General features: G+C 39.6%; 5 protein-coding genes across 10 annotated transcripts; 2 read left to right on the top strand and 3 right to left on the bottom strand.

Annotated features, from left to right (window-relative positions):
- Positions 1 to 10,982: 10,982 nt before the first annotated feature.
- Positions 10,983 to 31,358, top strand: LOC131190687 (angiopoietin-1 receptor-like). Its single transcript, XM_058168045.1, has 3 exons — positions 10,983 to 11,411; positions 30,286 to 30,622; positions 31,337 to 31,358. Exons 1-3 carry the CDS (start codon positions 11,339 to 11,341, stop codon positions 31,356 to 31,358), a joined length of 432 nt encoding a protein of 143 aa, XP_058024028.1. The 5' UTR covers positions 10,983 to 11,338.
- TEK (TEK receptor tyrosine kinase) lies at positions 31,337 to 90,923 on the top strand. 2 transcript variants are annotated; one of them, XM_058170609.1, is made up of 22 exons: positions 31,337 to 31,648; positions 36,139 to 36,249; positions 40,301 to 40,450; positions 42,880 to 43,011; positions 44,561 to 44,701; positions 45,815 to 45,946; positions 49,745 to 49,899; positions 50,696 to 50,849; positions 59,863 to 60,018; positions 61,156 to 61,290; positions 62,347 to 62,640; positions 64,346 to 64,642; positions 72,090 to 72,247; positions 73,251 to 73,461; positions 78,175 to 78,285; positions 79,673 to 79,863; positions 80,168 to 80,281; positions 81,519 to 81,589; positions 82,097 to 82,137; positions 84,417 to 84,513; positions 88,916 to 89,015; positions 90,114 to 90,923. In XM_058170609.1, exons 1-22 carry the CDS (start codon positions 31,477 to 31,479, stop codon positions 90,186 to 90,188), a joined length of 3,198 nt encoding a protein of 1,065 aa, XP_058026592.1. In that variant the 5' UTR covers positions 31,337 to 31,476; the 3' UTR covers positions 90,189 to 90,923. The 2 variants fall into 2 exon arrangements, with proteins under 2 accessions (XP_058026592.1, XP_058026593.1); XM_058170610.1 differs by lacking the exons at positions 82,097 to 82,137; positions 84,417 to 84,513.
- Positions 90,924 to 120,069: 29,146 nt separating this feature from the next.
- Positions 120,070 to 131,978, bottom strand: LOC131192414 (small integral membrane protein 10-like protein 2A). The gene is made up of 2 exons (XM_058171544.1): positions 131,682 to 131,978; positions 120,070 to 123,703 (listed from the first exon to the last, which is right to left on the bottom strand). Exons 1-2 carry the CDS (start codon positions 131,880 to 131,882, stop codon positions 123,683 to 123,685), a joined length of 222 nt encoding a protein of 73 aa, XP_058027527.1. The 5' UTR covers positions 131,883 to 131,978; the 3' UTR covers positions 120,070 to 123,682.
- Positions 131,979 to 135,962: 3,984 nt separating this feature from the next.
- On the bottom strand, positions 135,963 to 232,628 carry MOB3B (MOB kinase activator 3B). 3 transcript variants are annotated; one of them, XM_058169472.1, is made up of 5 exons: positions 232,480 to 232,628; positions 181,954 to 182,524; positions 142,922 to 143,124; positions 140,156 to 140,224; positions 135,963 to 138,124 (listed from the first exon to the last, which is right to left on the bottom strand). In XM_058169472.1, the coding sequence occupies exons 2-4, from the start codon at positions 182,369 to 182,371 to the stop codon at positions 140,198 to 140,200; spliced, it is 648 nt and encodes a 215-aa protein (XP_058025455.1). In that variant the 5' UTR covers positions 182,372 to 182,524; positions 232,480 to 232,628; the 3' UTR covers positions 135,963 to 138,124; positions 140,156 to 140,197. The 3 variants fall into 3 exon arrangements, with proteins under 3 accessions (XP_058025455.1, XP_058025452.1, XP_058025454.1); XM_058169469.1 differs by lacking the exon at positions 140,156 to 140,224 and having other exon boundaries at positions 232,480 to 232,626; XM_058169471.1 differs by lacking the exon at positions 140,156 to 140,224 and having other exon boundaries at positions 232,235 to 232,593.
- A 13,779-nt stretch (positions 232,629 to 246,407) lies between these two features.
- On the bottom strand, positions 246,408 to 269,606 carry C9orf72 (C9orf72-SMCR8 complex subunit). Of its 3 annotated transcripts, XM_058170776.1 has the most exons (12): positions 269,465 to 269,569; positions 265,388 to 265,429; positions 263,506 to 263,992; positions 261,710 to 261,769; positions 259,915 to 260,010; positions 256,495 to 256,559; positions 254,524 to 254,596; positions 253,691 to 253,807; positions 251,118 to 251,353; positions 249,513 to 249,570; positions 249,030 to 249,139; positions 246,408 to 248,927 (listed from the first exon to the last, which is right to left on the bottom strand). In XM_058170776.1, exons 3-12 carry the CDS (start codon positions 263,947 to 263,949, stop codon positions 248,741 to 248,743), a joined length of 1,446 nt encoding a protein of 481 aa, XP_058026759.1. In that variant the 5' UTR covers positions 263,950 to 263,992; positions 265,388 to 265,429; positions 269,465 to 269,569; the 3' UTR covers positions 246,408 to 248,740. The 3 variants fall into 3 exon arrangements, with proteins under 3 accessions (XP_058026759.1, XP_058026758.1, XP_058026761.1); XM_058170775.1 differs by lacking the exon at positions 265,388 to 265,429 and having other exon boundaries at positions 269,465 to 269,606; XM_058170778.1 differs by lacking the exons at positions 263,506 to 263,992; positions 265,388 to 265,429 and having other exon boundaries at positions 269,465 to 269,553.
- Between the last annotated feature and the right edge of the window lie 18,752 nt (positions 269,607 to 288,358).

Below are 288,358 nucleotides of genomic sequence, written 5' to 3'. Positions count from 1 at the left end.
CCATTACCATTGTAACTTAGAACAGTCAGTAAATGAACCGTCATGGACTACCTGTATTTGATGGGCATCATGCAGTTGGCATGATGCCCATCAAATCTGCTGGCCTGCATTTTCTACTCTCCACCAGCCAACATAGCTAATAGAATAGAATAGAATAGAATTTTATTGGCCAAGTGTGATTGGACACACAAGGAATTTGTCTTGGTGCATATGCTCTCAGTGTACATAAAAGAAAAGATACGTTCATCAAGGTACAACATTTACAACACAATTGATGATCAATATATCAATATAAATCATAAGGATTGCCAGCAACAAGTTATAGTCATACAGTCATAAGTGGAAAGAGATTGGCGATGGGAACTATGAAACGATTAATAGTAGTGCAGATTCAGTAAATAGTTTAACAGTGTTGAGGGAATTATTTGTTTAGCAGAGTGATGGCCTTCGGGAAAAAACTGTTCTTGTGTCTAGTTGTTCTGAGAATTAGATAGACTTCATATCAACTGTAGAAGACATCAGATCAAAGAAGTTTGATAAGGTGGTTATTGGAGAATGTGTCTTTGTGTGGGTTTGTTGGTATATATCTAATCATTGTTTTAGCCTTCCTTTTCTTTTTGTCTCAGCTCCTGGGCTAAGAACTATCAGATATACTAACCTATAAATTTCCATATTTTTTTTAAATCTGAAAAACTCAGAGAATGGTTTGCTTGCTATAGTGATACCTGGGGAATCTTGTCTTGCAACACTTGTGCTAAGCATTAAAAAAAAAACAACACCCTGCCTTTTGTTCTCCTATGATTTTTGGCATTCCTTGCTGTTTCCAAAGCAGGATATACACAATGCTGAACCAAACTTAGATATATTTTTTTTAACATTTCAGAAGAGATAGAAATAGAAGGAAATGAGCTGAGATTAACCTCTTGGACGTTCTGAATTATGCCACTGCATGGATATCCAGAAGCAAATAGGTCACAGATCCACGTCAATTTCCTATATTGCTGTTTTTTAAAAGTATCCTGTGAATTTCAAGCAGTACATTCTGGCCTTGTCGATTTCCAGGTCTTTTCATTGGTGGTGATTCACAAGTTACTCCCTAAGTTGGGACCTGGGAAGTCATTTTAAATGGGATTGACTGATTCTGACTCATTCGTTTCATCCAAAAATGAAAAATGAAGTGGTGGGGGGGGACTGGATTATTTCAAAGAAAGTTTGATTTGCAATGGAAATATTTTAGTTACTGCAATCATGCTATTTATTGCAAACATTTGCAGTTTTGTTTCTGTGATACTCGGCTTACTCTGAATGTCACATCTAGAAGCTATCCAGTCAAACTTTATTAAAACTCTATTGTGAGCCCAGTCCTTGGTGTAAGTTCTTCAGATATCCTTCTATAAAACTACCTGAATGCAAATATATCATCTAAAATATTATCCAAGACAATCTTTATGAGGTGAATCACTGGCTCAGCTAACTTTTGATGCAGCTTTTCAATCCTTTTTTAAAATATTGCTTCTTCTCAGCTTTTTTGATAGTGAAAAATTCTTCTGATAGAGAATATTACTTGCTGTGTGAAATCAACTGACAATCAATAACAGTCTCAAAACAAATCAAACACAAATAAAATAAACGTATAGCCAGATCCTGAAGATGAAGCTCAAATACTTTGGCCAACTAATGAGAAGGAAGGACTCACTGGAGAAGAGCCTAATGCTGGGAAAGATTGAGCGCCTCACTTGTGGGGTGCCACAGGGGTCGATTCTCTCGCCCCTTCTGTTCAACATCTATATGAAGCCGCTGGGTGAGATCATCAGAGGCTTCGGTGTGAGGTACCAGCTGTACGCTGATGACACCCAGCTGTACTTTTCCACACCGGGCCACCCCAATGAAGCTATCGAAGTGCTGTCCCGGTGTTTGGAAGCCGTACGGGTCTGGATGGGGAGAAACAGGCTTAAGCCCAATCCTTCCAAGACAGAGTGGCTGTGGATGCCGGCATCCCGGTACAGTCAGCTGAGTCCTCGGCTGACTGTTGGGGGCGAGTCACTGGCCCCGATGGAGAGGGTGCGCAATCTGGGCGTTCTCCTGGATGAACGGCTGTCTTTTGAAGACCATTTGACGGCCGTCTCCAGGAGAGCTTTCCACCAGGTTCGCCTGGTGCGCCAGTTCGCCCTTTCTGACCGGGATGCCTTATGCACGGTCACTCACGCCTCGTGACGTCCGCCTGGATTACTGCAATGCTCTCTACATGGGGCTCCCCTTGAGGGGCATCCGGAGGCTTCAGTTAGTCAGAATGCGGCTGCGGGTGATAGAGGAGCCTCGTGGCTCCCGTGTTACACCTATCCTGCGCAGACTGCACTGGCTACCTGTGGCCTTCCGGGTGCGCTTCAAGGTGCTGGTGACAATCTTTAAAGCGCTCCATGGCATTGGGCCGGGCTATTTACGGGACCGCCTACTGCTACCAAATACCTCTCACCGACCCGTGCGCTCTCACAGAGAGGGACTCCTCAGGGTGCCGTCAGCTAGACAGTGCCGTCTGGCGACGCCCAGGGAAAGGGCCTTCTCTGTGGGGGCTCCCACCCTCTGGAACGAACTCCCTCCAGGACTTCGTCAACTTCCGGACCTCCGAACCTTTCGTCGCGAACTTAAAACACACTTATTCATCTGCGCGGGACTGGATTAGATTTTAAAGTTATGGGTTTTAAGGGTTTTTTATTATTTATACTATTTTAAATTTGGGCAATAGAATAAGTTTTTTAATTGTTGTTTTTAATCTGTATTTATATGTATTTTAACTGCCTGTGAACCGCCCTGAGTCCTTAGGGAGATAGGGCGGTATATAAATTTGAAAAATAAATAAATAAATAAATAAATAAAAGAAGAGGGGACGACAGAGAATGAGGTGGCTGGATGGAGTCACTGAAGCAGTAGGCATGAGCTTAAATGGACTCCAGAGGATGGTAGAGGATAGGAAGGTCTGGAGGAACATTGTCCATGGAGTCGCAATGGGTCAGACACAACTTCATAACTAACAACAAATAACATAAATGTATAACATAAATGTATAAAACCAAGTATGAGGTAAAAGAAACATGACTTGATCTCATACAACCATCTTGCTGGCTAATAAGACCATACGTAACAAAATAAAGACAAAATTAAAATGAAATCTTATTTTTACATCTCTCCAAGAGTTTATCCCAATTGGATCCATATGCAGTTTTCAATTTCTATTCAGATAAAATACCATATTGTGTGTAATATTTGGGTTCTGATTACACATAAAATACCAATGTACTTTGTACATGTACAGCTCCCAAAGGACTGTTTGTCAAATGTCTGATTCAATATATTAGAATAGAATAGAATTTTTTATTGGCCAAGTATGATTGGAAACACAAGGAATTTGTCTTGGTGCATATGCTCTTAGTGTACATAAAAGAAAAGATATCATAATCAAGGTACAACACTTACAACACTTAATGAAAGTCATAGGGTACAAATTTAACACTTAATAATACAACATTTAATGATAGTCATAGGCTATTAGCATAAGCAATCAGGAACAATCAATTACAGTATAAATCGTAAGGATACAAGCAACAAAGTTACAGTCATAAGTGGAAGGAAATGGGTGATGGGAACTATGGGAAGATTAATAGTAGTACAGATTTAGTAAATAGTTCGACAGTGTTGAGGGAATTATTTGTTTAGCAGAGTGATGGCCTTCGGGAAAAAACTGTTCTTGTGTCTAGTTGTTCTGGTGTGCAGTGCTCTATAGCGTTGTTTTGAGGGTAGGAGTTGAAACAGTTTATGTCCAGGATGTGAGGGATCTGTAAGTATTTTCACAGCCCACTTTTTGATTCGTGCAGTATACAGGTCCTCAATGGAAGGCAGGTTGGTAGCAATTGCAGTTCTAATTATCCTCTGAAGTCTGTGTCTTTCTTGTTGAGTTGCAGAACCGAACCAGACCGTTATAGAGGTGCAAATGACAGACTCAATGATTCCTCTGTAGAATTGGATCAGCAGCTCCTTGGGCAGTTTGAGCTTTCTGAGTTGGCACAGAAAGAACATTCTTTGTTGTCCTTTTTTGATGATGTTTTTGATATTAGCTGTCCATATTGTCCTCTCTCTTAAATATACAGCTGGCTTTCAAATAATATATACATAAGTAATCTTTGATTTACAACTACAGTTGGGACGAGAAGTTCTGTTATTAAGCAAGGTGGCTGTTAAATGAGTCATGGCTAATTTTATGACTTTTTGCTATGGTTGTAAGCAAATCATTGCAGTGTTAAGTGAATCACATAGTTGTTAAGCAAATGTGGCTTTCCCCATTAACTTTGCACAGAAGCACAGAAATGGTGATCACATGACCCCAGGACACTGCAGCCATTGTAAATACATGCCAGTTGCCAAGCATCCAAATTTTGATCATGTGACCATGGGGATCCTGCAATGGTGATAAGTGTGAAGACTTATGTAAGTGCAAGGATTTATGTAAGTCACATTTTTCAGTGCCATTGTAACAGAAAGATGACCTCCTAGCCCAGAGATGGCAAACCTTTTCGGCACTAAGTGCTGAAAAGATTGCTTGAAAATGTTGCATCTGTGTGCGTGCGCACGCTCGTTAGGGCTGCACTTCGGAAAAGCTGAACTTTCAGGTTCTAGCGTGCATGCACACCTGATGATCAACTGGCTGGTGTGTAGCACACACCGGTTTTTGGTACCGATGCGCACGCGAAGGACAGCTGATTGTCATGCGTGCATGCGCGCCACAAACCCAGAAGACAAACAGGCAAGGCCGTGCATGCCAGGCAACATGGCTTTGTGAGCCACTTTGGGCACTCATGCCATAGGTTTGCCATCACAGCCCTAGCCTCTTCCCCAATGAAATTGCCTCCTCTGTTTCTCTAGGCAGGTGAGCATCCATCAGTCAGAATAGAGCTGGAAGGGACCTGAGACGTCTTCTAGTCCCACCCCCTGCTCAAGCAGGAGACCTTATACCATTTCAGAAAGGTGATTGTCCAATCTGTTCTTAAAAACCTCCAGTGATGAAGCAGCTACAACTTCTAAAGGCCAGCTTTTCCACTGGTTAATTGTCCTCACTGTTAGGAAGTTTCTTCTTAATTCTCTCCTTGATTAGTTTCCATTCGTTGGAATGACGAACACCTGGCGGCTGTTTCCAGGAGGGCCTTTTACCAAGTTCGCTTGGTTCGCCAGTTGCGTCCCTTCCTTGACCTGGATGCCTTATGCACGGTCACTCATGCTCTGGTTACGTCTTGGTTGGATTATTGCAATGCTCTCTACATGAGGCTGCCATTGAGGTGCACCCGGAGACTGCAGTTAGTCCAGAATGCGGCTGCGCGAGTAGTAATGGGAGCCACTTGTGGCTCCCATGTAACATCGCTACTACGCAGTTTGCACTGGCTTCCTGTGGGCTTTCGGGTGCGCTTCAAGATTTTGGTTACCATCTTTAAAGCGCTCCATGGCTTGGGACCCGGGTACTTACAAGACCGCCTGCTGTTACCTTATGCCTCCCACCAACCCGTATGCTCCCACAGAGAGGGTCTTCTCAGGGTGCCGTCCGCCAAACAATGTCGGCTGGCGGCCCCTAGGAGTAGGGCCTTCTCTGTTGGAGCCCCGACGCTCTGGAATGAACTTCCCCCTGGCCTACGCCAAGTGCCTGATCTTCGGACCTTTCGCCGTGAGCTGAAAACACATCTATTTATTCAAGCGGGACTGGCATAATAGTTTTATTAATTTTAAATTGGGTTTTTATTGTCTTAGGGTTTTTAAATTTTTAAATTTTAATATTGGCCTTTTTGTAATTTGCTTAGTTTTAAATCTTGGTTTTAAATTGTATGTATATCAACTTTTTATCTTTGGCTGTACACCGCCCTGAGTCCTTCGGGAGAAGGGCGGTATAAAAATTTAATAAATAAATAAATAAAATAAAATTGTTTCTTGCTTTGCCTTCTTGTGCTTTGGAAAATAAGTTAACCCCTTCTTCTTTGTGGCAGCCCCTCAAATACTGGAAAACTGCTATCATGTCACCCCTAGTCCTTTTCTCTAGACTGGCTATACCCGATTCCTGCAACCATTTTTCATATGTTTTTGCCCCAGGCCTTTAATCGTCTTAGTTTCTCTTCTTTGTACTTTTTCCAAAGTCTCAATATCTTTTTTGTAATACGGTGACCAAAACTGGATGCAGCATACCAAGTGTGGTCTTACTAAGGCTTTATGAAGTGGTATTAATACTTCGTGTGATTTTGATTCTATGCCTCTGTTTATACAACCAAGGATTGTATTAGCTTTTGTGGTTGCTGCCGCACATTGCTGGCTCATGTTTAAGTGATTGTCCACTAGGACTTCAAGGTCCCTTTCACAGTTACTGTTTTTGAGCCAGGTTTTGCCTAATCTATACTTCTACCTTTAGTTTTTCCTGCCCAGGTGTAAGACCTTGCTGTTCTCCACATTAAATTTCATGTTGTTGGATAGGGCCCATTGTTCAAATCTGTCAAGATCTTTTTGGATCATGAGTTTGTGTTCTGGGATGTTGGCTATTTCTGCCAGCTTAGTGTCATCTGCAGATTTGATGAGTTCCCCTTCTATTCCCTCATCTAAGCCATTTATGAACATATTGAAGAATACTGGGCCTAAAATGGAACTTTGTGGTACCCCACGGATGGATGGATGGATGGATGGATGGATGGATGGATGGATGGATGGGTTTCCTCCAGGTTTCATCCATATGAGAATGGGATCTGATGGGACCTTGAAAGTGGCCATTTCCAATCCTCATCACCATAGTCTAGAATTCCCTCTGTAAGAGATCTGGTTCATTTTTTTCCTTTTGGGTTTAAGTGGGGCAGTTATGACCTGCAAGTAGATGACATAGGGTAGAAGAAAATTTGGCTCTAATGGACTCATGGTTTTGTATTTTGAATTTTTTGGTATAATTTTGATACTGTTGGTTTTTCTGTTTATTTTACGCATGGATCTATTGTTTTTGAGAGGTTTTTTGAATTTTATTTTGCGAACTACTTGAAACAGGTTAGGATTCATTCTATAATTTTTATTATAGAAATAAAGAAAATGAATAAGTACATTTTCCTACATTCCAGTTGGAAGAGGAAGTCTTTTAGACTGTTTCCCACAATATTGCACTCTTTCCTGAATCAGACAATTTCCATCAACAAAAGACCCAAAAATGCATGCAGATAGAAGTGGGAGATATTCCTGTCTTAAACTATGCTGCTAAATATGACTCCCATTAGCCCAGCCAGCATGGTCAATGAGTGCTAGGAGCAATATTTAGAGGACCACAGATTTTAATTTTTTACAGCAGATATAATAGCTCTTTTGCAGATTCAAGACACGTTAAATGACATACACAGTTCTCTCATTTAACACAACAGAACAGTTGTGAAATTTGGGAGGAAGCATTATATTGGGGATTTATTAGGTACAGGTAAAGGTTCTCCTCGCACATACGTACTAGTTGTTGCTGACTCTAGGGGGCGGTGCTCATCTCCATTTCAAAGCCGAAGAGCCAGCGCTGTCCGAAGACGTCTCCGTGGTCATGTGGCCGGCATGACTCAACACCAAAGGCGCACGGAACGCTGTTACCTTCCCACCAAAGGTGGTCCCTATTTTTTCTACTTGTATTTTTATGTGCTTTCGAAACTGCTAGGTTGGCAGAAGCTAGGACAAGTAACAGGAGCTCACCCCGTTACATGGCAGCACTAGGGATTTGAACCGCCGAGCTGCCGACCTTTCGATCGACAAGCTCAACATCCTAGCCCCTGAGCCACCGCGTCCCTTATATGGGGATTTATTACTATTCTATTATTCATTATTTGATAATCATCATGAGGTATTATCATTGAGGCCAGATGAGTTGAGAAATCAACTCCTCCTTATTAAAAACTTTGTTTCTGAGCTCAACTTCTTTCATTCTGCAATCCTTTTCCATGAAAAACTTTCTACTATTGACCTCCCCCCCATTTCTAAGATGGGGGGTTCCAGGAGACCTAAGATAAGGGACATGCATAAGAGCACAAACGTGCCTACTGTTCCTGTCCTATTGTTTGCTTGTTTCTTTCTTTTCTTTTTTTCTTCTTATATATATATATGCTTATACTTCCTTATATTACCTCATATATATGTTTATATACTATATAATCTTTTTATGTGATGCTTATATATAATGTTGTGACAAAATAAAAATAATTTTTTTAAAAAAAAATCAATGGCAGAAGATTCATCCAGACAGCAATTTAAATTTGCTTTCTTCTGATTCAGGAATCAACACAAAAGTACCAACATCATTGGCTCTGTCCCCAACAACCGAGTTCTTATCTAGTTCAGTAATAAGGCCACCAAGTGGGGCCCTCCCATTTTTAATATGGGACAATTTAAGTATAAAGGCAAAAGTTGGATTAGGCAGCCTCAGCTATAGAATGGAGATGCCACCCCCTTCAAGATAAGCCAGCTCAGGAAACAGATTCCGCAAGATCTCCTGGAACTCATGATTATTGTTGCAAGGTATAATAATGAATCTTGAGAGCCTGACAGAGCTTTTCTCTCTCTCTCTGTCTTCTCTGAAATAGAGGAAGCAATCAGAAAGAAACTCAAGACTGACCTGTCTTGATTCTCTTTGTGATAAGAGAATCAAGGCAGGTCCAACTTGACTTTTCCCCCCTGATCTTCTCTATTTCAGAGCTAGCTTGAATGCCTGTATAACCACTCTTGCATTCCTTCATCAAGATGACCTCTACACTCCCCTAAGGAGAATGAAAGAAAGGCTTAATAATCAGGATGTCCATCAAGGATGATTAGTTGGAGCCACACTTACGGCAAAGTTTGGAGAGGTTCCAAATTTCAAAGAACATCAGCCATTGAATCCAGCTTTGTTTTTAAACATCTTTTAAAAAGCAAATTACATCAAGAGGATTTTGTTTGCTTGCCTGCTTTTTTGTTTGTTTATAGTCTAATTGATCTTCTACAATAACTACACTTCCTAATTAATTATAATTTTGTCAGTTTGGCAATATAGTCATTTGCTTTGTATGTTCATTTTATTTTAATGTGTTGTATGTTTCTTCAAGATGGCCTTTACTTAGAAAGTCAGGATATTTATTTTGGCATGAATAAACAAGCCAAATAGTGCAATAAATTCCACAATGAGTAAACCAACTTCCATGTATTTTTTTCATATATGTTTTGCTACAAACTTTCTCATATGACTTGCTTGGCAACTACAACCTTTGAGATGCACACTCAGACCAGCATTATATGCACATCTACCCAAGTCCCATTGGATTTGGTGAAATGTACACGCAGGTAAATTATGCAGAAGACTGCTGTTACATTTCTTTGTTCTTCTCATTCTTGAAAAGAATAATGAACTCCTATCATCCAAAGACCTCTGATGTATACCGACGTCACGTTCTGCTTTTGATGTGTTTGTGGAGTCCTTGGTCTCTCTGAGTTTGCCGGTTTGCTTGCAGGCATTTCGTTACCCAACTAGGCAATATCATCAGCTCATTAATCAACTAGGTAACATTATCAGCACTGATGAGGTTGTCTAGTTCAGGGGTCTCCAACCTTGGTCCCTTTAAGACTTGTGGACTTCAACTCCCATAGTCCCTCAGCCAGCAAAGCTGGCTGAGGAACTCTGGGAGTTGAAGTCCACAAGTCTTAAAGGGACCAAGGTTGGAGACCCCTGGTCTAGTTGGTTTATGAAATATCTGCGAGCAAACAACCAAGCTCAGAGAGCACCAAGGATTCCAAAGTTCAATCCTGGGCTATATATATTCTCTTCTATATAATGTTTTACACGTAGTCCTTGACTTACAACTGCTCACTTAGTGATCTTTCAAAGTTACAACAGCACTGAAAAAATTGATTTATGACTGTTTTTACACTTACAACATTTGCAACATCCCCATGGTCACAGGATCAAAATTTAGATTCTTGGCAACTAGCTCATATTTATGGTGGTTGGAGTGCGATGATTTTTTGCAGCCTTCTGACAAGCAAAGTCAATGGGGAAGCCAGATTCACTCAACAACTGCAGTGGTTCACTTAACAACTTACCAATGGGACAAAACTCACTTAACAACTGTCTCACTTAGCAACAGAAATTTTGGGCTCGATTGTGGTCATAAGGCAAGGACTCCCTGTATTCGGGTTTGGCTCAGCATAGTGCATGGTGATTTCTCACTTAGTATTATATATGAAGCACAATGGTTTGTTCAATAAACTATAGTCAAAACATGGTTTAGTGCAGCATACCAATCTTGGACGGAGCTCTCACCCTGTACTATGCCACGATACAAAGTGTTTGGTGTTGATGTTGTAAACAGTTGCGTTGTACTTTAAAAAATAAGGCGTAGCAAGTTATGAGGAATCTCTTCTTTCAGTTTGGTGGAAAACCATTGAACTGCTTGCATCTCTAACCCTAGGGATGCAAGGAGATGGGTGAAACTGTTGAGAACTATAGATTCTCACCAGGGGTGGGTTCTACTTATCTTTACTACCGGTTCGCAATGGGATCACAGATCGCCTATGATGACATCTGGGTTGGTGTGCGGAGCCTCCCGCCGGTTTTACTACCAGTTCTATAGACCGGTTCTATAGAACCGGTCCCAACTGGGGGCAACCCACCACTGATTCTCACCTTGAACAGAATTTGGCCACGAATGAGGACCTGGGTAATTCCATCCCTGATGAAGGATGGTGTAGAATGGGGGGGGGAGGGTGTTTCTTGAAAATTCAAGGACTAGCTATGTACTTACAGGTAAATCAAGAATTCAAAAACTTTTGATTCCAAACAGGAACCCTGGGAATAATTAGCAGATGGTGAGATGGAAGAAGAGGTGGAGTAGCACATTTTCACATACCATGTCTAGGTGGAGGGGTTTGTTATTTTCATAATTCTCCGTCCTGGAGGATGTTCTATTGTTTCTGACAGCACTGGCCATGACCTGGGGAGGGAGAGCTTACGACCCGTTCCCCCTCCCCTCCCTACAGCAGAAGCAAAGTTTTTAGATGTAATAGACGCAGCTCAGACAATCTCACAAATCCTGCTGATGAAGAATGACTTTAAGATCCTGCTTTCCCCATCCTAATCTACAAGAGGAAACAGGAAAAAGGAACTTAAAACTCCCATTGCTGAGACAGCTAAGAGCTTGCTCTAGTCCACCCCAGTATTTCAGTGAATCTGTCGCTCCCTGGTAAGCAAGTTTGCTGTGCGATGCGAAGAAAGAGTGAAGATTGAGGTTTATCCCACTGAAAGTACCTCTGGTATTTCATGAACTAAAGTATAAACTGGATGGATATACTTGGAAAAGCGTGGACATTTTTAGCACTTCTTCTTTTCTGTGGATTCAGCCTTATGCTTTCAGGTAGGAGTGGTGGTTTTTTGTTGTTGTTTTTTTTAGTTCTTTGCAACTTCATAGTGAGGATCTCAAAAGCCTTGCAATAAAGTTGTTCTCTAATTGTCTATTCATTTAACTTGATACGTGGCGATAAAAAGCATATTTTTGGTTAGCCATCTTTTGATCATTGGGATGTTTGTAAGTAATTTAAAAGAAGATTGTGGGGGACAAATGTTTACAAGTCAAATGTTTAGGTTTACTTTTCAGTAAATTTTGCTCTACCAAATAATTGTCGGACAAATAAGTGGAATGTTTGCACTTTGTTTCTGGGCACAATTTAAATAGTTGTGCTATTAGTGGTTTGATGCAGTCTCTCTTTTGATTACGATATCAGTACTTTAGTTCTGTGGAAACCAAGTCTTGCACAAATATGCATTGATGACAAAATTAGCTTCCTTTGTTTACATGTTGACCAGCAGCCGTATAACATTTCTTAGAATTAGAATTCATGCTAACATATTAAACTCAACTTATAATCATTTCCCATTTTAATTGTGATGTTCACATGTTTTTAAAAAGGGTTATTTTCCTTCTTCTCCTGCTGTTAATTAATGACTATATCCCAAGTATCGTTCATTCAATAGCTTATCTCTGGCCAGCCTGCTTTTATTTTCCTCAAAAAAAGTAATGTTGCAACAAAAAAAAATGGTAGGAATAGAAGGAAAAAAAGCACATAGTTAAACAAATAAATATGGAACATCTACTATGCAGGTGACATGGATTCAAATTTTTCAGGTCTTTGCACAGTTTCCTCATTACACTTCCATTTATATTATTAGAATAATACAGACCTAGTTTTGAAGGTGTTTGTAAGGATGAAATGTAAAAAAAAAAAAAAAGCAGAAAACATTTTGTCCAAAGTATCACAAAATCTTATGTATAATATTTCATTACTATTTACACTCATCAGTCTATTTTTTTAAAAAAGCACCTCTATTTCTTTTATGTTTCGGTCCAAAAATTCTTAGAAAGAAAGAGTAAAAAGTGTTAAAGGTTATTAAGGTGAATAATTAAGTTCATTCACTCTGGAAATTCTTTATCTTTTAGGAGCCTCTGAAGAATGGTGGAACATAAATTAAATAAAGTACTAAACGATCTATATCTGGTGAAATTAAAACATGATTCAGTCATTCGGACAACGAATATTGATTCCCTTTATATTCCAATATTAAGTTTTTTAAAAAATGTGTGTGCCACTATCAGCATGAGACAAAATTAACTACTGTAATTCCACGAATATCTGTAGGCTTATCAGTGCAGCATTTTCACTTTAAATTGTAGCAGATGGTTTAGCAGAGGGGAAGGAAAAGCCGGTAAAACAATTCCTGGTCAGTTGTTAATCTACATTGATAAAAAAAAATAGAGACTATAGATTTCTTTGTTGGTTTTAATTATAAAATCCCAACTGAATGTTTTTAAGGAGGGCTTGCCGTCAATAAGCAGAAAATAGCATTCATTATTTACTGTATGTTCCATAAACAGAGAGAAGTTTGTATACAAATTTGTATAAAAATTAAGAGTGCAAAAATTAGAATGCAAATGCTGGATTTTAGAGAGAGAGAGAGAGAGAGGGAGGGAGGGAAGAAGGGAAGGAGAGAGAGAGAGAGAGAGAGAGAGAGAGAGAGATGGATTTAAGTCCTTTGAAAATTGTATGATTTTGAACAAATTATTTTTTATCCTCAACTTACTTTATTTTCCAAAATTAGGGTGGGGGAAGGATGCATACTACCATATCATTCTGATTTCTTTAAAAGAAGGATGAATGCATGTAAAAATAATTTTTCCACGTTGAACATTCATCGTTTACTACTTTATTAAATGGGGGGGGAAAAAAATCCTGTCCTTGCTGGTCCATTATCCACTTGTCTTCCAGGTAGATATTATGGATTTACAACCACAATTGAGCCCAAAATTTATGTTGCTAAGCGAGACATTTGTTAAGTGAGTTTTGTCCCATTTTACTGCCTTTCTTACCACCGTCGTTAAGTGAATCCCTGCGGTTATTAAGTTAGTAACATGGCTGTTAAGTGGATCTGGCTTCCGCATTGGCTTTGCTTATGAGAAAGTCGCAAAAGGGGAATCGCACGACCCAGGGACATGGCAACCGTCATAAATGAGAACCAGTTGCCAAGCATCTGAATTTTGAACACACGACTGTGCAGATGCTGCAAGTGTGAAGTGTGAAAAACAGTCAGAAGTCACTTTTTTTTTCAGTGCTGTTTTAAACAGCCACTAAATGAAGTATTGTAAAGTGAGGAGTATTGTATTCCTAACGGTAACCGCTGTCCCAGATACTAATTCGGCAGGACTAAAATCCTCTTGGCGAGTGTAGTTGATGCATATTTATCCTCGTATACTAAAGAGCTGCTGACTCCCTGACTTTGCCTGCTTTAGGTGTGTATTGGGGTCACACCCATCTCAATAGATCTGACAGCTTTCCCGCTTTTGTTCAAGTGTGATATCATGTTTCCTGGGGCAAGCGGGGAAGACAATGCGAACACGCCTTCCTCTAGATACAACAGGCGGAGTCCAGGAAAGCAGTATTGACATTCCCCTAACGGGGAAGGTATTAAGAGTGATTGCCCATTGGCAGGCTTTAAAAAGTGGCTTAGCCTCGCCCCAAGCGGGGTGGGAGGGGGAAGGAAAGGGGTGAGGTTTGTTGTGGGTGTTGCTGCTTAGGAGGGCAAAAATTACTCCACCCAAGGTGGAGAACAGGCCTCTGGGTTTTACTGCCAAAAGCATTAAATGTTTCTCGCCTCCTTTTTCCTCGTGTGACCTATGGGGCCGTGTTCACTGCCAGCTACCCCACCTCCCCAAAAGACTAATGCCAAGGGGACACAGAAAGAAATATTTTGTCCTTTCTATCGTAGTGTACACTACCAAAAAAAAAAAAAAGTGCCATTAAATTTGGAATAAAAGTGTCAGTTAATGTAACAGTCAGTAAGCAAAGCAAACGTAAGTAAGCCTGTTCTCCAGTCAGCAGTACTATAGTAGCTTTGAATCTATGCAGCACCGTGAATTTAGTAATTGTTTCTAATTTTTTATACCCACCCTGCTTTCAAAGACTAAGGGGGCTTGCAATACAACAACAATGGAGCCATTGACAACACATAGCAAAAATTACAACCCAACTGATCAAAACAAATACAGCAGATTGCTGTATATTTTGTACAGTTTTACAAAAAGTGAACCAGGTGTGGTCTCCTAAGCCTCAGCAACTGTAGTTAAGTGGTTCACAAGTTCAGTAGTTAAACTACTAAAGTTTGCAGATGACACAACAGCGATCGGTCTCATTCGAGACAATGATGAATCCGCATACAGACAGGAGGTTGTTATTGTTGTTATTGTTGTGACAAAATAAAATAAATAAATAAATAAATAAATAAATAAATAAATAAATAAATAAATAAATAAATAAATAAAATAAACTAGCCTTGTGGTGTGACCAGTACAATCTGGAACTGAACATACTCAAAACCGTAGAAATGGTGGTGGACTTTAGGAGAAACCCTCCCATACTACCACCTCTTACAACACTAGGCAATACAGTATCAACAGTAGAGACCTTCACATTTCTAGGTTCTACAATATCTCAAGACCTAAAATGGACACCTAACATCAAAAACATCATCAAAAAAGCACAACAAAGAATGTTCTTTCTGCGCCAACTCAGGAAGCTCAAACTGCCCAAGGAGCTGCTGATCCAGTTCTACAGAGGAATTACTGAGTCTGTCATCTGCACCTCTATAACTGTCTGGTTTGGTTCGGCAACCCAACAAGAAAGACACAGACTTCAGAGGATAATTAGAACTGCAGAAAAAACAGTTACCACCAATCTGCCTTTCATTGAGGACCTGTACATTGTATGAGTCAAAAAGAGGGCTGTGAAAATATTTACAGAGCCCTCGCATCCTGGACATAAACAGTTTCAACTCCTACCCTCAAAACGCTATAGAGCACTGCACACCAGAACAACTAGACACAAGAACAGTTTTTCCCCAAATGCTAAACAAATAATTCCCTCAACACTGTCAAACTAGTTACTAAGTCTGCATTACTATTAATCTCATCATTCCTATCACCCATCTCCTCCCACTTATGACTGTATGACTATAAGCTTGTTGCTGGTATCCTTAGGATTTATATTAACTGTTTCTTAATATGATTTGATTGCTTATTTGTTCCCTATGACTATCATTAAGTGTTGTACCTTATGATTTTTAACGAATGTATCTTTTCTTTTATGCACACTGAGAGTGTATGCACCAAGACAAATTCCTTGTGTGTCCAATCACACTTGGCCAATAAAGAATTCTATAATGAGCTATGTTTGAGATGAAATTTGCAGAATCAGTTGAGTCTGGGAAGGAGAAATGGTCCAACTATCAAGCCATGTAGAGCTTTATAAGACCAAATCTATGACTTTGAATAGGGCCTGTAAGTAATTATGATGATGATTCCCATGACAACTGCTATACTTACATTCTAAAGCTTAAATTAAGACAGCAGAAATCCATGGGTTTTCAATGAGAGAACTATCATTTGTCCTGATCTCAAGATAATGAGAGTAAATAATAATAATAACTTGATAAATAATAGCAGTAGCAATAGCACTTAGACTTATATACTATTTATTTATTTATTTTTATTTATTTATTTATCACATTTATATACTGCCCTATCTCCCTAGGGACTCAGGGCGGTTCACAGGCAGATAAAAAAGATACATATAAATACAAAATAAAATAAGACTTAAAAAAACTTATTCTACATGGCCAAATTTTAAAAGCAATATATAAATAACCCATTAAAACCAATATAAATTTAAAATCTAATCCAGTCCTGCGCAAATAAATAGATGTGTTTTAAGCTCGCGGCGGAAGGTTCGGAGGTCCGGAAGTTGACGAAGTCCTGGGGGGAGTTCGTTCCAGAGGGTGGGAGCCCCCACAGAGAAGGCCCTTCCCCTGGGTGTCGCCAAACGGCACTGCCTAGCCGACGGCACCCTGAGGAGTCCCTCTCTGTGAGAGCGCACAGGTCGGTGAGAGGTATTCGGTAGCAGCAGGCGATCCCGTAAGTAGCCCGGCCCTATGCCATGGAGCACTTTGAAGATGGTTACCAAAACCTTGAAGCGCACCCGGAAGGCCACAGGTAGCCAGTGCAGTCTGCGCAGGAGAGGTGTCACACGGGAGCCACGAGGGGCTCCCTCTATCACCCGCGCAGCCGCATTCTGAACTAACTGAAGCCTCCGGGTGCCCCTCAAGGGGAGCCCCATGTAGAGAGCATTGCAGTAATCCAGACGAGACGTCACGAGGGCGTGAGTGACCGTGCATAGGGCATCCCGGTCTAGAAAGGGGCGCAACTGGCGAACCAGGCGAACCTGGTAAAAAGCTCTCCTGGAGACGGCCGTCAAATGGTACTGCTTCACAGTGCTTTTACAGCCCATTCTAAGTGATTTACAGAGTCAGCAAATTGCCCCCAACAATTTGGGTCCTCATTTTACCCACCTCGGAAGGATGGAAGGCTGAGTCAACCTTCAGCCTGGAGAGATTTGAACTCCCAAATTGCAGTCAGCCAGCAGTCAGCAGAAATAGCCTGCAGTACTGCATTCTAACCACTGCGCCACCATGGCTTATAAAAGCTTTATTTCCAACAAACCATTGTTTTCATCTCCCTATTTCTCACAAAGCAGTTTGAAACCTAGGTAGAATTGCCTTTGTTATTTGCAGATTCATTTCATCTCTCAGGACCCAGTTTCAGATCAACAACAATCCCACAACTGCAGCAATTTTTACCCGTAACCAGAGATTCTGGAGACTTCCTCTTCTCATACTACTGGTTTAGAACAGGGGTCTCCAACCTTGGTCCCTTTAAGACTTGTGGACTTCAACTCCCAGAGTCCCTCAGCCAGCAAAGCTGGCTGAGGAACTCTGGGAGTTGAAGTCCACAAGTCTTAAAGGGACCAAGGTTGGAGACCCCTGGTTTAGAACACAGATTCTCCACCTTTCATTTCTTAAAGCCCACCTATCATTTTATCAAAGAAACTTGGGCTGATCTTCCCAAAAGTGCTTTTTCAAGGGGCAACTGGACTTTCTGGGTTTTCTTTGAAGACATTTCACTTCTCATCATTTCACTTCAAAAAGAAGCTTTTTCAGCTCTGACTGGATGATGGAGAATGGAAGGATTTATATTCCTTGAAGGCAGCTGGTCATTTGCAGCCTTTTAGGGAGTAGCTGAGGCCACATGGAGGTTTATCTGTATCATCAGGGTCACCTGAGTGGTACAAATGGGTATAGAACAGGGGTGTCCAAACTTGGTCCCTTTAAGACTTGTGGACTTCAACTCCCAGAGTCCCTCAGCCAGCAAAGCTGGCTGAGGAACTCTGGGAGTTGAAGTCCACAAGTCTTAAAGGGACCAAGGTTGGAGACCCCTGGTTTAGAACACAGATTCTCCACCTTTCATTTCTTAAAGCCCACCTATCATTTTATCAAAGAAACTTGGGCTGATCTTCCCAAAAGTGCTTTTTCAAGGGGCAACTGGACTTTCTGGGTTTTCTTTGAAGACATTTCACTTCTCATCATTTCACTTCAAAAAGAAGCTTTTTCAGCTCTGACTGGATGGTGGAGAATGGAAGGATTTATATTCCTTGAAGGCAGCTGGTCATTTGCAGCCTTTTAGGGAGTAGCTGAGGCCACATGGAGGTTTATCTGTATCATCAGGGTCACCTGAGTGGTACAAATGGGTATAGAACAGGGGTGTCCAAACTTGGTCCCTTTAAGACTTGTGGACTTCAACTCCCAGAGTCCCTCAGCCAGCAAAGCTGGCTGAGGAACTCTGGGAGTTGAAGTCCACAAGTCTTAAAGGGACCAAGTTTGGACACCCCTGGTATAGAACCTTCTTAGAACTGTTGAAAAGATTGTGTTGTAAACTGGAGATAGATGATGTCATATCCCTTCCCCTCTGTTGAGAGAGGGTTGTTCAATTTTGACATAGATGGCTTCTTTGACTCCTCTTTCAAACCAGCAATCCTTTTTTTTCCCCCCCAAAGAGCAGCCTTGGTCTTTTAAATGAGGATGGACTGCTGAATCTTGCAGGGTTATGGCTGACCTGAAATTGGGTACCAAGAGATGGAATGATGGGAAGCAAGAATAATTCCACTAGGAAATCAGACTGTTCATAAGAGCTGCACAACGACAACGGAACCTTTCTGTCTAATCTGAAAGAAAAGTAAACCACCTTTGGCTGCAGTTTTCAATTAACTGGGGCAAGTCAGAAATAAATATACTCCCAAAAGCAAGCTCCTGAACTGAGAGAGAGGTTGCTGTGCTAGTCTTTAGAAGCAAAGCAAAGCAAAGCAAAGCAAAGCAAAGCAAAGCAAAGCAAAGCAAAGCAAAGCAAAGCAAAGCAAAGCAAAGCAAAGCAAAGCAAAGCAAAGCAAAGCAAAGCAAAGCAAAGCAAAGCAAAGCAAAGCAAAGCAAAGCAAAGCAAAGCAAAGCAAAGCAAAGCAAAGCAAAAAAACATCTTGTAGCATTTTAAAAAATGCATACAATTTTTTGAGTCACAATCATCACTTCATCAGATACATACAAGTGTATTGATCTTGTGGAAAGGGGAGGGAAGGGGAGGGAAAGAGAAGGGAAGGGAAAGGGGAGGAAGGAAGGAAGGAAGGAAGGAAGGTTTACCTCTAATGGCATTTACAAACTGATACCTGCTGTGACATATCCTTCTAGAGATTATCCTGACTTTTGTTAAGCTGATGTCCAATTGTGCTAAATTTTCTGAGAATTCTGTTTCCTGCTCACATGTGTCTTTGCAATTGCTTCCCTCATGGATTGTTCCCTGGCATAAAAATGGTGATTTAATTGGGCAAAGAAAATGCCACCACAGGTTTTTGCTGTATATACTAGGGCGGATACCAACAAATCCCACCATTTTTAAGAGATCATTGCTGAGCAAGGTTTGTTGCTGTTCAGATGCAGATACAGTAGAAAAAATATATATAAATCCTGATTTAGCTTCAACGCTTTTTGCTACCATCTGCTGCTTGTCTGGATTTGTACTGGTAGCCCTAAGTTGGTAGGCAACAGTCAGGTACTGAAAGCAGTGGTGAAATCCAATTTTTTTTACTACCAGTTCTGTGGACGTGGCTTGGTGGGCGTGATGTGGCTTGGTGGGCGTAGCTTGGTGGGTGTGGCAGGGGAAGGATACTGCAAAGTCTCCATTCCCACCCCACTCTGGGGCCAGCCAGAGGTGGTATTTGCTGGTTCTCCAAACTACTCAAAATTTTCACTACCAGTTCTCCAGAACCTGTCAGAATCTGCTGGATTTCACCCTGACTGAAAGGCAAAACTATCCATGTCCTACAACCTCTGTGGTATCCCTTAAGTATTTAATTGGGGTGGAAGATTCTGTAGCAATCTATAGATATTAACTTCTGTATGTGGACATTTTGGAAAAGTGTATCTGGCAGTTCTAGAACTATCCTGCATTTTCCAAAAGTCAACGTAATAGCTAAATTTCCCAGTCCATTTTAAATTATTGCTTTCAGTAAATCTTCTTTGAGCAAGAAGAAAACTGAAAGGTGTTTTCTTTTTCTCATCCTCAACGTTGAAATTAGTTGCCAGTCCAGTAAGTTATTGTTCTGGGAACGGATGATGTGCTGTTTTGTTCTTCAGCTCACAGAGCAGCAAATATCTTGCATTTTGCTCTGGCTTTGTGTCTTCATCTTCAGCAGCCATCTGATGAAGACAAATTAATCTATTGGACTTGTTTCGCTACATACCCCTTGCACTAAGAAAAATTTTATCTGAAAAACTATGAGCTCATCTTCACATCTCCGTTAACATGCCCCAATAATTATTTTCATATGACATGTCTCTGCCTTCTTCATAACTCCAGCCCACACCCGAGATAGTCTAAAGCAGAGGTCTTCAAACTTGGCAGCTTTAAGACTTGTGGACTTCAACTCCCTGCTGGCTGGAGAATTCTGGGAGTTGAAGTTCACAAGCCTTAAAGCTGCCAAGTCTGGGGACCCCTGGTCTAAAGTTTCCTTAGCTGTTCTAGTTTCAAAGTAGGATATTTTTCCCCCTGTCTTCCTGACTATTTTTTTCCATGGATGTGATCTTGGATACTTCATTGTTGATGAGCTTGGCGTTCTGCTCAGAAGCTGGGATCTGCCCATTTCCTCTTGGCCACTTTAGATGGTTGCAAGTGATCTTCCCCACTTTGAATTGTTGTACTTCTGCTGACAAGGGGTTTTGTGTGGCCATATCTGTGGTCATTACTTTGAAAGGTGCATTGTTTTGCCTACTCCCAATGCTACTTTGCTGACTCAAAGACTTCAAGGTGTCATCAGCCATCGTCTCCTGCTGCCAGCACAACCATCATTGTGGTACTCATTAAAGATGGAGCTTTTATTTATTTATTTATTTATTGTTCAGATTTATATACCGCCCTATCTCCCTAGGGACTCAGGGCGGTTCACAGGTAATTAAAAGCAAACATATAAATACAATTTAAAATAACACATAAAAAACTTATTCAATAGCCAAATTATTAAAACAATATAAATACTAAAAACCCCATTAAAACCAATAAATTTAAAAAACTAACCCAGCCCCGCGCAAATAAATAGGTGTGTTTTGAGCTCGCGACGAAAGGTTCGGAGGTCCGGAAGTTGACGAAGTCCTGGAGGGAGCTTGCTTGTTCCCTGTTACTCACTCTTGATTCTCTCCACATCACTAGTCTATGATCTGCTCCCTTAGTTTTATTTCAGAATAGCCCAACTGCAATGGTATGTAATCTGACCTTGGGAGCAGGAGAATGAGTCACAGCCAAGGGAACTGAATGGGCAGATGAAAGACAGCTTAGCCCACAGCAGGAATGTGGGCAGGGCCAGCAGCTTAGAAGGGACTCTAGTTTTGGGGGCTGGAAAGGGGATGTGGGAAAGCAGTACAGGTAATCCTCAAGTTGTGACCATAATTGAACCCCACTTAAGTTGTGACAGTCATAAAGCAAGTCACCATGTGACCTGATACAATTTTATGACCGTTTTTGTGGCAGTCGCTAAACAAAGTGAGCCTATTGTTCACTAAGGGGCGGGTTTTGCCAGAAATTGGAATTAAGCTCTAGTTTTCAGAAAAAAACATTGTAAATGGCAGTCCTGTGACTACAGAGTGCTATAAACCGTCGGAAATGCGGGCTGATTGTTGAGCACCCGAAATGGTCTCGGGAAAGGGAAACTGGATCTTCGAAACTATGTCATAAATAGCTTTTTGGGAGGTCAGCTGTAATTTCAAACAGTCCCTAAGCGTAGGTTGTAAGTCAAAGACTACCTTTACTTTTAGACTTGCAAGATTTCGTTAATATAAACTTACAATAAAGTAGAATTAGCTCATCTGGTCGTGTTTCCTATCTCATCAATCACGTAAAGTTGACATCAATTGACAAGTACGAGGCATAGAGCATTTCTGTACCTGCAGTCTATTAGTTAGCTGCTTGAAGGAGGCTAAACCAGTCACTTTCAGTAGAAATAATCCTCGATTTACAACAGTTCATTTAATGACCATTCAAAGTTACAACAGCACTGAAAAAAGTGACATGACCGTTTTTCACAGTTATGACCTTTGCAGCATTCCCACAATCACGTGATCGGAATTCAAATGCTGGTTTGTATTTATGACTGTTGCTGTGTTCCAAGGTCATGTGTTCCCCTTTTGCGATCTTCTGACAAGCAAAGTCAATGTGGAAGCCAGATTCGCTTAACAACCGGGTCACTAACTTATCAGCTGCAGTGATTCACTTAACAACTGAGGCAAGAAAGGTTGTAAAATAGGGCAAAACTCACTTAACAAATGTCTCACTTAGCAAAGAAAGTGAGACATTAACAAGAAATCCTTGGGGTTAATTGTTTAGTTTAGTTTTAGTTTTATTAGATTTTTATACCGCCCTTCTCCCGAAGGACTCAGGGCGGTGTACAGCCGAAATAAAATACAGAGTATATACAATTAAAAGAAATTAAAAGAAACTATTAATAAATGGCCGATAATTTAAAAATTAAAAAATTTACAAATGTTTAAAATCTCTAAAACCCCAATTTAAAATCACTATTTATGCCAGTCCTGCTTGAATAAATAAGTATGTTTTTAGCTCACGACGGAAGGCCCGAAGATCAGGAACTTGACGTAAGCCAGGGGGGAGTTCGTTCCAGAGCGTCGGTGCTCCCACAGAGAAGGCCCTACCCCTGGGAGCCGCCAGCCGACATTGTTTGGCGGACGGCACCCTGAGAAGGCCCTCTCTGAGAGCGTACGGGTCGATGGGAGGCATACGGTAACAGCAGGCGGTCTCGTAAGTACCCGGGTCCTAAGCCATGGAGCGCTTTAAAGGTGGTAACCAGGATCTTGAAGCGCACCCGAAAGACCACAGGAAGCCAGTGCAAACTACGGAGCAGAGGTGTTACGTGGGAGCCTCGAGCGGCTCCCATTACCACTCGCGCAGCTGCATTCTGGACTAACTGCAGCCTCCGGGTGCACCTCAAGGGCAGCCCCATGTAGAGAGCATTGCAATAATCCAGCCGAGACGTAACCAGAGCGTGAGTGACCGTGCATAAGGCATCCCGGTCAAGGAAGGGACGCAACTGGCGAACCAAGCGAACTTGGTAAAAAGCCCTCCTGGTGACGGCTGCCAGATGTTCCTCAAGGACAGCCGCCATCCAGGAGGACGCCCAAGTTGCGAACCACCTCCTTTGGGGCCACTAACTGCTTCAACAGTCAGCTGCGGATGCAGCTGACTGTACCGGGGTGCCGGAATCCACAGCCACTCCGTCTTGGAGGGATTGAGCTTGAGTCTGTTTCTCCCCATCCAGACCCGTACGGCTTCCAGGCACCGGGACAGCACTTCGACCGCTTCGTTGGGGTGGTCCGGGTGAAAAGTACAGCTGAGTGTCATCAGCGTACAGATGATAACTCACCCCGAACCCACTGATGACCTCACCCAGCGGCTTCATGTAGATGTTGAACAGGGTAGGCGAGAGAATCGACCCTGGGGTACCCCCCAGGTGAGGCCCCCCGAGGGCGCCCCCTGCCCCCCTGTCAACACGGACTGCGACCGGTCAGAGAGATAGGAGGAGAACCACCGATAAACGGTGCCTCCCACTCCCAATCCCTCCAACCGGCGCAGCAGGATACCATGGTCGATGGTATCAAAAGCTGCTCAAAGATCTAGTAGGACCAAGGCAAAGGAACAGCCCTGTCCCTGGCCCTCAGAGGTCATCCACCAACGCGACCAAAGCCGTCTCCGTGCTATAACCGGGCCGGAAGCCGGACTGGAGCAGGTCTAGATAGACAGCTTCCTCCAGGTGCCGGGAAGCTGCCATGCAACCACACTCTCTACAACCTTCGCTAAAAGCGAAGGTTGGAGACTGACGATAATTTCCCAAAATAGCTGGGTCCAGGAAGGCTTCTTCAGGAGAGGTCTCACCACCGCCTCCTTCAAGGCGGCGGGAAAACCCTTCAACTAAAGAAGCATTTATAATCCCTGAACCAGCCTCGTGTCACTTCCTGAGCAGCCAGTACTAACCAGGAAGGACACGGGTCCAGTAAACACGTGGTCGCATGCAACCTCCCCAGCAACCTGTCCACGTCCTCGGAGCCACAGAATCAAACTCATCCCAAATAACCTCAACAAGGCGAGTCTCTGTCACCTCAGCTGAATCATCGCAATCATGGTCCAAACCATCACGAAGCTGAACGATTTTATCGTATAGATAACCGTTAAACTCCTCGGCTCGACCCTGCAGGGGTCATCCCGCCTCTTGTTGAAGGAGGAACGGGTCACCGAAACAGGGCGGCCGGGCGGTTATCTGCCGACGCAATGAGGGTGGAAACGTAGGAGCGTTTCGCCTCCCTCATTGCCACTAGGTAAGTCCTGGTAAAGGACCTCACTAGTGTCCGATCAGCCTCGGACCTGCTGGACCTCCAAACACTCTCTAGGCGTCTTCTCCCGCGTTTCATCTCTCTCCGCTCCCCCGGGGACCAGGGAGCCAATTGAGGTCTGCGCCGGGTCAGAGGCCGCAAAGGCACGACACGGTCCAAAGCCCCAGCCGCGGCCCGATCCCAAGCCGCAACTAGTTCTTCAGTCGTGCCGTGGGTAAGATCCTCAGGAAACGGCCCAAGCTCCGTCAGAAACCTCTCCGGGTCCATCAGGCGCCTGGGACGGAACCAACGCATCGGCTCCGTCTCCCTGCGGTGGTGAGCAGCGGTTCGAAAGTCTAGGCGAAGGAGAAAATGATCCGACCATGACAATGGTTCTTTCACTATATCTCCTAATTCCAGATCATTAACCCACTGACCAGAGATAAAAATCAAGTCTAGCGTGCCTCCCCCGATGTGTGTAGGGCCATCAGTTACTTGAATCAGGTCCAAGGCCGTCATGGAGGCCTGGAACTCCTGAACCACTGTTGATGACAAGCCGGCCGATGGCAAGTTGAAATCTCCCAAGACCAAAAGTCTGGGGATCTCAACCGCCACGCCAGCAAGCACCTCCAGTAGCTCAGGTAGGGCTGTAGTCACGCAGCAAGGAGCCAGGTACGTGATCAACAACCCCATCTGATTACGATGGCCCCACTTCACAAGGAGGATTCACAGCCAGCTATCTGAGGAACAGTGGACTCCCTTGGCTCCAGACTCTCTCTAATCACAACCGCCACCCCGCCACCCCTACCCTGGGCCTCGGCTGATGGAATGCACAGAAACCCGGCGGGCACAGTTCTACCAGGGTACACCCCTTCTGTGCCCAACCAGGTCTCTGTAATGCCCATAAGGTCCGCGGACTCCCCTGAATCAGATCGCAAATCAGGGGCCTTATTAACCACGGACCGGGCATTGCAGAGCATCAGCCGAGGCCCGAGCTCTGAGGATCTTGACCATCCGGGAACGAGTAGGGACTGGGGGCGGAGCACGTGATCGCCTTTAAACATCGACCACGTGCTCCCAAAGAACGATACGGCCCCCTGCCTCCGCCATATCTGCCCCTCCCACTTACCGTACAGATGGAATGATATTCTCTGCTCTGTTCAAACCCCTCCCCTCCTGTCTTCGGACCAGCTAAAATAATGTCGTGAGCGCGCGCTAGGACTGGACATACCCTCCCCGACGGGTTTCCCCCATCACCCGCCCTTGCCCTCCCCCCCTTTAAAAATTCCCTATTTAAAAATCCCCAAAGGCTCTTCCTCGACGCATGCCACCTCTGTGGGTCCCAAAACCCGTCATTGAGGCCGGCCCTTGGTAGTGCAGAGGGCCATTCCTGCGAGGCGGGGGCACCTCGCAGGCAGAGGAGTTCATGTGCGGAGTATCGCATGTTGAAAAGTAGAGACAGCGAGAGAAAGACATTTCCTCAGAATGGACAAGGCAAGAATAGCTGGTCCAACCAATGGGAGGCCCCTTTGTCCGATGGAAAGTCAAAGTCAAAAATAGGCCAACACCCATATGGCAAGAAGGTGAGAGGCGCCATCGTCCCCAACCATCGCTGGCACTGTCAATTCCCGGAAAGGGAAACCCCCGACAGCTCTTACAAAACCGGGTGGAATCCCCTCCCCCACCTCTTCAAACAAGGCGGGGGGAGTTCAAAACCCGTCGAAGCAACAATGACCCAGCAAGGAGCATAGTATATGGGATCGAGAGGGGCGCCGTTCTCAAAGCTCACCCCCCCCCGCGGCCTTATGTCCATGCCGCGGTCTCGTCCAAACTTCCGACACCGATGATGAGGGTGGGCGTAGATGTAAACTCAGCAGACCAGGCGCCGATAGACAAACGCGGGCGGGGGCCGTGTCCTTCCACCCGTCGCCCTCAACCGCCCGCGCCATGGCCGCCACCATCTGCAGACTCCCAACAGGCCCGGTCTTCGTGTCCACCACCTCCGCGCGGACACAAACCTCAGCAGCCCAAACATCCGGGCTGCTGGGAAGATGGAACCGTCCGGTGCCAAGGACGCCAGTCCAAGACGTCCGAATCAGGAAGCAGCAGGTCGCCAGCAGGCCACAGGCCGGAAGACAGCCGCCCGCTATTTTCACGGGCCGCTGTTTTCCCGGGCCGAAAAACAGGCCGAAAAACAGCCGTCCGACCACAGACCGCCTGCAGCAGGCCGTTCGCAGCAGGCCGCGCGCCAAACGGAAGGGCCGCTCGCCGCTCGCCGCATCGCCCCCCCCTGCCCGTTCTCAGCAGCCGCTAACCCGAGAGGGTCCAGAAACCCCTCCTACGGCTGCTGGGGTGACAATCCAGCGGGTCAGGGGGTATAGGCGGCTCGGCGAGTCTCAGGAAGCCTCCATTCTCAAGGTAAAATGTCCCTCGCTGTCTCCCGACTCAGCCGCGAGCCTCCATTCCCCACGCATGCGCAGAGCCTTAAAGTATTCATGTATAGATTAATTGTTAATTGTTAATTAATTGTGATTGTAAGTCGAGGACTACTTGTGTATCTACCTCCACTTCCTGTCCCCGTATCATCATATATTAAGGAATATGATTGGCAGGTGCTTTTTCTACCAACAAGGAGGAGGAATAACAAAAAGGGGGGACTATCAATCACTTCCCTAAATTTGTAAGGCCTGTACCTCTTGCTAGCCTCATTCCTGAGGCAGAATGAGCATCATCAGTAAAGGCAACGCTAAGTATGCAGGCATCCATTTCTGTTTTACTAGAATTGCTGTCTGGATCATGTCAGGATTTTAAGAAAGGATAAGAAGCAAATGTAATGAGATGAGTACAGTAATCCAGGTCTGCAGAACATAAATGGTTGATGAATCGATGCAATCAGGAAATAGTCCCCAACAAAGATTTTAGGTAGTTTTGCGACTTAGCTGTATATGGTATAAACGTGTTTTTTTTAAAAAAATCCAGATTTTGTAAAAATTTCTTTTGGTTTAGATGCTAGGAGGGTATTCTTTCCCATCCCCTGAAAATGAACACAGTATAAATTAAAGCAGCATAAAGCTGCTAATCGTGAGGAACTTTACCTCAGATCTATAAATAGTTAACCAACCAGAGTTATCTTTTTCCTCCTATTTTTATTTAGAATCACTCTCCCTTTTGTAAAGATATTAGACCTGTGAAGCCGGCTGAGTGACTTTGGGCCGGTCACTCTCTCTCAGCCCAATTCACCACACAAGGTTGTTGGTGTGGGGAAGATAGAAGGTAGGAAGGAATATTTGGCACGTTCACCCGCCTGAAGTTACTTATAAAATAATAAAGGTGGAATAAAGATGTCATAAAATAAATAAATAATGCAGAGAATGCATGTCTCCTTCTTTGATAAGGTATTGAAGGATCATGACTTTCATGAGGTCCTCTGCAAAATAAAAATTATTTAGCAAAAGGAAAGCACCAGGGAAGCAGGAGGCAAATGGAGATGGATACAATGGAAATCTTTTTCCACAGCATTATTCCAGGCATCGGAATAATCTTAAATTCCCAAGCAAGTCTCTTGGCACCATTTCTAGTTAACTCCGAGAGAAGAAAGAGATAAAGGAGATAGAAACTACTAGCAGAAGCCAATGTTTGTGAGAAATTTCTACAAATGTGCTTTGCTCTGAATATTCAACCCATGATTAATATATACTAGAAACTGACACGCCAAGGCATTTGTGTTAAAAAAACAACCACCATAATGTCTGTCGTTACTGAAGCCAGAGCATTTGTATGTGATTTTCTTTTAGTGGACAATTCTGTCTAAAATGTTTATAGTAATGCCTGGCTTGTTCTTCTCAGAAAATGTTCCTCCTCTATTAGACAATGCAGATTATTTTGGTTGGGATTAACTGCCTCTGGGTCAGTAGAGGTAGCAACTATAAATTTGTTTAATCCCTTCAGGCTTTAAAAATCAGTGGTGAAATTCAATTTTTTTTTTACTACCAGTTCTGTGGGCGTTGGCATGACGGGTGTGGTGTGACTTGGTGGGCATGGTTTGGTGGGCGTGGCAGGGGAAAGGATACTGCAAAATCTCCATTTCCATCCCACTCTAGGGGGAGGATACTGCAAAATCCCCATTCCTTCCCCACTCCTGGGGGAAGGATATTGCAAAAACTCCATTTCTACCCCACTCCATGGGAAGGATACTGCAAAATCCCCATTCCCTCTCCACTCCTGGGGGAAGGATATTGCAAAATCTCCATTCCCACCCCACTTTGGAACCAGCCAGAGGTGGTATTTGCCAGTTCTCCAAACTACTCAAAATTTCCACTACCGGTTCTCCAGAACCTTTCAGAACCTGCTGAATTTTACCCCTGCTTTAAAGGCAAAATATTGACATATAAAACCTGCTTTCACCCTTGGATGAGAGCCCACGACTAAATGTCTGTAGTAAACCCCAATCTTGTTGAAACTAGGAATCAAAAATGTTATATTTTAAAAGACTGCATCTATGTTGCTTCATTAATTATTTCAAAATTAAGCAAAAGCAAAACTTTCTCCATGTCATGTCATCAACCTGTGCCATTTGTCTAATGACTCCAGTTTCTGTTAAGTATGATGATTACTGGTTAATCATCACTGATAATAGAAGAATTGTAGGAATAAAATATGGTTTATCGAAAGAAAGAAAGAAAACACAAAGCTCTATATATCTAAGCTCATTCAATTTCAGGAAGCTCCTTGCTAATTTGATACCTCCTACAGCCTTTCTCCACTGCTGAGTTAAAGTATTCTTTGCCAATGAATTGGCAGAAAACTCTAGATTTAAAATCCGCTGCCCCATCTTGCTTTATTGTATCTATTAAGACATATTACCATTTGGTGTTGCCTCAACTAGGCACATGCTAGCAACTTATGATAAGCAAAGCAACGGTAATTCCTTCAGCTTTGCTGTCTTCCTTCTTCTAGACCAGAGGCAGTGGTGGGATTCAGCTAGTTCGCACTACTTCGGGAGAACCGGTTGTTAACTTTCTGAGCAGTTTGGTGAACTGGTTGTTGGAAGTAATCATTAGGACAGAGAACCATTTGTTAAATTATTTGAATCCCACCATTGACCAGGGGTCTGCAACCTTAAACACTCAAAGAGCAATTTGGACCCGTTTCCCACAGAAAAGAAAACACCGGGAGCTACAAAACTCTTCGCGTGCCTGACTATTTCTTGAGCGGCCACAAAACTAGCATATGTAAACCTTATGTTTTCTTTTGAAGCTTTTCTTTTCTTAGATTTATCCATGGTTGGCCTACCGGGGGTTGAAAAGCTCAATAAATCGTGTGCTGGCGGGTGTCGCACATTGATGGTTGTGACACATATTTTGAGTGACAGAGAGCTGCAGCAGAGGGGTGAAAGAGCCACATGCGGCTCCAGAGCTGCAGGTTGCTGACCCCTGTTTGAGACATCACCATCCACTGAGTTAAACGTAGATGCCATTAATCATGGCACTGGCATCAGTAACAGGGCAGGTCTGGTTGCAGGACTCTGCTATTTCTAGGCTTTGGTTTAATGTGAGGTGAATAAAATTAAGAAAATAAAAACATATTCAAATTGTGTGAGTTGAGCCACGAGGAACACTTTTACTCAGAACTTTCCCCCCCTTTATTAAAACTTTTGCTCAACTTGAATTTGACTTCTGATGATTTCATGGACTTGTGCATGTAGGGTTTTTTTGACAAAAGAGTAGAAGTAGCTCTCCATTTTCAACTTTGCAGATTGGCCTTTTGCAGCCTTAGAAGTTCTGGAACTTCTAAGGACTCTCCATCTAAATCCTGACCGAGCTCAATTCTACTTTGCTTTTTATGGGTCCACTTGAAAGAGGAGGATAAAAGACCAACATAAAGAAGTAAAAATAAATGGATCCTTCAAATGATTTTTTTTTCTTTTGTTGCAGGCAATGCAGAGACAGCATTTGATTTGATATTGATCAACTCACTCCCTACTGTGGCCGATTCAGAGACATCACTAATTTGTATTGCATCTCGATGGTGTTCCCTGGACTCTGTTAAAATTGGGCGAGATTATGATGCCTTAATGAGCCAGAATCGAAACCCCTTGGCGGTGGCTGAGGATGAAACGAGAGGGATAGCAAAAAAAGTGACATGGCAAAGGGAAAAGTCTGGGGAAAGCATTGGAGCATACTTTTGTGAAGGCAAATTCAAAGATAACATGAAGATGATATATACGATGAAGATGCAACGAACAGGTACTTTGTGCTATTATAAGCAGAGGTGTGTCAAGTCCCACTGCAAATACATGTTTGAAAATGAATTTTAATAACCAGATAATTAATTAATAATTAATTAATGATTGATTGGTTGTCATGAAGTCAGTATTAACTCTTAATGACCATTCAGATAGATCCTTAGGGTTTCAGTTATTGGAGACAAATAATAAAAACTGAAAGTTCCACATGGGGACATAGGTGCAAATATGAATATTCTTTACAATTGTCACAAGTTCCAAACTGGACTCTTTGGGCTACAAGATAAATCAGTGTTTTGGATAACGAAATAAGAGGTCAAGTTTATCTCAATCTGCAGATAGTGTCAGAATTGACAAGAAAAGTGGTGGGGCAGTAGCAATAGCACTTAGACTTATATACTCCACAGTGCTTTACAGCATTCTCTAAACAGTTTACAGAGTCAGCATATTTCCCCAACAATCTGGGTTCTCATTTTACTGACCTCAGATGGATGAAAGTCTGAGTCAATCTTGAGCTGGTGAAACTGTTGACAGTGGGCAGAATTAGCCTGCAATACTACATTCTAACCACTGTGCCCCCATGGCTCTGATGCATAGAGGCATCAGAATGGGGAGAACCTCTTTAGCATCAATTCTACTTTGCTTTTTATGGGTCCACTTGAAAGAGGAGGATAAAAGACCAACATAAAGAAGTAAAAATAAATGGATCCTTCAAATGATTTTTTTTTCTTTTGTTGCAGGCAATGCAGAGACAGCATTTGATTTGATATTGATCAACTCACTCCCTACTGTGGCCGATTCAGAGACATCACTAATTTGTATTGCATCTCGATGGTGTTCCCTGGACTCTGTTAAAATTGGGCGAGATTATGATGCCTTAATGAGCCAGAATCGAAACCCCTTGGCGGTGGCTGAGGATGAAACGAGAGGGATAGCAAAAAAAGTGACATGGCAAAGGGAAAAGTCTGGGGAAAGCATTGGAGCATACTTTTGTGAAGGCAAATTCAAAGATAACATGAAGATGATATATACGATGAAGATGCAACGAACAGGTACTTTGTGCTATTATAAGCAGAGGTGTGTCAAGTCCCACTGCAAATACATGTTTGAAAATGAATTTTAATAACCAGATAATTAAATAATAATTAATTAATGATTGATTGGTTGTCATGAAGTCAGTATTAACTCTTAATGACCATTCAGATAGATCCTTAGGGTTTCAGTTATTGGAGACAAATAATAAAAACTGAAAGTTCCACATGGGGACATAGTGCAAATATGAATATTCTTTACAATTGTCACAAGTTCCAAACTGGACTCTTTGGGCTACAAGATAAATCAGTGTTTTGGATAACGAAATAAGAGGTCAAGTTTATCTCAATCTGCAGATAGTGTCAGAATTGACAAGAAAAGTGGTGGGGCAGTAGCAATAGCACTTAGACTTATATACTCCACAGTGCTTTACAGCATTCTCTAAACAGTTTACAGAGTCAGCATATTTCCCCAACAATCTGGGTTCTCATTTTACTGACCTCAGATGGATGAAAGTCTGAGTCAATCTTGAGCTGGTGAAACTGTTGACAGTGGGCAGAATTAGCCTGCAATACTACATTCTAACCACTGTGCCCCCATGGCTCTGATGCATAGAGGCATCAGAATGGGGAGAACCTCTTTAGCATCAATTCTACGAGCCTCTCTTGTTTCTTCCTCCCCATTATATGTCCTCTTGATTCAAGTGAGTACTATCCAATAAGCAAAACAGTGTCTTCCTCCTTTGCTGGGTAACATATCCATTCTGCTGCCTCAATGGATCAGCCATCTCAAGACCAGGTTTTGACAGATGGCTACACCAATGGCTCTAGTCATCTGTCAAATATTGCCTCCTCCCCTGAGGAGAAGAATTGGTGATCACGTTTTTTTTAATCGCCAGGTGATGACAAGGGACTCTACCACCTTAAGCCCTGTCACATTAAATCTAAGAGGGCCCAGCAGGTTAAAATTAGTGATTGGCTTTGTTGCTGATATTCTTTTTGTGCTAACTCATGGACAGGCAGAAAACACATTAATGCAACCATGGGGAAGAATGGGTGTCTCATGGGTGAGACAAAACAAGATAATTTTTCAAATGTCCATAAGCATCCAAATCTAAACCTCTTAAATGTCAATTTCAATGGAAATAGAAATTTTAGATTGGATAACTGAATAGTGGATAACCCTGTAGCCAAAATGCTACTTCCTTTGGAATGTACCTTACAGTCAGTACAATGGCAACTCCTGCTTTAGATTAAGCATTTAAATTTAAAATGTAAATGATATATATATATATATATATATATATATATATATATATATATATATATATATATATATATATATATATATTGAAGTCTCATTCGTCATCTTCAGGCTTCAGCCTGCTTCTGGGAGCAAGAAGCTGAAGAGCTTCAGCAAGAAGCTGAAGCTTTTGCTCCCAGAAGCACGAAGCTGAAGCCTGAAGATGACGAATGAGACTTCGTCGAAACGTCGCCAAGACACTTCCAATTTTACACAGGAGAAAACCCGAACAACCAAAGACCTATATACAAACACCCGTGAAAACCTCAGAAAACAAATATATATATATATATATAAATAAATAAATAAATTTGCTTCAAAACTCTTTTAAATTGTTTTTGCATGTTGGCTCATAAATTAAATATTACGTTTATGGTAATAAAATTCTAAAAATAGAGTTCTCTCTAATCATCCAAAACATCAAGGCTTTCTTTGTTAAAACATGCAAGGGATTCTGTGTGTGTGTAGTTAAATATCTGACTGTCTAGGACCAAAATAGTCTCATAAAACCTCTCGCCCTTTCCTGTAGCGATTTCTGGAATTTTGTTGCATATCCGTTTGTACTATATTTTGAAATGTGTTTATAGATGTTTGACTCCTTGGTGTACTTCAAAATTTGATTGATTATTTGATTAAAATTCTATCCAGTATTAATTCCTCGGCTTTAACTGTATAAATTATAATAGACTCCTGGGCTACACACGGTAAGAAAAAGCTGGTTTTCCTGTATCTTATTGTCAGTTATTCCCATTGCATTTCAATGGAAATGGACCTAGCTGGATATTATAAACCAAATTGAACTCCTGGTTTACCACTCTCAGTGATAAGATCACTCTCAGGTTTATTAGGAAATGCCAAACTGGGAGCCTCAATTCAATTTCCTTTTTCTAGCGAGATTTTTTTAATTATTATTACAGAAGCTCCAAACTGAGCTACCAAGCAGTGTGCAGCAACAGGCCTTCTTATGAAATAATGAGGAATTTCCTGACAGTGAAAACTTACAATATATGTTGTAAGGAGGCAGGAACTTCATGGGTGGGAGGTTGGACTAGAAGGCCTTCAAGGTCTTTTCCAGCCCTATGATTCCATATATGATAAGAAATATTTAACAGTTTATTATTATTAAATAATGCAGTGTTAAAGAGACGTGGTGGCACAGTGGTTAGAATGTAGTATTGCAGGCTAATTCTGCTGACTGCCAGCAATTCAATTCTCACTGGCTCAAGGTTGGCTCAGCCTTCCATCCTTCTGAGGTCAGTAAAATGAGGACCCAGATTGTTGGGGGCAATATGCAGACTCTGTAAACTACTTAAAGCACTATGAAGCGGTACATAAATTAAGTGCTATTACTACTGTCCTGTGATATCATAAATACCTGATACCTTGCAGTTTCTTCCTCTCAGTTCCTTCAAAATTGTTGTGATGGACAATCCTTCTATGTCAGAGTGCACAATTCTGTGATAGATCTTATTTTATTTATTTATTTATAATTAAACTTTTATACCGCCCTTCTCCCGAAGGACTCAGGGTGGTGTACAGCCATCTTAAAATACAACAAATAAATAGCAAATTTAAAAGAATTTAAAAACAAATATTAACAAGGCCATCAACTAAAACGGTCAAAGACCGACTTAAAAACCCCTTAAAATACAGTTAAAATACACATTAAAATATACTTAAGCTAGTCCCGCCCGATGAAATAGTAACGTCTTCAATTCCCACTTGAAGGTCCGGAGGTCGGGAAGTTGCCATAAACCCGGAAGCAACTCGTTCCAAAGGGCCGGTGCTCTCCCCCTGGGGGCCGCCAACCGACATTGTTTGGTCGACGGCACCCTGAGAAGGCTCACTCTGTGGGAGCGCACAGGATGTTGGGAGGCTATAGGTGGCAGAAGGCGGTCTTGTAAATATCCCGGTCCTAAGCCATGGAGCGCTTTAAAGGTTAGCTTTTTCAAAGTGGGTGGCCTTCCTATGAGGTTTGTAATATCAGAAGTCCTTGTCAGAGTGCCCCCAGTGCTCATGGTGGATATCTTGACTGAGGTTTAGATAAGATGAGCAAATAATTAACCCTGAGGTCAAGTAGCATCCCAATAAACATTGGTCAAGTTATTTTTGAAAATGGAATGATGCAGGCTTCAAGGCAGTGGACTATGGTTGGAAAAACCAAACCTAGTGAAATGCCAGAAACCCCTCAGCAAATTTTGGTTACTGGTTTAAGATGTCAAGCAAGCTGCTCCTGCTACAAAGCCTAGTTATTGTTCTTTCCTGAATGAGGAATCCAAGCCATTTGTAAACAAATGAATTACTCAAATATAGGCCACAGACTAAAAATACATTGGAATGGAGCCAGTTGTGGGATTCAAATAATTTAACAACTGGTTCTCTGCCCTAATGATTTCTTCCAACAACCAGTTCGCCAAACTGCTCAGAAAGTTAACAACTGGTTCTCCCGAAGTGGTGCGAACTGGCTGAATCCCACCACTGAATGGAGCCCATGGAAGAATGTGGATTCCTCTGCCTTATAACAATGCAGTGAGGCAAGGAGCCGATTGATAAATTAAACCAGTGATACAAAAGAAATAAGGCTCCAAAGTGGGAGGGAGATCCAAAAAAATGAAAAGAAGAGAAGAGAAGAGAAGAGAAGAGAAGAGAAGAGAAGAGAAGAGAAGAGAAGAGAAGAGAAGAGAAGAGAAGAGGACGAGACCCTAGGAAGATATTCTTTGGAAATAAGTATGCACATGTGTTTGTGTGCATATCTATGTTTTAAGCATTTATTTAACATTTACACACACATATATCAGTTACCCACACAGAATCAATCAAAAAGATTTACACATACTTTGCTAGAGAGAGTTCCATGAGAATGGGCTCTAGCAGGAGTCCGAAAGCTTGGAAGACTAAACCTCTGGTCCCAGTGAGTGACCCAGATTGGATCCTGCAACATCATCCTGGGACAGGTATATCCGCCTTCATTTGAGGAAAAGATATATAGTTAAAATCTGCAAGGTTGGCTTGTAGAATTCATTTGTCCCATTTGGGGATCATTTTCAAATGGAACATTACTACATTCTTTTTCATGAACCAACCATCTCTGAATACATTCAGACATTGTGTTACATAATTTTCCCCCCTATTACTGTATGTCATTATTCTAATTCATTTTCTAAGAAAGAACAGATCCATAAACTATTTTGTTTTATTTTTATTTTAGCTTCGTTCCTACCAGTCGCCTTAACCATTACAGCAAACAAGGGCGAAGTTGTCAACATTTCCTTCATCAGAAAGGTTTTTAACGAGGAAGATGCAGTAATCTACAAAAATGGTATTTGTGCTTTTTTCTTTCCTTTCTGGATAATACTGTACAAGTAGTCCACAACTTAGGCTGGTCATTTAGTGACTATTTGAAGTTACGAAAGATTCCCCCAAAACTACTTAAGACCTGGTTACAGCCACTGCAGTGTTCCTGCTGTTATTCATCATTACGACCAACCGCAGGGATGCTCCATCCCTCCTCCCCTCAATTATCTCCCCATGGAGACCTTTGGCCTGGTCCCAATTCGGCCATTCAGTAACTTAAGGGAGCTGTGCAGCAGAAGCTATCAGTGCATAGGGAAGCTGTTAAGAGCTTGTAGGACAAGGCCTTCTTCCCACACAGCCGCCCAGGGACTTGCAGAACCCAACCTGCTCCTCAGCCAGCTCCAGGGCCCAGCAGCACCCAAATCTACCTTTCTATTTTTTGCAGAGGTGCCCAGCCAACATGATGCAATGGGATACCATTCAATGTCATGCACTGTGGTGCCATGCCATGCCATGCAAGGCACAGCTTTCCTACAGAGGCCACCTCGTGGCAACCTCGTGCTATTGTTAAAAGTCTGTGGAGTTTCTCAGTCAACATGGTCATGGTTGTTCCAAAGGTGTTTTTTCAGGAGGCAATTGGACTTTCTGATTTTTTTCTTTGAGGACACAGATAAACCTCCAAATGGCCTCAACGACTCTCTAAAAGGATGCAAGTTGTAATGTATTTAAACTTTAGGAGGGAAGTTTGGGCGGGAACTAGCACGTTGCTGATTGGTTGAAGCCTCAGCCAAAATAGTATTTAAAGAGGGGTTTTTGCCTGTTGTCTTTTGCTGGGATCACAATAAACTAAAGAGCTGTTGTCACTCACTGGTCTCCTGCCTCTTCATTGCCCAAACTTAACACAAGTGACCAGCTGTCTGCAAGAGATATAAATCCTTCCATTCCCCATCATTCCCGTCAGAGCTGAAGAAGCTTCTTGGATGAAACATCTTCAAAGAAAAAACAAGAAAGTCCAGTTGCCTCCTCAAAAAGCACCTTTGGGACACTCATGCTATTGTGCAAGCTGGTACACGTAGTCCTCGGCTTACGACAATCATTGAGCCCCAAATTTTGTTAAGTGAGACATTTGTTAAGTGAGTTTTGCCCCATTTTACGACCTTTCTTGCCACGGTTGTTAAATGAATCACTGCAGTTGATCAGTTAGTAACCCGGTTCTTAAGTGAGTCTGGCTCCCCCATTGACTTTGCTTGTGAAAAAAATCGCAAAAGGGGATCACCTGACCTTAGGACATAGCAACGGTCATAAATACGAACCAGTTGCCAAGCATCTGAATTTTGATTACATGACCATGGGGATAGTACAAAGGTCATAACTATGAAATATGCTCATAAGTCACATTTTTCAGTGCTGTCGTAACTTTGAATGGTCACTAAATGAACTGTTGTAACTGTTGTAACTACCTGTACTATTGTTAAGAGCCTGTAGGGAGCTCTATTTATGGGTGGAGTTTGAGGAGCATCCTTAAAAAAATGGAGCCTCCTTCAGGCTCACAAAGAATAGTATATGTTGTAGCCTCACAATCAAGGGCGGGATTCAGAAATTTTAGCAACCGGTTCTCTGTCCAGTTGCTGGGTGGGTATAGGTGTGGGGGGTGGGGCCTACTCAGCCTCCTGCACCATGGTGGGGGCATTTTCACTGTCCCCAGACTCCGTAGGCTTTCCTCAAGCCTCTGGGAGGGCGAAAACGGCCCCTCCTGGGCTCCGGAGGCTCTCCAGAGGCTCTCCGGAGGCCCGAAATGGGCCCGTTTTTGGACTTACGGAACTTCCAGTAGGCCCATTTTTCACCCTTCCAGAAGCCTCCACATGGGCCCTGCACTTACGTGGCATCCAAAACAGGCTACATGGAGACTCCTAAAAGGGGTGGGGTGGGGTGGGCAGGGTCAGCCAGTCCTTGCAACAACCGGTTTGGCGAACCAGATTAAAATTAACATCCAGTTTGTCCGAACCGGTCCGAACTGGCTGAATTCCACCCTGCTCACAATGCAGCGATTCCTGCTGTCCAGCTTTCAGCTCCTTTGGGTGGCTGAGTGGCCCGGTTAGAAGCAGAATAAGTCATGCCAGAGTCCTTAATGGCTTGGAGCAGAGCACAGGATGACTTAGGAGGTGAGGAAAGCCTTTGGAGGCCCAAAGCAGTTGGGCCTAGGCCTGCACTACACTTCCCTCACCCCTGACGCACCCTGTCTTCTGCTTAACAACCTGTGCTTTTGTTTAATGACCGCATCAGGGAGAACAGGGGGTGGGAGTCATTAAGTCTGTGTCACTTAATGGCTGTCACTGCTTGCAAACATAAGAGGCATTACAATCATTAGTTAAGAACTACCATGTATCTGACCAATTAGAAGCCTGCAATGTTTATTCTGTGCTATAGGAAAACTCATCACCATTATCACACATGGGGATGAAATGGGGTGAAACAAATCTTTATGATGACGACTCTTCATAGACTATATACCTCACACTTTACTTAGTCTTGTTGTGAACATATTGTGGGAAAGGAGAGGCAGCCACTTAACTGTACATCTTTGCCAAATATCTAAACAGGGCTTCTTAATTTGGGAGAACTTGGGAGACTGTAGAGTTCAGAAAGTCTATGACACCAGATGGGGAGAAAGTACAACTTCTATATTCACTCATCTCTAGTGAAATTTAGGTTTTCGTTCCATAATATGTATAGGCAACAAAATAATCTATGACCTCAGGGTACCAAAACTATTAACTTCAATATATCTTATTATCTAAAGTTATTATACCTTAAAAAGGTTATTTATTTAATGGCTAATAAAGAAGCACATACATTACTAAATATTGTAATTTTTTAAATACATTGATAACTGTATTTGAGAATAATAGTTTTGTTTTGTAATCTATGGGTTTCATTTTATGCATTTAGATGCATTTTTCTGAAAAGAGGTTCATAAGCTTTACCAACTCTCCACGTTGAACCAGAACCCTGATCTAAAACAAGCCAACATGTCTTTACACCCAATTCCAGCTACATCCTTTCAAAAAAGCAGCAATTGGGTCAAATTAGTGTTGAATCTATGATTTATGGTGATTGTATTTTATAATTATGATTATCCCTTGTTGCTTGTATGCACACTGAGAGCTTATGCACGGGAGACAAATTCCTTGTTTGTGTCCAATCACACTTGGCCAATAAAGGATTCTAATTCTAATTCTAAATTAAAATGTACAATCTTTATGGTGGAAGAATGATATGGTAGCTAATTAAAATGATTAAGGTGACAATCTGGAAATCTGAGACTGGATAACTGGGTACTATCTAACCACACGTATTAGAAGAAAAAGATCCAAGCTGCAAAGGGTTTTATTTTGTACTTCAAAATTTAATCAATCTGTACATAACCCAAGAAGTGTTTTAATCTGAGTAATAAGGTAAAGGTAAAGGTTCCCCTCGCACATACATGCTAGTCATTGCCGACTCTAGGAGGCGGTGCTCATCTCTGTTTCAAAGCTGAAGAGCCAACGCTGTCCGAAGACGTCTCCGTGGTCATGTGGCCGGCATGACTCAACGCCAAAGGCGCACGGAACGCTGTTACCTTCCCATCAAAGATGGTCTCTATTTTTTCTACTTGTATTTTTACATGCTTTCGAAACTGCTAGGTTGGCAGAAGCTGGGACAAGTAACGGGAGCTCACCCCATTACACGGCAGCACTAGGGATTCGAACCGCTGAGCTGCCGACCTTTCGATCGACAAGCTTAACATCCTAGCCCCTGAGCCACCGCGTCCCCTATAATCTGAGCAATAGCAACAATTAAATATAGTAGCTCCCCTCTCTGCATGTGAAAGGAAATAAGAAAAACCACAAATGTTCCATTTTGTCTGTGCTCATTGTTTTATACATTCAAAATATTAGTAAAGCTTTAGATGTGAAGTGATGAATGTGAATCAAAAATACAAGTTGAAGACGTGTCCTCATTGTTCTCAGAAGGCAGCCTCATTGGTTGATCCACATCTTCAACTATATGCCTTTGGATTTTTCTCTCCATTGCAGGTACGTTTATATATTCTGTTCTCAAGCGAGTTCCAGAACTGCTAACAATACCCCTGTCTTCAGTTCACCTTGATAATGCAGGAGTTTACTCAGCCAGATACATAGGAGGAAGCCATTTCACTTCAGCCTACACTCGACTGATTGTACGAAGTAAGATTTGATCAACTCCTTAAACAGAAAGCTAAAACAGGAATCCTTTGGTCTTTACTCATAGGATATTCTTTTAACACTGAGTCATGGGTAGAGATATTATCTGCCTCTGGAGTTCTGCTACAAGCAAGCTGAAATACTGCCAACTTTTTTTTTTTTAACTTAAAAAGTATGCTTAAGCTAGTCAGTTTCATTTGGAAGAAAATGCGTCATAAGATGCCAGTCTGAAACATGCTACTAATTTGGATCATGGTGCCAGGCCACCTTACAGCTGCAAACTGGTTCTCCGTATCTCATTCTTATCATTCTTTTGAGGTCTTGAGCAGGCTATTTCTTGCACATCTGGCTTTTTACAGCATAGCTCTGGAGAGGTTTAGAGAAGAAAACTGCAATGAAACTCTGGTATAGCGAAGGAAAGAGACATTGTAAGATTTTTTTCCCCAAAGAAAAATGTCTAGTTTTATTCACTTTCAGCTAAAGATACTTTTACCAATCCACTGTTTTTACTCACCAAACCCCTCAGAATTACTTTCAGGCTATCCAACATCCTCACTTTTACCATTCTCAAAAGCCCCAGTATAGATAATCCTCCATTTATGACCAGAATTGAGCTCAGAATTACGACTGTAAGTCATACTGGTCATTAAGTGGGTCCATCACATGACTGACCTAATGTTATGATTATTATTATTTTTTTGTGCAGCAATTGTTCAATGACTCTGCAGTTGTTAAGCAAACTTATTGTCTGTAATGGGTGTTTTTTGTTGGAAACAAGAAGTAAACACTGGTTTCTAGCAAAAAACCAACAACTCATAAATTGCAGTTATGTGACCACAAAATGCTTCAAATGCAAGTAGGTTGCTGAGCATACCTGGCAAGCATAGTTCAGGAGATGGGCTGTCATAATTTTGAATACAATTTGCAAGCACCTTTTGGGGACGTCTGTTGTAAGTTTAAATGGTTGCTAAGCAACTGATCATAAATCAAGGACTACCTGTATTACCCACAAGCCTACCAGTGCCCCTTCCAACTAACTGGTGGGCCTGCAAAAATTGGCAACTAATCAGTACTTGACTTCTCATGCTTTCCTCATTCCATTTGATTTTTGTGGGAAGAAAATAGTGCTGCACATCTGAAACACAGCAAGTTGCCACAATGCCTTGCTTTTGGTGGGGAAGAAGGCAAACCTTCCTGTCAGTGGGGAAACAGCCAATCCTGCAGCTCCACTGTTAACCCTCAAAACTGTCTTCTCAGTTGGAACCCTGGAATTTCCTTAAGCTGAATATTAATAGATGAAGCTTTGGAACTTCTGAAAAGTGATATTTTGATGGGGGTAGTTTGTCCATCTAACATCAACATAAACCAGATGTGTGGACTTTGCAGCCATTAAACTCAGCCTTAGCCTATTCGATCAAACTTAGTTACCCAAAAGAAGCTTAATAAGCCTCTCATTTTATTGCCCAATAAAGAGATACAGGAGTGAAGTAGGGCAGTAGATTCCAGGCCATCCTTGCAGATGTGTTATTCTGGGTAATTTAGGCCTAGTACACACAGTAAATTTCTTGAGTTAAGAGGAAATTACAGAATTATGCAATCTGAGTTATGAAAATTGTGTTTTGAAGACCACACCCAGCACTGACTGACCGGGCTAAATGAATTCATTGAGATAGCATACATTATGTTCTTCCAAATATTTGTCATCCCCCTGTATTTGGCTTCCTGTTTTTGTTCTTTAATCTTGATTGTTGTTAGTCTTTCAGTTGCCAGCATGTCTTATGAGCTAGGAGCAATTTGCTTGCCTTTGGAAGGCATTTTGGTGATTTTAACAATCTTGTAGTGCCAGCTGGCTGAGGAACTCTAGGAGTTGAAGTCCACAAGACTTAAAGTTGCCAAGGTTGGAGACCACTGTTGTAGTGTTTTATCATTTTGTCACCAGGGATGAATTATCCAGGCTATCAGGCTATTATCCAGGCTATCAGGCTATCCAGGCTATATGACTATCAGACAATTGTCAAAAATCCTGTCAAGATAGACTCCTTGGAGTCCAACTCAAGTCCTGGTGATTTCACGGCTACATCCTTTTACTTATATTGTAAATCATAGTGAAGTGGGGCCTTCTATAAGGAATCCAGTTCAACCTCTGCTCACCTGTACTTTTCCTGTAGTCTCTTCTGGAGGGAGGGAAGGAAAAGGAGAGGAAACAGGGAGAGAAAGAGTAAAAATTACTTCAAAGTGAGACAAAACCATTCTTTCTCAAGAGATTTCTTCTAAGATGATACAAATAAGAAAGGCTGTTCATTCCCTTACTACGCTGTACTCCCCTTGACACTGAGAGATACTCCAGTGAAGATTTAGAAACCCAACCCTATTCTATCTGAAATCCTTTTTACTATTTACCTTACCAGCTCTTCTTATGTTTTTATGTAAAGGGTGTGAAGCTCAGAAATGGGGACCCGAGTGTTCTTTCCCATGTCCAGACTGCAAGAATAATGGCATCTGTCATGAAGATACTGGAGAGTGCATTTGCCCACCAGGCTTTATGGGGAAAACCTGTGAGAAAGGTAAAGTGGGAGGAAGAATCACGTGTCAATGAACAATTTCCCCTAAAACAGGGGATCAATGTATCAGATATATTAACCACATTTGAGGTTTTATGGTTTAGAAGCTATCAAAGAAGTAGTATTTATAAAGATACTGGTGGTGAAGAGCAAAAAATTATTCCCTCTCCCTTCATAGTAGAATTTAGGACAGTTCAAACCTATAAAGGTTTCCTTGCTGTTAAGGAGGAATTATACTGAATTTCTTTTTTTCCCCTGTCTGTCTTTTTTTTTTTTTTTTTTGTTTACATTTATACCCCGCCCTTCTCCGAAGACTCAGGGCGGCTTACAGTGTATAAGGCAATAGTCTCATTCTATTTGTATATTTTTACAAAGTCAACTTATTGCCCCCCCAACAATCTGGGTCCTCATTTTACCTACCTTATAAAGGATGGAAGGCTGAGTCAACCTTGGGCCGGGCTCGAACCTGCAGTAATTGCAGGCTACTGTGTTCTTAATAACAGTCTTTCTTTCTTTCTTTCTTTCTTTCTTTCTTTCTTTCTTTCTTTCTTTCTTTCTTCCTTCCTTCCTCTTTCTTTCTTTCTTTCTTTTTCTTTCCTTTCTTCCTTCCTTCCTCTTTCTTTCTTTCTTTCTTTTTCTTTCCTTTCTTTCTTCCTTCCTTCCTTCCTTCCTCTTTCTTTCTTTCTTTCCTTTCTTCCTTCTTCCTTCTTTCTTTCTTTCTTTTGTCTTTCCTTTCTTCCTTCCTTCCTCTTTCTTCCTTCCTTCCTTCCTTCCTTCCTTCCTTCCTTCCTTCCTTCCTTCCTTTCTTTCTTTTTTTCTTTGTCTTTCCTTCCTTCCTTCCTTCCTTCCTTCCTTTCTTTCTTTCTTTCTTTCTTTCTTCCTTCCTTCCTTCCTTCCTTTCTTTCTTTCTTCTTTTTCTTTCCTTCTTTCTTTCCTTCCTCTTTCTTTCTTTCTTTCTTTCTTTCTTTCTTTTTCTTTCCTTTCTTTCTTCCTTCCTTTCTTCCTTCTTCCTTCCTTCCTTCCTTATTTATTTATTTATTTATTTATTTATTTATTTATTTATTTATTTATTTATTTATTTATTTATTTATTTATTTATTTATTTCTCAATCTATCAAACTATCCATCATCATATCATTTATCAACTGCCCAAATTTGGGAAGTTATGTCCAAGTAAATAAATAAAGCCTGGTTTCCCAGCACTTGGAGACATAAAAGTTTAATGGATGATCTAAGCAGGGATGTCTAGTGATTATGCTTCACTTACTATACTGTAGCTGTTGACTTCCAAGGTAATGTAAACATGAGCTCCCAGCTAGAAGTTACCCTCTTCTCTGTGTGTCAGACAGGAAAAAAAAAAGAGCTTTGTTCAGTGAACACCAGGCTTTCTTTCTGGAGGATTCTGCTTTTGTTATACCTGCTATTACTTTTACACTTTGAAAATAAGGTTTCCTTATCACAATTTTCAGGCATTCAAGAAATATTATTTCACCTCATTTTAAATATTCTCCTTTTTTTTTAACCAAAAAAACAAACAAACAAACAAAAAAAGCTTGCGGAGAAAACACATTTGGGAAGGCATGCCAAGAAAAATGTAAAGAAAAATCAGGATGCAAATCTTTGGTGTTCTGCTTGCCTGATCCCTATGGATGTTCATGTGCCTCTGGATGGAAGGGACTCCTGTGTGATGAAGGTAAAATGAAATATGAAAATTAACTGTGTAGATAGGACAATATGTGTGTTTGTGGAGGGAGCAAGGGATAACTCAGCTTATATAAGAATAAGCTAAAAATATATTTTAATTCTAGAAAAAGTACAGTGGGATAGTTTGGTCATTTTTTAATCCAGCCTCTATGCTTCCATGCTTTTTAAAACCATATAATCTAGTCAGCATCTCGGCTGAATATTGCACAAGTGCATAAGGAAGTCGATACATATTTTTCCGCCAAGAAATGATATACAGGTAATCCTCCTTTAATGACTGCAATTGGGACCGGTAAATTGGTCGTTAAGTGAAGCAGTTGCTAACTGAAACCAAGACTGTGCTTATGCTCTTACTTCAAGCTTTTCTTTGCGATACAGATTTGTAAAAATTGAAAACATGAGCATTGTTCATGAAGCTACTTTTTTCATTGTCGTTGTAACCGGAAACAGTCATTAAACGAGAGCTAGCTATATATGGGAAGAGCGCAACATTTAGCCAGCTGTAAAGTTCAGTTTTGCTCAAAAATACATGAATTCCAAGGGTAAAACACACCCTTTGGAATATACTCTGCTGGGGTCTGACTTCAGCAACTCCCTACCAATGTGAGAGAGTCTGATGTCAGTCAAATATAGCAGGTTCTAAAACAGGGGTGTCAAACTCAATTTCATTAAGGGTTGTGTTTGACCTCAGGGGGGGGGAGCTGAGAGGGTCTGGCCAGGGTGGGTGTGGCCAGCTCAATGTCACTTATGTTGGGGGTGCCTGTGGTGGTCCGAGCGCTCTGCCAGAGAAAACGGCTCCTGAGCTATTTTCAGTGCGACAGCCTCCTGCAACCCTCTGCCAGCGAAAATGGAGCTCAGGAGGGGTGCATGCGGCCCTACCGAGTTCCGTTTTCACTGGCAGAGACACCATGGGCCAGTCCTTCGCCGGTTTCCAGGGCGGTCCTGCAGGCCAGATCTAAGCACCCCATGGACCAGATCTGACCCGCGAGCCTTGAGTTTGACACCCCTGGTCTAAAAGGATGGTAATCTGTTGAATAATGATGTTCAGGCAGTTTGCTATGTGTGCAACCTAACAGTTCCCTGGTACCGTTCATTTTGGCAGGTTGTGAGCCTGATTTTTATGGGCCAGACTGTAAATTGAAGTGTAACCACTGCAGTAATCGAGGAGCATGTGACAGCTTTAAGGGCTGCATCTGCCAGTTTGGGTGGCATGGTCTGCAGTGTGAAAAAGAAGGTAAAGCAAAGGTAACCCTGTAATACCGCACCAGTTTGCATGTTTCGTGTAATTTTGGCACCAAAGATGGGTACCCTCTTTGCTTGCATTTGAAGACAAATCAACATGAAAGAAAACTACATTAAAGAATTTATGGAGGATTCATGAACCATCATCCAGCAGTTCCGGAGCTTTTTTTTTTTTAATAAAACAAGCATGCTATTAGAAAAACAGCAACACAAAAAGGTATTTAAGTCTTCCTTCCAGCAATTACTCCTCTCAAAATCAGTTTTTATATCTTTGTTTTCTCTGAAAGAGAAAATACAGCCTTACCACCAACATACACATCCCAGGAAGCATGACATGATTAGAATCGCTGTACCTGATACTGTATATTGCTTTACAATTAATATTCATAGCTTCTGTTATTAATTTAAAAAAAGAAGAATATATTCTGTAACATTTTGGTAGAACAGTATTACAATACAGCGTACAACTTCCTCAGTAACTAAAAGCTGTTGGATTTTAAGCTGAGCAGTAAGAATGTTTTGTAACTATGATAAATTTTCATAAAAATGACAATGGCCTTGATACATTCAATTGATAGATACTTTCCTTAAAATATTGGATCAAAATATTCAAGAAAGTTGTAAAATAATATTAACACCACCAGTCCCTTGAGCTATGCTTGAAACGCAAAGCCACTTTGACCTGTCCATGTTGCTTTAGAACAGGTGTGTTCAGCTTGTGTCGTGAAGGCTGCACACAATCCTGGACAGCTAAAAATACAGCCCCACAGGATTGTAAAGGTTTAACATTATTATGTGGTTTATATACATTAACTATATTATATATTTTATATGTGGCCCAAGACAATTCCTCTTCACTCAATGAGGCCTAAGCAAGCCAAAAGGTTGGACATCCACATTTTAAAGCAGGGGTCGGTCCCCAACCTGTGGGCTGCAGCCCACTAATGGGCCCTGAAAGCAGTGATGGGTTGCCCCCGGTTCGCACCGGTTCTATAGAACCGGTAGTAAAACCGGCGGGAAACTCCACCCACTGACCCAAACGTCATCGGTGCATGTGCGGGCAGGATGTGAACCAGTAGTAAAGGTAAGTAGAACCCACCCCTGCCTGAGAGGTTTGCAACCGGGTCACGGAAACAGCTGGCAAGCACATGCATTGCACGTGCATCCTTGCGTGAGCAGTGGGCGAGCAAGCGTGCACGCACTCTGTTTAAGCAAGTGGCAGGCCCATGTGCACACCACTCACGCAAATGGAGCTGCGTGCGCACACTTGCCAGCCGCTCACGGGGATCCATCCCTTCTCCCCTCCCCTCCACTGATCCACAAAGCCAGACTGTTTTAAAGGGAATAATTATTTTAGATTCTTTTACATCCTGCCTTTATATTTTTATATAAACAACTGAAGACAGCAAATATACCTATTATTCCTTCCTTCCCCTATTTTCCCCACAACAATAATCTTGTGTGGTGAGTTGGGCTGAGAAAGAGTGACTGGCTCAAAGTCATCAGCAGGCTTTCATCCCTCAGAAAAGGACTAAAGAGACTGTCTCCTGGTTTCTAGCCTGGTGGTTCTTCCACAATGCTTTTGCAACTTCCCAGTCTAGTCTACAATCCTGGGATTTCCTGAATTCACTAATCAAGAACTGTTCAAATCCAAGCCTGCTAAGCTTCTTCAAAATCAACAAAAGCAACAAAAGAAAAAAATAAGAGCCTAAATCCATTTATGTATCATTCTTCAAGTTCAGGCCATAGAATTTAAACCAACATTTGGGCCAACTGTCACAATATATAACATACATCAATGTCCATGGGTATGCACATACATGAATGGAGGTTATGAATTTTGTCAATCAATTAAATTTATCTTGGTTCTTAAATCGGGAATGCCATTGTTTCATTGCCACTTGCAAAAACTCAATGACAGGTTAATGAAATATTGATATCCCCAATTTAAGAAGTAGGATAAATTTAACATGTAGAATTGTCACTGACAAGTAGATTGGCAGGAGGCCAGTGACGCTGATTGGAAGTTATGATGCTTTTCCTATTTACATTTTTTAAAGATGATGAAGGCAGCAGTTCAATAATTTTACAGCTCCCACTTCACTAAATCTGCTCATTAGTTAAATTAAAAAGAGAAGGGAGAAGAGAAATGATTGAACCTGTGCACATCATTCATTGTCTGTTTCTTATATTACTGCCAAACAATTATGTGAATCCCATAATTATTTCTTCCATTTGCTTTTGGGATTTTTAGCTATCTAAAAGGAACATATCGTATGATCACAAAGATTTTATCTGAAGTATAGGTAATCCTCGATTTACAACCATTCATATATTGCCACAACATCCCCTTGGTCACATGATCAAAATTCAGGTGCTTGGCAACCAGTATACATTCTCAACAGTTGCAATATCTTGGGGTCATGTGATCATCATTTGCCACCTTCCCTGTTGGTTTTCAACCAGCAAAGCCAATGGGGGAAGCCAGATTTCCTTAACAACTTTATATATATAAAGAAAGAAGAAAAAGCAGCCAACAGGTTGAGCTAAACATTACACTAATCTTCAAATCTCCCTGTTAACCATTTGTTATTTAGCACATAGAAAGTCCATAAACGGTTTCCAGTCTCTTATCAAACTGTCTAGTCAGTGGTGGGATTCAAATAATTTAACAACTGGTTTGCCCAGGATCAGGTTGGCCTTCATGGAAAGTTTGGCCCATCCCCTTCCTCCAGTTTCACTGCACATGCGGGATGAGCCTCCCGTGACAGCCAACCTGACCTGGGTGGACTGATTGTTAAATTACCTCCCCCTCGTTATCAAAGTGGATCCTGCGCTGCACTGCAAAGGAGAAATGGGCAACAGAGCGGCCGGCATGAGGGAAGGAGGAGGAGCTGGGAGAAGAAAGAGGAAAAGCGGCCTTCTCCTTCCCTCGAGCCAGACACTCTGTTACCCATTTCTCCATTGCAGCGCAGCTCAGTGCCCAGGATCTGCTTTGATGGTGGTGGGGGTGGGGGTAATTTAACAACCGGTTCACCCAAACTGATGTGAACTGGCTGAATCCCACCACTGTGTCTGGCCCATTATCTCTAATCAAGGCTGTTAATTTCTCCGTCTCTGCTAATTCAGTCAGTTTCAAAATCCATTCTTCAACAGTCGGAATCTCTTTTTCTTTCCAATGTCTGGCAAGCACAATCCTCGCACCCATCACCATGATTACAACTGTGGACTTAAATTGAGGAGTATCTTTATCTTCATCATTTGCCATATGTTAAATAAATAAATAAGCTTCCAACTTTCAGACTCTTAAAGGCCAAGCAGATAGACATCTGTGGATGTGACTCAGATCAGAAGCTACAAGTCAGCAAATCATACTGCAGCATGTGTGTGTGTGTGTGTGTGTGTGTGTGTGTGTCCACGCACACATATATTCCCTTTCCCCCAAAAACTTTTTTCTTCTTTGTGCCCTGTATGCTCTGTAATTTACCTCATGATGCTGCTGTTTGCCTGACTACTTTGTTTGCTGTATACATAGATGTAAAATATATTTATTTACATAAAACTACAAGTTCGCGTCAGCATCTCTGACTCCCTTTGGACAACTACTGTGCAATTCCCTGACACAATGTGGTGTGGTGGTTAAGATGTTGGTCTAGGAAGAGCAAGACTCATGTTCAAGACTGGTTGAAGATGTGTATCTAGTGGAGTTCCTGACTAATTAAAGTGTTCATTGATTTAATCTGGGTTAATTAAATGATAAACAAATATGATTCATTACGTATGAATGCAGGTACAGCGGATGAATCCCCCAAGATAGAGACCTTGCTTGATGAAATTGAACTCAATGCTGGCTCAGAGTTCAAGTCGACCTGCACAATTACTGGCAAACCACCTCCTACAAAGGAAGACATTAAATTAATTAAAAAAGATGGAGCCATCCTTCTAGTAAGTTCCTCATCATCTTATGCTTTTGTAAGAAGGATACGTTAATGGAGATAATTGTACTTATTCACTGAATCTCTTTTGCCTCATTTTCTTGCTCCTTCCCGTCTCTACTTGCTGTAAGTATTAAGTTTCAAGAACCCATCGTCTCTTCTGGGGTTATATACTAAAGCAAATAATAAAGCAGTTAAAATCTCAGCAATAAAACAGGAAGCATGAGGGCACAAACTTTTAGCATTGTCTCATCAAATATTCAAGGTCCATTTTAGATATTAAAACATAAAAGGTAACAGTAAAGATGCCCCTCGCACATATGTGCTATTCGTTCCTGACTCTAGGGGCCAGTGCTCATCTCCATTTCAAAGCTGAAGAGCCAGTGCTGTCCGAAGATGTCTCTGTGGCTGGTATGACTAAATGCCAAAGACGCAAGGAATGCTGTTACCTTCTCACCAAAGCTGGTCCCTATTTTTCTACTTGCATTTTTTACATGCTTTCGAACTGCTAGGTTTGCAGAAGCTGGGACAAGTAACAGGAACTCACCCCGTTACGCAGCACTAGGGATTCGAACCGCTGAACTACCGACCTTTCGATCAACAAGCTCAGCGTCATACTCAGTTGAAATTACAGTGACATTTTTAATCTGAAACATAAAATCAGTGTATAATTTTCATTGCCCTCTCCCTAGTGAAGTTTTACCTGAATGTTGATTTTTCTGTTTTGTTAAAAAAGGAAAAAGGCAAAAAGACTATTTTTTGTATTATGGTAGACATCTAATTTAAATATTTTTTTTGTTGCCTAGCCCATCACAATAGCCAAAAAAAGCAACATGTCAGAAGCTTTAGAAGCGGCATTTTTTATTAAAAGTGTCCAGCCTACTGATTCTGGAACGTGGGTCTATGTTGCCGAGACAAGAGCTGGCATGGCCGAAAAAACTTTTCAAGTTGCAGTTAAAGGTAAATGAGAAATTTCTGCCATCGTTTATCATCCATATTCCAGTCTCATCATAGCCGCTTCAGTGCATTTAGATTCAAGTGATTTCAGTAACTATTAGCTAAGTGTCTGTGGCTTGATGCCCCGGGCATTGCAAACATTACCAGAAAGAAGCAAGCTGCAAATAGTATCAATATCAGTATCCAATGTACAGATAGTCCTTGGTAATCCTTACAACTAATCATGTAGTGACCATTTACAATGGCACTGAAAAAAGTCACTTCTTTTTCTTTTTTCTTTTATAGCATATAAAAATTCCAATTTCAATTAAACAGTGTGTTGTCTGGGTACAAATAATTTTAGAATATAATAATCAAAATGTTTACAATGATATTCATCACATTAGTATTGGTAATAATAATAATAATAATAATAATAATAATAATAATAATAATAATAATAATAATAATAAAAACAACAACAACAACAACAACATGTTTGCTTAACCAATTTAACATATCTTCCTTATATCACTAATCCTTTCCATACATTTCCCTGTTTCTAGCTCCTGTTTTTGTCAACTAACCACTGAAAAAAGCGACTTATTTTTCACACTTACAACCGTTGCAGCTTCCGCACGATCACATGATCAAAGTCAGACACTTGGCAACTGAATTGTATTTATGACAGTTGCAGTCTTCCAGGGTCAGGTGATCCCCTTTTGCGATCTTCTGACAAGCAAAGATTCAGTTAACAAGTGTGTTACTAATTTAACAACTGCAGCGACTCACGTAACAACTGTGGCAACAAAGATCATAATTTGGGGGGAAACTCACTTAACAACTGTCTGATTTTGCAAAATAAATGTTAGGCTCAGTTGCGGTTGTTAGCTGAGGACGAGCTGTAAATGGATTTTTCCAAATGCCTTTTAATGTAAAGTAGAACGCAGGAGACTTACCAATCAGAGTTGTTAGATTCGGGCAATAACGAGGCAGAAGACCAGATGAGTAACAACAGCTCTTTAGTTTATAGTGAACCCAGCAAAGCACATGCGGCAAAACCCCTCTTTATATACAGTTCAGGCTGAGGCTTCAACCAATCAGCAACGTGCTATTTCCCGCCCAAGTTTCCCTCCAAAACTCTTAAAGATACATTACACTCCTTCCCTCCCAGAATGCATTGTACCATATTTACATATTTTTAGCATCTTATTTCTCTACGTAGTCACGCAAGTAGACAGGGCGTCTCCTAACCCTTTCGGACCTGCGCAGTTCATTCTCTGGGAGTGAGTCGAGCTGGCGGAGGGACTGTTTGTTCCTCCCAGCTCCTCCTCTAGGCCATCCGGCCCTGGATTATTGCAGCGTCGTCCCTGCTGTCTTCAGGAGGAACCGGTTGGTGTCGCTGGACTTCGTCGGACTCAGATAAGTCCCCGTTTTTCCCGGGTTTGAGTCAGCTGTGGATTCAAACATGTGGTAGTCAGGGCCTGGCTGATCTGTTTCTGGTTTACTATCTTCCTTATTTGGTCTATGTGGCGCTTCCAAACCCGGCCATCCTCCATATCTACCAGATATGATTTGGGCCGGTTATTTCAAGATTGTCCCTTTAACCACGTTGGGCCCTCGCTATAATTGTGTGCCCATACTGGGTCGCCTACTGTCATTTCTCTCGTTTTACTGTGCCCCTTGTACCCATCTGGGGTGTAGGCTGGGTTTAGGCGGTCTAATGGGCACCTGAGCTTCCTGCCCATCAATAACTCCGCCGGGCTGCGCCAGTTGTCACACAGGGGTTCTGTGTTGGACAGCTAGGAATGTGTCTATTTTGTTTGCCAATCGCCTGGCCTTATCCTGGATAATGCTTCTTTGCGCTCGAGCAAGCGTTCTGCAAGTCCGTTCGTCGCCGGGTGGAAAGGCGCCGAGAGGACATGTCTGATGCCCTCCTCCGCCAAGTACCCCTCAAACTGGGTTGCCGTGAATTGCGGGCCGTTGTCGGAAACTAGGGTGTTGGGCAAACCATGGGTTACAAACAGGTGTCTCAGGACTGAGATCACGGACTCGGCCGTCGTGGATCTCATGAGAATGATTTCTAGCCATTTGGAGTAGGCATCTACTACCACTAGAAAGGTTTGCCCGTGGAATGGGCTGGCAAAATCGATGTGAATCCTAGACCATGGCCCCTGGGGTTTCTCCCACTCTCGGATTGGGGCCGTAGGGGGTAGTGGCCTAGACTCCTGGCAGGCTTGGCATTTCCCTACCTTGTCGCTAATTTCCTTGTCCATCAAGGGCCACCACACATAGCTCCTCGCTAAACCCTTCATTCTCACGATCCCCGGGTGGCCTTCATGCAGAAGTTCTAATACATTTTTCCGTAATTTCTCCGGGATCACCACCCTATCCCCCCATAACAGACACCCCCCTTGAACCGATAGCTCCTCACGTTTCTTTACAAATTCCTTGAAACGCTCGCCGCGCGCATGGCCATCCCCTGTACCCAACCAATTACAGTCCTTATTGTAATGTCCTTGTAAGATGCCCTGGCCACTTCCTTGGATGTGACCGGACCCGAGTCAAAGTCAATTAGCAGGATGGGTGCCCCGGGTAGGGTCTTGATGGTCTCCGTAGCAGGCATCTGCTCAGGCGTCCGCATGCCCTAACTCCTTCCCGGCCGGTGAAGCAATTTGTAAGAATAGGCGCTAGGAAGATAGTCCATCGGGTCAGTCTGGGTGAGAGAGCCACTGGCGTTGGGCGGTCGCCTGCCAATAGGCCTAGTAGGGGTCTATGGTCCGTGACTATCTGAATCACGACCGAATACATATTCGTGAAATTTCTTTACCCGGAGACTATAGCCAATGCTTCCCTATCTAGCTGACTATAGTTCCTCTCGGCCGAGACATTGTTCGGGAGTAATGTCGCTATAGGGGCTTCTGTCCCATTTGGCAATCTGTGGCTGAGCACAGCCCCACCCCGTGGAGATGCATCACAAACTAGCACTAATGGCAGCGTGCCATTGTATTGAATAAGGAGGCTATCACTGGATAGGAGGTTTTTACTCCTTGAATGCCTTAGCTTCCGCCTTCCCCATGACCATACAGCTGTCTTGCTAGTAATTTGTGTAGCGGTTCGGCTATTGTTGCCTTGTTCTTTAAGAACACCGCATAGAAGTTTACCAGGCCCAGGAATGCCTGTAACTCTGTTTTGTTTTGGGGAGCGGGGGCCTTCCTGATGGCCCGTACCTTGCTCTCAGTGGGGTGGATCCCTTCCCTGTCTATCCGGTAGCCCAGGAATTCTACGGACCCTACCCCAATCTGGCATTTGTTCAGCTTAACCTTAAGCCCGGCAGACCGGAAAATGCCCAAAACCTTCCTCAGCCTTACCGCCAATTCCTCTAAATTCTCAGCAGATACCAAGACATCGTCGAAGTAGGGCACCACCCCGGGTAGTCCCTGCAATAGCCGCTCCATTAGGTTCTGGAATAACCCAGGAGCCACGCTGACCCCAAACTGTAACCGGGTGCATTTAAAAGCACCCCGGTGCGTGACGATTGTTTGCGCTTCAGCTGTGCTGCTATCTACGGGTAACTGCTGATAGGCTTGAGCCAAATCAAGCTTGGCGAAAACCTGCCCTTGTCCTAACGAGTGCAGCAAGTGTTGCACTACTGGGACGGGGTATGCGCTCTTCTGCAAAGCTTTGTTAAGCGTTGCCTTGTATTCAGCGCAAATCCGGACCGATCCGTCCGGTTTGACTGGGGTGACTATACGTGTCTCCCATTTTGCATGGTCAACAGGCACTAGTATCCCCTGGTTTACTAGTTTGTCCAACTCCCGGTCGATCTTGGGCTTTAGGGCAAAGGGAACCCTCCTAGCCTTTAACCGGATAGGGGCAACTTGTGGGTCTAGGTTAAAGGAAATAGGGGTCCCCTCATACTTGCCCAGGCAGTCTTTGAAAACGTCCTCGAACTCCTTCATTAGTTCATCTTTGAGGTCGATTGCATTCCTGAAGACCCCGGTCACTCCCATGCCCAAAGCTCGGAACCAGTCCAGTCCTAGTAAACTTGGTAATGTTCCGTCAACTATGGTGATTGGCAGGGTTTTCCTGAACTGTCCATACTTGACTTGGACAGTCGTTACCCCTCGAACAGGGATCCGATTCCCCTGATAGTCCTGCACCTGCAGCTTCTGGGCTTGCAGCTTGCGCTTCGCAATGGCAGGCAAGTCTCTCACGAGGGTGTCCCAGGACATAATTGTGATCGATGAGCCGGTGTCCACTTCCATTTGGCACGGCACCCCTTCAATGTATGTCCTGGTAAAAATCTTTTCCTCTAGTTTCGTTGACGCGTGACCCACTCTCACGGCAGTCTGGTTTAACTTCGCGCCCTTTTGAATGGACCAATCCCGGGCCGCTTCGCTGCTCCCGCGCTCTGATTGGTCGGTTTGAATTTTTGGCGGGAAGGTTGGGGGGCTCGGCAGGCCTGCGCTATGTGGCCTTTCTTTTCGCACCGCCGGCAAACCGCGTCCTTAAACTTGCAGTGTTGTCGTTGGTGTTGGCCCCCGCAACTCACGCATTCGCTCCGGTCCTCTCTCTCCGGCCTCCCGGTGTGGAAAACCTCGTCCTTTTCCTCACCCTCCGATTCGGCCTGGACTTCCTCATTGTGAACCGGGGTTGTTTTCGCTCCAGCCCCTGGCGCGTTCGGCATTTGCAGGGTCTCCGCCGCTTTGGTGGACATCTCGTGAGCTCTGGCCTCGTCCAGGGCTATCGCCAGCGTCAGGTTGCTTCTCGACAGCAACCGTCGTCGCAGTCGGATGTCCCTGACCCCACAAATGAGCTGGTCGAGCAATGCGTCTTCCAAATCCCTGTATTCGCAATGGTTCGCGGCTTTTCTCAGCACCGCCATGTACACACTAATCGATTCACCCTCGCGCTGTATCCTCTGTCGCAACTCGAACCGTTGGACGAACTTTATTTATTTATTTATTTATTTATCATATTTATATACCGCCCTATCTCCCGAAGGACTCAGGGCGGTTCACAGACACTTAAAAAACACATAAATACAATATAAAAACAATTAAAAAACTTATTCTATAAGCCCGTTAATTAAAATATAAAAACAAAACCCAATTAAAACCCATAAATTTAAAATCTAGCTCAGTCCTGCACAATTAAATAAGTATGTTTTAAGCCCGCGGCGGAAGGTCCGAAGGTCCGGAAGTTGACGAAGTCCGGGGGGTAGTTCGTTCCAGAGGGTGGGAGCCCCCACAGAGAAGGCCCTTCCCCTGGGCGTCGCCAGACGACATTGCCTCGCTGACGGCACCCTGAGAGACCCTCTCTGTGAGGCGCAGGTCGGTGAGAGGTATTCGGTAGCAGTAGGCGGTCCCGTAAATAACCCGGCCCAATGCCATGGGCGCTTTAAAGGTGGTCACCAAAACCTTGAAGCGCACCGGAAGGCCACAGGTAGCCAGTGCAGTCTGCGCAGGATGGGTGTTATCACGGGAGCCACGAGGGCTCCATCTATCACCAGCAGCCGCATTCTGGACTAACTGTAGCCTCCGGATGCCCTTCAAGGGAGCCCCATGTAGAGAGCATTGCAGTAATCCAGGCGAGGCGTCACGAGTGCGTGGTGACCGTGCATAGGGCATCCCGGTCCAGAAAGGCGCAACTGGCGTACCAGGCGAACCTGGTAGAACGCTCTCCTGGAGCGGCCGTCAAATGATCTTCTAGAGACAGCCGTTCATCCAGGAGGGCGCCTAAGTTGCGAACCCTCTCCGCCGGGGCCAATGACTCGCCACCGATGGTCAGCCGCGGTTAGCTGACTGTGCGGGATGCGGCATCCACAGCCACTCTGTCTTGGCGGGATTGAGCTTGAGCCTGTTTCTCCCCATCCAGACCCGTCGGCCTCCAGACACGGGACAGCACTTGATAACCGTTGGGGTGGTCCGGTGTGAAAAAATACAGCTGGGTGTCATCCGCATACAGCTGGTACTTCACACGAAACCACTGATGATCTCACCCAGCGGCTTCATGTAGATGTTAAACAGAAGGCGAGAGGATCGACCCTGCGGCACCCACAAGTGAGGCGCCTCGGGCGACCTCTGCCCCCCTGTCAACACCGACTGCGACCGGTCGGAGAGATAGGAGGAGAACCACCGATAAACGGTGCCTCCCACTCCCAATCCCTCCAACCGGCGCAGCAGGATACCATGGTCGATGGTATCGAAAGCCGCTGAGAGGTCTAATAGGACCAGGGCAGAGGAACAACCCCTATCCCTGGCCCTCCAGAGATCATCCACCAACGCGACCAAAGCCGTCTCCGTGCTGTAACCGGGCTGGAAACCGGACTGGAACGGGTCTAGATAGACAGTTTCATCCAGGTGCAAGGGAAACTGATATGCCACCATACTCTCTACAACCTTCGCCGCGAAGCGAACTTGGAGGGTGTCGGTGCGTAGTGTGCTCGAAGTGCCGTTTGCAGAGTTTGCCACGGTACCGACTGTACCGGCGTCGGCTCGGACAGCGATTCTGCGGTGTCGAAAACCTCCGGCCCGCAGTGGCTTAGGAAGTACACTCGCTTCCGATTGTCCGAGACTCCTTGGAGTTCGTTTGCTTCGAGGAAACACTCGAAACGAGCCATGTACGACCCCCATTTCTCCTTGGCTGGGTCAAATGGCGCTGGCGGTGTGTAGCTGGACATCGCTGCTTTCCGCCCCTTACTGTCTGGGTTCGTGAATTCCTAGGAAATTCAGCTCTTTCGTGTGATCTCGCTGCCTCGAGATCCCACCTTCGTCGCCAGTGTTAGATTCGGGCAATAACGAGGCAGGAGACCAGATGAGTAATAACAGCTCTTTAGTTTATAGTGAACCCAGCAAAGCACATGCGGCAAAACCCCTCTTTATATACAGTTCAGGCTGAGGCTTCAACCAATCAGCAACGTGCTATTTCCCGCCCAAGTTTCCCTCCAAAACTCTTAAAGATACATTACAAGAGTTAAAGGTTCAGTCTTTTTCTTTCAGCAACTGAGAATGTTTCCTAGATTAATTTGTTTGGAAAGATAGAAGATAGATTCCAATAAGCATTTTCTTACTGCACTTCTATGCAATACTTACAAATCAATGGTGGGATTCAGCCGGTTCTGTCCAAATTGCACGAACCAGTAGCAGAGACTTTGGGAGGCTCCGGCCACCCTCCCATAATATGCAACTACTGTGCATGTGCAGAAGGCTGTGCGCAAGTGCAGAGGTGGCGCATGCGCTCACATTGTGAACCGGTGGGGACGGTAAGTGAATCCCACCTCTGTTACAAGTCCCTGCGATTAGATCAAAGAATGGTCAAAGGATTATTCAAATAGATGTTGCTAAGACAGATGAACACACGTCACTGTCTCTCTCGCCCATGAAGTATGTGCAGGGTCAGCCAAGTGATTTTGACGAGCCCGCCCCCCCACCTCCCTTTCTCTGTATTTTTGTGTTTCAAGACAGTCTTGATTCCTGTAACTACAAGTCCATCCAAATTTTCAAAAGAGGTTTGCCATCTTCCTTCTAGAGCTAAGAGAAAGTGATTGGCTTTGTGCCTAAGGCCCAGTGCCTCAGGTGGTTTTGTGCCTCAGGCAGAACTAGGTTTCCCAGTTTCTAGCTCAACACTCTTAATCACTCTACTAAATTGGCTTTCCATTCTTGAGCTTGCAATAAAGGTACTATAAGTTAAATAGTTACCAATTTGCTACTATTACATGTCATAATATGAAAGCTCTGATGTCAAAGGCAGCTTCCACACTGTCTAATGGATTAAGTTGTTCCTGAATTGATTGAGTATCTCTGTTGATGCATCTTTATCATCTGTGAGCAATTGACATGACCATCAGAGCAGGGGTGAAATCCAGCAGGTTCTTACAGGTTCCGGAGAACCGGTAGCAGAAATTTTGAGCAGTTCAGAGAACCGGTAGTGGAAAAATTGAGTAGTTCAGAGAACTGGCAAATACCACCTCTGGCTGGTCCCAGAGATTTTGCAATATCCTTCCCCCAGGAGTGGGAAAGGAATGGAAATTTTGCAGTATCCTTCCCCTGGAGTGGGGTGGGAATGGAGATTTTGCAGTATCCTTTCCCTGCCATGCCCACCAAGCCAGACCACACCCACCAAGTCACGCCCACAGAACCAGTAGTAAAAAAATTTGGATTTCACCACTGCATCAGAGAATGTAGTATTTTCTCTAGGGCTTTAAAAAAGAGAGAGGCAGGTCCAAAATTCAGTGTTATAAATACTTGGTTCCTTAGGCTAATTCTTGCCTTTAGAAATAATTTCAGTAGCAGGCCTGGAAACTTAAGAATAGTAAAGGATATATTGGCTAATCATAAGAGCTATAGCTGTAACAAGGAGCTTATGAGTTTGCCTCTGTTATCAGAAGCCAAAAAAAGGGGGGCACGTTAATGAGAAGAAAAATCAGGTATCAAAGAACTGTTTCAGACAGCCTGAGTTATGGAAGTGCCTTTGAAGAAAGGAACAGTTTTGAATCAATGAACACTGGGACTATTGTCAGTAAGTCACATGCAATTTAGGAAAACTTGTCAACTTAGTTCAGCTTGAAGGAAATGACATCTGAGAATGAGCAAACAGGAGAAATATGGGGAGTGTGGCAGAAGAAAAATGAATGAGAACAGGACATGGAGGGAAGGATCTGTGTCTTTAAACATCCTAGGACTCTATCTGACCTTCTAAGTCACCTACCACTGGGAGAGAGAAAAAATGGACCTAATGAGGAATGAGTAGGATGTTGTGGGTTGCAGATCTGACAATCTGGTTGTAGAAGGCTAAATTGCTGCAGTAAAAGAAAATGTGAAAGAAGAATTCTTACAACTGTCATTTTCAGGTCACTGAATTTAGTTTGCAGATCCCCTCTACAAGGCAATCGGCTAGTTATGTTATTCAATCGTCTTTAACAATCCCTCAGCCTTAATTCTACAGAGAGACAAAACTCAATATCTACTGGGTTTTTTTTTTTCATCCAAAAAAGACTTTTCTGACATGTGTTATTATTCCCCTTCTTGACCAGTTCTTCCTGTGCCTCAGAATGCTCCAACATTGATAGAAAGAGGCCATAATTTTCTCATTATTGCAACAAATGCTGGATCGTATTTTGGGGATGGACCAATTGTATCCACTCAGATTCTATACCAACGTGCCAACTCTCAATGGATGTCAGAGCAAGGTAAGAGTCAAACAAATTACTGAAAATTGCTCTCCCAAAATTATTCCACTTTCACAGCAAGTCATATAATATCTATGTTGCGCTTGTTCTATGCTTCCAGGACTCTTCAGACTGTAATTTTATAAGCTGCTTCGAGGCCAACATGTAGGCAGTATACAAACTGGTTGAATGAATGAATGAATGAATGAATGAATGAATGAATGAATGAATGAATGAAAGAAAGAAAGAATGAATGAATGAATGAATGAATGAATGAATGAATGAATGAATGAATGAATGGCTTTAGCAGAGACCTTTCAGCATTTCAACTATTACAGTTTTCAAGATAATTGGGGGAAACTATGATAGTTATGTGACATGCAGCTGATATAGGTTTACAGTACAGCTAAACCCATAGAATTGGCCCTGTTTAATTCCCAGGTTGGTGAACTAAAAATAAATACAGTATTGTACATCAGTGTTACTTCTGGTATTTGCAAATATCATACTGATATTCATTTCCCGGGCTAGAGATAGGGAGTTTCATTATACATTTGTTAAAAAGATTGATTACATGTTCAAAACACTTTAACACCTTAATTATGAAGTGCATAGTAATTTTATGCTCCAGATTAGTTATTTCTTCTTGAGTTCATTTGACTAGTAACTCCTACTCATATCTGAGGCTAAAATATTTGATAGAGATTAGGCAATGTGTGTGTATCCTATTTTTCATGGAACTCTCTAAAAGAGAGGATGGGTGGTTTAATGAATGACTTAGCATTGCTTCTGTATAGACAACCTATATGTCTATAAATATAACCTTCTGATTCAACTTCTTCCCTCTGCTTTAATATTGGGTCACCCGAGTTGAAAGATAAAATTTTAACATACGTCAACCAGTTTGGCTTTGCCACTATTTCTTTTTCACCATTTCAAAAAGCTTCCTGGGGTGACAAAGGATGGCAGTTGTGACACACACTCTTATCCCAGTTCTGTCTGCATGCATAGATTGCACTATTTTCTTCATTATTTCATGAGGGGGAGAGGGAATCTATTTGACCAAATGACAATAGAACAAAATAAATATATTGATCTACGTCTAAATCTTTCCTTATTATTTTGCTATTTTTATTATTTTTTCCCTTTGGAATTCAGTCACATCAGACATCTGGCGACTAAACAATCTAGAACCAAAAACGCAGTACTCTGTATGTGTTCGCCTGACTCGCAGAGGAGAGGGGGGAGCAGGACACCCTGGTCCATCAACCAAGTTCGTTACAGCTGCTGTTGGTATGCAGATCTTTGGACTTCTGTAAAGGGGATATTATTTGTCAGTCAGTAGTAGCTTTGTACATATAGTGTACACTTTGTGCACATAGTGTATAGTAATTTGAATTTCTGGAGTACCACTATTTTAACAAGTTTCCTTGGATAGAAGTTACTGAAGATTAATGATGTTTCTGAGATGTAAGGACTATTTCAGACTGCGAATAAATGAAGTTTCAAAACATTTACTCCCATAGACTCCCATTTCTCATTATGTGTTTCCTCAGTTCAGCATCTCAGCATGACTTTCCCTAGAGTGTTTCTCAACCTTGGTGACTTTAAGTTATATGAACTTCAGCTTCCAGAATTCTGGAAGTTGAAGTCCACATATCTTAAAGTCAACAACTGGTCCATAGTATTTCTTGCAGATGTACTAAGTTCTAGCAGATATGCCTTTTTGTGCCTTACTCACATAGTACCCTTTCCTGCCTGTCTCTCCTCCACCACTTGTAGGGGAAGAGAGAGATGAACGTTTTGCACTTATCAGCCCATTTTCTATTGCAAATACCATTAAAAGCCAAGTTATTATTGATGAGCCACTGAAACTCAATTGTTAAGAACAGTGACCCTTAAGTGATTGTTCAGTTTAATGCCTAATATTGCCAGTCATTGAAATCACAAGAGTAAAACGTTGAGAGAGATCTTAGTATCTCTGAGGATACAACTTAAAGGTGCTATGATCTCCTTTTGTTTCCCCTCTTCTCGGGAACCCTAGGATGGGGACAGAAGATAGTACTCAACCCCCAATTGGTTCACTGGGAGAGCTAACTGAATAATAAAATAATGTCCCCAATTCATCATATGGAGAACTATGATAGGGAATACTTGCTCCAAGTTAGAACATCTCTGACTATTTACTTATGGAAATCTGATGAAAGAATAGGCCTGTATGATTTGTGTCTGGCTAGAAGTTTTGATTGCTCACTATGAAGTTTTAATTCTGACTATGATTCAACAAGAATCTACTTAGGTTAATAGGTGTTCCAGCCATACTAATGTCCTTTCTTGTATTTCCTAAAGGTCTTTCTCCACCAAGAGGTCTGCTCCTTGTTCCTAATAGTACAACAGCTCTAAAACTGTCATGGCAGCCAATCAACCAGCACTTGGAGGAAGAGATCTGCATTGAAGTAGAAAATAAAAGTGTGGTGGATGTGAACGGGGAGCATACTACCACTATACAACTCCTAGGAAATCAGACCAGTTTGCTTATTGACAGGCTAGAACCCAGGCATAAGTACATGTGCCGAGTCCGTATAAATAGTAAGTCCAAAGGAGAATGGAGTGACTATCTCTCAGCGTGGACCTTCAGTGACAGTAAGTATATTTTTATTTTGGTAGGTGGGGGAAACGTGATTCATTTTAATGATTAACTCAATAGATCTGCTTTAAATGGTCTAACACTGGAAGAGGCAGCCAGAATGGAAGCTGCAGGTGTAACTGCATCAGCCCCAGCTACATGGTCAGTGATCAAGGATGATGGTTTTTAATATTCCAACATTGTCATAAGGGTCACAGGCTGCTGTCTCTTGGAAACTGCTTTGTAACATATGTCATGTGTTTTGGTAAAGCAGGCAACAGTCTAATAACCTTCCCAACCTGCAGATGGGAGAGCAACTGGTGTAATTCACAGTAGCAGAACCAGTCACTGTGCTAGTTAGGAATTCTGGGACTAGTGGCTATTCTTGACTGGCACTGCAATTATCTTTTCTCTCTGATAAGTTGTGAGTCATTTATTTATTAAATACATTTATATGTCTGCCTGACTCACACACACAATGAAAAACCTGTGCACCACTGCCACCCTCCACAGCAGCAACAAGACAATCACACCAACCACTTGATTGGATGTCAACCTTGGGTCCCCAGGCCTGCTCACAGAACCATGTCTTCAGGACCTTCAGAAAAGTCTCAAGGAGGGGCCCAATCTTATCTCTTGGAGGGTATGATATTCCAAAGGGAAGGAGGCCTTTTTCTGTGTCCCACCAAATAGACTTCCCTGGTGTAACTTACCTTGCCTTCCTGTTCTGATGGTCTGGGTAGATATAACTGGAGAGAAGCTGTCATTAAAAGTCAATGTGACTCTTAAATTGTTGACAAGTTATTTTCAAGCCTAGGTAGAAGACTTAAAAGATATGCATGTCTAATGAATAGCACAGAGATACAAGACCAGATCATTTCTTCTGAATGCTAATATTACAATGAATAGGCACATTTCTGATGATAGTAATCACACCTTCAAGGAGAACCATGCTACATAGTTGACACTGGCTGGGTTCACACATTGCTCTAAGCCAGGGGTCTCCAACGTTGGTAACTTTAAGACTTGTGGACTTCAACTCCCAGAGTTCCTTAGCCAGCTTTGCTTTGCTGGCTGAGGAACTCTGGAAGTTGAAGTCCACAAGTCTAAAAGTTGCCAAGGTTGGAGACCCCTGCTCTAAGCTATAATGTGATTACATTGTTTTAGCTTAGCACAAAGAATTAACGGATCTCTGATTGCCAGGGGGTGTCCAGAATTCAGCCAGGAATTTTGATCAACTGAGCATTGATTACAAACATAAATTGATTTCGAATTGATTTAAAACAAAATGGCATAATAACATTTAGGTTGCAATTCTGTTCACATCTTTGAAGCAAATCGAATTTAATTCAAAGGAGGACTAGACTGCATTGTTCAACATTAAAGGGCATCATTCAATGTTATTCAAATGATTGATGACATTATTTTAATGGTTATTTATTGGTTCATGGTTTTAAGATATTATTGAGAATGTAGATCAGGCCTATCAAACTGGTGGCCCGTGGGCCAGATGCGTCATGCACAGGCCACGCCCAGCCTAGCTCCGCAAAGGCAAAAAACATCGCTATACATCAAGCTACATCACGTGACGTGATCAAGTTTGACACCCATGATGTAGATGAAATTCAAAATCAGTTTGAAATATTAAAATAGAACTTTGTGACATTCCATGGACCAAAGATTTATGTGAAATACAACATGTGTTATTTATTTTTTTACTAGGATACCCTCCTCCCCCTGATAATATCAAAATCATGAACATCACAGATTCTTCCGCTGTTATCTCTTGGTCAGCTGCGGAAGGGCATTCCATCTCCTCCATCATTCTCAGCTATAAAAAATTTGGCAAGACTGAGTACAACCAAATCGATGTTACCATCAAAAATGCCACCATCACCCAGTACAACCTCAAGGGTCTTGAGCCAGACACCCTATATTTGGTTCAGATTACAGCCCAGAATAATTTTGGTAAAAGTGAAAATAATCTTTATGAGCTGAGAACTCTGCCAGAATCAAAAGGTTAGTATCAGCTGAATCAACAATCTTCAATTTTTTTAAAAAAAACTCTAGGCATATTTGCTTGTAATTAATTTCATTATAGTAAGTGAAATTATAGATGTCGCTATTATATCCTTTTGCTGTCTAGTTGTGTCTAGCACCTAAAATCCCCAGAATTCATGACTAATTTGTGCAGTGGTTGGAAATTATCACCCAATATATATGGAGGTCCCAGGTTAGTGTAAACTGGTTATAGCAGCCTGAATAAGATTTCTGAAAATTGTAATTCCAATCCTTTTGGAAGACACCAGGAAGAGTAAGCATGTTGCATAGACTTTCAGACTACTTTCACTTCACTCAAGGCATAATATTTGTTAATGTCCTTCCTTCCTTCTTAAAATCTAATCTTGTCCTTTCGACTATTTGTAAATATATCAACCACAGTATATTCTAACCTTCATTAATTCTTGCTGTCACTCATTTATTCATCATCCTACATTTTCCAGATATTATTAGCACTGTTACATTTTTGGTTTATTTTGTGATATGTTCTGATCATCATGCCTATACTCATGCACACACACACACACACACACACACACACACACACACACTTGCTTGTTTGTTTGTTTGTGTTAGGGCTACCAAAACCTCTGATTCTAAGCATTCATATGTATACTTTTAAATTATTTCATTCTAAATCCAATGTCTGATCACTTTTCCTAATATTTTGTCAGTGGTTAAGTTGACAATGATCAGAAATGAAAGAAAATTTAACGCTCAAAAATAATGTAAATAGCAGAGAAAATTGCTCAGAAGTCCCAACTTAACAACCGCCACGATTCACTTAACAACTATGGCAAGGGAGGTCATAAAATGGGGCAAAACTCACTTAATGGATCGCTTGCTCAGCAACATACATTTGGGGTTCAATTGTGGTCGTAAGTCGAGGACTACCTGTAAAATGGACTAATAAAAGTTACCTTAATCCTAAATGGGACATAACGCAATGGATCCTAAAATGCAAAAAAGCAAAAGAAAGCTAAATGACTGCCTGCTGACATGCTGAAAATAACTGAAGAAAGGCCAGAAGCAAAAGGAAACAGGAAATTTGCCCGATAACATTGCATTCCAGGGAACGGCCAGAAGAAACAAAGAATTGCACTTAAATAAGGTGTCACTGAAAATCGTAACCAAATGAGAATGGAAAGTGGCAATTCAGTAGCATTGACACTTGACTACAAAAGGACTATCTATGGATTATAACAGAGAGTTAAGAGGAGTTCCTCTTTCATTCTGCTTGTGCTTTGTACAATAGATTGCTAATCTCAGGTCACTTCCTTCTGCCCTGGTTCCCAGGCACGCATGCACATATACTCAGAATACATGCTCTTTGACTCTCCTCCTGCTATGATGTTACTAGTTAGGTGCCAGGCTTTGCATTTCCTGTAAATAAATGTCCTTTCTCTTATTAAAAAAAAACATGATTTCACTAATTGTTGCTCAGGTCAGAAAATCACTTTCAGGAATACTCAACAGGATCCACACAACTCTTTAGCTTCTATCAACGGGAAAGGATAAACGACCTATTTTGGAAATCAAGAGAAATTTTGTTGCAAATGGCAAAGGAAGAGAGGGGTGTTAGACTATTTTTGTTTCTTTTTTTACGTCACTTTTAATCCTTTTATTTGGGATGGAGTTGGGGTGACCGAATGGAACTGAGTGTTTACTGGCTGGATGCCCTTCCTGACACCTACATGGAGTTCGCAGCAGATATTTTCTTGTTGTGTCCTGACAGAGAAACAGTTGCCACTACCTAGAATTGAACTCTCAACCTTTCAAGTGGCAGGAAAGTGTCCTCACCTCTAGGTCACCACGCTGTGTTAATCTATAAGGGCAAAAAATCAGAAAGTGTCTGTACCACCATCTCAATATCACCAATGAAGAGAGCTGCAGCTCTCGAAAGTTTATGTTTTTTAACAAATCTGTTTGGTCAGGAAAGGTGATATCAGATTCCTGACAAAGAAGGAAAAAATCCACCTGAGAAAGAAGATGTAAAGAAGAGATGGTATAAATCTGTTTACAACTGCACAAAAATGATACAAATAAAAAAAATTAGAACTGTGCAGTCATGTTCTCTGTATCAATCATATATGTAAAAGTTAAATCATTGAACTAGAGCCGTACATCTCAAAGATGAAGTTGACAGGGTTCTAGAAACCATTATTATAACAATCTATAGAAGTTGGTAAGGGATGCGGTGGCTCAGTGGCTAAGACACTGAGCTTGTTGATTGAAAGGTCGACAGTTCAGCAGTTTGAATCCCTAGTGCCACATAACAGAATGAGCTCCTGTTACTTGTCCCAGCTTCTGCCAACCTAGCAGTTCGAAAGCAAGTTAAAAATGCAAGTAGAAAAAATAGGGACCACCTTTGATGGGAAGGTAACAGCGTTCTGTGCGCCTTTGGCGTTTAGTCATGCTGGCCACATGACCGCCGAGATGTCTTCAGACAGCGCTGGCTCTTCGGCTTGGAAACAAAGATGACCATCGCCCCCTAGAGTCAGGAATGATTAGCATACATGTGCGAGGGGAATCGTTACCATTATCTTACAGAAGTTGGTGAAATACTGGCAGAACTATTTAAAATTTTAGAAGATGATGCAGCTAAAGTACTAAATGTACTTTATAAGCATGTCTGGAAAGCACTGCTGTGGCGAAGGGATTGGAAAACATCAATGTATATTCCAGACAACTGAAAAAGGGAGTGTTAAGGAACAACTGCAGTTATCTCCCATGCTAGTAGGATAATGCTCAAGAGTTTATAGTTCAGACTTCAACAATACATGGCAGGAGAACTACCAGATGTCCATGCTGGAATCAGAAGAAGCAGGAACATACCCAACTTTGCATTACTAACATCCGATGGATAATGGAAAAGACAAGGGGGTTCCAAGAAGACATCTGTTTTTGCTTTATTGATTACAAAAAAGGGTTTTGACCTTATAGACTAACAAATTATGGGTAGATGTTCAAAGCAAGGTGTACTATGTCTACTGAACAGTGTGCATGAAGCCAGAAAGCAACAGTTAGAATGGAATATGGAGCACCAAAGTTTCAAAATTAGAAAATTGGCGTGGCAAGGTTGCGTGCTGTCTCCTTATTTATTTCACTGGCAGATAGAATATATCCTGAAAAAATGCTGGATTAGAAGAAACAGAAATTGGAATTAAAGTCGCTGGGAGAAATATAAAAGAATCTTAGATGTACTGAATTAGCTTAGAAGCAAACAAGACTTAAAGAACATCTTTTTGAAAGTGAAAAAAATAACTGTCAAAGCCAGTTTTATGTTCAGTATTAAAGAAAAATTAAAAATAGGGGAATGGGCAATGCCAACTCAATGGAAATATCAAGTGGAGATGTTGAACTAGTAATTGGTTTTAGCTTCTCAAGCTCAAAAACGGGGATGATGATTGAAACCCTGAAATAGATATTTGCTACATAGGAGAAAGACTATAATAGGTCTTGACAAAATATTAAAGTGCAGAGACAAAACCATGGCTTTTCCAGTTGCAATAATAAAGATAATTTAAAGACTCCATAGTAAAAAAAAAATCAAAAAAAAATCAGAAAGGCTGAACAAAGAGAGATACCTTTGAATTGTGGTTCTGAAGAAAATTATGGAGAACACCATAAGAAAACAAATAATTCAATACTAAATAAAGTTCACCAGAAGCACTAAAAATGAATCTAAATCTTAAATGCACAATATAAAGGCGAGCTCCTGATGCCTGGATAAATCAGAGGTAATATAAAAAGAGACCAAAGCTGACAAGAAAGCTATATACTATTCCAGCTCCCAGCTAAACTTAAGAGAACCCCCAAATCTTAGACAAACAGCATTGATGAAATTATAGCTGTCAAGTCACTACTAGTCAGTCCCAACTGAATCATAACAATGGGGATTACTCGGTTTTTTCCCACCTCCCTCATTTCTGTTATTTAACAAAAGTAATAAAAGAATCATAACACACTGTTTAAATTGTCCAGCTTTTAATTGTCATCAATTATTGAAATGATGCTTTCGTGTCAGTTACTGTTGTTCTTTTGTGATAAACACAAAAGAACAATAATATTGAGATTTACATTGTTGAGATTTAGGGTGTGAATGCAAAATTCTTTTCATGCAGGATATTCTCATTGATTGGATGGGAGATATATTTAATTTTTTTTTATTTGCATTTATATCCCGCCCTTCTCCGAAGACTCAGGGCGGCTTACACTATGTCAAGCAGTAGTCTTCATCCATTTGTATATTATATACAAAGTCAACTTATTGCCCCTCCAACAATCTGGGTCCTCATTCTACCTACCTTATAAAGGATGGAAGGCTGAGTCAACCTTGGGTCTGGTGGGACTTGAAACTGCAGTAATTGCAAACAGCTGTGTTAATAACAGACTATCTTATCAGTCTGAGCCACCAGATTTTGCCAAGTTCTCTTCCCTCTTTCATCCCATCCCTGTGGCTTCAGAATGCAGCCGGGGCTGCTGAGAAAAAGGGAATTGTGTAAAATATCCCTCTCCATTAGAAGAACCTTGAATGCCAGGAGGAGAGAACATGACCTTCCAACACTCTCCAACATAACTCTGGTCACCATGGTGAATGATGAGGCTTTCTGGAAGTTGTGACTTCACAACAAGCAGTATCCTTTAATCTAAGCAGAATCCCTTCTGCGTATATAATAGCAAAAGCACTTAGACATATGTACCGCTTCACAGTGCTTTACAGCCCTCTGTAAGCAGTTTAGAGTCAGCATATGCAGGGGTGGAATTCAGAAATTTTAGCAACTGGTTCTCTGCCCTGTTGATGGGTGGGTGTGGCCATGATGGGCGTGGCCTACTTGGCCTCCTGCACCACGGGGGGGGGGTGTTTTCACCCTTCCCAGGCTCTAGAGCAGGGCTGAAATGCTCCCGGTTCACACCGGCTCCCCCGATTAGGTAGCGATGGCAGCTGCTGGTTCGGAGGACTGGTAGCAAAAATCCCTGGCCCTGCCCCCCCTGCCTCTGCTGAACCGCACCATCAGCAGAGGTTTTTTTTTTACTTTTAAAAGTTTTTCTTCAGCCAAAACATGCCTTTAAAAGTAAAAAAAAAACCCTCTGATGATCGTGGGGCTGAGCAGAGATCAAAACCCTTTAAAAAATTTTTTTAAAAATCCTCTTCAGCTGAAGAGGAAAAAAAAAGAAAAAACCCCAGGATTTAAAAGCCTCCTCTGGCGATCCCAGAGGAGTTTCCTGATCCTCACAGGCTTTTAAACTCACTTTTTAACAGCCCCCACTTACAAGAGCCCCCACGCAAGCCCAGCCAATTCTCCCTCCTCACTTACCTATAATTACTGCTCCTTTCCGGCTGCAGCTGCATGCTTTCTTCAGCTACTGAAGAAAAAAAAAGCTTGCTTTGACTTCCTGCTTTGCTAGCTGAGGAACTCTGGGATTTGAAGTCCACAATAAAATAAAATAAAATAAAATAATAAAATAAAATATTTGTGCAGCTTTCTGAGATTTGGTGTGTTTCTATAGTGTTTCACTCTAACTACACAAACACACAAAATCTCAGAAAGCTGTATGTGGCATTTTGTGTGTGTGTGTGTGTGTGTGAGAGAGAGAGTTGTGTGTGTGTAAAGTGTGAAAGTTGGTTTTTGAGCTTTTTGTGGCTGTGTGAAGTGTGAAGTGCAGCTGCTTTTACATTGTGTGTGAGTCAGTTGTGTTGTGTTGTGTTGTGTGTGTGTAAAGTGTGAAAGTTGGTTTTTGATACCTCTTATTGTTTTTTATACTTTGTTTATTATTTTTATTATTTATTGTTATTGGCCACGCCCACCCAGTCATCTGACCACCATGCCACGCCCACCAATTAAGCCACGCCCACAGAACCGGTAGGAAAAATTTTTAGATTTCACCCCTGCTCTAGAGGCTTTCCTCTGGGAGGTTGAAAATGGCCTCCCCCAGGCTCTGGAGGCCCTCCAGAGCTCAGAAATGAGCCCGTTTCCGCACTTCCCGGTCTTCCAGTAGACCCATTTTTCACCCTCCACAGGCTCTGAAGGCTTTCCTTGAGCCTCTGGGAGGGCGAAAATGGCCTTCCCTGGGCTCCAGAGGCCTTCTGGAGGTGCAGGCCCTGCACTTACCTGGCATCCAAAATGGGCCACGTGAGACTCCTAGGAGGGGCAAAGTGAGATAGGCAGGGTCAACCAATCCTTGCAACTACCGGTTCGGCGAACCAGATTAAAATTAACATCCGGTTCATCCAACCGGTCTGAACCAGCTGAATCTCACCCCTGATATGGCAACTAAAATTCTACACCACTATTTATATTTGTAAATCGCCCAATGCTTGATTTTGATTTTAAAAAAGACTAAAATGTAAGAGTCAGAGGTATAAATTTGTTGGAACAGTTATCCCTAGCCTTTCACAGCCAGTGCAGAAGGTATATCTGATAGTGACATCTCATTGTTTTCCCACTCTCCTCTTCCCTGTTTGGCCTTCTTAAAAGTCTTATTTCACATTGCTTCCAGCTCCAGGGCTGACATATTCCTCCCTGTGCTCTGTTGAACGAGCATCAAGAGAAAGAGGATGTTTGATCCAGTGGAGGTAAAGCCTTCCTGGATCTCCAAGCAATGCTGTTACAGTATTTATTATTCCTTTAGTTCAACTCTTTTGCACAAAGTCATGCTCTCTAGCAATAAGTCTCTTCTGCCACCTACGGGCCTCCCCTGTCGATGCAGAGCGCGATCTATCCTGTAACCCTTCTATAACCTAACTTCTCAGACAGGATTGTGTCTTAACCTTGGGATAAATTTGCCTGTAAGCTAAAAGGCAGACATTCTGCTACTAGTGTGCAGCTTGGGTGTAAATCCCTTTCCTAAGAACACAACGTTTTAATTCTAGAATAGGTATTTCCTGAAACAGTCATAAGTCATAACCAGAAATAATATAAAATAAAATTACAATCGACAAGCTCAGCGTCTTAGCCACTGAGCCACCGTGATCCCCTAGCTTTACAGATAGATCCATACAATTGGGGATCTTATTATAGTAGATACATTCTGATAAGGAAATGGAATGTTGAAAATGGAAATATAAGTAATATTTCACTGTTATTATGAACAGGGCCTATATTTGAAAATCTGGTTTATGGCAAATAAGCAAGGCATCCTTAAGAGTACTTAAGGAAAGATAATAATGTAAAAAAAAATCTAGAGTGGCTTAGTTTTAGAAGATATCCTATTCTTTTTCATATGACTTGAATTACTCATGTATCATGCCTGCAATATGGAGATCTATATCTTCTGGCTAGTAACTTAAGAAACCAAAGATTGAATAAGTTTGCGGAATCACTTCAGAAGACTTTCAATAGAGCACGATTCTTAGCAATAAATTATTAACAATAAATGATTCATGTCCATCTGCTTCCCACAGTTTCAGGTGAGCCCAAAGGAAGTCAAATGTTGCTGATTGCAATCCTGGGCTCAGCAGGGATGACTTGCCTGACCATACTACTGGCCTTTTTCATTATGCTACAGCTGAAGCGGGCAAATTTCCAGCAGCGCATGGCCCAGGCTTTCCAAAATGTGGTGGTGAGTCCCTCAAGCTTGTCTACTTGAAGCAAAGAGATGGCCAAGTTTCCTTCTTAGTAAAGGAATGGTGCTGTCATTGTCAGGCGAAATAGTGTGAGCCTTTTTTTCAAAGAAGAGATTGGACAACCATTTGTCTGAAATGGCATAGGGCACCGCGTGCCGAAAAGGGAGCGTGCACGCACCTCAGCCACAACCCGGAAGCGGAGCTACCCAAGGTGCATGTGCGTGCTTGAAAATGAACTTCCGGTTTCAGCCAGCTACTCTTCCTGGTTTCTGGCATGCATGCACGCTCAACGATCAGCTGGCTGGCGCGCATGCTCACAGGAAAATGGAAGACCAGTTTTTCCAGTTTCCTGCACTGCCACATGCAAAAAGGCCAGCGGATCATCGTGTGCACATGTGCGCCAGAAACCCAGAAGAGGAACGGGTGACACTGCACGTGCCAGGCGACATGGCTCCACATGCTACTTTGGGCACGTGTGCCATAGGTTATCCATCATGGTATAGGGTTTACTGCCTGCTCAGGGAGTTTGGACTAGAAGACCTCTAAGGTCCCTTCCAACTCTGTTATTCTGTATTCTGAAAGATCTATTGTAATGCATAGACTCTGTGCATGTTCCTCTTGGTTTAACGAAGACCTATCTCTCTAACTGAGAGCTCCATGGAGGTTTTATTGCAATTCCATTTCTCTCCTTCCTAATGGTTACTAAGATAGCATAGCTTATACTGGCAGGCAGACACTGGAGCCAGTTGTAGCCTAACATAGCCAACGACACAAAATCATGGAAATCTTTATTTTAAGTGTGCTTTGAAAGCAAGGGATAATCAATTAATACGAAATACTGAATCTATCCTGCTTTTGCAAACCTTTCCTTTTTTTAAAAAAACTTTTAAAAAATCATAGATGTAAAACATTATCTACCAAGAAGTTCAATTAATGTGGCTTTAAGCGACCCATTTAATAATTTATCACATGATGCCTGCTTGATTTTTTTTACTTCAGAGGGATGAACCAGCCGTACAGTTCAATTCAGGAACTCTGACTCTAAGCCGGAAAGCCAAAAATAGCACTGAGCCTACAATCTACCCAGTTTTGGAATGGAACGACATCAAATTTCAAGATGTGATTGGAGAAGGCAACTTTGGCCAAGTTCTGAAAGCCCGAATTAAAAAAGACGGCTTGCGAATGGATGCTGCTATCAAAAGAATGAAGGGTGAGCATCTATCTTAGAGCAAGAAGGAACGCCTTGCAGAAGGCAGAAAATCTCTAGGAATGCAACTGTTGGCTTTATCTGTCTGATATGGATTTAGCCTTTGATTTGAATGTGTATTTAGGAAAGAATCCTATTATGTTCAAAATCATATAGAAAGCCTGGCTAGGTGGCTCAGTGGTTAAGACGCTGAGCTTGTCAATCAGAAAGGTCAGCAGTTCGGTGGTTTCAATCCCTAGTACAGGTTTCCTGACTGAGCAGGGGGTTGGACTAGATGACCTCCAAGATCCCTTCCAATTCTGTTACTGTTAAAATTAAAGCCGAAAAGCTCTTTAAAGGAAAGAAAAGGGAAGGCCGTTTGAAAGGCAGGAAGAGAATTCTTACTGAATTTGCTATGTTACATTTTTCTACTTGGAATTGCTAATCAGTGCTTTTTCCTTGGTAGACTCCAAAAGTAACCCAAAAACATAGGCTAGGCCTATGGACTTTGCACAAACTATGATTTGTTTTTAACCTCAGTTTGCTAATCAAGGCACACGTCAACTGCAAACTCTTACCAACGGTGGTTGCAAGTTGTTCAGTGTGCCAGAATCACATGCTGCTTAACAACAAAGCAGAAAAGTGCCTTATGGTGATTCCTTATGCAGGAATTTCAGACATCGAAACAACATTGTGTTCCATTTAAAATTACTATTATATGCACGAACATGTGAAAATACAGCTGCCCGTTCTTTAGCTGGTGTTGTATACTGTATACCTGAGGCAGATTTTAGTGGTACTTTCTCAGGATTTTCTACCAGAAGAGCAGTGACTTCTTTAGCACAAGAAATCATATGTAGCACCTGGCACTTATTCATCTGCCTCCTCCTTCCCCAAATGGCCAGGATTATAGCACTTAGCAATAACACTTAGACTTATATACAGCTTCACAGTGCTTTACAGCCCTCTCTAAGCGGTTTACAGTGTCAACATTTTGTCCCCAGCAATCTGGATCCTCATTTTACCCACCTCAGAAGGATGGAAGGCTGAGTCAACTTTGAGCCTGGTGAGATTCAAACTGCCAAATTGCAGGCAGCCAGCAGTCAGCAGAAGTAGCCTGCAGTACTGCATTCTAACCACTGCACCACCATGGCTCTTAGAGATAGGAGATAAGAGATATAGAGATAAGGAGTGATATATTCACATGATAGTGTTAATATTTAAAGTTGAAATCATGGGCAACCAACCACCAAGGTCTAATCCCCATTGAAGATAATCGGTCATATTTTTGTCTTTTATACTTTTTTTACTATCTGCTCTGTTGCGGAAACTCATTCAGCAGCTTACAAAACAGAAAGCCAATGCACTTATGACTATTGAAAATCGTCTTTATTTTTTAAAAAGTTTTAATACATCTATTACTGGACATAAAAAAAAAAACCAGATGCTATGCACAATATGAACAGTATTATACTGATTGAGTGCTGCAGAGATTAATAACTAAAGCCAATAAAGTGTGTGTTCCTATCTGTGAGGGTGGTTCTATCGACACGGTAAGTGGGAGAGGCAGGTATGGCAGAAGCGAGGGGCCACATCAATTTCCGGGAGCGTGTGCTCGATGTCTGAAAGCGATCACGTGCTCCGACCCCTTGGACTTCTCCCGTTCCCCGGATGGTCAGGATCCTCAGAGCTTGGGCCTTCGGTTGATGTTGTGCAATGCTCGGTCCATGGTGAACAAAGCCCCCCTTGTCTGTGATCTTATATAGGGGGGCTCCGCGGACCTTATGGGCATTACGGAGACCTGGTTGGGCACTGAAGGGGGCGTGCCCCTTGTTGAGATGTGCCCGCCGGGTTTCCGTGCATTCCATCAACCGAGGGCTCAGGGTAGGGGTGGGGGGGTGGCGGTTGTGATTAGAGAGAGTCTAGAGCCGAGGGAGACCACTGTACCTCAGATTGCCGGGTGCGAATCCCTCTTTGTGAGATGGGGTCATAGGTGTCAGATGGGCTTGCTGATCACGTACCTGGCTCCTTGCTGCGTGACAGCTGCCCTGCCCGAGCTCCTGGAGGTGCTGGCTGGGGTGGCAGTTGAGACCCCCAGACTTTTAGTCATGGGGGACTTTAACTTGCCATCTTCCGGCTCGTCATCGACGGCAGCTCGGGAGTTCACGGCTTCCATGACGGCCTTGGACCTGACCCAAGTAGTTGATGGCCCTACTCACATTGGGGGTGGCACTCTGGACCTGATTTTTCTCTCTGGTCAGTGGTTGAGAGATCTGGACTTAAAGGAAATAGTCACTGAACCTTTGTCATGGTCGGATCACTCTCTTCTTCGCCTGGACTTTCTGACCGCCATTCACCACCGCAGGGAGACGGAGCCGACACGTTGGTTCCGTCCCAGGCGCCTGATGGACCCAGAGGGGTTCCGGACGGAGCTTGGGCCATTTCCTGAGGGTCTGGCTCACGGCTCGGCTGAGGAACTTGTTGCGGCCTGGGAACGGGCCGCGGCGGGGGCCTTAGACCGTGTCGTGCCTTTGCGGCCTCTGACCCGGCGCAGGTCCCAACCGGCTCCTTGGTTCTCCGAGGAGCTGAGAGGGATGAAGCGCCGGAGAAGACGCCTAGAGAGTTCCTGGAGGTCTAGCCGTTCGGAAGCTGATCGGACACTAGTGAAGTCCTATACTAGGACTTACCTAGTGGCATTGAGGGAAGCGAGGCGTAGCTACGCCTCCTCCCTCATTGCATCGGCAGATAACCGCCCAGCCGCCCTGTTTCGGGTGACTCGCTCCCTCTTACACCAGGGGGAGCGGGATGACCCGTTGCAGGGACGTGCTGAGGAGTTTAACGGTTATCTATACGATAAAATCGTTCAGCTTCGGGATGGTCTGGACCAAGATTGCGGTGACGCGGGTGAGACGGCTGAGGGTGGTCTTGGTGACATTTTATGGGATGAGTTTGACCCTGTCGCTCCCGAGGACATGGACAGGTTGTTGGGGAGGTTGAATGCCACCACGTGTTTACTGGACCCGTGCCCCTCCTGGCTGGTGCTGGCCACTCAGGAGGTGACACGAGGCTGGCTCCAGGCAATTACGAGTGCTTCCTTGGTGGAGGGAGTCTTCCCAACCGCCTTGAAAGAGGCGGTGGTGAGACCCCTCCTCAAGAAGCCTTCCCTGGACCCGGCTGTTTTAGGTAATTATCGTCCGGTCTCCAACCTTCGCTTTGTGGCGAAGGTTGTAGAGAGTATGGTGGCATATCAGTTTCCCTTGCACCTGGATGAAACTGTCTATCTAGACCCGTTCCAGTCTGGCTTCCGGCCCGGTTACAGCACTGAGACGGCTTTGGTCGCGTTGGTGGATGATCTCTGGAGGGCCAGGGATAGAGGATGTTCCTCTGCCCTGGTCCTGTTAGACCTCTCAGCGGCTTTTGATACCATCGACCATGGTATCCTGCTGCGCCGGTTGGGGGGATTGGGAGTGGGAGGCACCGTTTATCGGTGGTTCTCCTCCTATCTCTCTGATCGGTCGCAGACGGTGTTGACAGGGGGGCAGAGGTCGGCTCCGAGGCACCTCACTTGTGGGTGCCGCAGGGTCGATCCTCTCGCCCCTTCTGTTCAACATCTATATGAAGCCGCTGGATGAGATCATCAGTGGCTTCGGTGTGAGGTACCAGCTGTACGCTGATGACACCCAGCTGTACTTTTCCACACCGGGCCACCCCAACGAAGCTATCGAAGTGTTGTCCCGGTGCTTGGAGGCCGTACGGGTCTGGATGGGGAGGAACAGGCTCAAGCTCAATCCTCCAAGACAGAGTGGCTGTGGATGCCGGCATCTGGTACAGTCAGCTGAGTCCTCAGCTGACTGTTGGGGCGAGTCATTGGCCCCGATGGAAGGTGCGCAACTTGGGCGTCCTCCTGGATGAACGGCTGTCTTTTGAAGATCACTTGACGGCCGTCTCCAGGAGAGCTTTTTACCAGGTTCGCCTGGTGCGCCAGTTGCGCCCCTTTCTAGACCGGGATGCCCTATGCACGGTCACTCACGGCCTCGTGACGTCTCGCCTGGATTACTGCAACGCTCTCTACATGGGGCTCCCCTTGAAGGGCATCCGGTGGCTGGAGTTAGTTCAGGATGCGGCTGCGGGTTATAGAGGAGCCCTCGTGGCTCCGTGATGACACCAATCCTGCGCAGGCTGCACTGGCTACCTGTGGCCTTCCGGGTGCGCTTCAAGGTTTTGGTAACCACCTTCAAAGCGCTCCATGGCATAGGGCCTGGTTATTTACGGGACCGCCTACTGCTACCGGATACCTCTCACCGACCCGTGCGCTCTCACAGAGAGGGACTCCTCAGGGTGCCGTCAGCTAGACAGTGTCGTCTGGCAATGCCCAGGGGAAGGGCCTTCTCTGTGGGGTCTCCCACCCTCTGGAACGAACTCCCCCCAGGACTCCGTCAACTTCCGGACCTCCGGACCTTCCGTCGCGAGCTCAAGACACACTTATTCATCTGTGCAGGACTGGCGTAGATTTCAAATTTTATAGGGGTTTTAAATTGGTCTTAATATTTATATTTCTAGTTTTAATAATTTGGGCATTAGAATAAGTTTTTTAATGTTTATTTTAAATTGTATATAAGTGTTTTATATGCCTGTGAACCGCCCTGAGTCCTTCGGGAGATAGGGCGGTATATAAATATGAATAATAAATAAATAAATAAAAAAAATAAATAAAAACAAACAACAAATTATTTGCAGAATATGCTTCCAAAGACGATCACAGAGATTTTGCTGGAGAACTAGAAGTACTTTGCAAACTTGGACATCATCCTAACATCATAAACCTTTTAGGAGCCTGTGAACATCGAGGTACATTTCTTTTCAGTGGATTTCTCTAAAAGCATAGTAAGGAAAATAATATTATTTGCAGTAGTAGATATACTGCATGAAAATATTCTGATGCAAGTTCATTTTCTTACTATGTATGTCCAGGTATCTCTCCCCCAAATTTGGACACTGAAGTCTAGACTAATCATACACACTTTCCTGATATACCGTACTTTTTGGAGTATAAGATGCCCCTGAGTATAAGACGCACCTTAGTTTTTGGGGAGGAAAATAAGAAAAAAGCTGATTGGCAGGTGGATCCGCCTCTGGAATACCCCCAATCAGCTGTTCCCAGAAATAAATTTTAGCAATAGGTTCCTTGGTTGTGAGCTCTGTGCCTTGCTTTTTTTTCTGCCTCTGAAACTCTGTTTCAGAAAAACCTTTTTTTATGCTTTTGAAAGCCTCTGAAACAGCTTCAGAAAAAAAGCCTCTGAAACTCATTTTGGGGGCTTCTTTTCTGAAGGTTCCTTTCTGATATTTTTTTTCAGCCTCTGAAACCTCCGTTTGAGGAGCTGGGCGGGGCTACATTTGGAGTATAAGACCCACTCAGATTTTCACCCTCTTTTTGGGGGGAAAAAGGTGTGTCTTATACTCCGAAAAATACAGTAACTACTAGCTTAGGAACATCATGTTGTATTTATACCACTGGGTAAAACTTTGGATGATCTAGGTGAGAGGCACATAATAAAATAAAAGATGGGTATTATTCAACAATGTTTGGCAGCCTGGATAAGAAACCAGAAAACAGATCTGGGTGAATAAATGCTTCTAGAACAGTGATTTTTCAAACTTGGCAACTTTAAGATATGTGGAGTTCAACTTCCAGCATTCCCCAGTCAATATACTGACTGGAGAATTCTGGGAGTTGAAGTCCACACATCTTAAATCTGCCATGTTTGAAAAACTCTATTGTAGAGACTCGCCCCATAGGATCTCTCCTATGGGGGAAAAAATCATTGTTCATTCATTTTATGCAATTTCAGGTAGCCCTCAACTTGCGACCACAATTGAGCCCAAAATTTATGTTGCTAAATGAGACATTTGTTAAGTGAGCTTTGCCCCATTTTACAATCTTTCTTGCCACAGTTATTAAGTGAATCTGGCTCCCCCATTGACTTTGCTCATCAAAAAGGTCGCAAAAGGTGATCACATGACCTTGGGACACAGTAATGGTCATAAGCATGAATCAGTTGCCAAGCATCTGAATTTTGATCACATGATCATGGGGATGCCACAAAGGTCGCAAGCATGAAAAACGGTCATAAGTAACTTTTTTCAGTGCTGTTGTAACTTTGAATGGTCACTAAATGAACAGTTGTAAATCGGGGACTACCTGTATACAATATTTGTTTTTGTTTTTAAATACCAGGCTATCTTTACCTTGCTATTGAATATGCACCCCATGGAAATTTACTTGATTTTTTGAGAAAAAGTCGGGTTCTTGAGACCGATCCAGCATTTGCCATAGCTAATAGTACAGCCTCCACTCTTTCATCTCAGCAACTTCTGCACTTTGCAGCTGATGTGGCCAGAGGGATGGATTACTTGAGCCAAAAACAGGTGAGCTTTTATTTTATTTTTCCCCCCTCCCCAATTGAAAGTATGGATGCATCCTGTGATTTAGTGAAACCCTTGAAATAGGCTGGGGTTAATTTGAACTGGGTCACACACCACTCCTTATCCTTGGCATTTCTTGGATCAATGCTGGTATCTATCGTGTAGAAAATATGAACAGTAAAATTGTTGCTTCTGCTCCAGTAGAAAACAAATCTTGCATATTTCTCTGGTTGCTTTCGTACACAAAAGATGTTATTAGATATAATCTAAGATTCAAATTTACAATGAGAATCTTTTCTCCCTTTAGTTTATCCATCGGGATCTAGCAGCAAGGAACATTTTGGTCGGAGAAAATTATGTCGCAAAAATAGCTGATTTTGGTTTATCTAGAGGTCAAGAAGTTTATGTTAAAAAGACCATGGTAAGAAAAGAACATTTTCACCATATCTTTCATACAGAAGGGTATAGTTTGTATCAATGTTATTTTTTAAAAATAAAAAATTTTAGAACTTAAAGATTTTGCTAAAACTTCTTAGATTAAACCTATATCTGATCAAAACTATCCAGGCTCAGAAAGTTAGAATTCGCTCTTGGAATTATTGAGTGAACTGGCTTTGTCCCCTCCCATCTTTCATCCACTTCCTTCATCATTTTTCTTGCAAAGGATGCCTGCTCAGGAAGGACCATACAGAATGGAACCACTATTTTTCATAAGACTAGATTTCTCGTGTTTGGAAACTTCGTTGGTACCATAAGAAAGTTAGATATTAGTCCATTTTTCCTATTGAGAATTTAGAGAATGTGACATTTTATAGACACTTTTAAAGGACAGAGATGAAGAGTTTATAATAATTAACTTTATACAGATGTGAAAATTAGGTGCAGGGATAACTGCAGGCTTCAAAATAAGTCAACATGATATGCATAATGACACAGTCAATGCTCTGCCCCTTTTATTACCTGTGACACACATACACCTGAAGTGGGACTTTGGATGGCTTTTGTCAATCTGTGGATGCCTACAAGTCTGATAAGTGATAAGTGTGATTGCACACCCGAGTCCTATTTATAATGGGAAAGAGATAATATTCTCGATATAGAGTTGTTTTTAACCATGAATATGGAGATTAAAAATGGCATGAATGAATAAAATCAGTAGTGTGCATACAACAGATGTTCCCTCTTTTAAAAAGGCTAAGGAAACCATTCTAATTTTTTTTTCCTTTTGCTTATTTAAGAAAAAAGAGGAAAAAAACAATACAATAAAAACAGTACAGCAATAAAATTATATATTGCATTACATAGACTTATTATGCATGTTTATAAAATCATACATAACCGTTTCAAAAAAGAATTACTTTATTTCATTGCTATTATCTGTACTGGTCAATGTCTGTAACAACTTTAATTTTCAAGTAATATCAAGTCTTCAATCAAAGTTATCTTTCCAATGTTGAAGGATTGTCCCTCTTAGCTGTAAGATGGACACAGATAATGCATAACATAACATAACATGCATTTCTGTTGTCCAGATCTCAGTGTCCCTGTAACATGAATGTAGTTGCAAAGAATGTGGATGTCTAATAAACTGTTCTTGTTAATTGATCTTGTGCTTAAGGAAACACCTATCACATAGCATGTTAATTTTGTTGTTCTAGGGAAGGCTTCCGGTGCGATGGATGGCAATTGAATCTTTAAACTACAGCGTGTATACCTCCAATAGTGATGTGTGAGTTTCTCTGTTTAGAAAATTTTTATATTTCTTTATTCAAGGTAGAAAACTTGGAGAAAATGTATAATGGAATCATTAAGTAACAAACTTGGACCCAGGTTCAAATCTCCATTCAGCCTTTCAAATTTGCTCGCGGGCACAGAGGCTGCCGCAGTTTTATCCGGTCAAGCGAATGATTTCTTTGTGTGATTTGGAAAATTCTTTCTCTGCCTAGAGGACTTCAGAGGGTTACAGTGTTGTGAAAATGAGGGAGATCCATTTCTCATGAATATTGTTTTCAACTTAGTGATGTCCACAGAGGGAATCGAAATAATCAAAAAAGGTGTTGTGATCAAAGCTCTGCCTCCTTGTACATGCTTGAGAGAAAAAGAATAAACAAATGAGGCAAAAAAGGAAGATTATATCTGATAACAATTTTGCTTCTATATCAATACATTTTTACAATACACATTTCTTCCAAGGAAATCAATGCTAAGCTATTATTTTCTTTTGTCTTATTTGCAGTTGGTCATATGGCGTGCTGTTATGGGAAATAGTTAGCTTGGGTAAGTTTCCTTACCCTAACCCTAACCCTTAGAGATTTTATTTTGGTAAAGAACATAAAACTATAGAATGGGTATAACCTGTCCTTTAAGCCAGGGTCTCCAACCTTGGCAGCTTTAAGACTTGTGGACTTCAACTCCCAGAATTCCTCAGGCAGCTGGCTGAGGAATTCTGGGAATTGAAGTCCACAAGTCTTAGAGTTGCCAAGATTGGAGACCCCTGCTTTAAGCTACTCCAGTGTGATTTGTCCTTAAACTTCCAAGCAAGTCTAATCTATATTTTTACTGTTTGTTCCCACTGTTATATTGCATTCAGAGACGCCTCATCTTTTTTTTTTCTGTCTGCCATTGCTAAATAATTCCCCCATTAAAGTAATTTAGGCTGCAATCTTTTAGCCCTAGAAATGATGTTTGAGAAGCCATAAGATATATTGCATGAGGTCCACTCTCAGGAGGTGAGATTCTACTCCAGATTTATTTATTTATTTTAGTATGTGGACTTCGACTGGGGAATTCTGGAAGTCGACACATCTTTGTCAAGTTTCAAAGCACTGGTATAAACTGTGCTGTGGGATAACTGTGGGATAATTTGTAGATTAGCAAAGTATGGTTTGTTGTTGTCACACATCTCCATTTTCCTGTCCTTTTTCTGCACTAAAAAGTCCTAAATAATTTTATGTATCCTGATGGAGAAGATGCTCTCAATAATTTTGGTCAACATTTTCTATGATACATGTTTATAATACAGGATTACCAGACCCTAGATACATAATTTTAAAAATACTTCTAGCTTTGTTACTTTGACCTGTTCGCTCTCTTCCCTAAATCTGAAAATCACTTATTTTTGCCACCACTGCACTTTGAATTGATATATTCTGAGAACTTTTTGTACTCTTTATTATATTGATTCTATCAAGAACATCATCCTAGCTTGCAATTTGCTCAACCCAGAAGCTAATAAATAGAAGCCAAATCAAATATTTTCTAATATTAGCATCTCCATATAGAACCATATTTATGACTTAGTGCACATCATTTTATTTGTTGGATAGATTTGGTTTTTAACATGTTGTTTGTTCAGTTTTTATTTCAAATGCATTTATGCACTCATAGACACACAAGTACAGCATATTTATGACAGATTACTATGTAGTATGGTCACAATAAAAAGTAATGTTTGTGGATACAAAACCCCCCGAGTTCCAATACCAAAACAGAAGAGATGCCAGGAGTTTCTGTTCATAGGCTGGCATTTCTTATGGCCTTTTATATTTGAAAACGGCACACCTGAATTGTGGCTGACTTTTGGACACTGCTTATATTCCAGATGTGGTTTGCCAAGGAAATTGGGCTGGATAGTTGGGTTGAGCGAACAGATTGGGCTAGGGAGAATAGGTTCAAGAGCCTATTTTTATAGGTTCAATCTATAAAAAGGAAGCTTTTTTGCTTCTTTATGTATCCATGTGTGCACATTTGTCCAAATTAAAAAAAGAATAAGATAACACTAGCTTCCTCTGTTTTTAACAATTCAAAAATGTTAACAGATGATTGTTAAAAGCAGAGAAAACTGGGTTCTTTGAACCTTGAGGGTTTAGGTGAGCTTATAATGCGGAATATTCACATTTACTCTGCCCTTTCATTATCATTTACCAGTAAACAGAAGTCAACCCAAAAGTTTCTGCCCTATGGTATATAAAATGTCAAGCAGTTGTTTCCACTAAATCAGACATAAATTATGTTTCATACCCAGCTGGATATTTCATAGCTTCACTATTTTTGGTAACCTGAGGAATGGAGCAAAAATGGGGAAATGATGAATTTCTGATATCTGAGGTTGATGGACCAATTTTGCAGATCTGATCTAGATAATTATATGCCCAGCCTTGCTGATAATATCTTATTTCAGCGGTGAAATCCAATTTTTTTTAAATTTCCGGTTCTATGGGCATGGCCACAGAACCGGAATGGTGGGCATAGTGTGGCTTGGCGGACATGGCAGGGGAAGGATACTGCAAATCCCTCCCCTACTCTTGGCAGAAGGATATTGCAAAATCTCTATTCCCACCCCACTTTGGGGCCAGCCAGAGGTGGTATTTGCCAGTTCTCCAAACTGCTCAAAATTTCCGCTAGTGGTTCTCCTGAACCTGTCAGAAGCTGCTGGATTTCAAACCTGTCTCATTTGTTTTAAGAAGGCAATTATCAACCTATTGACATCAAGAACATTACAAACAACCCCCCCCCAAAAAAAAGGAAAAAAGGAAAAAAATAAGCTTCTTCTTTAGGTGGAACACCATACTGTGGGATGACCTGCGCAGAACTCTATGAAAAATTGCCCCAAGGGTACAGACTGGAGAAGCCACTCAACTGTGATGATGAGGTGTAAGTCTCTTGGTTCTTGTTATACTGAAAATGGTCTTGAATGCCCTATGGGCCCAGAGGTGAGATTCAAATTGCAAAAATGAACTCACAATAGGAAGTAAACTTGCTTCAAGAAAGAAAAGAGGTGACTATTAAAATAAGCCACAGATGTAGTTTGTAAGAAGAAGAAAAATGTGTAACCTTAAAAGAACATAGGAATGAATAAGGATAATGGATATGCGTAATCACAATATGTGAGCCTAATTTTTGTATAATGTGTCCCACTTCAACATACCTCTTATTCAGGAGTGAAATGCTACTGGTTCAGACTGATTCACCCAAACTGGTAGTAAAAAATGCTACTGGTTCACCGAACCAGTAATAAAAAAATGTAAAAAAAAATTAGTTCTGACAATCAGCTGAGTGACGTGCAATCGTCAGAACTTTTTTTTTTTTTTTTACTTTTTAAGTATTTTTTTACTACCGGTCCGGGTGAATAGGTAGTAAAAAATGCTTTAAAAAAGTTTTTTTTAAAGGTTCCAAAGATCACGTGCCACAGCTGATTTCCTCCCTGTTCTACTTACCTCCCCAAAACTCCATTTGGTGTGTATTGCGCATGCGTGCGCAGCGCACATTTGGTCCGAATGTGCGCGGCCAGCAAACCAGTACCAAACCAGTTCAGATTTCACCACTGCTCTTAATTGATTGATTGATTGATTGATTGATTGATTGACTATGGAGATTGTCATCCAGGTCATGGTTGTCCCAAAGGTGCCTTTTCAAGAGGCAACTGGACTTTCTTGTTTTTCTTTGAAGTTGTTTCCCTTCTCATCCAAGAAACTTCTTCAGCTCTGACTGGATGGTGTGGACACCCATTGCACTACTCAGGATACAGACAAACCTCAATGTGGACTCAATGACTCTCTAAAAGAATGCAAATGACCAGCTCTCTGCAAGGAATATATAAATCCTTCCATTACTCCACCAGACAGTCATAGCTTAAGATGCTTCTTGGATGAGAAACAAAATGTCTTCAAAGAAAAACAAGAAAGTCAAAAAAAATATTCTTTGGGATTGATTGTTTAACATAACATAATAACAGAGTTGGAAGGGACCTTGGAGGTCTTCTAGTCCAACCCCCTGCCCAGGCAGGAAACCCTACACCATTTCAGACAAATGGCTATCCAACATTTTCTTTAAAATTTCCAGTGTTGGAGCATTCACAACTTCTACAGGCAAGTTGTTCCACTTATTGATTGTTCTAACTGTCAGGAAATTTCTCTTTAGTTCTAAGTTGCTTCTCTCCTTGATTAGTTTCCACCCATTGCTTCTTGTTCTTCCCTCAGGTGCTTTGGAGAATAGCTTGACTCCCTCTTCTTTATGGCAGTCCCTGAGATATTGGAACACTGCTATCATGTCTCCCCTAGTCCTTCTTTTCATTAAACTAGACATACCCAGTTCCTGCAACCGTTCTTCGTATTTTTTAGTCTCCAGTCCCCTAATCATCTTTGTTGCTCTTCTCTGCACTCTTTCTAGAGTCTCAATATCTTTTTTACATCGTGGTGACCAAAACTGAATGCAATATTACGTGTGGCCTTACCGAGGCATTATAAAGTGGTACTAACACTTCACGTGATCTTGATTCTATCCCTCTGTTTATACAGCCCAGAACTGTGTTGGCTTTTTTGGCAGCTGCTGCACACTGCTGGCTCATATCTAAATGGTTGTCCACTAGGACTCCAAGATCCCTCTCACAGTTACTATTATTGAGTAAGGTACCACATATACGGTACCTGTGCATTTTGGTTTTTTTTGCCTAAAATGTAGAACCTTACTTTTTTCACTGTTGAATTTCATTTTGTTAGTTAGTGCCCAATGTTCAAGTCTGTCAAGATCCTTCTGTATCTTGAGCCTATCTTCTGGAGTGTTGGCTATTCCTGCCAGCTTGGTGTCATCTGCAAATTTGATGAGTTCCCCATCTACACCTTGTCCAAGTCATTGATGAAGATGTTGAAGAGTACTGGGCCTAAAACAGAGCCTTGGGGTACTCCACTGCATACTTCCCTCCATGTGGATGTGTTTCCATTGAGGACTACACGTTGAGTGTGGTTGGTCAGCCAGTTACGAATCCATCTGGTGGTGGTGCTTTCTAACCCACATTTTTCTATTTTATCTAGTAGTAGGTTATGGTCTACTTTATCAAATGCTTTACTGAAGTCCAAGTAAATTATATCGACAGCATTCTTCTGGTCTACTAATTTTGTCATTTTGTCAAAGAATGCAATAAGATTAGTCTGGCATGATCTGTTTTTGACAAACCCATGTTGGCTTTTGGTTATTACTTTGTTTGCTTCTAGGTGTTCGGTGATTCGTTGCTTGATTATCTTTTCCAGAATCTTCCCCGGTATTGAGGTCAGGCTGATAGGTCTGTAGTTTCCTGGATCTGGTTTTTTTTCCTTTTTTGAAGATGGGAACTACATCAGCTCTTTTCCAGTCCTCTGGCAGTTCCCCTGTGCTCCAGGATCTTTGAAAGATGTAGTTCAGTGATTCTGAGATCTTGTCTGCCAGTTCCTTCAGAACCTTGGGGTGTAATCCATCTGGTCCTGGTGATAGGGTAGACAGGTGTTCACTTACCATTTTTTCCCCTATTTTAACTTGTGTTCCTAATCTGTTTTCTGTGGTGCTGTTTTTGATAGGTTGGATTGGTTTTTCCTTTTGTGTAATGACAGATGCAAAAAATGAGTTAAGTAGATCTACTTTCTCCCTGTTGCTTGTCACCTTCTTGCCACTTTCTCCCAGCAACGGGCCAATTGTTTCCTTGACTTTTTTCTTGTTTTTAACATGTTGGAAGAAGCTTTTTTTGTTATTCTTTACTTTTGTCGCTAGCCTTTGTTTGTTGTGAGCCTTAGCTTTCCTCACTTCATCTTTACAGGCTGGGGCTATTTGCTGATATTCTGCTTTAGTTATTTGCCCCTCTTTCCACTTTTTATACTTGTCCTTTTTGTCTTTCAATTTGTCAGATAGTTCTCTCTTAAAGTCCAAGACTCTAGTTTGACTTTGTTTTACTACTTGTATTTTCTTAATGTCGAATTCCAATATTGCGTGGTCACTTGCCCCCAAGGTTCCTGTAGCTTCAACACCTTCTATCATTTCATCTCTGTAAGTGAGAATTAAGTCCAATATGGCTGATCCCCTTGTTCCCTTCTCTACTTTTTTGGGAAACGAAGTTGTCTGCTAGGTTTGTTAGAAACCTGTTGGATCTTCCACTTGTTGCTGTTTGTCTCCCAGTTGATGTCAGGGTAGTTAAAATCTCCCATTACTACTGTGATGTGCTTCCTACATACCTTAGTTAGCTGACTAGCAAAAAGTTCATCTACTTCCTCTGTTTGGTTGGGTGGCCTATAGTATAGACCTATGGCAATATCATTTCCCCCCCTTTAATATTGACCCAAATGCATTCAAGATAATTTTCATCATTGTTGTGCTCTATTTCTATAGAATGTAGTTATTTCTTATATATAGTGCAACTCCACCTCCTCTTTTATTTGGTCTATTTCTTTTAAATAATTTATATTCCTCTAGCTGTATGTTCCATTTGTCTGTTTCATCCCACCAAGTTTCCATAATGGTTTGATTAATTCCGTTTGATTGATTGATTGATTGTGCTTAATGGTTGGAGCTCATATCTTTATTGTACGGTTACAACAGAATCTTGTAAGTCTGGAAATATTTCTCCCTTTCTTTCCTGTTACCCTCCAGAAAACTAGGGAGGGTCCAGTAATAGGATTCACTTACCTTCCCTACCGGTTGGCAAATGTGAGCGCGGCCCCCCTGTGCATTCACTTCAGTCGCACATGCCTTGTCTGTGCATGTGCACGGCCTTCTGCGCATGCACAGTGCTTGTGCATTATGTCCAGCCAGATGGGCAGAGCCTCCCACAGTTGCTGCTACCAGTTTGTACAATCTGGAGAGAACTGGCTGAATCACACCACTTCTGAAACAGCCTCTCTCTCCTTCTGAGAGAAATCTTTTACATGCTGATTAGCCAGTCTATAGTTCTTCCTCCTGTCACCCAAGGCCATTCCCACTTACCATTAGAGTTTCTGCCTACACCACCTTTTTCATAAATTTGACTTCACATGACTTGTCAGGAAAACGTCCTGAAAAGTGTTCTAGAAGGAGGGGGGATAAGAGAAAGCAGGGTTTAGTTTTACATTCACACTGTTCCCGCTGGTAGAATGTTTGAAATGTTTTATGTAGTAATTATGAATTCTGTTGCATGAGAGTGCATGACATTCTGAAAATGAGGTTGGCCCACAAAGGTATTTTGAGCTCAAACTGAAAACATTTTAAAAAATTTTTTGAACATCTCTAGTAAATTATACTGTTCTGGCTGATATTTCCTTCTGATTTTTCCCCTCAGTTATGATTTAATGAGGCAATGCTGGAGAGAAAAACCTTATGAAAGGCCATCCTTTGCCCAGATACTTGTTTCCTTGAGCAGGATGTTAGAAGAAAGGAAGGTAAGAATAAACATCTTACATCCAGTCACATTTCCCATTGAAATGATTGCCCTGAAACTAACTTCTATGTCACATAGGTAGTAAAATGGATGTTTTATGTCAGAGCATTGTTGGAAATCACATTCAGTATTACTGTGAAAATCTCTCATGCATTTCGTGATTGACAGAAAACATTCAGATAAATGAATGTTTTCATTTGTGATGCTTCATTTGTGAAACATCACAAAATTCCAGAGACATTTCAGGTGTCCTATCTAAACAGTCCACGTTCAACTGTTCGATCATATCCTGACCTAAGAATTTTTTTTCTTTTAACAACCCTGTAATCCCTTGCGTCGGGGTAGAGACAGAGTGACTGAATGGATCTGAGCATTTACTGGCTGGATGCTCTTCCTGATGCCTATGCGCAGCTCACAGCAGATATTTTCTCTTTGCACCCAGAGATAGAAATATCTGCTACTACTTAGGATCGAATTCACAGCCTCCTGATTGTGAGGCAAAAACTCCACTTCTAGGCACCATGCCACTCCATGCTAAGAATAACATAGCTGAAAAAAATCTTTGGGACAAGTATATTTTTTTTTCCAAGAGAAGGAAAATAGCAGAGGTTCAGCAACGTAGTTTTTGCTTTAGTAGGAATTAAAGTAAGAAATCGATGAGAATTATCATCATTAAACAGTGGAGATTTAGCTCAGAGATTCAAATCTTTTCAAATAATTTCTTTAATGATTAATGTCTTGTCAACAATATACTGATCACTAACCGTACAGACTAGGTAACTCCATTTGTCCACTTGCTGATAATATATTTCGGTATCATTTTTTTTTCTTTTCTCATTTTGTCCATTCCTTCTCTTTTTTCTTCTTTTAAAAATGATTAATAAATAAATAAATAAATAAATAATAAAAAGAATTTCCATCAGCTGCTATGTGCCTATCGTCCCTGTCCTAATGTCCCCTTTTATTCACATCCGTTTCATGTATTCGTAATCATGTTTATACTTATATCTGTTATCTAATAGGTGCTTGACAAATAAATAGATAAAATAAATAAATAATAAATAAATATTAAGCTTATTCTTTTCAATTGTATCTCCAGACTTATGTGAATACAACTTTGTATGAAAAGTTCACCTACGCAGGCATTGACTGTTCCGCTGAAGAAGCTGCTTAAGATGGAAGATTTTAAATTATTTATCAGTTCAAATGACTTAAGAGTTTGATCTCCTGCGGACTATTTTGTGAAATTAAAAAAAAAATTGCCGTTATGGCATTCTCTGTATAATACTTTTTGGCTATACACATAAAGGTAATCCTTGGCTTACGATTACAATTGTTGTACAGTTGTTGTAGTCATAAGTTGAGGCATTATGTGACTGGACTCGATTTTTATGATTGTTTTCATGACAGTTGTTAAACAAGCCACTATAGTCACTAAGTGAATGATGTTGTCATTAAATGAACCATGTGGTCGTAAATGCAAACCCATTTTTGCTGTGTTTTGCAAAAAAAATGCAAAAAATGCAAATAAGGTGACTGCACGAGGTTGCAACCAGTCGTAAATGCGAGCTACTTCCCAAGGTCCAGACTATAATCGTATGACCATTTGGCTGACAGCCATAACCTCAAAGACAGATCACAAATACCATTTTTTCAAATCAGTTGTAACTTCAAAGGTTTGTTAAGCGGCTGATTGTAAATCAAGGACTATTTGTACCTTAAGAGTGTACTTTCAAGTCAGTATGCTCTAGGAATGTTTGTGTGTATATATGTATGTATGTAAATGTGTATGTGTGCCAGTACACAATACCTATACCTAAACATTCAATTTCTCATTCTCTATGCACTGCATGCACACCCAGGCACCATTCGGATGAGGAAATGGCACAAATAAATATATTTTACAGTTCTTTATGATTTGTGTTTCTTTTTTAAAAAGACAGATTCATATTGGGAAGTCCAGATGGGGAATCTCCAAGGGCCCAACTGAGTAAACCATATCTTCTCTTGAGGCTCATTAAGCCCCTCAGTGCCCCAGGTTATAAAGAGAGAGACATTTTTCCTGCCTGTTGTGACCCAAGCCCAAGTAGGTAGTAGGAAACTCAGTCAAACTTTATTTGAACAGTTGAGAATACTTCATTCTCAGCGTAGTTCAACTAAATTAAAGCAATTTCCTCCCAACACAATTCCTCTGTCCTATCACCAACCTTGGTCCAATTAGGCAAACTGCCAAAGGCCTTTCTTGGCGAAAGTTCAGAAGACACCGATACAAAATAAATGCAAGAAGACAAAGCTATCAATGTTGTTTTCCGGCAAAGCCCAAATGCCATTGCTGGTCTTTTAAGCCTTATGGGAGGGGCCAATCATCTCTTGGCCCTACTCCCGAGTCATCCTCTTTGCTTGAGCTGCTCTTGCCTTCTGGCAGCTCTTCTTATGCGTGCATTAGGACAGGCTCCTCCTGTTCCGCTGCCTCACTACTGTCTGTCTCTGGAGTCTGCACCTCATTCCCCGATGGCCCTGGCCCCACCTCAGCTTCTGACGCAGAGCCCTCGTCCGGGCCTTCCCCAGCCTCCAGGACTGGCCCACGCTCTTCCTCAGCCTCATTGCTGTCCGACTCCATTGCCAGCTCCACAAGTTGTTGGCGGACCACAACACTGCCCTGGAAAGTGGTGAAACATGTCAAACTTAAAAATGTTCCTTAAGCCAAACTTATAGATTATTGGAGGAGCATTGTAAAACACAGGAGAACAATGGTGTTAAAAAGAGTTTTGACATCACTTCAGTGTGAAATCCAATTTTTTTTACTACTGGATCTATGGGCGTTATAAGAGTTTCTTGCAAAATTCAAATCCAGACGCACACACAGATAACTGAATCAGCTGGATTTATTAACTTCTTTAAATTCGTAACAACACATAAGGTATATTTACAATACCAACAGTGGTTCTTTCAGAAGAGATCAGTTTCACTTCAGTTCAGATCAGCAGACAAGTTCACACATGAAGTACAGCAGAGAGACTAGTTTCTCTTTCAATTCTCAGCACAGACTCAGTTCTGTTTCAGCTCCCATTGGCTGACTTAGTTGCATATGCCTATTCATTGGCTGACCTTGTTACCATGCCTCTATTCCAGTTCATGAATATACTCTGACAGGCATGGCTTGGTGGGCATGGCATGGCTTGGTAGGTGTGGCTTGGTGGGCATGGTAGGGGAAGGATACTGCAAAATCCCCATTTCCTCCCAATCAGGTGGGACTCGGGAGGCAGAGAATAGATGGGGGTGGGGCCAGTCAGAGGTGGTATTTACCAGTTCTCTGAACTATTCAAAATTTCCACTATTGGTTCTCCAGAAATTGGTCAGAACCTGATGAAACCCACTTCTGCATCACTTTACAGAAAGAGAGAGGGGAGAAGGAAGGGGGGGGTCAAGTCATTTTCAATTTGCATATAGATTTTCTCCATGATATTTTGTCCCTAACTTAGTCTTTCAGATCGCTCAGCAATGTACTCCCAATGACTTCTTCTCTTTCCTTCCACCTTTCCCAGCACAGCCTTTTCCACAGAACCAAGTCTTTGGATAATGTACCCAAAGTAACATGAGTTGAGCCGAGCCGTTTGTGCCTTGAGTGAGAATTCTTGATGGCTTTGGTAGATATATAAATAAAATAAGTAGGCAGAGCAATTCTGCAGGGTTCTTTTGAAGTACATGCTAAGAAACCTGATGTTCTACCAAGTTATTTCGGAGGCGGGAGTTAAGAAGCTGAGATGTTCTTTGCTCATTCTTCTGACTTCAAGCAATAGAGGGAAATATTTTAGATTAATGTTAATCTAAAAATATTCCTTGTTTGGGAAAGGGGTTGAGAACTTCTATGTCCTTCCTTTCCCAACATCCTCTCTTGATATCGGAATTCAGAGAATAGATACTGAATGAACCATACTGAGTAGGAAGTTTGAAAAACACCCGAACAGTGTCTTGATTTCTAAACTAGTTTCAAACACAGCTGAATGATTCAAGCGGTAAGCTAATCAAGATCCCCTGAATATGATGACTAAGTCTTTGGACCAGATCAGTATCCACAACAGTGACTATAAACTAGATCAGATTCGTGGACATGACATAAATTTTCACGTTGAAAGAGAGCCAGCTATCCAAATAATTTTGTTACTTTCAGGCAATTGTAGCAATATATATATATATATATACATGAGAATTATATTTGTCGTGTATGTTCCCATTGGTGGGAATTTCAGCGGGAAAACAATTAAATCCTATTGGTTGTCAACTGATCCAGGTGTATATAAAAGGAGAGCATCCTGCCTGTGATTTTGCTGAAGTCCCACTCTAAATAAAAGAGCTGTTGTCACTAGTCTGGTCTTGGGTCTCCTCAATTACCCAAACTAACAATATTATTCCTCTAAACCTTTGCTCTAGTCTATATTCATTGATTTGGGGCGGGGGTGTCAAACTCAGTTTCATTGAGGGCCTCATCAGAGTTGTGTTTGACCTTGGGGGGCACGGGGTGTGTGGCCAGGGGCGTGGCCAACTCACCGTCACTCGTGTTGGGGGCGCCTGTGGTGGTCCGAACTCCATTTTTTCTGGCAGAGGTACCGCGGGCTGGTTCTTCGCTCTTCCCAGGGCATCCGTGGGCCAGATCCGGCGCGTGGGCCTTGAGTTTGACACCCCTGATTTAGAGTCTTCAATTGAAGGATTCATTTTGTAGTTATTTCAGTGCTAAATAAAATAGAAACATTTGGGGCTTTTTCAAGAAACATAATTTCCTGAACTAGAGGCCCTTTCTTTTTCTTTGTAATATTGATATGTCACCATTAAGCAACATTGGCTGATTATATATAAATTTACACAGAAATAGCAGGCTGATTTTTTTTATGGGACTCTTGCTTTTTTTAATCCTGTTGTGTTTTTGAACTTTGGTTTCTTTCTGACTGCAATGAAAATTTACTGCATTGGACTCTGGAACAGCTTTTATGTATACACTGATCTACCCAGCTTGAATTTTCATTTTTCTCATGGTTCTTCTTCTAAGGCAGTGATATGGATCCCTATTAGATATCGAACAAAAAAAAAAGAAAATATTTTTCAACACACTTTCTCTTCCTACAGAAATGGAATTTTCATGTCTTGTCTTCCCCTTTTCTGGGGCAAAGAAATCTTGGTATTTACATTATCTGTTTCCGTAGCCTAGATGGGTGAAAGCAAGGGGGCATAATAATGCTAGAGTTTCCTTAGATTTTCACGACTTTCTCTCTGTTTGGAATTAGCACAGCAACAAAATCCATTTTTATTTTTTCTCACAATATTATTTTGATGTAAAATGTTGACTTTTTTTTTTTTAAATCATAGCTGCTTCCCCCACCACCCACCCCTTTCTCATTTCCTGATGTTCTTGATTTCAGAAAGTTTCAGGTCTGATAAAGTGCACGAAGTTTATTGCTTGGAAACTCCTACATTTTCAGATTGTCTTTAAGCGCAGATGACAAAATGAAGGAAGTTTTGTAACTATGTTTAATGAAATAAAAATAGTGGGGATGGGTTACTTCCTCTTAATTATGTGGACAAAACTTCTCCTCTCTAGTTAAAAATTAAGAATGCTGGAAAAGTGTGATAAGAAAACAAGAATGAAAAACGGGAGTGTTCCATTTCCTGAAATCTCAAATTATAACCCTAAGTATTTCAAAAAAGTTATAGCAAGCATAGATAAAGAACGTAAATTGGAGCTTTAATTCAGAGTTAGTGATCGAATACACCTATTTCAATGTGTTGTTCATCCAATGTTTTAAAGATTCTGAGTTTAAAATGTTAGTGTGTACTTATTGCCTGGATTTCAATGTTTTCTTTATATAGAGAGAGATTTTTCCCCATAGTCGATTTTATTACCACTCTGTCCAAATGCTGCCAACAAAAGCAATCTGAAAAACCATTGTATCATCTGTTATGCAGTGTTGTTTTCCTTTATATTACTCGATGGCATATTCTTTAATGTGTCACTTACCTAAAACCTTGCACAGCAACTTGGCCTTCCAAAAGAAGATCATCAAGTTGCTTTAGAACTAAATCTTCAATGTGTGCTTTTCCTTCAGCTTTGATAAATGACTGCAGAGGTGGGATTCAACCAGTTTGAATCGATTCAGGCGAACCAGTTGTTAAAATTCTGCCCAGCTAATCCCACCACTGGCTCGCCCCGCCCTGCCCATTTTTGGACCCTTTTTTGGCCATTTTTCAGGGCAATTTTGGAGCATTTTTTGGGTTGCTCTGGATGTTCAGTAGTAGTAAAATTGAGGAAAGAGGAAAATTGAGTCAAAATCCTCAACAAGGTACAATTTCCCTCTCTATGTATATACTACTACTGAACATCCAAAATGGCCCCAAAAACGGCCTGAAAATGGTGAAAAAACAGCCCCCAAAGCAGCTGAAAACAGTCCAAAAAACCGACCTGAAAATGGCTGAAAAATAGCCCAGAAAACACCCTGGAATACAGCCCAGAAATAGCCAAAAAACAGGCCGAAAAATGAAGATTTCAAATCTTCAATTACCTCACTTGAAGCTGTACAACAATCTGGATTTCAAAGGGGAAGAGGAATTTGTAGCTTGTGTGGGCGCACACATAAGACCTCTCAACACCTCACATCCATTGTGCTTTTTTCTGCCATGCTGCACAAATCTTTTAAACATTTTCTGGCAAACACAAAGTGAGCCTTCACCCCAAAGCATATTCCCCCTTCTGAATTTGGATTATTACACAACCATATGAAATAGCATAAAATCGCACTACTAAGCACAGTAACACCTGGACTATAGCAAAACTTTCTGAAAAAACATTGATATAAGTTTCCATATCCCATATATAGAATATGTTGAACAAATGTAATGTCTTTGGGTTGATTTACAACCAAGATATGAAAATAAGGAAAACAAGAAAACTTCATCAAAAACTTGAATTGCAATAATGTTGTCTTCCTAAAGTCCCCTGCTTCCTTCTTTGCTCCAATTACAATTTCTGTACTAATAAACTTTACATCCAGTTTTAGACCCAATTCTGAGAAAATAAGCTTGAAAAAGGGTCAAAAAATCCTTCCACTCACTTGGACCTTTTCCTCATATCAGTACATCAGTAATGGGGTGGAGTAGGGAAGGAATCTTAAGTATCAATTTAAAAGTCCCTTTTTTCCAGTGATAACAGTTCTAGGATAAATCAGATCAATAATAATGTCTGTCGATGTATCTCTCCTGCCCAGCTTTTCCTCATTATTTGACTATTCCAGAATATAAATAAAGACAGAGGAGGACATTTTTATGATTGGGAGATTTTTTTTAGGGTCCCATACTATAAATAAAGAAAATGGAGGACAATTCTTGTGATTGAGAGAACTTTGTGTCTATTTTTAGGGCCAGAATGATCACAGCTCAATGACAGAGCATAGATATTGCATATTCAGGCAAAGTAGAGCTGAGGAAAACTTCCATTGAGATAATTGCAAATTTTTCATAAATTTTCCATGAAGGCGGGGAGATTAGTGATTCTTAGATGCCTTTGTATATTTTTATGCATAAAACATGTTTCTATTAGCTCATATCATATTTGTAATATGTTTTTTTTTAAAAGGAGACCAAAGCACAGATCCCTAAAAAGGATCTTAATTTGCCCATTTTTGACAGGGTTTTTCAAACTTGCAATCCTAAAATATGTCGACTTCCAGAATTACCGGGACAGCATTCTGGAAGTTGAAGTTACACATCTTAAAAGTTGCCAGATTTGAAAAACATTGATCTATCAGAAGATCTATCTCAGGAGTATCTAACATCGGCAACTTTAAGCCTTGTGGACTTCCCAAAATCCCCAAAGCTTTAACCAAAGACTATCTAAGTAAGTAAGAGGCGTGCATAAGTGCACCAGCGTGCCTACCGTTCCTGTCCTAATGTTCCCTTTGGTTGTATCCAATTCGTATGGTTATTTCATGCTTATACTTATATATACTGTTGTGTTTGACAAATAAATAAATAAAATAAAAAAATAAAAAATAAATAAAAATGGGTCAAAAAATGGATGGGGGAGGGGCCCAAATCGATCAGATTAGCCCTAATCTGTGGCTCAGGCTGTAAAAAGCCTGTTATTAAAACACAGCTGCCTGCAATTACTGCAGGTTCTAGTCCCACCAGGCCCAAGGTTGACTCAGCCTTCCATCCCTTATAAGGTAGGTAAAATGAGGACCCAGATTGTTGGGGGGGCAATAAGTTGACTTTGTAAATATACAAATAGAATGAGACTATTGCCTTACACACTGTAAGTCGCCCTGAGTCTTCGGAGAAGGGCGGGATATAAATGTAAACAAAAAAAACCCCGGTATAAACTGGCTAAATCCCACCTCTGCCTTTGAGAAAAGTGGCCAGGAGGCGGGGCTGGGTGTGATGAGTGACATCAAGTTGACCACACCCACCCAGTCACATGACCACCCAGCCACACCTACCCAACCAGTCATTAGGGCAGAGAACCAGTTGTTAAATTATTTGAATCCCACCACTGACTGACTGCCCTGGGAATTGCTGAATGCTAGAACTGAGTGCTACTAACTGTCAACTGCCTTGTTGACAAGCTTCACTGTTGTCAAATAGGAGGGATTTTTGTGGATAATTCCATCAGCAGACACATTGACTGACAACCAGCCTATGAACCCCAGAATCCAAATCAACCACATAGCCAACCTGAGACAGCACTGAACCTTAACCAATCCACACAAACACCCCAGCACTTCACCTCCTAATGTAGATAGGTAATCTAGGTAATTGCCTTATCACAAGACCCATCAAAAGACTCCCTGATGACTCACAGCTGACTCATCACCTCATTTGACGCACCCACACCTGAAGCCAATGGTGAAATCCAATTTTTTTACTACTGGTTCTGTGGGTGTGGCTTGTGGGCGTGGCAGGGGAAGGATATTGCCAAATCTCCATTCCCACCCCACTCTGGGACCAGCCAGAAGTGGTATCTGCTGGTTCTCTGAACTACTCAAAATTTCCGCTACCGGTTCTCCAGAACCTGTCAGAACCTGCTGGATTTCACCCCTGCCTGAAGCCCTTATAAACAGAACACAGCCATTGACATTCCCTAAACTCTGCTGAAGATATTACCTAGCCTGGTAACTAAATGTTTGGAAACCAACCCACAAGTTTGGAGAACGTACCTTCAGCTCATAACCACTCTTTTTTCCAGGGTAAGAAAATGGTGTGCCATGCACACCCACCCACCCACCCACAAACATACACACAGACACACACACTTTAATGAGGTTTTGTGTGAATAATAGATCACATTGTACTTCAAGGACAGATGTTGACTTTGACCAACTGACAGATGATGAAGATGAAAAATTTAACCTACTCTGTGTTAATATCATCTATCAGATACAGCCCAATTACAATATTTACAACTACATTTGTTAACAACAATGTTGGACCAGCAGCATTTTCCACTTCTCTGAAACCTGAGCTAGTTAAATCCTTTAAAACTAGTGGGGGGGGGGGGAAATGCTATAATTAGTTTTTATAGAAGCTTGTCATCAATAAATCAATTCAATTTGCAGATGTTAAGTAGTGGATTATATAAATATGATTGTGTGTCAACAGCGCAACTGAGATTGCAGATTCTTCCAGAAATGCTCAGGGGTTGTCCTGTTTTTCTGTGCATGGCCTGGATGAATAATATTCTCAGACAATACCTAAACAGTTGAGTCGTGAGCTCCAGTTTGGTTTCAGGAAAGTAGCTTGGCTGGAAATACACTCTTAGCTCCATTAGTAAAAGATAAGTGCCTATGGCCCTTTGTTTAAGGCTCTGTCTCTCAACCTTGGCAACTGTAAGATGCCTTGACTTCAACTCTCAGAATTCTGGATGGGTGGGAAAAATGGGAGCTGATGTCGATCCATCTTAAACTTATCAAGGTTGAGAAACTTCCAGGAAAGGCTGGAAGATGTTGACTAAAAATATCTTTCTAAAAATAACCCCTCACCCCAGCTTAACTCTTAAGCATCAGGTTAGTTTGAGGACGTACTTTCCATAAACAAAGCTAAAATTCCAATTCTTAGTATATGTCAGAGTGATCCCTGAGACTGTGAGGAAGCTTCTGATACTACATGTTGCATTCATTTCATTTATTTAAAGGGCTCCTTTCAGCTTTTGTATATACTGTACATGGGTATGAAACATGGACACTAATACAGAGGTGGGTAGCACCTCTGGTCAGCAGGTTCTGACCAGTTCTGGAGAACTGATAGTGAAAATTTTGAGTAGCTCGAAGAACCAGTAGTAAAACTTCTGACTGGCCCCCTCCCCCATCTATTCCCTGCCTCCCAAGTCCCAGCTGATTGGGAGGAAATGGGGATTTTGCAGTAACCTTCCCCTGGGGCGGGGAGGGAATGGAGATTTTACAGTATCCTTCCTCTGCCATGCCCACCAAGCCACACCCACCAAGCCATGCCGTGCCCACCAAGCCACGCCCACAGAACCAGTAGTAAAAAAACTTTGAAACCCACCACTGCACTAATCTCACAGTCGATACAAAAGCTACAAGTGGCAGAAAGCGCCATGGAAAGATACATGCTCAGCATTACAAGACAAGATAGAAAGATTAGAGAACAAACAAAAGTATACAATATCATCACGAGAGTAAAAGAATTGAAATGGAAATTCAAATTGCTGGTCACATAGCAAGAAGAACTGATGGCAGGTGGCCCAAGGCAGTCCTAGACTGGATCCTATTTGATAAAAGCACATTCGAAAAAGACCAAAACAAGATGGATTGATGACAACAGCAAGTGTTGCGAGCCCAATTGGCAAAAGAAAGCTCAGGACCATATTGGTTGGAAACAGGCAGACAAGGCCTTCATCCTGCATGGGACAATGGCTAAAATAATTATATACTTGGGTATCAAAAGTTATGAATAGGATATAAAAATCTCAAATTCTATTTTTGGACCTGTCAGGCTTTATTGTTTGCACAGTGGATCTAGACAAATATTTACACAATTGTCTTAACTCTAATCACTCATTTTGTGAAGCATGTCTATGTGTAACATAAATGATTTTAGCAAATGGAAAATGTATTGATAGCATTAGGTGTCTTTACTTATTCAACTGGTTCATTATGAGTCAGGAAGATGTGATGATGTCATAATGAGTAACCACAAAAAATGACAGGAGGGATTCTGGTAAAAAAAACAGACTTGTCCACAATTATTTTGTCATATGGATGCATAGATTGTGAACAGTATGGATCTATTGTTCTTGATGTTTTTGCCTTTCCTTGTCTGTACTGGAGGAAGAAGTAAAGGTATGATATCTTTGAAAAGTTCTCTCCTTCCTTTAGGAACACAGATTGCTTTTGTTATATACCATATTTTTTGCTCCATAAGACACACTTTTTTGTTCCCCAAAAGTGGGTGGAAATGTCTGTGCATCTTATTGAATGAATATTGCGTCAAAAACAGGGCTGGGGTGGCAGGGGGGAGGGGGTTGATGCGGCGGTGGCGACAGCTAGCAGTGGCGAATAGCCTGTCGCCAGTGCTGCCTATCGCCACCACCACCTATTGGTGGTTGGATTGACCTCCTGGAATACTGCTGATCAGCTGTTCCAGGTGGCAGGGATCGCCGGCTATCTCTGCCACCTGTTGACGATGACAACGTTTGCTGCCACCGCCATTTGCACAGTGAACGGTGGTGGTGATAGGCAGCGGTGGCAGCAACAGGTGGCAGTGACAACAGTGGTGGTGATAGGTGGCGGCAATAGGTGGTGGTGATAGACAGCGGCGATAGGCAGAAGCGACAACAGGTGGCGGCAGCAACAGGTGGTGGAACAGCTGATTGCAGTATACTGGGAGGCTGATCCAACCGCCAATAGGTGGAGGCAAGTAGCAGTGGCGAATGGTGGTGGCAAGCACTGGTGGCGAGTGGTGGCGATAGCTGGGGAATGTTGGCAAAGGCTCCAGCATTCCCCACAGAGGCAGCAGACACCGAGGAGGCAGCAGTATCACCATTTCTAGGTGGCTGCTGATTGGTGGAGCTACGAGAGGCTGTTGCTCAGTTGACTGGTGGTGGGCGCAATGGAGCAGAGCCCTGACGAGCCACATACTGGAGGAGGGAGAAAGAGGCAGATTTTTTTGTTTTCTTTCTTCCTCAAAAGCTAGCTGCGTCTTATGGTCCGGAGTGTCTTATGGAGCAAAAAATACAGTAATTCTATATTAAATGATTTTGCTTGTAGTTTAATTAATTAATGTGTTTGCCTATGGTTCAAATCCCTGCAAACTTCCAAATTTGTTGACAGAAAAAGGAAGCTGTTTCGATATCAAAAAGCAGGAATTGCTGAATTTTTGGATCTGGGTTTAGATTCTCAAGTTTATTTGAACCTCTCTTTTTATTGTATTTGAATATGTTACATTGAGCAAGTTTGAGCATGTAACACTCTAAGTATTGATACTGCTAACCCTTTAATGACAGATCTCAATATTCATATACGTGATAATGAGAAAATGTTCTTCCTTTTTTTATTCTGAGTCAATTTGTGAATAATAAACTTCTTAGTCTCAGAAATACCTGAAAATACTTCTCTTGCAGATTCTTTGGTGGTGACATAGGGGTAGCAGGAGGCTCACTTTTCAGCCTATAGCAGTGGTAGTCAACCTGGTTCCTACCGCCCACTAGTGAGCGTTCCAGCTTTCATGGTGGGCAGTAGGGGTTTTGTCCGATACTGAAGCACTTTCCTTTTTTTAAATTTAATTGCCTTTTTAAAAAAAATTCATAGCATTATTTAAAAACATTTTCATTAAGTTTTCATAAAATTCCCCATGACAATTTAAATTTCTGAATATATACTATTTGTATTGCCCGCGCATAAGTTTAGTTCACGTTACATAAGTGAAACCAAATGGTGCTATAATGCGATTGCAAGCAAAAGAGCCTCGTCCCAGAATAGCTCGCACATCTCCCCCCACATCACCCAGCTGTAACAGACAAGCAGAGCTGGTAGCCGGCGCCCCCCACAACCCAATCCATGATGTGCAAGAGGCATGCACAGATGACGATACACGGCACATTACTGTGGAATCACTGGGCGGTTAGAAAATTTTATTACTAACAGAGATACAAAAGTGGGCGGTAGGTATAAAAAGGTTGACTACCCCTGGCCTATAGCAACTTTAAAAAAACTATGACCAGTTAGTTTGTGGGCTGGGGGAATGGAACAATCTTGGACAGCACCTTTTCCAACACGGAACAGCCAGAGGTCAGACAGGGCAGAAAGACAATTACCCTCTCTATCAGTTGTGCCATAGCCAACCTGGCTAGGAATAATTGATAATGACGAAAGATGGCAACTAAAGGAAAACTTAAGAAAAATGCATATTCCACAAATCTAAAGACCTGTTGGTAATGCTCTCTCTCTCTCTCTCTCCCTCTCCCTCTCTCTTCCCCCACCCTCTATCTCTCTCTGTCTCTCTATCTCTCTCTATTTCTCTATCATCTATCTATCATCTCTCTCTATTTATCCTACTATTTATCTATCTCTAGCTCTATCTATCATCTATCTAGATCTATTTATCTATCAATCATCTATATATCTCTCATCTATCTATTTCATCAAAGATATAAAAGTGGGGTATTTTTTTAATCTCTCTCTGTGAGTATCTTTGAGTAGGTGTTGACTCCTGGCCTTAACCACTATATCAAACTGGCTCTTTTAAATTTTAAATTTATAAAAATCATTTATTTAAAAATATTCAATTATTTTCAATCCTGTGATCTAAATTGTGGAGCACAAAAATAAATATTGTTATTTTTTTTTCTTTTTTTAGAGATTCCAAAACAGCATTTGAAAGAAGATGAAAGAATAAATATTAAGCTTCTGGAGAGTTTAAAGACCTTGCAGAAATATTGTAAGCAGCAGATATGCACTGAAGCAGTGAAACGTTATGCATAAGTTTAAATCGATGTTATGCCATGTCATAATTGAATGGTTATTTTCCCAAACAATTTAATGAGGATTATTTTGCATTCTTGGAGAATACAGTAATGGAGGCAAGAATTTTTCCCCCCCTGCATAATCTTTCTTTTGGTAGGGGGTCTCTGAAAGTCCAAGGTGCCTTTTTTTTTTACTTTTTCATGTATCATAATTTGGTCAGTTTTTCCCCATTTAATCAAACTTTTGTATATTAACTCAGATGCTGAAAAATTCCTGGAAATCTGCAAAGTGTGGTCCTACGCATCATGTAGGGTCCGGGCCACTCTTCAGCTGATTTGGTTATGTGGGCCAACTTTCTGAACTGTCTGTATTCTAGAGAAGCTTATGTTTCCCTTTAATTAGGATCCTTTCAAGGACTCTGGTCAGCATCCAAGGATCTCCATAATGCAGTTTGAAATTGATTTCCCTAAATGAAAAGCCATTCAGCCATGCTGAATACATAGAGATGGGTGGTCTCTAAGTATTATTAGATGACAGAGATGAGAGAGAGAGAGAGAGAGAGAGAGAGAGAGAGAGATGATAGATAGATAGATAGATAGATAGATAGATAGATAGATAGATAGATAGATAGATAGATAGATAGATAGATAGACAGACAGACAGACAGATAGATACTGTATGGAGATATATGGAGATAGATATATAGAGATCGAGATAAAGATAGAAATAGAAATATAGCGATAGATGACAGATGATTGATAGATACATTGAGAAAGAGAGAGAGAGAGAGATAAAATGTGGAGAGTTGTAAAATAGGTGGACTATGTCTTTGCTTTTTTAGAAGAAAAGATATTACTTTGTGAACCCTAACCCTAATCCTGGCTCTGACCCTAACCCTAACCCTCAAAGCAGTAAAAATGGTTTTTTAAAATGCTGTAAGATTAGGCCGCTCAATTCATATGTCCAATAGATACATTTAGGTTATTTTTAATAAACACTCTGATGCTATCTTGCAGTGGAAGAGCTCAAGACCACAACCAAAGAAGAAAATATATCAGAACCCAAAGATGGTAAGACTTATGCAGAGATGTAATTGATATTCTGGTAACACTTTCTGAATTGTAGGATATGTTTTATAGATATTCTAATCAAGTTGGGTGTTTCCCATTTCTGTGGTATTTGAAGATATCCACTGAACTTTGTTTTTTTTTAAAAATGTAGAGTTCTGGAAATCTCTATTCCTTCAGATATTAGCTAGAGAAATTAGAACATTTAATTCCAGCATTTTAAATTATGGACACCAAAGTTCATCCAGATTAAAGCTGCATTTCTTGAGAACTGGAACAAGAAGCTCCAGGTTTTTAAAAATTGATTTCTAGGGCAGAACATTTTTTAAAAGATCCTTTAATATCAAATGTATATTTTTAAAATGTGGAACATCATCCTACTTTTTTCAGGGGAGGACAAAAATCCAAAAAACAGTTAAATAAACTATTTTCATAGCTGTATTTAATTTTATTTAGTGGATAAAATACAAATGTAATGGCCTGGGTGCCCTTGTGTTGGAAGAAATGTCCATCTGGGTTCAGTTCCAAGTGGGGAAAAAGACACTGGAAAAATGGACACTGCTTGGAAAGATGGTTTAATGGTGGACAGGATCACATGGTTTGAGTTCCTGAACAGAAAAGGGGTTGACATACTGGGCGTGCCTTAGTTTTATGCTCTCTCTAAGCTTTGAACTTCCCGGGGCACAGGAAGAGTGTCCTGATTGGTTGTCAGACTCCTAGGGGGTGGGGGGGTCTTAGCTAGCCTTGCTGGCTGATGTAATCTTCCCAGGTGCCATGTGGTGAGTTTCTGTTGCTAGATGGGTCCTATTGTGTTGCAGATGATGGTCCCATTGACAAAGGTGGGGAGAATGAGTTTCTGCCTCTGGCCCATTGGCCAGGAAGCTCCAGGGAGCAGCTTTGTCCTTAAAACATGTTTCTCCATTTCTCATCCAGGGAAATACAATATTCTGCCATTTTTAATATTTTTTAAAATATTTCATTCTTCTAGGAGAGGGGTGGGTGCTAACTTCCTACACTTGCTTATGACAACATCTAATAGCTGTGTCTGAAGTGAAATGTTGGTTGGCCTTATTCCATATTTGTTTCTCATTGTTGTAGTTTCTGAAAATCCAGTGCCTTTTTTCATCTTCATTATTATTTAATGTTTTATCATAAAAAAGAGAATACAAAACAGAAAAACAAACATTGTTTTTTTTTTTTTTTTAGAGATTCCAAAACAGCATTTGAAAGAAGATGAAAGAATAAATATTAAGCTTCTGGAGAGTTTAAAGACCTTGCAGAAATATTGTAAGCAGCAGATATGCACTGAAGCAGTGAAACGTTATGCATAAGTTTAAATCGATGTTATGCCATGTCGTAATTGAATGGTTATTTTCCCAAACAATTTAATGAGGATTATTTTGCATTCTTGGAGAATACAGTAATGGAGGCAAGAATTTTTCCCCCCCTGCATAATCTTTCTTTTGGTAGGGGGTCTCTGAAAGTCCAAGGTGCCTTTTTTTTTTACTTTTTCATGTATCATAATTTGGTCAGTTTTTTCCCATTTAATCAAACTTTTGTATATTAACTCAGATGCTGAAAAATTCCTGGAAATCTGCAAAGTGTGGTCCTACGCATCATGTAGGGTCCGGGCCACTCTTCAGCTGATTTGGTTATGTGGGCCAACTTTCTGAACTGTCTGTATTCTAGAGAAGCTTATGTTTCCCTTTAATTAGGATCCTTTCAAGGACTCTGGTCAGCATCCAAGGATCTCCATAATGCAGTTTGAAATTGATTTCCCTAAATGAAAAGCCATTCAGCCATGCTGAATACATAGAGATGGGTGGTCTCTAAGTATTATTAGATGAGAGAGATGAGAGAGAGAGAGAGAGAGAGAGAGAGAGAGAGAGAGAGAGATGATAGATAGATAGATAGATAGATAGATAGATAGATAGATAGACAGACAGACAGACAGACAGACAGACAGACAGACAGACAGACAGACAGATAGATACTGTATGGAGATATATGGAGATAGATATATAGAGATCGAGATAAAGATAGAAATAGAAATATAGCGATAGATGACAGATGATTGATAGATACATTGAGAAAGAGAGAGAGAGAGAGATAAAATGTGGAGAGTTGTAAAATAGGTGGACTATGTCTTTGGTTTTTTAGAAGAAAATATATTACTTTGTGAACCCTAATCCTAATCCTGGCTCTGACCCTAACCCTAACCCTCAAAGCAGTAAAAATGGTTTTTTAAAATGCTGTAAGATTAGGCCGCTCAATTCATATGTCCAATAGATACATTTAGGTTATTTTTAATAAACACTCTGATGCTATCTTGCAGTGGAAGAGCTCAAGACCACAACCAAAGAAGAAACTATATCAGAACCCAAAGATGGTAAGACTTATGCAGAGATGTAATTGATATTCTGGTAACACTTTCTGAATTGTAGGATATGTTTTATAGATATTCTAATCAAGTTGGGTGTTTCCCATTTCTGTGGTATTTGAAGATATCCACTGAACTTTGTTTTTTTTTTAAAATGTAGAGTTCTGGAAATCTCTATTCCTTCAGATATTAGCTAGAGAAATTAGAACATTTAATTCCAGCATTTTAAATTATGGACACCAAAGTTCATCCAGATTAAAGCTGCATTTCTTGAGAACTGGAACAAGAAGCTCCAGGTTTTTAAAAATTGATTTCTAGGGCAGAACATTTTTTAAAAGATCCTATAATATCAAATGTATATTTTTAAAATGTGGAACATCATCCTACTTTTTTCAGGGGAGGACAAAAATCCAAAAAACAGTTAAATAAACTATTTTCATAGCTGTATTTAATTTTATTTAGTGGATAAGATACAAATGTAATGGCCTGGGTGCCCTTGTGTTGGAAGAAATGTCCATCTGGGTTCAGTTCCAAGTGGGGAAAAAGACACTGGAAAAATGGACACTGCTTGGAAAGATGGTTTAATGGTGGACAGGATCACATGGTTTGAGTTCCTGAACAGAAAAGGGGTTGACATACTGGGCGTGCCTTAGTTTTATGCTCTCTAAGCTGTGAACTTCCCGGGGCACAGGAAGGGTGTCCTGTTTGGTTGTCAGCCTCCTGGGGGGTGGGGGGGTCTTAGCTAGCCTTGCTGGCTGATGTAATCTTCCCAGGTGCCATGTGGTGAGTTTCTGTTGCTAGATGGGTCCTATTGTGTTGCAGATGATGGTCCCATTGACAAAGGTGGGGAGAATGAGTTTCTGCCTCTGGCCCATTGGCCAGGAAGCTCCAGGGAGCAGCTTTGTCCTTAAAACATGTTTCTCCATTTCTCATCCAGGGAAATACAATATTCTGCCATTTTTAATATTTTTTAAAATATTTCATTCTTCTAGGAGAGGGGTGGGTGCTAACTTCCTACACTTGCTTATGACAACATCTAATAGCTGTGTCTGAAGTGAAATGTTGGTTGGCCTTATTCCATATTTGTTTCTCATTGTTGTAGTTTCTGAAAATCCAGTGCCTTTTTTCATCTTCATTATTATTTAATGTTTTATCATAAAAAAGAGAATACAAAACAGAAAAACAAACAAAAAGCAAAACAAAACAGAAGCACACATTCAACCCTAAGAACAACAAAAAGGGGAAAAAATAATGTACAAAAAAGAGGAAAAAATGATGAAATAAAATTAACATTTAACATGTAGGATCCACCATGGCTGGGTGCGGAAAAAAAAACAAAAAAACAGTAAATTCTCCTCCCCTTTTACATATGTGTGTGTGCAGTGTGTGTGTATAAAAGAAAAAAGAAAAAAAAGCAGTCAACAGGTTAAGCTAAACATTACACTAATTTTTTAAAATGAAAAAATGCCTTTTTTAAAAAAATGAAAAACATATATTCTCAGTGAACTTTCTTCCGAAATTATAGTGATGATTTTGTCTCAATTCTTTAAAAAAAGGCATAAATAGATTGTTTCTTTGGGATAGTTTTTTTGGGTTTTTTTTAACCTGTTAGACTAAATGGGCTGGATCCATAGATGAGATTAAAAAACAAATTTGGCTTAATTTAATACATAATTAAAATTAAAGAAATTGGATGAAGCTAAAATGTTTACCATTTGGGCATTTCATATATTTTCCAGATCTGTAAAATCAACATTGTAATCTTGGGCAGGGTGAATAAGGATGGATTTTTTTTAACCTCCCTTGCAGTAGTGGGTTCCACTTACCTTCGCTACCGGTTTTGTGAGCACACACGGCGCTTCTGCGCATGCACAGAACCTTCTGTGCATGCGCAGAGAGTCCATGATGACGCCCAGGTGGGTGGGCGGAGCCTCCCGCCGCTGCCACTACCGGTTCATCTGAACCGGGGTGAACCTGTAGAAACTCACCACTGCTCCCTTGGACTTCTCCTCTTTCATTTCTTACAATATTATGGTAACAGAAAATCTCTGTTGCACAAGAGTTTTCTCTTATTAAAGAATTGACAAAAGAGGAGGTAGCTTTCTCTTTGAAACAGTTATTGTATCTTAATTGTTATGGTGTAGTACAAAAGGTGGTCTTTAAACAAATGTAATTGTAACTTGTCACAATTAAGAGGTCCTCGGTGCTCTCAGAGTTTGGTCGTTTTCTTGCAGATGTGTTGTTCCCCAAAATAGGTTATATCATCAGTGCACTGATGATGTTACTTTGTTTGGGTAACGAAACATCTGCAAGAAAATGACCAAGTTCAGAGAGCACCAAGGATCGCTCATTTCAACCCCAAGCTACAAATATTTTCCTTTACTGCTTGCCATAATTGATATGAAGGCCAGCTTTCCTTTAGAAGCAGCAATTAGAGAAAGGTATATATGTGATTCTCATTTAGAAGACTATTCTGAGTGTCTATTTGTGTTTTAATTTTTAGAACAAATATTTGGCCCTCACTATCCCAGCATAAATGTACAAGAGCCTCCCATGGATATCCCTGTGGAAGGTATCGTTCAGCTCAAAGGATGTTATTAATATGAGGCTAAGTATCTGTAATCCTGCTTGAGCAGGGGGTTGGACTAGATCAGGGGTCTGCAACCTTAAACACTCAAAGAGCCATTTGGACCCGTTTCCCACAGAAAAGAAAACACCGGGAGCTACAAAACCCTTCCCGTGCCTGACTATTTCTTGAGCGGCCACAAAACTAGCATATGTAGTTGAATTAAACATTGTTTCCTTTTGAAACTTTTCTTTTCTTGGATTTATTCATGGTTGGCTACTGGGGATTGAAAAACTCAATAAATCGCGTACCAGTGGATGTCGGTTGTGACACATATTTTGAGTGACGGAGCCGCAGCAGAGGGGTGAAAGTGCCACATGCGGCTCCAGAGCTGCAGGTTGCTGACCCCTGGACTAGATGACCTACAAGGTCCCCTCCAACTCTGTTATTCTATACTATTCTATCACACATGTTCCTCCACTTTTTGCCAACATTCCTTACGTACATCTTTTGGTTTACATTCCAGAGTTTTTGACAAGAGACTAAATTAATGTCTCATGGAACCTTAATAGCACTGGATCAATAATTATGTTCAGAAGAATTAGTAAAATTCTAAAGGATGTAAACTAGATATCTTCTTGCTACACATAAAGAAATACAGTTAAAAAATTTCATACACTTAGCTCATGGAGAATGGTTCTTAAGCAATATTACCTCTAACGTCAGAGTAACATCCCTTTTGATTTCATACTTAATTATTTAAAAAATTAATTAGAGATTAAAACTGCTGGCAAAGCATGTTTTTCCTTTTATTATTAAATCGACTTCTTCTAAAATTCATTGCAGGATTACATGATGATCAGCTTGATATTCCTCACAATATGTTTTTCCAGCCTGTGCCACGTAAGGAAACAGTTTAGCATTGTTGAGACTTAAAATGTTTACTATATCAGCTGTATAGTTTCTAATGCTCATCTATCATAAAGGAAGTAAAACATTTCAGCTTTCAAAGAACTTGAGCTGAATTGCTCCAAATAATTCCCAATTCTTGCAGCAAATAGATAAGCTAGAAAATGAATACAGGTAATCCTTGAGTTAGGATTGTAATGGAACCTGCCCATTAGGATCGAAAGTCAGGACAACATTAAATGAACTGCCTCAAGTAATGACCAGCCATCCCTGTTCTCCCCAGTGCATTTATTAAATGAATGCATGGGTCATTAAATGGACTTCAGAGGTGGGGAAAATGCTGGAAGGCCTAATGCAGGCACAAGACCACCTGCCTCAAAGTCTCCCAAGAATTTCCCCACCCCGAAATACTTCATGCTCCCCTGCCCACCTCCCTTGCAGTAGTGGGTTCCACTTACCTTCGCTACCGGTTTTGTGAGCACACACGGCGCTTCTGCGCATGCACAGAACCTTCTGTGCATGCGCAGAGAGTCCATGATGACGCCCAGGTGGGTGGGCGGAGCCTCCCGCCGCTCCCACTACCGGTTCATCTGAACCGGGGTGAACCTGTAGAAACTCACCACAGCTCCCTTGGACTATTCCTCTTTCATTTCTTACAATATTATGGTAACAGAAAATCTCTGTTGCACAAGAGTTTCTCTTATTAAAGAATTGACAAAAGAGGAGGTAGCTTTCTCTTTGAAACAGTTATTGTATTTTAATTGTTATGGTGTAGTACAAAAGGTGGTCTTTAAACAAATGTAATTGTAACTTGTCACAATTAAGAGGTCCTCGGTGCTCTCAGAGTTTGGTCGTTTTCTTGCAGATGTGTTGTTCCCCAAAATAGGTTATATCATCAGTGCACTGATGATGTTACTTTGTTTGGGTAACGAAACATCTGCAAGAAAATGACCAAGTTCAGAGAGCACCAAGGATCGCTCATTTCAACCCCAAGCTACAAATATTTTCCTTTACTGCTTGCCATAATTGATATGAAGGCCAGCTTTCCTTTAGAAGCAGAAATTAGAGAAAGGTATATATGTGATTCTCATTTAGAAGACTATTCTGAGTGTCTATTTGTGTTTTAATTTTTAGAACAAATATTTGGCCCTCACTATCCCAGCATAAATGTACAAGAGCCTCCCATGGATATCCCTGTGGAAGGTATCGTTCAGCTCAAAGGATGTTATTAATATGAGGCTAAGTATCTGTAATCCTGCTTGAGCAGGGGGTTGGACTAGATCAGGGGTCTGCAACCTTAAACACTCAAAGAGCCATTTGGACCCGTTTCCCACAGAAAAGAAAACACCGGGAGCTACAAAACCCTTCCCGTGCCTGACTATTTCTTGAGCGGCCACAAAACTAGCATATGTAGTTGAATTAAACATTGTTTCCTTCTGAAACTTTTCTTTTCTTGGATTTATTCATGGTTGGCTACTGGGGATTGAAAAACTGAATAAATCGCGTACCAGTGGATGTCGGTTGTGACACATATTTTGAGTGACGGAGCCGCAGCAGAGGGGTGAAAGTGCCACATGCGGCTCCAGAGCTGCAGGTTGCTGACCCCTGGACTAGATGACCTACAAGGTCCCCTCCAACTCTGTTATTCTATACTATTCTATCACATATGTTCCTCCACTTTTTTGCCAACATTCCCTTACGTACATCTTTTGGTTTACATTCCAGAGTTTTTGACAAGAGACTAAATTAATGTCTCATGGAACCTTAATAGCACTGGATCAATAATTATGTTCAGAAGAATTAGTAAAATTCTAAAGGATGTAAACTAGATATCTTCTTGCTACACATAAAGAAATACAGTTAAAAAGTTTCATACACTTAGCTCATGGAGAATGGTTCTTAAGCAATATTACCTCTAACGTCAGAGTAACATCCCTTTTGATTTCATACTTAATTATTTAAAAAATTAATTAGAGATTAAAACTGCTGGCAAAGCATGTTTTTCCTTTTATTATTAAATCGACTTCTTCTAAAATTCATTGCAGGATTACATGATGATCAGCTTGATATTCCTCACAATATGTTTTTCCAGCCTGTGCCACGTAAGGAAACAGTTTAGCACTGTTGAGACTTAAAATGTTTACTATATCAGCTGTATAGTTTCTAATGCTCATCTATCATAAAGGAAGTAAAACATTTCGGCTTTCAAAGACCTTGAGCTGAATTGCTCCAAATAATTCCCAATTCTTGCAGCAAATAGGTAAGCTAGAAAATGAATACAGGTAATCCTTGAGTTAGGATTGTAATGGAACCTGCCCATTAGGATCGAAAGTCAGGACAACATTAAATGAACTGCCTCAAGTAATGACCAGCCATCCCTGTTCTCCCCAGTGCATTTATTAAATGAATGCATGGGTCATTAAATGGACTTCAGAGGTGGGGAAAATGCTGGAAGGCCTAATGCAGGCACAAGACCACCTGCCTCAAAGTCTCCCAAGAATTTCCCCACCCCGAAATACTTCATGCTCCCCTGCCCACCTCCCTTGCATTCCTTGTATGTCACACTGTCACACAGCCAGCAAGAAACAATGGGGAAGGTAAATGTTAGGTGAGCCTGGCTTTCGTAATTCTGCCTCTGCCTTTCTTCTGCCAAGTTGTCTTGTCATTCTGGGCGGGGAGGGGGGGGGAAGTACCAGTTCCCTGAGCCTTTCTGAGTTTTCTGCCCCATAAGCTGAAAAAAATTCATCTCCAAAGGGCTTCCTGTACAGTCTAGGCCTGTGTTTCTCAACCTTGGCCGCTTTAAGAGGTGTGGACTTCAGCACCCAGAATTCTGTGTCCAGATATGCTGTCTGGGGAATTCTGGGAGTTGAAGCAGGGGTGAAATGCTCCCGGTTCGGACCGGATCGCATGATCCGGTAGCAATTGGGGCAGGTAGTTCTGAGAACCGGTAGCAAAAATCCCAGCCCCCTCTCCCATGCCCACGCCTCGCTGTTCCTCTTCTCTCTCCCTGAAGCTCTCGGTGGTGATATAGCTGCAAACGGCCTTAAATGACTGCCACGGCACTTCAAAGGGCTGCACTACAGCTGATCAGCGCTGTAGGCAGCTAGTAGACCAGTGCCTCTATTTTTAAAGAAGGTAGACCGGTGCCTGCCAAAAAAGGGCACTTGGTAGACTGGGACCTTTCAGTAAAAGGCACTTGGTAGATCAGGGCCTCTCATAAAAGGCAATTGGTAGACCTAGGCTTCTCAGTAAAAGGCAACTGGTAGACCAGGGCCTCTATTTTTAAAGAAGGTAGACCGGTGCCTCCCAGTTTTGTATACTTTATTTTTATTATTTTTTTTATTATTATTATTTATTATTATTGACCATGCCCATTCAGTCACCTGACCACTAAGCCACACCCACCAATTAAGCCATGCCCACAAAACCGGTAGGTAAAATTTTTAGATTTCACCCCTGAGTTGAAATCCACACCTCTTAAAGCAGCCAAGGTTGAGAACCCTGAGCTAGCCTTTAAGTCCAAGCTGGGCTCTATAGGCAGCCGGAAGGACTAGTAAAGCCTGCGAAGACTCAGCATCCTCCATTTTGTTGCCTGAGTCTTGAGTCAGCTAAATGTTTGGTGATGGGGTTTTTTTTCTCCCTCAAGTTCAAGGGAAAAAGTTGCAAAAATATTTGCTTGCTTGCTTCCATTCCTCTACTCTTCAGCCTGGAGACAAGTTCAGATTTTTAAAAGAGAGAGAGACTGGAAAAGAAAGGCAGGACATTTAATTTTTGTACCTAATTTTTTTTGGGGGGTGGGGATATCAACAAGTCCATCCGTTCTAACTTTTTTTGTTCTCTTTATTGAAGAACCTATGGCTGGGGGAGGGATGAGGTTAAAGCAAAGGAAAGATTCTGGGAAACTGTTCCTGAAGCTGCTACCTTTGCATGCAGGGCTTGGCTTCCTAAAACCTTGCAAGAGATAAGAGTGGCATTCCACTTCCTATCCGTCAGCTGATGATGGGGCAGAAAGCTTAACTTTGATTTAAAACATTTTCTCCCACCCCCCTTCCACACTTTAGTTTCAGATAAGACACAAAACGCTAGGAAATATTTTGGAGTCAAAGAATCCCAACCCAAAAGACAGCGGGAAAAAGTTCTATTGATAATATCGACTGTGAATCTTCTGCTTTTGCTCATGCTAACCGGGTGCTGCATTGTAACGGTATGGCTGCATTCCAGGAATGGCAGGTAAGTTTCTCATCAAAATACCAGTTGAAAGAACTCATGGCAAACCATTGCAAGAAATATGAGGATTCTTGCATGATCAAATCTTATTTAGATACAGCCTGATTTATAGGCTATTATATAGATATAGCCTGAGCACACTCTTGTACTGCAGTGAGTCTTGGACCCTTTATGCAAGGCAGGAGAAAAAGTTGAACATATGTGCTGTTTCCGACGTATTTTTGGCATCACCTGGCAGGACAAGGTTCCAAATAGTGCAGTCTTGGAACGTGCTGGAATTTCTAGCATGTATACACTACTGAAACAGCAACGTCTACGCTGGCTTGGGCATGTTGTGAGAATGGCTGATGGTTGGATTCTGAAAGATCTCCTGTATGGAGAATTAGTGCAGGGAAAGTGCCTCAGAGGGAGATCACAGCTGCGATATAAGGATATCTGCAAGAGGGACCTAAAGGCCCTGGGAATGGACATTAACAACAACATTGACCTCCGATCATTCAGCTTGGAGACTAAAGACACAGCATGGCCTTCTCCAATTCGAAGAGACATTTGTTCCTCAGGCTGAGGCAAAGAGGCATTCCCGGAACCAGCAAAATCTGGGAGGCTGGGCAGAGGACAGAATGTATCTGCCCTCAATGTGGAAGGGATTGCCACTCTCGAATTGGCCTTTTTAGTCACACTAGATGCTGTTTTAGGATCTCTTTCCAGAGCACGATACCATAGTCTTTTGAGACTGAAGGATGCCAATGAATGATAGCCTGATTCGGTTACAAATTATTACATATGTTAATGCAATTTTTAGGATAATTCTTGTAGCTAAGGATTTTAATGTGATGCTGAACTATGCATTCCTAAAACACCGGATTTAGGAAAAAGAATTATTTTTCATAATAGGAAACACTCCTGAGCTTAAGGAATGGACCCAACATGAGTTTGTTACCTATTTTTGAAAGATCTGTGTGCTCTAAACATGGGAAGATGAAGTAATTTGTGTCTATATGATTAGATTTATGCTTAGATTTAATCATAAACTATAACTATAAACATAAGGATTGAATTCATTTTATAATACTCCAGTTATTACAAATATCTTTTCCCTTTTTTTTGTTAGTTTTTTTAAATTGGTCTCCTTTTGTGTTAGTTTTCTTTTTTTTGGGGTCACACAGTTCACAGCATATTTATACTTTTCTTCTGTAGTTCTTTTTTTCAGTTCATGCTGTACTTTTTTTTTTATTTCACTATGAAATAAAATAATAAAATAAATGCAGGAGAATATCGAGCCATCAGTCCTTGAAGGGCAAATGGCTAAATCAGTGACTTCTAACAACCTCAACTGAATGAATGCAGAATAGCAAATTCAGATTTTTGTAAAGGCCACTGAGACAAGAGGTCTAACCCACTAAAAATGTTGCAGTAGCACCTGAAACAAATAATTCATCCTAGAAATCTTACAAATGTTACTGAATACAAGCAGGTCACCATGGGAAATGGGATCAGAATGTCTACCAAGAAATGAGAGAGATTCATCACAAATTATAGAAAATGTTTGGTTGTACTTATTGCTGCTAAAAATGCTACAACCTCTTATGGAATCTGAAGGATGATTAAGTCTTATGGTGGCATATTGGCTGTTGGGTGCCAAACAAATCTGAAGGCAAATAGGGCCATAAATGAAATAAAAAACCAGATTTATGAGTAAAAGCAATTTTTTCCCATTCTAAACCACCTCAAGTCTATAGGAAAGGTTTTTAATCTATACCAGTGGTGAAATCCAATTTTTTTTACTACTGGTTCTGTGGGCGTGGCTTGGTGCGCATGGTGTGGCTTGGTGGGTGTGGCTTGGTGGGCATGGCAGGGGAAGGATACTGCAAAATCTCCATTCCCACCCCACTCTGCGGCCAGCCAGAGGTAGTATTTGCCGGTTCTCCGAAATACTCAAAATTTCCGCTACCGGTTCTCTAGAACCTGTTAGAACCTGTTGGATTTCACCCCGATCTATACATTGTACTAAACTCCAATGTTATGACGCTTTTCATCCCTAGAATGAAGCTTTTCTGCCGAAAGCAAATGGCCACCCCAGTACCTTCCAGAAATTTCCAAACAGAAGATAGAAATCCTTTTCTATCTATAATGAATATTGTGGATGAGGTATCAACGTATTCAGATGAATCAGAGCGTGTGCTGGACCAGGCCCCTAATTTAGCACCCAGTACACCTCATCCAACTATCCAACCACCCAGACGCAGGCCAGAGCAAGCAGCATAAATTCCTTTCACTTATGTGTTTTCTGTTACATTTTTTTCTTGCTTTAAAAATTATATATTATATGAACTGGAGGGAGCTCTCTTTAAATTGTTTGATTTCTATAATCGCCCATCTCAGCAAACGACTCTTGTGTAAATTTATTTGTCCTCTTATCCTTTTTGCTTGGATATTAAACCCTGTGAAAAGTTCTCTTCCCTGGCTTATGTTTCGGTATCACAGTTGATTGAGTTGGGACTTTATACTGTTTAATCCTTGCATAGAGTTGGAGTGAGCAGAAGCAACAGAGGGGAATGAGGAAATACATTCAATAAACATTGCTGGAAGCTGTTGAACATGAGGAAACATGGACAACAAGAAACTTGAGAAATTCTGAATTACCAGCAAAGTCTACAGGGGATGTGATGGGAAATTTTCCCTAATTTGATAAATTCTTTCTCTGTGCTTCTGATCATTCCAGAAAGGCCTAAGATATCATAGCTTGCTTTGAACAAGCTTTCTCAGCCACTTTCCTAGAGGTGGATGGAAACCACCACACGTAAGAGTAGACCAGTTTTAGCCATCTAATCAATCCAGCAGGTTTTGTTGGCTAAACTGCTTCCCAAAAAAGATTTATGGAAAAGATTAAGTGGACCACAGGGGAGGGAGTGTGGCCCAGCAGGGGAGGATGGGGGTGGGGGGGAAGGATAGACAATGGGGGCCTCTTTGTTCCTACAGTGGTCATAAGGACACCCAGATTGCCAAATGCCAGAATTTTGTTCTGTGGGAGCCCTATAGCAGCCATAACTTCAAGCAGGACTTATAAGTCACTTTGTTCATGCATCATCATAATTTCAAACCATCACTGAACGAAATATAGAAAGTTGAGGACTACCAGTATTAGTGTGTGTGTTTGTGTGTGTGTGTGTGTGTGTTTAATGGCAACACTAACAGCATTTCCTCTCTCTCCCACTGTTTACCAAGAAAACTTTATTTCTCCTTTTTAATTCAAAAAAATCAGTGGCATGTTCAAATTTAAACCATTACAACAAATGCATGTATTTCAGTGCTGATACATTATGTTAAATTGCTAAAAGAGCAGCAAAGGAAAATAATAATAATAATATAATGCAGCAGCAATGTATAAAAAACCCCAAGGAAAGACTTTAAAAAATCCCAATGTTTAGAAGTTTTAGATTTGGCCTGTAGTACCCTCAGGTGGTGAGAGCAAGCAATTTCATCATCTGCTTAAGAAATACACACAATCCTTAGGTTTTGTTTTGTTGTTGTTTTGTTTTTACATTTAAAGAGTTACAATCCTGGAGGAGCCTTTGATTCAACTATTCTCTAACACTATTTTACCTCACAAAAACCCTAAGGTGATCAGCTTTCAACAGGGGATTAAACCTCAAACACTGAAATAGCTTTTCCAGACCAGGAGGGTGCGAGGACTTTTAAAAACTTTTGATGGTGATGGTGTCTAAATTTGTCTAGGCTACTGGAGATATTTTAAAAGTAGCCCTGTTTGTATCCGAACACTTTGTTTCTTTTTAATCTATATTTTGTAATGGTGGAGAACAGTACATAATGTCCCTGAAAGGGAGTTAAAGGAAGAATTTGTTTTCTTTTTCAAACCACTGGAGCAAGGGGGGCAAGTTCCATTTAAAAACATTCCAACTTAGAAGATGACTGCATTGTCTCCTTCTCTTCCTCAGTGTACGTCCACTGAGAAAATACATCCTCACCAGATTTAGGAGTTTCGTGTGGCAGTGAAAACAACATCCCTGGGTTTAGGGATTAAAACAACAACAACACAACAGCCTAGTAATTTAGAAGTGATCCCCATAGCATTTCATACCAAGGCTTGGACTGCCACAAAGCCATTAGATGACAATGAGCCTTTGTGGGCCTAGTAATTCACCTGCCATGCCCTTGTGCTACAAACAAACTGGTATTGTGAAACAAACCACTATGAGTTGTATCAGGGTCTCTAAGGCCTGTTCAGAACCAGGCTGTGGAAGCTGGTCAGCGCACATGCACAGTTTGACTGGCGTTAAGCGGCGGGCCAGCATGCACACACAGCTCAACCTCTCTCCCCCTCCACTCTGGATCGCCAAGCTGTAAAGGTTGAGGACCACTTACATAACAGCATTTTAAAAACTCTGGCTCAGCATGATGTTCCAACCCAGCGAACGATTACACAAAATCTTGAATCTGAAAAGCTATCTTGTAAGCAAGATGCTGGATTCAGTAACTTTAATCAGACAGATACTTCTGGATTCTCCTGAAGCTCAGGGCCAATGGATGGAAATGTGTTGACTGAATCCCAATGCCTGTCAGTCTGAAAGCATGGGCACTGAGGAGTACAGAGTTTACTGCTATCTGTAAACCTAACCATTGTTAATTTTAAACCACAGTTTATGGCCTCAGCTTGTTTTTCAGCCACAAGTAATGATGAGTTAGGAAAATTTCAAACCAACCTCAAATTCCAAAGCTTGTAACCAAGTACAGCCCCCAGCCACAAACTAGCAATGACTCTCTGGCTATGTGCAACCTGTGAAGTCAGCTTGATTTATTAACAAGTCTTGCCAGTCTAGACAATGGTAGGTTCATTAATAAGCCACAATTAAAATAATGGTTCTGTAGGATGAGCAAAGCCAGTTGCAGTGACCAGACATCAAAAGCTATCAAATTGGAATGTATTGCATAAATTCACCCAAAATGACATGGATTGGGGAAACTTGGATGGAAAACATACAAAAAAAGCTGCATCTGCTTCTTGCAATACTTCCAAAACTGTCTACAGACTGAAATGGAAGAACTCAAGAATTGTAATTTAATATACATTTTCTGTATATGGGAACTTTTCCCCCAGATTTGAATAATTAGAAGTGTTTTTAGTACCAGCTAATTCAGAATAAAACCTATATTCAATTCAACATGGTACAGCTGACAAAGAACTTCAAGCAATTTTAATAAGGTTCCTGGAAATACACCAGATATGAAGAATGCAAATAGGATGTTGGCTGGATTTACTTCCTCCAGAGGGAGTAGAAAAAATTACACTTGCCAAATTCCATCACAAAAAAATTTAGTCCAGACCTGTCCAACTGGTGGCCCATAGGCCACCTGTGGCCCTGGATAGCTAGTAATGTGGCCGCACAAGGTTGTAAATATTTGACATGTGATTTATATACATTAATTATATTATGTATTTTATATGCAGCCCAAGACAATTCTTCATTCAATGTGGCCCAGGCAAGCCAAAAATTTGAACCCATGATTTATGCAATCTTTGCTCTTTAAACCAAGAGGAGGGGCTAATAAAGATTTTATACTCATGTACAAAAAATTATTTTCTTATTATCTTCTTATAATGTTGGGGGTGGGGACTTTGCAGAATTCTACATCCATATAAATATGAACAAAACCTTACAACAGCCACTATTGATAAAACAAAGCATTCCAAGTGTGCAAATCTTGGCATTACATATGAAGTTGAATACAGGTGCATATTCAACGTAAGGCCATGTAAAGGCATTTTTATCATGAAAACATCAGCCACAATCAACAGAGACTGCTTCTCTTGTGAAAATGCTATGTAAAAGGATGCATTCTTGCGGATAATGCCTGATTTCATAAAGCAATGGTGCTGGCCTTTTGGCCACAATAAGGAATTTAATCATTCGTAAGGCAGAGCAGCACTTGCATCAATCCTTTAATTTAAATGTGATATTTTAAAAGTTTTTTAAAAGTACTGCTAAAGAGAATCAGTAAATGTGAACCTTTTTGCATGTCTTCAACCACTTCACTGTAATATTGTCCAGCAGCTGAACAGGACCTCAGTGGCTGTTCAGAAGACAGCTGAGTACTGGCCAATGTCTTTTAGAACTAACATTTAAAACAAGGCGAGATTGTAATGAGTTGTATTCCTTAAATTCAAATGCCAATACCTTTGGTACATCAACTCTTCTAAAAAGAAACAGATGTCACAAAATATAAACATCCACATATGGACAGTAATCAATCTTAGTCCCTGCCAGTGATATTTTGTTTGCTATATAAGACTAGAACAAGACAAAATATTTCTTACACCATTCATATCATGCTGTTTTAAGGGCTAAGGGCTAGAAGTAGTGGCCTTATAGCCCAATGTATTTAGTTCGGTACCAAAACACACAATAATATTTGCACAGGGATGCAGCAAAAGTCATTTATAGTCCAAGTGTTATACCACTTTAGACTTTTGCAAAAACAAGGCCTTCTTTGTATGCACTGCTGCCTACCCAGTTCCTAACAAAGTATTTCTAAAATGTCTGTATCAGCTTGTTGATGAAATAATTCTTTAGTGCAAAAAACATCTGAAAAAAAGTCCCTCTTTCAGAATAAAGTGCAGACTTTACTAAAAGGAAGATACGGTCCAATTCAAAGTCCAGAATGATGGATGGGGATCTTCAGGCAATTTCAACTTCATCCTTGAAATGTATAAATAGAAGCTTTTTCAGACTTTGGGGGATTTTTACATAGGCAATAGTTACATTTAAATCAGAATCGCCATAATCTTGCAGATATTTTTTTAAGCATGATTTGTTATCAGTCAAGATCTCTGGGTTCTGGCTTGTCAGCATGTTAATTTTGCCAACAGAAAATATGAAACAAATGGCAGAGTACCAGGCTGAATGCAAATCTTAATTTTATCAAGCTACAAAAAGCTGTGGTACATCTTGGTATGGACTGCAAAATCCAAATGTACTTCTGTTCTGCTGGAATGTTTGAATTCTTTAGGTGTTCCACACAAGGCAAGTAGGGAACTTGATTAAAAGAGTTGCGTTAGCTTTCTCATCGAAATCCTTTTTTAAAACACATTAGGAGGTTATACATATATATTAGTCACATGTGGAAAATATCAGAAGGGCACAAACAACCTCAGTAAGCTTGTGGAAGATTATAAAAATAGGAAACTTGAAATATTCAAGAATTGTATTGTTTAAGAACTAGGTTGAATCTTGTCCCCTTGGCTTGAAAGAAGAACATTGTTCCCTGGAATCCTAACCTCTCTAATGTATTTCATTGCATTGCCATTTAAAATGGATATTCACCGCAACCTATTGAGGGAAAAGAGCTAACCTTAGCTTTGCAGTATAGAGTTCTGGATTATCTTATAAAATAATTTATCACGCACACTTTTGCACATAAGCCACTTTATCAGCTACACACAAAGTCTCAAGAACACCTGCATAATAGTGGTGAATCTTTAAAGGATAATAATGTTCTGCTACAAGATAGCAGGACAACTGCAAACACTACCGCACACCTACAATGTTTTATGATGCATAGATCCTGCAGGATGCACTTCCAAATTCTGAAGTTTTGGTAGCTGGAAATACCTACACAGTTTTAAGCACTGATGCTACTGTAAATATATTTTAGACTATAATATTCTATAGGAGAAACTATATCCCTCATCATCAGAAGGTATATTGGGAAAATGATCTTTATTTATTCATCCTTTCATACAATAGAAACCTGGTCTTTGGCTTTTGACTCTAAAATATTTGCCTCATGCGTAACAATTCTTTATTAAATCCTGTAACAGTACCTAAAAAAGGCATCATAGCCTATCCTTATACACTTGGATACAGCCAACTATCATTTTAGAGAAGGCTACTTGATTAGGCCTTCAGGACATTACAAACCATATCTTGAGGGTGTTTTGCATTGCCTAAAGGCCAGCTGAAAATGCTGCAGCATCTAAACCAGCATCCCTCAATTCAGATCACCTGCTTGGTATGTTTGACTGGACTCCCATCTCCCAAACCAGCATGTCATTGCACCCGAGAGAATGAGGATTGCTGGACCAGGTTTAAACTAAAATTCGTAACATTTCCACTTCTTTTATTTCCTTTAAAACTTGCCTCATATGTAATATGCTTCTGGTGAGCTTAGAAATGCTGTAGGAAATGTTAAGTGGAAAAACTTCCCCCACTCCATATGCATGGTAGGAATGCAATACATCAGGACTGTCAAACTGGTGGCCCGTGGGCCAGATATGTCACGTGCAGGCCACACTCACTCCAGCTCCATGAAGGGGAGAAATGTCACGTGACAGCAAGGTGATGCCGCAAGTTTGACACCTGTGCAATATATAGTAAAAGCTGAAAAATGTTTGCTCTTGCATCGTATGGCAACAACCCACAGGCATATACTGTTCAAATTCAACCCTATCAGTAATATGCTGGTATTAACACAGAAGTGATAGCAAAATGGATTCCAGAATGTTGTATTGAATCAATTTGATGGCCCATGGGCGAGTTTAGCTCCCTAATGCTGTTAAATTTGGGTTGTCCAGAGTATTATAAAACCACCCCAGTATTCAGCTTCTGAAAAATGTTAAAAATAACAAGTGAGGAAGATTCAATAAGCAGATTCAGATTCAGTAATCACTACCATTTCCAAACTCTGCTTTTTTTTATATTTACTATTACATGACATAGATGTGAGGTGCTAATGCTCATATAGCTAGCAACCACTGAGATATCTGACGATGCTTCCTTGGATATTTTACACTGGAAAATATTTCTGTATATTCAAAGTTACTGGGTGAAGACATGAGGTCAGAGAAACAGATGCTGGTCACCGATAAGCCACACTAGATGTTCAACCAATGCAGCAGCCAGGCTGGATTTCAGATCTGAAGACTGAATTTCCTTGCAAATCAACATCTCACATAACGCAAGGTGCATTTCATCATCAACCCTTAATTCCAGTTCTAACAGTTGTTGCTTCTGGTTATGCTGGGGCTCTTACAGTCAAAAAACGTGCAAAGTGTATAAAGTGTTCTCCACCTGTTTGGTTCACTAATGAAGTCCTGAGCTCTCTCTAACCAACCAGTTATTATAGTACTACTGAAGGGACTAAAGACCTTCAGGAGATCTTTCTCTAGTAAACCAAGTGACTCCTTGGATGAGATGACTCTTCTTGTCACTTTGCTCCAATGTGGTGAGACTTTTTCACCAATATCAGGCAGTGGGATGGCTTGAAATTGGCAGCACCCAATTTTGAGAGACAAAGATTCCTTTTGCAAGTGATGATTACCCATATGAGAGCTCTTCACTAAGGAAAGGACCCTTAGAAAATGAAGGATCTCCTTATGCTGATTTAGGTTAGTCCTTTGCTGCAGATGATGGTGTCCCAAATCTTCCGGGGCCATACAGGTAAAAGAGAAAGGCATCATTTCCCTGTCCTCAAAGCTCTGCATTGTAGTAATCCAAAGCAAATGGTGGAATGTTTTCTGGTTGCAACATAAGACATGATTTAATGAATCTCAATATGAACCTGCAAGAAAGTAAAAACACAGGTAAGTAAACTTTTATCATTAAACTCATAAAATGAATTCTGATAGCTTTATCTGTAACTGAACTGACCAGTTAACCATTTTAAGGGACCTGTTTAGATTACAGAAACTTGGGATATGATGATAAAAGTATAATTTACAGTCATGAAAATAAGCAGGACTCAGCCCTGGGATCTCATGTTGCCTATCTGAGGAATCAAATAGGTTTGTTATTACTTTGAACTGTGGATAGATTAAACTAACATTTGATGAAAGAATCCAAGGCCATAAAGTATTATTTAATCTGCCTTTGATTCAACAAATCCAATCATGATTTTTATAATCCTATCCTGTTTCAGCACAGCATGGTTTAAATATTTTTTTAATTTACTTTTTTGTTTGTTGATGTTTTCCTATCCGTGTATTATTTTGATACTATTCATGATTAAGGGCATTCCCATTTTAGAGGAAAAAGTAAAATATACATTTTGGTTATAATCAGTTTGCTAATGTATAGATAATACAGTATGCAGATTTAAAGTAAACCCAAATCATTCTCTCATAGAATTGCTTTAAGAAAATAAAAACCCATCATGAGAACACCACCATAGCCCGCTAATAATAATAATAATAATAATAATAATAATAATAATAATAATAATAATAATAATAATAATAATAATAATAATAATAATATTTTAATTTTTATACCGCCCTTCTCCCGAATTTAAATTTTACGGCTCAATAAAACAAGATGCTCCAATTGATCTAACCCAGGGGTTAGCAATCTGCAGCTTGTAGCTGCACATGGCTCTTTCACCCCTCTGCTGCGGCTCCCTGTTACTCAAAATGTGTCACAGCTGCCAATGTGCGACACCCACCGGCACACAATTTACTGAGCTTTTCAACCCCTGGTAGGCCAACCATGGATAAATCCAAGAAAAGTTTCAGAAAAAAACAGAATGTTTAATTCAATTACATATGCTAGTTTTGTGGCCACTCGAGAAATAGTCAGGCACGGGAAGGGTTTTGTGGCTCCTGGTGTTTTCTGTGGGAAACGGGTCCAAATGGCTCTTTGAGTGTTTAAGGTTGCAGACCCCTGATCTAACCTATTCTGAAATCTGTTTGATTTTAGCTTACTCTGGTATGTAAACCAAACTGCTTATTCAATGTGATTAAAACAAATCAGAATCTAAAGAAATAGAGCAACATATACAAATATGTTTTTGTCTTCGGAGAAGGGTGGGATATAAATTCAATTTTTTTAAAAAAATAGTCCTTACTTCACTGGGTAACTCCACTGCTAAGCAATATTGTTGCAAAGCACATCACATGACCGTGCCACCTTACAACAATTCCAACAGTTCCAGTTGTTGCTTGGCAAATCCTATGCAGCTGCATTGTCCCATGGTCACATGACCTTTTGCATCTCCTGCTGGCTTTTCCATTGAAAGGGGGCTTGTCAGAAGCTGGGAGTGAAGATTGCTCATGGCAATCAGGACTGCAGGATGTTGTGACGTTAATAGCAAGCCTTGCTGCCAATGTCTGATTGGCAGCAAGGCCAATAATGTCACAGTGAAAACACTTTGACAGTTTCAACTATGAGAACCTACTGCAAGTACTCCTTGATCAGCATTTTGTCATAACTTTGGTCACTAAACAATGGTACCTTAAGTGAGGACCACCTGTAAATAGTGGCAGTACTAATAAGTGTCGGAGCCAATTCGTTGGTTCTGTCCCAGGCGCCTGATGGACCCGGAGAGGTTCCTGACGGAGCTTGGGCCTTTTCCTGAGGCTCTGGTCCACGACTTGGCGGAGGAACTCGTCGCCGCCTGGGAAAGGGCGGCGGCGGCCTTGGACCAAGTCGTGCCTTTGCAGCCTCTGACCTGGCGCTATTCTCGACCGGCTCCTTGGTTTTCCGAGGAGCTGAGAGAGATGAAGCGCCGGAAAAGACGCCTGGAGAGTGTCTGGAGAGCCAGCCGTTCCGACTCTGATTGAACACTAGTAAGGTCTCATATTCAGACCTATCTAGTGGCGATAAGGGCAGCAAAATGGGGATATTTCGCCGCTCTCATCGCATCTGCAGATAATCGCCCAGCCGCCTTGTTTAGGATGACCTGCTGCCTTCTTTTTCAGGGGGCCAGGGAGGACCCCTTGCAAGGTCGTGCTGAAGATTTTGGACAGTATCTGCACGATAAAATCGCTCAGATTCAGAGGGGCTGGACACAGACTGGGTGGATTCAGACGGGGGGACGGGGGCAGGTCTTGAGGTTGTCAGCTGGGAGGAGTTGGATGCTGTGGCTCCAGAGGACATGGACAGGATACTGAGGAGGCTGAGAGCAACCACATGTTTACTGGACCCGTGTCCCTCCTGGTTGGTACTGGCCACACAGGAGGTTACACGAGGCTGGCTTCAGGGAATTATTAACACTTCTTTGAGAGAGGGTGTCTTTCCGGCTGCCTTGAAAGAGGCGGTGGTGAGGCCCCTCCTCAAGATGCCTTCCCTGGACCTGGCTGTTTTAGCGAACTACCGTCCGGTCTCCAACCTTCGCTTTGTGGCGAAGGTTGTTGATAGTGTGGTTGCATATCAGCTTCCTCTGTACCTGGATGAAACTGTCTATCTGGACCCGTTCCAGTCCGGTTTCCGACCTGGGTACAGCATAGAGACGGCTTTGCTCGCGTTGGTGGATGATCTCTGGAGGGCCCAGGACAGGGGTTGTTCCTCTGCCCTGGTCCTATTGGATCTCTCGGTGGCTTTTGATACCATCGACCATGGTATCCTGCTGCGGCGGCTAGAGGGGTTAGGGGTGGGAGGCATTGTTTTTCAGTGGTTCTCTTCCTTCCTCTCGGGCCATTCGCAGACGGTGTTGGCGGGGGGGCAGAGGTCGACCGCGAGGCGCCTACTATGTGGAGTGCCACAGGGGTCGGTCCTCTCGCCCCTCTTGTTCAACATCTATGTGAAGCCGCTGGGCGAGATCATCCCTGGTTTTGGGGTGAGGTACCAGCTGTACGCTGATGATATGCAGCTGTACATTTCCACCCCAAACCACCCCAACGAAGCCGTCAAAGTGATGTCCCGGTGTCTGGAGGCTGTGCGGGTCTGGATGAGGAGAAACAGGCTCCGGCTCAACCCTTCCAAGACCGAGTGGCTGTGGATGCCGGCATCCCGGTATAATCAGCTGATTCCATCGCTGACTGTGGGAGGCGAGTCATTGGCCCCCACGGCGAAGGTTCGCAATCTGGGCGTTCTTCGGGATGCATGGCTGTTGTTGGAAGATCAAACGACGGCCGTCGCCAGAGGAGCTTTTTATCAGGTTCGCCTGATTCGCCAGTTGCGTCACTTCTTAGACCAGGATGCCCTATGCACGTCACTCATGCCCTTGTCACCTCCCATCTGGACTACTGTAACGCTCTCTACATGGGGCTCCCCTTGAAGAGCACCTGGAGGCTTCAGCTGGTCCAGAATGCAGCCGCGCGGGTGATAGAGGGAGCAAGTTGAAGCTCCCATATAACACCATTCCTGCGTAGGCTGCACTGGCTTCCGGTGATCTTCCGGGTGCAATTCAAGGTATTGGTTACCATCTTTAAAGCGCTTCATGGCATGGGACCTGGTTATTTACGGGACCGCCTACTGCGACCGACGGCCTCCCAGCGACCAGTGTGCTCCCACAGAGTGGGCCTCCTTGGGGTACCATCGGCTAGACAATGTCGGCTGGCGACCCCCAATGGGGAGGGCCTTCTCTGTGGGGGCTCCAACCCTCTGGAATGAATTACCACCTGGTATTCGCCAACTCCTCGATCTCCGGACTTTCCGACGCGAGCTGAAAACATGGTTGTTTCGTCGCACAGGACTGGCCTGATAGTTTTAATTGGGAATTTTAAACGGGTTTTAAGGAGTAGCCTAAATTTAAATATTTCATTTTAAATTATTTTAATGTTTGTATATTGTTTTTTATATGGCTGTAAACCGCCCTGAGTCCTTCGGGAGAAGGGCGGTCTAGAAATTTAATTAATTAATTAATTAAATAATTAAATAAATAAACAAATAATAAATAATTGTGAGCCTTACAGAATATTCTACGGAATTAATAAGCATGCACTATCCAACTTTTTATAAAACAAGGTAATTGTACTTCAAAAACTTAATTTTTTTCTCTTCTAGTCCTCTCTATCTTTGATGCTACAATTAAGAGTGTTGCAATTTAAAATCTTTTGCACTTTGTTGAATGCTGCATTTGCCACTATCCAATAAGCTAAACACCAAAATATTATCTTCCAACAATTGCTTGTTTAGACTCCACAGGGATTTGTGGTGTCACACTTCAGAATTATTCTGGAACATCTTTTCTTTTTTTAAAAAGTTATTTCTTTATTTCTTAAATTTTTATACCGCCCTTCTCCCGAAGGACTCAGGGCGGTGTACAGCCAAAAGATAAAAAACACAGAAATGTACAATTAAAACGACAATTTAAAACCGAGCATATTTAGAAAAAAAATGGCCACATTTAAAAGTTTAAAATTTAAAATTATAAACCATATAATAATAAAACCCCAGTTAAAATTTTAAAATATTAAAAATATTAAAAATATTAATATTATGCCAGTCCCGCTTGAATAAATAAATGCGTTTTCAGCTCACGGCGAAAGGTCCAAAGATCAGGCACTTGACGTAGTCCAGGAGGAAGTTCGTTCCAGAGCGTAGGAGCTCCCACAGAGAAGGCCCTTCCCCTGGGGGCCGCCAACCGACATTGTTTGGTGGACGGCACCCTGAGAAGACCCTCTCTGTGAGAGCGTACGGGTCGGTGGGAGGCACGCGGTAACAGCAGGCGGTCGAGTAAGTACCCGGGCCCTAAGCCATGGAGCGCTTTGAAGGTGGTGACCAAAATCTTAAAGCGCACCCGAAAGACCACAGGAAGCCAGTGCAAGCCGCGCAGGATTGGTGTTACATGGGAGCAACGAGTTGCTCCCACTATTACCCGCGCAGCTGCATTCTGGACTAGCTGCAGCCTCCGGGTGCACTTCAAGGGCAGCCCCATGTAGAGAGCATTGCAATAATCCAAACGGGAAGTGACAAGAGCGTGAGTGACCGTGCATAAGGCATCCCGGTCAAGGAAGGTTTAATATTAAGAAACATTAAAAACATTGGAAAGTATTGACCATCCTGGTCTTGTCATATCCATACATATTTTTAACGTAACAACAAATAATAATGAACATCTTTTCTTAAACACATTAAATGAAATATTAAAGCATATCCAGATTTAAGGGACTTGTTTTCAGACCAAGATGATTACAATTTTCATCACAGGAAGAACGCATTATGGAGAAATATATGAACAAAAGAGAAATCAATTTTAAGAAACTGAGTTCTATCTGCAGTGTAACTAGCTTCATATCCCCAAATAAAATATCACATGTTGCTTTCAATTATTAACATACAGAAAATAGTGCAGCAATGTTGGGAAGATCAGTAAGACATTCAGAACTGCCTTTTACCAGCTGACAGTATTTGACCATCTACTGTAGGGTGATCTACAGGAATCCAGATGTTTATGAATTACAAGTACTTCTAGTACAGGGGTGTCAAACTCGCGTCGTCACATTGTCATCACGTGATGCATCACAACTTTTCCCCTTTGCTAAAATGGGGGATGGGCGTGGCCAGTGCATGATGCATCTGGCCTGTGGGCCGAGAGTTTGACACCCCTGTTCTAGAAGCGTGGCCAAAGCACGTGTGTAATTATATAACATCTGAAGGCCACAGACTGCCTATTAAGCTAGTGTAACATTGTCTGCTGATTTGCTGGTTAATCAATCCTTTCATAGGATTACATCCGAGATATTTAGTATTCACAGCATTTAAATCCTGTTCTAAAAGATCATCTAAGGATCACCCAACTAGGAACAAATCAGTGTACTCTGAAAAGCTCAACCAAAATGTGTTTTGCATAAATGATAATTAAGACTTCAGAAAATATATTTACTGGGAAGGAGAGAGGAGAGTTCACTATTAACTCACCTATGTTATTAATTTTGGGTAAGCCACAGCTCAAATCCAAGAACAGAGATGAGTGATTTACTTTTCTCACTTTAAAATTGGCAATAGGAAACAAAACTGCATTATTCTTATCCATTTAATCAATCCAATTTTCTAAAACTATTACACAATTACTCATAAAACTAATTGGCCAGCCAAGGGTTGGCTATTTTGGGGCTTAGTGTACTGGTGAACACAACTCCAAAGGCCTCACAGAGGGATAGCTCTTATTTTCCAAAAAAGCTTAATCTGAACCCCAATTTTGTCTTGAGATCTGCTCTTAGTCTTTGGACTAAACCAAGAAATTTATAAGCCTAATTCTGAGCACTTAAATGAGTATATAAATGAGTACATACATCTTTATTTATATTACCTCAGCCAGTTTTTTAAAAAAATAAATTCATGTTTCTTCTGTCCTCAGTGTAACCAATATGTTTCCCCTATTCAGTTGTTTTCCCCTCACCACAACCACCTTATGAGGTAGGCTGGATTGAGAAAGAATACCTGGTTCACAGCTATCCAAAGAGTATTTGTGGCTGAGAATAGATTTAAACCCCAGTCCTCCCCATTTGGAAATTAAGAGAGGGTTGTAATATATCCCTTTGTCACATCCTGCTTTGATATTATTACTGTTATTTCTGTGTGATAATTACAGAAAGAATGCAACTTCTGGAGGCAAGTTGTTCCACTGATTGTTCTGTCAGGAAATTCCTTCTTAGTTCTAGGTTGCTTCTCTCTTGATTAGTTTCCATCCATTGCTTCTTGTCCTCTCTTCTGGTGCTTTGGAGAATAGGTTGACCCCCTTTTCTTTGTGGCAGCCCCTGAGATATTGGAACACTGCTATCATATCACCCTTTTTTTCATTAAACTAGACATACCGAATTCCTGCAACCATTCCTTATATGTTTTAGCCTCCAGTCCCCTAATCATCTGTTGCTCTTCTCTGCACCCTTTCTAGAGTCTCAGCATCTCGTGGCAACCAAAACTGAATGCAGTATTGCAAGTGTGGCCTTATCAAGGCATTATAAAGTGATATTAACACTTCACGTGATCTTGATTCTATGCCTCTCTTTATACACCCTAGCATTATAGTCTTAAGTACTTTTAGTTGGTTGTTAGTCACTAAATCTCTAGGGTTGGGCAGAATACACATGTTAATATTTTTTTTTTAAAAAAAATCTAATTCCACTTCAGGATGCAGCAGGAAATTCTCCAAGGGGACTTACCTGTTGGTTTGGTACACCATGGAAATCCGCAATACAGAGTTAATTCAGAAAACCTTTGAGGTCGGTACCACTAAGCATTGCACTCAATATGATTTGCCACATTCTAATTTAGGCCAGGCCATTTTAATCCTCAGCAGCTACCATTCGCATCACATGTGTTATCTTTGATGAGATTTAACCTTGGGTTTATTTTTGGGTGGCTTCGCATGGGATGCAAACTCCTTCCAATTCGTTATTTTATTTATTTGTCAACAAGTAACGAAGTAGACACATGAAAAAAATTTGGCACAAAAAAAAGGATATAAATTGGCAAAACACAGCCATAAACACATAGAAGGATTACATATAATTGGGAACAGTAGGACAGGGACGGTAGGCAGGCTGGTGCGCTTATGCACGCCCCCATTAATAAATCAGCACCCTGGATGAATCCACAAGGTAGGGCCAACTCAGTAAACCGAGTTAATTAGTCAGCACAAACCCAGAAAGCAGGGTTATTTCAGTTAAAAGCCATTATTTCCATGTCTCTATGGTTACCTTTGCTTGGGATACGGGTCCAGGAAAGTCAGCTTGCTGATAAAACCCATTTTGGGCAGGGAGTGAAATGTAAAATTTAGAGAAGCAAAGCTGGCAGAGGCTGACCCATGTGAGGAGCCCTTCTTATTCTGGAGATGGTTTCTCCTCCTCCCCCCCCCGCCCCGCCGAAGAGAAGCTCACCTGTAACCTGACGTTGAACATCATCGAAGCCACGAGGTACAGGTAGGGGAAATTGATGCGGAGCTTCCAAGCCAAGTCGAAGAAGATGAGGAGGGTCCGCGTCAGCCCTTTGCAAAAGATCCCGTAGGTGCGGGCGGTGGCCGACTGGGAAAGCCGGGTAGCCAAGGCGGACAGGAGCACCGACGTCGCCGCCGCCGCCATCGACGCCCTCCCCCCCCTCCTCCACACACACACACAGACGCACACACCTGCCGAGCCAGGCCTCGTAGGCTCCGCCTTCTCCGCACGCACTCGCAGAGACCCGGATGTCCATGGAACGGCCGGAGGGCTAATCAAGTCTTCTAGCACTGTCGCTGACCATGACGTCAAGACGCAGAGCGTCACCTCGTCCAATCCAAGGCTTTCTATAAGGATATCGTCATTATTTTCTCCTTCCCTCCCCCCACGGCTTTTCCACTCTGCTTCTTAATAAGCAACTTTCCGCTTTGCTGGGATTGGGAGTTTCGTCTTTCAATCTTAGGGAGGGCTTAAAACAACCTTGTTTTGGTTTTGTTGTTGTTTGATATGCCATCTGTTTCTTTGCTCGCCCAAATGCAAAACCTATAAAAAGGCAGGGTAGCCAAAAAAAATTTTTTACCCTCCATGCCATCCTCTTGCAACAGGCAATTGACTAATCAAGGGAGTCCATGGGATGGAATGCAATTCATAAATTGCATGATTTCTGTTGCAACATCATTACACTCATGACATTCTCATGGTTTATATTAGATCTCTAAGACTGCAGCTCTGATCTGGAGCAAACACAGCTGGCAACCATCATCTAGGAGGGCTATTTATCTCGAATCAAAGTGAATGAACAACAGCAGCAGTAATATAAACGAATTAAAGAAGTTCTATGGGACCCGTCAGCAGGTCTTTTCTGTCACATTACTACCTTCTGGAATGATGGTCTCTTATCTATTCACACAATCAGTTACAAACTTTACACTGTTTTGGGGAATCATGCCAGGGTGTGCCCCCCCCCTTATTTTTTGTGCACAACACTGGCTGAAAACAAGGGCAAGGGTTTGTGGATGATTGAGGAACTCTAAGCTTTCTATTGTAAAATGGAAATGTAAGTTTAGTTCCTTAGAAAACTGATTAACCATAGTACAGTTAAATGGTGAAGCAGTTAATGAAAGAACTGTCTGGTCATTATGAATCATGGGTAACGGCTGTTTCATAGCGTAGCACGTATCTCTGTTCCTTGCTACAAGAGAATATATCGGGTTCCTTGCTACTAGTTACTAAATATAAATCTCATTAAACGTGTCAGTTTAATAAAATATTACAATATTGACTTAAAACATATGCAGACTAATTAAAATAGACAAAAAACACCCCCCCCATTTGATAACTGGTCTCCACTGGGCCTTTTGGCCTGTAGATCAGCTCCAAGGAGTCTGATCTACAGTATAAGCAAAGCAAAATCTGCAGTAGGTCGTAAGTTCTTACAGTTTGAACGATCAAAGCATGATTTGAATTTTTTTTTAAGACTAAAAATCTAGCAAACATGGCACGATCAGAAAGGAATAGTAATGAAGTATAATTGAATTGAAAGCAAGGAAAAAAGCAAATTGTGAAGTAAGCAAAGAGTTAAATGAAAATGGAAATAAGAGGAAGGAAAACTAAAAAATTAAAAGCAGTGCTTAAATGGGCCACAATTTGAAGAATTTGGTAGAAAGCCAATTATTTGATGGCCATGTTTCCAGGGGGTTTCTAGCTAATCCATCTGGAGGAACATCTTGAGGGATCCCTCAACATTTAAAGTTGATGGCACTCTTTTTAAAAGCCCAGGGGGCCCTTGTCCATTCACAGAGCATACCATCACAGTTATAATTGATTATGTATCACTCATTTATTCATTATCTCCTACACTACCTGGGTGTTTTTTTTCTCCGTATGCAAATAGAAGGAAGCACATCTCTGAAGCTACTCACTGATTTCAAGAAGTACACCTGAGTCCAACGGGCATTTCTGGAAATAAAAGTAGTGCTGGATGCTTGGGCTTTGCCAGCTTTTGATTTTTTTGAAACCTAATATGCAAGTACAGAGTTCTGGTCACTCTCTTGAGTAAAATCTCCAGAAGGTACACTTGTAGGATTTAAGCTACTTCTCCTCTTCTATATGAGGACTTCTTGGAGTATTTTGATCATTTTTTTCTACTTTACAGGATTTCCAGAAACAAATTCATCAAAGTGAATGAGCTGTTATAAGATATGCGTATGTCTCTTACCTTTTTGACCATTCCAGATTTTTTTTCAAAGTGCTCTTGAAGCAAACAAGGCTAGTTACTTTGCCCAGTTGAGATAGAACCAAATGCATATATTTTTATTAAAGAAAACAAAGCTGGTATAATTTAAATAGAGTTTATGAGAATTATAAATTGGGGGAACTTTGTCATTTATAGAAGGCAAACTGTTGTAATCACATTTGATTTGTTTATGGGATTTTTTATAAACCACATACAGGGCCTATTTTTTTTTCTTTATTTGGTGCATAGATTAAAATCATAAATCAGGATCAACACAGTATTACAAACAATATTATTAACCGATTTGAAAACTCATTTTATTTCACTGACACCACAAATCTCATCAAACAGTTGATTTTTAAATTTAAATCACATACACATAACTTGTTCTATAAATGTATTGGCTTTGACATTTCTAAGGTCTGTATTTTTGAATTCAATGTATGTGGCCAAAGTAAGAAGTTTAATTATGCAATACTGAAAACAAAAGTTTACATTAAACACTTGGAAATGAATTCACAGATTCTCTGCAAACTAGTTGGGAAATCTTCCTCCCAACCCCCACACCATCCCAGATCAGACAAAAAGCATAACTGCATTTTAAAAAAACCTCTTGCAGTATAAAATTGAGTTTCTTTCAAAATAGAAATATTTGAACCGCAGAAAAAACTGCATTTTTGGTTTTGTTGGGCTAGACTTACGCATACATTTTTGTCTGTGTCTGATATTTGTACGCAGTCAGTGTTAGGCTGTTCCCAAATACCATGTGTCTGATTCACTACAGATTCCTATATAAATAATAAATCCAGCCCATTGCCCATGTTTGCATCTTTCACTGACTATGACTGTTAGCTCTTAACTAGTTTTCATTTAATTATGCCATCAGCTGGATTGTTTTCTTCCATACTAGCTGTGTCCACATCTGGTACTCTCAAGTGTTTGGATTGCAACTCCCAAAAGTATGGTTTTTTTGACAACTGTAATGCAACATTATCTGAGGGACACCTCAGGATGACAGAGCTTAAATTTAACTTAAGTTTAGATCTCTCAGATGAAATTCATTGGTTTTATCTCATTCTGTGGAAGATAGGCACAGCTCTGAACTATTGGGGTGAGTGGCTTGAACTCTGATTTTTGTTTTATTTGAAAATACATTTCCAGTTTCATACACACGTATTCTCTCTGTCTCTTCAAATTACAGGAGTCAAACTGTGTTCTTTGCTTTTTCTGAGTAAGGATTTAGAGTTTGGTCACTGCGTGCAATATAAATTAACACAGATCTGCTGGTTATTGCTTCATTTAACTATAACTGCCCTATTCCTCCATCAAACAGAATGTGGTTTTGATCTATATATTAGCTCCTCTTGTTTAATTTCTTCAAAATAATCTACTGAAACTATAATTAAGTTACTGTTAAGTCCCAGATAAGAAGAAGCAACCCCCAAAGTATCCAATTTAAAAGTTCTTAATATAGCAAAAAACCAAACCTAACAAAACCGAGCATGAGAAAGACTGGATATATTGGTCTCCATGTTTTATAAAAACTACATATAGAGTAATAGTGGAAGCACCCTTGCTATAAATTTCTTTTTGACTCATCCCAGGAAAACTGATTCTGTGATATTACAGCAAGGAGCAGAAGGACCCTGTAACTTCAGAATTTGAAACCAAAAATGGACAGACATAAAGGAAGAACCTAAAACATAACAAACAAGCAAAAAAGAACCAATTTAGACTAGCATCTATTTCAGAAGGCAGTTCATTTATTCTTGCTGTTGCGGATACGTGTGGCACTCAAGAAAAAAAAAATCCCTGACTTTTAGGTAGCTTATTTTGTATCTTAATTTAGGACACATCACTAAAACAAACCAATTCTGGATGCTAGAATTTGTAATTCAATATAAATTACCTTGAAGTCCTGGTTCAGATTCGTGTTAAAGTTGGTGTTAAATTCTTGTAAGAATGTATCAATATAAAAAAATAAATTCTTACAAATCAATCACCAGCATCATTCAATTATATTATTATTCGTGTCTAATACACCTACATTTATAAATCTTATTTATATTATGCTCTAATATTGATTTTGGAACAGCTCAGGAAAAACAGATTGCATAGGGTCAGCAAAAATGTCGCGGCCTGAAAAAAGACATATAAACTCTAAATTCTAGAACCAACTCCAAAATTATATCATTAAATTAGAGAAAATGTACCACACAAATACACTGTTGTTCTCCTTATATTCTTACCTTCTTAATTAAAGAAGATAAAACTTCATCTGTAAAAGCTCATTAATGATTTAGCTATGGATATTGTTCGACAGTTCATTGAAATCACCAATATTAATTTTGGAATATCCCATTGGATAATTTGCTATTTATTAAGTTGTGGAAGAATTTTTATCACACACTGAAAGAAATAAAACTAGAATTTCTAATTCCATCTTCATCCTAATAATCATTTTTGCTTAACAACATGTTTGTTTTTTCAAATTAAGAGAAAAACAAAAAATGACTAGGAAGCAATGAGAAGCACTTACTGTGTTTGTATGTGTGTGTATTCCAATTATCTGTATGTACAATTCATAGACTACAGATCTCTCACAAGTGTATTGATTATGAATAATCTCCAAGAAAGTGTTTTACAGTTCCAATGTTTTAAAAACGATCTTAATTGTACATGTTCTTCATACCAGCTCTGGATTTACACCATTTATAATCACACAAGTTCATCAATTTCTGGATAGATACAATAATTGTCAAAAAGAAAAGCAATTGAGTAAAAGACTTATTAATTGAGGCACAGTGGTAGTTCAGTGTATTTACCAGGAAATATGGAAAAACATTAAAAGACCGTCTAGAAAGCTGCATAGATATGATCACAATGTGAAATACAAAGTCTAGTGGTTTTACTTTAATTTATACTTGCTCTGTGTATTTGCACGTTGAACTTAGCACTCTGAAGAGTCCTGCTGTCACTCTACTTTCAATAAGTCCAGGAAATGAATCTAAGTAGATGCTTTTTGGGTCAACAGATGGGACTTTTTATTTCTTGTACTATCTGGCCTTTTTCCATCACATGGAGGTTTTTCTCTTCCGGATTCTCCCTGAGCCGTCTTCCCCTTGTTTCTATGCACACAAATATCTTTGGGCAGAGATGCAAATCACTCCTTTTTCCAAATAAGAATACAAATTGTTTGGCCTGCACATCAATGGGTTTTTGTCTCGGTCATCGTTCATGCAAATGCAAAGATGGAACATGACTTTTTATATTGCATGTGCCTGGAAAACAGAGGTGTGCTTTGCATGAGCAGCCAGTTGTGTTAGAACTCACTGTCAAAGGGACTGTTTTTGTTAGTGAACCCAAGGATTTGGGCATTGTGGTTCTTGCTGCTAAAATGCAAACCGATAACCTCATATGGCAGTCCGTGTAGACAGCTGTAAAGAAACCCAATGAGATGCATATGGACAGTTGGAAGTGTTTCAAAAGCCACTATCTGGGTAAGCAGCCACGCCAGTTATAAATGGGAAAAAAAACATTTTGTCCATTCAACTGGATCATTAACTTCTTCCCTGCCTATATTCTAAAATAGATGTTTCAGGCCTTGGTCAAATACACATTCAACATTTTTAAGTGCCAAGTGACTTATTTCCTATCCCTATTTTGAAGAAATGAAAAGGAACCCACTATCGCTAAGGCTTTTCATAGAGGCTGCCTGTGCAATAATACCATCACAGTTTAGTGACTTAAGATCAGTATCAAAATGAAGGTTAGAAAGCACAACTGTAGTAATGTTGTAAGAACAGGAAGTTGGGATTGATTTGGAACTCCTTCTCAATCAGGTTCTATGCAAAAAAATAAAAAGTTTTTTTCTTCTTCTTTTCTTCTTTTACAGGTTATCCACAATGTTCCAGGGGAGAACTTAGCAGCGTGGTTAATGTACTTATTGGTGCCAAGTGTGTGTGAAAGCAATAATCTTCTGTTTCTAACTTTCCTGCTGTTTAAGAATAAGAAGGCAAGCCCTGGCCTATACAGGACTGATATATCTTCTAGCTTTTCTTCAGTTAGCAGGATATTGCTTCTTCTTTTCTTTTTCTCTCCTCCATACAGTGACAGTTCTTCAATGACACATCCGGGTTGTCATCTCTTTCTGGAAAGTAAAGGAAGGTATGAAAGATCAATAACCACCAATGGTAGTAGACTATAAATCCACACAGGCTTTGACTTTTCTCTTCAAATCCCACAGCAGGCTTGTGGTGTAAATTTCCAAAAATTTTACTCCTGTTTATTTTCTCTAATGTTCAAGGTCAATATGCATGGATGGCAATCATTTATTCTGGAAGATACCTCACCTAAAAAGCTCTGGAAAATGCAAAGTCCTCCTTCCATTTTGTCTAAAAGAACATATAAATATTTGGGAATGAGAAAATCTCTCCCCCGCCACACTTTCTTGTTTGAAGCCAATACCCTGTTTCTGGAAGGGGTAAACTGGAGGAAACAGGGATTTCTGGATTTTGTTTGCCTTCCTGCTAAGTAGTTAACTGATATGTTCCATCAAAAGAAAGAGAAATGCACACTGGAATAGGTGTGTACATGTGTCTCTAGGGCAGGGTTGCCGAATCCCCAGCTCACTACCAGGTCATGGCCGGTTGGGAACCAGGCCGCTGAAATGGCATTTGAGCATGCAAAGCTTCATTTGTGCATGCGCAGGATTTAGATTGCACATGCGAAATCATTCCACACCCGCCAACGAAATCGCCAAAGCCACCACTGCTAGTCTGCAGAACCAAAAGACTGGGGACCCTGCTCTAGAGCAGGGGTCTCCAACCTTGGGAACTTTATGCCTGGCGGACCACAACTCCCAGAATTCCTCAGCCAGCAAAGCTTCATGGTGGATTCTCAATTTATTTTTAGGATAATTGTGAGTTGGAGGGAAGGTATCAGTAGGAAGAAGGGTTTAACCCCATCTCTTGGATTGCAATTTCTTTCCAAGCTGGTCTTCCTCTCCACCCCCATTCCCAGCTGACAGGCATTTTGAGACCTATTTTTCGTCAAAAGAAAAAAATTGGCGAATTTCAGAAGGGGGAAAAATACAGATGGATGATTAAGACTGAATGTCTGAACATATAATTACTTCTTCTATGCTATAGATTTTGCATACTGACGTGCAAAGATACAGCATAGGCTGTACAGCATACGGCAATTTATGCTTGCCACAGAACGGCCTGCTAACATATCACACATTTAAAAGGTTTGTTGTAATAGGGTATATATCCATAGGTATTCAGTTGTGTCATCACTCAAGTGCTTGGCCTTCAAATTAAATATTTATCATAAAACCTGGCCCTTTTGAATTCTAATCTAATTAGGACTATCCTGTTTCCCCCAAAATAAGACATCCCCTGATAATAAGCCCAATTGGGCTTTTGATCGCATGCGCTAAAATAAGCCTCCCCCCCCGAAAATAAGTCTTCCCCGGAAATATTTAAATGCAGAGCTGGAAATCAGGTAAGACGGCAAGAGGAGCCCCATCGTGCCCCAAAATAATAAGACATCCCTGAAAATAAGGCCAAGCGCTTATTTTGGGATTCAAAAAAATATAAGACAGGGTCTTATTTTCAGTGAAACACGGTATATCTGAATGGCAAAAATGGAAAAGAGGGAGAATGTAATAGTTTGGGCTACAGAGGCCGAAATGAAAAGATTGCGTAGGCTTGCAAATGTTTGCAATTCCAAAACCAAAGCAAATTCCCTCCCCCCTTCTTTAAACAATTTAGTGCCTATAAAGACCAAACAACAGATTAATTTCTTGGCTATAGACACAAAGCTATTTATTTAAGTGTGAAACAAGTCCGCCCACCCTCACATTTCAAGATCTAGTACTGTACTGCAAAACGTCAACTTAATAGTTAGTCGATTTATTATGGAATCTACACTGCTGGCTTTTTCATAAGAGTAAGTCTGAGCTTTTAACCATGTAGAATAATGAACAGATGGTTAAGTAAACATTAATGGAGAAATGCTAAATGTTTCACTTTAGTCAGATACTGCTTGGAAATTGAACTGCAGCTTATTTTTAATCCATGGAATGCTACAATTGAGGCTTCATGGAGAATTGAGGCAAGTCTCCATACAAATCATAGGATAAGGTAGCTGCAATCCAAGGGTAAAATTCACTTACCTTCCCTACCGGTTTGCAAATGTGCACATCGTCCGTGCATGTTTAAAGCCTTCTGCGCATGCGCAGAAACTGAAAATCGTCACAAAAAAGGGACATTATGATATCCATGTGGGTGGGCGGGGCTTCATGCAGTCGCGTAATCTGGTAGGAACCAGCTGAATTTTACCCCTGCTCCAACCCCTTATACTCTTTGTTGAAAAGATGTCAACTTAGAATATATGTAGCAGAGTACAGAGTTGCAAATCTTTTTGCCATGGTCAAAAACATATAATAGGAATGGGAAATATTATCTCTTGTGGCCAAAAGAGAAGGATGTTTGAAATTATAGTTCACCGGCCATCTCTTTCAGTTACAAATCATACAGTAACAAATTCTGTGTCTGTAAACCTTCTTCTAAAATCTTCAAAGCATTTGGAAGATATCATGTATCAGCTGAAAGATAAAGAATTTGCTCATATCTATTTCAGAATTACTTTCACAATCATTACAGCTCTTTCATTGTAGTGATAAAGTAATTACAGTACTTGCCAGCCAACAAAAGAAATTCTCAGGCCTAATTATTACAGACGTTATGGCCAAGCTAAAATTTGAGTCAGGGACTTCCTCGCAATACAACTGATGTTCTTTAATTACAACACTATGTAGGCTGCCTTGGAGAATTGCTTAGTGATCCTGAACATTATGTATTAAATTTCATATACCATGTCATGGAAAGCCTTCTCCATGCCTTGGTTTTCCCTGTAATCGCAAAATACTTCATATCCTTTATTGTTAGAATTTTCATTCTAGCAATACATGATATGAAATATTTTAATGTAATTATGTAATGGCAACTCTAAGCCAATCAAATGTCACATATCTACAGTAAGTTTTGAAATATGGTAATTAGCATTAAAAGTTCAAAGAAAGAAACATACATCTGATCTTCAACATCTTAATTCAACAACCATGGCAAATTTTCTTCCTTTTGTTTTTCTTCATAGAAAATCACCCCCTAAAATGCTAGAGAATAAAATAAACCCTGAAATTCTCAGGCCCAAATGTTTGCCTAGGCCTGAGAGTTTAACAGGTTGCCTGAACTTTCAGATTCAAATGTAAAGTTTCAAAGTACAGACTGAGTATACACATTCAGTTTACGTTCTCAGGCTCTCTGGAATGACAAAATGTCCACAAACAAGGGGATATTGTTTAAAGTTTTTCTTTCATTAAACATATGAAGTTAACTGCTCTAATAGTTTGGCAACAAAGTAAGAGTCTGCTTTCCAATTACTCCTTGTTTCACAACTGTTCTGCAAATATGACTTAAATTACTGTAATTACAGATAACCAAGCAACCTTTAATCTAATACAATCTGCAGAATGCAACATGCAATTTAAAGCTGATTGAGTTGAAAGCTAAAATATTCACATGAAGGGAATTTCTTCTGTTTTTTTTAAATTTGCATTTATTTGCATTGTTTTCGCCATATTTCAGTTAAGATGATATGCAGAATTTTTTTTAAAACTGATATATAAGAAATACTGATTCTTCTTGAGTTTGAAAATAAAATAAATTATTTGACTTTAATACAATCAGTTCAGTTCTAGAATGACTATCTTTTCCATGGCTAATTAAATTTAGTCACAGAGGTAAAAAGGATCCTAAGAATATTAACAGAAAGTATCCAAAGTTAACAAGGGGAAGTGTTGAGATCACATTAATTTTATCACTTGATGCAAAATGCTTGAGTACAGGTAGTCCTCAATTTACAACAGTTCATTTAGTGACCATTCAAAATTACAACGGCATTGAAAAAAGTGACTTATGACCATTTTTCATATTTATGACTGTTGCAGCATCCCCATGGTCATGTGATCAAAATTCAGTTGCTTGGCAACTGGCTTATATTTATGACGTTGCATTGCTCCAGGATCATGTGATCACCTTTTGCAATCTTCTGACAAGCAAAGTCAATGGAGACACCAGATTCATTTAACAACCGTGAAACATCTGCAGTAATTCACTTAACAATTGTGGCAAGAAAAGTCATAAAATGGGACAAAACTCACTTAACAAATGTCTCACTTAGCAGAAATTTGGGCTCAATTGTGGCTGTAAGTCAAAGACTATCTGTACATTCTGCTAAACAGAAATGAGGCAACAGAACACAACAGCCAAACAAATATAATTACAGAAACTTAAAATTCTTTAGCATGTTATGTTATGCAAGAGAGCAAATTTTTATAAGCTCCATAAGGTAGAAAATTACTTTATACTGTGAAAGACAATTGATCTGTCTCATCCAGCATCTTGTTCTCATTACAAAACTCTCTACCAGCTGGAAATCCCATCAGTTTTGCTATCCAGGCTCCTTTAAGGATGATAATTTGTGGCATTCTAGATAATTGTCTTAGCTTTGAATTCGTAGCATCCAAGACCATGCTGTAAAGAATTATATCATAATATATAGTCCAGGATGAGTTTGGTAAAACCAAAAGGAAAAAATCTCAATAAATATTGCAAAAATTACTTACAAACACACACACAGTTTTTTTTAAAAGACTTTTAATTGATCTGATTTTCTTCATATTATGAAAACTTGCAAGGCAGTTTTAAAATCTTTCCAAAATGTGTGATTTTTTTTTCTTATTAGAGAGTGCCTGAACACATAGAGACACAATTTGAGCAGAAGAATCAGATAAATATAAGAAAGGGGGGGAAAAAACCCAAAAATCTAAGGTTTTTTGTTTTTTTTAAAAACGCCTTGACAGAGATAAAATACTTACCAAAGGTTCTAGTTCCTTACGGTCTATGAGGTTGAGCTCTGTGACAAAATAATAAAAGTGCTTGTAACAGGTATTGACGTGGGCCTCAGCTCCCATGATTATGATGCGGTCAAAGTGATGAATGTAAACGTGTACGAACACCCGAAATAGCCTGCACAGGATCTTTTTGCAGATCTGGAGGAAGTTTTTGGGGAATGGTACACCTGTGAATAGAGATGATTGATATTTTGTTAGCTGAAAGTATAATGTTTTTCAGGATGTTTCTACTAAATGAACTTGAGCTTATATGTATCCAAGTTTTTTCCAAGTGAATATACTGGCTCTGAATTGTTTCCACACGAAAGCTGAAAAATATCTACAACGTGATAGATTCCGTCCTAGAGGAATATTTATTTATTCTCACAGGAATTAATTAATTTCCTCTCTTCCTTCTTCCCTCCCTCCCACCCTCTCTCTCAAATGGCCACCCATCTCATATAATATTGTATTTCTTTAATGCATAAGAATAGTTTTGCTGGTGGTTGTTGTTTTAAATCAAGTCTTTTTCCCAGAATGGTAGCTTTTTTGTTGGCTTTCTGGGTATTGGTTATTTCTCTCTGATTTTAATTTCATGATAGTAACAATATTCACCACTAACAGACACAACAACTTTGTTCCTAAAATCTGCCACAATCCAAAAGAGTTTACTGCAACAGCATAGCGTAAGCCTAAAACAGAAATTTTGAAAAACCACATTTATCTGATAATGTTTATAGACCACCCCAATTTGACTAACACTGGGTAGTAACATGAGTAAATCAACATCTCTATAATTAAATTTATCATCGTATTTTCCATCATACTGCTTGGTAAACCCTGCAGAGGAGATGAACTTTACTTCCTCTTTCAGCAAATATTTTATTTTATTTATATTTTTTATCCCACCTTTATTCTTTATACAAATAATTCAAGGTGGTAAAGATATCCAACACACACTTCAATAGCCACCCTATGAGGTGGGCTGGGCTGAGAGTGACTGGCCCAAAGTCACCCGGCTGGCTTTCATGGCTGAAGTAGGACTTGAACTCATGGTCTCCGAGTAATCACTAGATTAAACTCACTCTCCTATGCTACAGCACTGGATAGAAGTGGTTCAGAACTGATACAAACTGACTGAGGCAAAGTGAGTAAGTGCTTTACTTCTGCTAACTAAATCACATTGCTTCTGCAGTGCTAATCTCTTCCCTTTCAATTCACACAGGTTTAGGAAGTTACATGGCCAATGATTTTTATCTTGTCTCCCTGATGGACAAACATAATCTATTTGGCACTACTTCAAAAGCTTTTCCTCCAATATAAATAAAAGTTAAGATACTGAAACATGCTGAGGTAAATATTAATTTTGAGCAATCAACATATAGGAGCAGGAACTCTTCTAGCTCCCTGAGCACTGAGTGAACAGTGGTCTGATCTTTTCTAATTTAATTTGCCTATCAGATACTGTATAGAAAGCACCAAAAATAAATCACAGAATATAAAGTATAGTTAAAAACCAGAAACAATATAAGATCCATAAATAAGAATATCATATAATACAGCAATAAATTGTTTTAGTAACTCAAATTCCAAAAGCCATTCATAATATTATTATCAGCGCCTGGCGTAAGCATATGGGAGAGGTTGTTCCTTCAGGTTTGTAATGTTAAATCTGTTTTTCAGATTTATGTCAGAGCACACAGGTGTTTTGCTAAGACTGCAATGGTAGCCTGAAGAATTTTAGATTAAATTTAGGGTCCTATGACATATAAATTTGAAAAAGATTGAACATTACTTTGAAGCTGGGGTGAAATCCAGCAGGTTCTGACAGGTTCTGGAGAACCAGTAGCGGAAATTTTGAGTAATTCGGAGAACTGGCAAATACTGCCTCTAGCTGGCCCCAGAGTGGGGTGGGAATGGAGATTTTGCAATATCTTTTCTCCAGGAGTGAGGTGGGAATGGAGATTTTGCAGTATCCTTCCCCCGCCATGCCCATCAAGCCACACCATGTTCACCAAGCCACGCCCACAGAACCAGTAGTAAAAAAAATTTGGATTTCACCATTGCTTTGAAAGCTCAGGAGGGAACCTTACAGCACATTCTGAATGCAATGAACAGTAATCTCTGTGTTTTTCTAATGGGTTGTTCCAACAAAATATAATAATCTAGGAAGGAGGTAACCATTACATAAGTAAAGTAACCAGAATTGGCCTTTCTGGAAAGTGACACTGATGCCAAGTAATTCATAACTGCAAATATTTACAGATCCCTCACATCCAGGACATAAACTGTTTCAACCCCTACCCTCAAAACGACGCTATAGAGCACTGCACACCAGAACAACTAGATACAAGAACAGTTTTTTCCCGAAGGCCATCACTCTGCTAAACAAATAATTCAAGGTGGTAAAGATATCAACACACACTTCAATAGCCACCCTATGAGGTGGGCTGGGCTGAGAGTGACTGGCCCAAAGTCACCCGGCTGGCTTTTCATGGCTGAAGTAGGACTTGAACTCATGGTCTCCTTTCTGGATTCAGTTTAAGCTGTTACATTTCATCCAGTATGCAATATGGCCCAAGCAAAGTCCACCAAGGAAACAACAGACATGATAGACATTGGAAAAGAGAGAGAAACATGTCATCCACACAGAGGTGGCATCCAGCCTGACAGCCCCTGATGACTCTTCCCAGTGGCTTCATATTGACAAGCAGAGAGGACTATCATTTGATATCTGCCCTAAACTTAGGAGTGGAATTCTGACAAAGCTATGCCTTCAGGCTCAATTCTCTTAAGTGGACAGAAGGATATTGTAATTGATTGTAAAAACGTTGCCAGGAGATCCCAGAGGCTTCTTTTGCCTTTCTGATAATTAAAAATAAAAATGTAGGTTGGATATTTCAGCAAGATAGTGATTCAAAACCTCCAAAATGAAGTTTTTAACCCAAAAGGCTATGTTGGACTAATGCACATACATTATGTCCCAACTCATGTAGCCAAAAGCCAAGAAAGAATGACCCACAGACTCTAGAACTAAAGCAATTAAGCAAAGTTTTATTTATAAAAACAATACCCTGTTTCTCCAATTGATAATAAGCCCAACTGGGCTTTTGAGTGCATGCACTAAAATAAGCCTCCTCGAAAATATTTAACCGCAGAACTGGAAATCAGGTAAGATGGCAAGAGGAGCCCCATCTTGCTCCATTTGCCCCAAAAATAAGACTGGGTCTTATATTAATTTTTGTTCCAAAAGATGCATTAGAGCTTATTTTCTGGTTGGATATTTCAGCAAGATAGTGATTCAAAACCTCCAAAATGAAGTTTTAACCCAAAAGGCTATGTTGGACTAATGCACATACATTATGTCCCAACTCATGTAGCCAAAAGCCAAGAAAGAATGACCCACAGACTCTAGAACTAAAGCAATTAAGCAAAGTTTTATTTATAAAAACAATACCCTGTTTCTCCAATTGATAATAAGCCCAACTGGGCTTTTGAGTGCATGCACTAAAATAAGCCTCCTCGAAAATATTTAACCGCAGAACTGGAAATCAGGTAAGATGGCAAGAGGAGCCCCATCTTGCTCCATTTGCCCCAAAAATAAGACCGGGTATTATATCATTTTTTGCTCCCAAAGATGCATTAGGGCTTAATTTCCAGTTAGGTCTTATTTTCGGGAAATACGGTACTAATAAAAGCAATACAGGTAGTCACAGGTTACGACCACAATTGAGCCCAAAATTTATGTTGCTAAGTGAAACATTTGTTAAGTGAGTTTGCCCCATTTTGCAACCTTTCTTCGCTTATTCGTTGATAAGTGAATCATTGAATTTGTCAAGTTAGTAATGTGGTTGTTAAGTGAATCATTGAATTTGTCAAGTTAGTAATGTGGTTGTTAAGTGAATCATTGAATTTGTCAAGTTAGTAAGGTGGTTGTTAAGTGAGTTTGCCCCATTTTGCAACCTTTCTTCGCTTATTCGTTGATAAGTGAATCATTGAATTTGTCAAGTTAGTAAGGTGGTTGTTAAGTGAGTTTGCCCCATTTTGCAACCTTTCTTCGCTTATTCGTTGATAAGTGAATCATTGAATTTGTCAAGTTAGTAAGGTGGTTGTTAAGTGAGTTTGCCCCATTTTGCAACCTTTCTTCGCTTATTCGTTGATAAGTGAATCATTGAATTTGTCAAGTTAGTAATGTGGTTGTTAAGTGAATCATTGAATTTGTCAAGTTAGTAAGGTGGTTGTTAAGTGAGTTTGCCCCATTTTGCAACCTTTCTTCGCTTATTCGTTGATAAGTGAATCATTGAATTTGTCAAGTTAGTAATGTGGTTGTTGTTTTAAATCAAGTCTTTTTCCCAGAATGGTAGCTTTTTTGTTGGCTTTCTGGGTATTGGTTATTTCTCTCTGATTTTAATTTCATGATAGTAACAATATTCACCACTAACAGACACAACAACTTTGTTCCTAAAATCTGCCACAATCCAAAAGAGCACTGCACACCAGAACAACTAGATACAAGAACAGTTTTTTCCCGAAGGCCATCACTCTGCTAAACAAATAATTCCCTCAACACTGTCAAACTATTTACTAAATCTGCACTACTATTAATCTTCTCATCGTTCCCATCACCAATCTCTTTCCACTTATGACTGTATGACTGTAACTTTGTTGCTGGCAATCCTTATGATTTATGTTGATATATTGACCATCAATTGTGTTGTAAATGTTGTACCTTGATGAACGTATCTTTTCTTTTATGTACACTGAGAGCATATGCACCAAGACAAATTCCTTGTGTGTCCAATCACACTTGGCCAATAAAAATTCTATTCTATTCTATTCTCTGTGTTGATTTGACATTTGAAGAAGAGTGCTGGATCAAAGAAAATCCGCCAAACGAAGTAGGTTTCTTCAAGAGAAGAGAAGCTGCATTAAGGGCAGATGTAGTCCCATTCATATGAATAAAGTTTCCCCCAACTACCAAAGTCATAGTATCCTGTCTGGATTCAGTTTAAGCTGTTACATTTCATCCAGTATGCAATATGGCCCAAGCAAAGTCCACCAAGGAAACAACAGACATGATAGACATTGGAAAAGAGAGAGAAACATGTCATCCACACAGAGGTGGCATCCAGCCTGACAGCCCCTGATGACTCTTCCCAGTGGCTTCATATTGACAAGCAGAGAGGACTATCATTTGATATCTGCCCTAAACTTAGGAGCGGAATTCTGACAAAGCTATGCCTTCAGGCTCAATTCTCTTAAGTGGACAGAAGGATATTGTAATTGATTGTAAAAACGTTGCCAGGAGATCCCAGAGGCTTCTTTTGCCTTTCTGATAATTAAAAATAAAAATGTAGGTTGGATATTTCAGCAAGATAGTGATTCAAAACCTCCAAAATGAAGTTTTTAACCCAAAAGGCTATGTTGGACTAATGCACATACATTATGTCCCATCTCATGTAGCCAAAAGCCAAGAAAGAATGACCCACAGACCCTAGAACTAAAGCAATTGAGCAAAGTTTTATTTATAAAAACAATACCCTGTTTTCCCAATTGATAATAAGCCCAGCTGGGCTTTTGAGTGCATGCACTAAAATAAGCCTTTCCCCCCCCCCGAAAATAAGCCCTCCTCGAAAATATTTAACCGCAGAACTGGAAATCAGGTAAGATGGCAAGAGGAGCCCCATCTTGCTCCATTTGCCCCAAAATAATAAGACCTCCCGAAAATAAGGCCACGTACTTATTTCGGGGTTCAAAAAATATAAGACAGGGTCTTATTTTCGGGGAAATACGGTACTAATAAAAGCAATACAGGTAGTCACAGGTTACGACCACAATTGAGCCCAAAATTTATGTTGCTAAGTGAAACATTTGTTAAGTGAGTTTGCCCCATTTTGCAACCTTTCTTCGCTTATTCGTTGATAAGTGAATCATTGAATTTGTCAAGTTAGTAATGTGGTTGTTAAGTGAATCTGGCTTCCCCGCTGGCTGTTGCTTGTCAGAAGGTCACAAAAGCTGATCACATGACTCCAGGACACAGCAACTGTCATAAATATGAACCATGGGGATGCTGCAATTGTCATAGGTGTGAAAAATGGTCATAGGTCATTTTTTTTCAGTGCTGTTGTAACTTTGAACGGTCACTAAATGAACTGTTGTAAGGCAAGGATACCTGTATACTCAGACAGGGGAGCATTTAGGGGAGTGTGTCCCATTTGACACACAGAACGAACCTCAGGGTTATCGATCACAATGCTGACATTTGGCTTTTCATATTAGCAAAAACATGTGGGAATGAGGAAGTAATACTTGCTCCCTATTTTGACTGAAGGAAATTGATTAGGGGGAACAGGAAGATGGTTACATAACTAGCCAGAGGAAAAGGTCAATTAAGTTGTTAGAAGGAGAGTGGCGATTTAGATAGTAAATGGAAAGGCTAAAAGGGGCTAGCCACAAGCTCATGATCGATACTTTGCAGCACGGGTCAAAGAGTCATGTGAGTTCCTTGGGGAAAACAGGAAAGCAGCAAGAAGAGGTTAGGTTGACCATGCAAGAGTTCACATGCAGAATTGTGTATCGGAGTTCTAATCCAATACATTTAGAAAGCAGTCTTTAAATACCACACCATAGTGCTCCCACTGTGCGAATGCATACTCCATGGAAAGTAGACAACAATATTTTTTTAACATGGCCTTCTTACTGTATGGGTAGCAGTGGTGGGTTGCTACCGGTTCTCCCCGGTTCGGGAGAGCCGGTAGTGGAAATCTTGATATGAGAGCAAACCGGTTCGCTCCTAATGTCAGCTGGGCCCTCCTGCCCGCCCCCGCGATATACCTACCTTTATTCCTTTATTTTTAGCTCAGCTGTAAGGCGCGGCAGAGTGGATTGCCATGCCTCAGCTGTTTTTTTACTCAATGCGTACGTGATGAGAACCGGTGGCAAAACTCGTTAGAACCCACCACTGATGGGTAGCATTATATCAGACACTGTGTTTCCCCAAAAATAAGACTGGGTCTTATATTAATTTTTTGTTCCAAAAGATGCATTAGAGCTTATTTTCCAGTTAGGTCTTATTTTCAGGGAAATACGGTACTAAATGTGTCTGACTGGCTAATGATCTTAAGGGTTTGAAGTCTATAGATACCCTGAGGATACAAATAAACCTCCAAGCAGACAGCAAGGAATATATAAATCCTTCCATTCCCCTCTATCCTGTCAGAGCTGAACAAGCTTCTTGGATGAAAAGCAAAACGTCTTCAAAGACAAAACAAGAAAGTCCAGTTGCCTCCTGAAAAAACAGCTTTGGGTTAACTGGGTTTGATTTTGGGGGGCAGGGCTTATATTACAAGTATCCTGAAAAATCAGGCTAGGGCTTATTTTCTGGTTGGATATTTAAATGATTTGACTTATAAAGACAAAAGCACCTAATGTATTGTAAAAGAAGAAATAATTTTACAGGCAGGCGCTAGAGAGTAGACGATTAAAGCATTAAACTAGCTCACAAAGCAGTAATTATTAAAGAAGAAATAAAAAGGGGATTTGGGGAAAAATGTGCTAGTAGCTACTTGCTTAAATAGAGCAAAGGAATCTATTACTGGATGAATGATTTGGCTCTGGTTCAAGCAGTGTTACTGATTCACCTCCTGAATAAAGGAGTATAATAGAACAAACTGTAAACTGGACTTTACAGTATGAGGCTCTAGGTTGGGTTAAATTGCCATTTATATTTACAAGTAGTCCACCATTACAGCAGTGGCTAAAATTGTGGAAACATTTTGGGAAAAGTGTATTTTCTAAAACTAGCTAAGAACATCACTTTTCTTTGGAGCAGCACCATAAAATTATACATCAATGGAAAGATAATTTAATCAAGTATGTGATGCAATAATTTTTCTGAAGGATTTGCTATTAGAATAGCTGTTGCAGTATAAAGAAGAAGAGAGAAACACGTAGAAAAAATGAGATATACAAAAATTATCACGTCAGTTAATACTTCAGTTGGGTAACCTTTAGCATGAATTACGGCCTTACAACGTCTTCCCATGGAGTGAACCAAGTCTTTTAGTTCTGCAGCTGTTGTAATGTGAAACCAAGATTGAATGATTGCTTCTATTAACTGGGTTTTGGGTCGCTTCTGACGAACAAGTTTCTTTAGTCGGTTCCACATATTTTCAATTGGGTTAAGGTCCAGGCCATTCCAGCAGTCTTACAACTCTAACCTTGCAAAAATAATGGGTGGAGCTGGAAGGATCCTGAAGGTCATCTTCATCCAAAGAACACAATAATCCTTATAAAACATTTGTATAACTAAGGCAGCTTGTTCCATAAACAGCTTTCTGTTATGCGGGACTGGACTGTAATTCCCACTATTCTATTCATTACTGTAGCATCTGGAAATCATGGGCACAAATGACTTCTTTCCATTAAGGAAGACAGAACTAAGCTATATGGCCATTTAATTTCAGTTATCATATGGAGTGCTCAACAATCCAGAAAGTAAGCAGAAAGCAAGTTGAAGTGCTTCTTAAGTGTCTAAAGTCTGAGAGATGATATACACTGTGGAAGCCGAATTAATCATTTTTTTCAAGGAAATACGGAATTACATCAGGATCCATGTAAAAGCAGCTATCATGGGAAGCACACATCCTGATAGTCACAATGCCTTGTTTGCAGGGCATATTGTGAAATGTGGTTCTAATATAACAGAGATTTACAACTGCAGTTGGCTTGGACCTCATTAGGTTTTGAGCTATATATTGAAGACTGCTGGGATTTTTAAGGCTTATGGCACAGATTTTTAAGACAAAAATATGTGCCTTAAGCATCTGCAAGGCTTTAGTCATCCATTTGGCTTCTTAAAACCTCTAAGCACTATAAATCTACCAATAGGCCAAAATGATTGGCTCTTAGGGAGGTACTGTAGTTCACAAAAGAGTTTGATGAGTTGCATTTTTGCATTTTTCATTCAGTGATTTTCAAACTGGGCTCTGTGGAACTCCAAGAGATAATCTGTCACACAGCCTTTGCAAATTAGCCCAGTAGAGATCACTAACCACCTCTAATTGACCAGTGGACCCTGCATTTTACGAAAATTTATTTAGTGGTTCCACAATTGGAAAAGTTTGAGAAAACACTCATCAAGAAACAATTAGGTAGGGGAAAATTGTTTTATACGTACATTGGTTTTACGCACAGAAACATAAAGCTCTGTGCTTAGCACTTTAATTCAATAATCAACACAGGAGGGCATTTCTACTTTTTTTCCTCTTCAAAACAAGAGTCAAAGGAGAAAAGCAGAGAAGAAAAAGAAAAACAGACTTGATAAGGGATTATACCACTACAGAATTAGTTTGGAAACAAATTTAAGCTTACATTGCAATGCTGAATGTGCAAGGTTGAAGAAAATTCCAAACACAATTGGTGAGTTTCAAGAATGGAAGCTAACACATTCTCTTCCCTTCTTCATAAGCCACAGTTTGAAAAGGACTCCTCATAGCTGCCCCTTGGGAACCTTCTGCCCCCAAAAACAGGACAAGCTTCCAAACCAGATGTTTTGATTTATCTCAGCATGTTAATAAAGGAAGTATCTGTCCTGAATGCCAAAACAAACAACTCCAGTGATGCAGGACTCAGTTTCTCCTAAAATAATGTAACAGCTGCAAATGGTTAGATAAAGTGGACTACCTATTAATTATGTGCAACTTTCCAGATGTTGAGGCTTCTGCAATGGTCCAACTGAAAAAAAAATGGAAAACAGGCTGGTGTTGTAATATTATCTGCGTATACACACCAATCTGCTTTATATGAACATTAGTTCATATAAACTAGTAGAATGCTGCCTCCTCACAACTGTTCAGATTAACCTAGCTGCTAGCCCATGATTGCTTCATAATGCATATAGCAACAGCACTTAGACTTATATACTGCTTCATAGTGCTTTACAGCCCTCTCTAAGTGGTTTACAGAGTCAGTATATTGCCCCCAACAATCTGGGTCCTCATTTTACCCACCTCAGAAGGATGAAAGGCTGAGTCAACCTTGAACCTGGTGAGATTTGAACTGCCAAATTGCAGTCAGCTGGCAGTCAGCAGAAGTAGCCTGCAGTACTGCACTCTAAAGGTAAAGGTTTCCCCTATCCAGTCGTGTCTGACTCTAGGGGGCAGTGCTGATCTCCATTTCTTAGCTGTGGGAGCCAGCTAAGAATGTCTTATCTGAAGACATTTCTGTGGTCATGTGGCCAGCATGGCTATATGCTGAAGTGCACAGAATGCTATATACTCAAATAGAATTGTGGACTAACATCTCTGAAAGATAACAAGTTGGAAAAGGCCATTTTATCAAATTTCAGAATATCTGAAGGGAACTAAATTCAGATTTCTTGTACCATAGCCTAAACAGAAAGAAATGGTATACAAAACATAACAAAAGACATGTTTTATTTCATAACCATAGGACCATATTAAGGTTGTCCAGGCATTGCTGCCAAAACATATTTAAGTTGCACTCAGGGAACAATAGATGATTAGACTCAGAAATTGTTCTGAGAGCCAGTTTATTCTAGTGGTTTAGGTATCAGGCTAGAAACCAGGAGACTGAGTTCTAGTCTTACCTTAGGCATGAAAACCAGCTGGGTGACTTCGGGCCAGTCACTGTCTCTCAGTCCAATGCATCAGACGGGGCTGCTGTTGTGGATAAAATATCTTGAGAGCCAAACATGTTGCTCTCATGAGTATTTTGAACTTGAGGTTCTAATGTTTTCTACAGTTTTTAATACTTCCTACTGTTTTTATTGTTTTTATTTTAATTTTTATGTTCTGGATTGCAAGCTGCTAGAATAATTTACTGAGATGGGCGGCTAAGAAAATCAAATAAATAAATAAATAAATAAATAAATAAATAAATAAATAAATAAATAAATAAATTTTGAATTATTTATAAAATAACAAAGGATACAAATAATTAAATACATTCTCAGAAAGGGAAAAGTGATGATTCTATGCCTTTGCTGGACTATCACACCGGTATAAAAAGCCAATAACATAATCTAAATCACACGAACTGAATGAAAGACTAGCACATTCATATTATAAAAACCAAAGAAAGATCATTCCATTAATGAGCTAGAAGCTATTTCCTCTAATTTTGTTTTGTGATCAATCTAACTGATAGTTGTTAAAGATCTTTTCAAAGAATATGAAACATGACAGTATCAGTATGAGTTGGTGAAGATAAAGAAGATGGCGGCCTTTTAACAATTGATGCTATTTAATTAATGCACTTCCTTGGTTCTTTACTGGGAACTTACTCTGTTTTTATTTACTTTATGAATATCAATAATAATGTAGGGATACAATAAAAATTATTCAGTTTTTAATGGTACATCTTGAAGTCTATTAATGGTTTATTATCAAAATGTAAAAGTTAAAACTTAAAAAATGTACAACAAATTTCATTTATCAGCCATTAAACATTAGCTCAGAAAGATGTGCTCTAAACCTGGAAGATAATGAATTCCAGAGATATCAAGTTCAATTCTGAGGTGTCATAGGATATATCTGGTAGCTATAGGTAAATATCTCATTGATCCCAGAGAGCATGAATAAGGATGACTAATAAAGAAGATATCCTGAACGACAGACTTATATAGCATTAAAGATAAGCACATATTTTATCTTGTCAGGAAATACAGTACATTGGCAGCCAGTATAGTGACTTCAGCTCAGTTCAATGCCCTATATGTCTTTCAAGAGATCAGTCTGGCTATTCTGATTCTGAAATTGATGTTTCTGGACCAAAAAGATTCGTTGACCACATAATCAAACCTAAAAGTTATTAACGTATGCATTTTGTCTTAAGAACGGAACTAGCTGGTCTTATTGGCTAACACTGATAAAAGGAATATTTAGTGATTATCTTATCTGAGAAAGCAGAGAAAAATACAAATATAGGACAACAACGAAAATTGAGGGTATTAAGATGGTATTAATGAAAGCTTATATCTGAAGTGATACTGTGGTTTTCTAATTTCCTAGCAAAAAATGTCACACATTTTTTCTTAAAAATGTCTTATTTGCTTTGCAAATAACTAAAACATGTAATTGCCTTTTGTGGACAAATGTTACACAGTCAGTTGTAATACATACCACTGTTGCAAAGGACAGAATAGGAAACAACATTAGAACACATCTTTGAAGCAAGGCAGCAAAATCTTTCATTTTACATATATACGTTTATTTCTTTAAATCAGATGTTCAAGGGGCATTTTGGTTATGGCCTATATTAAGCCAGATGCATGGCAGGTTTTGACACCTGGCGTTCAGTTACAGCACTACAGGGCAAGTGGCTGGTTTAATTTTTTGGCAGTTGGGTTGATAGAAGAAGGCAGAATGGAATAAGTCATATCTAGAAAGCTACATGTGATAAGGCAAACTAATAAGCAGGCAATCATGAACAAAACCTGTCAAATTTTACATAAAGAAATCAGATGTCCAGCATAGCTGAAAAATGGGGGGGGGAGGGATTAAGCATAGCTGAAAAATGGGGGGGGGATTAGACATTCTGACTATGCAATGCCTTTAGATCAGCAGTGAAATCCACTTACCTTTGCTACAAGTTCAGGAGTGGAAGTGCACGCATGCCTCTTCTGTGCATGCAGAGAGCCTTCTGTGCATGTGCAGAAGGTCAAAAATGGGACGTAATGAAGTCCCGGCGGGTGGGTGGAGCCTCCTGCTCCCAGAGCTACCGGTTCGCGCAAGCCGGTTATAACCGGCTGGATTTCACCGTTGCTTTAGATTTTAAAAAAGGTATTTCAGAGTACCTAGGAATAGCCAACAGAGACTCTTAAAGTTGCCACTCTGAACCATCTTTTTGGAATTTAATCTGAAGCATTGCACAGACTGATTTAGCATATATTTATAAACTATTAGCAAAAACAAGCGGATCATTTAGTTAGCAGGCATTTCAGAGAGAATATGTTCCTTAAATGAGATTTGTGCAGCCCAGCAAATCAGATTTCAAGACTGTCACGCGAAATACACTTACTTGTAAGATGCTGATCCCTTGGATTTTACATCTGTAAGCAAATGTTCCATAAGGTAGTATTCAAAATCATCTATTGTATTTTTCAGAGTATAAGACACACCTTTTCCCAAAAAAGAGGGTGAAAATCTAGGTGCATCTTATACTCCAAATGTAGCCCCGCCCAGCTTCTCAAACAGAGGTTTCAGAGGCTAAAAAAAGCATCAGAAACGAAGCTTCAGAAAAAAAGCAGAGCTTCAGAAAAAAGGCCTCAGAAACAGAGCTTCAGAGGCTTTTTTTCTGAAGCTCTGTTTCGGAGGCTTTCAGAGGCAGAAAAAAAAAGCAAGGCACAGAGCTCAAACCAACGAACCTGTTGCTAAAATTCACCTCTGGGAACAGCTGATTGGGGGTATTCCGGGAGCCTGATTCACCCGTCAATCAGCTTTTTTCTTATTTTCCTCCCTAAAAACTAAGGTGCGTCTTATACTCCAAAAAATATGGTTCCGTTGAATTTGTCATGAGGAATGGTGAGCCTCATTTTCTCAGTCTCTACTCGTGGAAGACCGAGTCCAACTGGGGAGGACCCAGGCAAGGAATACCTGGCCAAGAAAAATTAACTCGGTCTCCACGCAGAGAAGCAGAGTATTACCCATTCCTGGATGATCTTCCCCAACACAAGGGAGATTAGTGCAGTATGTCCAAATTTTTGTTCAATTATTCTCCCACAACACCAGTGTATTAGGTAAAGGTTCCCCTCGCACATACGTGCTAATCGTTGCCGACTCTAGGGGGTGGTGCTCATCTCCGTTTCAAAGCCAAAGAGCCAGCGCTGTCCGAAGACGTCTCCGTGGTCATGTGGCCGTCATGACTCAACGCCAAAGGCGCACGGAACACTGTTACCTTCCCACCAAAGGTGGTCCCTATTTTTTCTACTTGCATTTTTACGTGCTTTCGAAACTGCTAGGTTGGCAGAAGCTGGGACAAGTAACGGGAGCTCAGCCCGTTACACGGCAGCACTAGGGATTCGAACCGCTGAGCTGCCGACCTTTCGATCGTCAAGCTCAATGTCCTAGCCCCTGAGCCACTGCGTCCTCTACCAGTGTAGAGTTATTGTAACCAGTGTATTACAATAACACAATTACCTGTGGAGGCATAATGGGCTCTCAGTACATGATACATTCTTCATGAACAATAGACTGTTGTTGCAAATAATTTTGTAACCAGTTGCTCTATTTAACACAAAAGGTACAACATTCTTGTGTAGCACAGCTTGCCAAGAAATGTCAGGTCAAACAAACATGAATGGGAACTCTTATAAAGTTTCCATTGTTCAATTACTACAAAATAGGTTTAGCATTACATTCCTAATGTGCACATTCCATCATTGTCCCCAACCACTGACTGAGATGTAAAACAATTCTGTTCACATTTATTTTTCATCTAGTTATGGACATTCATAGATACTAGGACAATACTAAAAGCCATAGTAATAATGATCAGACTGGACAGATGGAAATGAAGAGTTTGGAATGAATTCTGGGCCGATATTGGAATTCAAAATTGTCCCTCTCCACACTACAGCTGTGCCTGTGTGTGTGTGTGTGTGTGTGTGTGTGTGTGTGTGTGTGTGCGTGCGTACCATAGTGTACCAAAAGTCAAGCCCCACATATACTTTAAATTATGGTACATTAAATGTTCAAATTGGTTGCCATTTTCTTCCAAACACTTCCTTATTCATTTGATGATGATCTTTGAACATTCCTAAGGGCAATAATGTTTTCTCTGAAGTAAATAAATGAATAAATATAGAAGATATTGTAGTTCGTATACCTTGAATATATAATTTATATGTTCTTGAATTGTTTCAGAATCATAATAGCTCATGCTGACATAGAAAACAAGAATATGCTCATAGTAGAAAATGAAAATTAACCCATCTTCCCACATAATATATAATTATATATAATAATAATCTATAAGAACAATGCACAGATTTATAAGCAAAGTTCAAAAATAATAATTACAATATATAATTTTCCCTTTTTAAATAATCTGGGAGGTGTTTCCAGAGATTTTTTTCCATTCATTTGACTATCCAATAATTTCTTAGAAAAACCCTCTAGCTTGACAGACAGAGAGTATTTCAAGAATCATCATTCATTTTGAAAACACTATCAAAGAGCACACACGATTAAAAACTCTAGCGTATCCCTGCAGTAAATTGCAATCTGAGTAAATATAATCCATCACTTTGTATTTAGATATAATACCCAGTTGGCCAGGGTAGAAGACAGTGAAAAAAAAGTTGAAATTTGAAATTATCATGTATCACGATAACAAGATAAGGAGATATTAATTTCTTATACACCCTCAATATATTTTTCAGTAGTCCAACTACGGTAATTAGTATGGTAAGGTGAAATTCTATGAGCAGCACTATGGCAATTGAGGCATTTGTTATTTGGATTATTTATCCTTACGTTTTGCTGCTTCTAGAGTTCCTTGTTTATTAATTAACAGAATCACCAAAAATTCTATGGAATATGTTGACAAACCACCACAAAATATCATCGGCACTGGAAGGAACTTTGAGAAACTGAGGGCATATGACAGCTGTTCTGCATCAACTTGTTAAGGGAATTCGATTATCTTATCCATTTGCACAATAAAAATGAAAGCTTTTTTCAAGGACTGAGCTAATAGAAACATGTACCAGTAATAAAAGGCAACCGTCAACTAGCATCTTCTAAGCACTGATTTTTCTTCTCTCCCTTTTTAAACTTAAAATTCAGCCTTATATAAGTATGATTAATAAATAAACAAACTCTGCACTGCTATTAATACTTGACATAGATGCATAGGACTTGCTTTCTTTTTATAGTTAATTTCTGAATAGAAATTCTGCTGTGCCAATAATATTCCTATTGCAAAAACTGAGAGACCAAAAAAGAAAAGAGGAAGAAATGGAGGAGCAGGGATCAAGATGGTGAGCTGTGCATACACACACATACCCTAAGTCAGGGGTATCAAACTGGATTTCCTTGAGGACCAGATCAGCATTGTAGTTCTACTTCAGCTGGCCGGTTTGGGGGGAAGGGCGGGATAGACGCCTCCTGTGTGCCCCGTTTTGGCCAGCAGAATGCTGCAGGAGGCCATCCAGGCAGAAAATGAGGCACAAGGTGTGTGTGCGCCCCCCTGCGCCCCATTTTGGCTGCCAGAGGTACCACGGACCGGTCCTTTACTATTTTCAGATGGCCCCATGGACCAGATTCCAGGCGGCCCCACAGACCACATTTAAATGTCCCACTGAATCCAGCCCATGGACCTTGAGTTTGACACCCCTGCCCTAAGGGATCCCAGATGTTTTATTTTATCCTATTTTTATTTTGTTTTTATTTATTGTACTTCATTTTCTAACTCCTTCTCAATGAACACAGCTGAATGAACTGTACAGATTAATTTTTAATAATGAGCATTTCTAACCACCGTAGGCCTATACAAGAGAATGGCTTCTATTCAACCATCAGTAATTATTGGTCCAAAAATTAATGCCACGGAAACTGGCAGACTCTCACTGTAAATACTGAATAGACCAAATGTATATAAGTAGAAAGGTATATATGATATTTATTGTTTATTTTAGTATGTATGGCAAAGATAATGCCAGGATGATTACATTGTGTCCAATGTTTAATATGTGTTTTATTAAAAAATTTCACACACAAAAAAGGAAGAAACTGGCAGACTCTCAAAATTGTGTCTGATAGAACAGACAAAATCTCAATTAAATGCTTTCTGGATTACACAATTGACAAATTTACATTAAGCGGTGTGGCCTCCCTGTAATTTAACAACCGGTTCTCTGCCCTAATGATTTCTTCCAACAACCAGTTTGCCAAACTGCTCAGAAAGTTAACAACCGGTTCTCCCGAAGTGGTGTGAACTGGCTGAATCCCACCACTGGTTGGGATCTATATTAAACGAACCGCCTCATTAACGACTCCTCCATCTTTGTTCTCCCCACTGCATCTGTAAAATGAATGTGTGGATCATTAAGTGTGTTTGGAGTGCCTAGGGGGTGACCTTGGAGGGCCTAGCATAGGCACAAGGCCACCTGCCTCAAGCTTCCCAGGACTTCCTACAGCCCATGAGAAAATTGCAAACAAAAATGGATTCCTCGTACAAAGCAGCAAAAACAAAAAAATAAGGCTATGATAGTACTACAAACCTATGTAAGGTCTAATCAGGGGTAGGCTCTATTAAATTTACGTCTGCTTAAATTGATACAGAGCTTCAGTGTTATAGGAGGATATCCCACTGTATATGCAATTTTAGCTTTCATGAAGCGATTTTGTAAAGCTATAATAGAACCTAAAACAAATTTAAATTCCTTAAAATGTTTCTTGGCAGTTTATTCTATTTAAGCAGTTTACTCAATTGAGGCATTTGTTATTTGGATTATTTATCCTTACGTTTTGCTGCTTCTAGAGTTCCTTGTTTATTAATTAACAGAATCACCAAAAATTATATGGAATATGTTGACAAACCACCACAAAATATCATCGGCACTGGAAGGAACTTTGAGAAACTGAGGGCATATGACAGCTGTTCTGCATCAACTTGTTAAGGGAATTCGATTATCTTATCCATTTGCACAATAAAAATGAAAGCTTTTTTCAAGGACTGAGCTAATAGAAACATGTATCAGTAATAAAAGGCAACCGTCAACTAGCATCTTCTAAGTGCTGATTTTTCTTCTCTCCCTTTTTAAACTTAAAATTCAGCCTTATATAAGTATGATTAATAAATAAACAAACTCTGCACTACTATTAATACTTGACATAGATGCATAGGACTTGCTTTCTTTTTATAGTTAATTTCTGAATAGAAATTCTGCTGTGCTAATAATATTCCTATTGCAAAAACTGAGAGACCAAAAAAGAAAAGAGGAAGAAATGGAGGAGCAGGGATCAAGATGGTGAGCTGTGCATACACACACATACCCTAAGTCAGGGGTGTCAAACTGGATTTCCTTGAGGACCAGATCAGCATTGTAGTTCTACTCCGGCTGGCCGGTTTGGGGGGAAGGGCGGGATAGACGCCTCCTGCGTGCCCCGTTTTGTTCAGCAGAATGCTGCAGGAGGCCATCCAGGCAGAAAATGAGGCACAAGGTGTGTGTGCGCCCCCCTGCGCCCCATTTTGGCTCCCAGAGGTACCACGGACCGGTCCTTTACTATTTCCAGATGGCCCCATGGACCAGATTCCAGGCGGCCCCACAGACCACATTTAAATGTCCCACTGAATCCAGCCTACGGGCCTTGAGTTTGACACCCCTGCCCTAAAGGATCCCAGATGTTTTATTTTATCCTATTTTTATTTTGTTTTTATTTATTGTACTTCATTTTCTAACTCCTTCTCAATGAACACAGCTGAATGAACTGTACAGATTAATTTTTAATAGTGAGCATTTCTAACCACCGTAGGCCTATACAAGAGAATGGCTTCTATTCAACCATCAGTAATTATTGTTCCAAAAATTAATGCCACGGAAACTGGCAGACTCTCAGTGTAAATACTGAATAGACCAAATGTATATAAGTAGAAAGGTATATATGATATTTATTGTTTATTTTAGTATGTATGGCAAAGATAATGCCAGGATGATTACATTGTGTCCAATGTTTAATATGTGTTTAATTAAAAAAATTTCACACACAAAAAAGGAAGAAACTGGCAGACTCTCAAAATTGTGTCTGATAGAACAGACAAAATCTCAATTAAATGCTTTCTGGATTACACAATTGACAAATTACATTAAGAGGTGTGGCCTCCCTGTATTTTATACAACAGAAGAACAAGTTTAAAAGATGACCGCAAATCCTGGATATACTGTAGCATGCCTGGTCAGAATTCAAAACTCACAAATGATGGACTTCCTGTGGCTCCGCTGGTTGTTGAGGACAGTCTTTTTAGACCACGAGCTATGGATCGCGTAGAGCCGCTAAGACAGTGAAAATCAGCTGTGTAGTGGCTTGGAAATCTTTCCCTCGGGTGAAGAGGGAAAAGTAAGCGATCGGGTGGAGGTAGTGCTCCCCCAAAAGCACCAGGAATGATCCTGGAGGCTTGAAGGGGAGAGCTCCCTTGGGAACCCGAAGAGTTCCGGATCCAGGACGCCTCTGTCTTTTTGGCAGAGCAAAACGCCGCGACCACATCTGCGATCAATATTGAGTTTAAATGGATTTTTGACTTAACCAGACAGAGCAATGTCAGGAGGCAAGGTAGATGTAAGTACCAGACCTCAACCCATATGTGGATTCCATTTGAGAAGAAAGGAAATGGCGTCTGAGTATAATGGGTATGAAAGTGAAAGTCAGAGGTGTTTATTAACACTGTTACAGTTTATAACTTTGCTTAAACTAGCTGGATTTTACGTTTATATGAAGAAACTATAAAGTGAAAGCTGGAAGGATTATACAACTGATTTACTTAACTTAAATACTGTGTTTATGGAAAGACTTTGACTTTGTTTCAAATTATATAATTAAAGTAAGATGGCTTTTCTACAAATATTGCTGCTGTTTTCAAGGAAGTTGGAGCGCCGTTAGTTCAACTATATGAATTACAAGAGGAGCTGAAGGAATTTCTGAAGGCTCAAATTTCTGTTCGGAATAAAAAAATTAAGGAAATTGAGGAGAAAATATTGAAAATTAAAGACTTTGTTGCAGCTGAGGATGAAGAGATAAGAGAAGAAGTGGTGGCAGCATTTAAGACTCTGGTTGAATACACAAAACAATTGGGTGAAAACGTGGAAGAGATGGATCAAGTTAATTCGAACTTAAAAAGCAAAATAGAGGAGTTTCAGACCAAGGCGGAGAATATAAAGTAGTTGGATGATAGAGTTGAAGAAATTAATCAAGTTAATTTGGACTTAAAAAATAAAATAGAGGTGCTCCAGATCAAGGCGGAGAGAGCAGAAGAAGAGCAGGTTCTATTGCAATACGGAGTTATGGAATTTGCATTGAGAGTAAGAGGTTTGAAAGAAAATAAACGAGAGGACTTAAAAAAGATTTTTGCAGAGGCTTTTGCACAGCTGATTGGACAGAAACCAGTGGACTTTGAAATCCAAACTGAAAAAATTTACCGTGTTAATTCATGGGTTGCAAAGCAGAGACATTTGCCAAGAGATGTAGTAACTTATTTTACATTTAGGAAGATTAGGAATGAAATTTCACAAGTTTCTTATAAAAATAAAATTCAAATATTGGGACAAGAGGTATTGGTATTGAAAGAAATTTTTCCTAAAATGTTAAGAAATAGAAAAGAATATGCTTTCTTGGTGGATCACCTTAGAAATCTTCAGATACAGTACAGATGGAATGTACCAGCTGGATTAACAGTAAACTATAAGGGAGGGGAATATTGCCTTAATACAGTTTTTAAAGCAAGAGATTTTTATACTAAAGTATTGAATGCTGGAAGTTTGCCATTGTTAGAAGTTAAGATGAAAGGAGTGAGGAGGGAGGGGAAGGGTTAGGGTTGGGGGGAGGGGGGGATGTATGGGAAAAAAAAATTGTAAAATTTTTTCAATAAAAAAAAATCACAAATGACACTTTATTAAAATAAACCAGTTCAGTTGAGATCTAACTATGTGAGTCCGATTGGAGTATGGTAGGCGTGATACAGGAACATGACTTCGTGTTCCTGATTTTATCTTTTCATTTCATCTGTCTCTTGTACAGGTAGTTCTCAAATAACTGAAAAAAGTGAGCTTTTCACACTTGCCATCGTTGCAGCATCCCCCGTGGTCACATGATCAAAATTCAGCCATTTTGCAACTGACTCGTATTTATGATTGTTGCAGTGTCCCAGGATCATATGACCCCCTTTTGCTAACTTCTACCAAGCCAAAGTAAATGGGGAAACCAGATTCCCTTTACAACCATGTTACTAATTTAACAACTGCAGTGATTCACTTAAAAACTCTGGCAAAAAAAGGTTGTAAAATGAGGGGAAACTCTTAACAAATGTCCCCACTTAGCAACAAGAAATTTTGGGATCAATTGTGGTCGTAAGTCGAGGACTGTCTGTATTTCACTTTTACATATGGTTTTATTGTGTAACGTTTTGTGTTTTATTCTTTATTTTGATGTGACCTAATCAACAATAACGTTCACTAGTATTAACTATCCAACAGCTATTGCTGAGGGTGGGGAGATAACAGCAAGAAAAAGGAGAGCCAAATTAAGAGTAAGACAAAAAAATTAAGAACAAACCTTTGGTATATGCACTTTGTCCTGGCAACTACAGGCCTCAACATAGCCAAAAGACACCACTGTCTGAACCTATTTCTGCTCCCACAGCAGAGCAGATCATTACACTGGATCATTAGGACATAACATCACCTGAAATGCAATCCATCTTTACCATTCTATTTTATCTACACATAAAATGACTGTGTATCTTTTTTCTGTAAACAACTGTGGAAGTTTATTTATTATTTGTGTCCCACCTTTATTATTTTTACAAACAACTCAAGGCAGCGAACATATCCAACATATTTTATTCACAATAACCCTGTGTTGGGCTGAGAGAGAGTGACTTGCTCAAAGTCATCCAACTGGCTTTGATAGCCAAGGTAGGACTTGAACTCAGAATCTCCTGCTTTCTAGCCTGATGCCTTAACCGCTAGACCAAACTGCCTCTCATAGCTTCTTATGCCAGTATTCTAAAAATGTTTTTCCTAAGCACAATTAAATATCGGCTCCCTTCACACATCCTGCTCATTTTAAGCATAGTTTAACAAGGCTTGATTTACACATTATGCAACAACAAAAATAAGCAAACCACATTGTAAATAACAGTGAAACCAAACTCCTTAACATCAGTGTTAACCATCACTTTAGCAAGAAGGTTAGAGAGAAGTGATTCACAACCAGTTTCTACCTCAATCCGGGATCAAACGTTTAAGCACATAAATAGATTTCAAAAGTTAATACATTTTTTGTGGGGGGAAAAAAACATTAGTTCCTCCATTGCCATATTATTGATCTGGATACTCTCTTCCTGCAGCTGGTCTTTATAAACAGAGATGTAATTACAGGAAAACAAAAACAAAACTGTGCTTTTCTAGTGCACAGATGAAATTGGTAAATGTGTAACATTGAGAATTTTGTAGTTAGCATTTTCTATGTGCTAGAAGAGAATAAAATAATTTCTTTCTTTTCAAGCAGCCGATGTGGCATACATGACTAACAGATATATATCGGCAAAGAAGTTTGTAAACATTCTTTGTGGGTTTCTAACTTTTATGGTTAATAGCTGTGGTGGCACAGTGGTTAGAGTGCAGTACTGCAGGCTACTTCTGCTGATCACCTGCTGACAGCAGTTTGGCAGAACGAATGTCACCAGGCTCAAGGTTGACTCAGCCTTCCATCCTTCCAAGGTGGGTAAAATGAGGAGCCAAACTGTTGGGGGCAATAGGCTGACTCTGTAAACCACTTAAAGAGGGCTGTAAAACACTATAAAGCCATATATAAGTAAGTGCTATTGCTATTAATACTGGCCCATATGCATTAGGTTCATTTGCAACAGACTGGCTAAACTGCATGTCATGCAAACCGCTTGCAAATTATGCATATCAAACACATAGCCTTTGGCTTGCCAAGCATTTGCCAAGCAAAGAATAGAACCAGTACTATAAAACATACTTATTTCTCTGTCCAGTTTGCTTGCTCAAGATGGCAAACATAGAAGTATCTCCTGCTGGTTTAGCCTTTAATTGTTGCATAAGCAAATTAGTTAGCTCAGAACAAAAGCAAACCTTCTCCTGTCCAGCCATGCCATTCTATGTCATTAAACACCAACGCAACCTTTCAGATGTGAAGCAACCCTGGGGGAAGCCTGTTGACTGAAGCATGGTATACTTCATAGTTGCAAAAGCAAGTGACACTTATCATAATGAAAGGTTCTCACGCTCAGAGGTACTCAGCAGCAAGGCACTGCATTTTTGCATCCAGTTTATCCTTTTCTTCCGGTGAATATTAACATATCAAAGTCTAGAGTGCATATACTTAGAGTGGCTCTCAAACTCCACACAAGACCCAGGATAATTAGAGGTGGAGAAAAGGACAAAAATAGTTCCAAAAATTCTTTACATGTGGTGCCACAACTGTATGGCCACAACCCTGTTCCACCCTGGACTTTTGGCATTGTTTTGCCAAAACGATCTGATAATCTTGGCAAGCCATCATTAAAAACCTCAATTTTTCTGTCCAGTTTGGCACTAGGCAGAAAAGCAGTGATGATCTGTCCTACAGCTGTTCAATACAAAGACTTATCCAACATGTTTGAAATGTAAGTGGAGAGCAGTCTTGTATACTAAAAATGATATTCATAAGAAAAGGAAATGGTAACACATCCAATTCCTCTCCCTGCAGCATAATAAATTGTCAGTCAAGCAGCTCATCCTCACTCACATCACAGAAAGTCAAACAATCTAATAAAATGCTTGCAGAGAAAATAATGCCAACTACTTCAGAAAATGCCTGTTAATAATTTTGAGTGTATGAGAAGGTCTTGCCAATCGAGTGGATTATATCTCCTGCTATATATTTTCCCCTCTATTATTCTAGATAATTAAAAAGAATTGTATCCTGGTTTCTTGGCAGATCAATTTAAACATTAATGGCAATGACTGCCTCTTGCTGGCTAAATCACTAGAAGGCAGCAGAATACTATCTTTTATGGAATAGCTGGGCAGAATATTGGCTGTTTTTACTAATATATTCAAAAACTGCAAATGTTTCTTTTTAAACGGAAGTCAAGCATGAAAGCTCTATAAAGACAGCAACTGATCCCCCCGCAATCTAGTTAGGAACTGGCTAGAGTGGAAACTCTAAAATTATGGAATGTTTTCGTTGGTGGATCTTGACTGACAGAGAACAAGCAAAAAAATCTTTAAAAAATTGGGGGAAAGAAAAAAACCCCCCCAAATGATAACCCTTTCCTTCACTTTCTCCCTTTTTAAAATATGTGACATCATAACACTGAATAGTGATCTACAGGAACAATTAAGTTTTCAGTTGGCACCCAAAAACACATGCAAAGAAATTCAGTCATGGACACTGAAACATGCATTTTGTCATCCACTGTTTTTATGCTCCAACACACATATTTATGAACTTTTAACTACCCAATTCTGCCCAGCAATGAGACACAACAGAGTTGGTGCCTAGAAAGTAGAAGTAGATCTCAGCTTATGACCACAATTGAGCCCAAAATTTCTGTTGCTAAGCAAGGCAGCTATTAAATGAATTTTGCCTCATTTCATGACCTTTGAATCTGGCTTCTCTATTGACTTTGCTTGTCGAAAGGTCACCAAAACTGTTCACATGATCATGGGACATTGCAACTGTCATAAATGCATGTCAGTTGACAAACATGGGGATGTTGCAATGTTCAGAAGTGTGCAAATCGGTCATAAGTCACTTTTTTCAATGCCATTGGAATTCCGAATGGTTATTAAATTAATGCTTTTAAGTCTGAGGATTACCTGCATGTGAGCGACAATATCCATTCTCCACAAAAAGTATGGTCATACAGGTAGGAAAAGTTATAAAGCATTAAGCATGAATGCTGCTTTACTGGCGGAGTTTGATGAAGAAATAATTGCCTTCCGCGTTTGGGATGTTATTGTAAAAGCAATGCAACCATTCCAGAATTACTAATGTTAGCCATTTCCCCTTTGAAAGCTATCTTTTGTCAAACCCAGAGAAGAGTACCTCTGCACTATATGCTATAAATACTGACGTGTATATTTATTACTGGAGTCTGGAGAACTTTCTGTCCTGCCCTTTGTTTGACAAGAGGAGAGATGAATAAAAACTGCTTTTTCATTGGGACTTTATGAGCAAGCAATGAATATCAGACTTTGACCTTCTGCATCTATCCACCCTGTTATCTTAGACTAGGACTCTTGTCAGAATATAAGTCTCCGTTCCCAACACAAACATGACCCTCTTTCCCCATCGTATTTATCTAATCTGCACATAAATCTAGAATACTTGTGAATGCAGAGGAGGCACAAAAAGAGGCATTTCGTACTTAATTCTGGCATTTGCCATATAATGGCAGGTGGATCAAAGCAATGCAACACAGGTTAAAAACTCTGTTGAAATTAACTGTTTCTGCTGCACTTCCACTGCATGCATTTTTAACCTCGGGCAACTGCCAAGCTGCAATATCTTGTTTCTTCTTCCAGCAAGCAGTCAATTGTCAGCTGAGACAAGTGCCCATTAAATTTACATAGGTCCAAGTATAAGTTATGCTAAGGCAAAAGAAAATAGCACATAAGCTGGTTCGGAGATAACAAACAAGTAATTTGCATCCCTCCTGGCATTATTACTTCTCACAAATGTCTTCTTTTTTATTCCAAATAAATTAAATTTTGGTTCCATAGTTCAGCAGATTTTTTTTAATAATGGGGGGAGGGTTTGCCTTCATATTAATTGTGTATTTAATTTCTGCATAAAATATTTCTACGCATTCCGGTCTGGTCTTCTCATAATATCATTATGGTGACATTTACAAAGAACAATAGAAACTCTAATGTTATTGAATGGTTTCAGTAGCTACTAATGGCATAATTTGAAAATCATTTTCCATAATAGGGACAAGCACTACGTGTATAAGTTGTTCTGCAGCTGAACAAAAACATTTGCAAAATCTAAAGGGAAATCTGTGTAATAGATTTACACAGGTCATGTTCACATAAGCAGATCTGGCTGTGCATGGTGGGATGGAGGGAAGACAGCTTTGAAATAATATATAAGCCACTGGTAACTCTTTGGTGAAAGAGGCAATGTATTTTATATCTAAAAATTTCAGTTCCGTGTTTTTGGCACGCCTTAACATGTCAAGTTACCTAAAATTTAAACTCACTAATGTATAATATCCCCGGGGCTATGGAAAGCATCAAATCAGTATGAATGAAGCACATCTCTTTGAATCACTAAAATAGCTGTACCTTTTCCAAACACTATGAAAAAAGAATAATCCGTGGATCACTCACATTTAAGGCAACTGTAAAAATTACATGAACATTTTGAGCATTGGCTTATCCACAGGTGGTGCAGTTTTCACAGCATTTGAATAAAAGCTTGAGAGTCAGCTTATCTGTGGATGGGCTTATCAGTATATATATGCCTTAAATCCTTCGGTGCACATAGCAAAACATCCATTTTGGAATGCTAAAATTAACTGTCAGCTAGGAAGGAATAGGAAAGGCCTCACCATTGCTGTTGTATAAACTATACATTCTATTATAATTTTAATAGTCACATTTCATGTTCCACATTTTGCTTCATTATTGTAAGACACTTTATGTGCTTATGTATAAGTGTTTATTTATATAAGCAGAACTCTAGGGTAAAGAACATAGTTAAATAAATAAATAATATTCAGTGGCTAGCTGGGTAAGATCAGAAGTGAATCTCCATCTGTATGTATGTCACAGCATTTTAAAGACATGATTGACAGTAGCAGCCTAGCAAATAAGCTTGCATTCCTGGGTACAAAACTCTAAACAAGTGATTCTTGAAATGGGTCTGCGAAATAATATTTTTTGGTCGGATATTGAAGATATTTGCAAAAATTTAATATCACCTCACATTTTTCATTATTTTTTCTTTAAAAAAACCCAAACCAAACTTCATCCCAATCAATTTTAAAAGTGGAAAGGGGTCCTGAGAGCAAAACATTTAAGAAACACTACTATAAACGATCATGTTTTGGCATGAGAGTGTATTGCCCAAAGTTTATTCTGCATTTATTAACAACACTTTTGGAAAAATGTTCATAAAGGCAATGAAAAAAGCTTTCAGGTTTTTCTACAGTGTTTATAATTTTCAATACTTCTTATTCAGATCCATAAACTGTATTGTATTGTATTCACAGTTCACTTCATGTTCTTCGTGGAGAATATTCAGTTATTTTTCTGGCCTATGAATATTATATTCATCTGGTAGGGAGAAAATGGCCGGCAACAAGTAGGTATGATAAAAAAACCCTGAAACGTTACATCTGACAACGCCTTATATCAGGCTTAACTAACTAACTGTCTGTTAGCGAAACCAATGGTACCTACGTGCAAAGATTAATCAGTGGCTAGCATTTTCAGAATAATGTCCAGAATAGCAAAGGGTTTTTCCTGCAGCTCAATAAAATGCTCTCTTCCTCTCCTTCAGCTGTCAAAAAAAAAAAAAAAAAAGCACAGAGATATGGAGTTTGCTGTTCTCATGTTCAGTACCGGATGTCTCTGCCCCAGTTTACTGCTGATAGGGATGCTCTAATTCCTGTTCACAGGGCCCTGCTAAATAAGATAGTTGGTGAAATCCTCCAGCTTTGCTGGACCTTCCATTTCTGAGTCCCCCCTGCTGAAGGGAAAAGATGTAAGTTGTTTTAGTGATGGGATGAAGGAAGACCAAAAATGTGATGCGATTTCGTGCGCGAGCTCTATCAAATCACATTGAACATGTCCACATTTTTGATAGTCCTGGCTTGGCTAGGTAGAGAACAAGATTCCTCCCTCACCTTTTGCGGGAGAGATTACAGATGTGACCTCTGAGCAGAGCTAACTTCAGCACTAGATTTATTTGCTTTTGGGCCCAATGTAGTTTTTGGCAGCTGTTAAAAGCCATTACGGTACTTGGTCTTTCAACAGTCCCTTTTTATGATCTCTTCCCACCCCAGAAGGATTTGGGATGTGATTGGGATTTCATGTTGTGAAACAATTTTACAATAACATTCAATACGAAAATTAAAATGATTCTATCCTTCTCTGCTTCCTCTAGTCCAGGGGTCGGCAACCTTAAACACTCAAAGAGCCACAAAAGTCCTAACTGGAAGCCCCCGTCCAATTCTGGAGCTGACCGGAAGTCCAGTTCCCCCACTATACACTCTCTTCCTAGCACAGTGTCCTTTTTCCTCTGCCGACTGGAAGTTGGTTCCCCCACCATAGAGTCTCCTCGTAGCATGGCATCCTTTTTCCTCTACCTGTCCTAACCGAAAGCCCTATCAATTGTAGAGCCGACTAGCAACAGGGAGCAACAGCAAAGGGATGAAAGAGCCACATGCGGCTCCAGAGCTGCAGGTTACTGACCCCTGGCTCTGGTCTAAAAAATATTTCTTCAGCCACAGCAAAATTATTTAGGCAGGAGGAAAGGCAAGCATCATGCCTGAAAGTGGGGAAGAGGGAAAGAGAATTTCTAACTCTTAAATTAGGTCTGCATTTTTTATTTATTTTACACAGCTCTGATCTAGAGGCACAACAGACAGCAAACTGTTAGTGAGCCAATGAGGACGGTCAGGAATGCAAGAACAGAGAAAAAATTAACAGGAATCTGCCAACATAAAAATATTTCTTAAGGACCGTCTCTTGACGATCAAATCTACCTGACCCATTAGAGCGGGGAGGCAGGGAATGCTGCAGGTCCCATCCCCGAGAGAGATACACCTGGTGAGATCCAGAAGAATGGCCTTCTCCGTGGTGGCTCCCTCTCTCTGGAATATCATTCCCATGGAGATTAGAATGGCCCCCACTCTAATACTCTTCCGGAAGGCGCTGAAGACCTGGTTCTGCCAGCGGCCTGGAGAACCCAGAGTGGAATGGAGCCTATTAAATGGCTCATGTGATCGGCTGTCGCTGTCGCGGAAGGTGATTTTATTACATTAATTTATTTGATTTTTTATTGGTTTTACTGTTTTTAAATGTGGTTTTTTTATTCTGTAAGCCACCTTGAGTCTCCATGGGCGAATAGGCGGCAATATAAATTTTATTAGTAGCAGTAGTAGTAGTAGTAATAATAATAATAATAGTCACAGAGAGCAACTTTTGCTTTGTCACTTTGTACATATACCATAAGCTTTTGACCAAAAGGAAAACTGAAGCTACTCTCTGAATACATCTGAGCAGGAAATTTGCAGAAGAAAGTATGGTTAAGTGGTGTTCCCTTTGGGCAGAACTGAAAGGGAAAAGAAAAATCTTTTCTAGAATCATCTCATAACTTGTTGCTTTATCTATAGTTGCTATGCATCTATTTGAAAGACTGCCTTTCCTCCATTATATCTACCTGGCTCACCAGGATAGGAAGGCGGGGTATGCTGCAGGTCCCATCTCTTAGGGATGTAGATTTGGTGGGACCATGAAAATGGGCCTTCTTGGAGGTGACCCCTTCCCCATGGAAAATCAATTCCCCAAATGTACAACTGGGTCCCCATCTTGTTGCTTTCCCAAAAAGCTCTGAAGATGTGGTTCCGTCAGCAGGTGTGGGGACCCCAAATGGAGAGGGAGCCAGTCAAGTGGATGGTGTGATGGCGTTGCTGATGCCATAAGAAAAGGGGAGTTGTATGATTTTTATGTTGTGGATTTTTAATGTTGTATGCCACCCAGAGTCACCTGTGAGTTGGACAGCCACATAAATCTTAAATAAATGAAAATCTTCTTTTGACTCAGTGATGCATGTACTGTACGTGTATACAGAGCTCTAAGTGGCTTGAAGGCAGGGATGCAAGGATGGGACAGCTGTATGTGTGTGTGTGCAGGGGGGAGACACAAGCTCAGCCTTCCCATTTGAGGAAATAAACAAGATCGCACCAGAGAGGAATACACAGAGACTCAAGTGAGGGTGATATATCTGCAGCAGCTTCCAATAACCAGTAAATGTTGGGCTATTCAGGACTATTAAGGCCAGCTAACATTACTAGAAACACAATAGTTGTTGAAGCACATTAGATTTTATCCACAGAAAAGCAGCTGTAGAACATGCAAGCATATGGGGTTTTCCCATTTGTTCCCACTACACTATCAAGGTCTCCTGGTAACCTCTTTGCTGGGGGAGGAGAGGAGCGTATCTTCGTGAGGCGTCTTTGTAAGGTAAAGATAAGATAAAGACAACCTTACGAAAATACGCTCCTCCCTTCCCAAAGAGGTTGCCAAGAGGTGTTCATATTGTAGTGGGAACAAATGGGGAAGGCCCATATGCTCGCATGTGCTGCAGCTGTTTTTCTATGGGTAAAATCTTACCACATGCAGTTCAAAAATTACTTGCTCCAGTGTTAAAACTATGTTTTCCCTTCCAGCAAGTAGCAAGCCTTTGCAGTGTCCTCGGGAGTCCAATGTGACTGTTACATTAACTCCTTCAGGATGAGATCATGTTTATGTCATGGGCAGGTGCAAGTGGGAAAAGCCGATATACAGTACAAGCCAAATGAAATTAATTTCCTATACCAAGGTAGCTTGCTTGGAAACACAGAACCTGGGTCAGAGGAGGAAACAAGATGCTCTGAGATTCTTGGAAATAGGCCTCTCTCACAAACATGAAGTATTCACAGAAATAACGGGGACATAAGAATATTGCAACCTAGCGCTGCCAAAACCACAAACTACACAAGGGAAACAGTGCTGACTAGTGACCTAAAAATGACACACTGGAAGAAATTCAATATGATGAAGATCATCCTGGATCAAAGAAAGAAGATCAGTCAAACAGTGGTAAGGAGGGTAGAAGAAAAACAGCTGAACTCAACCAACTGAAAGATAGGATTACTGTAGATAGTTTTTTATTCACTTTTACTTTCTTCTTGCTGTCAAGAGATGTAGTGTCCTCTTAAAATTTATTCACATCTTCAGGACTAACGGATTTATATCATACTGACTTCAGAAAAAATAAGTTAATTTATTCTTTATGTTCTTATTATTTAAATTAACTGGTTTTCAGAGAAGTGTGAGCAACAATAAGTAGTGAATTTCCCCCCCCTCACTTCTGCCACTGAGAAATCCGTCATCTGGTTCCTATCTGCCATTGATCATGCTGATCAGATGGCCGGTGATAACACTGAGACTACTTTGCAATGATGGGCACGTGTGTTTTCATATATATACAGCAGGGGTGTCAAACTCAAGGCAGAGGACTGGATGCAGCCCATGGGGTGCTTAGATCTGGTCTGTGGAATCGCCCTGGAAACAGCGAAGGATCGGCCCGCAGTGCTTCTGCCACAGAAATGGAACTCGGGAGGGCCGCATGCAATCCCCCGAGCAGAGGGTTGCAGGAGGCTGTCACAGCCAAAAACGGAGCTCAGAAGCTTGTTTTCACTGGCAGAGTGCTCGGGCCACCACAGGCACTCCCGACACAAGTGACATCAAGCTGGCCATTCCCATCCTGGCCACGCCCACCCTGGACCCCCGAGGTCAGACATAACCCTGATCCAGCCCTCAATGAAATTGAGTTTAACACCCCTGATATACAGCATATGTATATGTATGTGCATGGTTATATATTTATTTTTCTTTTGAGAGCAGCCATCAAAATTCCATTTTTTAATATGTGCCAATGACTTCACAAAAAAAAGTGACAATAAAGGTTGTCTTATTTCAACGCTGAGTTACAAATATTCTCCTTATTAATATGTGACTCTATTTAACTCTAATTGTAAGTTATAAGACAGAAAAATATCTCACTGCTTTCTCTAGCTGTTGAATAAGAGTAGGGACTGCGTTTCTTAAAAATATCCCAATTATTTTCACTTGAACATATAATGCTGCTATGATTCATTCATTCTCTTCCCCTCCTAGTAAGTATTTATTTTGATGTCTTGAGATTAACCCTTATCACAAACCTTATACAAAATAGGTTCCCTTCCATTGACTGATGTCAAAGGAAGGGAGCCCCAACTAGCTCTCCTTCCTATAATCCCATCTGTACATATGAATCCAGCTTTGCATTTTCTTCTTCCCAACATGGATCAGATTTACTGTTTCCATCTGTAAAATGTCACGCATTTCTCTTACCATAAAAGAAAAAATGCATACATATTAATGCACTGGCAGTGGCAATAATCCTTCCTATAGCACTAATTCTGAAAGGATTTGCAGACTAGCTCTTGGGATGCAACATTTTTAGAAATTTAAACTCTCTGGCTGAGATTGTAGAACATTTTAAAATGCAGAACATAAGGAATCAGATCACATATTTTATCATCTGGAGACTGCATATATTCATTTATTTTTTCAATTACATGCATGAATTCAAGTTGAAAAGGTTTAGTAAAACACAAAACTGCAATGCAACTCAATAATGAATTTAGCTGGGCTGTTCTGTTTACTACAGTGGTTCTCAACCTTTATAGTGCTGCGACCCCTTTAATACAATTTCCCACGATGTGGCGACCCCTTTAATACAATTCCCCACAATGTGGCGATCCCAACCATAAAATTATTTTCGTTTTGAATTTATCGCGCCTGAAGCCGTATTGGCTAGTGATCTGAACTGCTTGCGATTGCCTTGAGGACAGGGGCATTAAAGCGGAGACTCCTCCCCTATTAAGTTTATCGCGCCTGAAGCCAGATTAGGCTAGCGATTGGGAATGATTGCAGCTGGCTTGAGAGGGAGACATCAGAGCAAAGATTTCTCTCTTTTTTAATTCATTGCGCCTGAAGCCAAATTCGGCTAGCGATTTGAAGAGCCTGCAGCTGGCTTGTGGAGTCAACCATTGGAGCGCGATTCTTCGACTCGCAAGTATACTTCCCATATTTCCGATGGTCTTAGGCGACCCCTGGCAAATTGTCATTCGACCCCCAATGGGGTCCCGACCCACAGGTTGAGAACCGCTGGTTTACTAGATTGAGGATCCCCACCACCACACACACTAGTTTGAACTCTTGTGTAATTTAAAGTAATTCTGTCCAAGATTATACAATATTCACTAGTGATATTTCCGTAAAAATGTCTATTAAAGTAAATAGGTTCTGCTTCATTGCAATGGGCTAAAAAAAGAACACAGCCTGAATTGGCTGGCTGCTATTTAGCATATTAAAATGGTTATTTTCAAACTCAGTTACAGTAGTCCTCACCTTACAACCATTAATTTAATGACCGTTCAAATTTGCAACAGCACTGCAAATAGTGACTTATGACCATTTTTCACACTTAAAATCATTGCAACAACCCCATGATCACATGATCAAAATTCAGACGCTTGGCAACTCTGCTCATATTTATGACTTTTGCAATATCCGGGGTCATGTGATCACCTTTTGTGATCTTCTGACAGGTAAAGCCAATGGGGAAGCCAGATTCATTTTACAACCATATTACTAACTTAACATCTGCCGTGATTCACTTAACAATTGTGGCAAAGAGGTTATAAAAAAGGCAAAACTCAATTAACAACTGTCTCATTTAACAATTTTGGGCTCAACTGTAAATGTAATTTGAGGGTTACCTGTACTTCTCTTTATTTTTCACTATGGTATTACTATTTTATCATTTTAATATTTGCAAGGACGTTTTTTTCAAAAGTTGGTCTCCGATCCTAAATAAGTAAGCAAAAAGAAGTATGTAAAGCAAATTAAACTAATACAATGTGAAGAGGCACACACTGATTCCTGTAACTGAGATTCTTTGATGCAGCATCCAGAGGGGCAAAACTTAAATAAAAGAAAAACACCCTCCAAATCTCATCCTTTTAGAGATAAAAAGCTGCCTTGGTCTTGGATTGTATATAAAGAGACATAAATAATAGTTGCTTATTTCATAAATGGCAATTTGATCCAAACTGCAGAAAGCATGGAGGAGATTTGAAGTATTCAGAGAGACTCTGCCTTAATGAATTTACCAAAAAATCAGAACTAGGATTTCTAATGCTATACTTTAGCTCTAATCCTTTTATTAACATACCTTCCTCCGTATAATTCTAGCTTTCTTTATCGTGGCCGACTCTGAAAAGCTTGAGATTAACTTAAACATCTCTCACCAGAACAAGAGGCTGCTTAAAATGATGTACACAATTAATGATGCATGAACAATACATTCAAAGAAACTAGACGCTTTGCTAGGCAGATAAAATATTTTGTTGGAAGCGCAAAAACAAGGCGTTTCCTCAATTGGCTTCTCTCAGATGATAGCTTCATCACTATTTTCTCCTATTAGCATTCTGTAAAATATTTTTTTCTGGATATTTTTTTTCCACTACATTAAATGCATCTTCATGTTTGTAATATTGTTGGCATGCTCCTGCCTACAATACTCCATTGGACAATTTTCTTCTTGGCTTCAGTGACTTTTTCATTGTTATATTATAATAGCCACATTATTTTCAAATCTAATATATGTAATCTGATGTACTGTAACGATACGTTATTGTTTTGATTAGTTTTTGCTTAGATTAAATATTGGGACTCACATGAGAAGGGTCTAGCAGGCCAACAGAGTTGACCAATGGGATAACCAGATCTACACAAGGGGTGTCAAACTCAAGGCCCACAGGGTGCTTAGATCTGGTCCACGAGACCATCCTGGAAACAGCAAAAAACTGGCCCATGGTGCCTCTGCCAGCAAAAACAAAGTTTTCGGGGGCACATGTGGCCCTCCCAAGCTCCGTTTTTGCTGGCAGAGGGCTGCAGGAGGTCGTCATGGCTAAAAACGACGTCGAGCTGGCCATGCTCACCCTGGCCACACACCCCAGCCCACTGAGGTCAATCACACCCCTGATGCAGCCCTCAATGAAATTGAGTTTGACATCCCTGCTCTACATCATTCAAAACTGTTTCTGGATCCTTCCTGTTTGATCCCAACAGGAAGTCATCTGTGTAGCATTGTCATTCATGGGTGTACAGGAAACAAAAGTTGCTTGTCATTTTTATCTGTCTGCAGTTTCTCCCACTACTTTTTTCTCTCCATTCTTTTAGCTATTGATTTAGAGTAGGAAAGAAGACCATGAGTTCCCTGCGACTACCCTATAACTTTGAAATTGCCAAACTTGTCTATGTTGGAAAAAATTTCTATAGCAAATTTGAATTCTGAAAACGTTTTGACTGAATAGCGGCATTCAAAAACTTTCTCGAAATATCAAGAACTGGGCTGAGGATTTAACATCTGCCGCTGCAATTCAGCTACTGATTATCACACACTTTTTCACAAATATTTCCAATATAATCCAAAGAACTCAAAATTCAAATCTTTGAATTCAAAGAATTCAAAACAGAAATCTTCTAACCTAGCACACACAGAGGTTTTGAGTTTTCTTTTGGAAAAACAGCTCCCCCAAAATGTGGTTTTAGTATAAATTACCAGTACAACATTCATTCCTCTTGTTCCTACTAGTAATGTATTACAATCAATCTCAGTGTTGCTTGAGAGGGGAAAACAAGAGAAAATGTGAAAGGGAAATTGCTTATCTCAAAGCATTTATGTTCTTCCAGAAACTACGTGCTTCCTCTTTAAGAACTAGCTCTTAAACAAACGGCCTCCTTAATTGCATTTCTTGAAATCCTTTTCTAAATACTCTATATGGATGCATATAAAATGAAAGGACGATTTACAAGGATTAACCCAGAAAACATACAAATTCTGCAAATAACCATTAGAAATGCCATTTAAGCAGTATAAAGCAGTTTATACAGCAGTGTAAACTAAGGCTCACTTCTAATAGAGGCCTAAATCCAGCAATATAAACCATCTGTGAGGTACAGTGTGATAGATAATGTGTGGGCTGTCCAAGGAACTGCTCTTTGTCTTCACAGAAGCAAATGTATTTTCCTAAAACCATCACTGCCATCATCACAAAAACAGAAGAAATGATTGACATTGCCACCATGCTTTTTTGCCACATGCCAGTGAGGTAAAGGTAAAGGTAAAGGTTCCCCTCGCACATACGTGCTAGTTGTTGCTGACTCTAGCGGACGGTGCTCATCTCCGTTTCAAAGCCGAAGAGCCAGCGCTGTCCGAAGACGTCTCCGTGGTCATGTGGCTGGCATGACTCAACGCCAAAGGCACACGGAACGCTCTTACCTTCCCACCAAAGGTGGTCCCTATTTTTTCTATTTGCAGTTTTTAGGTGCTTTCGAAACTGCTAGGTTGGCAGAAGAAATGTTGGCAGAAGAAATGTGAATAATAATAAGATGGGATTAGTAGCGGGAGCTCACCCTGTTACACGGCAGCACAAGGGATTCAAACCGTCGAACTGCTGACCTTTCGATCAACAAGCTCAGCTGTCTTAGTCCCTGAGCCACCTAGCCATGAGCTAGGCTTAATCTAATCAGAGTTTTATTCTGATACAGGAGTATATTTGTAACTCAAGCTTGGAATGAGGGGGTCCTTGGTGCTCTTTGAGCTTCATTGTTTTCTTGCAGATGTTTCATTACCCAAACTAGGTAACATCCTCAGTGCTGGTAGGGAGCAAAATGAGAGCAAATCCTACTCAAAACTAGCACTGATGATGTTATCCAGTTTGGGTAATGAAATATCTGATATACTCAAGCTCAGGGAGCAGCAAGAAGTTTTGTCCATATCTCTCCTCTTTCTCTAAAACTTATATACTTTTGGACAGCCCAGATCTTTGGAGGTGTACTCTCCAAATACTCTCTTTTTGAATATTCTGAGTGGTTGGGGAGATTTTCCCCAATCCAACACAGGTGGGACATTATTAAGAATGAGACATCATTGAATTCCAACTAATAATAGGTGGACTATCAGAATATCAGTAGAAAGGTTTTGCCATGGCCGTGGGGCCGTGATGGCAAACCTGTGGAATATGTGCCAGAAGTGGCATGCAGAGTCATTTCTCCGGGCATGCGAGCCGTCGCCCGTTGCTCTTCCAGGTTCCGGCGTGCCGACCAGCTGGTCTTCATGTGAGCAGGAGTGCCGGAAACCAGAAAAGCAGCCACTTGGTGTGCATGTGTGTGCCAAGCGGCTGCTCTTCCAGTTTTCAGTGCGCACATGAGCACTGGCCACCTGGTCTTCCAGTTTCTGGTGTGCATGCACGTGTGAAGACCAGCTGGCCAGTGCATATGGGTGCGCCAGAAACCAGAAGATCATCTTCCTGGCACGTGCATGCGCACTGGCCAATTGTTTTTTGTGCGTGCATGTGTGCCAGAAACCGGAACACCAGGTGGCCGGTGCGCATGCGCACAAAGACCAGCATGTATCGGTGCCGAAAAGTTTGCCAACACTGCCGTAGGCTATGCGTGACATCATATGAGCCATCCTATGCCTTATTGGTAATAATTGAATAACTCTTTAAAAATATAGGATGCTTCTTCACAATGGCCCTTTTGCATTGTGTATAAAAAAAACTACAATAAACACAAATTTAGGGCAAGTTTGGTATGGTGGAAAGCAAGAGATCTACCCCTTCCTTGAGCCCAGAACATGGTTGAGTGACTTTGGGACAGTCATTCTTTTGCAGTCCAACCCACCACACATGATAGGTATTATGAGGAAAAAAGGAGGCGAGTATTGCTTTGAACTATACAAAATAAATGTGGGACATATCCTCCACAACTGTTAAAATAACTCAGATTAAAAAGTATAAATTCCAGGAAGGAGTAACTGGCAGAGATACGTCTATTGATTTGTTTTTCTTTCCTTAATTTTTATTCTCAAACGGAGAGCAAGAGAGGATGCATGCTATAAATCAACAGGCAGTCCTCAATTTACGTCTACAATTGAGATGAGCTCAAAATTTCTGTTGGTAGGTGAGACATTTTTTAAATGAATTTTCCCCCGTTTTACGACCTTTCTTGCTGCAATTGTTAAGTGAAATGTTGCAGTTGATAAGTTAATAACCCGGCTGCTAAGTGAATCTGGTTTCTCCATTGACTTTGCTTGTCAGAAGGTTGCAAAAGGGGATCACATGACTTTGGGACACAGCAGTGGTCATAAATATGAATCATTTGCCAAGCATCTGAATTTTGATCACATGATCAGGAGGATGCTGCAAAGGTTGTAACTTTGAACGGTCACTAAACAAACTATTATAAGTTGAGGATTACCTGTACTGCTGGAAAGGGAAGCCGGCAAACCAACCACCACAAAGTTACTGCCAGAACGTAATAACAAAATTCCTGGCACCACAGATAATATATAAATAACATTCTAAAATGTACAATCCTACCATCTGGATCTTTTTAAAATGGCAGCTGTGCTGCCATTGGACTTGGTCCTAAACAAAATAGCAGAATGTAGAAAAACCATATTGTTCTTAGGTCTCATTATAAAGCAACATATGTTAAATCAACAATATGTTTCTGTCACGGTGCCTGCCTTCTGGAATGAGTTTCACGCAAAATTTGCACAGCTCCTCCCAACCTGATAGTATAGGGTAGGTTTTAGAGGTGTTTAATAGATATGTTCTATATGTAGTGATGTGTTCTGGATTGCTGATTTGTTATTTTCCTTCTTGTATACTTTATTTACATTATTGTATTTGTATTCTGTTTTTATATTTGAGCTACCCACGGTTGCTCTGTCACTGAATTGAAGAAACAAAGAACAATATATAACAGAAATCAGCTGAAATTCAACTATATACATTTAATACCCATTTTACATGACAGAATGTAAGGACCAAGTCCTGATGTCAGAACTGGTGACTTAATTACTTCCCTTTTTTTTTACTACTCTGGAACTCTTTCTCTGCAACAAATACAAACCAATGTCTCTTTGCAATTCATTTGTTCATATGCGCCTGTGCTGGTAAACCTATGGCATGCATGCCAGAGGTCAGATCTCTATGGTGTTTCTTTCATGAGCTTGTTTCCCTGCAAACAACCAAACAGAAGCTCATGAAAGAAAAAGATCTTACCTCTTGCCATGCTGCCAGTGTTGGGATGTCCCACCTCCTGCTGGCCAACTGGTCTTCAGGTCTCTGCTACGCATGTCCATGCACACATCCACACATGTCCATGCGCATGTCCATGCATGCATACATGCACACGTCTGCGCACACACGCACCTTTCAGTTTGGGCATGCACGCCCGCAGTCGGGGCACTCGGTATCTTAAAGGTTTGCCATCACTGATATATGCTATACAATGGACAAAAATTGAATCTTAATAAAAAGTACAGGAATTTCTATTGTTAATGTTTCCATTTTTAAAATACCATCAACAGATTCCAGGAGAAAACTATTGAAAGGGTACAATTCTTAGACATGGATAAACTTACCTACACAAGTTGGAAATATGTCCTCGTTGTTGATCTGCACCTCAATCCAGTCCATCAAAAGATTCATATACTGGGGTGCTGGTAATGCTGTAGGTTTTTTGTACTTCAGATCATCCTGCCACCTGTATTCATACTTAGGCCCACCTGACATCATAGGGCAGGTTCTCTCTGTGCAAAACTCACAGATAGTTCCATAAATCAGGTTGATCCTATTGAAAAAGTCAACTACGTGAACAGCAACCCAATCGTTTAGATCTTCTCCAGTGGGCAACTGCACAGCTGCCTTCAGGTCCACTCCAGAATTGAGTGAGGCTTGTGCTCGTTTGTGAAGCTCAAACCTCTGGGTCCCAGGTTCAAATTTCCGTTTGGGACGGAACGTCTTGTCCTTATTAAAAACTTGCTTGAGTGCAATGGACATGTCTTCCAACTGCCAAATTCCAACAACAGCGAGGCACTAGAATAATGATATTCTTATATAGGTATTTCCAGAGGGAAAAAAAGATTTCTCCAACAGAAATCCTTAGTCCGCTAGGTGTCCTGGTTTGACGTTTTCTTAGATAATGTCATATTCCTAAAAATTCAAAGAGAAAAAAATAACAGCTACAGGTCAGTGCTAAAAATTACTCCTGACAATTCATTAGAATTTGCTTTATGTGAAGGCCAAAGTGGTTAAAGTGCTATTACTTAACTCATGATTGTAAAGTTCTAAACAGGTCGCAGTTTTATTTATCAATAAAGTTGCTTTGCATATATCAAAATATACAGTTTTATAGGCGTTTATATTGTTAAGCAATAATACCATTTATTGCTAAGTTGGTAAGAAAATGACTCCTATGTTTAATTTCCCCCACATTCCCACTGATGCAAATGTAAGCACTTTGAAATTTCACGAGAGACACATTTTTACTCCATTCCATCTTCAGTTAGTAGAATAGTTAAAACATTCAACATTACTTACTTACTTACTTACTTACTTACTAAGATTAGTTACTACTAATCTTAATTTCTGAAAGAGCAAGTTGGAGAGTTTAAAAAGGAACATGGCAAAATGCTTGAGGAAACGGACTCCCGTGCTCAGTGGTTTATCACATTGAAGCATGAAAAGAAAGGTGAAAAGAGACAGCTTTATCTATTTCAACCCCATCTGCTGCTCCAATAGTTCTTGAAAGGTGACAAACTCTTTGCTGTTCTCTTTGATGGTTCTTGTTCTATTTATGATTACAGGTAGTCCTTGATTTACAAACATTTGTTTGAAGTTACACAGGCCCTGAAAAAAGTAACTTAGGAGTAGGACCAGTTGAAGCAACCCCATGGTCACGTGATCAAAATTCGGGTGCTTGGCAATTGGCATGTATTTGTAACAATTGCACTGTCCCAAGGTCATGTGATCACCATTTCTAATCTTCCCAGCCAGCATCTGACAAGCAAAGTTAATGAAGTAATGACTGCATGATTCGCTTAACAAATGAAGTGATTTGCCTAAGTGCGACAAAAAAGGCTGTAAAATTGGGCAAAACTCACTTAATAACTGTCACACTTAGCAACAGAAATTTTGGGCACAATTGTGGTTGTAAACCAAGGAATACCTGCATTATTTTTTGTTGGTTTAAACTTTCTCAATTCATTTTGGAATTGGATAGCCTAAAACTTTAATAAGAGGTCCATCCAAATCAGTCTTCACTTATGTTGTCAACTCTGAAGCGAGCCTGGCTGAAGCCATCTTTTCCGGCCTCATAGTTGCCACAAACTTTATAAGGCGGAAGGGAGACAGGAAGTAGATAGACTGGCTAAATAAAACAAAAAATTTTCTTGTGGGAACCAAGGTCATCCCAACAGATGGCAAGGGAAGGAGGAGAGGAGTGACCAAGCAGCCTCCCAGCTACTTTCATTGGACAGTGTGACCGGTGACCATCTGGGGAGGGAAATATTTGCTCTTTTAATTAAGGGAAAACCGCAGGATCTTTTAGAGTTGGTTTTCACTAGCTGTGCCGATATGATGTATCCAATAAACATGTTCTTTGAGGAATGTGACTGCCTCTGAGTTCTGCTTTTGGTAGATGCATTACTTGGAACGCTTTATGCTTTATTGAAACATTGTTTTAAAGAGAGGAAGAACGGTCTTTAAAGGGAGAACGGTTCCCCTTTAAAGGGAGGAAGAATGGTTGTTCACTTCAATAATTTCCAATCGTGTTTTGAAACTTTGGGTATTTCCCTGCTGGAGAACAGTGTAAGAAGGGAAAGATAAATACCCAGCAACCTTTGAACTGTAGCATGGAAACACTTCAATATGAAGATTGAGAAACAAGTGGTAATGCAAGGAAATACGCTGACATCATCACATTCTTGGTGGTTCACTTACTATGGCTTAGTAATTTCACTTGTGGCACTTTATTATTATTTATCGAATTATGCCTGATCTGTGGTTTGGTTTTGGAAAGGACACTAAGATAGTTTTGTGTGTATATATTGTTTTTTATATTGTCGTTATGTATAATTTATAGATTTTGGTTTATTGAAATATTATGTTAATTGTGGTTTTAATAGATTGGTTGTTTACTTTGCGTGATATTCCTTATTGTATTCTCTTGGAAAGAGAAGGATAGTCAGAAAGACAGGACAGCAACCACATTTTTAATGCATAATTCTGGAGACATCATTCTGACGCTTTTTTGCTGTCCCTTAGGATATGTAAATCAGCTGACTCATCAAAATTCATAGTTCACCAACCACAAGAAATATACGGTAATTGAAGACGGAGCTGTGAAAATGGCAGATGACAATTAGTAAATGAGAAAAAGTATGTTTTTCCTCTCCCTTTCCATTTAAGGAAACTGAATGAAAAGTACGCTTGCACATACACAAATCATTTGACTTTCATGGGATTCTGAGATCATTCCAAGCCTCTTTCTAATACGATAGTATTTTTTTTTAAAAAGAGAGACAATTCTGTTTTGTAAATGTCACTATTTTTTCTTCCTCTTTTCTCTGTATAAACCGAGATGCTGCAATTTTCTATAAATTTGTGCCCTATAATTTATAGAATTTAATAGGAAATCAATGCTACTGCAACCCAAATTCTAGATATCCTGCAATCAAGTAGATCTATACACTTTAGCTTACACATACAGACTTCCTCTTGGGCTGTTTTAATACATAAAGTGGCCTATATATATATTTAGCATTAGAAAATATATAGTATGTGCTAACACAGTTAAGCAGGAAATGTATGTACCTGGGGGTCAAGCAGTAATACCAGCAATTAAGTAATAAGTTTTATTGATTTTGATTCTCACCTCAAGATGTTGTCATGTTTCTCCCCACCTATTAATCATAATATCATTATTTAGATAGGCTAGACAGTCTCCAAGGAAGAGAGCAGCAAAATGCCAACAACAGATCCTAGCAAAATTGGAGAATCTGTCTTAAGTTCAGGAAAATAAGTTACTTATTAGTTCAAAAGTCCAATGCAATTGAAGCTCACTGGTGTGTTCAGTTTTATGGAGACTAAAAGAACCTGAATGCAAAATTAATCATTAGATCCCTAATAGAATGTTAAATTCATGTGAAACGAGACGTTGACATAAAAAAAATCAGTTGAGAAAGGATGTATGTAGATCCGTTTTCTACCACTGTTAGAATAGTGGCCATCAAATATTGATCATCTAGGGTGCTGACATAAAGACTCCTTGAAGTTGCTTTAGACCAGAGGTGAGGAACAATGACCCATTTATGACTTGTGGACTTAAACTACCAGAATTCCTGAGTCAGTCCTGTTGGCTCAGGAATTCTGGGAGTTGAAGTCAAAATGTTATAAAAGAGCCATTGTCCTCCCCATCCCCCATCCCAAAGCAGAGTAATAACACCAAAATTGCTTATGATTAAATGGCTTTAAGCTAGTACTTTCACTCTCTTTCAGCCCAATTTCCTTCACAGGGTTGTTGTGAGAAGGAAGGAGAATTAGGTATGTTTGCCGCCTTTAGTTACTTATCAAGTAATAAAGATGGAATAAAAATCTAATAAATAGAAGTGAATAAATAGGCCACAAAATGAAGGAACGGGACAACGGAGGAATCCAATTACTTTCACTACACTCTCTTTCTTTTTTATTTTACCTATGGATTTCCAAAGATAAAAATAATGTGGCTAGAAACTCTGGTAATATGCTAAATGTACGAAAAAATAATAAATGAAACCATGTGGTTTTTATTATGATACTGCATGCATCCAGATAGAGCTTTTTACATATTTTTCATGCGATCAGATGAACATTAACCAAATAAAAACATCTGTGAGGGAAGGAAAAGATACTAACATTACCTCATCCTCCCAAAAAGAGGGAAAAAAAGCCTACCCATTGTGCACTTCTGACTGTTACAATTATTTAGAGTTCTACATACGCTGCTATATTAGCACTTGACCTTTTCTTTCATACTTATTAACAATTAGACAACCTCCCTTGTGTCTGGATTGAATACTCTAAGGCCACAAGTGTCACAGTTACATGAAGCTGTGGGAACTGTGAAACAATCTGTGTCATTATTTCAAAAAGTGCTTGTACAAGCTGGCACCTCCTTCCACCAACAGGAGAAAACCAACTATTTTGACAACACATGTTTGTGGAATTGTATAAGCCAATCTAGTTAACATATATTGCAAGTCCATATATGATATGATATACACTAAATAAATAAAATAAATAGCATATCTCAACAATAGGAAGAAAGGTGCTCAGAATATATTAAATGTAATATAAATACTCATAATAATGTAAAGTTTAGGAAAAAGAAGACGTGAACTCCAAGGGAAATATAATTCAATATTAGCATGCTCACGCCTAGCAAATATTCACCATACCTATAATTTTTTTTCTTTGGCAATATTTGCCTTAATTCCTATAAAGGGATTAACAAATGAGAAATTCAACAATTGATTGGCAATCCATTTTAAATTCAAGTTTAAGAAAAAGAATGGGATTCATTAAAAAGTAGTTTCCTGCTTTATAAAACGTGTAGTCCGTGTTCAATAAAATGAAAGTGAAATATGGGAAGCTGAGGTAAATATAATGATTTCCTGTGTATCTGTTTTCACATGTTGTAATATGCTCCAATGAATCCTTGATTTTGATGAAAGACTGGGTAATTTCCAATAGAAATGTGAACAGGCAACTTCGGGCATCTCACACATGGAGCCCTTTATCTACACTTTCTAAATAGAAAGCAGCTGCTGCATGAAAAGAAAACACAAGAAATATTTTAAACGATTTTTCAAATCAACGTCAACATTAAACACAGTAGCTGAAATGTTTTGACCAGGATGTTAGATAAAACATACCATTAGAGTGCGCTTTATCATATTCCTGTAATATCTGGGATTAACTCAAAAAGGTCAGTCTGCAGGTATTTCAGCGGATGTGTATATATCAGTTTCCCGGTCCCATAAGGATTTCTAAATTGTTTATCTTAATGCTTAGGTATTTTTATTATAAGGAAGCAGTTTTCATTTATTCTTTTAAAAGATGTGTGTTTGCTTTCAATTTATTGTTTCTACAGTTACATATTTTTCTTTTTTAAATATTGTGACAGAGTTGAGACCTGCAGAGGTATGGTAAGCAAATAAAGTGTGTCAAAAACATGCCTACATCCCACACTTTTAAATTCTAATCACAGCTAAACCAACAAACTCATTTTTGGGATCCTTTTACTAACATTGGACCTAATGGTCTCAAAATTAAGCCTACCATAAATACTTTATTTATTTATTAAACTTATATACCATTCATCTTCCAAAGATGACTTATAAATGGCTTACATAAAAGTGTCAGCTTGCCACTAATAGAAAGCATATATTGCTGTCTGTAAGTGAAACAAGCTTCTCAATTTACCTGCTAACTAAAAAGGTAAAGGTTCCCCTCGCACATAGGTGCTAGTCATTCCTGACTCTAGGAGGCAGTGCTCATCTCCGTTTCAAAGCCGAAGACCCAGCGCTGTCCGAAGACGTCTCCGTAGTCATGTGGCCGGCATGACTAAATGGCAAAGGCGCTCGGAACGCTGTTACCTTCCTACCAAAGGTGGTCCCTATTTTTCTACTTGCATTTTTTAGGTGCTTTTGAACTGCTAGGTTGGCAGAAGCTGGGACAAGTAACGGGAGCTCACCCCGTTACGCGGCACTAGGGATTCGAACCGCTGAACTGCCTACCTTTCGATCAACAAGCTCAGCATGTGAGTCACTGAGCCACCTTACCTACTACCTAGTACCTTCCTTTTTTCTCCTAACAACTTCCCTCTTTCCACCCCTGATGAAGAGGGAGGGAGAGAGAGCACAACGTGCAAGATGAAGCCAACATGGCTTTGGAGCACTGAGACATGTAAAATAGTTGCAATGTGGAATAGGACAATTGGCCACAGCCAACTTGCCATGGTCAACTCACCACATCCAACTCACTGCAGGAACAATTCAATTTAATTATTTAAAATAATTAAAGAATTATTTTAATTTTTGTCATTTACATTTCATTTTGTCCCTCTCCTTTGGCATCTTTTATTTAATGATTCCATTTCACTTTTTTTTTTTTTTTTGGATATTAATGTAACATTTTTTTTTGTAGCGAGTTGTCCTGCAGTGACTTTGCCATGGTGAGATTTGTCATAGGCCTGCTGCAATGGGAAGGAGACCAGGAGCTAGAAGCAACAAAACTAAAGTCCAGACTAACATGCCGACTCCCTTGAAGGATATCTTAAAATATATTTCTTGCCGGCTTGACTTGGTTATTTTGAGAGACTGGCGGTGTCAGAATTGGCATTGTTGGTTAATCTTCTGTACTAACAAAGATTAACTTTGCTACATGACCATATTCTAAAATCAGAACTTCTTTTTCAAATGGTCTTGATGGATTCCATACCTGTAACTTCAAAAGAACGTTGTCATGAAGGACAAAAATATAAGAAAAACATGTAAAAATAAATTCATGTTAGAATCTGAGTTCCATTACATTTCACTCAACATCCCTTCCTCAATGAAATTCTCCAAATACCACTTCTGTTCCCTACCCTACAATTGAATGGTGTAAAGACTTGTCATTTTGTTGAAGTAACCTAGTATTACAAAGGGAGAATAATCTAAATATATCCACTTCCCACAACAAAGATTTAACAGACAGCATCAGATTTGGCTGCCACTAACCTGCCTACAAACTGCATTTTTTATATAGTTTCTTGCAGCATCCGATATTTTACAAACCCAGTATTATATGCAAATCTGTGTCAAAATTTTGACAATTTCTGCTTCTGATAAACAAAGCTAAGTAAGGAGCAATTTACAGTAGGTAGTGTGACATTAAAATGCTTTGAACCCTGCTGCACAAGAAAAATAATAAGAATATAAGCATCCCTTCTGAAACAGAAACTCTCTTTCTAAAGATGGGACCTGTGAGGTGGTGCTAGATATATTGTGTTGTTTGGGTATTATAGCAAAAGGACTTAGATTTATATACCACTTCACAATGCTTTACAGCATTGTTTAAGTGGTTTACAGAGTCAGAATATTGCCCCCAACAATTTGGGTCCTCATTTTGCCAATCTCGGAAGGATGGAAAGCTGAGTCAACTTTACGCCGGTGAGAATCGAACTGCTGGCAGTCAGTTAGAATTAGCCTGCAATAGTGCATTCTAACCACTGAGCATCACGGCTCTTATATAGCTGAGAAGCAAATGTTTAATGTTTTCATGAACTCTGCCAAAATGTTCCCTATTCCAAATAATATAAGAAACAGTACAGGTAGTTCAAAACTTACAACAATTCATTTAGTGACCATTCAAAGTTGCAACGGCACTGAAAAATGTGACTTATGACCAATTTTAAAACTCACCACCGTTGTGACATCCTCCTGGTCATGTCATCAAAATCCAAATGCTTGGCAACTGATTCATATTTATGATGGTTGCAGAGTCCCGGGATCGTGTGGTCACCTTTTGTGACCTTCTGACAAGCAAAGTCAGTGGGGAAGCAGATTCACTTAACAACTGCGTTACTAACTTAACTGCAGTGATTCACTTAACGATGAAGAAAGAAAGGTCATAAAATGGGGCAAAATTCATTTAACCATTGTCTCGCTTAGCAACAGAATTTTTGAGCTCAATTGTGGTCATAAGTTGATGACTACCTGTATTCATAGTTATACATCGTATCTGAAAATACTCTGATGTCTTGTATGGGTATTGTGAACCTTTCCCACCTATTATTCCTGGTGCCTTGGACTACTATTTCTATGTTGGTAATCCATACTGGCTAGGATTAATGGAATTAATAGCCAAAGCAATCTGTTGGGACTAGACTTGGAGAAGGCTACTATAAAAGAATCCTAATAAATACTGTAATTAACAGGCTAACATTGAGTTAACCACACCTAAATGAACCGAACTAATTTATGGAATTAAGTGAGATTCAAACTGAGGAACTGTTATGTTACAAATGATAATCTCAGCTCTTGGACCACAAATATAGTGTTGCCTGTAAGGAGCCAGTAATTCTTAAATTAGGTTTTGAGCTTCCCTTTCTATAGCAGTAGTTTAGACATAACCTTGGAAGAATTACTACTTTCCAGCCATTAACCATTTCAGTTAGACATATGTTTAAATAAAGAGCAGGTGGTCTCTCTAAGGGTAAACCAATAAAATAAAGAGGTAATTAAAGGGGAAAGGGAGAAATAAAGTTTCTTCTTTAAACTCTGGGGGCAGATGGGTACTTTCTTCTTATTGTCCATTCAGAACCAGCGTCAACCTCATAAATCAGTTAGAATCTAGCTGTCAACAACAGTTTATTTTAGTGTTTCTCAGAACCATCCATATTTGTCATATTAAAGCGAAGCAGCACAGTCAGTGTTTCTTTATGAAAGAACTCAGTGTTCCCATTTTTGCAGGAACAAAGTTGTCATCACAAAAACAGTAACTGATATCACCGTTGCCAATGCCTGTAGAATAGTCCTAATTATGAGTTCTACCTTTTGACTATAAATTCCTTACAGAGCAAGACAAGGAATTTCACAACACTTCTATTTTGTAACACGTTAAGACACAGCCAACACTTTCAAAGACTGGTTAAGTTGGAAGGAATTATCATAGTGTTTGCCTTGTATTTCATCTGTGTGGTATGGAGAGAATTTCTCCTTAATTCTAGGTTGGTTCTTTTCTTGATTAGTTTCCATCTATTGCTTCTTGTTCTGGTACTTTGGAGAATAGGTTGACCTCTTCTTCTTTGTGGCAGCCCCTTAAATATTGGAACACAGCTATCATGTCACCCCTAGTCCTTCATTTATTTCATTTCATCTAGACCAGTGGTGGGTTTCAAAAATTTTTTACTACAGGTTCTGTGGGCGTGGCTTGGTGGGCGTGGCAGGGGAAGGATACTGTAAAATCTCCATTCCCACCCCAATCCAGGGGAAGGTTACTGCAAAATCCCAATCAGCTGGGACTTGGGAGGCAGAGAATAGATGGGGGCGGGGGCGGTCAGAATTTTTACTATGGGTTCTCCTAACTACTCAAAATTTTCATTACCAGTTCTCCAGAACTGGCCAGAACCTGCTGAAACCCACCTCTGATCTAGACATATCCAATTTCTGCAACCGTTCTTCATATGTTTTAATCTCCAGTCCCCCAATCATCTTTGTTGCTCTTTATATGTACTGTATATAAGATATCAGTAACAGTAAAAGAGTTGGAAGGGACTTTGGAGGTCATCTAGTTCAACCCCCTGCTCACGCAGGAGACCATCTGACTTGGTCACAATCACAGGGAAAGAACAAAGATTATTTAAACACGAGGTTGATCACAAAAAGATTCTCTTGTCGGATTGTCCCTCTGTCAGAACATAACATCAGTTTCTCCATATTTGTTTTTTAAGTAAGGGGTGGATAAAATAGTGCTCATATCTTCTGGGCTTGGTTTCCAGAAAGCTATCATATCTCAACACTCACATGATCCAGAGACAGAGTTTACAAGATGGGTGATTGTACAGCAATTGTCTGCTGCTTCATGAATCGTCCTGGCCTTTAAGAAGAACTAGAAACATTTTGAAGTTCTTCCTAACCTTTGACACCAAATTTGACTTTTTTTCATGGTAATAAAGGAAGCAAAGAAATAGAAAAAAACACAAAGTAAAGGACAAGACAATTAATGATGGGAAAAGTTTTGAAGTACTTTTTAACCACTCAGACACAATTCTTTTGTCTTTAAAAGTCATATGACTACCTCATTTATTTACAGAAAAGAATAAATATGACTAAATATGAAAGTGGAAAGGAATTCAGGCAATATTATGCATGAATTTATGCACAATTATATATATATATAATCTTAATGCATGCACAGTATAGCTTTAACATATATGTATATGTATGAATTAACAAATTGGATTTGCAACAAAATATGCATCTATGTTTTCCTTGAAGTTTTGATCAGTTACCGTATATACTCGAATATAAGCCGATCCGAGTATAAGCCGAGGTCCCCAATTTTACCCCAAAAACTGGCGTAAACTGGGGACTCGAGTATAAGCCGAGGGTGGGAAATGAGGCACCTACCGGTTGGGGAAACCCTCCCTCCCTCAGCTGAGAAGGCTGGCGGCTCCCCCACCCCGCCCTCTCACTGCACCGGCAGGGCTTCCCCGCGCCGTCCGGTAAAATGTGAAAAAAACAAAAAAAAACAAAACTCGAGTATAAGCCGTATATACTCGAGTATAAGCCGAGGGGCTTAAAAAAAAAAAAACTCGAGTATAAGCCGTATAGACCCGAGTATAAGCCGAGGGGACGTTTTTCAGCACAAAAAACGTGCTGAAAAACTCGGCTTATACTCGAGTATATACGGTAATTATGAAGATCCTTTCTATATGCTTTTTCCCAGAAGACATTCATTGTATGACTGAGAAAGGTTCTTTGATACACAAAGAAATTATATCATCTAAATTAAATACTAAGATGTATAATTTTAGTAATAACCTACGGGGGCATTTGTTTTATCCATACGCATCACATCTCTCTCCCTCTAAAACTCCATATGGTAGTTCATTTATTTTTAGTACTAGATAAGATCAGCATTATATCTAAAACAAGCTGCTTAGTAAACACAAATTAAATCCTATTTATTTATTATTTATTTATTTATTGATTTGATTTCTATACCGCCCTTCTCCCGAAGGACTCAGGGCGGTGTACAGGCAAGAATAAAACAGACGGTACAATATACAAATTTAAAATGCAGTTAAAAAACTTATTTTAAAATTGTCCTGAGAAGTAAAATATATAATAAGCTAAAAAAACCCATTTAAAATTAATTTCTAAGAATTTAAAAATTTGTTAAAATCAATTTAAGCCAGCCCCGCGCGAATAAAAAGATGTGTCTTCAGTTCGCGACGGAATGTCTGAAGGTCAGGTTCTATTTCTCTAATCATGATTTCAAACCAACTTTTACATTAGGATTATCCAACCTTGGCAATTAAGACTTATGAACTTAAAATTCCCGTAATTCTCCAGCCAGTCATGCCTTAAAGTTGCAAAGATGGGACAACTCTGCTTTATATTATACTTTAAAAAAGAACAATAGCTAGCATTCAGCTAAATAACTGTGATGGATGCATGCGTATGAAACCCTAATAATCGTAGCAGGGCAGACCATACTACTCAGTTAAAAAAATGGATTGAAACGAATGAACAATAAGCTTTCACAACAGCTATATGTTACTTCCAGGATCAGAGCCAACAAACTAGGGAGTGTAAATAGAAGCTTGTGGTCTTCTTACAGTCACTTAATTAAGAATTAATTAGTCCTTAGGAATAGAATATTGGGCTTTACATGTCCTTGCAATGATTCAGTATTGCTCTTCTTAGATTCCTATGTTAAACATTCCTGACTGAAAATCAAGACACATTCCATCAATGATGATTTTACAATCATTCCATGGAACATAATTCAAATTCCGTGTGTAAGAGCATGCTTATAATTGATAATTTCCCAGTAACCAGAAACTGAATCAGAGATCAAATTTAGATGATAAGTTGGTCAGGAAAAACCTTAAAATGTTAATCTATTTGGGGGGTTCTTTTTTTTGTTGAGTGTATGAATACCCAACACATTTATTCATTAATTATCCTTTAATACTAAGGAAAATAAGCAACCTTCTCCAGATTCCTAATTCGTTGGACTTTAATTCAGCAAAAGAAAAATCTTGCTTAGATACTAGACTACTGGTGCAAGTAATTTCTTTTTTTCTACTAGTTGTCTAGACTAAAAAGTTGAAAAAAGATGAGATAAGAAAGGAATGGTAGTCCCCTTCCAGAGCCAAGGACTGTGACGAGATAAAACTAAAGGGACTGAGTAAGCATGACGCACTAATATTTTGGACAGTTCATTTATGGATCAGTGTTAGCAAAGCAGCTGAAGAATATGTCATACACTATACGCATTGTCTTTCTGTAATTCAGTAGTATACGCAGATGGAAGAGCATACACCTTGTAGCAACATGTTAGCTATTTGAAATAATGTCTTTACTTCAAGATGAGTCAAGCATATTCAGGTGCCCAAGCACACCTGGTTTTATACCGCAGAATTGAAAGATTTGACAGAATAATTCAAAGCTGAATTGAAACAAAACATTTACAAAGTAATGCAAAAGAAATATTCTGTCAAAAGGACAGCCGGCCAAATCTACTAACTAGAGGATTTTGTAGTATTCATGGAAAAATAATGAAAGCTTTTTTTTTTTAATTCCAGAAGCTGAAGTCACCTTATGCCTGTGTCAACACAACCACTGCATTTCTCTCATTTGATTCAAATGTTAACTTGGTGTAAAAGAAATTGCATGACCAAGGGATCCTACATCAATAGCCTTCAAACTGAAAATGTACACAATGATAAAGCTAGATGTTCCTTCATATTTATCGTCATTCCATCTCAGGTGATGAACACCAAAGAACAAAGAGATGGTTAGGAATAGAACCAAACAGGAGTCTTAACAGGCTATACCGGTAGATGCAACAGTCTGAATATGGCCATTTACAATATTATGGGCCCATGGTGAGTAGGGAAATGTAAATGTTATTGAATCAGTGACTCACTTGACTAAATCTGTGCTGGTTTCCACTGAAAACCACCTCTACCTTTATGATATTTTGGTCTTCACATTGTCTTGATCTATTGCTGTTTGCTCTACTTGGGGGTCTCTTTAAAGATCATCTGAAAACTTCAGCTGGGGAAGCATGAAGCAGTCCAGGCAGTTATGGGCATATCTAGATTTGTCCATAGGATACCAGTGCTATGGAAGCTGTGTTGGCTGCCAATCAGCTTTTGGGTGAAGGTCAAGGTACTAGTTGCCTTTTTCTTTTTTAAAAAAGTGTTTTATTAATAATACAAATTAAAAAACATTGCACATGGTGTCATGTCTCCAGTTTAAACATTTTCATCAAGTTGCAAACAATACAATTCCTTATCTCTATACAAGTTTACACTATTTATCCCATTTCAAACATGTAGATTCTTTCATCTGTGCAGGTTACATCAATACCAAGTTCATTCCTATCTATCACAGAAAACTAACATAAAAAACTTCTAAATATTCAACTCGTCAGTAATCATTTATCCCAGCATTCCTCCTCCTATCCAGCCAATAATAAAATCTGTTCCAGGTTTCATAATACTCTGATTTGTTCTTATCTTTAAGTTCCAAAGTCAACCTGTCCATTTCCGCACAAGTTAATATTTAAGCTAATACTTCTTCTATGGGGATCTCTTTATTTTTCCATTTTTGTGCAAAAGCCAATCTTGCTGGTGTTAGAATATGTAACATTAGATAAATTGTACCCTTGTTATACTTACCCTTTATGATGCCCAGTACAAAGAATTCTGGTTTTAATTCTATATTTTGCGTTAATATCTCTTCCAGCCATTGTTTTATCTGGTGCCAGAATTTTGTAGCTTTTGGGCATTCCCACCACATGTGATAAAATCTGGCACATACTCACACGTCAATGAATATGTTTTGCTTATTCTTGCTAGCCTTTTTTTCCTATTTTTTCTATTTTCTATAGCCTTTCATTCTAGCCTTTTTCAAGTCCTAGATACTTAAGTGTCTGGATATTTTCAAGATCATCTCCTATGGGTGGATACAAGACTTGTTAAGGCTCCCATCATCAACAATACACCATCTAAGGAATCACATACACACATTTTGTCACTGATGGCCCTTTCTGTGGAACAGCTTGTTTTTCAGAATCTGGAATCTGGACCAACCCTATCTTGTTGAGATTCAAAACAGCCTTAAATCCATGGGTCTTCAGGAAAATGCATAGGGACAATTAGGATTGACCTACCTCCAACAGATGGTGTTGTTAATTCTTAAGATTACATTTTAATGCTTTTTGTTGCCTGGTGTAAGCTGCTAAGGCTTTTGCAACTGAGTGGCATACAAATCTTATTAAGTAAGTAACTCTGGCTGTAATCAACTCCCAGCAATTTACAATACAGTAAATAAAACTGATACAATAAAACTAGTTCAGCATTGTCTAAAATTATAAAAGTATAGTTGCATCATAATTCTAATTTCACCTTCAACACCCTTCTGAAAGATGCCAAGATAGATGCAACATGAAACACTGGGGGCTATCACAGGAAAAAAAAAACCTTCCCTGTTCCCTTAATCTCAAAAATATAGGGCAACCTAAGCTTCAAATGACCATGCCAGATGGGTCAATTCTAGCTGCACTTAATGATCATGGAGATAGGGTTTCAAAAGTTAAAACCAGCATTTTGAATTGTGCTCAGAAGCTTATGGGAATTCAATGCTGCAATGCAATGCCAGTGTGATGGGGATATAGTAGCTCTCATATGTCAGCTTGTGGACCTCTGCATTCTGCCCCAAATTATTCCAAGTACTTTCTAATGTAAGTAGAATAGAATAGAATAGAATAGAATAGAATAGAATAGAATAGAATAGAATAGAATAGAATAGAATAGAATTTTATTGGCCAAGTGTGATTGGACACACAAGGAATTTGTTTTGGTGCATAAGCTCTCAGTGTACATAAAAGAAAAGAAAAAGAAAAAAAATACCTTCATCAAAGGTACAACATTTACAACACAAATGATGGTCATAAATTGCAATTTAGCCCTTAATGATAGCAACAAAAAGTTAGTCATACAGTCGTAAGTGGAAAGAGATTGGTGATGAAAACGATGAGAAGATTAATACTAGTGTAGATTTAGTAAATAGTTTGACATTGTTGAGGGAATTATTTGTTTAGCAGAGTGATGGCCTTCGGGAAAAACTGTTCTTGTGTCTAGTTGTTCTGGTGTGCAATGCTCTATAGCGTCGTTTTGAGGATAGGAGTTGAAACAGTTTATGTCCAGGATGTGAGGGATCTGTAAATATTTTCACAGCCCTCTTCTTGATTCGTGCAGTATTTATTTATTATTTATTTATTCATATTTTTATACCACCCTTCTCCGAAGACTCAGGGCGGTCTACAGCCAATAAAACGACAAAAATCCCCCAAAATTTAAAATACACCATCAAATTTAAAAAACTGATTCAATCGCTGTAACATTAAAATATTAGCTAAAATTTATCAGAATTAAAACCTAGGTAAAACCCTATAAAAACCCACTAAAATCCCCGTACTAAAATCAATCAGGCCAGCCCCGCTTGGTGAAAAAAGAAAGTCTTGAGCTCGCGCTTAAAGGTCTGGAGATCAGGGAGGAGATGGAATCCCACCAGCAGCTCATTCCATAGAGCCAGGGCCCCCACAGAGAACGCCCTTCCCCTGGGGGTCGCCAGCCGACATTGACTAGCCGACGGCACCCTAAGAAGACCCTCCCTGTGGGCGCGCACTGGACGTATCGGATAACTGTCAGCAGCAGGCCGTCCTGTAAATATCCCGGTCCAATGCCATGGAGCGCTTTAAAGGTGATAACCAATACCTTGAAGCGCACCCGGAAGACCACCGGCAACCAATGCAGTCTACGCAGGAGAGGTGTTACATGGGAGCTACGAGGAGCTCCCTCGATCCCCCATGCGGCCGCATTCTGCACCAGTTGGAGCCTCCGGGTGCTCCTCAAGGGGAGCCCCATGTAAAGAGCATTGCAGTAATCCAGACGGGAAGTGACGAGGGCATGAGTGACCGTGCATAACGTGTCCCGGTCCAGGAAAGGGCGCAATTGGCGAATCAGGCGAACCTGATGAAAAGCTCCCCTGGCGATGGCTGTCAATGGTCTTCTAAAGACAGCCATGCATCCAGGAGAACGCCTAAATTGCGCACCGATTCCCTGGGGGCTAACGATTCGCCCCCCACAGTCAGCGATGGAGTAAGCTGACTGTGCCGGGACGCCGGCATCCACAGCCACTCCGTCTTGGATGGGTTGAGTCGGAGCCTGTTCGTCCCCATCCAGATCCAAACGGCCTCAAGACACTGAGTCATCACATCGACGGCTTCGTTGGGGTGGTTCAGGGTGGAGATGTACAATTGAGTGTTGTCAGCATACAGCTGACAGCTCACCCCGAAACCACGGATGATCTCTCCCAGCGGCTTCATATAGATGTTGAACAAGAGGGGTGAGAGAATCGACCCCTGCGGCACCCCACAAGTGAGTTGCCTAGGGGTCGATTTCTGCCCCCCTGTCAACACCGTCTGCGAGCGGTTGGAGAGGTAGGAGGAGAACCACTGTAAAACGGTGCCTCCCACCCCCAAGCCCTCCAACCGCCGCAGCAAGATACCATGGTCGATATGGAAGGCAGGTTGGTAGCAATTATTTTTTCTGCAGTTCTAATTATCCTCTTAAGTCTGTGTCTTTCTTGTTGGGTTGCAGAACCAAGCCAGACAGTTATAGAGGTGCAAAACTGTGTTTTCATCATTTGAGTGGTGAAAATGGTGTCAATCACTATCCCACTCCAGATAGAGCTACAGCTGGTATATCACCCAAGGATTCCCCCTAGGCATCCAACAGTAACAGTGAATAAATAGCTCTCAAATTGTGGACCTACTTTTTTAGTAGACATAAAACCCCATCCCGAATTTAAAATGAAATTGTTTCTAGATAATCAGCAACTCTGTCTTGTTAGGGTTCAATCTCACTCTCTTACATCCTATCCGAGCCAAAACAGCCTCCATACTGGATCAAGACTTCCAAAACATCCCAATTCTGCCTGGCAGAAGGAACAGCTGAAATGTTCTACTGGGTATCATCAACATATTGATGATGTTTTATTTGGAGCCCATGGATGACTTCTGACAATGGTTTCAAGTAGATGCTAAATGGTAAGAGAGAGAGCTAAACCATCCAACACTGCACCAGAAATGACCCAAGGACAAGTCCTTTCATCCCCCATCAATTTCAACATTTAAGACTGCAAAACAGTTTCTCTTATTCCCAGTCTTCTCAAGTAACCCAGAAAACTCCTTTTCCTGAATCCAATCCAACTCCTGATGAAGGATGTTGTCAGCCCTTCAAGTAGACCAGACTAGGAAACCAAAGTCATGAATGCTAATAATACAGAATGGAATGGAATAGAATATAGAATAGAATAAAATACTTTATTGGCCAAAAGTGATTGGACACCCAAGGAATTTGTCTCCAGTGCAGAATCTCTCACTCAGGGGTGAAATCCAACCAGTTCTATCCGGCTCAGGCGAACAGGTAGTGGCAGCTGCAGGAGGCTCCACCCACTTGCACGGACATCATGATGTTGCTTTTTGTGACATTTTAAGCCTCTGTGCATGTGCAGAAGACTACGGCGTGGGTGAGCGTGCACACGGCATGCACACATTGGCGAACTGGTAGGGAAGGTAAGTAAATTTCACCCCTGCTCTCATTGTACATATAAACAACAAAGTAATTTAATCATAAGATACTAATAGGAGAAGGTAGTAGAAAAGATAAGGAGAAGAAAAATTATACAGCCATACTATGTGGGTAAATATCCTTAGATAATAGTACTGTGGTTTAGCAGAGTGATGGCACAAGAGGAAAAAACTGTCCCTATGTCTAGATGTTTTGGCATGCAATGCCCTATAGCAACGCCTGAGGGGAGCAGCTGAAACAGTTTATGTCCAGGATGTGAGGGGTCTTTATCTTTTTTTTCCAGCCCTCTTTCTGACCCACGCAGGCTGGTTGCAATTGTTTTTTTTTTTCTGCAGTCTTAACTATTTGTTGAAGTCTGTATCTGTTCTGCTTGGCTGCTGTACCAAACTAAGGAATTACAGAAGTACAAATGACAAACTCAATTATTCCTCTGTAGAACTGTACAGTTACAGTAACAGAATCTTGCAAGGTTGAATGCACATCTCCCTTTATCTTGAAGAGAAATAGGGAGGGTCAAGCCAGGGACACTTTCTCAAATTACATTTCTGCCTCTGACCCAATTTTCTTTTATCTGACTGCTGTCTTGGCTGCAGCTCTTCCTCCTGCTGCTCCTCCTGTTATTTCTATAGTCTATTCAACCAGTACCCAGCTGTGAACCTTGATGGAAGCAGCACAGCACAGATAATCCCCCTCCTATGTAGCATCTTGTAACTGAAGACAGACACCGTTTCAACAAGGGGTAGACACAGAACAACAGTTATATAAGATTACTGTATCCAGAGACGGTCTCTTGAGAAATGACTGCATCACTATCTCCTTTGAGGCATGTAGTACAATTCCTTCTTCCAATGAGTCATTAACTACTCAGATGATCCTGCTATTCAGACACCTCATCACTGCATGAATGAGTTAGAAGGGGAATGAGTCGATCACAACTCACTTTAAGCAGCACTCTATCATAGTCTACGGGATGAAATGACTCCCAGATCATTACAGTGGATTGTCCCAATTATCACTTCAGAACTTATCCATGCCAGGTCAGAACCTAGGAAAAGCTGAACAATTCTATCAGCAAAATGTCCTCCTATGCAATATTCCAAAACCAAGGTGAAAATCACTATACTGCCACAGAACAAATTATTTTATAAAAAGAAGGGAAGGGGAATCACTGTGAGAATTAAAAACCCACAACAAACCTATTTGGTCAATTACTTTTATTGAGATATATAAATTAAATAAATTTTAATAATGCTTGATGCACAGTCTGTTTTAATTTTCTAAGCATTTATGGTTCAATAGTCATATTTAATTATTAAATACATGGGGGATAAATATATTACCTTTATTTAATTCATTTCATTTTAATTGAGGTGTTGGTTATGACCTTTAAAGCGCTCCATGGCTTAGGACCTGGGTACTTACGGGACCGCCTGCTGCTACCACACGCCTCCCACCGACCCGTACGCTCCCATAGAGAGGGACTTCTCAGGGTGCCATCCGCCAAACAATGCCGGCTGGCGGCCCCCAGGGGAAGGGCCTTCTCTGTGGGAGCGCCCACACTCTGGAACGAGCTTCCCCCGGGTCTACGTCAAATACCTGACCTTCGGACATTTCGTCGCGAACACATCTCTTTATCCGCGCGGGGCTGGCTTAAATTAGTTTTAATGGGAAATTTTATTAATTTTTAAACGGGGTTTTTTAGTATGGAAATTTTTAATCTCAGGCTAATTTAAATAAGTTTTTTAAATTGTATTTTAATCTGTATATTGTATTGTTTTATTTTGCCTGTACACCGCCCTGAGTCCTTCGGGAGAAGGGCGGTATAAAAATCAAATAAATAAATAAAAAATAAATAAAATAAATAAATAAATTAAATTTAAACTTATTTTTTTCCTAGGCCTTCCCCAATTCTTCAACCTGTTTGTTACTACTTTCTGAATTCAACTCCCAGCATGTTACTCAGAGGCACAAAAATAATCATAACCCCAACTTAAAACTATCTTCATTATTTTTCCAAACATCTGGCATCCAAGTTAACACAGACTCTGAGAATACTTATGACAAATGGTCTTATATACATACCACACACACACACAAAAAAGCTACCAACCTGCCTTCCATTGAGGACCAGTATACTGCATGAGTCAAAAAGAGGGCTGTGAAAATATTTACAGACCCCTCACATTCTGGACATAAACTGTTTCAACTCCTACCCTCAGAACGACACAGCAGAACAACTAGACACGAGAACAGTTTTTTCCAGAACACCATCATTCTGCTAAACAAATAATTCCCACAATACTGTCAAACTATTTACTAAGTCTGCACTACTATTAATCTTCTCATCGTTCCCATCACCCATCTCCTTCCACTTATGACTGTATGACTGTAACTTTGCTGCTTGAATCCTTACAATTTATATTGATATGGGGCGCTGGTTCTTACCTGAGACGCACCTTCTTGTTGAGTGAAGACAGCAGCCAGAGTGGGTGATACTCCTCCGTTCAGATTGGTGGACTGAGTCTGACAAAGTTGTTAGGTCCCGCCTCTGTTGCCGGGGGATCCAGCTTTTGACTCAGTCCGTTAGACTGGACTGACATGTCGAGAGTTTCTCCTCGTTCTGACTGCTATCTTCATCTACCTTTATCTTCTGGTTTAGACTTTGGACTGTTTTTTTGGACTATTCTACTTGGACTTGTGAGTTATATTTGAACTTTGGTGTCAAAATCCCCGCAGGCTGGAGCTTCGGCTTTGCCTGGGCTGGGGCCCCGCGGCTGCCTGAGAAGCTCTTTGGATTTATTCCACTTCTGAGAGCTTTCTTTTGATTATTGTTATTGACTGGTTATCTGTAGCTAAGTGGTGGAGTCTAGTGCTCCCTAAGGCGCCACGGGTGGGCGAGTGGAGCTTTGCACTCCCACGGCCATAGCAAAGCCGCTTTAAACATTTTGGCTTTTTGACAGCGATTTGAGTAGTGGCGGTTTGAGCGGCAAAAGCAGCTCCCGCCTGGCAATCTTTCGTGGAGCATTTTTAAGCTACCTTTCAGCCCTCCGGCTTTGGAACTTTGTTGGCAAGCCTTTCCTCGCCCTTCAGAGGCAGAGTTTGGCCAAAACTGGTCACTGAAGCCGGCGCCTTCTAAATTGAAGCTCCGTGCCCCTTCTATTTTGCTATGGCCATTTTAAATGGCTGCCAATTTCGCGCCCTTTTTTTATCTGTAGCTGGGCTAATTTGACAGGAGCGCTGAGCTCCGACCCTTCCATTAGGAGCGCTGAGCTCCAACCCATTTAACAGGAGCGCTGAGCTCCGACCTGGGAACACGCTGCAGGGCTTATCAAGGAGAGAGGGGGTTTACACTTGACAGCCTGTTGATTGCCTCTGGGACTTTCACTTGCAAGCCTAATTAGGAGCGCTGAGCTCCATCATGTTCCAGCCTAAAGGAACATTCCCTTCCTGGCTGCAGCTTCAGGCTTCATGCAGAATTGATTTCTATTGGGCTTGTTTCCTACCTATAGGAGCGCAGAGCTCCAACCTGTTCCAGCTTAAGGAAGTTTTTTTTTTCCTGCTTGTGGTTTTAAGGATTTTATTGTTGAAGACTTTATTAGCCTCACATCGTTTCTGCAGATTGCTTCTTGGCTTGCCTGTCGATATTTCAGCACAGGCTTAAGATGCCTAAAGCCTTGGTGTCGTGTCCCATCCCCCACTCCGACGAACGAGTCAAGGAAGTCCGTGGCAAACTTGGCAACGAAGCCTCTACAGCTTGCCAAATCCCTTCGAGATTTATCAGGGCAGGCAGGAGTCCAAGTTGTGACTTCAGCGATAGAGTCCGATATCAGCAAACTAACTAAGACTTTGCTTGATTCAAGGTTGGAATGCCAAAAGCAGGTCCTTTATATAGGCTGTGGGGTATGGCTCCATGACTCAGCATTTATCCAGGCCTGCCCCACCCCCCCTTCTGCTGGCGTCACCTCTCAGATCTCCAGAAGCGAGGGTCCTCCCAATTGTCTTCAACTGGATCTGCTGTCACTAATTCCAGCACCTGGCTGGCTTCCTGCTCACACGCTGTAGGAGTGAAGTTTATCGGGCTTGTCCGTTCACTCCTGGAATCCTCTCCGGCCATGGGGCCAGGGCCGGGGGCTGGAGGCATGACAGGCCATTCATCTTCATTATCAGATTCGGAGTCTGATAAAAGGCCTGGTTGGAGATGGGAGGGGCCCGGCTGAGGAAAGGAGGGAGGACGAGTCACAACACTTGGCCAAATCCCGGAGGGCTGATGACTCCGCCTTCCCCAGGAGGGATGATTCCTCTGTGCATGAGCGGAGTTCCTCACAAGGGTCAGTGGACCGTGCATGCGATGCTTCTTCCACTGGAGTACCTCATTTTTGTAAATCCGCCTCAAAGGCGGTCAGCAAACATGAGAAGCGGTGTGACCTTGCTCTGCACAAGATCTATGACAGGGTGACAGCCAAATCCTCTACTCGCCCCACCATGCAGGCTCACACTGAGTCTGGTTCGCCCAGCACCATTTCGGATGATCAGGTGTCATTGCAAGGTGACCCATTACCTATCGCTACAGATAACCGCTGGGGTTCCCTGGCCTTGCCTTCTTGGCAGATAACCCACGACGACAGTCGGGCGGAGTCAGGACCCACGCCTGCAGCTTTTGGGCCAGTTCCTCCACCCATTGTCCAATCTGGAGCTGCCAGTGCTCCATTTCCTGACAACCTGCAGGCTTTAATTGCCCAGGCCATTCAGCAGGGGATTCAAGCGGGCCTTTGCCATCCCTCCAGAGGTGCCTCTGACTGCTCTGCAGTGTCCAGCTGCCATCTTGACCAGGAGGAGGAGGAGTTTCGTTCTTATGATGACCCAGTTTCACCTGTTCATTCAAGTCTCACCGAGCCTTCTATGCTGGAAGAGCTAGACCACCGTGAGTTGGAGCTCTCTGATGATAAGGGACTGGCACCTGACCAGCCGGCGTTCATGGGCCTCTTCCCACCTAATCTATTTAAATCCCTGCTCTTCAAGGCCATCAAAGTGACACAACTTCATGCACCAGCAGGTGAAATCTCATCTTCCACATCGCAGGGGCCGGCAGCCTCTCTGTTTTCCAAACCTGACCACTGACCCTTGTGAGGAACTCCGCTCATGCACAGAGGAATTATCCCTCCTGGGAGAGGCAGAGTCATCAGCCCTCCGGGACTTGGCCAAGGCTTTAGGCATCTTAAGCCTGTGCTGAAATATCAACAGGCAAGCCAAGAAGCAATCTGCAGAAACAATGTGAGGCTAATAAAGTCCTCAACAATAAAATCCTAAAAACTGCAAGCAGGAAAAAAAACCTTCCTTAAGCTGGAACAGGTTGGAGCTCTGTGCTCCTATAGGCAGGAAACAAGCCCAATAGAAATCAATTCTGCATGAAGCCTGATTGTTTCCTGATTGCTTATTTGTACCCTATGACTATCATTAAGTGTTGTACCTTATGATTCTTGATGAACGTATCTTTTATTTTAAGTACACTGAGAGCATATGCACCAAGACAAATTCCTTGTGTGTCCAATCACACTTGGCCAATAAAAAAAATGTGTTCTATTCTATTCTATTCTAAATTCCCTAAGGATGACTTTTCATTTCCATTTACTATAGGTTAAAATTATTACACCCACCAATTGATACTATATCTTAGAGTACAGGATACATATTTTGGAGTAAAACCTGAGTGCATTACTTCATGAGTCCAACTTCAGTGGACAGCCAGGAAGATTTAAAGAATAATCAAGGGGCACTGATTCAAAATGCTAAAACTGTAAAAATAAAGGTTGTATTTCATTATATTCTGCATTGTATAGGACAGAACTGAGTATTGGAGAATACTTGCTGGCCACTGTGAGAAAAGACTGCTGGACTATATGGGTCAGGGGTCTGATTCAGTAGGGCATAGTTTTTGCCCCTTTAGACATATTTTTTACACACCCACAAATACCCCTTCTCGCTTAACATCATTCATTTGTTTGAATCCTGGCGCCAACTGCTATCATAACTCTCTGTATATACCGATAGTCCTTGCCCCCCAAGCATTCATTCAACAACCATTTCACGTTACAACAGTGTTAAATACTGAGACATAACGACTGGTCCTTGAAGTTACAGTTGCAGTATCCCCAAAGGCATGTGATGATAAATTGGGCCCTTGGCAACCGGTGCACATCCCATGGTCACGTGATCGCCATTTGTGACCTTCATATCTAGCATGTGACAAGCAAAGTCAATAGAGAAATGGCAGAATTTTTGCAAATTGTGAACACATGACATTTAATTTAATGTCTGTGAGTGATTCACTTAATGACCACAGCTGCTGTAAGTCGGTGGGGGTCACGTGATTTTTCACTTTATGATTGCATGTAGACATAGATATATCTAGACTTAGTCCCTGGTGTTGGAGAAGACTCCTGCAAATACCATGGTCAGCAAGAAAACGAATCAATGAACCATCAAAAGAAATCAATTCAAAAGTTCTCACTCCAGGCTCAAATTATCCTACTTCAGATACATTCTGTAAAGATTCAGCTCTCTCAAAAAAGCTCTTATGCTGGGAAAGGGGGAAGGAAAGAGAAAAAGAGGATGACCAACAGCAAGGTGGATGGCTTGTTACAATGGCAATGTGTATGCTGTTGGGAGACTTGAAATATTAGGGATAGATCATCATGGGGGAAAAAATCTATGTGGTTGTTAGGAGTCAAAAATGACTTGATAGCACATAATCAGGCTTAATATTTGACACTTTTTCATATATATTTTTTGCTCTTTTTTCAAATCGGGTTTCTTCTATTATTATTTTTTTTGTTTCTCAATCCGCTTGACTGTTTTATTATTTATCTTTTGTAGTTCTGCATTCTATTCTTTTATACCCTACAAAATACAATAAAAATGATGGGAGACAGAACTTAATTCATCAAATGACCTCTAATGAAATGGATTTAAAAGGAATTTAATCTACAAAATTAAGAGGAAGGTTACTCATAGATCAATTCCTTCAAAAATTATTATTCTTCCCCCCCACCCTTTATTTGTTCTGAATTCTAAGCTATTTACAGAGGCAGCATGTCAACTCTAACAATCTGACTCAGATTTTACTCATTTTACTGACCTCAGAAGGATGGAAGGCTGAGTCAACCTTGAGTCAGTCAGGATTGAACTGCTGGCAGTCGGCAGAGCTAGACTGCAATACTGCATTCTGACCACTTCGCCACCACTGGCTGTTACTCTCTAAACACATTCTTATAAACGTTCCATGTGGACATACTTAACATAAATATGTCAATTCCTTCCCTCCCACTTTCCACTGATCTCCATAGTTTTGCCCTTAAATATACCTATTATCTCTCTGATTCCATTATCCCCAGATCATTCCCATACAGGACCTAATGCTTTTCCCAAGTCCTTGATTCTCCTAATGCAGTGCTACTCAATGTTTTCCCTTCATTCCCAACACTGCTTATTGGAAAGTCTTATTAAACTTTGATGATCAGTAGTGGGTCCTTTCCTTCAGCACCACTGTAACTTTGAATGGTCATAATATGAGGGTTACCTGTATGATCCAAATGATACAACTGAATGATATTTATTTCATTTCAACAAATTATTATTAATAATTTCATCAATTTTAAACTTAATAGAACATTTTTGGATATTTTTAATATATTTTAGTACCCATGGCATTCTTCAACTTAGTTTAAATGTCTGTATTTTGATGAGTAATGGATTCATGCGCCGTTACCCAAAGAAAAACCACTTTTACCCAATTTGGAGTAATTTATCCAGATTTGGGAAGTATTGTCCCAATACATTTTCCAAGGTAAACATTGTGAACCAATTTTGTTTAATAACGCAGAAGACTGGCTGGGTAGGGACAGAACCACCCCAAATCTCAGCTAGTCCTCAGTTAAGAAGAACACAAAGTAATATGCCCTAAAGGCATTTAGATCCCGGAAGAAACTATATTATGATTAACAAGGAAGACAGATTTTAAATATACGACTCCAAAATGTATTTAAAGAGACTTCAGGAAACACAAGTCTCCGCTATCATCATGCTCACCCTTACTCATAACTATATCTTAAAAGTTTGCCTTGTGCTAGTTCTCTTTCCAAAACCCAGTCAATTCTCCGTTTTCAGATGCCCTGTCTTTCATGCTGTGTGGAAGCAAATGATCCAGAATAACCTACCTTATCTCTGCAGAAGAAATGAAAATATTTCACCGCCGTGCAAATCTGACCGGACAGACTTCAGATTTCCTCTGAAAGTTCTTGAAATCAGTAAGAGACAAACTGCAGTTGTAATCTATCAGCTCCTCCTACAGATCTCTCTCCTTTTTTCAAATGCCGATTCCCACAATGTCTGGAACACAATATGTTTCGAAAACCTAAAGAACATCCTTGAGCTGCAAATAGTTAGCCTAGAAAGGTGCTTGAATGCATCTAAGATGCACAAGAGACCAAGGAATCGTGACAAGGTGACATCTCAGCTAACTCTAGAAGTGAGAAGATATTTTCAAAGAATGTACAATTTTCTAACTGTGAAGCAATATAGTAGTTGTTCCTGGGAAATTATCCATTCAGAAATTAAAGGATGCATGATGTACATAACCAATGTTCTTAAAATACTCTAAGGTAACTCTTAAGTGTGCTTTATAAAGTATGTGAGAAGGGAGTAAATATTAATTAAGTAATATTAAGTAAATATAAATTAAGAATATAAATATTACATTAATAATTTATAAATATAAATATTAAATTAATTTCAAGACTATTCTGTATTTTTATAAGTTTTTTTTTGTTGTTGTTGTTAGTTGGGAAGTCGTGTCCGACCCATCGCAACCCCATGGACAACGTTCCTCCAGGCCTTCCTGTCCTCTACCATCCTCTGGAGTCCATTTAAACTTGTGCCTACTGCTTCAGTGACTCCATCCAGCCATTTCGTTCTCTGTCGTCTCCTTCTTTTGCCCTCAATCTTTCCCAGCATTAGGCTCTTCTCCAGTGAGTCCTTCTTTTTCATTAGTAGATTTATAGAAGATAAGACATTCAAAAATACTTCATCTATCAACCAAATGAAATACAACTTGGCCAAGAAAATAAGTGAGACGTTCATAGATTGTATCCGTTTAAAATAAAATAAAATACCAATATGTGAACAAGCAGTATGGTAGAATAAACTTTTCTGTCTCTTAAACTGGTAGGTATCTATGAAAACATTATGTTTGAATGTATGAATTCAAATGATGGGTATTCAAATTAGCTAATATCATTAGGCAGTTTAAAACTGTATTTGTTGAAAAGTTTGTATTTTTCCAGAAAGATTTAAATATAACCATGGGTTTAAACTATTAGATATGTCTATTTATTAAATGTATCCATTGGTGTGAAATGTATCCATTAGTGTACAATCAAGCTATATGTGCAAATAAGTTGCTCACACAGTTTTTTTTTTCAAACTAATTTTTTACTTAAATGTTGATGAATGTAAAAAAAGTGGGTGCAAATCACATACTTTGGAGAACTTTATAATGTTCATGGTGACCATAAATTAGAAAAGTAATTTTTATAGCAATGGGAATTATGAACAGATTGTACTTTAAGATTTGCATACCATATCAATTGTTGTAGCGTAACAGTAAAAGTTATTCTTTTAATACTCATAACGTCATTTGGCATTTTAATTTAGGTAGTAAGGTAAGGTTTAGATAGCAACTAAGTTACAGAATAATTCACTCTATCTTATTTTCATTTTACAACTTAATGTCAATAATATCTGCTTATGTTGGGAGAAGGGACCACTGGTGGCAATTTTATTTTAGAATTAATTTTTTTAAACATGCTTTAAAATATTATCTAAAAATCAACAGCTCCATTACAGAAACATTGCTTTCTTTAAAACCAGAATTTAGCACAAATAGACTAAATCATGACTCTCAAACTCCATTTCTAGTCCATTTCTAAAGTATCAAGAACAAAATATTTCTATGCTGATTGAAAATTAAGGAAGATTTCATTAACTTACAGCATTATATAAAGCATCTAAAGAGAGGTTTCACATCATGACTGAGTCCAAAAGTAATGATTGAATGATTAAAGCAGTCATATCTTTTAGATGAAGTTACGCTGCTTAAGAACTGCCACAGCTGTTGGTGCTTTTCATGGTTAACAAGTAGTTTGAACAAGAACTGCCTAATTGACATTCCTATCTACTACAGTTGTAATGGAAGGAACACAATGCTTGGCTACAGTATCCTAACTTTACTAACCTTGGACATCTCCTCTGCCTCAGATAAAATACAGGAGCACAGCAATAGAAATTACCATATCACTCATTTTTCTGCTCATAAATGAATCCAGACATCCAAAGATCCTGTCAAAGGACAGGAGAAGGATGTATTATGGCTGCAAAATCATTCCACCAGGTTCTAGATTTAGTTGTATTTTGAATAGCTTATTGGAAGAAAACTGAATTCATTTAGCTACTAACATCCCTTCCTCAATCATCTGAACACTCATCTCATTAATCAGATAACGAAAATATCCTTCCACAAAATTCTGCTCTAATGCAGCAATACATCTTACCCTCTATTCTTTTCTTATTTTATTGAAATTCATGTTAATTTTTTTTAATTTTATTTTGTCACAACAGTATATACAATCATCAACATAAACAATAATCCATCATGAGAGAAAAAATATATATAAGTAAAAGTATGCATATAATACTATAATGAAGAGAACAATAGGACAGGAACGGTAGGCACTTTTGTGCTCTTATGCATGCCCCTTATAGTCCTCTTAGGAATGGGGTGAGGTCAATAGTAGACAGTTTTTGGTTGAAGATTTTGGGGTTTTGAGTAGAAACTATAGAGTCAGGTAGTGAGTTCCAAGCGTTAACAACTCTGTTACAAAAGTCGTATTTTCTGCAATCAAGTTTGAAGCGGTTGACATTAAGTTTAAATCTATTGTTTGCTCTTGTATTGTTGCGATTGAAGCTGAAGTAGTCTTTTACAGGAAGGATATTACAATAGATGATTCTTTGTGTTAAACACAGATCATGTCGGAGTCGGTGGAGTTCTAAGTTTTCTAACCCAGGATTTCAAGCCTGGTGGTATAAGGTATTTTGTTGTTTTCGGAGGAGCAATGAACTCTTCTAGTAAAATATTTCTGGACGCGTTCGATAGTATTAATGTCAGAGATGTGGTATGGGTTCCAGACGGATGAGCTGTATTCAAGAATAGGTCTGGCAAATGTTTTGTATGCTTTGGTTAGTAGTGTAGAGTTTTTGGAAAAGAAGCTACATAAAATTAAGTTTACAACTCTTAGAGCTTTTTTTGCTATGTAGTTGCAGTGGGCTTTGGCATTTAGGTCATTTGATATGAAAACTCCAAGGTCTTTGACAGGGAGGGGGTTGTCAGTAAGGTAATGTCCATCAAGCTTGTACTTGATATTAGGGTTCTTTTTACCAATATGTAAGACTGAGCATTTACTGGTTGATATTTGAAGTTGCCAAGTTTTAGACCAATCGGAAACAAAGTCAAGGTCATTTTGAAGAGTAGAAGTATTGTTAGTGGTATTGAATAGTTTGACGTCGTCAGTGAAGAGAACACAATAACTTGAGATGAGGTCACAGAGATCATTTATAAATAGTATGAAGAGCGTTGGTACAAGAACACTACCTTGCGGAACGCCACTTTTGACAGGAACAGGATTTGATAGAGCGTTGCCAATTTTGACCACTTGTTGTCTGTTTGATAGGAAGGCATTTATCCAATTGTGGAGAAGTCCTGAAATGCCGTAGGATTTTAGTTTTAAGAGAAGTTTGTCATGTACTACTGAGTCAAAAGCTTTGCAGAAGTCTATGTAGATTGCATCTATTCGTTTTCCTTGATCAAGGTTGGTAGTCCATATGTTTTTGCAGTGGAGAAGTTGTAAGTTACAAGACAATTTTTTTCTGAAACCAAATTGTTTATTAGAGAGTAGGTTATTAGTTTCAAGGTGGAGTGTAATGGATTGGTTTATGATAGATTCCATTACTTTACATGAGACACAACATAGAGAGATAGGTCTGTAATTTTCAACTAGGCTGGGGTCTCCTTTTTTGAAGATAGGGATGACTGTGGCTAAAAACCAGAGTTTTGGAAGGGAACTAGTCATGAAAGCTTTATTAAACATTATGCTTAGGGGTTCTGCTATATTTATTGAAAGTTTTTTTAAGAAGTATGCACATAGCCCGTCAGGACCAATTGATAATGATGGTTTCAGGTTGCGAAGAGCTTTTTCAACATTATCTTCTGTGAGGTCTATAAGAATTAAGTCGTTGTTATAATTTTTGGTACGATTGAGGAATGTCAGATATGAGCCATTGCTGTTTACAAAGACTGAGCCGAAGAATGTGTTAAAGAGGTTTGCTTTAACTGTTTCATCCGTACATTCTTTGCCGTTAGGTTCTTTTAGTGGTGGGATGGATCTTGTTTCTTTAAGTTTATTGTTCACAAAATTATAGAAAGCACGATTGGAATTTGTGCGTAGAAGGTCTTCTTCTTGCTTGGTGTGGTAAATGTTACATTCAGTTTTAATTTGGTTGCAAATATTTCTGTAGCGGTTTTTGAAGTTTGCTACATAACCCTTTTTGTTTCTTCTCCAGAGGGATTTTTTTTTGGATTGAAGCTTTTTTATTGATATGGGTAATTTGTTTCTTTTTCTGATTTTAGTGGTGATTTGTGGAACGTATAGTTTGATGATTTTATTGGTTTCAAGAAGAAATACTTTATAGTGGTCTTCTGCAGTGATACAGGTTGAGAATAGATTTTGCCAGTCAAAAAATGAGAGATCATTGTTTATAAGGTCATAGTTAGCTTTTTTTAAATTGTAGTTTGGAGCACTATTGTTATGACGATTTATGTGAGGGCGTATGTTTAGACAAAAGTCTATCATGCAGTGGTCACTGTTGGAAAAGGGTTCTTTTATTTGTAGTCCATAAATTGTGTTAGTGTTATTGCAAAAGATGAGGTCGAGGCAGTTTTTGAGTCTGGTATTGTTAATTACTAGTTGCTCAAGACCTAGGTTTGTAACTGCATTGTATAGTGTAGTATGGATTGGTTCAGTTGTACATTCATTGGTTATCCAGTTTATAGAAGGTAGGTTTAGGTCTCTCAGGAATATGAGAGGATATGGGCAAGAGGTAGCCCATGTTAGTAATGAGGTTAACGTATTTGCATGAGCGATGTCGTAATCAGGGGCTCTGTAGCATAGTATGAATCTAAGTGTGGTGTTGGTGGATAGGTCAAATATAATAGTTTCAGGAAGAGAGAGTTTCTGTGCAATTTGAATATTTTTTAAATTCAGTGATTTTTTGTAAAAGATAGCTACTCCACCACCTCTGCGATGTTCACGATCTGATCGAAGGACTTGATATTCTTTGTTTGAAATAATGGAGTCAGTGAGGGATGAGTTTAGCCTTGTTTCACAAACAAATATGATATCAAATGTACCGTTGTTTAATAAGAGGATAAATTCAAGTAATTTGTTTACAATACTTCTTGCATTTATTAATTTACATTTGAGACCTGTAGTGTTTGTTGTAGAAGAGGTAAGGGGCGTGCATACCTAGTTTTGATTGGTAGTTGATTGAGGGTTTTTTGTATCAGGTGGTAGAAGAAAGGTTGGTTGAGCAATGAGTAGTTGATCATTGGATGATTGGAGGTTTTGTATGGGTGATTGAAGGTTAGTAGGTTGATCAATGGGTGAATGGGTGTTTTGATTTATAGATGGGTGGATGCCTTGTTTGATGGATGGTTGAATGTTTTGATTAAAGTGTAGTTTAGGGTTTTGATTGAAGGATTTTGTTTTTATGCAGTCAGCACGGTAGTCAATGTAAAGGTTAGTTTCTCCATTTTCTTGCTGTCTTTTAATTCTTTTAATTCTTTTTTTAATTCTTTTAATATGTCCAGCAATTATCACAGAGAACCTCTATTGGAGTCCTTTTTAACAGTTAGGTACATTCAGTAACAATATTATTCAGAGAGTGAAGAAAGTAGTACCCTAAACCCCAAAGAGAAAGATATTTAGAACTATAATCTTTCTCAATCCTCACAGATGTGTGAACTGAACTATAACACCCTTTTTCCTCAGCCCAAAATGATAACTACCTGTGTTTACTGCTCTAAGAGATATAGAGGGCATCTGATTCACGAACAAGTCAATCTAATTCTACAGTTTATCTAATTAACATAACTATTAAATTTAAATAAATTTAAATTTAAAAATATTCGCAATATTTTGAAATATAAAAGAAAGAAGCGGATGCAAAAGGGCAAAGCATCTGCTTTCATATCCTGCTTAAGTACGGATAATCCTCAATTTACAACCACAACTGAGGCCAACATTTCTGTTGCTAAGTGAGACATTTGTTAAGTGAGTTTTGCCACATTTTACGACCTTTCTTGCCACAATTGTTAAGTGAATCACTGCGGTTGATAAGTCAGTAAGAAGGTCATAAAAGGTGATCGCATGACTTTGGGACAAAGCAATGGTCGTAAGTATGAACCAGTTGCCAAGCATCTGAATTTTGATCATGTGATCATGGAGATGCTGGAAAAGGCGTAACTGTGAAAAACAGTCATAAATAACTTTTTTTCAGTGCTGTTGTAGCTTTGAACTAAATCGAGAACTACCTGTATAGAAATCTTAAAAGATGCCAAGCTGGCCACTGTAAGAAACAAAACAGCTGATTAATATACTACAAATATTCCTTGACTCGCAACTGTTCATTTAGCAACTGTTGAAAGTTGTGATAGCACTGACTTGTGACTGCTTCTCACACGTACAACAACTGCAGCATCCCAACAATCAAATGATCATAATTCAGGTACTTGGCAGGTACCAGCACGACTTTTCCAGTATCATACAGGATCACATGATCACCATCTGTGACCTTCCCAACTGGCTTCCAACAAACAAAGCCGATGAGGCAAACTGGATTCACTTAACAAACACATGATTCACATAATGAATTGGGTTGATTCACATAACAAACATGGCAAAAAAGGTCATAAAATTGAGTGTATCTCATTTAACAATGGCCTCAATTAGCAACAGAAATTCCAGTCCCACATTACTACATGAGGTAGTAAGTCAAACTCTACCCTCACAGCACTTTTCTGACAGTTCTTAACAGTTTTCTCAACCAACTGCAATAATGGCACTAACTATTCACCTGTTTTCCCACAGTAATATTTACTATCCCTTCGCTCAGGATATCAATGGACATAACAAATACCAATGTTGGAACTGATCTACACCATTCAGAACAGTAGCAGTTTCAATTAGCCATGCATTTTGCTGCAGCAATGTTTGCCAATTTTATATTTATGAAGGAAGAACAATTATGAGTTGGTCTACCGAAAAGCCAGTGTAATTTATTATTAATTTCATTTTATCCTTAAACACGTATGCTGGACTTCTACATCGAAAAAGCTTTTTAAGAGTCTTTAATGAATTTGTCTTAAAACAAATATACACTGGAACTGCAATTTCTCCTTTTTGCACAACTGTCATAGATTTGAAGATATTTATCCAGGGAATTGTGAAAACGCTTGGTCGCATAGGATTCATAAACTAAATCTGAGATTTAAGAGTAGCTTGTTGATACACTATCATGAGGATATCAACATATAAAAACATGCTATAAAATGTGGTTTACAAATCACAATACCCATTTTCACAAATACACTTTCCTAAAACATTTTATACTGATGTGTGATTTCTGAAAAGTTCCCCTGGAATTAATGTTTGTAGAACAATGTAGTGAGTTTGAAAGAAACTGGACTCACCAGTTAAATGTGCCTGGGGATACAAAATCATGATGAGTGTGAATGCTACCATGAACACATTAAAAACAAAAATCATTTCCTTTCTGAGATGATGTATTTTTTTTAATGACATCCATCTTCTTGTTATCAAGATTAAGGTTTTTGTGACCCAGCTGTGCCTGCAAAGTTGAACATGATCTAGATATTTATTTAATTTATTATCTGACATTTATGCAACAAGCACAGGTTTTATAGCTGCATGTGTAGACAGAAGTTGACTCAAAACCAGTACGTAAGTAGTCTTGACAGTTTTCGGGAATACCAAGGTGAACAACTCACACATAAAAGCAATTTAAAAAGAAATTGTAGACTTTTGCTAGAACAGTAGTCCACACTTACCAACTGAAATTGGGACCAGCAGCTCTATTGCTAAATGATCCAGTTGTAATGTGAAAAAAAAATCACATGACCATGCCTGACTTACACGTGGGTGGAGCTGCTTGCTGTGAGGACAGAGTGGGGGTGAGTACAGAGAAAAAGCAGAGAGAAACTGCCTCCATTTCATTTTCATTTTCACTTCAGAGAAGCAAGCAGGTGGAGCTGCTTGCTGTGAGGAGGGAGTGGGGGTGAGTATAGAGAAAAAGCAGAGAGAAACTGCCTCCATTTCATTTCATTTTCACTTCAGAGAAGCAAGTGTATGGAGCTGCTTGCTGTGAGAGGGAGTGGGGGTGAGTACAGAGAAAAAGCAGAGAGAAACTGCCTCCATTTCATTTTCATTTTCACTTCAGAGAAGCAAGTGGGTGGAGCTGCTTACTGTGAGGAGGGAGTGGGGGTGATACAGAGAAAAAGTGACCCGGGCCCGGTTCTCTGTATATATAATCACTATAAATCAAAAATATCAATAATATATTCAGGGTTAGTCCACTTGAGATTGTGATTTTATTCTATTTCAAAATGACTGGCTTAGTTCAGTGCAATACTTGTTTTGCAGCTGTCTTTCCCAGTACTCTTTTCAAATTTGGGTACTGTCCTCTTTGTAAACAAATTAGTAGTCTACATGGATAGATTACCTATCTAGAATCTCAAATCTATGCTCTCCAAGCAGAAATTAGGTGCCCAATTCAGCCATTCCAGCTGCCATGCCATCAGTCCCTTCTACCACAAAGATCCTGCAGGAGAAGGGCAGTATGGACAACCGTGGGATCTGGCAGGGTGAGAACCGTGAACCATAAACACAAAGCTTTTACAGTTTCCCAGTATAACAGATATAGTGCCCTTGCTGACCTTAATAGGGACTCAAGGTAGTTGTGATACTGATAACTCCAACAATAAGGGGATCATGGTCCGAGATGAAGAACTTACTTTGAGAAGGGAAAAGTGTGAATCGGGTATTACAGATCGGTCACACAAGCAGAGCACGGTATCCAAAAAGGGAAGCCACCTTCTGATTGGTGATTCAATTGTAAGGGATGTAAATTTAGGAAAGGATATGGAGGTTTTGAAAGAAGTCAGGTGTCTGCCTGGTGCTACTGCCAGCAGAGACAAGAGGCGTATTCTTAAGATAGTCAAGAATGCCAGTAAGGATTGTGATGTTGATGCTATTATACACCTTGGCACAAATGATCTGTCCCAAAAGGATGTACTTTCTGTGCAGAATGATTTCCAGAGCTTGGGGTATGAACTTAGTAGTATAGGTTGTAGGCTTATCTTTTCAGAGGTTTTACCAGTATATAAGGAACAAAAAGGTAAAGGCCAGCGTGTAGTGGAGTTTAATGTGTGGCTAAAGGAGTGGTATAAAAGGGAAGGCTTTGATTTTATTAGTCATGATGTCTGCAACTGGTCCAATGAAAAACTGTACAAAAGAGATGGATTGCATCCATCAAAGAAAGGGACTGAGTTACTTAGCAATAAATTCACAGATTTTCTGGATAAACATTTAAACTGAACAGTGGGGACAGAGAATTAATTGATACAGAACATTTCTGTCCCTAGCAATCCAAATTTAATAGGGTTATCAGTGCATGTAACATAGATGTCTGTGTGGGTAAGATTGTCAGCCCTGCTGTCAGGCAAAACCAAGCATTTAATAGTGAGTGCATTACCATGTGCACTAATCCAACAGGTGGCAAGAAAGTAGGGGCAGTCAGGCACAACACAGGTTATGTAGACAGTAAAAATAAGGTCAATCAAAATGGACTCAAATGTCTATACACCAATGCACAGAGTATGAAGAATAAACAGGGTGAATTAGAAATTCAAATAAATGAGGGCAGATATGATTTTGTTGCCATTACGGAAACTTGGTGGGATGAAATCCACAAATGGAACATACAGCTAGAGAAATATAAATTATTTAAAAGAAATAGACCAAATAAAAGAGGAGGTAGAGTTGCACTATATATAAGAAATAACTACATCTCTACAGAAATAGAGCACAACAATGATGAAAATCATCTTGAATGTATTTGGGTCAATATAAAAGGGGTGAAAAACGATATTGCCATAGGTCTATACTATAGGCCACCCAACCAAACAGAGGAAGTAGATGAACCTTTTGCTAGTCAGCTAACTAAGGTATGTAGAAAGCACATCACAGTAGTAATGGGGGATTTTAACTACCCTGACATCAACTGGGAGACAAACTCTGTACCAAGTGGAAGATCCAACAGGTTTCTAACAAACCTAGCAGACAACTTTGTTTCCCAAAAAGTAGAGAAGGGAACAACGGGATCAGCCATATTGGACTTAATTCTCACTAACAGAGATGAAGTGATAGAATGTGTTGAAGCTACAGGAACTTTGGGGGCAAGTGATCACGCAATATTGGAATTCGACATTAAGAAAATACAAGTAGTAAAACAAAGTCAGACTAGAGTCTTGGACTTTAAGAGAGCTAATTTCAATAAACTTAGAGAGAGCTTGAGAAGGATTCCATGGATGAGAATCCTCAAGGGGAAAACAATTCAAGAAGCTTGGGAAATTTTGAAAAGTGAGATTATAAAAGTGCAGTCTAGCACAATACCAATGAAGAAAAATAATAAATTTCAAAAGAAACCAGCATGGATGCATAAAGAACTATCTGACAAATTGAAAAACAAAAAGGACAAGTATAAAAAGTGGAAAGGGGGCAAATAACTAAGGCAGAATATTAACAAATAGCCAGAGCCTGTAAAGATGAAGTGAGAAAAGCTAAGGCTCACAATGAACAAAGGCTAGCAACAAAAGTAAAAAATAACAAAAAAAGCTTCTTCCAACATGTTAAAAACAAGAAAAAAGTCAAGGAAACAATTGGCCCATTGCTGGGAGAAAGTGGCAAGAAGGTGACAAGCAACAGGGAGAAAGCAGATCTACTTAACTCATATTTTGCATCTGTCTTTACACAAAAGGAAAAAACAATCCAACCTATCAAAAACAGCACCACAAAAAACAGATTAGGAACACAAGTTAAAATAGGGAAGAAAATGGTAAGTGAACACCTGTCTACCCTAGACGAGTTCAAATCACCAGGACCGGATGGATTACACCCCAAGATTCTGAAGGAACTGGCAGACGAGATCTCAGAACCACTGAACTATATCTTTCAAAGATCCTGGAGCACAGGGGAACTGCCAGAGGACTGGAAAAGAGCTGATGTAGTTCCCATCTTCAAAAAAGGGGAAAAAAACAGACCCAAGAAACAACAGACCTATCAGCCTGACCTCAATACCGGGGAAGATTCTGGAAAAGATAATCAAGCAATGAATCACCGAACACCTAGAAGCAAACCAAGTAATAACCAAAAGCCAACATGGGTTTGTCAAAAACAGATCATGCCAGACTAATCTCATTGCATTCTTTGACAAAGTGACAAAATTAGTAGACCAGAGGAATGCTGTCGATATAATTTACTTGGACTTCAGTAAAGCATTTGATAAAGTAGACCATAACCTACTACTAGATAAAGTAGAAAAATATGAGTTAGACAGCACCACCAGCAGATGGATTCGTAACTAGCTGACCAACCACACTCAACGTGTAGTCTTCGAATGGAACTACATCCACAGGGAGGGAAGTATGCAGTGGAGGACCCCAAGGCTCTGTTTTAGGCCCAGTACTCTTCAACATCTTCATCAATGACTTGGACAAGGGGATAGATGGGGAACTCATCAAATTTGCAGATGACACCAAGCTGGCAGGAATAGCCAACACTCCAGAAGATAGGCTCAAGATACAGAAGGATCTTGACAGACTTGAACATTGGGCACTAACTAACAAAATGAAATTCAACAGTGAAAAAAGTAAGGTTCTACTTTTAGGCAAAAAACCCAAAATGCACAGGTACCGTATATGTGGTACCTTGCTCAATAGTAATAACTGTGAGAGGGATCTTGGAGTCCTAGTGGCCAACCATTTAGATATGAGCCAGCAGTGTGCAGCAGCTGCCAAAAAAGCCAACACAGTTCTGGGCTGCATAAACAGAGAGATAGAATCAAGATCACGTGAAATGTTAATACCACTTTATAATGCCTTGGTAAGGCCACACTTGGAATACTGCATTCAGTTTTGGTCACGATGTAAAAAGATGCTGAGACTCTAGAAAGAGTGCAGAGAAGAGCAACAAAGATGATTAGGGGACTGGAGGCTAAAACATATGAAGAATGGTTGCAGGAACTGGGTATGTCTAGTTTAATAAAAAGAAGGACTAGGGGAGACATGATAGCAGTGTTCCAATATCTCAGGGGTTGCCACAAAGAAGAGGGAGTCGGGCTGTTCTCCAAAGCACCTGAGGGTAGAACAAGAAGCAATGGGTGGAAACTAATCAAGGAGAGAAGCAACTTAGAACTAAGGAGAAATTTCCTAACAGTTAGAACAATTAATAAGTGGAACAACTTGCCTGCAGAAGTTGTGAATCCTCCAACACTGTAAATTTTTAAGAAAATGTTGGATAACCATCTTTCTGAGATGGTGTAGGGTTTCCTGCCTGGGCAGGGGGTTGGACTAGAAGGCCTCCAAGGTCCCTTCCAACTCTGTTGTTATTATTATTATTATTACATCAGTTTCTCCATTTTGTCTGTGGTTGTTAAGCAAATCTTAGTGAGTCGTTAAGCACACAACTTTGACTTGCAACCTCCTGCCAGTTTTCTCATTGACTTTGCTTGTTGGAACCAGCTGTGAAATTCATAAATAACAGTCACATGATCACAGGATGCTGTGACCGTCATCAATGTGTGCCAGTTGCCAAGCAGCCAAATATGAATTACATGACTGGAGGGACATTACATTGGCTGTAAATTTGAGGACCGGTGACAAGTCTCCTTTTATAATACCACTGTAACTTTGAATGGCCAGTGAACCAAGTGGTTGGTAAACGAGGACTAACTGTATTCATCTCTATCCTTTCTATGACAAAGGCAAATAAAGCCCTCCAACAGACAGGCTCTTAGCATTGTATTAATTAAATATATTTGAATAAACATGTTTCTCATTGTCTTAAATACTCTGTCAATTTATTTTGTGAGACAATCAACATATAATTAACAGAAATGTGATTTAACCTTGGACTATAGATATGTTTGTTTCAGAAACTGACCCCACCGTGTTCTCTCTCTCCTACTAAATTTGTAATTTAAACTTAATAAAATTGTGTTTACAAGTTGTGATAAACTGCTATTTATTTTAACCATGATTTGTTTGTTTATTCGCAATAGTCAGGTTCACATATTAGGCCATAAATTAGCATTTACGAATCACAATGATTAGATTTACATAAAGCCAAAACCAATAAACTATATTATGGTTTAGTGCAAACTAGGTCAATTTATACTTATAAGAACTTCCCCTAAATCAGGAATACTTAATCAGGAATACATACTGTAAATGTTGCAGTAACAATGGGGGGAGGTGTCGTGGAAAAGAAATAATGAAAAAGTATAAACACAATTTTTGATAATAGATCAATGCAATCGATTGCTTTAAAGCAATCAACCAAACTGATTGATAGATTTAAAGCAACCAGATATAAAACATTTTACAATTTACATACCGTAACTGTTTAAAATATTTTTAGTTTACAATTGGACCACATGGTAATGACTCAGAATTTTAATTTAAGGTTAGAGTTTGACTTATTTGGCAGTTCAAAACTCTTGGCAAATCTTGGTTGTAAATGTAGTAGAAATTCTACCATATCTGCAGCTTTGAAACCATTCAAACACATTTTACAATATATTTAGCAATCATAATTGGGACCAACAACTCAACTGTTAAGCTAAACAATAGCTAAACAACTGTTTAACGGTAGTTAAACATCAACTGTGCTTACGATCTTACTTCAGTTTTCTTTGCTTTATAGACTTGTAAAGGTCATAAATGTGGGAATTTATCATAATTTATCATTTATTTTTTTCACCACTGTCATATCTGCAAATAGTCACAAAACATAGGCAGTCACTAAACAAAAAATACTATATTCGATAAGAAATTAAAAATTGATTCTTGGTCTCATGATAAATTGATTTTTTGAATAATCTCTATTCAAGAATGGCAGGAAAAATATTGCTTTGAAAAAGGTGGCCTGAAATAGGAGTGTTACCTTTGATCAAGTAATTGTTAATATTTTTAAAACTCTTGAAAGGTTATAGAAAGAAATTTGACTTGTAAAAAAAAGGCAATATAGTCCAGTAAAACATTTACTATATTCTGTGCTTGGACCTGATGGCTACTTCAGAAACCCCCAAAATGTTCTCTGTATACATGGGGAAAAAATTCAAGAACTAAGCTAGCAATTTATTTTTCCTGACAATTTATAAACTTTCCTAAAATAAATCGGGATGGAACAGAGAATTAGAAGTTTCCTATTTTCAAAAATCAGTGGGCTTATGTTATTAAAAAAAAGTTAGATATTTGTTAGTCTTAAATGAGATTAATAAAAAAAATTAGCTGTAAAGAGAAAAAAGAGGTTTAAATAGTGTTAGTTGGTTATTTTATATTTCAGTTGTAATGAATTTGAATGTATTTTCATCATTATCTTTGACTGAATTTGTAATATTGCTTATTCTTAGGAAATGAACAAGGCACTTGGAAAAAGGCTATGATTTTACTGTATTTTAAAAATATACTAAAAATAGAATTTATTAAGAATTTTGGTATTTCTATGCATGGATTGCTGCTAAAAAAATCACTGCATATTTCTGGAAACTCATGTATAATGTATACACAGATTCCAAAGACTGGATGGATGAAATGTGTCAACTCTCAGCCTTTAAATTGGTTCTTTAGCAACATAAAGGAAAGACTAAACAATGGGACTTCTGTGTGATTACGGTTTCATTCATTCTTTAAAAACCTAGGTTTAGACACAGCCATAATTATTACAGATGTAGCTGTACAGGTATTCATCAACTTAAAACTGCAATTGACCCCAAAATTTCTGTTGCTAAGCAAGACAGTTAAGTAAGTTTTGCCTCATTTTATGACATTTCTTGCCACAGTTGTTAAGTGAATCACTGCAGTTGTTAAGTTAGTAATACAGCTGTTAAGTGAAATCTGGATTCCCCATGGATTTTGCTTCTTAAGTCGTAAAAGGTGATGACATAACCCTGGGACATTGGAACCATCATAAATATGAGTCAGTTGCCAAGTGTCTGAATTTTGATCATGTGACCATGGAGATGCTAAAATGGAGGTGTGAAAAACAGTCATAAGTCACTTTTTTCAGAGCCGTTGTGACTTCGAATGTCATTAAACGAACTGTTGTAAAGTCCAAGACTACCTGTACTAAAGTAATTAAAAAACCCTTGATTGAATGAAACATTTGAGGGGGATGTCCTGTCATTTTCTCCTTGCATTGGTGATACAGGAAGGGGACCAATACATTCTGAATATGATGCATCAGACCTCATTATTCAGGAATAAACAGATGGAATTGGATCAGAATCTAGTTGTTCTGTCCCCCCACCTCAGTTCGGGAGGCACATGAACTGACTCAATTAGCCAGCAATTTAGTCCACGGCAGCTATCAGCTCTGGCAGCAGACCAGCGAACGTCTCCCAAGGTTTTCCCTGATGTTACCGGAGCAACCAGGAAGTCAGGAACAAACAGCAATCCAGGCCAAATGCTCAGACAAATAGTTCAGCTCAAGTTTTCTCCAGTCAGTTTGTTTGTCTGTCACAAAGTAGTAGAGCAGCCCCTCCTGCTTTTATACCCTGTGGGGTGTGGCTCCGTGCCTCAGCACTTTGTAGGCCTGCTCCACCCCTTCTTCTGTTGTTCCCGCCTCTCTTGTCTACGAAACCGGGGATCTAACCAGGACTGATTGTCCACAGCTGGGTCTGGAAGCATTGCCTGGGCGGGGGAGGGGGGAGATACAGGAAACAGAGGCCTCGTCACCTCCTCCACCTGGCCTGCCTCTGGCTCCTGGAGAAGAGCCAGAGAGGCAAGCCCTGCAGAAGGGAGACCTGAAGACCCTTCCCCCTCACTCTCTGAGTCACTTTCTGGCAGGGGGCCAGGCCGGGGGGGGGGGGCTGGAGCCAAACACTGGTATTCTGTACCATGTTGAATGGTTGGTCACGCAAAGCCACCATGTACTTGATAGCATGCATCATGTCTAATTCCTTTGGGCCACCATACCAACAGAGGTGCTTCAATCACTTTGGAGGAATCTTGTGTTTTCTGAAAACTGGATCCGTGACATTAGTAACATGGTACTGACATAGTTGGGTAGAATAAATGGGTAATGACTAAATAAATAGGAACTTAAGCATTCCCAATGTAAAATAAATAAATAAATCTCCAAGGTACTATTTTCGAAACCACACCCCATTTTACATGATTGGGGGGGGGGGGTTCAGAAGCTATGCGACTTTCGGGTGTGCTATTGTGTGGTGTGTGGAATTTGCAAAAGAGGACCATGCTCTCAGGCCGTCTCTGGAGCCCCCAAGCGAGAATGGGGTGCACTTGTGAGCAGTTTTGGGACAGTGCAGAGGCTATGGAAGAGCATACTCAGATGCTGCTTTAAGAATGAAGGCCTCGTGCTACCCAGAGCAGCCTCGGGTAAGTCACAGGGCCTGTCAACAGAAAAAAAACACTGCCTGAAGTGAAACAGTGTGCAGGAGATCCTGGGAAGATCTGGGCCATGGGAGCAATCACATACACAGTCTTCAACTTACGACCATAACAGAGGTCAAAATTTATGTTGCTAAGTGAGAAATGTTATACATTTTGCCCAAGGGTGGGTTCTACTTATCTTTACTACCGGTTTGCATCGTGCCCACACGCGCGCTCTTCTGCACATGTGCAGATCACTTTTGATGATGTTCGGGTCAGTGTGCAGAGCCTCCCGCCAGTTTTACTACCAGTTCTATAGAACCGGTCCGAACCAGGGGGCAACCCACTACTGGTTTTGCCCCATTTTATGACTTTTCTTGCCATGTTTATTAAGTGAATCGCTGCAGTTGTTAAACTAGTAAGTGAATCTGATTTCCCCATTGATTTTGTTTATCAGAAGGTTGTAAAAGGGAATCGCATGGCCCTGGGACACTACAATAATATACCCATGTTTCCTCGAAAATAAGACCCTGTCTTATTTATTCTATTTTATTTTATTTTTGCCACCAAAAAGGCACCAGGTCTTATTTTTGGGTTGGATGTCATCCACTGACTCACCTCACTTGCACACGTCACCCCTGGCTTCCTTTTCACTGTCAGAGGCCTTCAGGAACTTCTGTGACTGGCAAAGCTTTCCTAAAGATGAATCCAGAGCTCTATTATTGGCTGCAGAGGCCTTCAGGAAAGCCTTGCCGGGTGCAGAAGAAATGGGTCGGCAAGGCAGGTGTCAGGGTATGCGAGGCCTGGCTGCAACTGTCCGAAGGTAAGTAGTAGGGCAACTCCACCCCCCATCCCCACCCTAGCTTAATTTTTACCTGTGCACCCTGGAGAGGGTGGGAGTCTTAATTAGGGCTTATTTGGGGGTTGGGCTTATATTGGGAGCTTGTGTAAAATCAAGCTAGGACTTACTTTCGGGGTAGGTCGTATTTTTGGGGAAACAAGGTGTTAACAACTAGCAGAATAAATCACAGTATATAACATTCATTCCTCTATTATTATGTTAATACAGTTGTTACCTGGGTGATAAATCTAAAACATTTATAGGTATAAAATAAAAACAAAAACCATGTATTCCCTACAATTTATTACTTAAAATGTCCAGGATGAGTCTACTGGCAATTTGCAGCAATTTCTTTCTTCCATAGCTCATTGTTTACTATTCCAACATCAGTGATATTATTCCATGTGCTCCTTAAATGCCTTCGGCTTTGATCCAAAACTCCATCCAAGATTTCCCAGGCTCAACTTAAGACAATGCAAAAAGGACATATATTGATTCAGACAGATGAATTGAAAATTAACACTGCAACTAGAAGAGTTAATTCCAATCACAGCACCTAAAAAAACCCAAAAAACCTGACAACAATGCTAGCTGGAAGAACCACATTTTGATCTGTATGCTTAGATCAAAACATCCAAAACATACCTCATGCATTCTTACCCAAGCTAAGACCACCCAAAAACAGAATGGTTTTTACACAGATCCCTAGTTTAACTCCAGCTAGCAAATCTATCCTTGTGTATTCTAAATAAAGAATACATGTCATTATGTACACTAAGGAAAGTTTATTGCCTGCATACAAGTTACAGAAAAGTAAAATAAACCCTCCCCATTGGTTAATTTACCATAAGCAAATGTGAGTATCTGCGGGATATTTCCTGTATTACTTTGCCTTGTGTAACTTGCAAAATCTGAGTATTTGCCAGGTCATTAAGAATCTAGAAGGTGATGTGTACTGTACTGGCATAATAATTTTCACAAAAAGGGAGAGAGAGTAGCCACATGGTGCAATCTTGTTCTTGTTCTTGTTCAGACAACTTCTATTATAAATAGACATATCCAGGCTTGTACTCACAATCTTCAATAAATTATTCTATACTATTATATCTTTATTACCTCTTATTTGGTATTTCTTATTGTTTATTTTTTTTTAAAAAAACTTCATTACAGGCTATAAAAACATTAGATTTTATTCAAGTTGTACTATATTGTAATTTAGTTCCACTAAATTTATTTTTCCTATAAAATCCCAAGATTACTAATTATCTATTATCCCCATTTGAGGATTATAAATAAAGGCATCCTGTGTTTTGGAAGGTGTAGCTGTGCAAAATTTATTGACAGCACAAGATGACATATGGAAAAGGAAGATTTACTGGTTGTCCATATCATATCTGATGACTGTCAGTAAAGCTGATACCAGATGTTTTGGAGCTCAAAACCAATTAGTCAATCCAAGGTAGGAACCCTTGTAGTTTCTTTTAATTCTTTGTTGGCAGAATGATTATTTCTTAATCAGAATCTTTACAACAAGGAGAGAGTATGATAAGGAGAAAAAGAATGACTAAATCAACAAAGGCTCTACTAGTATGACTATTATCTCAGATATTATCCTGTTGTTAATCATCGATGATTCAAGAAAATAAACTTGAGCAGTATTAACTATATCCAGGTGATAAAAAAAGAAAGAGAAAGCAAAAAAGAAAATAATAATAATAATAATAATAATAATAATAATAATAATAATAATAATAATAATAATAATAATAATATTTTAATTTTTATATCGCCCTTCTCCCGAAGGACTCAGGGCAGTGAACAGGCAAAATAAAAACAACAATCAAATACATACAGTAGAATAAAATATTAATTAAAAAACTTATTTAAATTAGCCCAATCTAAAAATACTTTTAAAATCCCAAAACCTAATTTAAAAATTTAAAACCCTAAAAACAACTAAAATTCTATGCCAGTCCCGCACGGATAAATAAATAGGTCTTAAGCTCGCGGCGAAAGGTCCGAAAGTTAGCAAAGTCCAGGGGGAAGCTCGTTCCATAGGGTAGGAGCCCCCACAGAGAAGGCCCTTCCCCTGGGGGCCACCATCCGACATTGCTTGGCTGACGGCACCCTAAGGAGTCCCTCTCTGTGAGAGCGCACGGGTCGGTGGGAGGCAAATGGTGGCAGTAGGCGGTCCCGTAAGTAACCCGGTCCTAAGCCCAATTGGGCTTTTGAGTGCATGCACTAATACAAGCCCCCCCCCCGAAAATAAGCCCTCCCTGAAAATATTTAAATGCAGAGCTGAAAATCAGGTAAGATGGCAAAAGGAGCCCCATTTATCTCCAAAAGCCCCAAAATAATAAGACTTCCTCGAAAATAAGGGCAAGTGCTTATTTTGGGGTTCAAAAAAATATAAGACAGGGTCTTATTTTCGGGAAAACATGGTAGTTTAGGGCTGGTTATAGTGGTATAGGTTAAAAATTTTACAGGCTTGGCGAAAATCAAATCCAGTTGGAGCTAACGTTCAGATCTGAATTCTCTGCATTTATTTACAACAGGGGTAGTCAACCTTTTTATACCTACCGTCCACTTTTGTATCTCTGTTAGTAGTAAAATTTTCTAACCGCTCACCAGTTCCACAGTAATGCGCTGTGTATCGTCATCTGCGCATGCCTCTCACGCATTGTGGATGGGGGCGGGCACCGACTACCAGCTCTGCTTCTCTGTTACAGCTAGGTGGTGTAGAGGGAGATGTGTGAGCTATTCTGGGACGAGGCTCTTTTGTTTGCGATCGCACTACAGCGCCATTTAGTTTCACTTACTAACGTGAACTAAGCTTATGTGCAGGTGATACAAAAAATATATTTTCAGAAATTTAAATTATCACAGGGAATTTTATGCAAACCTAATGAAAATGTTTTTAAATAATGCTATGAAATATTTTTTTAAAGTCAATTAAATAAAAAAAAAGGAAAGTGCTTCAGTATTGGACAAAACCCCTATCGCCCACCATGAAAGCTGGAACGCCCACTAGTGGGCGGTAGGGACCAGGTTGACTACCACTGATTTACAACGTTCATCTATGAAAAAGAAACACATTTACAGTATAATAAAATTCAAAATTTGCAAAGTATCAGCTTATTACTGCCATAAGTGCCAGTAACTTACAAATCATAGTTGCTCCACCTAGAATTTCCTCAATGCAAAAGATGTGAGCATGAAGTCAGAAAGTGAGTAACAGAAGTTAAAAATGAGCACTGAATGAGAAACAAATGGTGCTGAATATGATTTAGCAACCTAGAATCATGACAATAGGCGTTAAAAGGCCATGAGCCTCTTTTTTCATATCATGAATCAGATTTTCTTTAATTAAATGTTCTTTATTCAGATAATTATCTTAATTACTTTATTTTGCAAGCAGCTGTTTTAAAACTATACCAAAGGATATTAATAATCTTACCTAAACAATAAGAAGTTAATAAGAGGGATGAAGAGAGATCTTATTAAAAGAAAATGCGTAACAAGCAGATTTTCTCATCTGGAAGATTATGTTTACCTGTGCACTTCTAGTAGTTCTGTCAAGTAACAACTAGGCACTGTATGTGGGTTTCTCTACCCAACCCAGTCTATAAACACTTTAATTGACAATATTATATATTCAACACAGGTAGATTTAGTTGTTCTTCCTCCATTTTGATCACCTGAGCAATACTGTCAGATTAGTCCATTTGAATCAAAGATGGTCTGAATTGCCATTATATACAAAGATTTCCTTTGGTGTCTTAAAAAACTTACACTAATCCTAGTTTATTTTATGTAATCCTAAAGGAGGGAGAGAATTTGGAATAGCGTAGTCTAGCAGCAAAGACTGTTTTCAAAGATTTTACAGACAGAAATCCTTACAAACATATGATCGGAGATTTTCTCAGAATACCATAATTATACCATAGATCAGGTGTGTCAAACTCAAGCGCCCCCCCATCCCCCCCCGGCCAGATCCAGCCATCAGGTTGCTTAAATCTGGCTTCTGGGGCCGGCCTGGAAATAGCAAAGGATCGATCGGCCCCCAGTGACTCTGGCAGCCAAAACGGGGTGCAGGACACAGGGCATTTTTGGCCTGGACAGCCTCCTGCAGCCCTCTGCCGATCAAAAAGGGGCATGGGGGGCCATGGGCAGCACCCCCTTGCTCTATTTTTAGCCTGGACAGCCTCCTGCAGTATTTTGCTGGCCAAAACAGGATGCGGGGGGGGGTGTCCCCCTTGCCCCATTTTGGCCAGCAGGTTGCTGCAGGAGGCGACCATCACATTTTCTTCCATCACCACCACCCCCAACCAGCCCGCAGAGGAGAACTACAATGTTGATCCAGCCCTTGAAGAAATCCAGTTTGATACCCCTGCCAAAGATTAATAAGTAGGGTACTTGTGACCTGTTTCAGAATTCCACATTTTCATATTTAAGTATTTTAACTGATTGTTGCAAAGTAGCTTATTATAAAGTGGGCCCAATAAGGATTCCAGTCCCTTAACTTTGTTCCCTTAGTCAAAGTTGGCAACAGTTCTCCAAATGCTGCATTTCTCCAAATTTACTGACTTGCACGAGGCCAGGCTTTTCACTGATTCAGCCTCTAGCTTTCCTTTATATAACCCTGCAACCTTTCCATTTTTAACAAGCATTGCTTGAAAGGTGAGGAACAGGTCACCAATCCCAAAGCTTTGGCAGCGGGCCTCTTTTTCCCTCAGTAGCACAATTACAGCAGTTAAGAAAAAGGTTCTGTTTTGAAATTCCCACCTCCTGTCTAGGGAGAAGAGAGATGAATTAGGAAAAAGCTGCTAAATAATATTGAGAACAGCCACTGTTTCATCATCATTATTTTGTCTTGAATCAGTAATCCTCCAGCCCCCACCCACCCACCCACACATACTTTTCAGAAAAGGAGGCATGTTGACATTTTTTATTTCGGGTTTCACCTCCTTTTAGAGATACAAATGAAAGGCATTTAAAACAGCAGATCCTGAAGAACCAGTCTGCGATTCCCTAAAGGCAGTAAAATCAAGCTCCCTTAACAGAAGCAAATATAACTGAGGCAACCTACAGAACAGAATAGTATAAAATAGAAAAAGAGTTGGTAACAGAATGCAATAATTTCTAAATAGGGTTTTCTTTTTTCTTTTGTTACTTTCCACACCCTCTCTATTAACAAATGTCCTTCTCTTCAAACTGGGTTCTCAAAAGCTTTATCAGAACTGTTCCCACTCTGTCCTTTTCAACTCTGGCTATGTGGGTTTTAAACAATAGCCCACTTGCTGCTCTTGCGCCACACACAAAAAATAAATAAATAAATACAAACTTCCATTTTTTCTGAGGAGCTCGGTGAAAAAAAAGCTGTTCATCCCAATGGAAGGAAAAACTTAAAAAGCAAAATCTGAAAGAAAAAGGGAGGTGTTGAGATGTTTGACAGAAGAGCCAGAAGAAATCATTTCAATCCAGTTCTACTGTAAAAAAAATAAATAAATAAATAGGAAAGCCTGCTGCTGCAATTTACCTGGGACCAACTTTAGTTAAGCTTTATGTAGTTTATTTTAAGCCTGCTTTTCCCAGAATGGGATGGTTACTTGGATGTGTGGAATGTAATTGGGACACTAAACTTCCCCTGAATTGAAATAAAATATACAATTCTTCTTGGCATTAATCTCCCACTTTACTGTGTCCCCGCCCCCCCAAAGTGTTGAATCTGTTGCAATTTCTGTCTCCCAGGCAATTAATCTTGTTCCTTATAAAAGGTCTCCTATACTGAACAAACACATGATTCCAACAACAATCTCCCCCCACCCCCTTAATTCAAAAGGCTCTTTACAGTCATTGGAAGGAGGAGGAGAGGAGGAGGAGCAGCAGTTACTAAAAGACTGGGAAAAAATGGTACAGGTATTCCTCGACTTACAACCACAATGGAGCCCAAAATTTCTATTGCTACATGAGACAGTTGTTAAGTGAGTTTTTTGCCCCATTTTACAACTCTTCTTGCCACAGTGAAATGAATCACTGCAGTTGTTAAATTAGTAAATCCAGCTTCCCCATAAAAACTACACTTGTCAGAAGGGGATCTCATGAGCCTGGGATACTGCAACCATCATAATAAATATGGATCAGCTGCCAAGTATCTTAATTTTGATCTTCTGTGAGCATGGGGATGCCACTACGTTGTGTAAGTGTGAAAAGGGATCATAAGTCATTTTTCATGCCGCTGTAACTTTGAACGGTCATTAAACGAACTGTTTTAAGTCAAAGACTACCTGTAACAAGATTAAAGGAGTCCACTGAAAAAGAACCGATCCTTTCTCAACCCTTTGGGGTGGATAATTTCTATTGCAACCGGTGCCTGACTTCCGAGTAAAATATGTGCCCGGAATGAGGGGGAGGCAATCCAAATTTAATCTAATTTTAAGCGCAAGATCACCCCACCCCCCAAGAGCCGCCTGAAATTCGGCTGCGAAGGACGAGTCAAAGCGGTGGGGGAGCCAAACTTTCACGGCGCAATATTGCATAATTCAAGATGCGCAGTTTTCCCTCCTTCTCCGCTTCCTCGGCGAGATCATCACACACGCACGCAAAGACACACAAACACACACACACACACCTCTTCCCCCCCTCCCCCAGGTCCATTTCCGAGAGGAACCTGAAGCGATCCCAGACAGAGGGCACTGCTGATAAGGAGAATCAGCCTAAAGCAGAAGGCATTCCTTGGGATTTTACCTTCGTTCAAACCAGTAAGATAAGCGGCGGGCTTCTTTCTAGTCCTTTCCTTCCACGGCGCAAGGATGTTGGACGGAAACCGGGGATGGTAGTTTGCAACCACAAGTAAATCGACTCCAAAGGGGGAATTCCAAGGAGGGAGGGGGGGGAACCCCAACCAAATCAAAACTCCAGTCAAACAAAAATGGGGGAAGTTTGTTGCAATGGGGCAACCTGGTCTCTTTAACACGCGCGGCACAACGCACCTCGGTCGCCGGGAGGATAACGACAAAAAAGAAGAAGAAGGAAGAGACGGTGATTCCTGCAGCAAAACGCCGCCGCGACATCAACAAACGCCCTTGCACTCCGGCGGGACTCGCGCGGTTGAGTACCGTCCTGTACCGAAAGGAGTCGAGAAGGTTTCCCCTGGCGGACGCGGCTGAGTACTGCACTCTCGTCTTGGCAGGGGCCAAAGCCGACCGAAGGGAACGTCGCTAAAGTTTTCCTCTTCAATTTCAGCGAAGGGAAAGCTATTTACTGGTTGGAAGCAGAAGGGCGGGAAATGTTGGCAAAAGCAAAAAGGTGAAGTCTTAAGCGATGGCCCAGAAGTACTAACCGTTAGAGAAAAACTGAAAAGAACAAGAATATTTTGGTAATCTTTTGATTTTTTTTTTTGTGCTTTCAAGTTGGTTCTTGGCGACTGCTTTTGCACAAATCCCTACAATTTTCTTGGCAAGATTTTGGAAGAGGTTTGCCATTGGCTTTTTACCTAGGGCTGAGCAAGGTTAGCCGGCCCAAGGTCACCCAGCTGGCTTTGCCTAAGGCAAGATTAGAACTCAAGGTCTCCGGATTTCTAGTCTGATGCTTTAACCCCAACACCAAACTAGCTCTCGTCTCTGAATCTTGAGCTAGTAAAGGTAAAGGTTCCCCTCGCACATATGTGCTAGTTGTTCCCGATTCTAGTGGGCAGTGCTCATCTCCATTTCGAAGCTGAAGAGCCAGCGCTGTCCGAAGACGTCTCTGTGGTCATGTGGCCAGCATGACTCAATGCCAAAGGCGCACGGAACACTGTTACCTTCCCACCAAAGGTGGTCCCTATTTTTTCTACTTGCATTTTTACATGCTTTCGAACTGCTGGGACAAGAAACGGGAGCTCACCCTGTTACGCGGCACTAGGGAGTCGAACCGCTGAACTGCCGACCTTTCGATCGACAAGATCAGCGTCTTAGCCACTGGGCCACTGCGTCCCAGCTGAATCTTGAGCTACTTGATTTCAATTCTGATGAGTCTTTTCTGCTTGGGGATCATGGAAGTTGAAGTGTGAAGGATATCAGGGGAGCCATAAGAACATGAAAAGAGTCATGTTGAAATCCCTTGAATTCTGCCACCGTCTTCTAAAGGCATGCCATGGGCCCACATTTCGATCATGTAGGTATGGGATGCCGTCAAGGGTGATAATGCTCTCAGTTCTGACTGGATCTGGTGATGTGGGAGCAATCGTCGATGGTGGTTCTGCAAAGCTCCGCCTGCCCACCCACCCGGGTGTTATTACTTCATTACAGGAAGTAATGTGTTTTTCCACACATGCGCAGGTTTTGCATATGTGCAGAAGGTTTTGTGCATGCTCAAAAGGTCTGCGTGTGCATGTGACGCGAGCAATACGAGTGTGTGCAGGGCGTGTCCGAACCAGTAAGAAAGGTAAGTAGATTTCACCCCTGGATGCCATGATGGTCGTAAATGTGAGGACAGGTTGTAAGTTACATTTTTCAGTGCCATTGTAACTTCAAGCTGTTGCTAAATGAATGGTTGAATGTCAAGGACTATCTGTAATTTACTTCTTTTAAAAACTGCCAAATTGGTAACCAAATGGAAAGCAATTCCTTCACCTAACCATTTAACTAGAGGAAGTAAATGATTCTTAAGAGATTTGTTATTATCTAGGATCTAAAGTTTCACATCCTATTAAACAGACTTAGCAATAGAGAATGTTGACAAAGGGTAAAATGCTTTACAATGAGGATTTTTTTTTTAAGAAAAAGAAGCCAGCTGATTATTGGGTGGAAAAAGGTATATTGGCATTATAGGGAGGGCTTCTTTTAGCTTTTTGTTCCATCATTTCTTCAAGCAATTCAGAGCAAATGTGTATATTTCCCAAGACTTTTGCCATTACAAGAAAAACTGGGTTCATGCATCATGAGACTATTGCCCTATACATTGTAAGCCGCCCTGAGTCTTCGGAGAAGGGCGGGGTATAAATGTAAACAAAAAAAAAATGATAAGCCAAAAAGTTCCTGTAAACCAAAAATTTTATTTTGGGATAGGAGTTAGTTAACCTGTATCAATTTAGCTGCTGTGGCTTATTCAGCAAACCACAGCTAAGGGCAATGTGTGAATCCAGACAAAATTAAGACTGCAAACCATTCTTCCTTTCTCTTCTTTCCTTTTTGCTTTAACAGGACTATGGATATAAACCATAAGGCAGTGGAGAACATTTCTTGATTTTGTGTGTGTATTGGTTTTCTCTATCCTTTTGTGGTAAGATTTCTTAACATTGTATGTTCTTAGTTTGGAGCAAGCTCTTCTGCAAATACTGAAATGTCTTGTTAAGTGAACTTGCAAGGTATTTGCTTTCACCACATATTTTTCCTCCCTGTGGAGGGAAAGACATGATTGTGTAAGGGGGCTCCACCAAAACTATTAAGGTCACATTCTACAATTACATCACTGTATCATTAGATTTACACCCTTGTTCTAGAGATGTACAGAAAAGGGAAAGGCAGTTGTTCAGGCATGAGAAAAAATATTTTTCATATTCTCAGCAGTTCTCACAGTCCCTTTTGTTAACTGTTGGGAATTGTAAAACGTTTTATTTTAAAATTGTTCATATTCATCTAAACAAAACACACAAAATTTATGGAGTCTGTCTTGTATCTTACCGGCATTGGCCCAAATCTGATATGGACCTAGAACTGCCTCTGCTTATGAGACTGGATGAAAAAGTGTGGTATAATATTCAGGATTCAAGAGAGATGATAGATGTTGATTGTAAGGCTACCTACCTTAGAGATTTCTCGATTCTCCAAGAAGTAGAAAGTCATGCAGTTCAACTTTCAAAAGGTCCAGTTATAAAATTTGATTCTAACGTCTTGTAACAAATAGCCAAAGAAGGAAGTGAAATAAGTAGAGAAATTTCCATAATTCGATTCCATGCCATTAAAAAAAACCTTTAACTCAAAAGTTTTTTAATGTCTAGTTGTGATCAAAATGGGTATCAGGGTACCATTAAAGGAACAGTAGTATTGGCTATAACATAAGAAAAACTGAGCTAGAAAATCTCAAGTACCTGCTCATGATTAGCTTCTTGATAAAGGCAAAATCCTGTGATGGATTTTGGCTTCCATTATCTGTACCCTTGGAGGTATCTATGGGGGCAGATGTCAAACGTTCAGGTCAGTGACTGAGTGGGTGACTGAAATCTTCCCATTTTTTAAGTTCATCCTCTCCCTGCAAACATCCCTGGGTCTCTTTGCCAAAATAATTTGGGTTGTTAGTTGGAGTCCAGCATCAATCTGGGTTACAAATCTTCCACCCTGAATAAGTTTGAAATTTGAAGCATTTTAAAGGAAGGCGAAAGGTAGAAAAATCTGCCTTTAGAGACAAGTGTATTATTCTGAGCTGATACTTATTCCTGCCTAGTTGTTTGTAATTGTTCTTCCCTAATTTAAACACTTTAGCAGCTGAGATTATCCTAAAATGCAGCCCACATGATTCAAGTTAATTGAAATTATTTATGCCCAAAATGTACTGAAGCAAACTTCAAAGTTAGATGTCTGAATAAAGGGACTTTTTGTATCCTAAGTCAAAGAAGGACTGAGCATGTTATCAGAGAAGTGCTCCCAAAATGAATGTAAAAAATGTGTTGTATGGCTAGGGCATACATAACTTTCCAAAGATGTTTCTAAAAACAAGATAACCAATTTTAGAAAAGTGAATGAGAAACCTTCCTTTATTTTAGTTATCAAGCAACCGGCAAGGGAAATGAAAAAAACTAAACTGAAAAGGTAGTATTTGGCATCTTTAGAACATATTTGTAAAAGAAGAATAGTTACCTATGGAAATTGAAACTTAGTGGTAAATTTATTGATCTATGTTTTTGCCTTTACCTTTTCTCATTATTCTGCTATCAAAATTTATTTATTCTTCTTGTTTTGATCATGTGATAGCTCTCAAGCACCGAGCCATGCTTTATAAAGGTGATGTTTTAAAAATAACTATGACCATTTTGAGTGATTTCTTTGTTTTGCATTTCTTTTTATTGTACTTAAGATATTTGACCAAGATTTTATCATTTTTGTGTCCGTTCCTGATGGGTTCATAACATGGTTAATTCTAATAATATGCTATGCTGAAACAAATATACCACATGCTTTAATATGATAGACTCATTCATTCATTTTTAAGACAGTGGCTCAGTTACTACATCTCGTTGAATTATAAACTACTCAATTCATTTCAGTCTATGCTAATTGTGATGGAATCTGTTCCAGTGTATCAAAGTTCAACTTCCATAATCTTCCAATCATTGGTCATGCTGTCTTAAGGAATTACGGGAATTAAAAATCTGAAGAGCATGAGATTGAAAAACAGTGCCTAAATCAACACATGCTTTGTGAATGGTCTTAATGTTCTTGAAACAGCTTATTAATTACAATGGAATCTTTAATAGTTTTTATTATGGCTTTCAACATAGAGATAATTTCTAAATCACAGAAAACAATTGTTCTTTATTCTGACTGAACAGTCCCCATCCCCCACATATATTTTAAGAAGTATTCAGAAAAATTAGAACCAATATAGATCTAGGGAACAGAGGCAATTACAAGAATAAAAATCAAGTCCTATCAAGAAAAATTGAAGATACTACAAATGTTAGCTTTGAGAAGAGAAGATTTTTGGAGGATATGATAGCATTCTTTAAATTCGTTAAAGAATAAGATATGTTATCCACTGTTCCAGAAGATAGAGCATAAAAAGGATTTAAGTTGTAGAAATACAGATTTTCAATCACTATGAGAAAATAATTTCTGATATTAAGAGAATGGAATCAATTATCCTGAGAAGTAGTGCGCTCCATCCTAATGGAAAACAACAACAACAATGGCTTCAAACGAAGTCTAGGCAGCCATCTGTCAGTGGCTCATTAATTTGGATGTTTGTGCTGAATAGGGGGTTAAAACTATGCTTCTGTGATTCGATAATCTCCAGTTATTCTGGAGAGATGTTAACCTGCTTGACTCTTAATTCCCTTTTAACTATTCTCCAGGGCTCCAATGCTTTCTTCTGAGAAATGAAAAGAGACAGCTTAATTGTGAACTTTTGTCAGAAGCTGGAGAATTGGCAGAATACATGCTGTGAAAAACCCCCAGCAAATTAGGTGAAGTCTGGCCCAACAGTTAAAAGCAACTACAGTACATACAGTGTTTGGAATAATCGTTGTATTTTTTTTCCGTATGAGCGCTCTAAATCATGTGAAATACTTTCTACATACAAAATTAGTGCTAAGCGTCTTACTTTAAATTACAATGTTTTTCTAATGAATCCAATAAAGCAGAGAAGAAAACTACATAATAAAGTCTTAATGAAGAAATCCCTTCAAGCTAACCAAGACTGCTAAGGTTGTATAAACATTTCATATAGTTCTAGAACAGTTCTAAGGCGATTGTAGCTAAAACAAAACTTTTAAGGGTGTAGTAAAGCAGAATAGTTATATAAGCCATCCTATATACTTAGAACACATTAGTGTATAACAGCACCTTCCCAATCTTTGTTTATTTTAAATATTAAGCAGGGTTAATTTTCTGTCTCATATTTCAAAACAATTTAACCAAATATGGAAATTTTGTGAGAGATGGTATGTCCTGCACAGGGCAAAATGTCCTGGGGCTACTTCCAGTTGATGACATTTTACAGTTTTTCAAACTTGTGTTATATTAGACAAAAGAAAAACATTCAAGTTACCATATAGCTTGAGTTAGTATTTGAAGAACTACCCAAGACTTCCAGGATTGTAGAGTTGCCTTATAGGGGAGATGAGTGGCATAAAAATGTAATAAACACACACATAAACAAATATTGTAGAGTGGGAAGTTGAAAAAGCATGCTAAAAACATCTGGAAGAAAACAATGGTAAACAACTTTTGTAATACTGCCAAGATTATCAAAATGCAGTCACTAAGAGTTGAATTTAGTTAGATTACCTTCAACTTCATCTTTCAGATTCAAAAACTGAAATATTTTTGTTTCATTTAATACAAGTTTGAAAAATTTTTAAATGTCATCAAGTAGCTGCATGGAAGTAGCTGCAAGACATTTTGCTCTGTGCAGGATATATCTCTCCCAAAATTTCCATATTTGGTTGAATTGTTTTGAAACATGAGGCAAAAAAATTTAAATACCTATTTCAATCAGCCAATGGCAGAATTATCATAAATTACGTGGCTAATAATTGCTTTTTGAGATATCAACCATTTATCAATTTTCTGATTTCAGTTTTCCATTGTTCTTCATTTTTATTGTAGGATCCCCTTGAATTCATTTTAAGATTAAAAATTCAAGATTTCTTAACTGGTATGAGAAATTTAGCTTGCTGACTAACTGGAGTAGGAATAATGCTTATTTAAGAAGAAAAATGCTTAATCAGATCAGTTCAAAGTATATTTTGTCCAGCAAAAATTCCATGAATGCCCACTAAAATGTAATCAGTATCGCATTCTACTTTTTGTAAACATACTTGCTTAACGATTCTTAATCTCCTATTGCTCAGCAATAGGCATTTGTAATTCAAGACTACCCATGAACAAGAAAAAGGGGAACACGAGTTTAAGCTATACAGAAAAAAAAATCATTTGCAAAAGTTAATTCCAGTGAATCACATGAAAAATCTGCAGTTTGGGTTTCCAAACTGTTTAAACTTGAATGCCTGACTGGAGAATTGTTGGCATGATATCCATACCTCTTTTTTCTTCAGTCAGAACCAAGAATCACAAGATGAAATCCTGAACCCAGGTAGGACAATTCTTCATTTATGACTGCTACTAGCTGGATACCTATGCTTCACTACGAAACGAGGTGATGGGGCTTGATAAATTGACTTACCGCTTGAAGCTTAATGAGTAGTTACAATCGGCCTCTCCTCTTCCCTTCTCTCATGAAGCTTGCCCCACAGAAACCTGTCCTATGCTATCCCATTCTCTCCAGAAATTTTCAAGTTGGGAGGGGGGAGTGGAACGTCTAACTTATTATCATCAGAGCCTGTTATAATAATATAGGAAATACTAATGCTCTGATGGTATTTCGAAAAATCCTTTCTTAGTGAGCACCTAGAAGCCAAGAGGAACATACGTGGCAAATTTCAAGTTTGTAGGCTTTACGGTTCTGGAGATTTCATGATTACGACGTGAGTGGTTTTCACTTTCATATATACAGACGATACAGTTAGTCCTCATTGACTGACCATTATTCAGAGACCATTCAACATTACAATGGCACTGAACAAGGGGGATTTACAAAGGGTCCCCATAGGTGCAGCCGTTCCAGTGTCCCTGTAGTCATGTGATCCTGGTTTGGACAGTTGGCAACTGACTCATAATTTTGAGTCACAGTGATCAACAGCGTCCCAGCGACCAGTGCACTCCCACAGGGTGGGCCTCTTTGGGGTACCGTTGGCTAGACAATGTCGGCTGGCGACCCCCGGGGGAGGGCCTTCTCTGTGGGGGCTCCAATCCTCTGGAACGAATTACCACCTGGTATTCGCCAACTCTCCAATCTCCAGACTTTCCGACGCGAGCTGAAAACATGATTGTTTCATCGCGCAGGACTGGCCTGATAGTTTTAATTGGGAACTTTTAATGGGTTTTAAGTTGTAGCCTAAATTTAAATATTTCGTTTTAAATTATTTTAATGTTTGTATATTATTTTTTATATGGCTGTAAACCGCCCTGAGTCCTTCGGGAGAAGGGCAGTCTAGAAATTTAAATAATAAAATAAAATAAAATAAATAAATATCTGCAGTCACGTGATCACCATTTGCGATCTTTGCTGTTGACTTCTCATCAGCAGTCAATGGGTAAGCTAGCAGATCACAAATGGGGTGGGGTTTGCTATGAAAGCACAGAATTCACCTAACAAGAACAACTGCAGAAGGGCGTGAATTCAAATCCCTGCCTTAGCCATCAAATTGTGACTTTGGGCCAATTAGTCACTCTCAATCCAACTCACCTCACAAGGTTGTTGTCAGGAAAATAGGAAGAGACTATGCTGGACATGTTCGCTGCCGAGCTATTTGTAAAAATACAAATAGATGGGATACAATCAAACAAATAAATGAGACTGCTATAAATGCTGTAAGTTGGCACGATCATGTGCTAATCACACATTACAACCATATCATTTGGCAATGCAACTCCCAATTATCATTTTAAGCACAGTACCTGTTTCTGCAATGAGAGCCAGTTTGGTGTAATGATTAAGGAACCAGACTAGAAACAGGGAGACCAAGTTCTATTTCTGCCCCTAGGCAATCTTGGGCCAGTCACTCTCAGCCCTTTGCAGCAGGCAATGGCAAACCATTTCTGAAAATCTTATTAAGAAAACTGCAGGGACCAATCCAGGCAGTCATCAAGGGTCAACATTAACCTGAAGGCTACTTCCCTCTAATAATCTGCAATGAATTCTACAATTGAGTTCCCTTGTACTGTGTTCGGTCACTCAACAGATAGAACCTGGGATGTGCGTATCAAAATACAATATATGGAGTTTATGGGTATCAGTACAATGTGCTACCTTGAGTCCATCTTAACTTTGATCTGATTCTGCAAGGAACTGGCTTGTTTATATGGGTACACGTGGGAAATGAATTCATCAGTTAAGCTTTTTAAAAAAAAATCATTTCAGACTTGAACAAGTTTTGGTTATCGCTTTAAAACTTGGGATCTGGGTGCTTGAAAGCTGCCTATATAGTATCCATTGCAATTTCTTCTGTCTTTTGCAGAGGAGATAATAGAGAGGAACTGTTCTTCTTCACTGTGATCCACCCACTGATTTTTATTTTTTCTACCCCTGTGGAGAGGTTGCCACTGCAACTTTACACAAATGGGTGTTTTATTCTCAGGAATTTAAAATTCTGATTCTATTGGTTTTATGTGTAGTTAAATTTTGGGACCACTATTTCAGTTTATGTGGTTTTTTGACCCCTATTTCAGTTTGTGTGGTTCTGATTGATTATAGGTGTTAGAAAGAATATTATTTAAAATATGGTTTTTGTACAGTGGGTCCTTAACTTTTGACCAATTGAGCCAGGATGTACACTGGAAACTAGCAAAAAATGTCTCAAGTTGTACTGACAGGACTTGGGACGCTGCAAACATCTGAAATGGTGAGATGGTTGCCAAGCATCCAAAATGCAATCACATGACTGTGTATGGGTTGTTAATTTTCAAAATAGGTAGTAAATAGCATTTTTTTTTTTTTGGAGGGGGGGAAAGCATCATAAATTGAGGGCTACCTGTAGTGAAACATGCCCAATATGGCACTTTTTGTGAAACTCTAATTTGCTGTTGTTGAAGATCATTATTTCAATCATCCTGAAGAAAAGAGAAAGCTGAAAAACTGCTTAAAGATTACAGGAGGTAAGACAGTCTTGCTTTAAAATGTTAAAAATGCCACCAGAACATTTTCAATAGTTTAATTTAATATTTAACCATAACATATGGAACACAGATCACGGTCACATAACGATTTTGTTACATAAACATGCGAGACAAAAGTGCATCAAAATTTGTTAAGTTTTTAGTATTTTAATATTTAACCATAACATATGGAACACAGATCACGGTCACATAACGATTTTGTTACATAAACATGCGAGACAAAAGTGCATCAAAATTTGTTAAGTTTTTAGTATTTTAATATTTAACCATAACATATGGAACACAGATCACGGTCACATAACGATTTTGTTACATAAACATGCGAGACAAAAGTGCATCAAAATTTGTTAAGTTTTTAGTATTTTAATATTTAACCATAACATATGGAACACAGATCACGGTCACATAACGATTTTGTTACATAAACATGCGAGACAAAAGTGCATCAAAATTTGTTAAGTTTTTAGTATTTTAATATTTAACCATAACATATGGAACACAGATCACGGTCACATAACGATTTTGTTACATAAACATGCGAGACAAAAGTGCATCAAAATTTGTTAAGTTTTTAGTATTTTAATATTTAACCATAACATATGGAACACAGATCACGGTCACATAACGATTTTGTTACATAAACATGCGAGACAAAAGTGCATCAAAATTTGTTAAGTTTTTAGTATTTTAATATTTAACCATAACATATGGAACACAGATCACGGTCACATAACGATTTTGTTACATAAACATGCGAGACAAAAGTGCATCAAAATTTGTTAAGTTTTTAGTATTTTAATATTTAACCATAACATATGGAACACAGATCACGGTCACATAACGATTTTGTTACATAAACATGCGAGACAAAAGTGCATCAAAATTTGTTAAGTTTTTAGTATTTTAATATTTACATTCCATAATGAATAAAGATGATATTGTAATTTGTTTTCTTTTGTAATTCCAGTTATATTGGTCAAAATAAATCACAATACAGTTAGACATAGGATTGAATAATGTGGACTGAGTGTGGTAACATTCTTAGAAGAATGTAAAACTATGTAAACTGTTGAAACAAAATTAAATGCTGTAAGTTGGCACGATCATGAGCTAATCACACATTACAACCATATCATTTAGCAATGCAACTCCCAATTATCATTTTAAGCACAGTACCTGTTTCTGCAATGAGAGCCAGTTTGGTGTAATGATTAAGGAACCAGACTAGAAACAGGGAGACCAAGTTCTATTTCTGCCCCTAGGCAATCTTGGGCCAGTCACTCTCAGCCCTTTGCAGCAGGCAATGGCAAACCATTTCTGAAAATCTTATTAAGAAAACTGCAGGGACCAATCCAGGCAGTCATCAAGGGTCAACATTAACCTGAAGGCTACTTCCCTCTAATAATCTGCAATGAATTCTACAATTGAGTTCCCTTGTACTGTGTTCGGTCACTCAACAGATAGAACCTGGGATGTGCGTATCAAAATACAATATATGGAGTTTATGGGTATCAGTACAATGTGCTACCTTGAGTCCATCTTAACTTTGATCTGATTCTGCAAGGAACTGGCTTGTTGATATGGGTACACGTGGGAAATGAATTCATCAGTTAAGCTTTTTTAAAAAAAATCATTTCAGACTTGAACAAGTTTTGGTTATCGCTTTAAAACTTGGGATCTGGGTGCTTGAAAGCTGCCTATATAGTATCCATTGCAATTTCTTCTGTCTTTTGCAGAGGAGATAATAGAGAGGAACTGTTCTTCTTCACTGTGATCCACCCACTGATTTTTATTTTTTCTACCCCTGTGGAGAGGTTGCCACTGCAACTTTACACAAAGGGTGTTTTATTCTCAGGAATTTAAAATTTTGATTCTATTGGTTTTATGTGTAGTTAAATTTTGGGACCACTATTTCAGTTTATGTGGTTTTTTGACCCCTATTTCAGTTTGTGTGGTTCTGATTGATTATAGGTGTTAGAAAGAATATTATTTAAAATATGGTTTTTGTACAGTGGGTCCTTAACTTATGACCAATTGAGCCAGGATGTACACTGGAAACTAGCAAAAAATGTCTCAAGTTGTACTGACAGGACTTGGGACGCTGCAAACATCTGAAATGGTGAGATGGTTGCCAAGCATCCAAAATGCAATCACATGACTGTGTATGGGTTGTTAATTTTCAAAATAGGTAGTAAATAGCATTTTTTTTTTTTTGGAGGGGGGGAAAGCATCATAAATTGAGGGCTACCTGTAGTGAAACATGCCCAATATGGCACTTTTTGTGAAACTCTAATTTGCTGTTGTTGAAGATCATTATTTCAATCATCCTGAAGAAAAGAGAAAGCTGAAAAACTGCTTAAAGATTACAGGAGGTAAGACAGTCTTGCTTTAAAATGTTAAAAATGCCACCAGAACATTTTCAATAGTTTAATTTAATATTTAACCATAACATATGGAACACAGATCACGGTCACATAACGATTTTGTTACATAAACATGCGAGACAAAAGTGCATCAAAATTTGTTAAGTTTTTAGTATTTTAATATTTAACCATAACATATGGAACACAGATCACGGTCACATAACGATTTTGTTACATAAACATGCGAGACAAAAGTGCATCAAAATTTGTTAAGTTTTTAGTATTTTAATATTTACATTCCATAATGAATAAAGATGATATTGTAATTTGTTTTCTTTTGTAATTCCAGTTATATTGGTCAAAATAAATCACAATACAGTTAGACATAGGATTGAATAATGTGGACTGAGTGTGGTAACATTCTTAGAAGAATGTAAAACTATGTAAACTGTTGAAACAAAATTAAATGCTGTAAGTTGGCACGATCATGAGCTAATCACACATTACAACCATATCATTTAGCAATGCAACTCCCAATTATCATTTTAAGCACAGTACCTGTTTCTGCAATGAGAGCCAGTTTGGTGTAATGATTAAGGAACCAGACTAGAAACAGGGAGACCAAGTTCTATTTCTGCCCCTAGGCAATCTTGGGCCAGTCACTCTCAGCCCTTTGCAGCAGGCAATGGCAAACCATTTCTGAAAATGTAAACATCTAAATCCCCTGTAGTTCTTGAATATTTACTGTACCAATATTCTATAAAAATCCAAACACTTATTAGCAGATTAAGTGATCAGAGCAAGGTCCTTCAAATGTGGCTGTACAACTTCTAGAATTCCTTACTCCTGGGTATCACTAGTAAAATTTCTGGAGTTAGTGTTCAATTTAGGAGTGCTACAAACCCACCACTTCTTGTTATTTTCAATGTTCTCCATATATATATATATATATATATATATATATATATATATATATATATCCACTTATAGTTAATACAGTAGTTTCAACTACTGAACTATTTGATTTCTTAATTCTAGCGGAGCACAACTATGACCTGAAACTATTTACTCTGAGATAAAATGTATTCTTAACATAAAGTTACTTAGTATTCACTTTGAGATTATTCCATATTTTGTTAAGAAGAAGGAAGATTTCCCTTCTATCTCCCCCCACCACTCAAGTTATAATTGCTTTGATAGCTCTCCCAATGCAAAACTATATATCAATTTAGGAGTGCTACAAACCCACCACTTCTTGTTATTTTCAATGTTCTCCATATATATATATATATATATATATATATATATATATATATATATATATATATATATATATATATATATATATATATATATATCCACTTATAGTTAATACAGTAGTTTCAACTACTGAACTATTTGCTTTCTTAATTCTAGCGGAGCACAACTATGACCTGAAACTATTTACTCTGAGATAAAATGTATTCTTAACATAAAGTTACTTAGTATTCACTTTGAGATTATTCCATATTTTGTTAAGAAGAAGGAAGATTTCCCTTCTATCTCCCCCCACCACTCAAGTTATAATTGCTTTGATAGCTCTCCCAATGCAAAACTATATATCAATTTAGGAGTGCTACAAACCCACCACTTCTTGTTATTTTCAATGTTCTCCATATATATATATATATATATATATATATATATATATATATATATATATATATATATATATATATATATATATATATATATATATATATATATATATATATATATATATCCACTTATAGTTAATACAGTAGTTTCAACTACTGAACTATTTGATTTCTTAATTCTAGCGGAGCACAACTATGACCTGAAACTATTTACTCTGAGATAAAATGTATTCTTAACATAAAGTTACTTAGTATTCACTTTGAGATTATTCCATATTTTGTTAAGAAGAAGGAAGATTTCCCTTCTATCTCCCCCCACCACTCAAGTTATAATTGCTTTGATAGCTCTCCCAATGCAAAACTATATATCAATTTAGGGGAAAAAAACAGATTCAGAGATCTGACATCATGACATCCAGAGATTGACAGAGACAGTCTTGCTTTAAAATGTTAAAATGCCACCAGAACATTTTCAATAGTTTAATTTAATATTTACATTCCATAATGAATAAAGATGATATTGTAATTTGTTTTCTTTTGTAATTCCAGTTATATTGGTCAAAATAAATCACAATACAGTTAGACATAGGATTGAATAATGTGGACTGAGTGTGGTAACATTCTTAGAAGAATGTAAAACTATGTAAACTGTTGAAACAAAATTAAATGCTGTATGACACCTTTGAAAGTGTCATTTAATGAATTAGGAAATAATGGGTTCATGTATTCTCACATTTTTTTGAAAGACTGAAAGCATGAAAAATACATAGAAACTACAATGCATCAAGTTTTTTAATCCTGTGCTGGTCAGATGTTTCAAATTAAACAATGTATGAACAACAGTGAATACCAATTAAGATAATGAATTAGCTAATGATAATTTCAACAGTAAAATACAGTTGCATATACTTATTTTAAGCTAATCCCTGGAATTTTTTCTCAAGATTTTTCTGAAAATGTAAACATCTAAATCCCCTGTAGTTCTTGAATATTTACTGTACCAATATTCTATAAAAATCCAAACACTTATTAGCAGATTAAGTGATCAGAGCAAGGTCCTTCAAATGTGGCTGTACAACTTCTAGAATTCCTTACTCCTGGGTATCACTAGTAAAATTTCTGGAGTTAGTGTTCAATTTAGGAGTGCTACAAACCCACCACTTCTTGTTATTTTCAATGTTCTCCATATATATATATATATATATCCACTTATAGTTAATACAGTAGTTTCAACTACTGAACTATTTGATTTCTTAATTCTAGCGGAGCACAACTATGACCTGAAACTATTTACTCTGAGATAAAATGTATTCTTAACATAAAGTTACTTAGTATTCACTTTGAGATTATTCCATATTTTGTTAAGAAGAAGGAAGATTTCCCTTCTATCTCCCCCCACCACTCAAGTTATAATTGCTTTGATAGCTCTCCCAATGCAAAACTATATATCAATTTAGGGGAAAAAAACAGATTCAGAGATCTGACATCATGACATCCAGAGATTGACAGAGACAGTCTTGTTCATTTCCTTAACAGGAAAAGTTTGAAACTCACAAGATGTCAAAGTTAACAGGGAAAACTTTTTATAAAAACAGTTTGTATTCATTTTAGTCCCCACTGATAAACTGATCAAGAACAATGACTAGGATTCCATAAGAACACCACTTCATATTATGGAATGCTGAAAAACAGCATTAAATCTTGACTTGACAAGAACATTTCCTAAATCGTATTAAACACATACATATTGCACATAAGTATATCTGCCTTTGGCATCTTCCCTTCACTATAATTAAATAATAAATGCACCGAAACATGTAACAGCAGATATTCAGATTTTTTACTTTTATGAAACCTGCATAATAAAATCAATATAAATATTCAATACCATGCAGACACAAAGAAGACATGTACAAAACAAGTGGAAGCTGATGTCATTTAAGAAAAAAGCTGAATTTTGTTACCATCCATCAATTCATAAATACAGAATAAGCATATTTATTTGGCTTTCATTCAGAACACAAGAGTTACTTAACCCCTCTTTAGCAAAAGCTTAGCTTTTGTATTCACTTTATTCTCTAATTACGTACAACTGTGGTCAGCCATTAAGCAGCGTGACATCCCTGCTAACATACCAGCAACAGAGTAGATTTGCTGGGCACTAATATGATTGTTGATACTTTACTAATTTAAAAATACTCTCCAGGATCATGTCCAATTCCAGTCATGTTCAATTCCAAACTAAGTGACTTTTCTAAGCACAGTGTTTTATAGCTATATTTAAATAGATAATGCCACAATTTCTAGGAGCTGTTGAAAAATGTGACAGAAGTAAGTAAGTTGGTACTATCTAAAGCAAATACCCCATGGAAATTACAGTATTTTGTCAGCATATGACACTTGTTTGTAGTTTAGTATCTCAAAATAGAGAAGGGGTGAATGTCTCATTCCGTCCAATGCCAAAACCAAGAACAAAAATGATAACGCTCTAAACAAAAACTATCTTTGTGTTCTAACGAAAACTATTTTAAAACATTTCTGTTGCTTTATTGTTTTGAAAGCTCCAGTTAGCATTGTGACCGCACGTAATGATATTGTCTCTTACTATAAGCAAAATAGAGCCTGTGAGCCTGCCTAAGTTGAATAGATTTGCTAAAGCAAATTATTTTTTTCCCTCTTCCTTCTACAGGCTGTAGTGTAAACTTACATTCAGTTGCAGTGGAGAGCAGCATGTGATTACGAAGAGAAGCATTGTTTTCCCTTTACAAAAACTTTTCAAATAGTATTATGAGGCTGCAACCAGCCCATATTAAAAGGTCTTTAAAATGACATGAGGACATCGTGTTCTTGCACGCTGGTATAAAAAGGTTGACCAAAAAGAAACGAATGTAAACCAGGTTTGAGCTTTTCGGCAAAAGCCATTATTATGTTAAGATCGCCCTCTGCCGTTAAGTCCAGGTCTATTTTCAAGTTACGAAGGGATTTAAAAGGCTTTTTGCCTTTTTGTCTGTAAATTGAAGAATAAAGAAGTGGTTAACCGGCAAACTTTAAAATTATGTCAAGATACAAGATAGCCAAACCCATAGTTCCCTTTAACTTTACAACTCACGTATCATCTTCGATGTATTTGATGAGAGTTAAGGCTTTTCTGTGAAGGACTAAGAGGAACTGTGCAAGAAATACACTCCTTAGAGACAATCCAGGTTTCAAATGAAAGACCTGTTAAGAATTGGCACACACAAAAATTACACCCTGAAAAATCTCCTTTAACTGGAGTTCTCTTCCTGTTCCCCCATTCTCCTACAAACTGCCTTTATTTTATTTATTTTTATTAAACTTATATGATTGCTGTAGGCCACCTTTTTTCAAAAAATATTTTGGGCTACATCCCCAATAAACCAAAACAAGCATGACCAATGTCCAGGGATTATGAAATTTTATCCCCAAATCCCTGGAGCCTTGCTTTATGTGCCCTAAATACATTACATATTTTCTTTAAAAAATTACTCTTTTCATGGAAAATTATGCAGAAGGAATATTTAATAAACAATAGGCCATATTATTAGTTTTAAGTAAACTGAAACATAGTTACCTGATCTAAGAAAGCTTTTACTAAAGTATCTTGGTGCTGAACATCTTGGAAAACATTCCTGCAGAAATACAGAGGAACAAAATAAAGCATAAAAGGGGGACTATTTTAACTTGCAAAAAAAGGCGAACGAGGGAGGACACAATAAAAAATGCTTTTTAAAAAATCGTGCATCCTATGGAGAAAGCGGGCAAGAAGTAATAATCTCTCTCAAATCCTCGGAGGAATCTAAATGTAGGGCGCTTTAGAAACAAAGAAAACTTGTTTATTCTCAAGGCGCAGAATGAACTGTTGGAATCCCTTAAAGAAAAAGTGACAGCTATTAATCTGGAAAGCTTTTTTAAAAAAAAAGATTAGATAAATTCACAGAGAACAGGTCTGTCAGGGATTTTGAGTCTTGAGAATCAAATATTGTCTGCAAACCGGTGACAGGGTGTCTGCAGTTCCAGAGGAACGTTTCTAGAAGAGGACTACGTCTCCATTCAGTTCACAGGCATCTTGTAGCTCACTGTGAGAAGCAAGATATTGAACCAAGGTGGGCCTTGGCGATTTAGCTATTAACATGCAGAAGGTAGGCAGAAACCAGAACTACCCCACCCTCACTTCCCAAAATGATCCTGCCCTGCTATCTCATTGGGACAGGGAGGTTGTTCTTGGGAGAGATGAGTAAGAAGGTCAGAAGTGATCGCCATGAGTATATACTTCTAGCAGGGTCACCCAAAGCTTGAACGCAATCCCAGCTACCAACAGACCCAGGCAATATTGAAAGCTGCTTGAAGTGAACAATCATCTTAGTGACAATGGCAAAGCCATCTGTCACACTACGCAAGAGAAAGCAATGGGAAACCCCTTCTACATTTTACCCAAAACCATGTGCCCAAAGTACAGGCAGTCCTCAACTTACAACAGTTCATTTCGTGACCATTCAAAGTTACAAGGGCACTGAAAAAGTAACATGACCATTTTTCAGACCTATGACCACTGCAGCTTCCCCAATGGGTCAGGTTATCAAAGTGGTCATGTGATCAAAATATGAGCCAGCTTGGCACCTGGTTCATATTTACAACAGTTGCCGTGTCCCAGGATCATGTGATCCCCTTTTGTGATGCAAAGTCAATGGGGAAGCCAGATTCGTTTAACAACTGTACAACTAATTTAACAACTGCAGGGATTCACTTAAGAACGGTGGCAAAAAAAGTCGCAAAATGGGGCAAAATTCATTTAACTGTCTCACTCAACAATCAAAAGTTTGGGCTCAATTGTTGTCGTAAGTCGAGGACAACCTGTATATATTGATTGAAAATACAGATTTAAATATAAAACATAAATTATAACAAGCTCGGCAACCAGCATTAGAATTGAAATGAAGACGGGATGATAGATAACTTCTTCCTTGACGATCAACTATCAACAGGATGGAGAGAGGGGGGGGGAGGGAGGGAAAGAAGACAGATAGAAACACGCGAAAAGGATACAGAAATCATGATGACCACCAACATAAAATGCACATCTATATTCAAATGTCTGCTCACTGTATTTACTCAAATGTATTTATTCACAACCGACAGTACCAAACAACTTTTTGGTAAACTCCTCAAAAATACGTACAAGTCAGGAGTAAAACTTTCATCCGTATAGATGATGGTGTCTAGAGGCATTTCTTCATCCAAAGTAGCTCTCCAAAATGCTGTTAGTTCAGATCTCATGTAGCGTCGTTGATTGTAAATATGTTCATGACATGGAGGCATCTGTTTCACTGTGTTAACATCTACATCTATGTGTGTGGTAGGGTACGGGGCATACATCACTTGACGGAAAGGCAACACAAAGCTTCCAGTCACATCCTGCCACAATAAAATTTTAAAAATTAAAAATATTATTTTGAACATAATACACAAATGATTGTCACTCTTTGCTTTAATAGGATAGGATAGGATAGAATAGAATAGGATAGGATAGGAGAATAGAATAGAATAGAATAGAATAGAATAGAATAGAATAGAATAGAATAGAATAGAATAGAATAGAATAGAATAGAATAGAATTCTTTATTGGCCAAGTGTGATAGGACACACAAGGAATTTGTCTTTGGTGCATATGCTCTCAGTGTACAAATAAGTAAGGCTGCCCTTTGGCTTGTGTCCTGAGAATATTCAAGATTCCACTGTTTAAAATATGCATTGGTACTCAGAAATGAAATTTATTTCAATTCAATGGAATACGATTGCTAGTACTTGGATTTAAATTGCTGTTTCCCTATACATTAGTGAGCACAAAATACAGCAAAGATTGCAGTATTAAATACAGAATAAATGGGCCAACTGAACTTTGCAGTTATTAAACTCCACCAACAGTCCCTTACAAACCTTAGCTAACCTTAATCATCCATAAGTGACTGAAGATTCTTCATTACCATAGTATGTGTAAAACTGGAAGTGACTTTACAGAAACTCACAAATGTGTAGATCACGATGAAAACATTGGAACGTCTTTCCAAACACACACAGATCCTAACTCTCAAACTGAATTCTTTGTGTGTCTACCTCAACAATGTTGGGCAGCTTTTCAGTTGCAATCATTACACTTGAGGCAATGATTCAACCAGCCTGTCTTACCTCAGTCAGAAAAATGGTTAGAATGGTAGTTTTACATTTCGTTCAAGCAATTATCTGGTTTATTCCTTTTATTTTTAATGTTACAACTTTTAGAAATGAAGAATAGGTCAGAATCATAAGCAAATGAAGTTTAGCTTCATAAGGTCAGGGTAATAATGTAAGTAAAAAATTAAAAATAGAAATAATTTCATCAATAACATTCTAACCTGTAGAGAAGTGTTCTGCATATGAGAAGGAAAGACAAAGATGTCAATTTGTTTTCCTTTAGTTGAACGAACTGTAATGTACATTAAAGTTTAAGCAGCAGGTTTTACTGATTAGATAACTGAATAATTTATGTCATTGAAAACTACATTTTCTTGATATTAGAAAAAAACCTGCTAAGTTGAAATATTTAGAAATCTACTTAAAAGGAAAAAGCAAGATGGAAGAGATCATCTAGAAAACAGTGTAATCATTTACTTACAGAATTATTTTGATTAGAAAAGGGGATTTTTAATTGCTTGGTTTTTAACAATACACATAGGTTTTGATAAGTATGAGTGGTTCAATACGCGACTTAAGCATAGAATATAAACTGATACCAGGTAGCATTTAATGCAAGGGTAGGGCACACGATTGCAGAAGTGGGTTTCAGCAGGTTCTGACCAGTTCTGGAGAACCGGTAGCGGAAATTTTGAATAGTTCAGAGAACCGGTAGTAAAAATTCTGGCTGGCCCTGCCCCCATCTATTCTCTGCCTCCCGAGTCCCAGCTGATCGGGAGGAAATGGGGATTTTACAGTATCCTTCCCCTGGAGTGGTATGGGAATGGAGATTTTATAGTATCCTTCCCCTGCCATGCCCACCAAGCCACGCCATGCCACACCTACCAAGCCACACCCACAGAACCGGTAGTAAAAAAATTTGAAACCCACCACTACATGGTTGGGGATAGCACATGTACCCTTGCTTTTGGGATTTTAGATGTTAATTGTTCCATATGCAAAATGAAAAACAGAAGGCTAAGGTTGAGAAAAGCTCAAAAAAGAAGAGGCTCATTTTGAAAAAACTACAGGAGAATATAGGTGACAGCAGGTACGCTTTGATTATGGGCCTATTCTCCAGCTATTCTCCTCTATTTATTTAAAATATTTGTAACATCTATCTAGAAAGGCCATGTGGCAGGTTATAATGAAGATTTAAAGAAAGAGAAAACCAATCTGTCTCTGCGGATAAAACATTTTGACAGCCAGTAAAGACATTTTGTCAGTTTAAGTTTACCTTCAGGAACAATATTCAGAATTTTGTTTTTGTTTTCTAGAACTACTCTGGGACTTCATTAAAAGAAATTTAAGTTGTTAAGTATATTTTAATTTTTGTTTACTGTTATAATTCATTACTATATAAAAATTTATGTCTAAAAATTTTCATTACCTATATTCATCAAGCAGGAAACAATTAGCCTATTTTCCCCAGAAATATCCCCTCAAATAGTGTGAATTTGAAAAATGCAACCATTTTGTGGGATTCATTATCGGCACGTAACTGAGACCTTCCTGTATGCATGAGGAAAGAAAATATCTTACCTTCAGTAACCCTTGCACAAATAGACCTGACTCGTACTTAAAAGATGTTTCATTTCTACAAAGGCGAGAACATTTTCTCTCGGCTGGAGTGAGAAAGAGGCACAGTGTCTGTACTATCTGTAAATAAATATATATGTATATATAAAGAAATAATGTAAGAAAATTTTGTAGATTGACAGTTCTGTTGTACAGAGATTGGGCAACTCTTACTTGCCAGTTTGTAAAGTTACTTTTTATATATGGCAGAATTACAGAAGTAATTTACAGTATGTTTTTTTTTAATTTTAAACTTGCCAACCGAATTTACAACCCGGGATTTTCTAGAACAGGAGACTCCAACCTTGGCAACTTTAAGGCTTAAAGTTGTCAAGGTTGGAGACCCCTGGTCTAAAAAATTCCCTGTATACATACTAAGTGAGCTAAAACCACGTTAGCTTTCTTGATCAAACCTTAAAGTATGGTTGTTATGAGATAAATGTTTGCCGCCTTGAGTTCTTGAATAAAAAGCAGGATATAAATCAAATATATAAATAGTATTCGTATACAAATCTCATGCATGATTTTTCTGCACCAGATCAGGAATTCTTGAATTTCAAACTCAAGACAAGATTTGGAAACCACAGATTTTTCATCTGTAAATTGAAAAAATTGATACTAAAAATTTAGATAAACAGATTTTTCCTTCACCCCCTAACTTCTGCCGAAGCATTAAATATTTCGGCGAACAAAAAATAAAACTATTGCTTCTATGATTTTAATTAAAACACCCTATGATTTTAATTAAAACACCCTATCTGGGAAATAGTTTCCATCACCATATAGAAAATACATACCTTATTAACTTTTTCTGCGCTGCTTCCTATAACAACTGAGCAACCACAGGTTTGCAGATGTGAACTTATGGCTCTGAATATTAAGTAGAGGTCAAAAAAGTGATTTAAAAAAAAATACAAGTTGGAACAGTGTTTATATATTTCAGAATCTCGTTTTTTAAAAGTCATTTAACATAGTGCCATTAATCTAAAATCTGAGAGTTCACACATACCCTATTCATATGCAAAACAAAACTTGAAAATACATTTCAAGAGTACATATAAAGGTAATCCTTGACTTACAACAGCTCATTTAGTGACCATCTGAAATGACAACGGCACTGAAGAAAGTGCCTTATGACTGGTTTCCACACTTACAAACATTGCAGCATTTCCATGGTCATGTCATCAAAATGCAGATACTTGGCAACTGACTCATAGTTATGACGGTCATGTGATCCCGTTTTGCAACCTACTGACAAGCAAAGGCAATGGGGAAGCCAGATTCACTTAACAACCATGATACTATCTTGAGCATTGCAGTGATTGACTCAACAATTGTGTCAAGGTCGTAAAATGGGGCAAAACCCACTTAAGGGCCTCTGGTGGCTCAACAGACTAATGCAGTCTGTTATTAACACAGCTGCTTGCAATTACTGCAAGTTCAAGTCCCACCAGGCCCAAGGTTGACTCAGCTTTCCATCCTTTATAAGGTAGGTAAAATGAGGACCCAGATTGTTGGGGGCAATAAAGTTGACTTTGTATATAATATACAAATGGATGAGACTATTGCTTAACACAATGTAAGCCGCCCTGAGTCTTCGAAGAAGGGCGGGATATAAATTCAAATAAAATATAAAAAAAAAAAAATGAATGACTCAGCAGCAAAAATGTTGGGCTCAGTTCTGCTTGTTAAGTCGAGGACTATCTGTATAGAGCGGGGGTCTGCAAACTTGGCTCTTTTGCAGACCCCTGGTATAGAGGAAAGTTGGGTAAGAAAAAGAATGGCCAGCCCTATTTGTGGAGAAGACCCATGTTTCATTGAATGCACTCAGGTTCATAATATCCATGATCAAATCTCATTTTTTAATTTAAAAAATCCTTTATCAAAAAAATTGATAAAGTTATCAATTCCATTAATTACATTTTATAGTTCTAGTCTGCAATAGGAATTCCAAAAACAAAAAGTACGAAAAATAAAATATCTTCTGAGCTCCTGCTTGTTGCACAATGAAGCTCTGTCAGAAGTACATCAGAAGTTAGCCTGAAGCTTTTCATTTCTTTGTGGGGGGTTTTCCCCCAGAGAAAGCAAGCATGAAAGAAGAAAACTGCAAATCCACTTTAGTTGTTATTCTTTCTCTTCACAAATGGCACTCAGTGTATCCCCTTTAAATTTTATCATACCCAGGTTTCCATGCAGATGGTCCTCAATTTATGACTTATCACTTACTGACTGTTCGAAGTTCTAACAGATCTATCTGGAATAGATCTATAGAATCTAACCCAGATTTGAAGGTCTGAGGGTCCCACCCACCCCCAGGACTGAACTTCAGAAACCTGGCAACAGGGTCACATGACATTTGCTATTTGTCACATGACATTTTATGATATTTTTGACCAAAACCAACGTTTAATTCTGGTTTTTGGCAAAATACACTCATAGCAAATTATTCACTCACTTACTGACTGTGGCAATTCGCTTAACAACCTCCACAAAAAGGTAAAATTTTACAACTGTCATGAGTTACAACTGTGATGGGCAGGCTTCATTATGGTCATAACTCTAAGGCTACCTATATTTGTAAGTCTTTTGTGCTTAAAAAAATTATCAATTTAAAAAAAGAATTTACGCTCTCTTTAAAAACCTGCTTTAAGTTTAGGTAATAAAAACTAATCAATTTCTATCCCAACAAGTCCCCTATCTACTGGGTCTACCATTAAACCTCCACTTTCAATGTTTTTTTACAAAAGGGTAATAAAAATAGGGCATACTTAAGTAAGAAACTTTCGTGACAACTGTCACCAATGTCATCATCACTAAGCACGGTATCACATATCTGAAATATAATGAAAACAAGAACAAGGTTCAGTTATTATGATAGTTTGATATGAACATATCAAAACTGATTTTTATTTTTGAAAAACCAAAGACAGAGTTATTGACAGTATAACAGTATTTATTCTTCCATCTGATGAAGCTTCCAGGATAAGAATCAAAATGTCTTTTTCTTCTTCCTCAAAAAAAATTATTTTAGTTGCCTTTTCAAAAAGTAAAAACCACTTCTGATACAACTGCGACCTAGATGACTGAAAATATTCATAGACACATATACGAACCTATTTGATTACAAATATCTCAACATTTTTCAAAAATTTCTCATAGCAATAGTGTTTACACTTACTTATTACTCTATAGTGCTTTACAGCCCTCTCTAAATGATTTACAGAGTCAGCCTATTGCTCCCAACAATCTGGATCATTTTACCAGTCGCAGAAGGATGGAAGGCTGAGTCAGCCTTGAAGCAATCAGGATTGAACTCTAGGCAGTGGGCAGAGTTAGCCTGCAATACTGCATTCTAAACACAGCGCCACCATGGCTCATAGTAGAATGTTAAAAAACAATACACTGCAGCCAGCATCAATAAGTATTTCTGCCAGTGTATGGAGCATGCTATTAGTCAAACTTCTTATTCAAGCCAATTTTTAGTTTCTATCTATCAAACGCTATGTTGTAACCCAGGGATATCAAACTCGATTTCATTGAGGGGCACATCAGAGTTGTGTTTGACCTGGGGGAGGGGGCAGGATGGGCAGGGCCAGCTCAATGTCACTCGTGTCGGGGGCACCCTCTGATGGCCAAGTGCTAAGGCAGGACTTCCCTCAGTCCCTCCCTCCCTCTCATTATAGGATCTTTCCCTTCCTTCCTTCCTTCCTTTCCTTCCTTCCTTCTCTTCTTTTTCTTCCCTTCTTCATTCTCTTTTCTTCTTCCTTCCCCTCTTGCAAGGAGGGAGGTGCTGCATTCCAGGGAACCAAGAAACAGTTTAGATAATTTGGTTGGGAGGAAGAGGATCCTCTTTAGGAGTTCTTAAATAGTATATCTTTAATGATGCAGATAGCTTTAGTTTGGCAAGATTTCTGTCTATGGGTGTGGAATAACGAAAAAAGAGCATCGGGAGACTTCAACTGGTACAGAATGCGGCTGCGCAGGGGATAGAGGGAGCGTCTCGGAGCTTTCATATAACACCTCTCCTACCCAAGCTGCACTGGTTGCCGGTGGTCTTCCGCGTGCGATTCAAGGTGTTGGTGATCACCTTTAAAGTGCTCCATGGCATAGGACCAGGTTACTTACGGGACCGCCTACTGCCGTCAATAGCCTCCCATCGACCTGTGCGCTCCCACAGGGAGGGTCTCCTCGGGGTGCCGTCAGCTAAACAATGTCAGCTGGCGGCCCCCAGGGGAAGAGCCTTCTTTGTTGGTGCACCTACCCTATGGAACGAACTGCCTCTGGGGCTACGCCTTCTTCCCAACCTCCGGGCCTTTAAGCGCGAGCTCAAGACTTTTTTGTTTCAACGAGCAGGGTTGGCCTAAGAGTAATTTTTAATTGAGTGGTTTTATTTCTTGTTATTTTAATATTCGGCCTTATGGTTTCAGATTTTTAAATTTCAAATATTGTGTTTTAATTTTTGTATATGTCTTTTTAACTTGGCTGTAAACCGCCCTGAGTCTTCGGAGAAGGGCGGTATAGAAATGTAAATAATAAATAAATAAATAAATAAATAAATAAATAAATAAATAAATAAATAAATAAATAAACTGCTTAGAAGAAATTCAGGATGTCTTACTCAGTTTTTTGGAATCTGACAGGACATTTACATGTTCAAAGGCAGACTAAAAGTGGCAGCTAGTTATACACAAAAAGACAAAAAATAAAGTGGTGGAGATAGCATCAATGCACTCTTATTGGCAGTGTAAACAGTCTGTTGTTGCCTTCTTTCAACTTTTTTTAAATTTCTAATACAGTTAAATTGGGTTGGAATTCTCAAGAGGGCCACCAACCAAAGGATTAACCAGGTCTGACCTGGCTTAGTTTCAGAGATAGTCAGCCATCTGCTGGGACTTTAAAGTACATGCTTTGGCTTTAAATCTGTACACCTTACATTTCTAACCAAGCAAAGGTATAAATTGTTCGTCACACATTAATATTTGCCTAAATAGAATTCAAAATACAGGTGGTTCTCGACTTACAACCATTCATTTAATGACACCATTCAACGTTACAATGACACTGAAAAAGGTGACTTACGACCGTTTTTCACACTTACAACTGCTGCATCCCTGTGGTCAAAATGATCAAAATTCATACGCTTGGCAACTGGCATGTATTTTTGACAGTTGCAGTGTCCTGGGATCAGGTGATTACTTTTTGTGATTATCTTCTGATGAGCAAAATCAATGCGGAAGACAAATTCATTTAACAACTGTTACCAACTTAACAACTGCAATGATTCATTTAAGAACTGTGGCAAGAAAGATCGTAAAAGGGGGCAAAATTTACTTAAGAACTGTTTTGCTTAATTGGGCCCAATTGTGGTCATAAGTCGAGGATTACCTGTAATTAAAAAAAAACTAAAGAAGTCAGATGCTTCCTTTCATGCTGTGTGTGTGTGTGTGTGTGTGTGTGTGTGTGTGTATGTGTTCGTGCATGCGTATTGTCAAGTACGTTTTTGACTCCTGGTGACTGCCTAGATTAGTTCCTGCAGTTTTCTTGGCTTTGCCTTCTTACCCTTGCCTTCTTCCTAGGGCTGAGAGGGAATGACTGGCACAAGGGCCGTGGTGTGGCTCAGGCTGTAAGATAGCCTGTTATTAAAACACAGCAGCCTGCAATTACTGCAGGCTCGAGTCCCACCAGGCCCAAGGTTGACTCAGCCTTCCATCCTTTATAAGGTAGGTAAAATGAGGACCCAGATTGTTGGGGGGAGCAATAAGTTGACTTTGTAAATATACAAATAGAATGAGACTATTGCCTTACACACTGTAAGCCGCCCTGAGTCTTCGGAGAAGGGCGGGATATAAATGTAAATTTAAAAAAAAAGGTGAACTAGAACTCACAGTCTCCTGATTTCTAGCCTCATGTCTTAACTGCCACATCAACTACTCTCCTCCTTTCATATAAAGATTTCCATCTATTTCGTCTGATTTCTGACACTCTTTAGCACAGTAGAAGATAACGACATTACAACCACAACTTTTCTTTATCCCCTTTACACCATATTGCCTTTACACTGTTTCGCTTTACACTTTTTTCCCCCACTCCTTTTCTCAAGTATTCTTTTCTTTGTTTTTCACGTCTTTTTTTTCCCCTTTGTGTTTTATACTTGGACTAATATAAAAAAATTAAATTCAAAGACTTACATCTATTTCGTCTGGAACACTGTGTGATTTCATAGATGATAGGAGTTCCATCACAGGAATGACCTCCCCTGTCAGCATTGGAATGATACTCTGGCCCTGTAGAGTAAATACACGTTTTATTAAATAAAGTAGTTGAATTTAACAAAATTGTAATAAAAGACTATTTAGACACTAAATGGTTTTTGAAGGGAAAAAAGAAGTAATTTTGAAAAATTAATTTTTCAGATTTATTCTAAAAATCATCAAAGAAATAGGAAATCATGAGTGAAAATGTGTAAGTTTTTAAATCAGTGGGTTAAAATTTAATTTATATAATGTAATCTGATCTAGGATGGAAACAAGCTAAAAAATGAAATATAGAATTGTACTTTATAGTTAAGAGATTACAAAAGGAAATGTTTTGTGCTTCATTTCTTATTCAATATAATGTAATAAATCTCAACTATGTATAACTTAACATCCATGCATATTGGCAATTCTTTTTCTGCTAGACAAATAATGCAGGAAAATCTTTTGACAAATTGTTCTACTTTGTTAGAAAATGACAATTCTTAAAGACAGTACCAATTCATCTTAATTGTTTCTGTGGAATAAAAATATTAAAATATTTAGATTTCCACTTTCAATGTGGTTTAACATAACTTAACTTCATATTGCTTTTCTGGAGCACATAACACCAGACGTGTTTCTAGAAGGCAAAATCATAGAACTATGTCTCACTTACTTTGGCCATGTTATGGGAGGGAATTCATTGGAGAAAGCAATCACAGGTAACCTTTGAGTTACGAATGTAATGGAACCTGCCAATTACATTGGTTACCCGGGGATTCGTAGGAGTGAATTATGTAACTTGAATGTGATCACTCCCTGCTTTTGCCCATGCATTCGCTAATTGAATGTATGGGTCATTCAGTGCATGAGGTATCTCAGGCTTCCCATCCCCTCCCCTGCCCCCAATCCTGCCTGAGTGGGTCACTTACTTTATATCCGGTGCTCTGGTCTCGTCAGCAAATGACTTGAAAAAGGAACTTTTCCACCATAAATGGAGCCCAGAAGAATGCACGCACCCCTCCCAGGCTTCATTCTCTGTGGCAAAGGCTTTTGGCAAAGACAGCAAAAGATTTTGCAAATGGAGGGAAGGCTTCAGTGCCACAGATCTCATCCAGGCCTTCATTTGCAGAGAACAGAGGTCTAAAGTGGGACTTTAAGACTCCATTCTCTGCAAACACACCAAAGTCTGAAGACCAAGGCAAGCCAAGAAACTGAAGGATTGCTAAATCTTCACAAAGTATCCACAGTCCTCGTGCCTGTGGACACCCAGCCAGTGGGGGGGGGGGGATAGTCAGAGTGAATGTTGCAGAGCCTATGTGGTCGTTCATAAGGGTGAACGACTGCAATGGGGCTGCAACATTCGTAACTTCGGGAGTATGTCATAAATACTTGGGTGTTATGTCACAACTTCAAAAGATCGCTAAATGAACTGTCATAACTCAAGGATTACCTGTATAAAAAGTTAGTGGTAAAAGGAAACCAGGCTGCTAAAGAACCCAATAACTGGACACAATCAAAGCTGACATCAGCCGGAGCATAGAAAAACTCCAAAAAATAGTGCAAGATCAAAAGATGTGGAGAGAGAGAAAGAGACCTGGCCCATAGAATTGGCAAGAGTCAGAGTTGACTGAATGGATAACATCATCATCATTGCATTTCTACTCACTATTCAGAAAAATTTATGAGTGTGTGTGTGTGTATGCATATTTTATATTCAGCGTTTTGCTATATGTATTTTTCTTACTTGATCTTCCACTCTTTCTGCACCTTCCATAATAGACTTCTGGAAATGTTCTTGTCTTTCCTAAAATAGAAAACATTTATTTACAAACAATAAAGATTTTTGACTTCTTACGTGCAAATGTTGACATTATAGAAATGTGATTTTATTTAAAAAATTAACTTATAATTGTATTCCAAACCAATAATAAAGTAAAATTATGTATAGTAAACCAAACACAGAGATATGTTTTTAAATTCTTGCAGAAGCATAAAATTCAAGGGAAATTATGACCTATTCAGATTTTTTTCTCCAATTTATTCCTTTCTATCTAATTGTTAGCAATCAGAAATAGGATACTACCATTTATCCTATTGGACTATTAACAACAAAGTGCAAGAACATTTCACTTTGCATAACATTTGAATTATATTTGAGCACAGAATTATTAGAATCCAAAATCATCACAGAATTATGTTGCGAACATTTCCCTCAAGGTATGTTTTATTTTATTCATCTCATGAATATTTTAAAAATAAATAATCCATGTTAAAATTAGGGACTACAAATGTTTTTCATAATTAACAATCTAATGTATCCTACATGAAAAAGCCAGTGAGATTCTTTTAAAATTACTATACATTATTGGATAAATGGTTATGTCATGTGATCAGTTAGGAAAAAGACACTGGATGACCTTCCAGATGTTCTGGGCTATTAACAACCTATTTTATTTATTTATATCTCACCTTACATTCAGGAGCTCAAACTATAATGAATGCTCCTATTTTTTTTCTAATGTCAGGTCAAATAGGTTAGGTTGAAAGAGTATATTTCTGTGTAATCTACAGGAGTGATCTACAGCCTTAGTTTCCCTGCTGCTAGACCAACACATTAACTGTCATACTAATTTTCATGTTTAGTGGGTTTTAAGAAAGTTCTAATCCAAAATATCTGATCTGCACCAATTTAGCTCTTTTCTAACAGGAAGACGTTTCTTATTCGCTATTAGAAACTATATATAAACTATATATATATTTCTGAGCAAGTTTACTTACATTGTCGGTACATATTAGTTAAGTGCATGTAATGAACTTCTATTACTTCTTTTCGGAATGACTGTATATCATTTTTTTTAATCAATTAACACCAATTGCAACTCTGGGCAGCCAATATAACCTTACAACTAGTATAAAATAAAAATAAAAATAATGAAAAATGACACAATCAAGACTAGTCCTCAATCCTACAGAACAGTGGACTATGAATTCTTAAATATGTCCTGAAGGTTTATTATTTCAGCTTTTGAACCCTGATTTGGTTTCACATTAATCATTCTTGAATAAATCTATATAAATTAAAAGTAGAATCTTCCTTAAGTCAATCTCAGCTCCTAGTGGTTTCCTGAACATGATTCATTAATGCATTTTTCCAATATATAATTCAGTCCTGAAATTTCCTGCTTATCTTCCACCAACTCTTAAATGGATCTGAACTGGCTTACTTTTACTAGAACAGCCAAGGTCAGCTGAATGCTCATGAAATTACTTATGATAAACAAGTTTCACTGGTTTCATTCGTTTTGCCAAAGTATGACTAAATCTGGACTCATAAGCATTAAAAGTATGTTTATTTTTAAAATGAAGGATATCAGAACACCAAAGGCAAGATAAAAGCTTCAGCCTCTCTTGTTTGCCAACTGTTAGAACTTGTGATATTTAACAGTTGAGAAGAGACAGATCTTCTGACCTAAACTGTTTTAACAAGTAGGAATATTACAATGTATTAGAAGTAATTTCAATTAAAAGAAAACAACCTACCTTATGCATCCATATTCTTCCTTTCCTTATAATGTGTGTCAATCTGTCAACACACACTCTATGCAAGGGAAGGTAGAAACTAAGCTCACTCTGTGGAAGTATTATTGATAATCCATATGTACTTCGGTCTCCATTCCAATTTCCATCAAAAATTAAGGACACAATAATGACCCCTTTCTCAGATAAAACAAAAAACTTCACATCTATTGCACCACTCTCTGCATTTCGAAGTATTTCTCCATTGAGAGTATGATTCGCAAGAAATGTTATTTCTCCATCACTGAGAAGCTGTTGCTCTGTTTTTGGAGCCCAAATATGTCTGACTCTGGGACCAAGAATATTATCCCAATATGCAAATGTAGCAGCTAGTAATGGTGATTCTCCACTTAGTGCAATTTCTGTCTTGGCAACAGCAGGAGAAGGAGGAGGACAGAGAGCAGACATGATGATCTCAGCAGTCACATTATTGAAACCTAAAAAGCATGTGCTGCAAAATAAGCGAAACAAAAATATTTATACAAAGCATTTTGGTGCCCTAAATCTCGAAGTGTAATTTTTAGCATAAATAAAATGGTTCTGTAGATAGCAAAGTTCATGTTAAACTACTATATGAGATTCTTATACTCTACTTCTTTTTTTTTAATTATTTACATTTATATCCTGCCCTTCTCCGAAGACTCAGGGTGGCTTACATTGTGTAAGGCAATAGTCTCATTCTATTTGTATATTTACAAAGTCAACTTCTAAGCTTTGCAACTGTCCAGTCTGCAGAGTTCCAAAAAAAGCAAGTTTAATCCTTACTTAGTGACTGCCTCGTTCAGCAACTATTTACAGTTATGATGATGCTGGAAAAAATAAGTTTATGAACAATATCTGCATTTATGATCTTTGCAGCATCCCCAAATCACATGATCACCATTACAGTTAGTATATATTGTTCTGTTCCTGACTGTTCCCCCCTCCCTCCACTAGAGTGGAGTTTGGAGAGGAAGGGATTATAGAAGAGTAAACAGGCACACAAATGAGAAATGCATATCAAAAGCAATACTAGATAAGAAAACAGATGTTGAAGAGAGAAATACATTCTGGAAAGAAAGGAAGAGATTGGAGTGCTGAATTTGTTTTTACGTTTTGAGTTTTTGTTTTTCTTATTTTTTTATTTGTCTTTCTGAGCTTTTTGAAGTACTTTGTCTTGGAACTATGTTTTGGTTATTGTTTCTTGCTGTGGTTTGTTTTGTTCTTTCTGGTATATTACTTGATGTGGGAACAAAGTCTCGAAAATTTTTACCATTTAAAATTTGGAATAAGGCAAGAAGAGCCTGAAGAAGCTAACAATTTTTCTTTTTTTTAGTTTTTGGCTTTAGGTTTTGCTTTTTATCATATATCCTTTTTCTTTTCTTGGCCTTTTAGTTTTTTGATTTTTTGATTTTTTTTTCTTTATATTTTTTTCTTTTTTCTAATTCACTTATCAGGGTGAACTAGATATTTGGATTATAAATATCAACCATAAATGGATTACAGATTTGGGATTCCCAAAGATGAAGAAATTTAAAGCACACCTACATTCAAGCAGCAAGCCTCTCAACGACAGAAACATTAAAAACATCAGAAACAATGGATTTAAAAAACCTTATATAGTCGCTACATGATGATTTGAAAGAAGACTTAAAAGGAGTGAAGGAGATGATTGGGAGAAATGAAAAGAGAATTCAAAAAGCAGAGGAAAAGGCAGATTTAACGGAAAAGAAGGTGGAAGAATTAGAGGAAAAATTGACATCAGTGGACAAAAATCAAGAACGAACAGTCATTTCTCTCGAGATGGATAGAGCTGATTTTTATTTAAGAATTCAAAATATAAAGGAAGAGAAAGGGGAAAACTTGCCGGAAGTAATGGCAGAGATGCTGGCAGAAGTGTTGGAACAACCTAAGGAGAAGATAATAAATGAGATGGATGAGATATTTAGAGTACACACAAGATATGCAATGAGAAATAAATTACCAAGAGAAGTCCATGTAAGATTTACAAAAGCAATGCTGTAGTGGTAACACCAGCAGATGTAGCATGCTACACAAAAGACTTTTTTTTGTTTGTTTACATTTATATCCCGCCCTTCTCCGAAGACTCAGGGCGGCTTACAATGTATACAATGTATAGGGCAATAGTCTCATTCTATTTGTATATTTTTTTACAAAGTCAACTTATTGCCCCCCCAACAATCTGGGTCCTCATTTTACCTACCTTATAAAGGGTGGAAGGCTGAGTCAACCTTGGGCCGGGCTCGAACCTGCAGTAATTGCAGGCTTTGTGTTCTAATAACAGGCTTCTCTGTAGCCTGAGCTATCCCGGCCCCGACTTGGTATATTCCAATTTCTATACCTGCTTATTCTCTTGTAATCCCCCTTTCTCCAATATTTTCACTGGGGGGGGGAGATGGGTTACCTTATTTTTCGGCATATAAGACACACGAGGGTGCGCGGCTCTGCAATGTGCAACGGGAGCTCCATTGCAACATTGCAGAGCTGCCAACCTCATCCTCCTCAGCAGACTCACCTCTTTCCCAAGGAGCACTTTCAGGCGGCAGCGCTGCAATCCCCTCCTCGAATCCAAAAGGGTTGTCGGTTCCCCTCTGCCCATTGCAGAGGAACTGGCCGCCACCTAAAACGCGGCTCTGAAATTTGCCTAGGGGAATTGGGCCAATGGGCAGCAGTGGCTGGAAAGGAGGGATGTTTCACAGCTCTGCTCTGTTCTGCTCGGCTCTGCTCTGCTCCTTCATTGAGAGGGCTTAGGCAGTGGCAGCAGTGTCCTGAGCTGCCCGCTGGGCGGCCAGAGGGGTGACCGGCCGCAAACCGTGGGGCCTGCCTTCTTCACTAAAGCTGCCGGGCAGATTCCCCCCCCCCAAAGTGTCCCAAAGAGGTTTGTTCCTCTTCCAGACAGGCTGTGCCCCGGCCCAGATCGCCGCCGCCTGGAACTGCCAGAAAATGTTCAAAGGGTGGGGGCTGGTGGGTGGGCGGGGCTACATTTGGCATTTCAGAAGGCCAAGGCAGGGGGTTGTAAACAACTCAAGGTTGCAAACATACCAAGACTCTTTCCTCCTATTTTCCCCAGAACGACAACCCTGTGAGGTGGGTTGGGCTGAGAGAGACAGGGACTGACTCAAAGTCACCCAACCGCTTTCACATATCGGGTGGGAATAATGCTAACTTTAATCACACCATGTCAAAACAGCTAAGGCAACTTGGAATGAAACCTTTGTTTGAGTTTCACTGTCCACAACACAATGTCCAGATTAGAAAAATGGAAAAATTTAGAGTTCAAAACTCCCTGTAATCCTGCCTCTCTAATCAACCCTGACCATTTGAAGATGTGTGGAATTCAACTCCCAAAATTGGCTGGGGAATTCTGGGAGTTGAAGTCTATACATCTTCAAGTTACTAAAGTTGAGAAATACTATTTTAATCTTTATATCCGAGATCCAGTCAACCTAACAATTCCCAAAATACATTTTATCATAATGGAACTTTACATAATCAAGGGAATCTTATCATAAAGATCTGGAAATGTTACTTCCCCCCCCCAATATGCCTAAAACTCAACTTAGTGCTTAATAATACAACATTTTCTGCTCTGCCTTGTGAATTGCAAATTGTGAAGCCACTACAGGTTTGTTAAAAACAGATCATGACAAACCAATCTTATTTCATTTTTTAACAAAATGACTAAATTAGTAGACCAGCCCGCCTTCTTCACCGAAGCTGCTGGGCAGATTCCCACCACCACCATCCTGAAGAGGTTTGTTCTTCAGGCTGTGCTCTGACCCCCCCCCCCCGAGAGCTATAGGTAGGAAGACGGGGACATCTTGGGAGCAGAGCCTTTGTGCCAAGTCCCTCTTCTGCCCCCATGAAAATCATCCCCCACCCCACTCATTCCAGTTAAACACATGTAGAGTTATAGGATTTGTTTTAAACAGATAACTGTGCTGCTCGTTATCAAAATCAAGTGGAAGTCTGGACATGGCTGATCCTGATGCTGATAGGCAGAGGCAAAATTCTTTTTTTCTTGTCCCCCCCCACCCCCCCCAAAAAATTAAGGTGCGTCTTATACTCCGGTGCGTCTTATATGCCGAAAACCCATCGCTGGAATTGAGAGACTGCTTAAACAACTGAGAGGTTCTTAATATGCAGAGGACTGCTTTCTGTCAAACAAAAATCAGTGGTGGTATAAGAATTATTCATCTTATCAAACTGTTGGAAAAAGTCTATTTATAAACTCAATGTAAGGCAAATAATTAAAAAAACATGAAGTCGAAAGAGAATTTCAATATTTCAATAGTAATTACATAAAATAGACAGAAATCAGTCTTCCAAAAATTGTAAAACAACCTTCTCCAGTTTTGTTTCTATTTGAGGTAAAAGCAGAGCATTTCCACTAATTTCCTTCTATGATGCAAGCCCAAGAAAACCTGAACTGTGAGGAAGTTTCATAAGAAAATAGAAGCCTGGGTTAGTCAATATAGTCCCATAGTTCAAGGTTGACTTTCACCTACTTAAGTAATTACATATTTGTACAGAATCTAGCATTCCATCTAAAATATGTCCCTTCAAAAAATATTACTATTACATGTGGTTGAATGTAGTCCTTGGTGGCAAATAGGACTACCAGATCAGCAGGATGACAGAAATTAGATACAGAAAACCTTCTTAGCTGCCCTTTACTGTCAGACAGAATTTTACAGCCCAAATTTGATAGCTCTAAGACGTCACTGGAATTTATTCATAACTTTTTAAAAATTGCAAGACAATATGTATCTATGCCAGCGAACATTGCAAAACCATTCAGCTGAAGAGACAGGCTATCAACATGCTTAGAACTGGGGGTTATAAAATCCAGTTTTTATAACTGGGTTATAAAAACAATTACAATAATACAAACATTAAAATATATAGCAAACTCAAATAAATCATATTTAACACAATATGTCACTAAAGTCCTGTTTATATAAACTGCATTTTTATTAATATAAAATATATTGTAAAATGCTATACTGTCTTAAATAGATATATTAAATATAAATTTATATATATATAATATTAATTAATTTATATTTATAATATATATATTATATATATTAAATATAACCTCAGATTCAGGGTACAGTGTCAACTTTGAATCCTCACACAATTTGAGAGGGGCAGAAATCAAGGATTTCAAATACAGCTGTACATTAGTTTTATATATAAAACTAATATACAGTTGTTAGTTGTATTTGAAATCCTTGATTTCAATATATATTGTATGTATGTATGTATGTATGTGTATGTATGTATGTATATTCATATTCATATACATATACATACACACACACACATATATAAATCGAGTAATATACATTATATGTATATTAATATTGGGTCCTCTAGACCTCTTTTCTCTTCCTCCCAAGAAACCCAGGTCTTGCAATTAACTTCAGATCCAAAAGGAGACCAACCAATTTTCTCAGATCGAATAGCTTTTCATGGAAACCAGAAAGAAATCTTTGTGAGTTGGACTCCAGTTATCATCTCTGCCAGCCTTAGTTACCACTGCTGAATTTCCTTCCTATTATGTTGGAGATATTATATTTTCTCCCCTAATTTCCCATCCCATTCCGTGATCCATATTTACTTCTGAAGCATATAGCAAGCCAGCAAAACCAGTCAGACACCATCACTTTAAGGGGTTATCTCTCTCCCACACCAACCTACTCCAATCTCTTTTAGTCATTTATTGGTGCTCAGACAGATCGTTCCTATAAAGAGGTTCGGTCGGTTCAATAAGTTGAACGAAAGCTTCTCAAGCGCCAGTGGGAAGCGATCACTCAACCTCAAAAGGAGACCCGATCGCGGCTTCTAGGGCAAACCAGTCAGACGAAGGCGCGATATCCCCTCCCCATCATCATCATCGTCACCGTCACCTACTTACCTGTGCGCGTAACTGTCCGAAGCCCGCCAAGAAGCCACGTTATTACCCCCCTCCTCCCTTTACTAGCCATCCCCGGTTATAAACACAACCAACCCATCGACGCGCATGCGTCTTTCGGAGGGCTCTGCGCTTCACACCGATGAATTCCCAGCCACTCCGAGGAAGAGGGGGGAGGAGAGTTTAAGTGACGTAAGCGTCGAACAGTCTTTTTTTTTTTAAAGCACTGTAGTGAGAATACAGCCTAGGGGTAAGAATGGCAAGAGAGAGAAGGTGTAGCCGTCTAACTACGGCTCTTTGTCGGCTCATGGATTTCTGGCATAAGAAATGCAGCCCTATAAAGTCAGCAAGTTAAAGAAAAGGTATCCATGGCTCGCGGAGGTTGAAAGTCATACGGAAGGCAAGAGCTACAGGCATATGACCTTTTTGGGACGCAAACTGTCCCCCCTCCCCGTGCATTTATTTTTCTTAGTTGCAGGTTCTTATACCTTTAAAAGTGATATCAAAGAATAGGTGGGTTTCCTACAGAAGGGTTCCAATTAGAGCTAGAAATCTTTTTAACGTGATATTTATATTTTTGTTATCGAAAATATTGATCTGGCAGGCTTTATGATGAGAATCAAAACCATTTTAATTAATTAATTTAATTTAAGTTCCCTTTAATTGTATTCATTTTATGTATTCCATTCATGCTTATACTTACATATATTATCTAATACGTACTCGACAAATAAATAAATAAAAAATCGGAAACGTGTGAAAGCTTTCAGTACTTGGACTCCTAGTGCAGCTTTGCTGGCTGAGGAACTCTGGAAGTTGAATTCCACAAGTCTTAGAAGAGCCAAGTTTGTAGAACCCTGTCCTAGTGTATCTTGGAGGTGGTGACGCTTTGAGAGCTGTATGCAACGAAGTTTCATTTTAACGTACGCTGATTAGTGTACGTTCAAAGTGACAATAAAGTTATTCTATTCTATTCTATTCTATTCTGTTCTATTCTATTCTATTCTACAATGGAGAACTCGGGTTCTGTCATTTGAGAGCCTGCGCTCTTTATAGAAAACCTACAAGTATAACTCTTAGGTTCAGTCAATTTGGGATTTTGACGGCCGAGAGAGGGGACGGGAACTGCGCAGGCGCGTGACAGTGGCCAACATTTTTTTTTTTTTGTACTTAAAAAGAAATCTTCCCATCTGGTCATTCTGGAAGTTCCCAGCTCGTCTGCTTGCGAGCCCGTGGGGAAGGTCACGTGATTGAACGTGCTGCGGTCACTTGGTTTACAGAAAACTTATTTAACATACAATGACCGTATTTTCTACAGCGACCGTATTTTCTTGGGGGGGGGGGAAATAAAGGACAAGGCTTGAGAAAGGGAAATCTGAAAGATGTTCATAAGGGTAAATATACTGTATATAATTATTTATAATTTTGCTTTAGGAAGGAAAGTTGAGCAAAAGCAAAATATTTTTTTAAAAAATCTGAAAGGTGGTTTTCTGAAATAAAGGGTTGTCCTTTATAATAAAGGACATGTAGTCACTATGTTTGTCATGCCCACTTATTCTGGGTGGATTTCGGAGAGTTTGGTGATGCCAGAGAAGGAGTTGTCAGAGCCAATCCTCAGCCATCCCAGGCAAAAAGGGATGGAGGTTTCTTACATAGATGATTTTTCCATCAAGGAAAAAAATAGTGGTTTTGCCCAAAACTGATTGATTCTGGTACTGAAGCAGAAAACCTGGCAGCAGAAATATCTTGCTCTTGTTTGCCTTCCATGAGAGATTTCTTATAATAATAATAATATTTTAATTTGTATACCGCCCTTCTCCCGAAGGACTCAGGGCGGTGAACAGGCAGATAAAATATAAATACACACAGTAATTAAAAACATCCCTTAAAAAACTAATTCAAATGCCCAAAAATGTTAAAAAACGTACTCCCCCGTAAAATAACAAAATTTTAAAAACCCATCCAATAAAAATAAAAATCAGGCTAGTCCAGCCATACGAAATAAATAAGTTTTAAGTTCGCGGCGAAAGGTCCTAAGGTCAGGTAATTGTCGAAGTCCGAGGGGAAGTTCGTTCCACAGGGTCGGAGCTCCCACAGAGAAGGCCCTCCCCCTGGGGGCCACCAGTCGACACTGTTTGGCTGACTGCACCCTGAGGAGTCCCTCTCTGTGGGAGCGTACCGGACGATGGGAGATAGAAGCCGGCAGTAGGCGGTCCCATAGATAGCCCGGTCCTAAGCCATGGAGCACTTTAAAGGTGGTAACCAATACCTTGAAGCGCACCCGGAAAACAACAGGTAGCCAGTGCAGTCTGCGCAGGATAGGTGTTATGTGGGAGCTCCGAGACGCTCCCTCGATAACCCGCGCAGCCGCATTCTGAACTAGCTGAAGTCTCCGGGTGCTCTTATGACTGTATCTGCCCCACATTTTCAGCGTGGCTTAAACTTTTTAAAAGTTTTAAATGGTCCAGGCCCCTCTGAGACAGCCAGGAGAAAAGTCATGCATCTTACTGCTAATGTGGCTCTGTTTTAGTTATTTAAACATGCCATTTTTCAGTTGAAATAAAGTGAATGGAATGGAATGTATCAAGGAAGAAAAACCTCTATTTCACTTCTCTTGCATTTATTTTTATTTTTTTATATTTTATTGAATTTGTTGAAATTTCTTTTATTAGAGGTCTTTGAGAGTCAGGTGGCATCCAAGTTTAATAAATAACTTGGGAAGTAATTTGCAGCTGCCAGCTTTTAAATCCTTGAAGCATTACTTGGCACAATTTCTTTATGAGTAAAATCTGTAACTAATGTTATCGAGAAATCATCGTGGGCTACATTGTTTGCTTTTAATTGCTTTTGAAGCTGTTGCTAAAGGTATAAGAACTGATCAGAAGATTTTTCTTTGTCTAGTAGTGTGGGAAGCTACCCGACTCCTAGAAGAATGAAATACTTTGAGAAATATTTAAAAAGGCAGGATAAAATATTTCCCCTAAAAGAGAAATAAAAATCTTAAGGGAGACAGAAACTCAGAGCCCCAGCAGATATTTTATGCCCATTGAGAAAGATTGGGCCAGCCTATCTACAAAACAAAAGACCTTCAGCTCCAGGGTGATGGGATTAAGACATGACCCTTCAGGATATAATAGGATTAACCCACTACCTCCTAGCAGCAGAGTTTACCACATTGCACAATCTCCTAAGGATATTGCATCACCCTCCAAATTTCAACCAGACTTAGCTCAGACAACCTATAGAGCCAGCTATGACCCCTACAACAGTCAATAGAATACATGTTCTTGCACAGGAACAGGACGTTCAAGTGCAAAGCCCAAGAGAATGGAAAAAGCCACCCACTCAACTCTGTGTGGTCAGCTACCCAGAACCCGTGTGGTTCTGCCTCATCTTTAAACCACCTTTCCAATCAGCCTCCATGTTTCCAGTGTCTCTTTCCTGGCTTGGAAAAGAACCAGATCGATATTTCTTCCAACAGTAGTTAAGTGTTAATATCATCTTCCAGGAAGGTGTGTTTTTATTTGGCATTAAAATTTGCAGCAAGTAACTTTAAGAAATGAATGAAGAAGCAGGCTAGGGTCATGCATCATGCTAACCTATGCTCTGTTTACATATAATTTAACTATAGTTGCCTCATCTTAAGAAACTACATTGCTCTGCATTTTGTTTTGCAATGCATAGCAGAACAGTTTAGCAAAGGCAAACAAAACACATAGTGGCCTAGTATTTTGTAACAAACCCGATATGAAATGCTTTTGGAACAAAATAGTAGAAGGATTGTGTCAGACTTTGTTGCAATAATCAAATCCGAAAGCACACACAAATAACTGATTCAGCAGGTTTCTTTAACTTCTCTTTATATACAATATGACACATGAATAAATGTACAATACCAATAATGGTTCTTCCAACATGGTAGAGAAGAGAGATCAGTTTTCAGTTTAGAGTTTAAAGCAGACAGACAAGACCAGACTTGTTTCGTTTTAGAGCTGAGCACAGAGCTAAGCCACGCCCAAATTCTTGCTTAAGTTTCTGTTTCCAAAACAGCCCTCATTGGCTGATCCAGTTGCTATGCCTATTCATTGGCTGACTTTGCTACCAAGTCTTTGCCTGTTCATGAATATTCTTACAGATTGTTTGGAGAATATTGACTTGCAGATTGAGAGGAAGTGACTGATCCGAAATTATCCAGCTGTTTTTGTGCTGAAGTAGGGCTCACAGTCTCCCAGTATCTAGCCTGGTGCCATAATGACTGCTCCAAACTGGATCTGTATAAAATATATAGTTATGATATATAATCAAAACATGTTAAATGATGAAGCACAGTGATGGTAAGTGAAAGAAAGAGATGTATTACATCAAATACACCAATACATTTTAAATTCATTTATTTCTGGGCTATATATCATAAATATTTATGCACTCATATGCAGGGCTAGGAATGGAAATACTTGGATTCCAGTCCTCCTTTTGGTATAGAAGCTGATTGGGTGATTAACTCAGTCACGCTCCCAGGTCTGGCTTGTGAAATTAAAAAAAAAAAATCTACTACGTTTTGCTGGACCAGAATAGTATATTACATACCATAACCTTTAGATAAGAGATCTTCATTCTCAGTGGGTTAATGCAGGTTAATAATAAGCACCTATTTGCATATAGCAGCATTTGTTTATTTATTTAGAAATTATATATTTTCTACTTGCTCACAGCAACTCTAGGCAACTTACAAGCAATAAAAAACACAGTATAGAAAATTTAAAAAATAAGCTTTAATAGAGGGGTCAAAAAGATGTTGCAGCTATGTGATAGAGGCTCACCCATTTTATAATGGTATATTAAAAAACACCCGTATCTTGCTTTTTGCTACTTCTCCAGACTATCTATTTATCTATATCAGGGGTATCAAACTGGCTGCCTGCAGTCTGGATGGATCGTGTGCAGGCCACGCCCACCCCAGCTCTGCAAATGGGAAACATGTTGTGAAACATCACATGACGGCAACGGGACTCAACGAGTTTGACACCCGTGGTCTCTGTCTGTCTTTCTATCCATCCATCCATCCATCCATCCATTTATTTCCTGTTGATAGTTGATCATCGAGGAAGATATTTTCACTTTGGTGTCTTCATTTCGGTTCTAATGCTGGTTGCTGTGCTTGTTATAATTTGTTTATTCTTTTTATTTAATCTTAGCTCTATATCTATCTATCCAAATTATATGTAAATATCTATCCAAATTATATGTAAATATTAAATATTTTAATTCAGTTCATAATATAGACTTTATAACTATACAAAAATTATAAATAAAAATTATATTTTGATAGCTCTGAGTAGGGTATCTCCCTGGAGAGGCATTCCACAACTGAAACATCAAAACAAGTAATTGCCCGTCTCATACCCTAACTAACCCTCAACTTACGACTCTTTGCTTTGCGACTGTTAGAAATTATGACCTACCTGAAAAATGGGGATTTAGAGATCGGATCCAAAATTCCAATGGTTGGGCTCCCCATACATTCATGTGACCAGTGCTTGACAACACAGCTGCCTTTATGGTGGTTTGCAGTATCCTACAGTCATGTGGTCGCATTGTATGACACTTTTGCCAAAATGATCACTACAAAAATCAGCAAATGGTTTTATGGCCGTAAATGGTCAGGCTTATTTCAGTCATAACTCAAGGACCATCTGCAATGTACCAGATATTTGGAGAACACAGTCGATCTTCCAACTGGGGGGGGGGGGAAACCTTATACATAAGTAACTTGCTACCAAATTAAATATTTAAAGAAAACCACCATGCACTTTGCTTGGAGATGGTCAGGGCAACTGTTTTAGACTCTGTAATACAATTGTACCTGTTACAATTTTAGGTGCAACATTCTACACTTCGTGATGTTGTCTTCATTTGCTGTCCATGTGGTTTGCATTATACCAAAGAAAGAGGAGAAAAATTAAATCAGTGATATTCTTTTTTTACTAGTTGATACTTTTATATTTCATTATGAAAGCAAGTATAAAAAACATAAGCAAAAAAAATGACCGATATTATTTTAGTATCATATGATGGTTTGATCCTGGCTTTTGAGTATTGTCTTTATAGTATCATTATTTTTTATTATTATTATTATTATTATTATTATTATTATTATTATTATTATTATTATTATTATTGTTGTTGTTGTTATTGTTATTGTTATTGTTGTTATTATTATTATTATTATTATTATTATTATTATTATTATTATTATTATTATTATTATTATTGTATTGTCTTTATAGTATTGAGTTTATGCACTGAAAGTTAATATACTGTTACAGTATTTTTGGAGCATATCTCTTTCTTATTTCAATATAGTGTATCATGGACTCAGCCTTTTCACAATTAAAGATGCAGTCAGTGGCTAAGACGCTGAGCTTGTCGATCGAAAGGTCAGCAGTTCAGCGGTTTGAATCCCTAGTGCCGCATAACAGGGTGAGCTCCCATTCCTTGTCCCAGCTTCTGCCAACCTAGCAGTTCGAAAGCAAGTTAAAAATGCAAGTAGAAAAATAGGGACCACCTTTGGTGGGAAGGTAACAGCATTCTGTGCGCCTTTGGTGTTTAGTCATGCCGGCCGTATGATCACAGAGACATCTTTGGACAGCTCTGGCTCTTCAGCTTTGAAACAGAGATAAGCACCGCCCCCTAGAGTCGGGAACAACTACCACATATGTGTGAGGGGAACCTTTACCTATTAGAATAAATGTTATTTTATTCTAATGTAGTGCTTCTTATGAATGAGATTTTTCTAGCAACTCACTTATTTAGCAGTAAAACTAAAATCTGTAACTGAAAAAGTAGAATAATGAGAACAGTCCTGAAAATAACATCTGTTGAGAAAGGAACTTAAAACTTTTAGTCTAGTAGCGACTTTGGATAAAAATAGATGGGTTTATTATGGTGAATCCCTACATCCTCTTCAGTTTAAGAGAAGTAGAATTCAATAGTGGAAGTAGTATGTAAGATGAAACTAGCAAACCATAGCTTTGTTTTGAGACCATTAGTAAAATATTGGATGTAATTTAAGTTTAACGGAGAATTCAGTTTTCACTGTTGTTGTTAGCTGTGAAGTCATGTCCAACCTATCGTGACCCATGGACAACATTCCTCCAGGCCTTCCTGTCCTCTACCATCCTCTGGAGTCCATTTAAGCTCACACCGACTGCTTCAGTGACTCCATCCAGCCATCTCATTCTCTGTTGTCCCCTTCTTCTTTTGCCCTCAATCTTTCCCAGCATTAGGCTCTTCTCCAGTGAGTCCTTCCTTCTCATAAAGTGGCCAAAGTATTTCAGTTTCATCTTCAGGATCTGACCTTCTGATGTTAACGTGCATTTTTAACAAATATTTCAATTCCAATGCATCCTATTTCTTTTTCTAGAGGGAGGCTTCTGTTATTAGATTATTCAGTGCCATTGAGATCTGTTTCCACACATTCATAAAGTTCCTCACATTCATTTAGAGTGTCGTATACGCTGACAATAATGAAAAATCTATCTGATGCTACTAACTCAGAATATGATTTGCAAGATTACGCTACAGGATACTTGCTGAAATTTTTTTGCGTTTGAACATGTGTATACCCCAATCATTATTTGGAAAGATTTCCAAAGTAAATTATGTAAATTCAAATGAAAGAAATAGGATTATGATCCAGAAAAGCAGAACTGGAAGCTTCAGTGGGTTCAAAATGCAGCAGCCCACATGGTTTTGTGCAGGCCTCAGTGTGCATATGTGTCATCTCAGCGTGCATATGTGTGGGGCTTCATTGCGATCAGTTTGTTTTCGGGTCCAGTTCAAAGCAGTGATGAAATCCAAATTTTTTTACTACCAGTTCTGTGGGCGTGGCTTGGTGGGCGTGGTGTGGCTTGGTGGACATGGCAGGGGAAGGATACTGCAAAATCTCCATTCCCACTCCACTCCAGGGAAAGGATACTGCAAAATCCCCATTCCTTCCCCACTTCTGGGGGAAGGTTATTGCAAAATCTCCAGCCAGAGGTGATATTTGCCGGTTCCCCGAACTACTCAAAATTTCCACTACCAGTTCTCTGAACTCAAAATTGCCGCTACCGGTTCTCCAGAACCTGTCAAAACCCGCTGGATTTCACCCCTGATTCAAAGTGCTGGTTGCTACCTTTAAGCCCTATCTTCCTTGGATCCAGGTTATTTGAAGAGACTCTCTTTTTGTGATCACATCTACCCAACCCACCAGAGAGTGGGGAGGCAGGGAATACTACAGGTTCCCTCTCCTTAGCAGGTCTTCCTAGCAGGGCTAAAAAGAAGGGCCTTCTCTGTGGTGGCTCCCTCCCTGTGGAACATCAACCCTGTGGAGATAAGATTAGCCCCCACTTTGACACTTTTGCCATGGCCCTGAGGAACCGAGAGTGGGATGGAAGCCATCAAGTGACTTGATTGATTGATTGGTTGTTGTTGTTGCTAGGGGGTTGGGGAAATATTACTTTTTATTGTTTTTATATTGGGTTTTTTTATCTTTCGTAAGCCACCAGGAGTCACTGAGAGTGAGTTGGGTGGCCATACAAGTAACTAACCACAATTTTTAAAAGGTGAGGAAGAGAAAAGAAAAAGAAGAACCAAACTGAAGCTTCAATTCACTAATTTATAAAATGCTTATCTTTTTAAAAAAATAATTTTTATTAAACATATTTTTTAAAAAAACAAAACAAAAAAGAAATATTAACACTTTCTTCTTTTCAACAGTTTCATGTCGGTAATCAATACTTATACATTTTCTCTCTCTTATCCTAATATATCTTTTATACATATATTTCTAATATATCATATATATGTATATCACTATAATATATTATTCTAATTATTTTATTTACATATATATTTAGATATACATGTGTACCCAATTTCCTTTCCACAATTTTTGTTTCTTCCTATTTGTTCTTCAATTTCTACTCCTAATTTAGCCGTTATATAATCTTACCTTGTCCTTTTTTTCCCCTTTTCCTCCAACCATTTATACCATCTCTCCCAGACTAGATAATATTCAGTTTCCTCTTTTTCTTGTATCTCCTTCGTAAGCTTAGCCATTTCTGCACATTCCATGATTTTTCTAATTACATTGTCTTCAGATGGTATATTGTTATTTTTCCAGTTCTGTGCGTAGACTATTCGAGCTGTTGTAATTATGTGGATAATTACATACCATATATCTTTTTCATATGACCCTGGAATTATTCCCAGTAAAAATGTTTCTGGCCTCATTTCTATATGGTGATTTATAATTTCTTCTATCTGTAATTTAATTTTTTGCCAATATTGTTTCACTTTATGACAGGACCACCACATATGTTCCCTTTTGTTGTTTACATTTCCAACATAGTGGTGAAGTATTGGGGAACATCTTTGCCAATCTAGCTGGTGGCAGTTGCCACCTATAAAACATTTTATACATGTTTTTTTTATAGGGTAAAGACATTGTTAGTTTATAATTTGTATTCCATAATTTCTCCCGCTTATCTAATTCAATATTATAACCAAAAAAATTTGCATATTTTTTGCATAAATAAATAATTGTATATTTTTTTAATCAATTTGTCTTCTGTACCTTGAAGAATTTTGTCTAATTCATATGTCTAAAATGTTTATCTTGATGAGGTTGGATAGAGTCAATGGAGGATTTAAAAACTATACTTTGTTGAATTCCGAAGACCCAGGAAATGCTTCTTCCTGTAGTAATTGGGTATATTGGTATCTACAAGATGTTATTGAAACAGACTGTACTTTTCAAATGCAAAAACAGCAATCCTGAATTCTGTTACTATTTTACTATTTCTGAAATTGGTGATCACTACAAGAGTCCTGTGGTAAATTTCAACCATCGCTTTAGTCATACTTTCAGAAGCCTTACATTTTATTAAAGTGAAAACTGAAACCAAACTATCCCCATGAAACCCATGCTATGTCAAAAAGAAAATCATAACAAACAAGGAAGCTTGGCAATGTAATTTGAAAATAATAAGAAGTGACTTTAGAAAACTGACTTTTAGACCAACACCTGAGTGATATAGGATGAATGTGAAACAAAATAAAAGGAGACAGTGCATCTACAACTGTGCCTTTGTGATTCATGTTTCTCAATTTTCTACTACTGTGGGTTACGTTTTATACCGGTTGGCATCCAGGTAAAATTTGCTGCTGTCTTTTAGGACAATGTAATTTTATTGTAATTTATAATTTATAATCTGTGTAATGATGATTAATAAGAAGAGAAGCAATGCATTAGAAAATATGGAATATTTTGAACCGTTGTAATGACAATAGTTTGCAAAACGTCTTCCCCAAAACATTTTATACTGGCCAAATAAGCCATGTATGCAGTAATGTATTAGCCATAACCATGATCTCTTCAACACGTTGATGAGCCAGAAGACAGTGTTCAGTGTAGTATGTTTCTGTGCTCTGGTTTTAATGATGTTTCTCAGAGCTGATGTTTATGTTGGCTGTTGTTTTTGAAGGCAGATAAATATCATCAACACATTTTTTAGACTTCCACATGAATTGAGCATCTGCTAATTAACCATACAATTCTGAAATTAAATTCCTAGATAACTCTTCTGGAGCCATGCAAAAATTTTAATATTAAACATGATATTAAATATGACTGAGAGACTGTGGGAAATAATGCAACTGAAAAGAGTCATTGAGTGATGGCAATGTGAACACCAAAGATGAGTGCAATAAGTTTGCAGACCTATTGCTATTTCTTACCCATTTTTGAAAAACTATAGATAGTAAGAAATCCAACACGATTTGTGCATCCAGCCTGTGATTTTGGATTAATACTACAATGCAATTATCAATAATTATGATGGGGAAAAAACCTGTTGTACATTTGAGTCTTGTGTATATCTCCTTTCCACAAGTGGCATAATTATAAGCATCTAAATCTAATTTGACTTGGATATGGGAATAGATTTTCTTTCCAATCTCCCCAGTTCTGAAAACAAAGTAATTTATTATTTCAATGAGAATCTATTATATGCATTTTCTTTTGTGTCCCTTTGGTAGCTATTGATTTCATAGAGCACTCCATTTAATATTGTCCAAGTCTCTTAAATTATGTTTTTTCCCCCCAATCATGGCCAAATTCTAGGGCTTATTCAAGTCAAATGAAATTTCTTTGGTGGATACAAAACGGAACATGGAAACAAATGAGACAGTTTCCACCAGCTGTAAAAACAAAAACCCAGGAAGAAACAAACAAAACGATTATTTGGCTTAAGCGGTTTTAATGCAATTTACATTAAATTGCAAATCCTGACAAAAGTGGAACTAGAACTGGGTGGCATATTGAAAGAACTATAATGAAAGTAGTCCAAATGATGAGTTTGTAAAGCTTGGGTTTGCAAAGGGGAGATGGTCTGCAGCCTGCAAGATAAATAAACAAACAAGATACGGAGTGGAAATGCTATCTCTGGCATTCAGCAACAACCAAATAGAGATAATGATGTCAGGCACCACAGCCACAAGAAGATAGGGTGGAGATGGCAGGACTGTAATTCACAGCATAGTTTCTAAGGATTGCACTTGAGTTAGGACAGAGTGAGAGCTTTTGGTTATCTAACTGCTCTTTTGCTTTTAATACATTATTACAGGTTGTCCTCAACTTACAACAGTTCATTTAGTGACTGTTCAAAGTCACAACAGCCCTGAAAAATGTGACCTATGACTGTTTTTCACACTTCTGTCCATTGCAGCATCCCCATGGTCATGTGATCAAAAGCCAGACGCTCGGCAACTGATTCATATTTATTCGGTGCCCCCGAATCATGTGATCACCTTTAGCAACCTTGTGACAAGCAAATTCAGGGGAGACTCCAGATTCATTTCACAACCATGTTATTAACTTAACAGCTGCAGTGATTCGCTTAACAACTGTGGGAAGAAAAGTTGTAAAATGGGGCCAAACTTCATCAACAAATGTTTCACTTAGCAAGAGAAATTTTGGGCTCAGTTGTGGCTGTAAGTCGAGGACTACCTGCATTATGATTGGTTGCACAGTCGGGTAGATGTTTAAATTAGGTTTGGCATTTTTACCCACCTTCTGAGCTCTTCCCAAGGACTTGTTTGATGGTGTTAAAGGTATTGTTGCAGGATATAAGCTGTTTCATGTAAAGCTGCCTTTTGTAATTGACGGGCCTGGTGATTTTGTCAATGCTGATAGTGTTCAAGTGGTGCTCCAGATGTTTTGGGATTGCACTCAAGGCTATTCATAACAAATCATTATTTCTTTGTTTTCACTTTTTGTACATTTGTGACAGGTAAATAGCATTTTTTCCCCCAGTAGTCCTGTAGCTGCTGCCGCTGATTATTCAGCCAACAGTCCAGAGTCCTGTAGCACATTTGTCACCAGATATCCAGGAATTCCAATACCTACCCTGTTTTACCCAAAATAAGATGACATCTGATAATAAGCCGAATTTGAGCGCATGGCAATAAGGCCAAGCGCTTATTTCAGGGTTCAAAAAAATATAAAACAGGGTCTTCTTTTCGGGGAAACACGGTAGCATGGTCTTGTTGACCCAGGTGATGACCAATCCAATAAGGGTTTCTGTAACTCATGTCTCATGAGTTGTTATTTATGGGGAGACATACTTCATCTGACTCCTGTAATGAAATCTGCCCAGTATGATGAACTCTGGAATAACTGTCAGCCTCCACTCCAATCCTCACATATTTTTTGTACAATTTATATTCAGTAGTTAGAATGTAATGGGTTCTTTCTGTAATGTAAAATAGTTTAAGGATGTAAGATGTATCACTGCCCTATACAGGGTAAGGGAAGAGGCCCTTTAAGAGTGTTGTCTGACATAACAGAAGGGGAGGGGTGATTAACTGCTGAATGTTAAAGCACGGGCTTTTTCAACAGAGACTGCATTCCTGAGATGATTAACAGCTAGAGACCGGTGGAAGAAGATTATCACGGGGCCGAGAAGGAGCTGGCATTGGACCAGACCAGCCTGACCTCCTGAGGAGAGGAGGGACAAATGGGGGGATATGGAATGTTAGCCATATTTTGTCTCAGATCCAACTTTATACTGCTGCAGTCAAGATGTATCTAGTAAAAGTACTTTTCTTTATTTGCAAATGAAGTCAAGGTGTATTCTTTCCTAGATATAATCAGAGGCAGCCTGACAATAACTCTCATCTTCCACATAGCACATAAGCCCCTAAATCCCACCAGGGCACAATCTCCACCACTACTTTAAGCCTATCATCATCATAATCACCACTACCACCTTTGGAGGAGCAATTTGTCTAAGTGACCCACAGAAGAACAGTTGGACGCGTAAGACATTTCTAATATTTTATGCAACATAGACTTAATAAAACTCATACATCAGCATTTTGTTGTATTGTCTTTGGCTCATCAGGGTGTAAATAGACTTCAAGGTAATTTTTAATCTATATGGAAATTAGATGCTATTACTGAGCCACCATGCAAATCGGTCAACATGGGAAAGGGAAGGAAGCATCATTTGTTGAACAGTCACCTGCAGATGGAGATGAATTGGATTTATTTTAGGAATGCTTTTGATGAATCTGTTAACACAGTGATACAGCTTTCACTTATACATTTGTCTCTCGGTGTGGAAATGGCAGCTGTTATTTATGATTTTCCATGGTATGTTCATTATATCCTTTCAGTTGATGCAGTTTAGGATTAGACTCCCTATAGAATAAGAACAGTAACAGAATAACTTTATTTGCCCATTTCCCCTAGTTGGGATAGTTGAGAAAAGCTGCTGGAATGACCAGAAGAGAAAGAATTGGCATTGAACCAAGAAGAAGAAGAGGAAGAGGAAGAGGAAGAAGAGGAGGAGGAGGAGGGAAGGAGGAGGAGAAGGAGAAGTTTCAATGTATTGATTAGCCAAAGTGTATTCTGAAAATGTTAGTCAAAACTAAGACATGCAACACCTGCATTCTCTAACATTTTATGAAAAGGTACTTTGCATCCTAGCAACTTCAAAGAATATAACTCTTTCTTGTATCAAAGTCACAGGGAAGCCATTTCAGAGTAAAATTTATCCTGCCAGTGTGTACTATTTATCAGAAAACCACACGTAAAAAGATTAAGGTTCTACATGCAGGCATATAGTTTTAAATTTTACTGAAGAATTTATGCCTTAACACTGCCTCCCGAAAACATGTCAGAATGTTAAATTCAGACCCATAATATTTATGTCTTATTAGACCCAGAAAATCCCCCTAACACTACTTCTAATGTACATTGTTATTTCAGATCATCTGAAATTCATAGAATTATTGTTGTTTTTAAGGCATGTGCTTCACAACTGTCCTTGATATCATCGAGCTACCAGTAAATTATTAGAAACTGTGCATAAAACCTGATGGGAATTCATCTGAAATAATCAGATTTTTTCCTATTCTTTTCAGCTCCAAGAATCATATAGGCCTTACATGCCAGCAGTACGTTGGCCACCTCCTTCATAGACTATAGATATAGACTTCAATCTGTCCTCATGTTATCTGCTATCCCATATTCATTTTCCCCACTGATTACTTTTGTAATAGACCTTTAGGGAAACTGCAGCTTCTACTTACTGCTGGGTACAAAGTTATTATCTCATAACATGAGATAATGCTAGAGAGTGTTCAGAATCAAAGGAACAATTCAACCCAGGGGTGAAATGTAAGATTTGTTACTACTGGTTCTGTGGGCATGGCTTGGTGGTGGTGGGGTAATGTGACTGGGTGGGTGTGGCCAACTTTTTTTTTTTTAACTTTTAAAAGCATTTTTTCTACAACCTCTTCGGCCGAAGAGCTTGTAGAAAACATGCTTTTAAAGGGTTCTGATGATCAGGCAATTCAGCTGGGATCGCCAGAGGAAAACAAGCTTTTAAAGAGTTCTGACGATCCCAGCTGAGCCGCGCGATCATCAGAGGCTTTTTTTCCCCCACTTTTAAAAGCATTTTTTTCGGCAGAAGAAAAAATTCTTTTAAAAGTAAAAAAAAATCTCTGATGATCACGCGGCTCAGCTGGGGGGAGGGCCTGAAAAACGACCTAAAAATGCCACCCGAAATGGCTCAAAAACCGGCCTGGGTTTTGCCAGTCTTTCGGGCCATTTTCAGACCAATTTCTAGCACTCCAGCACCTGTGAAGATCAGCTGGCCAGTGTTGGAAACCAGAAGAGCAGCTGGCAATGGTGCACATGCCCACAGAGAGAGCACTGCGTGCCACCTCTGACACGCATGCCATAGGTTCACCATCGTGGTACTAGACAAAACTGTCTCTCTATAAATCTCTTACTCAAATTAATGGGTATTAATCAGTGGTGGGATTCAGCCAGTTCGCACCACTTCGGGAGAACCGGTTGTTAACTTTCTGAACAGTTTGGTGAACTGGTTGTTGGAAGAAATCATTAGGGCAGAGAACCGGTTGTTAAATTATTTGAATCCCACCACTGGTATTAATAATAGCAATAGCACTTAAACTTATATATCGCTTTACAGCCCTCTCTAAGCGGTTTACAGAGTCAGCCTTTTGCCCCCAACCATCTGGGTCCTCCTTTTACCCACCTCGGAAAGATGGAAATGGGTTAAACTTCAGCACAAATTTGTATATTTCATATACAATCTCTAAGTCATATACCCATTTTGCTACAAAGAACCTGTGCCAGCCAGAGATACAATACCGGTTTGGGGGGGGGGGGAAACCTCTTAATTTGCTCAAAAGCTGCCGTATTAATTTCCTGCAATGACTTCTGTCTTTATATAAGTATGTTTACTTCGTTTTTACTGAGTTTACATTTCATATTTGTCAGTATTTTATGAAGCAATGTTAAATGAGAAAGATAGTTTAATCAGCATTTTGACATTGAGATGAAAGTCAGCATAGCAAAAGTAAAACTGTAAATGATAAAAGGTAAATTTTTCCTTTATAAAATAGTTTATCATTTAAGAATGTCAGACTGGTAAATGGCTTTACATTATGCACACACACACACACTTATTCCATGAGGGTGTAAATGATTTGAAACGGACATCATTGCACAGTTTTTAAGAAAAAATCTTATAAAAGACTAGCCTAATATTTTATATTAATATTGATTATATTAATTCCATTAGTATTTTTTTAATGCACTTTAGCAGATATTTTCTTTGTCATAATGTACCTGCTGAATATCCTTCAGCAACAATCTCCTGATGAAAAATTGTAGAACACAATCTTTTGTGTTATTTGAGTTTGTTTTTGAAAAGAAACCTGCCTGTAAGAATATGGAAGGGGAAAAAAAAGGCCTAAATTTTATATCAGTATGTGTTATTGATTATATATCACATCATTTAATTTCCTTTTTCTGATGCATGTTTTAATATAATACTTTTTGCTTGTATCAATAGCATTCCTTGAAAGGTCTGCTAATTAATTATTCTCTTTTAAAAGGTGATATTTGTAGCTGACAATAGATAGCTTTTCCCATTTCACTGGACCTAAAACGAAGCAGATATAAGCCCTATGTATATGTTTCAAACACACAGAATATACACATAGCATAAGTTTTCATGATTATAGATAAGGGGTAGAAATAGCCTAAAACAGATAAGGGGTAAAAGTGGCCTGTGTTCAGGATTATGGGATAGGATCAATAATTTAGTTTCGTTATGTATCCCACTGTTTAATAAAAGCACTGGGTTGGCATAGATTGAGGAAGCTGGGTTGCAACTGAATAAAAACTAAAGCAAGATGAAAAACAAATCTAAAAGTACAATTCTGCATCAGGATAATTCAAATTCTGTCATGTGTATAAGTAATATAATTTATGCAGTGGTGAAATCCTAATTATTTTACTACCGGTTCTGCGGACATGGCTTGGTGGGCGTGGTGTGGCTTGGTGGGTGTGGTCGGTGGGCATGGCAGGGGAAGGATACTGCAAAATCTCCATTCCCACCGCACTCCAGATGAAGGATACTGCAAAATACCCATTCCGACCCCACTCTAGGGCCAGCCAGAGGTGGTATTTGCCAGTTCTCTGAACTACTCAAAATTTCCACTACCGGTTCTCCGAACTGCTCAAAATTTCTGCTACCAGTTCTCCAGAACCTGTCAGAACCTGCTGGATTTCACCCCTGAATTTGTGAAGTTTTTAAGACATTTTGTATTATTTTTCTTGCTTTTATCAGTCAAGATCAGGAAAGTTAGATCTCTTATGGACATTGCCATCTAAATTTAGCAAGTTCTCTGGCTGTCAATCCTGCCTCAGCTCGAACCTTTAAGCAATAACAGTCCTTGACTCCATTTCTTAAGAAAGATTCAGTTTACTAAAGGTCAAGTAAAATACAGTAATTCAACCGAGAACTGAACTGCGGATTGCCTGACAGATTTTCCCAGTTAACTCCCCCACCACCTTTAATCCCTTCCTATTGCTGGTCTCTCATTGTCCAATCAATTTTAAAAGAGATGTTTTGGAAACAGTCACTTCGTATGTCAGCATTCTTCCTCCAGTGAAATGACCTTGAACACTTCTGGCTTTATTTATTTATTAGTTTGTCAAACATGTACAAGATAGCAGGTATGAATATGAACATGGACATGAATGAGGGAAATGAATACAAATAAATGGGGACAGTTGGACAGGGATGGTAGGCACGCTGGTGCGCTTATGCACGCCCCCTTTACAGACCTCTTAGGAATGGGGTGAGGTCCACGGTAGATAGTTTAAGGTTGAAGGCTTTGTCAGATCTCACCAGACATTCCTTAAACAATCATAAGAACTACAGGAGAAGCTTTCTGGAAACTTTCTTTTGCCTAGGTGTTTAAAGAAGTTGTCCTGTATGGAATTTGCATCTTATGGTCAAAGAAAAATGAAAACTCTTAGGTTTTGGGCAGTGGTGAAATCCAATTTTTTTTACTACCGGTTCTGTGGGCGTGGCTTGGGGGGGCGTGATGTGGCTTGGTGGGCATGGCTTGGTGGGCGTGGCAGGGGAAGGATATTGCAAAATCTCCATTCCCACCCCACTCTGGGGCCAGGTTCTCCGAACTATTCAAAATTTCTGCTACCGGTTCTCTGAACTGCTCAAAATTTCTGCTACCGATTCTTCAGAACCTGTCAGAACCTGCTGGATGTCACCCCTGGTATTAAAGGTCCTTGATCTATTGACCAAACAGTCTCAATAATCATTGTGCAGTGAGAGCTTCCAGCTTGCTTTGCCCTCTTTTCCACTTTGGGCTTTTAATAAGAAGCAGAGACTAACTGACTGATTCATCAGATAGAGTCCATGCCAATAGGCTGCCCTTTGAAACTGGAGCCAGATGTCGTGTCCCACTCCTCCGCTGACGGCCGGGTCAGGGAAATCCGAATCAGGCGTGCCTCTGCAGCTCTGCCAAAGTCCTAGCAAAGTTCTCAAGGCAGGCAGGAGACCAGAAAGTGACTTCAGCAAGATAAGGTAGACTTTGCCTGACTCAGAGAATGCCAGAAAGCAGATCCTTTATATAGGCCATGGGGTGTGGCTCCATGACTCAGCACTTATCCAGGCCTGCCCCTCCCTTCCTTCTGTCGTCGCCGCCTATCAATTCTTCTGAAGCGAGGGTCACTCCAGTCTGCAGCTGTTGGTAATTGACCTTCCTCAGGCTCACATGCTGTGGGGGAGGGGGAGGGGTCTAGTTGCTTCGTTTGCCTGGGCATGGAGCCAGAGCTGGGGGCTGGGGGCACTTCTTCCTCCTCGGCCTGTCTAGGCATGGAGCCAGGGCTGGGGCCGGGAGGCATGCTAGGACATTCCTCAGCATTCGGAAGAAGATAAGATGGGCCCGGCTGCGGGGAAAGCGGACGAGGCACAACACCAGAGAAGGGAGAGACCCTGTATA

The sequence above is a fragment of the Ahaetulla prasina genome, chromosome 2 (genome assembly GCF_028640845.1).
Source record: "Ahaetulla prasina isolate Xishuangbanna chromosome 2, ASM2864084v1, whole genome shotgun sequence".
In the NCBI taxonomy this organism is placed as follows: domain Eukaryota; kingdom Metazoa; phylum Chordata; class Lepidosauria; order Squamata; family Colubridae; genus Ahaetulla; species Ahaetulla prasina.
The sequence above is the reverse complement of the archived record's forward strand: the minus strand, read 5'-3'. Positions and strand labels throughout refer to the sequence as shown.

Bases quoted from the DNA above. Each gene is read 5' to 3' on its own strand.
- C9orf72 (XM_058170775.1), bottom strand. From the start codon at position 263,949: ATGTCTGCTCTCTGTCCTCCTCCTTCTCCTGCTGTTGCCAAGACAGAA. The intron at 254,597-256,494 runs GTATGCCCTATT...CTTAATATTCAG, and splicing joins CACGAAAGTTTCTTACTTAA to AGCCATAAGTTCACATCTGC. The intron at 253,808-254,523 runs GTATGTATTTTC...ATTTATTTACAG, and splicing joins GCGCAGAAAAAGTTAATAAG to ATAGTACAGACACTGTGCCT.
- LOC131190687 (XM_058168045.1), top strand. From the start codon at position 11,339: ATGGATATACTTGGAAAAGCGTGGACATTTTTAGCACTTCTTCTTTTC. The intron at 11,412-30,285 runs GTAGGAGTGGTG...CTTTTGTTGCAG, and splicing joins ATTCAGCCTTATGCTTTCAG to GCAATGCAGAGACAGCATTT. The intron at 30,623-31,336 runs GTGTGTCAAGTC...CTTTTGTTGCAG, and splicing joins TTGTGCTATTATAAGCAGAG to GCAATGCAGAGACAGCATTT.
- TEK (XM_058170609.1), top strand. From the start codon at position 31,477: ATGAGCCAGAATCGAAACCCCTTGGCGGTGGCTGAGGATGAAACGAGA. The intron at 44,702-45,814 runs GTAAAATGAAAT...TCATTTTGGCAG, and splicing joins GGGACTCCTGTGTGATGAAG to GTTGTGAGCCTGATTTTTAT. The intron at 64,643-72,089 runs GTTAGTATCAGC...TGCTTCCCACAG, and splicing joins AACTCTGCCAGAATCAAAAG to TTTCAGGTGAGCCCAAAGGA.
- LOC131192414 (XM_058171544.1), bottom strand. From the start codon at position 131,882: ATGGCGGCGGCGGCGACGTCGGTGCTCCTGTCCGCCTTGGCTACCCGG. The intron at 123,704-131,681 runs GTGAGCTTCTCT...ACTTTCTTGCAG, and splicing joins TGTTCAACGTCAGGTTACAG to GTTCATATTGAGATTCATTA.
- MOB3B (XM_058169469.1), bottom strand. From the start codon at position 182,371: ATGTCCATTGCACTCAAGCAAGTTTTTAATAAGGACAAGACGTTCCGT. The intron at 143,125-181,953 runs GTAAGTTTATCC...CTCTATTCACAG, and splicing joins CATATTTCCAACTTGTGTAG to GTGTACCATTCCCCAAAAAC. The intron at 138,125-142,921 runs GTAAGTATTTTA...TTTACTTTCCAG, and splicing joins GTAAGGAACTAGAACCTTTG to AAAGAGATGACAACCCGGAT.